Source organism: Melopsittacus undulatus, chromosome 3, assembly GCF_012275295.1.
Source record: "Melopsittacus undulatus isolate bMelUnd1 chromosome 3, bMelUnd1.mat.Z, whole genome shotgun sequence".
In the NCBI taxonomy this organism is placed as follows: domain Eukaryota; kingdom Metazoa; phylum Chordata; class Aves; order Psittaciformes; family Psittaculidae; genus Melopsittacus; species Melopsittacus undulatus.
The window spans coordinates 52,421,520-52,709,877 of NC_047529.1; the positions used below are offsets into that span (position 1 = coordinate 52,421,520).

At 36.9% G+C, this 288,358-nt stretch overlaps 1 protein-coding gene across 6 annotated transcripts; it reads right to left on the bottom strand.

The window, feature by feature from the left end:
• Positions 1-53,630: 53,630 nt before the first annotated feature.
• On the bottom strand, positions 53,631-218,502 carry EPHA7 (EPH receptor A7). 6 transcript variants are annotated; one of them, XM_013127992.3, is made up of 17 exons: positions 218,191-218,287; positions 213,859-213,923; positions 208,840-209,509; positions 162,407-162,562; positions 161,229-161,564; positions 95,402-95,526; positions 91,674-91,842; positions 84,873-84,981; positions 84,143-84,198; positions 80,132-80,257; positions 75,737-75,922; positions 75,115-75,176; positions 73,915-74,124; positions 71,837-71,986; positions 67,586-67,779; positions 66,355-66,510; positions 53,631-53,826 (listed from the first exon to the last, which is right to left on the bottom strand). In XM_013127992.3, the coding sequence occupies exons 1-17, from the start codon at positions 218,285-218,287 to the stop codon at positions 53,631-53,633; spliced, it is 3,063 nt and encodes a 1,020-aa protein (XP_012983446.1). The 6 variants fall into 6 exon arrangements, with proteins under 6 accessions (XP_012983446.1, XP_005144995.1, XP_005144992.1 ...); XM_005144935.3 differs by lacking the exon at positions 53,631-53,826 and adding an exon at positions 63,091-65,199 and having other exon boundaries at positions 218,191-218,502; XM_034060481.1 differs by lacking the exon at positions 53,631-53,826 and adding an exon at positions 63,091-65,199 and having other exon boundaries at positions 80,132-80,245.
• Positions 218,503-288,358: the final 69,856 nt, after the last annotated feature.

The window sequence follows — 288,358 nt, forward strand, 5'->3', positions numbered from 1 at the left end:
GATGGAAAAGGATGCTTGGTTTCTCTGTGATCCCGTGTGTATTTTTAAATTAGGTTGAAGCATTGCCACAAATGGCCTTCTGAAATAGCTAGTTGGTGTTTTTTTATACTCCTTTTATTTGTTGTTGTAGTTGTTGTTTTATTGCATAATAGCTCACAAGCAGGGTAAGCAATTTACTGAATTTATTATCAACACAGAAGAGAGGTTTTTTAACACTAAAATGTTCTCACTAATGAGCTAATTTTTTTTTTTTTTACTTTTGAAGATGGTGGATCTATGCACATGAAAAATGCTACCACATATTAATATTTGAACAACCAAGGCACTAGATACTTATTAAGAACCTATGCTGGGAAATTATGGTACTTTTTACTATTTCACACACATGCGTTTGTTTCTATATACCTTCTTCAATGTATGATCAGATACTTTTTTGTTTTAAGCAGATCTATGGAGGTATTTATTCTTATAAGCAGGTATAGTATACACACATACATAAGTATTCGTACATCTTTACCTATCTGTACTAATACTTGCTTTCATACATGCACAAATCCAAACAAGAAGGAGAGGAACTGAAATCTTCCATCTGGGAAATTTAGAGAATGTATTAATCAATGAGTTGCATTTGTTTCATTGCTGAATTAAAGAAAAATGATCTTTTCAGCGGTTAATATGGAAGTTTTGTTTCTTAAGGAAAACAAGTATCCCATTTACTTCTGAAGCTGAAGGAGCTGACAAGTTATGCTTATTGTTTTAAATAAAAGTTTTTCTGCCTAGAGAGGACAGTAGAATGTACCCATCAGCTTTCATAACACCAATTGCATAACACATTTGTTATTTGAGAATATTTGATACATTATATTAAAACCACAAAGCATCATGTAAAAAAAGAAAAGTATTTTGAAACATAATTATAGCTTTAACCGACTTTTAGAATATTTAAAATGTGAAATCAAAGCTGATGCAGAACACCCACACACATATTTTAATATATATTTTAAGTGTTAAGAGGGGTTTGTGTAGAGCTTTGTTACGTTAGTTTCATACTGATTTATTTATGACGTTCTTGCTCTAGTTTCCTTTCCATCCCTTTATACAGGGGCAAAATCACTTAATAAGTGAAAAATATTTTCATTACAATCTTGTAACATTAACAGGCATTTTATGTGGCTATGTGACTCTCCCACGTAAAGCCGAGAGTCAGATTTTTGTTGCAATAAAAGGGAAATATGAAGGAAGTGAAGGAGGATAGGTCCATAAGGGAATCAATATGGCTATGTCAGGTGAAACACTATGGTATAGAAGCCTGTGTCTGTGTGCCTGGGCAAGGTTAAACAGGAGGAAGGCAAGAGAAGGTCAGGGAGAGTGAAGCTCCCATACCTCTGCCTGCTCAGCCCACTCGCTGCTTGAGGAAATTTACTCCCTCCTTTTCTTTTCCATGCAGGTAACCATCATAAATTAGTTTAGAATCCATCTGCTTAGGGTGATATAAATGCTGAGGCAGATCTTATCATTTTAGTCTCAGAATTAATTCTTATTTGGGTTAAGTTTGAGGAACCCATGAAAGCTACAGAAATCTTACACTATGCCATCAAAAACATCTACCCTTGATGAAAAAAGTTATGTGCAGACATCACCTTGTTTCTTACTGAAAGTGGTTAAGATAAATTACAGAAACAAAAAATGTTAATCAATTCTCTGCTCATGATTACTTTCTCATAGAAGCAATAGATCACAATTGTCTAATCCTGTTTGCATGAGGCATTCAAATTATGTCATGAGATTGAGGCCATAGTGAATACCGAGATTACCATGATATCATTAATAATCATTCACACAGTGGCTGGGAATGACAGGATAGCCAAGAAAAGTAGTAAATAGTATTATTTGTTGGCCTGTAAAGTAATCGGATAACTTCTTAGGGTTTTAAGTAATCCGTTAATGTAAGCTAGTACTTAACAGTTATTTGACTCCATGTAACCATTGCTTAATTTCAGCACAACACTTGAAAGGATGGGGAGTGCTGTGCTGCCTTGGTGCCAAATGTCAGTCATTGTATATTTTAATCAGTACCTGTTACACATTGGCACCAGTCATAATAAACACTTTCAGTCACCTCTCTGCACAGCTGCCTTTTAGAAACCGTAAATCAGAATGCTGTCTTAGCAGAGCCTTTATACAGTCATGTGTCCATTTACACATCTCCACAGATACAGATACAGGTACATGTTTATGTACATGTATTATTGATAACTATATTTCTATACTACAGAGAAATGGAGAAGATACTTGCTATATTAAAGGGAACTTTCAATTTGGGATTGGGCAGAAAGAGTGGGAAAGGGAAAAAAAGTTAAAGTGTACAGTGGAAAGATAAATGTGAAGTGATGAGAATAGGAAAGGATAGAGATGTCACAATAAGTATGATTCACTAGGTTCTCACTAATCCTGAAGCCAAACTTGCACATCACTCAGTCTGCACAACTGAAGGAATCGCCTTATACCAACTGCTTTTACTCAGACCAAGCCTGGTCTAAATCTTAGATTTAGTAAAATATCTGCCCTATGTCCACATTATTGTTCATAAGCAGCATTTTGTTGGGATGCAGCAATGGTTTACTGAAGGCTTTGCTTTTTTTCTTCGAATTTTTTAAGATACTTTACATTCTTTCTTTCAATAGGCTTCGACATGGAGAGCTAGTAGAGAAGGATTATCATAGTTCAACAAAGTGAAAACCTAACCGAGTCATTAATTGACCATTCAGATTTAAATGCCTTCCTCTCATTTGCACCCTTGTTTATACATCTGCTTTAGACCTCACATCTTTCTTTAGTTTGCTTTGTTTGTAAAGCCCCTTAGACTGTAGCTAAGGGTCATGTGAAAATGCACATCAAAATGCAAGTTAAAGTCAAGGCTTTCTATGATATTAGTGGTACATTTTTTTTTCCAGTAAAACTTATTCTTAATGATTGAATGCACACACACACAAAAAAAAAAAGTGCTTGAGATTTTACAACTCTATTAATTTATACAACTTTTTGATTCATACAGTTCTCAATTTCCTATGAATAATATACAGCTTTGAAAAAATGTATGATTAAACACAATATTCATAAGTATCAAAGAAATTATTATTATGATTTTGCAAAATAAAAATGTTCCCTTTCAGTGTAAATTAAGTTCTTGTTAATCAGCTATCATGGCTGTAATGATAAACTGCAGAAGAGTTTTCTCTTTCCATTCCAAATCATCCCTTAACAGCAGCAATAAAAACAAAAAGAAATTATCTATACTGTTAAAGGATCTTACTGGTGGAGCTCTAACATGTTTCTGCAAGGAGCTGACTATATTTAAGTGTCTGACAACAACTTTTGTTTCAAGTTTCAGTTCTCCTGCCTGAATGTGTTAAATCTTACACTCTAAATCTCACTCTGGTCAAATGATATTTTAGATTTCAAAGTGAAAATAAACTTCAGTTCTTTAATGTGACTATGGCTGGATGAATTAACAGATGGTTGAATTTCATGGTCACTATTAACTCCAGTTTTATGAAATATAATAATAATGTACTTATGAGCCATTGGACAAGTACCATTTTAGGGTTAGCACCAAACATCAATGTGAGATGAATGTGTATTTGAACATGCACACAAATGCAGAAATTAGGGTGTATTTCCTCCCAGAAATGCAGTGTGATTTACTTCCTGTAGTAATAAGTGCTACTAGACTAGACTAAAGCCAAAACACAGTACAAGCTACTGGGATGAAAATTAACTCTATCCCAGATGAAACCAGGACACTAGAAGAACCCAATATTGATTTTTTATATTTGCATCTGTACAGGATGCATTTATATCTCTTTTAAAATTTTCTATCTTAACTTCCTCTGTTATTCCTACATCAAAGAGAGAAACGATGGAAATAAGACTGATGCCTGAAAATGTTTTATTCCAGTTGACTCATATTTAGTTTTGTTCATAGACTTTGTGGTGGATAAAAGGCAAGCTGTAAATAAAAGGTTAAAACACACCATACCTTCAAACTTCACTTAGAAAAACTAAACAAACAAAAAACCAGGCATATTCAAGTAACCTTTCAGTCTATTTTAGCGTAAGAACAATTTTCTGAAAACTGGTCATTCATTTTGAAAAACCAAGATGAAAAAGCTGAGAAAAGGGAAAAGCACATCAATAGTATCCATCTTTGGTTACTGCAGCCCCCTCAATATGCACTCTCACTCTGTCCAGACCATCAGGTTGTCTTCAACTCTCCTTGCAATCTTGCCTGAAAGGTCACCATCTTTATGCACTATACACCTCTGGCTGTCTGCTTCCCCCACCTTCCTGTAGCCTCGTTCACAGCCACTGACCACCCGCAGTTCTCTAGAACTCCTCATATATTTTGTGGTACAAGAACCTAGACTGAACAAAAAAATCTTGAATTCAGCCAAAATGAACTTTCCTTAAAGACCAAGGGCAGTTTGGTCACACTGACCTTACACACTTATTATATGTGATTATCTCCCTTCACTTTGAACAGGACAATATTTTGCATAATGTGCCACTCATGCAGATGAGGACAGCCTGGTTTACATCTCCCTAAATTTACTCAGCACTATGGGACAGGGAGCTTTCTCACTTCCTCACTTGTGATCTACAAATGTCAGGCTTATTGTCAACATTGAGGCTATGCTGGAACAGGTTTTATTTGGTCATGAATTATTCCTCATGGGGCAGCTAAGAATGATTCTCCTGCCCTGCATGACCTCCTGTCTTTCTCCTCCTCAGGTGCTGTATCACCCATGTGCAGCTTGCATGTACACACTTGTACACACACCATCTCTCAATCTCTCTCTCTCTCCTCCCTTCTTTCTCTCTCATTCCCCATGTGGACTCCAGAGGTTCCCCAAGCACAGGCTGAAATTCTTCTGTCAGTTTAGCAGTACAATCTAGGTCCATGTAACAGCTATGTGAAAAGGCATCGTCAATGCCCATTCTCTTGTAAGAATTTGGTCCTCAGTATAGGCAGTTTATTTGCGGAGAATTTGTCATATTGCACACAATTTTCAATTACTCCTGCTTTCAGTAGTAAGATAATAGCATATAACATACTGGGGATTTTCAGAGTTCAATATATTACAGACAGGTTCAGATCTGTGGCATGGCAAAAAAGTCTGGAAAATCCATATCTACCCATCTCTCCATCTATCTGCCCATTTATCTATCTAGCTAGCCATCCCCCTCTGCAAGACAAATTTCAGTTTCTAAAGAACAAATGATCAGATATTATAGCTGCGCTTTTGACTTAAAGGGATGGTTTTCACTATTTTTCATTTAATATTTTTTAAGCTGAACTCATTATCTCTTAAATAAATCATAATAGATAAGAAATAAAAAGTCAGGTTTTATTTCATGGACTAATGAATATGATGTGAATGGCAATTAATAAGTTCTTATCAACTAATTATACAGAATTTTCAAATTCCTTATAAAATCCATCAGAATCAGCAGTAGGCAGCTACTTTAACATGAGAAAAATATCCTTTTCCCAGTGAACAATTAATTCTAAAACAAAATGAAAAGTTTGTGAAGTCTGAAACAGCTTATTCATAATGCTTTTTAAAAGTTTAAAAGTCCTTGTCACTTGATAACCTGCAGGGTTTAGATTTTCTGTGTGCTCTTGTGTGTTATTAAGATGCAATCTTGCTGGCATTTACATATTGTTGTTTTTTAATCCTCATATACCTCATCTTCCTAACTGCATGCAAAAAAATAACAAGGAAGTTCTCCATGTCGCAAAGAACATGTGATCTCATTATAAGACGATAGACAACAGATGGATGGAAGAAACAGATGGAAGAAGAATAAGGTAGCAATGAGATGATTATAATCAGCATGATAAGCAGTGGTGCATACCAGCAAACCTGCTGCCTAGCTATTATCTATGTGTGTGAGCATGCATGCAAAATTTACATAAATACCATTTGCATTATGTTAACTAGTTTAGAATGTCCAATATTGTCAGTTTAGGACCACAAGGAACCAACTCAGGCAGTGAGATCTTGATGGCCCTCAGGTAACACTGGGAGAAGTATTAAGAGATGCCTTACTATACTAGTGATGAAAGGGTGGAAACAACTTGCAGTCAGCAACTGGTTTGCTGAACTTTTGCAAAGTGATCATTTCCACATTACTGGGAATTACAAGGCAAGGAAGGGAGTTCAGGTCAGGAAGACTCAATTCTAGATTTTTTCTTTGTTTTCTTTCTAAATAAAAGAAAATGAGTACTAGAGATGGATAAATGTGTCTTGGATGGGAGATATGCTACATAAGGCTGCACAGTCTGAAAGGCTTTATTGTTCAACATCTGAGGCCATTTTGTTCCCTGTTAAAATACAATTTCAAACAGATTATTCTACTCATCACAGCAGAATTATTTTGGAATTGTTTTGGGAAATATTTGATCCATGGTTTGGTTGGTTTGTTTGTTTTTTTAATGTCTTCTAATATTTAATACCTGAGCTTTCACAAATATTCAGATGGAAGATACCAGTAAAAAATATGGTTGTATTTCATGCTCTTGCGGTTGCAAAAGGAGACGTCTAAAAGTGAAAACTTAAATGTAAACTTATATGAAGCAGCTAATTCTGCATATTCATTTGATTTCTGTGTGTTACACAAACAATTGTCAGGAGCAGTGAGCTGCAGCCACCTCTAGCTTCATAACAGCTTTAGTATCACAGGATAGCTGAGCTTCAGGAAATGTTATGAAAATGGCAAAGTTCTGAAAACTGAAGCACATATTTTTGTAATTAATTAAACTTTGAAAGACTGCATCTAAAGCATACTACAGAAATTATTTGCAAAAGATGTCCCATGCTGAAGTAGACTATATTCTTCGCAATGTGCCATTCAAAAAATGACTTGAAGGGTGCTAACTTGTACCTTTTTTTTTAATTCTTATACAAACATTGACAATATGCAACAACGAGGACCTGAAACAGATCTTCTGGTGATGGAAATATTGCATTTGCATTTCCAAGAGGGATGGCAATGAATACAAGGAGGGTTATTTTTAATTTTTCATACAATTCTAATTCTAACTGCTTAAACAAGTATATATTTCTCATGGGTACTTTAGGATTCCGAGTATTAATGTTGTTAAAATTCATTTATTTTCTTATATTAAGCCAGGTTTCTCATAAAAAAAAAAAGCTGCATAGAAGTGTATTTCTAATCCAAATTAAAAGTAAACTTTTACAATTGATTATTATTAATATTCCATAATTAATGTGATTTGTTACTGGCAATATTGTATTTTTTTCCTAAGATTCTTTAGTAAAAAAAAAAAAATTTTTTACAGTGTATTCAATTTTGCCTGTAGATATAGATATAACTGTGATTTTAACAGCCATAACTACAAAGAAATAATTACTTTCAAGCAAATGTATTCTTTAAAGATATGCCACTTTAATAAACTATTCACAGATTAACGTGATGGGGACGTGTTAACACCTACTAAAAACACAAAGGTGTTAAGAAAGCTTTCTGTAAAAAAGAAACCCAAACCCATAGTTGCCTCCTTTACACATGCAAATGAAAGTAACTCAGTCATTCTGTCACCGTTATTTGACTTTAATGAATTAAATAGAAAATTTTACATACCGCAGCCACTGATTTGAAGTAGGGCAAACTGGAAATTGTAAAAGGTGGCCCACACCTGCCTTAACCCTGTGAATGGTTTGACTATGACAGAATTGCATCAAATTGTCTCGAGTCTTTGAAAAGTCCATAGCACTTCTGTAGACATGTAGGTTAATTAAATAGGTTCTTTAATGAAGCTTCCATTTCTTGCCTGATATAGTTGCTGGATTATTACACTTGATGGATTTCAGATCCAGATGTCAGTCATTATTCACATGAAGTGAAAGATCATTAAAAGCATTAAAAGTTAAGAAGACATTAACGTCAAAATTTTGCAATGTTCATGCAATTCCATTAAAATGAAAATTACTTTATTTTTAATTTAGTAGAATCCAAAGTAATAGGCTGTATTAGAAAACAGCAGCTTGTCTTACATTTGAAAAATTAAACCACTTTTACTACTCCATTGAATTGAAATTTTGCTTTCAATTTTTTCAATACTTCTGTCCATTTACAACAGTAAATATTAATATAACTTTTTCAAATGCCTGTTGCACCATAAACTCAGAGAAAATAATCTAAGAACTCATACAAAAAAAAAAAAGAAAAAAAAGAAGGAAGAAAAAGCTAAAAACAGAAAAAGAAAGTAGATAACTGAAAAGCAGTAATGATAAAAAAGATTAAAGAGAAAGGCAGGGACAGAAACATTCCTGATTATTCAATTTTATAGAAATATTGTACAAGAGACTATTGTAGCTTTTTAATTCCAGGGGCTACTAGGGTTTGAATATGCATTGCTGAAACAGATGGTTGCCTTCTCCATAAAGGGGATACAATGCCATAAAGCATTCCAACATTTTCAGATTATGTTGAAGAAAAAAGAGTATTTTTAGTGGAAGCAATATACCTTTCTGCTGTTCAGTGATGGCTTAAGAACTCGTGGGATTTTCACTGTTCTCTACCTATCTAATCCATGCCACCAGATCAAATAAATCCCAAGTCATTCCAGATCAAGAAACTGAAGTGGAAAGGAGCAGTGTCTTTGCTCACAGTATCTCTGTCATATCTCTATAAAAGAAGATCTTAGATTAATTTCCTAGTGCTACTGAGACAGTAGAATCTTGAATGCCCTTTAGTAAGCAACACACAAAATATCTGAAGTTACGCAGTCATAGATCTGTCATAAATTTGCTTGTCACATATTTCTTATGCTAAATTTCATAAAGTAATAAAAATATTATGTTGATTGTTTCCATTATTAGCAAAAGTCTAATATCAGTTGAAATTAATTTAAACTTGATTTTCTGTTTCAAATTTCTTGAAGAATCCTCATCTTTTGCGTACCTGAACAAAGAGAAGATATTAAAAGTTATTAAGACTTCTTTATGTGTTTTTCACAAATAAAAACATTGTAAATATTACTAACATTTTAAGAATTCATTAAGGTTAACCAGCACAAACTAACTCAATTTGAAATATTTGGTAGCTTACAGTTTTGCTGACTAAATTGTTTATATGTCATGTTTCTGACTTTTATATAAATCTGATAAAACCAGATCAGCTAAAAAGTCTATTAGTTACCAACGCTAACACACTGAAAAGAAGTGATACAGGTCAGGGTACCATTGGCCTTCTTGGCTGCCTGCTCACAAGCTGGAATATTTTCAGCCAGCTGCCAATCAGCACCCCGAAGTCCTTTTCCACTGAGCAGCTTTCCAGCCTCTCTTCTCCAAGACTATTGTGTTGCATGGAGTTGTTGTGGCCCAAATGCAGGATGCAGCACTTTGTCTTGTCAAAACTCCTACCACCATACACAGCCCGTTGATCAAGCCTGTGCAGACCCCTCTACAGAACCTTTCTGTTGTTCATCAAATTAACACTCCCAGAGAACTTGGTGTCCTCCACAAATTTACTGAGGTTGCACTCAATCCCTTCATCCAGATCATCAATGAAGATATTAAACAACTCTGGCCCTAACACCAAGCCCTCAGGAGCACCACTACTGACTGGTTGCCAACCAGATGTGATACAGTTTACCACCATTCGTAGGGGTCAGCAATCCAGCCAGGTTCCAGCCCAGGGAAGAATATACCCTTCCAAGCCATGAGAAGAAAATTTGTCCAGGAAAACACTGTGGTAGAAATTGTCAAATGCTTTACCTAATTCTTTTCTCTGTTTATTTTTTAAATATGAGATTATTTTAGTTATTATTCCAGATTAATTTGAAAAATAAGGAAATTCATGGTAGTCCTGTGGAGAAGAACTTGTGGGTGTTAGTCAATGAAAAAATGAACATGAGCCAGCAGTGTGTGCTTGCAGCCCAGAAAGCCAACCGTATCCTGGGCTGCATCAAAAGGAGGGTGACCAGTAGGTCAAAGGAGGTGATCCTGCCCCTCTACTCTGCTCTTGTGAGACCTTACTTGGAGTACTGTGCGCAGTTCTGGTGCCCTCAACATAAAAAGGACATGGAACTGTTAGAACAAGTCCAGAGGAGGCCACGAGGATGATCAGGGCACTGGAGCACCTCCCATATGAAGACAGGCTGAAAAAGTTGGGGCTGTTCAGCCTGGAGAAGAGAAGGCTGCATGGAAACCTCATAGCAGCCTTCCAGTATCTGAAGGGGGCCTATAGGGATGCTGGGGAGGGACTCTTCATTAGGGACTGTAGTGATAAGACAAGGGGTAACGAGTTCAAACTTAAACTGCAGAGGTTTAGACTGGATATAAGGAAGAAATTCTTTACTGTTAGGGTGGTGAGGTACTGGAATGGATTGCCCAGGGAGGTGGTGAATGCTCCATCCCTGGCAGTGTTCAAGACCAGGTTGGATGAAACCTTGCGTGATATGGTTTAGTGTGAGGTGTCCCTGCCCATGGCAGGGGGCTTTGAACTAGATGATCTTAAGGTCCTTTCCAATCCTAACTATTCTATGATTCTATGATTTTATGATTCTATGATTATTCTAAGCAGTAGCATCATATGTTCTCTTTTGTTATTGTCTGACAACAGCAAGTATATGATTGTAATAAAAAATGGAACAGATAAACAGCTAAACTTATCCCATCTGCTGTCAGGTCTAAATACTGACAGGTTAGAAAGATACTTGGTCAGTGCTAAGAGTAATGACATCTAACAGTTAAATGTCTCAAACTCTTAGCACTGAGTTAGGCTCTCAAGATGCTTATGTAGTGTTGCTGAGAACCTAGGAATAAAACATACAGCTGATATATCAAGCAAAGGAATGATTAGGTGAAGCAATAAGGCCACATCTATAATTCTCTCTTTACTGGACTATTCTGTACCTGTAGACTTCTGTAAGACACCCATGGGAAACTGAAAATGCAGATCTCAGTTTAGACACTTAAACCATGCCACTGAACAAAGTTGACAAATACATTTTATGGAAAAATAGTGTGGAAAAAAAAGGAGTGGTTGAGTGATGACTGTTGCCTGATAGGTGAGTATAGAGAAAAACCTACTGTGAGAGCAAGGAGCTGAAATATTACACGCTACTTGGCTGGAGGATGTATGATCAGCTGCGGAAGGATGACTTAGCATATGCTATCTAGATCACCATACCCCATGCACTTTCTGCTAAAGCTCTCCAGAAAAACAAATGGTCAGAGGAGACAATGATGAAACGTAGCTCTGCATTCCCATAATTAATACTTTCACATCAGATATGGGACACCTCTCAGATTTATCAACAATGGTCCTTCACCAAAGAAACCTGAGACTAAAAATAAATGTCCTACCTGCGCATGAATTGTGCTGCAGATATCAAAAAGCAAGGGCATTAATAGAACTGACTGTCCCTACCCATCCCCTCTCAAAGGCTTCCCACACCCTGTGGCACAGAACCTCATTTCAGCCACCCTGGGCCATCAGACCTTCCCCCAGCAATGCTGCAGCAGGACCCATCTCCAGCTCCCCCACAGCCCTGCCCAGCCTGATGATCTGGGCCCATCTTCAAGCCTACATCCCAGCCCAGCCTTGTCCTATGGATGTTCCTGGTGGCCATGGCTGCTCCAGTGCCTCCAGCTGCCTTGCTCCTGTCTGGAGAGGAGGAACAGGTCCTGGCTCGTATTCCCTGGGCAGACCCCAGCCCCTGCAGGGCCTCTACAAGCGGCACATCTGGACTAGGTTACTCTTTAAGTGAAACAGCTGTCAAACACCAACTGGGCTTGGAATGTCTATAAAACTGGATATTGGTAACTATTTTAAATGTCATTTTTGCACTGTTTTGAAGGAGAAAGTTGAGAATTTGTAAATCCATGTGGCAAGAAAGGAACTGACCTATTCCTCTTTCCCAGAGGAGCATGCCAGCTGCTAGACAGGTACACAGAGCTCCTATACTGACATCGGGCTTCATCCTCCTGACTTCTGGTGAATTTGCCTGTGGCTGCTGTGTTTTATACTGCTGGAGTGGATTAGTTCAGGTAGCACAGGGACTGTGTTTGGCACAAGGCTTAAAAGTATGTAGATCTCAGGCAGTTTAAGCAGCTGGTGAACACCTACATGTATCAGATAAGAGGCAAATGCTTCAGGGCCTGATTTGTAGCAGAATCTTAAGTGCCTAAGCAATTTGTGAGACGAAAATGCACTCCCTGAACAGGATAAGTGTTGGTTTTACAGACTAAATCTTGTTTTGGATCCTACCCTCAATTAATATCTTTAAAACACTAAATGGTCTGTATTCAGGATAGCTGTTCTTCAAGAGTCTGACAACTCTAATCCTCATGTCCTGACAAAAATCTCCTAAGAGAAAACTGTCCTCTCCTAGAGAGACATAACTTTAACAGAATTGATCATGTTAATTTTTGTAATTCTTCAAAAGGAGATTACTAGAAAAAATCCCATGGGAAAGAAAACCTTCCCTATTTTAACACAAATATGCATACTGATAATATATTTAATAAATGGGAAGAATATTCCCACGTTGTTTTGGTTTTGAGAAGCACATGGTGAAACAAAGGTAATTTCTAATTTAGTGTACTTACAGAAATTTCTCAGACATTATACAAAATCTGAATAACTGCCTAGGATGCAACAACCCTAATATTTTATATGCACTGAAAAGTGACCTGGACCAAGCATATTTGGTAAATGTATTTGTATATAGGCAAGTGTAAGCATGTAAAAAAACCTCAGTGGATGAGACTTGCAAATTGATGGGGTTTGGATCACAGAGGATGTTGGATAACCATAAAGTTAGTTATTTCAACAACTACTGTATCCTGTGGATGCCTTTGGAAAAGTGACATGCTAGGACCTAGGATCATTTCAGGTTTGAGTAAGAGGACAGGAGTTAATCAAATCCAGGTAACGGGCAAACAGAAGTCTGTCAAACCAGTGATATAAAGCATAGAAATATATAGAGTGGAGTAAAGGAAGGAAATAAACCTCTGACAATGTTATTAATTGGAATATGATCCAAAGTTTTAGGAAGTGAAACTTCAAGCCTTTCAATGCTTGTCTATTGCTATTACCTGTAGAGGCTGGAAAGAACAGTAAAGTACAACATTCATAGCTACTTGCTTAATTTAAAGATGTGGAAATATATCTAAAAAAAAAAGAATTCTCTTTCATGTGCACTTTAGGTAGCTTATAGCTTTGGTAGAGAAGAAAGCTTTTCTTCATGCAATCTTGCCTTATATACAACCCTGCCTTCTCTGTCACCCTGTTTGAGAGAGTCCTATCAACACATAAGTTTTGCTTCTGAACCTCCTAAAATATTCTTCACATTTATTAAAAAAATAAATATAAACAAAACAAAAAATCACCAGCAGCTGAAATTCTTAAACTATGTGCAAAGATTTTTTTAATAGTAATAACCTCATGTGTAAATGCAGACTAGTGTACAAAAGCTCATTAAGAAGCTGAGTGTTAAGATTTGTTATCGACTCTATTTACCCCTGAAGGATAGATGATTCTCCATAGAACACATTGACCCCTTCAAGGCTCCAAAAGCCCATTCAGTGATCTTAAACATGTCTGTTTGGAAGTTCCTTCCCACCAATATAGCTTAGGAGCTGAGGGGGAAAAGGCAAGGCATCTTTGTCTAAGGCTTCGATGCACTTAGACTTACCACAATTATTTTCCTATTTAGTTTGTTCAGTTGTTGGATAGCTCAGTAGGTAAAGCCAAGGATTAAAAAACAAGAAAGAAAATAAGAGGTGGTCTGAGATAGGCTGAGCTGTAGTCTAAACAAAGAGAGAGTGACTGTGCATTATCTTCATTTGAATGGAGATTCCTGCTATAATGCTTTTGGCTCTTAACTGCAAAAAAAAGACTTTACCAATAGCCACCCATTGTCCTGCTTTTGTCAAGACTGAAATAAGAGAAGACGGGCTTTTCAGGTCCAGTCTGTGAGGATGGCAGGGTGGAATGCAGTTGGATTCCAGCTGAGTGTTTGATGTCTTCATTTTTGAGGCCTCTTCTGAAAAAGAGCTGGCAGGAAAGTGTGGCCTTACACAGAAAAAGGGCAAGTCCTGGAGCAAGAGGCTTCCCTAGTAATGAGTAGACATCCAATTCTATTATATTAGCGTGCTTTCATTACCACAGTGGAGCTAATAGAGTTGTGGTGACTTCACACCTGCTGCAGCCTGGAAAAAAAAAAAAAAGAAAAAAAAACAAACAAAACAGTCACCATGATGTCTCCCAGAAGGCTGCTGCTGTCTACAGGCAGGACTGTAAGTGACATATTGCTTTGCGACTGCAGTGAAATGACTAGAATGCTGTAGTGTAACCTTCAACTTCTTGAATATGCTTCTGAAAAATAAGAAAAAGGCAAAAAATTATATATATAATCAAATATTACCATTAGTTTTCCTGATTATCTGTGGAAGCATTAATACTCCATCTGAGAAATTTGAGTGTTAAACTCCTCAAGATGTATATTCAATTCCATACCTGCTTTTATTAATATTAGAAAAAAAACATTACAGACTTGCAGTTCACTATGTTCACTTTTAAATAACAATTTGTTTCTAAAAATGTCAAGATCAATGGAAATGTTTCCAATGGCATAGGAGTGCATTATTGATTTTCTCCAGATTCCACTGGCAAACATGAGCTTGGTTTTCTTAAACAGCAAGATGCCATCTTTTTGACAGATACAGTATCTAGTTATGTCACAGCGTTATGATAAACCTTATAGGGAAGACGCAGCGGGGTCAGAGAGTTTCTGCATTCCTAGCACAGTTTCCATGAAAGGAATGTTTACATGACCTGCAGCACAAAGTTTAAATATATGCAGCAGTTTTGCTGTTAACTCCCTGAACTTGCTTGCTGAGCCGCCTGTGACCAGCACAATTCTACTCCACTTGTTAACAGTGTTAGTGTTAACATTTTCCTGTCTTGTCAGCTGTTTCGGACATCTGCTGTGCTCTATAAAATGTCTGCAAAGGGGTGGTTGGGGGGCTTTTTTTGGTCTGTTTGAGGGCTGAGGAACATAAATATTAGCCTGTGGTTTTGTTTGTATTGGTTGAGGGTAGATGAGGGAAGGAAATCTTGGATATCAAGCCAATGAAAATGAGTAAGATTCCTGCTTGACAAGTGCTGTATTTGCCTTTGTAGCTCCTTTTCAAATCTGTAACATATATGTACACAAAGCACAGGGTACATATGACCTAATGTTTTGTTAACCTGTGATTTTACAGGGCTGATTCAGAACTCATTTTAGTCATACAGGTTTTTCATAATCACAGTTAATATCCTTTGTCTTAGGATTGTTTTATGTATCAGGAGCCTCCTACACACTGGAGAAATTATACTGGCTAAAATGCCTTGAATACTTACCGAGCACTTTATGTTATTTGCAACAAGGCCTAATTAAAGCAAGAAGAGTACATAGGATACTAACCAGTGGCTGTTGAAATTTATGCACAGAACATAGGCAAGACCCAATCATGTTTACTCCTCATGCTACAAAACCTCAGCTGTTTTTCCCTCAATTGTTCTGATAATATTCTATCATATTTTATACCTGTAGCTTTGAAAACTGTTTTCCAGGGGATACGATTGTTCCTAGTCTAGAAATGGCAAAACTGAGGCACAGAGAAAGGTAATTGTTTCTCAGCTCTGAATGGTAGACCTAAGAGAGCAATTCAAAGGTAGTCTGAAGTGTTAGTCACAGTAAGATCAAGTTCATGTTCACTGACTATAAAACTGGTTAAAACATTAGAAGTGACATCAACACAAAGATGAGTGTGGGCTTCAGAACTGCCAATAAATCATGGCTGTAAGCTCACAACTACTGCTGAGGTTAAACCATTAGTGGTGCTTATGCTACCTTGTTTAATGCTAAGTTGATTATGCTTATAACATGCTATTATTGCTTTTGTGACTGATATTCAAATTACTTGGCTCAGAAAATTGCTGCTTCCTTAGGAGCCCTAATTAGATTGCAAGTTTTGAAGGACTTTCTGAACAAAACTCAAAACTCTAGGGAACTGCTCATCACACCCCTAATTTTTTGTCATTGTTCAAAACTTCCAAAAGTTTCTTAAAATAAAGACTGATTAAGATTGCAAATAACAGAGCATACATGAAGATTAAAACATTATGGCCTTGATTTATCAGAATTTTCTCAGTTGAAGCATTTGATCTTGTTTAGAGGCATTTTTCTTCTCTTTTTTTTTAATTTGTTTGCCTGCAGTGGAAATTAAGCATTTTTCATGCATTTCGAAAGACTGATATGATTAGGGTTGTATTCACAGTGTGATGTCTAGTGTCTTGTGTATGCCTATTAAAGAAGGAATACTTTTAAAAAGGTGATATCTGTTTCTTCTTTAAAAAAATTTGGGTTTGAATATGAAATAAATTCTTGCCATGTCTTTTTCCTTTGCATGAACAATTATCTCAAAGAAGAGAGGCTAGGTGGGGTTTATTTCCTCTTTTTGCTTTGGCTGTATTTGAAATGTCTTCAGTAGTTGCAGAGAAACAGAAACTCAGCTATGCAAACACACTGTATTTATCCTTCTCGCCAAACACAAATTTGACTAGGATTGTCTCTTCAGTTAGTGGGAACTTTCTTTATATGCATGTTATTATTTCATCACAGACTTGAGGTCTTCAGCACTTAAAATATATTAAAAAATATGCTTTATGACTCACCTTTTCAAACATGCTGCACTAAGTCATTCAGATCTGAAGTCAAGAAATTAAACATTTGTCCATCTGAATGCAAATTCTGAATTAATATCAAAGTATGCCTTCTTCTCCACAGTAAAAATTGTAAGGTAACCACTCAGTCATACAGTTGAGTTGAGATATTGACAGGATAGGCTGAATGCTCAGCAGTCAGATGTGAGGGAAAAGAGGCAGAGGATAAATCTCAATCTTAACCATGCTACATGAATTAGCTTAGCAACAGAGGGTAGGGACTGGATAATCTTTACGACAAAAATGTCAGAGACAGTCAAAGGAATGCTGCCAATGGACAGCACAGCACAACAGCAGTGACACTGAGACAACTGCTTGGTCAGTTGCTAAAGGTGACTGGAAATCACAATGGGAAAATGAACATTTTTCACAATTACATTTGAAAGAAAAGCATAACTGTTATTCTCGCCCTGCAATATTTCCTGCCATACACCTGTAATGGACCTACCAAATTACCTGAATTCATCCTGTGCTCACTTAGGTTTGCTGTTGTGGTTTAAACCAAGTCCCCCAACTCCCGGAGAGTTAGGAAGGAGAATCCAAGGAATGTAGCCCTCACGGATTGAGATAAGAACGGTTTAATAGCTAAGGCATAACACAATAATAATGATACAGCCAATAACAAGAGAAAACAATACAACACCCCACCAGCCACAGACCCATAACTCACTCCACCCTGCCCGGCCAAGCACCGCGTGCTCCCTCCTCCATTTTTCTCAAGAGCTCTCCCCCTCCAGCTTTCTCTTTCCCAGTATGCATCCTGGGCATCACGTGCTATGGTATGGAATACCTCATTGCCTGGCCTGGGTCAGGTGTCCTGTCTCTCCTTCCTCCCGGACTCCCCTCCTCCACCTGGCTGGAAAAAACCTTGAACAAAAACACCCTCATCATTTAGATTTCTGGTACTTCAGGGGCTGTTAATCCTGGAAACTCAGAGGCAATCTTGGATTTTGCTCTCTCCACTTGTTCAGCATGTCCCACAGGTAGATATGACAGCTGTTTGCATCTGACAGATTAAATCTGGTAACTGGACTTGCTGTGTGTGCACTCAGCCAGTCCTGAACCAGAACCCTGGGGGTGTATAGGAAACAGGTTTACCAAGTGAGTCAAATGGGAGCCTTCCACTAATAGCTACGCTAAGCTTCTCTCAGTTTGAAGTCAGTTATCTGCAAGTCTTATAGCATTTCTTTGACAAGGGAGATATTTTTCCTGTGATGAAACAAGAAACAGAGCTGATGTTTAAAAGAAGAGAGATGCTACACTTTGCCACACTGAAATTATGTGTCTGTTTTATTACAGCAGGCTCATGGCTATAAATTATGTCATTAGTGTCTCACTATAAAAATGTATGTGACTTGTAACAGGATTTGGAAGAGAAGAAAAGGCTATGGAGTTGCTTTTTTGCCTCCATTTAATTAAATGGACTCTGTCATTATAGAGTGTTGAAACAAGACAACAAAGAACTTTTGTTTTTGTCATCTGATAAGATCTGGTGAAGGCTGGTAGAAGTTCAAAATATTTGCCACAGAGGTGCAGGTATCTATCGTAATTGCTGCAACAGCAGGGCTGAGAAGATATTAATAATTTTAAAAATTAGACCTTACTGTTAATTCCCTAAAATTTTCCTTTCAGTCAGTTTCAGCATGTCAGTCAGATTGTTAAAGGAAAATGTTTCCTCTGACCTATAAATATAAAGGACAGTATTTTGGCCTAACACCTTCAGTGATGAAAGCTGTTGGATTATCCACCCTATTCTCATGTTTTATGTACTCTGAATAGCATCTAAAATGTGGCTGCATTGCTTAAATATATGTATTCAACACCAGTCAGAGTTCCCTTTTTTTATCTTTGGCTTCACCTTCCTGAGAAGGAAACTTAACAGGGATAATTTCTTTCTGTGAGTTCTGGTAGCTAATGTTACTCAGAGCAAGCATATCTGAACAATGCAGCTGCAGCAGCCATGTAGCTGTGAGCCTAGTTTACCCCTTAAAGGACTTGCTCTGCCTTCACAAAATCTGAAGGAATTAACTTATGCTTCTAAAGAGATTTTTGGCAACTAATAAGGTGGACTTCTGTGACTCTTTTGATATTTTCCACCTATCCCTTTAGGAATGTTTCTTAGGGGTTCAAGTTTTATGTTGTGAAATGCCTAAACTGGTGAATGGACTATTATTTTGTAGGGTTTCAGTTTTTGTTTATTTCTTCGGTTGATTGTTTTAATAGAAAAAAAGAAAAAAAAAGAAGTAAAAAATGAAGCTTTCTAAAGGTTTATAACTATTGATATCATTAATAAGGCTGATATTAGAAAACTATGTATTCCAATATTCACAACTTTGAAAGGAGGTTAAGAATTGGAGATGAGGTAGATAAATCTATGGAAATTATTTGCAGTCTAGAGAAAAAGTCTTGCAGTGAGAGATGTAAAGGGTCTTATGTGTTGACTTTTATCTTTTTTTGAATGGTTTTTTAACTTACAGATATCATCACAAGTGGAAAACACAGGATACTGAGGATTTTAAAATCTAGTAAAGAAAGCCATAACAAGATTTATGGCTCAAGAAGAAGCCAGAAAAATTCAAATTATGAATAAAGCATTTTCTAAAAACAAGTGGCGGTGATTAATGAATGGAAAAGCCCAGCAGAAAAATTAATTCTCTGTTTCTCAATGTCTTCAAATCAAGAGAGGATGCCTTTTCGGGTAAAGGATGAAATTTAATGTCCTTTAAAAAGTTAGTAAGGTTAGATGCTCCAATGTTCCCTCTGGTCTAATTATAATTAATATTTTATTCTCTTCTATATGTGTTCAAGAAAAAAGAAAAAAGACAAACAAGCCAAAACAAAAATATCAAGATGTGCTTCTAGAAGTTGACAGGGGATTTTTTTTTTATTATTTTATTACAAGCATCTTCTTGATCTAGATTAACATCTTATTTCAGAAAAAAATATGTATATATAATTTATTTCAGTAGATCATAGAATCATAGAATAGTTAGGGTTGGAAAGGACCTTAAGGTCATCTAGTTCCAATCCCCCTGCCATGGGCAGGGACACCTCACACTCAACCATGTCACCCAAGGCTTCATCCAACCTGGTCTTGAACACTGCCAGGGATGAAGCATTCAGCACCTCCCTGGGCAGCACATTCCAGCAACTCACCACCCTAACAGTAAAGAATTTCTTCCTTATATCCAGGCTAAACCTCTGCAGTTTAAGTTTGAACTCGTTACCCCTTGTCCTATCACTACAGTCCCTAATGAAGAGTCCCTCCCCAGCATCCCTATAGGCCCCCTTCGGATACTGGAAGGCTGCTATGAGGTCTCCATGCAGCTTTCTCTTCTCCAGGCTGAACAGCCCCAACTTTCTCAGCCAGTCTTCATATGGGAGGTGCTCCAGTCCCCTGATCATCCTCATGGCCTCCTCTGGACTTGTTCTAACAGTACCATGACCTTTTTATGTTGAGGACACCAGAACTGCACACAATGCTCCAAGTGAGGTCTGACGAGAGCAGAGTAGAGGGGCAGGATCACCTCCTTCGACCTACTGGTCACGCTCCTTTTGATGCAGCCCAGGATACGGTTGGCTTTCTGGGCTGTGAGTGCACACTGCTGGCTCATGTTCATTTTTTCATTGACCAACACCCCCAAGTCCTTCTCCACAGGACTCTCATGAATTTCCTTTTTGCGCAACCTGTAGCTGTGCCTGGGATTGCTCCGGCCCAGGTGTAGGACCTTGCACTTGGCATGGTTAAACTTCATGAGGCTGGCATCAGCCCACCTCACAAGTGTGTCAAGGTCCCTCTGGATGGCATTTCTTCCCTCCAGTGAACCACACAGCTTGGTGTCATCGGCAAACTTACTGAGGGCGCACTCAATCCCACTGTCTGTGTCAGCGACAAAGATGTTAAACAAGACTGGTCTCAACACCGAACCCTGAGGGACATCACTCGCTACTGTTCTCCAGCCAGACATTGAACCGTTGACCACAACTCTGTGTGTAACCATCCAGCCAGTTCTTTATCCACTGAGCGGTTCACCAATGAAATGGATGTCTCTCCAATTTAGAGACAAGGATGTCCCATGGGACAGTGTTGAACGCTTTGCACAAGTCCAGGTAGATGTTGTCAACTGCTCCACCCCTGTCTATCATTTCTGTAGCCCCGTCATAGAAGGCCACCAAATTGGTCAGGCAGGATTTCCCCTTAGTGAAGCCATGCTGGCTGTCACCAAGCACCTTGCTGTTTTTCATGTGCCCTAGCATGCCTTCCAAGAGAATTTGTTCCAAGATGTTGCCAGGCACAGAGGTGAGACTGACTGGTCTGTAATTCCCCGGGTCATCCATTTTCCCCTTCTTGAAAATAGGGGTTATATTTCCCTTTTTCCAGTTGTAGGGAACTTGACCTGACTGCCATGATTTTTCAAATATGATGGTCAGTGGCTTTGCAACTTCATTCGCCAGCTCCTTCAGGACCCATGGTTGTATTTCATCAGGTCCCATGGATGTAGTAGAATAAAACCAAATCCAAACCAAAAACAAATTCAGAAAGTTTGTCCTGAACTTTCAACTCTTCTAAACAACATCTCTTTGCTGACATATAATGTCTTTCCATTTATGATCTACTGATGATTATTGTCTGTAATAATAAAGATAGTTATACTACAAGCAAGTTTGTTCTGGGTTTTTTGGTTTGGTTGGTTTGGGGTTTGGATTTTTTAATTTTTATTTTGTGAAATGCTAGATATTTGCAGTCCTCATTTTTGCATTAATCTTACAGCATAAATGTACATTCAATATCAGACCATAGTTTGAGCTACAGCTGACTTGCTACATCATTAGGTTTGCTAAACCTCCACTGTGTTTGTAAGCATGATCACTTCAAAAAAGACGAAGTCAAAGCATGATGGCTGGAATTTTCTAAAGCACACAATGCATTGCCCTAACTGTGGTTCATTTGAAATCAGTTGATGTGCTATGGATATCACAAGTAATATATTCAGGTTGATGTCAAATACTTTTAATAATCTGAAGCAGTGGACCTTCAGTATCTTTTTTACTGTTTACCTGTATAGTATTAAATGAGAATAGTGTATTAGAGGGAAACCATTACTAACTTTAAAAGAGAACATTTATTGAATTCAAAAGAACTAGAGAATAGTGATATGATTTCAAGCACAAATGTAGACCTCTAATCCCACACTGCTTTTCTGAGACTGAAACTGCTATTATTATGAGCATCAGAACCAGTGTCTTCTTTTTTCTGAGTTTCAAGTGAAGAGAGACTGAGAAGTTAGCACTGCCAATTCCAAAACACCTTACATTTTTCTCTCTATCGTTCTCCTATACAGTCAGCAGTAGAGATAACAACATGGAAGCCTATCACCATGATAAGAAAGCCAATGTTTTTAAAGATATTTGCTAACTGATGATACAAGTAAAGAGATAAATATTGCCCCGTTCCTCTCAATTTTGGATTATAGATAATTCTTATAAAATGCTTACTATCTTGCATAACTCTGTCTTTCACCTGTTTTCTAGGCCAGAGGATTTTTTTCCTGTGCACCTATGTTAAATTTATGATGTCACAGTAAAATTTTTGGAACACAGAATTCAACATTCTTGTTAATTTTAATAAGAAGCAATTACTGACAATGAGTAAAATTGTTCTATGTTCATGAACATGTTTTTTGCTGCTCTAATCTTGCTAATTGAATGTGTGCCTTTTACGTCAGTTCTAGTCCCGAGTCATCCCAATAAAGATTGTGATAGGAAAGCAAGAAACTTAAGAATAAAATGTACACAGAGTCATTATCAACAATAATAAAAATACAAGAAGAATTAAAAATTGAGGTACTTGTATCTATTTTCGAGGTGTAAGTAAGGGTGACATTTTAATGCATTAGAGTTCACATATACAGGTAAAGATGTTCTTATCAGCTGTGGCTTGATAGGGCATAAAGTCATAAAAAGAAATTACTTTGCAGAGAAATAGATAATGTGCAATCTATTTAGGAAGAGCAATCAGTTGGATAAAAGCTTGATAATTGATTATAATCCAGCTAAAACCTAACTTAAGTGTTGTATTTGAAGGGCAAAATTATTCTCCCAAGATATTTCTATGAAATTCTTTTTGGAAGTGTCCAAATCACCTATGAGCCTAAACTTCTTGGTTTATGTTACTGAACAACCTATGTGCCTCTGAAGATATTACCCATCGATATTAAGTATCTGCCTTCCCTGTATTTGTTATGCCTTTCACTTCAGCTTTTCCTTCTTTTATTTGCCCATACTGAGAGCCATGTACTGATTTCTATAAGCATTTTGTTATTGTTAGGGCAAATATAAAAGTGATTTAATAGTACTTGGAAACCAATTTTTATATATGTGGCAGCATAAAAAAAGATATTTTTTCAGAAAACACAACATATTTAAAATAAAATACAAATAATAAGAGTATATAGTAATGAAATGTCTATAGAAAAATATCTGAATTATTATTCTGTGGTCCTCTTTCAATAGCCTCATGGTCAGATTTAGATATTCCAGCCTCTTGTCAGCACTTCAGCTGAACACTTCTGTTGCATCTGCAAACAGCTAGGATGATAATAATTTGCTATATGTCCTGTCAAGAGAAAAAGTGTCAAATGTTTCCCTTCATCTGGGGCAAGGAACACGAGGGAGCTATGTATAATACTTTCTGACAATGATGTTGGGCTAGGATTAATGATAAATGTGCAATGAACAGATTAGTCAAGCATCCATCGGGAATGGGGTAAATATATTTGAAACACAAAGATAGTTTAGGTGACTCCTCAAGGTTCTTTCCAGATCTATCTTCTATTATTCTATGATAACATATAAGTCCTTCGTCTCTTGTTGTTTTAGGCTTTTCTCTAAGGGAGCATCAAGGTGACTTCTCTAAAATTATATTCCACATGATTAATGGTCCTGAAATAGTACTAAGAGGGCTAAAAGTGGAAGTATATGGGCAAAAATTTCAGCTACAAAGTAAGGTGCTTCTGCTCACTTCCCTGGAGCAGCTGAGTATATGGCTACCTTGCTTCAGCTTTCACCTCCAAAATGTAGTGAGCTCATTCCCAATATTTCAAGTGCTAGTGTGGATGAATTCCAGCACTGGAAGCACATTTGAACTGGCAAACAGTAAATGGCTGCCATCAGGCGTAAGCACTTGTTATATCAAAGCTTTGGCACATTATTTATGGAAGACTTGTTCTAATGAAATCCATACACACCTACCAGATGTGCAATCCAGGATTATGCCAGCTGTTTACCAGAACACTTGATGTCCAATAATATAATGAGTATAACATGACATTCGGTTTTAATGCTGCTGAATAAGGAAACTTTGTCTTAATATCTTTGTAGGAAAGGAAAAAGCAATGTTCTCACATATCCTGATTCAAAATGTTAGTGGAATGTAAGCTAGTGTTTACATTCTGCTAACATGGTGCATTCCCTTATGCACGTGTTCTTCTGTGCATATGGCCAACTCCAACTGAATCTGCACCAGGCTGCCTGGTGTTCCTAACAAATAAACTTCACACATATAATCTATGGAACAATAAAACACACACAAAAATGTTATAAAGGAATATGATTAGCTAAGTAATAGTCATCATTATGTGTTTATTTAAAGAACAAGAACAAAAGCACAATTTCTAATCACATTTAATGATTTTGATTCACATTGAGAAGACTTCCCCTTCATCAGAGCTCCCCTTAAATTAGTGGTATCTCTGACAAATTCAAGTTTTACCAAACATACGTGAAGACAGCAGATACTATTCTGCTTTTGTTTTACTTTTTTTTTCCTAACTTAGCTTATGGAAATAGGATTTTCCAAAGAGGCAATACCCTATTAAAAATTATATTTCATCATAGAACATTGCAATATTTTAATATCAATTATCCAAATTCTTGGGCTGGAGCATTAAATTTTCAGGTTCATAACTTGTAATGAATTGGCTTCATGGTCATTGTCTTTACAAATACAATAATTCAGTAATAAGAAGAATTTTTCATTATATTAAGATCTAGTTAAAGTGGGGAAGGCAACAAAGACTTCTTGAAAGTGTTATGCTTTCTGAGATGATAAATACTTGTGATAGCATTTTTGGCTTTATAACTACGTAAACCACTGACATATCAAATTAGGAAGAAATACAATGTGCTGATACCAATCCAAATATAGAGATATGTTAAAACTTCATAACTTCATTTTTTTTCAGAACATTTTGTTTGTATGCCTTTATTTAGATAATTAAAATTACAAACAAGTCACACAAGAACTGCTTTCATAGAGAAAAAGCATGACAAAGCTATTTTATTTTTAATTAGTTATGAGGTGGGCCCCTAAAAATTCCTTCCCCTTCAAACTGCTCATCAAATTAAGAGTTACTAGGTCTTGATCTCAGAAAATAGGGTCAGACGAAACTCTTTTTAGAGTTCAAATATTGCTAAATATGCTAACATTTCTTGCACAGGTCTTTCATTAGAACATATATCATTAATGAAAAAAGAGTAACTGCTGCTGATGTGACTGCATTGAAAATTCTAGTTTGTGACATTCAAACTTGCTATTCCTAGAAGTAAAGCATCACACAATGATGTAAATGCATAGCCATATACTATATGAATACATCTACTGCAGTTGTTCAAAGATAGGGCATAAAGCTAGTTATACAATATTACCTTGTTTATCATTTCTTCTAGAAGTAGTAGTTATACTTGTAATCTATTTTTCAAGTCTCCTTTATTTCCCCTGTGGTCCTGATCAGACACATAGGTTGATATATTGATTATTGATTCAGATTAATTAATTTAGATTAATATTTAATATTGATTCAGATTAATATTTCTAGGTTGCAGTGTCCCATTTTGTAAAAGCATTGTTAGAATTCCAGCATTTCAATGGTGTTTGATAGATGGACAGTACTTGATAATGTGTATCCATGCCTTTTATACTACTTATGATTGTAAATATATATGTAAAAAATGTGAGCGATCTTCCCACAAAAAATATCTTTTATTGTCAAAACAGAATTTCCTCACCCCACTCTGAATGTGCTTTATTCATCTGTCTTTTCCCATTATTTCATTGGCAGCCTGATCCAAAACTTACTGAAGTCAGTAAGGTTTTGAACTGATTCTTAATGTGCCAAGGCCATGAACATATTTAGTTTTTTTTAGACACTCTCATTAGAAAAATAGTGTTGTATAATAAAAGAGACAGAAAAAATACCCAAATAACATTGAAAGTAAATGTAAATCAACTTATCTGAACATATATTTAAATCACACATTATACTTCATTTTGGACCACAACCAACCTAGAACAAGTAGTTACTTCTACCACATATCCACCTGGTTTTCAGTCATGATTAAATAATCATGTATATTCAATTTCTCCAAAACACTTTGAAATATGACATCAATGCTTTTAGGCTTATTGAAGAGTTATGACTTCCATACTTTGTTGGATATAAAGCACAGTGCATTTCCTGAGAAAACATCCAAAAATATGGATGCATATATGACATTAGCAGAATAACATTGGAATTTTACAATAAAAGCATTTTTATTGCTTAGGGTTTGGTTAACATAACTCAAGTTGCGACCCAGGACAATAAATTCTGAATAAAAAAGTTAAACAGGTTGAATAACATCCTGTTGGTAGATTCTGAGAATAGAAACTGAATGAATAAAGATTGGGGGCAGGGAGGGGAGGGGGGTCTGGTTTGCAGCATATTGCCTATTGATATTATTAGTGCACCCATGTAATGTTTGTCTCCATTTATTTCAGCAGGTTGCCTGGAGACAACTTAACCTGTCGTAGAGACCGATATATGATATGTATCCAAACACAAAATCCTCAAGCTCACTTTGAACTCTCCAGGAATACTGGCAGACAGTCCTTACTTGATAATCACACCATATGCAGGTAAAAAGTTGCCAAGAGCAGATTAGAAATATCTCCCAGTCAATTATGTGCTTGCACAGCACTCATTTTTTCAGAAACCAAGGTTTAATAAATTATTTTGCCATTCATCCCCATCATCTTTGCTCATTCTTAACAATGCAAAAGCTATCCCTACCGTAAAACTTCTCTCTTCAGACACATTTCCAAACATGCAATAGAAGCTCATTATTCATTCTTGTTTCATTGGCAAGTACGTCTGCTGACAGCAGCCAGAGAAAACTGGAGCTTCCTGTCCTCATAAACTTTCCATGTGCCTGCTAGTAAGACAGCGTACTCTTCCATTTCTAGATATTTCCAGTCATAGCCAAGAATCTAATACAAAAATAATGAATATAACAACAAAGAGGAGGAAGGCTGTATTTTCTGTGGCCTTAGTTAAAAAGTTGTTCTGTTGTCTTCTTGCAGGGATTACCAAAGGTAATGCAATTTAATAGGCTTGAGAATTTCTTTGCCACTTCACAGTGGAGGCAAAGTTGACTTAATAGGTTAGGTGTATCACTGGGCATTTTAACTAGACACAAAATTGTTATCATCAATATAAAAACCTCTAGCCTTTTGACAGCAAGATATGTAGTGTAGGCATAAATTTAGTGCACTTGAAACCTGAAAAAGGGCTCACAGCTTGATGGCATATATATATGTTTAGTACCAGTGCTTCTAGGAATTTTCAGGAGGACACTGTTTGCATGTGCTTTTATCTAGCTTTTATCTGCTATTTATAATGACTTTATCTTTGTATATAAATGTATGTGTGTGGTATGTGTATAAAGAGGAAGAGAAAAAGAAAGAACATGCTCTAAGATTATACAGCTACAGTGAAGTCTCATAATCTTTTATTAATATCACTTGTGTCTTTTCCAAAAGTAATGGCACACCAGGAAAAAAAAAGAAAAGGGAGAAAAAAACAAAGGAGAAGAGAAAAAAAAAAAAGAGAAGAAAGCAGCAAAGCAGATACATTGTTACAATTTTAGAAAAATGTCGTGGAGCCTCTGTCTGGTGTAAAAATGAACTAATAATTTGATAGAAAGTACACACCTGTTGACATTTAACATTTCTAGGAAAGTATTTACCGTATAGTCATTGTGAAACACAGGCAAAGCCTTAACTTTTTAAGCCATTTGCTCCGTCTTTAGAGTGGATTGCAGCTTACTCTAGGAAAAAAAAATTGTCCAGTCATTTATTTAGATTATATTATGCCTCTTTTATAAGCAACAGTCACATAAATATCATAATTCTACAGTTAAAGTATTGCCAATAAATATGACTTGTGTCACCTCTAACAAAGAAGGTTCATCTCTTTTAGAGAAAGGAATGTACTAAGCCCTCCATGAAGCCACTGTTAAACACAAAAAGCAAAGTAATACTCCTGAAAGTAACCTCCTAAGCATGAGGTTGGATCAGGGCTAAGTTGATGCTATTTCTATAGTTACCAGACACCCATTCACAAATGGGATATGTGTGGTCATTCACAAATTAGGAAGGAAAGAGTTTTACGGATTTGTAAAAGTTTACAAGTTTACAGGTGAAGAGGACTGCAGATTTTTTGCTACAGTCTAACCCAGTACCAGTCTCACCTCTTTTACTAAATGTGCAGCTGATTAGAGAAATATTTAATTGATTTATGAATGGATCGGTAAGGAAGTATTTATTTATGTATTTATTTATTGTTTTAGTTCCTGGCAGATAAAAAACTAAAAAAACAAAAAACAAAAAAACAACAAAACAAGCAGCATGAAAGTGATTCAAAATTAAAATTATTTTTCTTGTGTTGTGTAGTTTAAAGATTAAAAAATAATCTTTTATCATGCAGGTTGACAGACTGCCTGATTCCATCTACCCTGATACTCAGATAGAATTTAAAGCATTTATGTTTAAGGCTGATCCATTCCACCTGAGCCGGTAGCATGAAAATCTGAACAGCTTTGGTTTGGAAGATAAAGTTTGTAAGGCATTTAAGCCTAAGCTCTAACATATGTTTGAAAGTAGCACCTGGTTCCCACCTAAACCCCCTTACGATTCACAGATGGGCCAGGAAGAAACTACTCATTCAGAATTCCCAATATGTAAGATATGATCTTAGCAAGACAATACAGTCAGACAGTCTAAATTTTTAATTAAAAGCTACAGCCAGATGAAGAATCTTACTGCAATTAAATCTGTTAATTCAAATGCTTACCCAAAAGATATGGGCATGGATACTAGAGCTACAGCAATGTGTTAAAATTTAAGTCACTACCACAGTAAAGTGGTCTCCCTAATATTTTCACAGTCATGTTCAGATTTATACCTCTGCAACCATGCCAAAAAAAAAGCTATAGGTCCTTGGTTTTCTCCTCCTGTGGCTGGATTTTAAAAGAATATGACAGCCACTTCTGCATTCTCTGCAGTTCAGGTTTCCTAACATAGGTGTACAGTGGACTCAAGTGAAAGAAAAAATTGCTTTCTAGGTTTTCATTTGGTTTAAGATGTAAAGCTGCTCTGGCACATAAAAACAGAACCTATGCTGGGAATGCAGAGGCACTTGCGGAATGCTCTCTTCAAGCGCTAACTTGTCTATATGCTTTGGCATTATGACAGTCAGGTGTCAGCTGAATGTGGATTTTCAGGATCATTAATTTGGACCTAGACAAACCATTTTCATTTTACAGCTTTTCTCATGTCTTACTTTGTGAAAATGTTTTTTTCAGCTGTAAGGAAAAAAAATACATCTTTCCCTGACATTTATATCATTATTAGGAATGTTAAGTAAAATGAGTCTCTAGTTTGAATTTTAAAGCCTTTCTTTAATTAAACTCATTGATTGTTTTTATTTCAAGTCATATAATGTTTCTATCTTAGATAAATAATATGTTGTCTTATATATTTATTTATTATAGAAGATATTGCTCATCCTCACCAGTTTTGTTATTGAACACTATTATGAAATTAAATTTGACAATAGTTGATTTACTTGAAATTAATAGTCCAGTTTAGTGTTTAATATACTACTGTGCAAATGTCTTTAATGAAAAGTGTTTTCCTTTCTCTAAGAGAAAATTGCATAATCCCAAATCTGCAGTCACAGAAAACTGCAATTCCATTTAATGAACTTAGTTTCAAAGATGAAAAAACAGAGAGATTCCTTTCAACAGATTCTATTCTGAGTTAAAAGGCTTATTCCAATTTAGAAAACATGAGCATTCCTTCAGAAGGAAAGGAAGAGCTCAGAGAAAATGCCTGACATATCACACTATAATGCACCATTGTCTTAATACCATCAAAATAACTAGAAGCCACTTGAGGATTCTCTGCTGAGCTGCAGAGGCCTGTTCACCAATCACTAGACATTCAAATGGAAGAAAAAAAATCCCCTGTAAGACCAGCTAAAAGGCTGTGAATTATTCTTCCTTTCATCTGACAGACTTATCTTGCATATAGAATGCGGAAATGGATCTGAAAAATAACAGCTACACCCTTGCTTTTGAAAGTTACCTATATATTATGTGTGTGTGTGTATACACATCTATATATATTTGGAGCCAGGTATCACACTGGGCTCCCCCTCTACCTGCCTCACCTCAACTACTGAGATTTTAGAACTTCAATAGTCCTATATGCTTTCCTGATGATCTTGTTTGTGTGAATACAAAGGGACAGAGGGGACAAATATCAATGTACCTGAACTGAAAGCACATGAGACCCCTGGGCTGGTACACAGACACAACTCAATCTTTTCTGTCAACCAAGCCAGATGATGTTGAAGCCAATGTTTCAAGCAAATCAGTCAGCAGTCAGTGTATAGGTGCTTGTCTGCAGGTTCCTACTCATGCCTACATCAGCCAACATACCACCATTCTGAGCTTGGCTTTGCTATCTTCTTTACTGCAGGCTGGGGATAAGGAAATTTCTAGATGTACAGCTTCTGCTTTCCAGCCTGGCAGGAGTCAAATGTGGGGAAGTCTATTGGGAAAAGCACCATGGTTTCTTATTTCTCTGTAAGCCATGATACAGCTATGTATTTTGGATCTAATGATAAGAGTGTCAGACATTTGTAAGGATGCCTTCACAGTTTACTTGAAAAGTTATAAACTGCTTGATGCCTGTATATGGACATATACCCTTTTTTCATTATTTGTACCATTGGCCTTAATCCAGTTCCCTGCTGTTAGCTTCCTCTTCCCTTCCTGGCTGTTGGACAGATATTTTCAGATAAAGTCTTCTGATGTTATACTAGCTCTTGCAGTTCATTATAATGTTGAGCTTAGGAATCCCTGACTATAGAAGCAGCTAAAAGTGTGATAAGGACAGAGAATGGGATCAGAAAATGGGAATACTCATTCCCACAATCCTACCTGCTCATTTTGCTGTTATGCAATTGTTTTTTACATGTTTTTTCCAAATAAATCTGTGGTGAACTTTTAATTGAATAATATTCTTAAACCTCTTCAGACATGGAAATAATTATCAGTTCTGAGTTGTTTTTTTTGTTTTTTTTTTTTTTTTAGGAGCAGTGATATTTTTTATTGCAAAGAGAAGAAAAGAATAAACTGAATCAATTACCTTTGCAAACAGATCTCTGATTACAGTTGATGCTCTGGGACTATCACTAGTGTTGAGACCAATAAACAACTTGCAAATACTAAGCCAAGCTCTAATTCTCTAGCTGCAAATTTTAGGTAGAAAAATTGTTTTAATTCTTAATATGCTTTTCTTTCATTTACATGCTTTTGATATTCTTATGAGTGGAAAAATAAAATTGTGCTCCATTTTAGTCTAAATAGGTAATTTTCCTGTATTTTTTCACCCTTCTCTCAGCACTTATTACCTAATTTCATTTTGATTATCTTCTTTCATATTTGAATAAGAGAAGTAAAATAAATTGCAATATTAAGGCTAGTTATCTTATATGATCCTAAAGGAAAAAGCCTTACTTATCACATTTTTTTACCATGCAACCATATGTTTTTTGACAAGAGCTAGCCTTTCTTTTATTTTTTTAATATATTTTTATATTAGCTAGATTTGTACTATGGGGAAAAAGACAAAAAGAGGCACATTAACAACAGTCTTGAAATTTAGATTCTTCAGTTTTTCAATGCCTCCCATGAAATCTAAGTTATTTTTCAGACATGCTGATTTTCCTACTAATGTAAGAATCAGTTTTATATCCTTTGTTGTCTCCTTGTTGGTCTTCACCTTCAAAAAGAGGAATAATAAAATAAAGCATAAAAAATAAATTACTTACAACAACTAGGTGTTGTTTATATTTAGAATAAGAAATACTTTAGTACATGGGTTTTAGAATTTCTAATTATATCTGTACAGAGGTGTCAGAAAGATTAGTTAACTGATACTTGTAAAGCTCAATACAATTGTCGAGTGTTATCTAATTATTCCTAGTCATAGAGACATCAATGAATATGTGGGCTTTAAAAAAATGTGCAATATTTACTCATGAGCCAGCTACCTATTCTGGCAGAGAGACTGGAACATAGACCTAGAGAAGAACGGTTTTCTAGCACATTTTTAATAGACTGGGAAGGACAACATTCCTCAAAAAAGGAATGCAATTGAAGGCATTGTGGTGGAGACAAAGAAGCACAAAGTCATGGAGCTGTTCCTCAGAATAATGACGGACGCTGCCATTGACCCCCTGCTCTGCATTCTTGCTATCATTGGTGGGATGGGCAAATGGGCAAATGTGATAGCCAACTGAAAAGAGACCAGGGCAGTTTCCTGCAAATACCCAGAGCCATTTGAGAAGCTGTATTTTTGCTCCTACCTGGCTTCCATTAACTGCTGCAGGAAAGCACGTTTCACATAAATTCTGTGTTAGATCTCCCAGCACATGCCTCAGTTATAAGAAAAAAATAGTGTACTACATGTCCAACACTTTTGCATGGACTGGCAGATATGACACAAGACATATGGATTATCATCTTCCTGAATGGATGCTAGGTATTCCAGTGTCCTTAAAGTACTTCCAGACACTTGTGTTTTATCAATACCTAGGAATCCAATCCAAGCTTAGCAGAATCATTCAGTTCCACTAAGTGTACTGAAAAGATGTTCAGTGGATGTGATATAATCTTGTGATACAGCAACCTTAAAATAGACACCTAGATTTAGGCATCTTAGTCTCAAACTGAATCCTACCTACAGATTTTCTTCCTTGACTAAATGGTGGTATTGGATATCCAGTACACAGATATAAAGATATAGGTTGTTTGTCTTGTCTTTGTTGGTAAATCATGATAAAAGACTGTTATTTAATAAAGTTCCCCTATGCAGCCTTTTTTCTGCTGGTTTCTGGCAGAGCTGTCCTGCACAGCATTTTCTGTTTAGCTGACCACCTAAGGTTTCTGTGTAATCTCCAAATCTGCTGGGTAATATAGTTCTTGACTGCCCTGTGTGAATCTTTTCTTAGTTGAACACTACCACATTCATGAAGTCAAAGGATCTCACAACGGGTTGCTGGGCACCAGCCATGCTATCTTATCTGCTCAATGTATTTTCCTTTTTTTTGGTTTTTAACTTCTTTGTGGAACATTTTCAGCTGCAGAAACCTTTAGTAACGGTCAAGTTGCTCACAAAGATGCTGTCAGATTATTATAGTATTCTTACAGGGATTTAAAATATTTCCAGAGGTACCGCTTTCCTCTTTTTGTCCACTGTCACTTCGTCAGCTTTTCAGAGCTTTGACTTGCATATCAGGGCTACTTTCAAAGTACCTATATGCTTCTACTACTCAGGCAATATTTTGTAGAAGTCTGGCTTTTAATGATTCTTCTCGAGACACACCGGAGCATGATGGCAATCTTTGGCTAATTATAACACTATATCTAAAACTATTCTGTAGGATGCGACTGCCAGAATAGGTAAGTCCTGTATTACTCACTCATGTGATGCATTATAAAAGACTCTCCTGGCTATCTTCCAACATTTAAAAAAAAGTAATCTGGACATAAAAATTCATAAGCAAAGGAACTACACCAAAAGGTAAATAAGATAAAGTGGATGTGAAATACAAGAGAATGGGGAGTCTGGAGGTCTGACAAAAGTTGAGTATTTAGGAATATGTCTGCATATACCTTTGCACATGATATATGCATATGTCTGCATATATCATACATAATTCCAAGATGCCCATGCTCCTAGTCCAGTATATAAACTTTTCAAAAATAATTTTTAAAAAGTTACATGTGATAGTCAGATATCTCTAAATAAGACCTAAACACTTTTAAATATATCCTAGTCATCCTATTACTCTTTATACAGATATAATTTTTTCTTAACTTTGTTTCTGTGTGCCTATGTAAATAAGAAAAAAATAATCTCATTTATTTTTGAAAACAGATCATAAGTAATAATCTTCTGTGTGCAGTAGAAGAGAGAGAAGATGTGCAGATGAAGAGGAGGAAACTACTGAAACAGATGCAACTAAAGAATAATGTGTAGAGAGCAATGTAGAAATGATGAGAAAATGAAAGAATGGGTAATTATTTTCCCCCTCACCTCTTTTGCTAACTGAAAACAAAAAAACCCAAACAAGCAGCAGAAAAAAAAAAACCCAAACAAGTAAACAAACCCCAAAATAAAACAGCAAACAAACAAGAACCCCAAACATGCTCTAGTTAATTAAGAGAGGGGCACAACATCTTATAACCCAAAAATCCCAAGTTTCAAACCTGCCTTTGAAAATGACTTTGCTGTAGCACTGGGCAATTCATTTTACCTCTCTGATTTTTTCCATATGTAATTTGCAGATAAGTATTAAGTATTTATTTGCCTTGTAAAGGTTGTATGAGGAAAACTATTAAATGTGTTTGCATAGCTTGATGTTGAAAAGTATTTTGATTTTCATGCAAGATTTGTTTATTTTGTCTTGTGTATCTTGAACGTTTTTGCTGTGGTTGGTGCAAACACAGTTGTGGTGTCAGACATACTGATCCAAAACCCTCCCACAGGAACTTTTAAATGAGATTTAAATTAACCAAAGGGGATCAGACCTTGTCATCTGAATATAATAATCTGCGCCTTGTAGAATTATGGAAAAGTAATTAAAAGGCTGAATATAAGGATCCCACATCATGTTTCCCAGTTCATTCTTGCATGTAACATTTCATGCAAATGAGATTATGTTGTTTGACTTAAAAATTATTGGGCCAGATTCTCAGCTGAACTGAAGTCAGTGGAGTGAAGCTGATTTACACAAACTGTGGGTCTGATTCATGAAATTTATTTAACTTATTCAGATGCCCAAAAAAGAAACAGAACTTTCTTCAATGTAATCTTTTTCTTTTTTGCCTTCAAAATAAGATTATAACTCTGGTTCATGGTAGGCAACATTTGACTGATGAGGTCTATGCAAGAGCTCAACGGGCTGAGAGTTTGACTTTAGGCACAACTCTGGGTAAAGAGTGGGCCCACTCCCACCATAGCTGCAGGAGGCATTGGAGTTCACAGGCTCGATTCCTCTACCTAGGCCTCATTTAGAAAATACATTTTTGATGATTCTGGGACTTCTTGAGTATTACACTTAATTCTGATGTATTTGAATTAAGACAACTAGAAAATCTGCCATTCCAGATTAGCCAATGTGTCCGTTCACATGATCACTCTAAAAAATTTTAGCATTTCTTCATTTTATTAATGTGGAGAAAATCTGCTGGGAAGTACTTCTTCTTAGTTTTACCCTAAGACAGGGGATTGCACTGAGCAAGAAAATCATCACATGGGTATGAATCACCGCATGAATCTGTTGGAATAGAGAACAATTGGCATGTATATTTTCATATTTTCAACTGTGGAATTCACACAGCTAAATGAAATGCTTCTGGAATGTATTTGTAAACAAAAACACTTTTCTTATTACCTGTATGTCAAGTAGTATTTTGAATATAATTATAGTAATTGCTATCTCTGCAGTTTCATTCCCCTGAAATATAATCTTTATTCTGCTATAAACAGAACCATGAACAGAACAGATGCAGCACCCACAAAGGATGATTTTTGGACTGTCCGACACAGGAATCCATACGTGCATTTAAGCTCATAGTACATGTTGTGGCCATGTCACACACTCGCTTTGTATGTCCTGGCTGTTGCAAGAAATAAACCTAGATATACAAGGATTTGGTATGTGCTTAGCACATCCTCATGGAGACTGCCAGCCTGATCCATCAGGAAAGTTCCCATGACTGTTCCCGTACTTTGCACATGAGTGGAATTCTCAAATACACCAGGTAGGAACATAAAATATTTCTAACTGGATTTGCTGTGAAACACCAGTTAAGTAACTATGACCTCTCCATGTTTCCAAGGTTAATCCAGAAATAGGAATAACAGTAATAGATTTGCCTCAGTTTTGTGGGGATTTTTTACTGTATTTAAACTGTTACCTTAAAGTTTTTCTGTCCAGAAGAATGTGTTTATGTGCATGCATATGTGTGTGTGAACATGTGCATGCATAAGGCTGGGAAAACAGTGCTGCAGCACACATATTTAGAAATACTTATTAATATGAGACATATTTATTAGCATAGAAATAAATTATTTTTGTGCAATTATAAGAAGTACTTGTTGTTGATACTTTAGCCATATTAGTTAGATCTATGTTATCAAGCTGAATAGATTTGTGCAATGATAATTACACATATAGATTTCTTAAAGGCCTTGTAAAGACTTATCCCTACATGCCCTCATATCCCACCTGCAATGGGGTGAACACTGGGGCTGTTAAGGCATGGATGGATAAGGCCCTTAGTAACATGGTTTAGTGGTAGACTGGGCAGTCCTGATGATCTTTAAGCTCTTTTCCAAGCCAGATGATTCTGTCTGTGAAACCATATGCACTTCTAATGGCATTGTTGTTTTAGACAAAAACAGAAAAAAATGTATTTTGAAGACAGTTCTTTAACTTGTCTTTGAAAATAATTTTACCTACAACTATCACAGCTACAAAAATAGTACATGATTGTATTCATTCCACCTGCTAGAGGTGTCAGATATAAGCTTTACAGATACTTTTTTGCACATCAAGTCAAATTAAAAATTAGAATTTTTTATCTCCTTGACTACTATTTGCATACCTGGCCAGCACTACCATCTGAAAATAAAAACATTCCAAACTTAAATTAAGCAAACAGCAAGCAGCTTACTTTACTGTGGGAGTCTAACTTAAATATCACTTCCCATTGACTCTTGAGTCAGTAGATAAACCAAGCTGAAAATCTTTTTTCCTGGAAATGTGTCATAATGATGCTCAACTGAAACACCTCTGGAAGGTTATATATCACCTACAAGACCTTTTCTTCCTGTATAATGTTTTTTGAGTTTTGTTTTAACTTATCTTCCCAGGAAATCACTGGTATCCACAAGAAAAAAAAAAAACAGTACATTTATTTCTTTATTTATAGTAAAGAAAAATTTTATTCAATACATTGCATTTAACTGAAAAAATTTTAAGAAGTATAAATATGACTGCCATCTCTATTCTTAATTTTGATGTTAAAATATTACCTTTTGGAGAATCATGCAGCTCTTTTGCCTGTATTTCTCTAGAGTACAAAATATTGTATTCTAATAAAAGAAAATTTAGATGGTTGATCCAGCTGTTAAATCATGTCTACAGTGTATCATAAACAGCCAAAAGATATAAAACAAGAATCTAATTGACCAATAGTTGGGTACTGTGTGACATTATGTAGCTGTTTTAGGTGGCTTTGTAACATCTCAGAAATCTATAACTTCATACTTCATGAGTCAGAATCAATAAACCTGCCATTACAGACTCCAAAATCAATCTTGCCTTACATGTTTTCCACCTTCTTTACTTCTTCCTCTTTTCTTTATGCTTCCCAGCAAAACAAAACAAACTGCTGCGAGAATTTATAATCATTTGAGCTAAGTAAAACAGATGAATTAAGAATGTTGATTCTAAGGATAAAATCACTTACCATTCCAGAGCCAGCACCTGCACCCAAGCTGGTATTCCACCTTAGCCATAGTCCCTCATTCCTCTTTCATGTTTTTTTTTTTTTTTGTTACTGTATCTTAACATTATCAGTCTTAGAAGAATTCAAGCAAAATTGAAAAGCCAAGCCCTAATTTATACTATACTATACTATATGTAATTTCTGCAATTCTTCTACTCTTTGTTCAGAGAACACCTTTTAGAATCCTGATCTCTAATATTGTGACTATACATTTGCCAACTTAGTGCAATTTTTACCTCACCAGTTCAGGACTCCAACCTTGTAGGCACTACACTTCATCTACTTACCTCCTTAAGCGTATATCCAGATGTCTTAAAGCCTCTTGTTGTACAAATGTCCTCGCTCTGCCACAAGAATTTCATAAGCTCAGTCATTGAAAAAGCAATATAGGGCACTGTTGTCATTCTAAAACTGTTATTGCAGCAGTTTAATGGTTTAATATCTGTTTGGCCTTGTAGCACATGTTAAATTATTTGAAGCCCTTACCCTTTCAGGAAGAAGGAGTAAGGATATCCTTCAGATATCCCAGAGAGAAAGAAAGTTGATGGGAAGAACATCTTTGGATCTTTGGAAGTCCAAGAAATCACCTCCATATTCTTAAAGTTAATCCTAGCTACCAAGCAATAAGAAAAAATTAAGAAATTAAATATCTGGGTATTAGTAACATTTAAATGACCTAAATGATGGTAAAAACTGTCCCTATGTTCCTTTCATAGGAGATTTTGTTTTTCACTCAGAGGAAAACTAATTATTTTGTTGCTAACAATTTGTCTTGTCATTTAAGTGTCATCTCCAAGGAAGTACACAGACCATATATGAAAACAATTTTAACAGGTTTAAGTATGATAAAAACAAAAATAACCTGTTAGAATATTTCAAAATCTCAAAATCAAATAAGAAATGTGGTATGATCTTTGGTTTATTTATAAAAATATGTCATTTCAGTATTCTTTATGAAGGCAGCTCTGCTATTAAATCTAAGATTTTATCTTGCAAAAAGAGGACACGATAGTCTGCTTTGTACGTCATATAGCTCCTGGCACTAACTGAACCGCAACGATCTGAAGAGTAACCTCTTCTGAGCACAGATTTCCTGTATTTTCCTCATTATTTATTTATATTTCAGAATAGCCCAGACACCACTTAAGATATGGTTTAATAATCCTGGCTCATACTGTCGAGCCATTAGTACTCTTGTAGAGAGCGTTTTTTGGCATTTATTTTGCTGTGTCAACCCACTGGAACACTTAACAAAGCTTGGTAAATGAGAAGCTTGAGAAAAGAAGAGGAGCAGTTAGCAGGTGTCATGCATTTGCAGAGCTGCGCTTGCTACACTGAACATGTACTCTAAGAAAGGTATCAGTTTAAAATGGCAGAGAAGAAAGAAAAGATTATGGCGTATGGCACAATTATATTTCTTGGCAATTTTTCACAGGTTCTGGCATAATTTTTGCCCATTTATAGGAAGGGCAAAACAGTTCCTCCACACAAAATGCCATGTCATCCTTATTTGGCTTCTCTGATCTTTCTAAAAAGTGGATGTGGATTCTATCCAAGATTAATAACTGTGCATCTGTTAGTATAACAGTGAGGCAGATCTGCAATCAATAAACTTACATATGTATTTGAAGAGATAGGTGGCACTGGATGAACTTAATCATGTAATTTCAAAAAAATGGGCCATTCTACAAGTCGTCTGTCTTTTTATTTTGAAGGTATTTGAGCCTGCTATGAAAAATGCTCAAAGCACCACTTCTTCCCTTCCCTTCCCTTCCCTTCCCTTCCCTTCCCTTCCCTTCCCTTCCCTTCCCTTCCCTTCCCTTCCCTTCCCTTCCTTTCCCTATTTTCCTATAGCTGAACAGACAATCAAAAGAAACTTGCAGAATATTGAATGAATTTTTTAAATTATCTTTCGTGTTTGGTAGAAATAATGTCTTAAGAATGGCTCCATCTCTTATAATTTCTTGATTTAAGAAGTCACTTCCCTTCCTCTAATTGTCCACCCATAGTAGTCTGGGGTTGTTACACAGATTTCTTAACGTAAAAACAATATAGATGTTTTTCTGGTGTGTTTTGAGCTTGCTTTATTGTGACAATATCTCAAAGCAAGAGGGAGTATGATTCCAGTCAATTTAAATGAAAGATCTCTGACTAATTGCAGTAGAACATGGAGAAGAACTTCGAGGGCTTCAGATTATAGAACACTTTTAGTAGAGACAATGTTTGTGTTATTTGTAGTTATGTTATCAAATACTGACAATGCAAACACAAAAGATGGCACAGTGTAAAAGTGTACATTTTAGCAAAAATTAATGCAATAATATTACCTTTAAAAACTGTCCAGAAGTTTTTTTTTTTTCTTTTATATTTGATACTATGGTCTCTATGCAGATAAAATTGCCACTAAAGTATACTGCCTGAGAAACAGTTTCAGAAAACTTCACAACCAGCTCGCACCCATGCTACCACTTGATATGAATCTTTCTTGCACAGGAGAGGAAAGCACTGTTCATAAAATAACGTTTTGCCCTAACAGTGTAGGGACAAACTACTTGTCTATATTAGATTAAAAATCAGAGCTCAAAGAGAATGAAAGGTTCTTGTAGATCTAAGTATTTCCCCTTCACACTAAAATACAAACCATCACCAGTTGTTACAAGATTAAAATAACTTTTGATCTTTTTCCACTCTATTAGGAATGTGACAAAAAGCCACTAAAACCACATCACCAACAGCCAAGCAATAGGTATTTTGTTTCTTTCAGAGCACCTAAGGTTTTCTGAAAAGAATTATCATTATCTCACTTTGCACAAAAAGAATTATGCTTCTCAGTCAATGAATGCAAGAAAAACTGCCAAGTATATGAATTCTGATGTTCCTTGTGAGTTCCTTTGGCTCCGGAAATGGACAATTTTAGACCCAAATGAATATGTTATACCACTAACAGTGACTTAGATGCATGTAAGAAACAATAATAATTCAAAGGAGGTGAAGAACAGGTCTAGCTGAGCATTCTGTTATCACTAAATAGTCTTGAGTTAGAGCTATTTTTGGAAGTAGAAAAAAGTAAATCCACTGACATAAGAGCAATAAGAAAAGGGTCAATGAGGTTGCTAAAGCTGAATTATAAGGGAGTTGTTTGGGTTTTCTCCCAGTACTACACAGGGAGGCTTCTCAGTGAGGGCTAATCTTTATCATCTTTTCACAACATGAAGAATCTTTTATTTTTATACCGGCTCAACTGGTATCTTGTACCAAGGTTTGACAAAGTCTTAACTGCTTTCAAGAACAACAAGCATTTGGCCTTCATGCATTGTTTTTTTGACCTTTAGTGGTGGCCTGCCTTTAATATAACCGCAGTTCTTTAGAGCAGTGTATCAGTTTTCTTGTGTTTGGGGGTGAATTTTGATGAAAGCAAAGTTTCATCACTTCTCCCTGAGGATCTGTTTTTTTTTTTTTAAATGTAAGTCATAATGCTTCACATGTTGTCCCTGACAGTAAGTTTTTTAAGCAAAATGTCAAGATTTTCTATATGAAAACAATTTCCCACCTATTGAAATTGCAGTGATGAAGGCATGAAAAATATTTTGCTTGTCACAGAAATCATATAGAGTCATTCTTTTTTTTTTTTTTCCAGTAGTATGTTCGGATTTATAAGCATGTAGCTGCTGCTAACATTCCCTAATCTGCTCAGGAGCTTAAAGGTCAGCATGGGTTTATGTGCTACATGAAGTAGCTGACACCTACCAAGTGTAACTATAGCGACTTATTTTATACATAATACCTACAACCTGTACCCTCCTTCATTTTTTTTTTAGAACAGTATCCTTGCACAACTTTATGAAAAGAGGACCAGTATCTCTTTCTGATTCCCATCTGGGAGGAATTAATATTTTTGTTTTTTTTCCCTTGCATCGTTTTATCAAATGAGTCATTAAAATGGCATGGAAGACCTTTAAGTTAGAAGTGCTCTAAAGATATATTGTTCTGTACAACTGCTTGGGAGATATGAGCTTGACTTCACACCCCAATCTCATATTCCTGCCCATTTAAACGAAAACCCATGAATAGTAACTAGTAATTAATAAACCTCTCCAACTTGTTACCTCCTTCAATCCCCAAGAGAGATACTGCTTCCCGCATCAGCACAACAGAAATTGTAAGAAAATAATACAGTTGGGGATGGTGTTATCTTTTAAGTGGTGCTCCTTAACAGCAAGTTATTGCTTGAAGTCTAAGAAAAACCTCTGACAATAGAATGATTTAATGTGTCCTCTTCCCCCACCTTGTTAGGACTCCTGTTGAGTCTGAAGAGCTATTATATATAGCTTTGTATGTTTTTCACAAAGGAAACAGGTTTTGTGGACCATTTGTAAGAATAAGACACCAAATATTGATCTGCCTATTCTTAAGTTCAGGTATTAGTTATTGGTCCTTAGCATCAATGACTATGCTATTCTGCAACTATACAACTAGATGACTGTGGGAAAAACTCTATTCCAGAATATGAAATAGACCCGGAATAACCCAGACCAAGCACTTTCTGTCAATCTGGAATGGTAAAATTAAACTTTCAAATATGTCACTGCCTGCTCTACTTTTCTGAAGACCACCAAATTAAAAGGAAAGTTTGCATTTGCACTGTTAGCTCACTACCAAATACCTTGTCACGTTGAATGATTGTTCTTTATAAATAGATGTAAGCACATTTGAAGATTGCAACATTATTATTAATTTTTAAAAGAAAAAACACTTTGTTTTAAAATTGTAGATAATGTTCTGTAGATTGGGGTCTATATATAAATATTTATTCATGTGTATACAGATCAGACAATGCTAGTTCATGTTAGCATCAGGCCCATTCTTACTGCAGTGCCTGTCTCTCAACTGAATTTTCATTCTCTGCTGAGTGTTTTGAACCATATACTGCTGGGATTCTATACGTATACAGCAGTGTGCCAACCAATGGATAGTGAATTGAAAATTTTGGAATTTAATAAAAGCATCATGAAATTATAGGAAATATTTCATGAAAAAAGACTTTTTTAAAAAGAACTATACCATAATCACAATATTTTATATTTCTGTGAAAATGGTGATTTGAGTATGAAATACATCATACGGTAACATCTTGAAAATTCTGACTTGAAAAGAGTAGGAGTCGAACAGATAATCCTAAATTTAGGAATAATACTTAGATTTCTGGCAAAAACTGGAGCAAAGAAAAAGTGTACATTTAAGAATACTTATCACTTCTCTCTTATTTTTCATTACAAGGTCTCAAAGTACTTTATAAACATCAATTAAATCACACTTGTCTCCTTATCTACTTCAAATGAATAAACTAAAATTCAGAAAGATTAAAGGGTTTCTCTATAAAAAAAAAAACAGTACATCAGGGGAAGAGCTGAAAATACAATTCAGAAGTCTGCAAAAAAGACCATATTATGCAAAATTTTCATGATGAGCTAAAAGATGTCTTAAATATCAAGGACATAGATAGTTTTTTATAGATTTATATAATTAGATCCAATCTAGTGGGAAAAAAAGACAAAAAATTACTTGTTAGTGGAAACAAAATTTATCTTTATGATGGAGGTATTCAAATCAAATTTGGGACTGTTTTCCACTAATAACATGTGGGTTTGTGTGTGAAAATAGAGTCTAGAAAGTTGTACATCAAAGAACAAGTGTTAATTTATGATTTTATATATTTGTATCTATGTATGAATATACCAATATATTTATATATACATATAGCCAATAAAATTATGTTAATAAAGCTACAAATACAGGAAGATCAATAGGACTGAACATGTTACAAGAAAACAATAATTTTAATGCAAAACTATACAAAATCAAAAAAGAAATTTTAGTCCAGCTATGATTCTGACCATGAACCCAGAGACGGAAACCAGTAAGATGCATTATGTCACCTGAAAACTTATTTCAGTTTTCATCTCTGTGAGCAGTTGCTTTGCAATATCTATGATTTCTTTTTAGAAAGAACGTTAGTTCTGCAAGTGATTGTAAGTTATGGACAAAATTAAAACAATGAGATATATTTAGGACATTTATTGTTGTCAATAATTACCACAGTAAGATCTATTGAAATCTTTGGTGAACTTAAGACTAAGGTTTCAGCATTTCACAAAGATCATGATGTTATTGTTCTTGGAGATTTATTTGGCTATGTTATATCTGGCATTATCACATCAGTGACTAACGACATAACACAGCAGTAACTGCATGATGTTGTCTCTGTTTTCACTGTGAGCTGGGCAAAGATTCTTACTTTATGTGTCTGTAACAATTTGTTCTAGTGGTGGAAAAAATCTACTAAACTTGTCACTGGCAACAACAAAAATATATTCATCAAGAAATATTTCTGTCTTGTTAGTTTTGGCAAGCTATCTGAGAAGTTAGATGTGTAAAGCAAATGTCTCTGATTGTGTGGTCTTATCTCATTGGGGCCTCACAGAGTCAGCTCAGCACCCAAGTGTTGATGGCCTTAACTGCAGATACTGGGTAAGGATTTCAGTGTTATATTCCAATCTCCCTTACACCTTGTCATTTCTATCTTTCACACATTTTGCTTGTTTCATATCTCAGTAAAATTTCAGCTTCCCAGACAACTGCCAGCTGCTGCTGCAATATGGCTGGCACCTTCACCCTGATCTCATCACAGTCAGTGAAAAGTTTCTTACTGATTTCATCAAGATCTGGATCAAGGTTTTTGTGTAGAACAAAGCTCATTCAACACTGCCTTCTGTAATACTCCCAGTAAATTCCTCTACCAGAGTCTTGGTCAGATTGTAAGCTTAAAATAAAATTCCTGCTCTCCAGATCTAAAGAGCCAAACAAAAGCCATTTCTGATCTGCCTGCAAAACTCGTCAAAAGTCAGAAACATTACACAAAGAAGATAGTAAAATGAACAGCTGTGTTGGTTTTTGGGTTTGTTTTTTCTTTGTTCCTGCCTGCAAGTCTCTGTCTATTTAATCAACTACTTATTACTACAAGTTGTTTGATAATATCCAGAGGGAATTGTTGTTGTTTTCAAGGGTCTCAGGTAAGCCTTGTTCTACACAAGGTAGGAAATATATTTATATAAGCATCTATATATAATACTTTTTCTGTGACAGTCCTTCCATTTGCAAAGAACAGGAAAGTAACTTTATAAGAAAGTATTGGGAATTCTTACTTTGAAATTAACTGTTTCTTTCATCCATGTGTGTGGAATTAATCTCGTCTAACCTTCAGCCATGTATGATCTTAGCCACATCACCTGGGTTTCATCTATAGCCATGAGAAAGAAAAGCAACACATCTAATTCTAAAATAAGCAATTCAGGCAAGTGGAATAATTAACACTCTAATGAACCTCGTCTTTCTGCATTAATTATAGTACCTAAATAATTAACTTAGGCTAGACGCATAGATTCTCAGTCCCACTATTAATTTTTTCTTCAGAAGACAAATAAAACCTATTCTGAAGACAAACTTCAATAATTAATGCAGACATTTATGTATATCATTAGAAGTACATAAAACATAAAATATGTAATACATAAACACATACATAGATATGAGAATACATGTAAATGAACATGTATAGAGATTTATAAACATATATACAAATATATTACACACATACCTCCTGTGTCTGTGTATGAGTGATCAGGTTATTTAGATGTGTTTCTAAAGTTAGTCATTCTGTTTCCCTAAATATCAGTAAGTAACCTATTTGCCTCTCCTTGTTACCTCCTAGGTATTAACTGAGAAAATTACACCAATGATTAAGAAAGTAATGTGGTCAATTTGAATATGTTTAAAATCTTAAAAAAATTGCCTTACAAATATCTAATATTCAGTACATTAAAAAAATATTTATTTTTGTAGTGATTTTAATGGATAAAGTAACACTAGATTAATTTTGACAACACCTGTGTTCTTCAACAGCCATAATTATAACCTAAAGTTCACCTTTTCAAGAGAAAACTCTCATGATAGTGGAAGAAACATCTCATTAGTATGATAAGAGAAGGACAGTAAATGCACTGTAAGATAGCAATCATCTTTACTTTCATATTGATTTAATTTTTTTACCAGAGAAAATTATTCCATTCCATTATTCCATGGAATTTATTTTATGCAGTGGTTTTTCATTTTCAGCTGTGGATCTGAGTTAGATTTGAAGCCAACAAACCAAACAATTGCTGTCAAAATTCCCTATAAATGTATTTAAATTCAAAGAGTCTTGCATTGGTTTTCCACTTCTATTTTTTTTTTTTGGATTGCGTTTTTCCTCCAGAAAAATGCTAGCCTTTTACGAGATTGCTATCAATACCAGTAATTGTTAACAATAATATTATTAACACTAATTAGCCAAAATGCTCCTACATCCAGAGAAAAAATAGGCATAGCTAAAAATACAAGCTAGGTGCTTGTTAGGAAACTGATCAAACAAGCTTAATTATGACCCCCAGATAAAGGGAGTGCCATTAAGCCATTAAATTATCACAGATAAGACAGACTCTCAGTCACTGTCTGATGATAAATCACAGCTAACAACAGCAAGGAAATCAGAGCTTGAACTGTTAATCCTTTTGAGGTTTGTGATGAGCACCAGTTCCCCTACTGTTTTGCATCTATTTATATTGCACTCTGAACCCCCAAAAGATGTCTGCTTGTCTGCAGCTCTAGATAATTTATGCCTATTGGTGTGTCACCTCACAGCAGAGGCTGTTATCAGAAAAGAGGAGTTTTAGGAAATCTGATCCCTTGAAATGCTAATCCCCTGGAGATTACTGCACATAAATGAGTTTTCTGATGTGATTTGCTTTTGTTTATTGGTAACAGAGATTAACACTTTACGATTGCCATTTCAGACAGCTGCTTAGTTTGTGAATAAAGTGCTCATTTAATGTGAAGGATTTTCACATTTAAAGCTGTCCTGAGTCTGGCAGTCAAAAGGCAAGACAGTAATTTTTATTTATATGTCATCTTTTAAAAAGATTTGTAAATATTTTTCCTACACGAAAGGCTGATCTTAAATGCCTCATTCCTTAGACCCTAATCCAGAAGAGCACTTACATTTCTGTGTAATTTTAATCATGTGGGTGACCATAATAACTTTGATGGGATTTTCTTGTACTTACATTCTAGGTGTGCTTAAGTGCTTTGCTGGAACAGGCACCAGCAATGAGGTGCTCCCTGTTTTCATCCAATGTGATGGTTACTTTCTATGCTGAAACGGTTACTGATGAGAAAGGATATATGATTAGGAATTTCATTAAAAAGCTTTTTTCCTATCTTAATGCTGTTGAGCTGCTAAGAAATCTTATCTTTTAGCATTTTATGGGGTTATGTGGCTGGTGGTTAAATGTTGTGCTTCTTAGTGCTATGGACTAATTAATAACTACTAAAACCATCAAATTCAAACATGCCTATTAGTGTTGAAGAATGAAAGCTTGAACTGCAGGCACACAATGCTGCTGAAAACAAGTAGACTACACACATATAGTTGCTAAGGGTTTCCAATTTCTTTTTTCGTTGTACTCAGGTTCAATAGTCAGACTGGATGAGAGCACACCAAGTGACATGACTGATTACTAATTAGCCAAGTGTTGTGATGGTGGTGGTTGGTGGCAGCTACTGAGATACAGTACTATGTGTCAGAGAGATAAGGAAAGGCAAGAAATTAAACTGACCTTGAGATTTCATTACATTTAATGTCAGCTAATCGCACCTGATATTTTTAATCCTGGTTACATTCTCCGTACCAAATCCATTTCCAGAGGCAATCATGATAACAAAGAAAAAAAAAAAAGAAAATTTTCAGAAGTTCTACACTGCTTTCTCCCTTGGGAAGATGGGCATATGAGCCTGAATGGAAGGAAGTGGGGAAAATAGTACACTGTTTTTAGGGTGACAGAGTAGAGATTATGTGATTCTGATTTTTTTCTTGTATCACTCGGGGGAATGCAATTAATCAGTGATTCTGTTAATCTTCTCCAAAAGTATGGGGAGGAGGGAATAAAGATGTTCTCAAAATAAAAACAAGAAACGGACACATGATGTTTTCAGAAAGAACATGTTCTGTATATTTTTACAGATTAATTAGGAAATTCTTGACAAATGAGAAATACTTTACAATAAGAAAAGGTAGTAGATCTTAAATTGCTTAAAGAAATTTTTGCTGGTTCTAGATATTGAGGTACAGTTGTAAAAAGTTATTACTGTTCTGGAAATAGTTATTTCAACAGTGGACTACATCAGGGTTTGGAAAATTCTTGTCCACGTTAGTATTAATTATGGTTGACAACACTGCATCTTCTTTTAAGTTTTCCTTAACTGAAATATTTAGTGAAGCATATAACCAACTTCCTGTATTTATTAGGCAACCTGCCTCCAAACTGACCATCTCAATTTGTTTTCCTGGATACTTCAGCTTTGATAAGAATTTCTGTCACGTGGTTAAAAGATCATTTGTAGTATTAAAGTGGAGAGACTTCCCTGGCTACTCATCTACACCAATGCATGTAGCATGAGCAACAAACAAGAGGAGCTGGAAGCCCCTGTGCAGCAGGGTAACTATAACATAGTTGACATCAGGGAAACATGGTGGGATGACTCACAGAACTGGACTGCTGCAATGTATGGCTATAAGCATTTCAGAAGTGATAGGCAAGGAAGGAGAGGTGGTAGGGTATCCTTGTGTGTTAGGGAGTCTGTATTAGACACTGGCATCCACCTCAATACAGTTTCTAATATGTTTATGCATTTATAAGAAAGAGAGCTTAAGTATAAAATAAATCAGGGCCCTAAATGTCAAAGAAAAGTCACTAACTTACAGTGTTCCTTTTGCTTTAAACACTTTTATATATATATATTTATTTCTGCAGTTTCTAATAAACTGAGAATTCCTGTATGTCACAAGATTGGCAATCTACTTAAAAAAAGCTAGATTCCCATAAATGGTTTCAAGTTGTGATCTCAAACTTTTGGAAACCTGAGTGCAAAGTTATATTACAGGAAAAGCTTTGTTTTTACAGAACTAGAGAAGGTGACTTTTTAGTCTTTTATTTTTTTTTTTTTTTAGTCCTTAAAGAATCAGTAATTTGAGACACTGGGCCAATATATAAACTAAGAAAGTAAGAAATTAATTATGAATGTGGGAACTAGCCTATATCAGTATAGATACTTAGCCCTAGATGATAGTGATAAAGATAGCAGTCATTCAGGGGTTTTTCATTTTGAAAATGCTGCATGGCGGTTTGATTCAATAGTTTGTGGAGTCTCTTAGTTTTGGCTTATTAGTTCCCAAAGTTCTACCGATCCACAGAAAGATTTACAGGTTTCTACACTGTAATGGGACAGATGGAAATTCTTAACACTTTCTTCAGGTACTTCACAAATCTCCTTTGGCAGATAGTTCTCTTTTGTCACTGGCCAGACAGGTATAGCTGTAAACTATAGCTTTTGAAAGAATTATAACTACAGAAAAATAAACACAGTACTACATATTCTTGTTTGGGTTTCGTTTTGTTTTGTTCTGTTTGTGGTTTGTTGGTTTTTTTTCTTTATATAGGCAAGTGAAAATGTTTAGAAAAAAATGTTAAATAAATAAAAAAGCTCTTCATTCCTCCTCTCAAATATCCAAGATGCAACTTAGGGCAGTTCCTCAAAGTCCACTCAGTAGTTGCCGAACCCTGAAAGTTCAGCATTTACCAGGATAGAGAGAAAGAGAGGGATTGGCACTTCAGCACTGTAGTCTGATGTTAGAGCTCACTGCAGGGAATAGTGGAATAAACAAGAAAAACAGCTACTGTGGGAGAGATGCTGAAAGTCTCACCTTGCAACCCCTGTAGTCCCATGAATAAGGGAATGTTGAAAAATAAATGGACATCACTACAGCATTCACTTATTTTATTTCTCCCATCTGGCTGTTTCTCCAGTTCACTCAGACTCTTTCTGGTTTGGTGTGCTACAGTTGGTACAGGCTATTGCTAAACAGCCTCTTTCAGTGTAAAGGGATGTGCCTAATATAGGTTTATAGCTTCTGTGAGGAGGCAGGACATCTAACAGGTCACAGGTTATTCCTAAATGCAATTGATGGATCTAGCCCATATGAATTTTTCATTCTGAAGCTTGTATAACCACTCTTTCAGAACCAGTAGGCAATAAGAGAGTCTAAATTCTACTCTTAAAGATTCCTATTAATTAAACATAAATGACAATAGCTTGAAGGAGTCTCATCCCCCCCCTCCTGAAAAATGCAGAAGTGAATTATAGCAATTGGCCAAAAGATTTCTGGACAAAGGCATGAATTAAAACAAAGAATTTAAGCAAAAGTACTTTTATTAGTAGTAAAGGGAAATGTGATATCTAAGAACCGTCAGATGAGAAAGTTTGATACAAAATGATTTTTAAAAGTCAAATCAGAAGCTGCCTGTAAGAAACTAAAAAATGATTTCACAATTTTGAATGCCATTGGCAATAAAATGGTGATGAAATTTGATAAAGCAGAGAGAAATGCACAAGGGGAAAATAAGTCTAATACATACAGAGGCAGGGACTACAATTTAGCTATTGCTTGAGAAGAAAAAAGAATTAATATTAGACTGCTCTCTGAAAATATCAAATCAAACACTCAGTATCAATTAAAATTGTGAAACAAAAATGTTTGGATGATTAAGAAAGAAATTGTAAACAAAATAGAAAACATATATATATCACTGTATAAATACACTGTATCGCTATATCACTGTATAAATACATCATACACTCTTATGTTGAATAATTCATGCAGCCCTGGTCATTCTATTTCAGAAGAAAGAAGGGCAAGACAGAGAGAAAGACATACAGAAGGAGGAAATAAATTCACAGGATCTAGGACAAATTTGGACTATTAAACATAGCTCACACCCTGATAAGGAAATATTTGAACTGTACATATTGGATACAGAGCCCTGAAGATGTCTGGAAGTCAGCAGCTGAAGGTGTTCCTAATCTGTAGGTGACAGCGGGTGCCTTTTAACAACAGGACTGTAACCCCTACCAAGGCAGGACACCTGCCAGGTACAAAGGGCTAAATGGACTTATGATTTGAGTCAGTGCAGCTTTTCTTACTTTATGCACAACCAAGTGCTATCCTGGAAAAGCTAATAGATAATAGGAAAGAATTGGAATGAAAAGTATACACAAGGTTAAAATAAAATAAAATTATAGGCAAAATAACCATGTTGTCCTTTATTCTCAAGATACATTATAATAATCCTTTTTTTGTCTCTCACCCTTTTTCCTTTAACACCTTGAGGCTACTGAGGTAGATGGTATTATATCCCTTCCCAAATCATCCATCCAGTTCAGTGTCTGAACTCACAAGGTAGGTCAAATTGCAGTTTTCAGAGATTATACTACATTTCCCAATTGAAATTATCAATTTTTTTTTTGGTAGCAGAGGGTGGGAAGGTGCCACAGAGTGGACTCCTCTCTCAGGGCCAAAACATTAGTAAACACTCTTCCATATCTGCTGTCATGCCAGAAGCTGGGACAAAATTATGAAAAATCTGAAGCTTGACCAAAATTAACTAGTAGAAATATTAACTAGGTTTTGATACTGCTTTATGCTGGGTCCATTATTGAAAAAAGGATGTATGCAACTGAGCTAATGGGGTTCTTTCAAATATATAAAAATGATATGTGAAAAAGTTTGCAATATCTTTTTCATTTTTTATTTTTTATAATGATATGTGATTGCAAGAATTTAAGCAGGGTAGATCTTGTAAATTGACACCAAGGTTAAATGATTTAATTCCAGCATTATTTCAATAATGGTGTAGAGAAATTACTGAGGTGGGCCTGATTCTTCGAGCACTGCTGAGCATTGTGTTAACTATTCCTGGTGTGTTCTTTAGTAGCTGAAATTTCTGCATTGACAGAATAAGTCATGTAAACCTCATTGCTAAAATGGCACCCTGAAGTGACAAGAGTTTAATCAGCTTAAGCAAAGTTCAAATTGAAGACAATAAAAGAAAAGATGCACTTGGCCATTTTTGCCCTTTGAGTATCCAGGAAGCCACCATTTACTGAAATCTTCAAGCAAATGAAGGGGGACAAACCCAATCAGCTAAGGATTTTTGGTAATGTTTCAGCTATGACACGCGATTGTCGCCTCCTCACTTAGATGAATTATTTTATTTGAATCCTATCCAGAGCCACCAAGATATTCTTAAATGAGGCTGTTATCACAGGGAGACAATACCACTGCTAGAAGAGACTAAAAATGGTCATCCTATTGATAAGATGTTTCAACAGCCAACTTGATATCACTCTGGTGTACATTCAAGATGAATGACTCATACAGAGCTGTGTTACCCTGAAGGAGAAGAAAGATTTATCCAGAGCTGTCCTCTAAAACGTATGAGAAATAATACAATGGGTAAGTACCTATAATACCCTAAACATCAATACTTTGCAGTCAGAAGTACCAAGCAAAAAGTGTCTATAAATGCAAAAGCAATAGAACACTCCATTACCATCAGTAGTCTCTCAACTGTCATACCAGTGCATCTGCCAAGCTGTAACTATGTCTAAAAATAATTTCACTGGAGACAGAAAGATCTGAACCTTTCCAGTGTGCTTTCTGATAAACTTTCCCAGGCAAAATGGAAGAGCTGTGAGGAGGATTTAAATGGAGACAGTCTGCAGCAAAGAAGTGATTTCCTGTAAGCAGATCTACTTAATAATTCTTAAAAGAAGTTGGCAAAGTGCCTTTTCTCACGGAGACACAGAAACTGGTTTTGCTCTTTGCAGCCTAATCTTTAGACATGTCTGGTCACCAAAGCAGAGGAGAAGGAAGTGAGGAAGAGATTCGACTGGCCACTCTGCAGCTTTCTTACTTCTGAGGAATTCTTACCTTGGAAACCAGGGCAGTTTAAAACGTCTGAGAGACTGAAAATGGAAATTTTCAAGTTTTCTTCTAAAAACAACACTAATTTTTTAGAAGAAAAAAGCCAATCCAACGTAATTAAAATAATTCCCATTTTATCAGAAATTTTTGTGAAAAATTATAAGATGAGATTTTTAAATGAGAAAAATCCCCCCGCATTTTTCTGTAATACCAAAATGATTATTTTCAGTTTGAAAATAAAATGCTTAAATATTATTTTTCCCCTGTTTCCATTTCAATGTGAATGTTATAATTTCTGCTTCTTTCTGATAATGGAAGGACATTTTTAAACATCCTCAACTGGCTGGAGTATTGCAATTTTGCTGAGTACTTCCCAGCAAGGCCTATTTGTAAGTAGTGGTAAAGACTCCCATTGATTTGTCTGCATAAGAAAGGCTAACAGGATGCACTCTGCCACTTGCTACAAGCAACAGCATCAGTTGGAGTAAATCTGTATCATCCCAGCTTAAAATTCTTCCCCAGCAGGATCTTTGGAAATGTTTGATTTAGCTGCTTCTCCTTCTCCTTTACTCTTCTACATACATATTTTGTTTATAAGAGGGGAGCTAGAAAGAAGATGGGGAAGCAGGGTTATATTAGTGTGAGGAGCTTCCAGGGCAGGCTTCCAGGGCAGCTTTGCTGGCTCTTCTCTCCCTAGCAGCATCACCACGTCCTGCTTCGCCATCCTCCTGAAATCATCATGCTCTTCAGATGTGGTCTTTCATTCTTGTCATTAGTCATAATCCTCAGTTTGTCAGGTGTGTGTGCTGGCCTCTCCCATACACCTCTGTTTACTCTTCCTCCTGTTGCCAGTTTGTATCTCCCTTCTTCTCCATTCCTTTCCAAGCTTCTTTTCTACATTTCCATTCTCTAATCCCAACTAAAGTCCTTATGCGTTTTAAAAAAATGCCTCATAGCGTTCACTGTGCCTCCAAACCAATCTCATGATCTTATGGTTATAACTCTTGTTTTGCTTCCCCTTTCTGCTTCCTTTGTCTCCTGCCATTATTTCATTTCTATTCAGGCTGTCATCTCTTCTGGAAAGGGATTTTTCTTGTTCTCTGTTTTGCAAAGCACCTGGCATGTTTTTGATTCTGTCAAACAAATAATAACAACAGATATGAAATTGGCAGTGCAGCAGAATCCTGATTATCAGGAATAGAGGCAAATTACACTATCATCATCATGCCATGTATATACCACTGCTTGACAAAAATTCTCATCGACTAGCTAGGTAAACATTAATAAACCCAAAGATTCTCAAGCAAACATCTCTAACATGAAGGAAATGTAGTTGTGTTTCACGTTGGATCTCAATGAGCCACAGGGTTATAACTGACAATTTCGGTACTGGAAATAAAGGAAATAAATGAATGAGGTGCAGTTTTTCAGATGGGTGTTTGGGTATAAAATTAAGGACTGAGAGAAGATGTTGATAACTCTTTAAAACATAAGCAGGAAAAGGATGGAATGGGTGTGTTCAATTTAAACTCTGCTTAATTAAAAAAGCATACACACAGTAGTTAAATTCTAGCATGTATACTAATAAAGTAGACTCTCCTTTAGCCTAACTGATACTACCAGAAGCTCTCTTAGTATCACTAAAAAGTCTTATAAAACATTTTAATTGACTTGTCTTGGTCATTACATGATATTAGGCATCCAAAGACAAAGTTTATATTACTTATGTTGCCAAAGACAGACCCCCAGAGCTTAAAAAATGAAGAAAAAATTGTGCATTTTGTTGTACGTTTAGTGACAGGCTAGCCGTCTGAAATCTCTAGAACAATATAGTTTTAGGACTGATGGATGTAGGCCAGGACTGAATGGACATTATTGTACATATGGTTAGCAATCTCTTAACTAAATTATTTGAAAATTCCTGGGAGAAAAGCAATTTATTACAGACATTGAGACAAGCCAATGTAACAGTAATACTAAAGAAAAATAAATGAGTGAAGAACTGTCCCCCTGCCATACCAACCAATATTCTTACAGTTGATTCCAAAGTAGTATCTGCCATTCCAGCATATGGATTAGAGTATTTAACAGTGTGAATCAAAGGGAAGATACTCATCCAAGAGAAGAACATTATTAATATATTGTAGCATGCCATATATCTCTGTCACTAAACTGGACAAAATGGAAGATGTTTTATGATAAGCTGAGAAGAGGACCTGACAATATTAATAGCCTTAAAATCTGAGGCTTAGTAAACAAAAAGAAAAGCTAGATGAAACAATCTAATGAAGGGACAGAATGACTTTTTCTGTCTCTAGTGTAGTGTCCTAGGGACAAATTTTACATAGAGGCAAGGTATTAACTAAACTAAACCTTGCTTTTATTAGGTTCTTCTGCACCTGTCTTTTGAAACCCTAGTAATGCAAAGAATGTGTGAGAAAAGAATGTAACAAAAAGGAACTCTGAGGAGAAATCCTTTTCAAAAGAAAGAATTCTTTTAACTTTGATAGTTTGTTTTTTTTTAAGTGAAATATGTCTTTGAATTAGTAGAAATGATTGACATGAATTTATCCAAAGCTAAAGGCAAATGGTAGTCACAAATAGCACTTAGATGCACTAGCATTTAAATCTTCAGGTTACATTTGTGTTTGCTCTGTCTCAACTAACATCTTTTGGTCAGCACCAGGACGAAGGTTGCTGGATGATGACATGGTGCACATATACTCTGGACTGTGGCATAGCTTTACTAGGCTGCACCTAGTTCTCTCTGCCAGAGAGTTCACTAGAGCAGAAACCAGGTGCAAACTAACAACTATGAAACATCACCAAATGGAAGATGGGAATGCTGGTGTCACATTTAGCAAATTTATAATTTCTTTGCATCTGTATGACCTAGCTATTATCATAGCTGCCCTGCTATCCAATGTCATTCCAGGCCTGAATTAGATCCTTTGTCTCCCTAGAAAGAGACAGAAAAAAAAACCCAGATAGAAAAAACAGTTTGGAGAAACTGAAAGGCAGTCAAAGACAGTGGATAAATGGACTGATGTTTATCCTTCCTGCTGAAGTAAGGATAGGCTTCAGTTCTTGGTTGGAAGATCTTACAGACTGGTTGAATTTAGTACTCATTTACCTAGTCTCTGATACATGCCAAGGCCATACCTGTAGTCAATAATGGGACAAAATTAGCACACACTCATTACCACCACAATATAACTCCCACAGAAAAAAAACCCAGTGAGACCTAGTTCTCAGATGGTCCTTGGTAAGCCATCATGTATCCTAGCAGTAAATCTGGATGTGTCCCAAGGAAGCTGTTTTCAGAGATTCAGAATCCTAAATCTTTTCTTAAAGTATATGACTAAATACATCATTTCAACAGGAAATGCATGTAAAAGGGGGATCAAAGAGGTCATAAGCATTTTATCTAATAGTTGAACAATGGCAAAATGATATGAGAAACTGTGGTGCACACAGACCACAACATTAGCTCTTCTGGGACATAACAGGCCACTTAAGATCTTCCATGAAAAAACTCCATTTTACTCAGAACAACAGTCTTCTCATTCTGAGAGAAGTGGCATAGATATGAATTTTAGATTAAGAGGGAGCGGATCTCTGGAAGGGAAAGGCGCTTCAGGAGGGGAAGAGATTGTACAGTGCAGGAAGAAATTTCAGAGGTAATTTTGGATTAGTCTTAGCCTAACCAGCCTTCTCCCAGGCAAGCAACTACAGCTCAAAGTGTGTGGCAATATATGAATACCTACAGAGTCTCTCCCTTCCCACACAGAGGCTGAAAGTAACATGTGGGACTTTTTGTAATACCTTCTCACAGCCCAAAGCTGTAGAGCCAGTCTTATGCTTTCTATCCTTTCTCACCCATGAGAGATGTAAAATTTCCATGTGTTCTCAGATGAGAAATAGGCCATTCATCATATCACAAAAAGATAAGGCGAGCCTTCCTGTAAACTGAGGTAATAGGATGCCAGAGAGGTGTTACATTTTCATCAGCTGTGTAGCCTGAACTATGGGTAGCCACAATTCAGCTATCAATAAGCATGAGGGGAGTTGGTCTGTTGGTTTGTTCTGGTGGTTACACTAGACAAGGAGAGAAAGGAACCTTGGTGACAGCTGGATGTCACCACTGTGAGGTATCTCCATAATTTCAGCAAATGGCTTCTACTGATTTACATCATGTTCATCTGCTTACTAATGCTTACTGACCTTAGCAAACAAGGGCTTCCATCACTGAAAGGCCTTAAATACAACAAAACCAGTAGCAACAACACTATAGAACTTGAGGTCTAAACACTGCCAAATGTAGTACATTGCTTTGCAAAAGTATGATGTGATGGCTCAATGACAGATGTACAGCTGCATAACTGTATGCCAAGAGATGTGTTTTCTGTTTCTCTGGTATCTAAAGTGAAGCAGTGTTAGTTTAGACCTGAAAATTTAACATTAAATATCATGCAACTACTTGTAAAAGGATTATGATATACATAATATCTACTCCTCTAGAATTTTAAATTTAAATGACTTGACAGCACTGGATGTTAAAAAAATATTGAGCTTTACACAATCCTATTTCAAAATATAACAAAATATAAGGGTAAAAATGGTATTAGATGCTTTGAAGGCTTACTTTGTGAGGACCTTTTTTTTTTTTTCTTTTCCATAATTATTAAGATACTTTGCTATACTCACAGCAGGTAATATTTCTAGGGAATATCTTCATTCTTTTTCAGCAAATAATTCAGAAGCAGATAACACAGGTATAGCATTCATTTGCATATGACTTTCACTAATCCAGCTGTATTAATTTCATAAAATCAGTAAGGAAGAGGTTTGTAATAGTAAAAAGGAATGAGAAGAGACTTTTCCCAATTCATTACAGGGAGTATAAAATCACAGAGGTAACTCTCTCCTCCCACTGCCCTGAAATAGTCCCCTCACCAGGTGTTTTGATTTCTGCCATTCAGCTCTCTCTTAGATTGTACTTCCTACAGAAATATTTTGTTATTATTTTAAACATACTCAATCAGCTTATATCATTGGTGTTACTGGGCAATTCCCAATAACTTGGCACTCCACCCAAACCAAATTCTTTTCTTCTGTTGTCTGGACACATCTTATTCTTCCGCTGACCCCATATGGAAGCACCAGTGCGGCCAAGAACAGAAGAAAAATGGTGAAGACTTGGTCTAATTCTGTTATAGGATTATTTTTATTTTCATTTGTTTATTCTTGCAAACTCACAGATTTTGCATTTTATGGTCTAGTTTCAGTGACAGTGACAGACAATAACTGCTACCCAGAAAGTTCCATACTTTGATAAGTGTTTAATAGAGTGTGAATAACTGCACACAAAGACTCCCCCTAGACCCACCTTTTTTACTTTCTAAGCAAAATCCCACCCACCACTTAAAACCTGCCATTTCTGAATGGCTTCAGGAGGTATCTGGATGATTTTAGTTAAGTTTATTCCAAGCAAATTGTATTTCTCATGTAATTTACTATGTGCAGCTTCAGTGGGAGAACACATTTAATTTATGACTATGACTGAAAAGAGGGCTAATCTGAGATTCCTGAACCTTCTTGCTCAAGGTGCGCATGCATTCTTGGCATAGGCTGGTTTGTTCCTGAGGAAGTTGAAACATTTTCCAGCAGACATATTGAAAATGAACATGCATCCCTTCAGGAAGCCAGTGGAAACTGGCATAGTAAGACAGATTGAATAATAGTCAAGAAATTGCCTGAGTGATGTTTCTACAGACATGAAATGTGAGCAATCAATGTGGATACATTCTATTATTCTTCAGTCTAGCCTCTTTCAAGCCTCATTTTTATGTACTAGTAAAACTAATGGATTATTTTTCTTCTTAGTGAGATGGCATCTTTGGAGCAGGAAGTTTGTTTCTTAATGTAAAACTTATGGCTTTCTTGGTAATACTGAGGAAATCATCAGAGGATAATTTATGTAGCATTCAATAGACTATACAGACTCTTCAGCAGTCCTGTTTCTGGCTCAGAAGAGGAAGCCTTTAGTTATGAATGTGGGGCTATAATGTCTCCAGTATATAAATGACTTGCAATACTAAGACTCGTGGAAGTCCAATATCAGTAGCACACAGAAGTCTTTGGGCATAGCTATGGCTTAAGCACTGACTGAATTTTTCAGACTTGGCTATATTATGAGTCATCAGATAACCTCTAAGTTGTAGATTTTCATTATTAATATTATTATTAGCAGCACTGTTCTACAATAGGTTATTTGATTCAATTAAGTACTTAAGCCTTGGTCCATGGATTAATATATTTTCTGTTCCCCATTTAGGCTTTCTGGCACTAGGCATTATGTCTTGTTTTCTCCAAAACTCATTTGGCTGGCTATACAAGTTTCACATGGCTGTAACACACCTTTTTCCACATTATATCAAGGCATGAACTATTTTTTTTGACTTGTTGGTCACTCTAACTAGAGATTAATTTCACCCAATTTGTGTAGGATCAGTGCTAAAGTCTGCTATCATCACCCTAGACTTAAACTACTGTAAAACCTTCCAAGAGTAAATAGCATCAGAGTTCATGTTTTATTTTCAGGATTTTAATGCAAAATCCTTCTTTCATGTCTCTTTCAAGTCTGCTTGAATGAGCTGCGTATTGCCAGTTGCTTTACCATCTGTCTCAATTTAGTGTCTTTGACAAATTCCAATCTGTCCTGAGGAAAAATCAGAGTACTGAAACCACTCCACATTAGATTATTAGGTATATTTTATTAACACTGTCTCTTTATCAAAACAAAAAAATCTTTACACTCCTTAACTCTCCTGCCAGCAAAGTCAGCAGAGCCCTACAACTTAGACTCACATATCTGAATGGCTTCACATGTTTCACTTTGCATTCCCTCCCATTTTCTGAATTTTCACCAGGTATGAAAGTGAGGGTCTTCCTCTTTAAATTTTAACCTTTTATAATCTCTCAGGACATTACCTACACAGTCTATACAGCATATAAACTCCACAAGTCCTTTCACATTTAAATTGCCTTATCCACCTGAAAGTGCACTGAGAATTTCACAGTTATGATAGACATGCTGATTTTGTTCCTTAGCCTGTCCCAACAGATTTTACTGTGTTAATTATCCTAACTTTAAAAACTCATAAAACCAAATCCAGAAAGGAAAAACTGCCACAAATGTAGTTTGCATTCTGTCACAAGTCTTTTGTCAGGATACTGCAGATTTTATGCCTATGGTTTAATATCTTATATTTTTCAAATTCCTGTATGGAATATGTTACAAAAGTGGTGAGCCAAGTCATACTTTGGGTTTCACAGGTTATTTGTTGGATTGTTTTCTTCCTTTATTTTTCACATGTGGTTGCCCATCTCCCCCTCCCCAAACTTCTGTATCCCCCTCACCCCATCCCTCCACAATCCTTCTTGCAGGATATTTAATTACAGAACTCCCTATTCTCAAGTAAATAGAGGGCTGCACTATGCAAAAATAAAGATCTCTTGTATTGTAAAGATCTTCTGTAATTGTTGGCTAAGAGTGACAGCCCCTAAGGGAACAGGAGAGAAAATACAGGCTGCTGCCCAGAATTTCTTGTTTTACTAGAAATTAGTTTGAGGCTACGACTTTTGAGTAGCATCCCAGATCTACCATCTATTCATTCCAAGTTAGTGGGGGAAAATATGCCTTTTTATACATATCAGTTAATTAATCAGAAATACAATCGTAACAGGTCCTGACAACGCAGAAACCCTGCTGTGCTGGTTGCTCAGCAAATCATAGCACCAACTGCCTCAATACCCCTGCAGCACCTGCTGCCAGAATTACTGTTAGGCAAGAATTTGTATTGTACTTTTCCTAAACTGGTCTTGTCGTCTTGCCTGGGAATTGTTCTCTTCCACAAACATCCAAAATGCCACTTGTTTAAAATAAAACAAACCAACAAACAAAACCCACCAAAACAAAATGCGTATCACGAGCATATCAGTTTCTAACTGCATGCAAGGAAGTAATTAATTAAGGATGTGTTAGCTCTAACATGTCACATATATATTTTTAAAAGGTGGAATGACCATTTTTGGCCTTCACTCCCCACACACAAGCAGTGGATGGCTTCATGCCATTATTGGGCAACTGAATAATTGCTGAACCACCCTTGTGGCAGGGTGTCTTAGCATCACTTGGTATTATGGCTGTAATAACATGATCATCATCCTCAGCAGTAACCCAAAAGTCACAGAATTTAAATCAATCATTCTCAAAATGACTATATATGAATTATTTAGAAAGTTAAGGACAAATTATTATTATTTTTTTTATTTCAACTACTAACCAATAAATGTAAAAAAATACCAACAACAAAACAAAAATAACCCTTTTTATCCCCCCACATTAAAGCAATAGTTTTTGTAACATTCAAAACAGTGGAAACTATTTACCGCATATTACTATTAGTGAAGAAAAGCATATTTAATTTAAAGTCATGTTTTTCAAACTCCCTTAGTGGATGCCAGATAACTCCAGCTTAAACAAATATAAAACCCCCTCATTTAAAATGGAGAATAATACAGACAGAGCTCAGTTATTGAGATATTAAGGGCAACATTCAATTTGAGATACATTTAAGCATCTGTGCCTCCTGGAGATTTTTACATGACAAGGCTTTAGATAAACATGTTTTTGCAAACAGCAACTATCATATCTGATCACATAACCTCTGTATGAAGCAGTATGTCAGCAAATACTTGATTATTTAAAATATTAAATAATTGTAATTTACTAGGCAGGTCTTCCTCAGAACAATCACAAATTTTTCAAGAATTAATACCCATATACAAAAAGCATTTAGATGATCCGTTACAAATCTCTGAATAATAGTTTAAAAAAAATAAAAAAATTCACCCCTTTCTGTGATAAAGCCCAGTTTAAATACATTCTGGGACATCCTAGTAGTGGAGGAGCTGCCTTTCTACAACACTCAGCTTGCAGGGGAAACTGCAGCTGCCAAGGACATACAGGGTAGGAATCACCTCACCTAACTTTAACTATCTAGACATTAGACGCCTAATTTAAGCTAACCATCTGGGTTCCCTCTACAGGTAATGGAGATAAGCATTCCCAGAGGGGGATTCATCCTGTTTGTCTTAGGCATCGTACTTTTAGATGATTGTAGATGGATAAATTCAAGAAAGATCAGCCTCACTGACAGCCTGATAATCTGCCTTCAGCGATGCATGATTTCCAAATTCAATGAAATTAAGCCAGAACTGAGATAATGTCTTTATTTTGTCATTTAGCCTTTAATTTTCCCTCCGACCCAGATTTTTCTTCAGTTTCTTCCAACTTTTTTCTGCACTTTAATTTTTCTTACACTGGACTATGTTTTTTTTGGAACCAGGGGAACTGCAACCAACATCAATATGTTGCTGCTCTACTAGTTAAAATCCATTTACATGCATGTGCTCTAAACTGAAGTAATGTTCTGAGCAGATAGATACGATAGGAGTATCGACAGCTATTGTGCTTTCTGGGTCTACTCTATACCCTTCAAATGTGTAAAAATCTGTGACAACATTAAGGCAGTCAAGGTATATAGATGAATGACAAAATATATTTACTATTCAAAGAAGTAAAACAACAAACAATAAGGAACTCAAACAACAAAAAATAACGAAGAAATACCATTAGGGTCCTCACTTTCACATGTGTGAGCCCAGGTCACCACATGTGGTTTGAGGCCTCTGTGCTTCAGAATATTGAAAAATTCCTAAAGGTGAAGCCTGGCCTTAACTCTTTTGCATTTAGGGTTTGTGAGTTCTCAGCAATACCAGCATTGCTGCATCGCACCTTTAATCACCAAGCCCTTAAAAACAATAGCCAAGATTTATAAGGAAGAAGGTGTCTGAACTTAGACTCCTAAATTCATAGCTGGGTGCCTAAAGTAGCAGTACAACTGACAAGCACCCTGTGCAGCTGCCCACAGATGCTCACCCCAGTAGTGAGGCACTTAGCATTTGTTATAACACAAAATGGGTGCTTATTATTCAAGAGTGTTCCAACGGCTACTTGAAGTGCCTTGGCTGAATGTTTGTGTGCACTAATTTCCACTACTGGGCATGCAGTCTACTCTGCGTCTTGTTTCTACAGCATTTCTAGAAAAAATTAATTTTAATAGTTAAAAAACCGTCTTGAGCTGCATACAAGAAAATAACTCCATTTCTACTGAATGACAATCTAATATGAAATAAGAATATTCACCTTTTTTTCTTACTCTGCCCAAATCCAGGCAATAAATTAGGCTTCTCAGCATGACTGTAAAGTGCTGTGAATTGTATAAACAATCATATATGGACACTGAAAAATAACCCTTATGCACATTGCATTATAGTTCCAAAAATATATTTACAGTCTATTACAAAGATTACAAATGGAAGTGTCTATGTAACGGGATTATGTTATTTAAAAGCTTTTTACAGATTTTCTTTAACAAAAGCAGGGGGGACAAAAACTTAGTATAATCAAACTGATTTTTCTACAAAACAAATAAATAAAATGACAAATATAACACTGTACAGTGATCTAAAAAGGGGGAGAAAAAAGGAGGGTGAAAATGATGCATTTAAGTTTTTGATAACTATCTTTGGTCCTAAATGTGGGAAAACACATTATGTAGCACTGAATATACATGTTTGTCTGTGATGCTCTGCAAGTAAAATAGAAAAATATAGTGCATTTTCAATGTTTTCAGAGCTCACTACACATAAATATGTGTACAAAACAAGACAGTATAAATAAAATTTACAAGTTTTACAAAGGAACATTTACAGGGTTTTTCTTTCATTTTTATTTTTTTTGTGTGGATGCCCACATTATCAAACAAGACCAATTTATGACTGATCCCTGGGATCTTTCTCTATCAAAATCAATAGAAGCAGCCCAATTCTCTTTGGAAGTACAGCATTTCATTGCTGGGGTAGTTCACAATTTTCAGATTTTTTTTTAAAGCGTTTCTCTCTGATTCATATGTATTCCTGCAATATATGTAGAGACACTGTTCATTATTGCTTATAGTAGTTAAATATTTTAATCAAACAAAATTTATCTATAAATGGTGTAAAGATATTCCACTGAGCAATTACTCTTGCATCTGTGCTCCTGATGAATGACTGACTGTTGTGTCTGTGTGAGCACACACGTGCATAATTGTTCAGAGCAGCAAAAGCTTATGAAAAAAACTGAAAATTTTGAACTGCCCCTTGCCTCATGCTCTACAGTTTTCATATAAAATCTATGTCCTCATTCTGACAGCTGGACTGTATACGGCTTAAACTCATATAAAATATATGCCAGCTATTTCTCTCAGATTTGCTAATGCAGAGTACTGAAAAAAAAAGTGATGTGCTCAGATTAAATGGTTTAGGTAACATCGGAGAACTGCACCTGTGTTCTGAGATACTCCTACAATCACTTGTCCACTCAATGCAGTATCTCAGCAGGTTTACATTTGTAGATCTACATCTTAGAATATATCTCACTTTCACTCTAGTCCATTAAAATCATCTTGCAAACAATTTGCTAAAAGTGCCTAGAACTACTTAGGGGTCATTATTGCTTTTCTTTTTCTTTTTTTTTTCTCTTTTATTTTCTTTTAAAAGATAGTATATGTGTAACCTTAAAAAATTCTTTAAAAAATATCAGAGCTCTTGGCACCTTGCATTTTCCTGACTCCCTGCCAATTAGCTAGCCATGTCAATACGGTGCTGATCTAACAAAAGTAAATGGCACAAAAGGATACCAAAGTTCGGACAGTTATACATTGCTTGGTCATGCTTCTTAAATCTCTAGGAACTCAAATAATCCTTCAGAGGTACCCAGTGTAGTAATGTGTCATAGAATTAGCACTAAAAAGGTCCAAAGATATAAACATCATACTAAAAGAAAGTCTTTATGAAGAATAAACACAAATGATTAAAAAAAGATTCAGAAATCACAGATTTAAGGAAAATATCTTGTTGAATTCAACAATAATATCATGATTTTATCTGACAAATATATTCTTTTTTAAATTTTTATGTACATTTAAAAAGTCTATTAGATAAAAAGGAGGTTAGAGAGCTCAAGGTGTTTGTATGTTTCAGGTAGTACTTTGTTTATTGTCACTGCTGTTTTCCTTGCCACCACTGGTGGATCCTAATTCCCTTTTCATAAATTCTGGTGGCACTTAGGAGTTCAAGTCTGTAGGTGCTTCTTGTAGCTCTTCTATTCACTGCAGGAAGGACCCAGGAAATCAAGTGTCTTCTAGCAGCACTTCATATATACTGAAGGCCAGTGCTGTTCTCTCAGTCTGTCACCTCCCTCATAAGGGAGAAATGTCTATCACACTTGGATGCCAGTGCCGTGTAAATGTAGCATTTGTGCTCTCATAGTCTGAATGCTGCTCATGATTTTCTTTTGATGACCAACCAACGTGATCCCTAAACTCATCACATCCCTGGGAAAGATAAATGCGTACATTGTTAATTTTTCAACTTAGACTGCTATTGTATGGTATTCAACTGTGAGTCAAAGCTACGAAGTGGTCTGTGCTACAGGTTTCTAACATTGAGGCTACACTGGAACCTCAGCTCCGTACTGTGAAGTTCATATAGGCACTGTTCAACTTCTCAGTGAAGAGTGCAATTACATGTCAACTGTCATGTAATTACACTGCATGTATCTCCACATCTAAGAATGAGGCCAGTATGTTTTCACTACGATAATCTTTCATTGTGGCTCTTAGGGACACGCGAAGAAAGAGACACTCCTCTTGTAAAATACTTCAGGTGGCTTTCAGGACAAAGTTATACATAAACACAAGATTTTGGGGATTACATTCTGACTTCTAAAGAGATGCCTAGAGAAACCCTTTGCATATTCACCCATACCCATCATGCAAATGAATGAGCAGCTGTTTCAATTTCACTGCTACCAGTGCTACCTGACCTAGTAGAAGCTTGTGGGCTCTAATGACAGTTCTCCAGCTACAGGCTGAGACCCCTATTAATACCAGGCAGATGAGAGTAGGGTTGCAAACTTGAGATTATTGTTTAGAAACTTGCATAGAAAACCACTGCTCTCTGTAAGAGGAATTATATGTGTTTGGCAACCACCAGGATAAGCATGATGTTTGCAGGGTGCCAAGAAGACCTGTTTAAGATGGCAGTACCAATACAGGCCATGCTTGCCTTCAGAAAATTGTTTTGCTTCTATAGACTTATTGTGATGCAAAGTCATTTCTTGCAGGACACAGACAGCCCCCAGCCAATTAGAAGAAAATTCCACATCTTCCTAGTACAAGCCTGGAAAAAAGTACCAGTTAGGTAGTGGAGGCAAAGTGGTTATTTTCCTATACATACATACTTTGAAATTGGTCACAATCTCCCTCAAATTCTAGGCCCTTGCTGTTATTTCAGTCGCTCTCAAAAGCAGGGAAAAAGGTGATGCCACCACGGGATGCTCTAATATAACATCATCAGCTGTTAAACTTGCTGGCTTACCCTCAAGTACCATGTTTGTACTCAGGGTAAAATTTTGGAGTTGAACATTATGTATTCTTTTACCTAGAAATTCCCTAAATACAAGTTAAACATGCCCAGTACTAACTTACTCAATAGTCATCCTGGCAACTGATTCAAGAGAGTTGTAGCCTGCTGCTGTGAAATTATCCTTATATCTTTCCATCTTAATAGCTTGTAACCATTCGCCTACGGAGCAGAAAGTGGTAAAATCGGGAGTGTTCTGGTCCAGAAGAGGGCTAATTGGTCTACGGAGAAGGAAAAAGGAAAGTAAGTTGTTTCCAAAGAGTGTAAAACATCAGGGAGTATTTAGCAAGGTGAGAGTCAAATAAGTCTGGGGTATTAAAAACGTCAAGAGTAGAAACTAACTGGCCTTTACACACAGTTCAGATTATTCTGTGAGTAGTTCTTGACTACTCTGTAGTTGACAGTATGTACTTCCTAAGCTTATTCATGTAAAAGACGAAAGGTCAGATTAAGCAAAATCAGCCTAACAGATTATTGTCACCAACAGAAAATCAACCTTATTACCTAGCATGACAAAAGCTGCAACTACAGTTGCTGAGTAAAATATCTTAAGCATCTTAGAAAATATAGAAGTAACTATTCTCATTATTCAATTGGATGGGACAAAACAACGACAAGGAAAGAACAGAGACACAAAGTTGCTTAAGGTCACACAAGCATATCAGTCAGTAGAAGAACCGGGAATGGAACACAGGCTAGCTGATTCCCTAGTGCAGTGGTCTAGCTAGCAGATCTAAAGATTACCATGATTAAATAATTCTTGAAATTACTAAGAAGCCATTAAAAACTACACCATGAAATACAATGAGATTTAATCACTGAAGGGAGTAAAAGCCAGAAAATGAAAGGTAAAAATCTAGAGTGTAGCATGTCAAAGTGCATTGACAGAGTATGAGTATTATTAATTACTATTTCTACTGTAGCAGTTCCTAGGGCAAGGGATGCATCACACAAAACTGCAGTAGATGACGACCCTTGCCCTTCAGACTTCACAATTTTAAGAAACAAAGAAAACAAAAACGGCTAGTGGAGAGAGAGTGGAAAGAGTGACGAGCAGGCAGTAGTTTGCTGAGAAATGTGTTAGTTCCATGTTATTTATTTATTTTGCCTATTTTTTAAGAAATTCCTTTTTTTTGTCATGGTAAAAAAAGAAGGGCAAATGAGGGAAGGGAAGAAGAGGGAACAGAAGGAAGAAGGAACTGAGACACACATGGAATAAGTGTGAACTGGAACCAGCAACCAAGAACATTCAGGTGCATTCATCATCATAAGAACACATTCTAGAGCTTTTCTTACCTGCTACAGGTTCCCAGTGGGGTTTTCAAGCTGTTTGGGTTTCTAATCATTTTGTCCAGAATACCAACTATCTGCTCAAACTTCGGCCTTTCACCACGTTCCTTCTGCCAACAATCCAGCATCAGCTGGTGCAGTCCTGCTGGGCAGTCCATGGGTGCTGGCAAACGATAGCCTTCTTCAATTGCTTTTATCACCTAGTAGTCAACATAGTTAATCATTGTTCATCAAGGGATATTTAAAGAATGTATACTGCTACCCAGTTCAAGAAATAAAAGGGGGGAAAAAAACAATAAATTAAAATTTGCTATCATGGTTACAGAAATATGAGTCTGTTGTTTTGACACTAGCCTTCATGTTTTCTAATAATTTCCCTGACTTTGTTTGGGCTTATTAAGCATATTGTTCTATATGTGCAGAACATAGCTATATTACCTAGTCAAGTGAGCAGCAGGGAACAACAATTAAATTCACCTAGGGAGCAACAGATAGATTGATAAATGGAGTTATTTCAGAAAGCATTATTACTTGCCCCAAGGCTTTTATGAAAGAGTGTGTGGCAGAAGCAACTGACTTGTAAATGGATAGGGATCTGTGCACGCACATATAATATACAAAAAGCCTGAAGATATTATAAAAGGATCCAAGAAAAATGTTTATCAGACAGAAATTGTTAGGGGAAAAAAAAAGTTGTATTCTATGTCTAGCCATGTTATATTAATGATAAAGTAGCAGAAACATGCCATGTGAGAGAGGAAGACCTGGCTGAATGGTATTTTAATATATCAGCTAAACAGAAAGTTAGATTTAATAAGAGATGCTGCTAGGTGATGATATCATTGAAGGAGAGCATAAAATGTCTGAACCAAGAATTACACCCACCCATTGACTTCCTTAGCCAAGTCCATTTGGATTTAAACAGAAAATAAAAATGGGTAAAGTAAAATCACAGGAAACTGCTGAAGACCTTGAGGACGGGATACGAAAGCACATCAGGAAGCAAGGCAGGTAATAAAGGCTTGTGAAAAAGGACTAAAACACTGTTCATGGGGGATTTCAAGTATACTGACATTGACTGACATGGCAGTATTAGAATTGCTAAGAAAGAGTTCTTGTTCCTTAAGGGCAGTGCATAGGACTGTATTCTCCCTCAGTTTGTATAGAAAGCAAGGTTAGAAACTGTTCTGGTTGTAGCCCCAGGAAATAGACCTGGTATAATAAATAAAGTTGGTGAGTATCTAGGATTTAGTGAAAATAATACCTTCAGATAGATAGAAAATATTCCACAGGTTGTGTGAGAAGATGCAAAAGCAGTGGACTGCAAGATAACTGCAAAGAATACAAAATTACCTTCGAAAAACCTGGCTGAAACCCATGATTGTATCAAAACCTTTTGCAGAAAAGAAGCTCTTTAAAAAGAGGACGTACAGCCCAGTGGCAGGGCACTTACTGCAGGTTTGTGTCACAAAATGCCTTCTGACCTCAGGGAAACTGCATCATCTCTCTGGGCCTCAGCTTCTATCTGAACATTTAGAATGACAGCACTATCTGACAACTCAAAAATGACTGAAATATATTCAATTCCTGCAGCAATATAGACACCTTAAAGAATGAGTGTGGTGCCCTTTTAGAGACAGTGACATTATCTCTCAGGGTAGGGAGAGAGGATTTCTGCGGAAGAACAGGGAAAATGGAAGAACAGTACTATGCAGGAAAGAGAACATTAAAAGTAAAATGTAAGATACTTTGGAGTGCTATTAAGAGGAAAAAAATAAAAGAACAACTCCTTACAGTAAAGGAATGGAGTAAAAGTGAAAAATAAGCTACAGTGTGTTTAGGACAACTGGTGTATTATGAAAATCAATGCAGAAATTTCTGAACTTCTAAAAGGTAAAAGGTATTAAACCCTTTATGCATACTACATATGATTTACCACAAAAGAAGCAGTTGCATAAGAGGTCAGAAGGCAGAGACCTCCAATGAGGAATGAAAAAATAGGTAACAGCAAGAGCAACACAATCATCAAAATATCTGAGATACTCAGAACTGACAAACCACCTAGTTAAGACTGTATCTAAAAGTATATGGGTTAGTGAAAACATGAACAAAAGGATCATGAGCAGGACTTTTCCATATTCATTATGAGCTGCAGAGAAATCTGAAGAGAGTTAGGAATCAAGAAGGAAATTTTAAAAAGGATTTTGGGATACTGCAGAATCAATTTCTCTGATGTGTGTTCTGAGCAAGAAGGGTGAAACTAAGACACATCAAATAATGAGTTAGCTACAGATGGATAGAATCTCTGGAAATTTCCAAAACCTTACAAAAAAAAGTATTCTAAAATATCAGTAATTAAAGGTTATTAAAAAAAAAGAAAGAAATTATACAAAACTTGGGCATTTCAAAGGGTACAACAAGTGTCTACTCTGCTAAGAAAAGTGGGGTGGTGTTCCAAAAGTCTGTATTCTTTTTCTTTTTTTCTTAATAAGTAAAGCTACATAGAGAAAACAGCTAGAGTTCTTACTAATATTTATAAATTATCATATTATTAATTATATTATTAGATTTATATTATTTACACTTCCCACAATATGTATTTCAGATTCTGCTTTTGCTGCAAGAAGACAAAAAGGGAATACTGGTAAGGGTCAAGTACGCTTTTATAGTCAGGCTATCTGAAGATGTAAAGTAGATTAGAAGAGCATCAGGTCTGTTCACTGTATATACTGGTTGCTGACCAAGAAGTATTAAATACAGGTCACAGGACAACACAATGTTATCACTCTACTTCTGGGTATATAATAATTTTACAAATTAATGATCATAACAATGGTAATAAATCCAGGAATACAGAAAAGAAAAACAAGGTAAGCCTAAGCTCTTGTCCTCTTCTGCAAAACTAATCTGCACTAGGGTAACAGAATGCCAGTGAGCACCAGCCAGACAGTAGCAGTCTAATAGGGGAACTGGGTAAAGTGCAGAGGTCTGAGGGCTCCTGTTACCAGCAAGGATGAAGCTGAGGGGAAGCTACTGCTCAGAGAAGTTTAAGGGACTCTGCGTATCACTTGTGCTCAGCCTGCTGTCGGTCTGTGGGGAGCCTGTAGGATGAGTGTTTCTGTGGTACACCCTAGCTCCAGGCACTGCTAAAAGAAGGACTTTTAAAAAGAGGTCACAACACAAATTTGTATCCTCCTTAATGTAAAACAATGACTTAAATGAAGAGGGGCAGAATTCAGCACCTGACATCTAAAGATCCAGAGTCAGGGAGACATATTTTTTTGGTGATCTGGCCTATGACTTACCTCCACATCCACTTTTAGGCAAAATTATACATTTAAGCTATATAAACTAACTGAATTTATATGCAAAACTACAAGAGACCCAGCTAGCATTTTTTATTCCCATTAAATATTCCCATTGGTAACTGTGAAGAAGAATAAAAAACTAATCATAAGACGATTCTGTATTTTTGAATGATAGATTTATCTATGGGATTGGTAGGATGTGTACATGTTTGGGGAGGACATTCTTGAAGATCACAGTTTACAGGAATATTTAAAATTATTTTACCTAGGTGCTATTGAAGATTAATATGTAAGATTCGAAAAAGAGACAAAACTGCAAGAACTGGTAATTATCTGTTTTATGAAAAAGGTTCTGTCATGTGCTTTCCTTGCAGTTTTCAAAAGAGAAAATACTTTTCAAAATCCAAGAAGAAGCATGAAGATACCAAAATTTCTCCTCTATTTAAAAGTTTTTCCTTACTGTTCCCTGAAAGATAGGTAAAGTTTGCCTTTGAGGCATCTTATATTCCTGTCAGACTTCTTTTATGTTTGAGTCTGGTACAGAAGGAAGGTGTCAAAAGAAATGAAATTCTACTGGGTGTCTAGGGAATGTAAATATTTCTCTTTCTCTGCCCCAAGGACTTGTTTGCCCATATTTTGACAGTCCATGAAATCTTTGACACTGAGACCTGTCAAATATTAACAATTTTGCACTGTGCCAAACTGACTCATCATTTACACTTTTATCTTCTTTTATTTCAACTTTGATGTTGATTTAGAGATACAGGTAAAAAGTGAAAGCTTTGTAACTTCTTCATTATGTTAGAACCCTACACTATTTTGATAAATTTTATTTCTAAACCAACATTTTATGCATATATAGTGAAAAACATATGCATGTGTCTACAATATGTACTTTTTGTTTTTCTAGCCTGTACACATGGTCACAAATAGGCAACATATAACCTACATCTTGATTTGACATGTCCCAATAAGGCCGTTCTCCATAGGACATTACTTCCCACATAACTATTCCATAACTCCACACATCACTTGCTGATGTAAATTTGCGATACTGGATGGCCTCTGGAGCTGTCCATCTCACTGGAATTTTTCCACCCTATTAAAAAAAAAGAAGAAAATAGAAAAGAAGAAAATTTTCATTTTTACAGATCCACAGAATCATAGAATGGTTGGGATATGAAGGCATCTCTGGAGATCATTGAGTCCAACCCTGCTGCTAAAGCAGGTTCACCTGTGGCAGGTTAAAGCAGGTTCACCTACTGCAGGCTGCACAATATCACATCCAGGTGGGTTCTGAATATCTACAGACAAGGAGACTCCATAGCCACTCTGGGCAGCTTTTTCCAGTGCTCTTTCATGCTCAAAATAAGTAAGTTTTTCCTCATATTAAAATTAAACTTCCTGTGTTTTGGCCTGTGCTTCATTGCTCCTCATCCTGTCACTGGGCACCACTGAAAAGAGTCTGGTCCCATCCTCTTGACACCTGCCCTTATGATATTTGTATGCATTCATAAGATTCTGTCTCAGTAATCTCTTTTCCAGGCTAAACAGGCTCAGCACTATCAGTGTTTCCTCCTATGAGAGATACTCCAGTTCCCTAATCACTCTAGTAGCTTTTCACTGCATTGTCTCCAGTAGTTCCCTGTCTTTCTTGAGCTGGGGAGAACAGAACTGGACATAGTACTCCAGACGTGGCCTCACCAGGGCAGAGCAGAAGGAGAGGATAACTTCTCTCACCCTGCTGGCAACATCTTCCTAATGCATCCTAAGATATCACTGGCCTTTTTGGCCACAAGGACACATTGCTGGTTCATAGTTAACATGCTGTCTACCAGAACTGACAGGTCCTTCTCCTCAGAGCTGCTCTGCAGCATCTCAACCCCTAGCCTGTACTGGTGCATGGGGTTATTCCTCCTTAGGTGCAGGACCCTGCACAGGAACTTGTTGTGTGCAAGGTCCTGCACCTAGGACCCTGCTCCTAGGGTCTTATCTTCATTAGGCTCCTCCACAGAATTTCTGTGTCATCTTCCATAGAGTGCATTTGCAATTACTTCCATCAACGTCAAAAACAGCACTTATATACTTGATCATACAGTTGATCATTTGCAGAATTTTCAAAGGAGTCTGAGGAAGTTTAGGCTCTGAAAACACTTGGACCATAGAAAGTTACATACCTGTCTAAACTAAGCTGGATGCATTTTTCTGGAAGTGCTTATCCTTCCAGTGATTTTCAAAGGCTGCTTAGATGTCTGATTTACACTAGTCGTTTAACTCTTGGCTGTCTGAGTTAGGTGAAGGGAATGTTATCCTGTGCATATAAATCCCATTGAGTTGTCGTGTGGCTCCTTTGAAATCTCGGTCTGACATTTTTAAACCAGGATCTCACTTAATGCCAAGCAGCAGGAGTGACAGCCGTGAATGGGGCTGCTTTTTTTTTGTATCCCTGTGCCTGTTGGAGCAGATTCCAGGGGCCCCTCCTTCTCTCAGCATGAGAAAATAGGTACAGCAAGGCCCCACAGGTGGGAAAGTCGAGCTGGCTCAACAAAACAATAAAGAGCATAGTGTGCCCAGTGAATGCTTATTTAAGAAAAGCTTCCCACCCAAAAGCAAAGGAAGATGCAGAATTTGTCATAGTCTAGTCTCAAATTAGTCAACATTTTGGTGAGATAAAATATAACGATAAAAATAGCAATACCCTACACATATTTTAACTTACTCATAATAAATGAGATTATTAAATTTTTCTGGGTAAAACTTCTGTATTTGTTCAAACAGAAAATTATGAAGAAGGGAATAATGAAGATAATGGGCAAAATTTTTAGAATTTTACCAAATACAAATTTATGTTCTTACAAAAATATCAATCCCTAATTAGAGTCAGATTTCTGCAAAGACTCTTTTCCTTTTGACTGATTAACATTTCTAAACCAATTAATATATTTCTCTCGTCTATACTCTCTAGAAGTTATGCTTCTTCTTTATAAACACATCACAAAACTATCAAAACCCATCAATTTCTCTTACGGTAGTAGTGTAGACGGCCTCTGGATCATCTTCTATAACTCTGGAAAGGCCAAAGTCTGACACTTTACAAACAAGGTTGCTGTTGACAAGAATATTGCGTGCTGCGAGATCCCTGTGTACATATCCCATATCGGCCAAATATCTCATTCCAGCAGCAATTCCTCTCAACATTCCCACTAGCTGAATGACTGTAAATTGCCCATCATGTTTCTGGAAGGAAGAAAGGAGCAGTAATTCTTGTTAGTATAGCTGAGAAGAGAAATAAGAATCAGTTTTACAACTTCAGCTTTCTACTTATTTACTGCTTCTGTGGCAATTCATCCTGGGGCAAAGAAACTCACTTCAAACACAAGCTTTATTTTCTTCAGAGACAAAGCAGTACATTCAGTTAAGAAATGTGTGAGTAGTTAATGTACTAGAAGTAACAAAACTTGCTAATCACTATAAATTTCTGGCCAAGTCCTGGCAAGTCTTTTTGAACAGAGATTAACTGATGCTCGGCTTTTTAGTTTGTCTCTATGCTCTTCAACTCTCAGCATAATCATTTGTATCAAGAAAATAAGAACTATCTCCTTTTGGAAACTTAGCTACTGATAATTTTACTCATAGTTTGGAGTTTATCAAACAAATATAAGTTTTCTGTTCTCTACAGAGCATTTATGCATCATCTTGCACTGTCTTGTACACATGGTAAGGAGTTAGAACTAGCCAGTTCAGAACAAACACTCAAAAAAAGTTAATTTTTTTGTGAACTTGCATTTCTTTTCCCTTTTTCTCTTAAACACAACCATAGTTTATTTAAGAATTCTTGTATGATGATTTCCACCATCCTGACACTATAAAATTCTTCCCAAAAGGCAGAACATTGGGCTTCAGGTATCAGTGATTTTAAGTTCAGCTGGTGCAATAATAAAACCACCATGTCTATGCCAAATTAAATCACTTAAATTCCTAGACTGTTCTCATGTGATCCTCTGTTCCTCTCATTTCTGATCTGGTTTTATTGAAATAATGTAGAGAAGTGCTAGTATTTGTAAAGCTCTGTTTCAGCCGAAAACAGTTTTTAATTATATGGATATCATGCATGTATACATATATATATATGCACATATGTAAAACTATTTTAAAAAGTGATTATGTATAACAATATACATATATAGCTCACTTAAAATGCTTCTATGCTTTCATTTTTGTACTCACCCTAAGAAATGCATCTAAGGCCCCATTCTCCATGTATTCTATTACAATCATGACTGGTTTCCCTGCAAGAAAAGAAGACACTTTGTTTGAGAAACTGTAACACAAATGGAGTGCTTTTTTTGATAAAACAGACATTATTCTTTTGAAGAACTGAATCACTGAGACAGCGAGCATTTCTGAGGCCTCTAGCACTGCTACTGAGCTCTAATAAGTTCTTATATGCCTGCATGGAACTTGGTCACGATTCACAAAATTAAACCACAAAAATCAAAATGTCAGTGTGCTCTCCTAACTCCTGTTGTGTGAGCAGGACTCTGGAATAATGACACTTCAGATAATATGAAAGGACATAAGAAATCTTATCTCTCTGCATGGTGTTTGAGGGTAAATGAAACTAGAAAAATATGAGTTCAAAGTACTTCATTTTTTACTCATGTGTGCATCTTAATTTCTTCCTCAGGTTGTAGCATAAAGTAAGTATTGTTTCAGTTAGTTACACATCAGGAGAAAATCCACTAGGAGTGTGCAGCCTGTTTATAATTTGAATTTTTGACAACAAATAAGCTAAAGTAATTTCTGTCATTATGCTGTTATTTATTTGACAGATTGATATGCTGCTTACCTCTGGTAACAACCCCCTCTAAGTGAACAACATTGGGGTGGTCAAACTGGCCCATAATGCTTGCTTCACACAGGAAATCTCTCCTTTGCTTTTCAGTGTAGCCAACTTTCAAAGTTTTTATAGCCACTGCAACATCTCTCTTGCCAGGAAGTTTCATACGCCCACTGCAGACTTCACCAAACTCTCCTAAAATGGATTAGATCAAATCTGAATTACTATAATATCAATATTCTGTTTAGACCTTGAATCAACTAGACACCTAAGTATGTGTTTAAACTTTAAATGTGATGTTCATATTTAAGATGGATTACTTAGGAACAGCAACACAGACACATGCTTTAAATGAATTGTTGACTAAGTACCTTACAGAGTAAACACTTCAGGTTAAACTAATCTAGAGGACTGTTTTTTGAATCTTTTAAATACTTGTTAGTAATTTCTTACCTTTTTTGTTGTTTTTTTTTTCAAAAATAGGAAATAAAGTGGTTTTCATAAGAAAATACTATTACAAAAAAAGTAATATAATTTCTAAATGAAAACGTCATTCTGTTCTACATGGTTTCCTTACTGTCTTTAGGTTTGATTTTTTTTTTTCATTTCAAAATGAAGGTCTTTCAGAGCTGCTTTTAATTTAACATCATTATGGTGTTAAATGAAGCACTACATTATTACCTTCAAGCAGGATAATTTACCTTGCAGATTATGAAATGAAAGGTGTGTCTTGTTACATTAAACAAACATAAGCAAACGCTAAAAGTCTGTAAAAGGTTCTAAACTAACAGACAATTGGAACTTGAAGAATCATATGAAAAAAATGGCCAAACAGCCTGCAAGAATACCAAAAATCGCACCCCTGTAGTCATAATTTGTGAGAGAAGTAAGCAGACAGGAAAGAGAATGAAGCATGTGAAATGTGGACCTGAATGGCAATGCATCTACCGCACTATTATTGAGATTGTGGAAGATTTAAGGATTGTCCCAGCCATGTCGGCAGAGAGAGAAAGAGAGACATCCTCCCCCCCCCCCCCTTATTCTGTATCCAGGAAATAAAACCTCTTAGGACATATAGGAGAAAAGTATAGCAACATATCTTCTACTGAATAAAGTGGAACATCTCTTTAAAAAGACAGATTAATAAAAAAATATTTAATAACCTGGCACTTTGCAAATTCACCTGGAGTATGGGAGATGTAGATCTAAGTCCCTCCTCCAAAGCAAATAAAGCTTTTTAAATTTATCTCCTGCATACCTGTGGAGTGCCTTAACTTTAAGCTATTGAGCATACATAAATATGCCAACAGACCTACATCCAAGACATGTTTTTGGTTAAGTGCTGAAAAAAAATGACTGAATTAGGAAAGACTAACACAGAGAGCTGATTAGAGAATCCCTTTGGGATGTAGACTGAGGCCCTGAGACACCTGGTAGGATCAGGACTTACATGCACATACACCATGGCAAGGGATCTGACTGTCAATAAAGGCATGCTTGGAAATGAGGCTGAATGCTTGAAGAGGTACATGTTGAAGTGTCCTAATGGATGAGTTCTGTGAAATCTTGTTTAGGACACCATCACTGGTTCCAACACTGTTCTCCTGTCACCCTCAACAGCAGAGCTTAGAGAAGTAAAAGAAAGTACTTGGGCCTCAGCTTCTCAGTTGTTCAGCCAGAAGGATATAACTTTGATCAGACCTTACCATTTCCAACTGACTTGTTTGTCTAAATCTCCACTCAGCAAGCAGATGATGGCATACAGAATCAAATTCCTCTTCCTCCTGTTCTATGCTAGCTGAATTCAGGTTAGGCTCCAATCCCACTCCATATACCTCTGTTAACACCATACTGTGTGTGAGCTAATTGGCCAGAGTATAATTGTTCTTGCCTGCACAGGTGAGGCCTTACGCGCAACCATCCTTGGGCACTGGAGCTGTGGTCTGAACATCTGTCACAGCTATGAGGAGCAGGAGGCATAGCTGTTACATACATAAGAACTAGCTTCTCATGCCTTTAGCTTGGTGCCTTAACTTGCCTCCTGCACTTAATTAGCAATATGGATGACTATTAATGAATTCACCATTCACTGTACTCACAGCTCCTTGCCAGAAGAACTTCCTAAAGGATAAAAATTTTCTCTAGCAGTACCTTCCAAAATTGTTTTTGTTCCACAATGAAAAGAAAACGCGAGTATAAGTGTGTATGTATGTGACACTTCAAAGACAGGTAATTAGGATACTTGGCATAGAGAAACCAAGGCTTAACTCCTTTCCAGCTCTCTGTGATCTGATTTTGATTGAATTCCAAAAGCAGATCACTCACAGTTAGGGAAACCAGAAATCTGAATTTGTATGTTATGCATTTCAGGCCAGGATGCTAGCCAATGAACTACTTTTGTTCCTAAGAAAAGAGTATATTCAACTGAAATGATCCTCAAAATGATCCAGAAAATATTACAAGAGTGAGAATACTGCACAGTCACACAGCCACTACCTCTGCATGTCAACAAGGAAGAAGCTGAAACAAAGGACGTGTGGTAGGAACAAGGAGTTAAAATAGTGGACACCATATTCTGTACCTGACAGTTGGCCGCAGCAGGATGGTAATTAAAATATTGGCAAGGAAAGCACATATCCCTCATGCAAATTGAGCATAAGCATACTTGCACCCTGTTTGTCTGAGAGAGACATGGCACTACTCAATAGCTGATGTGACCAGCATTGCTGATGCATACTGAGACTGCTAAGTGGCTTTTCTGGTGCAGTCACTAGCAGAAATTCCATATTCTTCTTTGATGTATGAGTTTCAGATGCTTCTTTGGGTCTAACTTTCTGTTGTTCCTGTTCCATTTCACTCTTGTTTGTTATCCACATCAACAGGTTAAAGCCACAGCTAACCCCCCCCATATTATAACGTTTCACCACAGCACTTCTAATTAACTTTCTTCAGAATGATTATTGACACATTGCATTTTTTGGGTTTTTTTTTGTTTGTTTTCTTTTTGCTATCAGTTATACTCGTTAAAATCAAGAATAAATTCATCTGCAGTCAACAAAATTAACATTCTGGAATTAGTCTGTCATAACAGTGAGAATACATTTTAAACTATACTCTGCAACTGAAGCATTTTCAGCATTTTGCTCAGAAAGAGCTGGCGAAGTCCAGCTGAATATCTTTGTGCTATGAACTGCTGCTATGCAGATAGGTTTTAAACTTAAGTAAAAATATACAGCTCAGTAATTTTTCTATACTAATCCTGAATTTAAAACTTGCATTTTGTGTATTTATCAGAAGAGATACTGCCATTGTAGCATTAAAAATATTACTAGTTAGCAAGGGCTGGATTCTTATGCTCTTACTCATCTGACAGAATAATTTGCTCAGCAGTGTTGTTAATTTCAGCAGTACTACGTGATTAAGACATGATTCAACATGAGTGAGGTTATTTTAAAGAGGCATTGTGAACTCTAAATGTGAAGATTTTTTAAATGTAAACCAGCTTATTTTAGAGATATTTCTTCTCTTTTTAAATAATACCACAATATGTAATTTACAGTGCATGACAATCTACAGGGTGATTTGAAAACTAATCTACTAATACTTTTATGAAACAACAGGAAAGCAAAAGAACATTTCCTCCAGGAATCCAAAGTATGTGATATTTTTCTTACCCACAGAAACTTAATTTCACTACATGGAGTACTGCAATAAAAATGTCACATCTCTTATTAATGCAAACAAATGAAACTGCCTTTTTAGAGCATGAACACCATGGCTTAAGTAGGTGGTAGACAGTTCAAGAGGAGGAAAAGAAATGGAATGCTGGTGCAATTGCAATCAGTCATGAGAAGTTAAACAATAACTTTTTGTATTCATAAAATATCAAAAAGAAAAATGGTAGAACAAAAAACAACCTTAGGGAAGGTTTTGTTATACAGAAACAAGACCTTCCTGGTCTCTATTTAAGATTTTGTGTTACAATCAGTTTTCCTTACTCACATGAACCAAAATTCAGAGGTCAAAAAGTCCTCTTGCAAAAGGAAAGAGAGTAGAAATTGCACTCATGCTAATGCTTTTACTCTGAAAATAAATAGAAGGCAGCAAAACTGCCCACCTCCCTCCAATTAAATTTTTAATAGCAGATACAGAATTAGAAACCCACAAACTTTCAGTGTCAAGCAAGACTCCTAACTTACTTACTTATTTGCTATTTTGTTGTTTCCCCTCCCCCCCATTTGTTTTTACATTTTCAAAGTGAGTGAAGCTTCATTGCTCTTAACCACTCTGGCAAATGCAAAAAGTTCTACAGTTGAGGTATAATTATTTGCCTGTCATTATGATGTATGAGTTTCGATCCCAGCTAAATGGAACAGTTGAATCAGAAAGCCACAGCAGCCTTACCTGCACCAATCACACGCTCAATTTTAATACAAGAGGCATCTAGCTCCTTGGCGAATTGATGGACAGCTCTATTTGGGTCCTCGTAGGTTTCAGGGTCAATGTAGGTTTTGGTGCCTGGAAATTTAACTGTAATGATGTAAGAAAGCATGACTGTGATGAAGCAAAGGCATTTCTTGTGCAGTCAGCCCAGGAATTTCATTATGCAGAGTGCACCTTGGAAGACTGAACCCGTTTCCACACTGCTTGAGCTCAAGACACTCTGAGAAGCAACCTTAGTTTTAGGCATCATTTGCAAGTATGCCAACACAAATACAGCATCCCATCTTTGAAAATTACTAACATTAGCATCTGCATCTCCACCTTGAAGTGAAAGAAGCAATAAATGTTAAATAGTGCTCTAGTGTTCAATGAAATAAAATGCAATGGTTGAATAGGAGTAAAAATAAAGAAGGGGAAGGGATATAAAACCAGCAGAGGAGACAGATAAAACTTTCTTTTCTGTGTAAGGACAGCTTATCCTCTTTTCCCAGCACAAACAGCATTTCTTTATGTTATCTGTTTTCTATCAGGATTTGAAAGGCTTCTCCACCTACTTCAATTTGCAGGCTGTGCTAATAGCCAAGTTAAACTATTCACAGCACTTAGAATTACTATCTTTAGGTATGTTTCCTGCACTCGAATATGAAGATGAGAAACACTTGCAGTTGACTTGTTAAGGCATAGGAAGGGAAAGTGGGCTCTGTGGCACTATTATTCCCTCTCTCAAGCACCTAAGTGAATAAAATGCAGCAACTTGGTTTTCACTCACTCTTTCTCCATTATAGGACTTGGTGCAACTCAGGCAACATAGGGCTCAAGCCAGCACATAGTTTTTCCCTTAGTTTTCTGCTAATTCAGGAAAATTATTTTTTGCTCTTCTGGTGGAGGAAGAAACTTCTGGTGAAAGTAGAGCAGCCCTGGAAATCTATTAACGAAGCAATTTTTATGAAATAAATTCAGCTCACAAGGATTACAGTCTTGAGCTTTAATTAAATCAGTGAATTAATATGAAAATGCAAGGATGGTCCTCTGCTAATTGATGTACAGATATACAAGAATAGGATCAGAAGTCATAATAAATAATTTATGGTTGCTTTGTAATCTTATAATGGAACACAAAATACTTTAGATTTCAAAATATATTAAAAAACAGCTTAGTAATAGTATTACTGACAAAAAAAATCCCAAACTTCATAAGAAAGAAAAAGCTAGAGAAATAGTATGAGTAATCTAATGGATTTACAACCAGAGAAAATATTTCAAATGTTGCTCAGATGTTATCTGCCATATTATGTATTTAAATAGTTCCTCCAATTGCATTGATAATGCTACAAATTTTTAAAATTATAAATATTTTTTAAAACCTGAAAAGACTAGAGAAAATGAGAAGAAAGCAATAGGATAACCTCCTCTAATAGTGTCATCAGGCAGGGAGATGGAGAAGGTGCCATCCTCTTGTGTTTGTGATAAAGGGCCTGGATTGGAGGTAACCTTGTGACTCTCTAGTGGGCCTCTGATGGCTCTTTATTCAAGCTGTCATAAAACATTTTGACAGGCCAAGGCTATCCTGGCATACCAACATGAAATAATGCTGGCCTGGATTTGAAGACATTGTTAGAAGAAAATGGAGGAGGAAACCAAATATAAATCTGAATGGCTTAACTAAACTCCTCCATTGTACTTGTATCTTCAAGTGTAGCCCTTAAGGTCACACAGATTGGAGGGGGACTGAAATAAATATATGATACTCTTTAGAATATATGATATGCTTTAAAACATATGATATGCTTTCAAACTTGTTTTAAAAAAATGGTTACTTTAAAGCTTTTTTGCTAAGTGTTTGCTGTAAGTTATGTTTTTTGAAAATCCAGTCTGGTACCTCAGCACAGAAAAATGTTTGTGATGATTTTATGGAGCAAAAAGACACCAAACTGGTGTTTCACAGCTCTGTGAGCAAGCTGATGACCACAGCACTGGATCTTGTTCTGTACATGCTTAACCAATAAAATTAAAAACTATACCTTCAATTAACAGATGATGAAACACTAGCTTGGCAAAAAGTGACTTATATATGGTGCTATAATTCTAAAAAGACTGTGTATGCTCTTTTGACTGATTTGCTACATAACCAGATTTCTTGAAAGTAAAATGAGGGAAATGAACACTTATAAAGTCTCATCATTTATTAGATCAACTATTAGTCATTAAGTAGCAGCTTTCACATTAATTCACTTAGACTTTCACTGAAACAAAAAATGTCACCAATAATGGAGACAAGAAAAGGAATTATTTAGCTAGTACCTTCCTTTTGCTAATACACTGACATACAAGAATATGTAGTTGATCTCCTTCAAGGACATAAAGGGGGATTTTAAAAGTAAAAGCACTAGCTCTTCTGAAAACGTAAAAAGCTTATAATGCATCTATGAGAGGCAAATTTAAAATCCATCACTCTCAGAATAGTAACATTTAAGTAACATCAGATTTTTGATGAATTCTTTAAAATCAGCTGCACTGCAAGGTGCATGATAAATAATTCTTATCCCATTATTGTTATCCACCTTTCTTGCACAGATTATGAATTGATTGACTAAAGATGCAATGATGTCACTACTCTGTTTAATACTCGCTGCATTTAAATGATTTAGGTAGCAGCACACCCAAACTCAGGGACCATGAACAAATTCCAGCTGACCTCTTTTTTTTTCAGAGCAGAAAGGTAAAACAGAAACTTGATCTGATTTTGAGTGGAGCTTTGGCTAGAACTACTCATTTAAAGAGGTACTCACTGAGAAGATGTTATGAATTTGTGACTAGTAGATACTTCATTCTCCATGTGACATTACATTCTGATAATAGCTCGTTATTTTAATGTGTAAAATAAGACAAACCATTCTGATGGATTTAAGCTACAGCTGCAATTATTGGTAGACAACAAAGGCTACATAGAGCATAGCATGATTATAAATGGCAAATTCTACTGGTATGAGACTTATGGTGGAAGATGAAACCCAAGCATTTTTCTGCTTCAGAACTTATATTCAATTTAATTCTAATATGTGATTTTGCAATTCTGAATGCTCAAAGTAATTCTGTAACTTAGTTTTACTATGCTTCCCATGTTAATGACTGATTCTAAAAGAAATTAAAACACTTTCAATTTCTCATGTGAAAATGATATTAGAACTGAAATGAGAAAGGGCTAAAATATTTTAAAACAATATTTTGATAAAAATGAAATTATTTTTGCATGGGCCTTCCTTTCCCCTTATATTTTCAATTGTCATTACCTGAGAAAGACGTATTTTATTGAACTTTCTCAGGTTCTTACATAAATTTGACAGTAGCTGTGATTTTAACAAGAGAGGCTTTAGGTGCTACTCCTAGCTAGGCAAGTAATTCTAGAATAGAGAACAGTAAAGAAGTACTTTCTTTAGCAAGTAGCTTTTCTTTAGAAAGAAGCCTTTCTTCTCATATTGTGTTTTATTTTTAATGACATTATGTTTTGTAAACACTGCTGCTACAGCATTCACAGTAGCAGAAGACAGGTTTTGAGCAGAACAGCTTCATTGTTAGGGTGATGCAATGACCCAGACTTTCTTAATCTGGAGTTTGCCTGAGGTAAAGATCATATAGTCACTTAGCCAAATGTCTCTCAAACACCACACCTCCGAGGGATCATTAGGACAGCGTGAAACATGCATTGAAAGCAACCAAAAGGAGGCAACAAAAAAGGAGAATGAAAACAGCAGTGTATCACACACGTATAGAATTAAAACCGTCTGTATGAGCAATGTTGACTCTAATCCACATTCTTTTTGTGTAGGTCACATTTGTACAGTGTTTAACCTCCAACTTGCTATTTACACAGCATTTTTGAATTTCTTTGTCATTTATGGAGTGATGTTTCAGTATTGTCTGCACTATTGCAGTTGGGAATTTTTGAAAGGAGGAAAAAAGCAAAACACTTACAATGAAAGTAAAGTTCTTCATCCCCTTCCTGATCAGCTTTGCTATAGCCACAATGCCTGAAAAGAAAGACAAGGGCTTTACTGGTAAATAAAGATTTACTTCCTCGCATCTAAAGTCCTGACAACAACAGTTCTTTAGGCTGGGATTTTCAGGCACTGAGCATCTAACTGCTGTAGGTCCTTTGTAAGTTTCAGCTATAATTCTCTTGACAGCAGAGTTTTAAATAAATCATGAACAGTTACAATCAAAAGGTTTTTGTATCAAATACCAGTTGGGACAGGTCCTAAAGAGAAAATTCTAGTTCTGGTGAAAAGCTTCTATGGATGAAGGAGAAGATTAAAGAACTCGAAAGCAGAATAGTGTTTTACATGAGAGTATTCTTAAACTTACTGCTGTGCCTCTTTTTCTTGAATGCAAAGTCATTTAAAGGCTGATCAGATAAAGTGTCAGACGTCTCCATGTGAGAAAACTGAACAGAAAGAGGGACTTTGAGGAGTACAGGTAAAGAACCTGCTAGGGGATCCTTTTCAGCACATTTACATAGGACAAAAAGAACATCTTGATTTAAGTCTGTCTTGCCAAAGTAAGAGGACAAATTGTATAACTGGAAATGGGATTTAGATTAAAATTGTCCTTACTAAAAATTACTTCCATTTCAGTTTTGCAAAGCACTATCCCAGGTTAGACTACATTTCAAGAGTTTTTGGGTCAGACATGCTTATACCGATACCTTCGTCCTATGATGAATCCAAACACCATGAAGACCAGAATGATAGTTCCTGCCACAGCAACCACAGCTATGATAATAACAGGATTCTGTTCACTGGAAACAGCTGTGGCTACAAATGGAGCACAAAGCAGAGATTAGTTTAAAATTATCCCCTACAAATGAACTACAAAAAATTAAGTCAACCATTATGAATTGCAGACTGTTGCTTTACCTTTACCTGAAACTATTACGTTGGCAGAGTTAGTCAAAAGAAGGGCTTCCATTGAAAATTCATCCAAATGTTGGATGAGTTAATGATTGTCTAGAGGGAATAAGAAGGAGCTATGCCAGAACTGACTTGGCCAAAGTGATACAGTCATTATCAACCACTTCCACTCCCTCCTACTTCTGTGCTGCCTTCTGTTTTGCTTTGATGGTACCTGTCCTGGTTTCAGCAGTAGCAATCATTTTTTCTCCTTCTTGGTAGCTGGTGCAGTGCTGTGTTTTGACTTTTGGGCTGAGAACGGTTGCTGACAGCAAGTATGTTTTGAGTTACTGCTCAAATGTTTGGTTTGCCCAAGGCCTTTTTCTGAGCTCATGCTCTGCCAGGAAGGAGGGAGGCCGGGAGGAAGGAAAGACAGGACACCTGACCCAGGCTAGCCAAAGAGGTATTCCATAACATAGCACGTCATACCCAGGAGGTAACCGGGAGAGACTCGGAAGGGCTGGAACTCTGGGGGGATGGAGGAGGTATCAGTCGATGCTTGGAGTGGCAGGGTGGTGTGAGTTATGGGTCGGTGGCTGGTGAAGTGTTGTATTCTCTTCACTTGTTATTGGCTTTATCATTATTGTTTGTAGTAGTAGTAGCAGTAGTGATTTGTGTTATGACTTAGCTACTAAACTGTGCTTATCTCAATCGGTGGGGGCTACATTCTTTGGATTCTCCTTCCTAACTCTCCGATAGTTGGGGGAGCGAGGAGGGGGAGTGAATGAGCTGTGTGTGGACTTGGTTTAAACCACGACAGTACCCAAGGAAATAGTGTCTTAACTATAAGAAGAATGTTTGAGATGAAACACTATCTGTTATCACTGATATCCTATAGTTAGCATATTTTTATCTCTTACTGCTATCATTGTAAGTTGAAATTATTACTTATCATTTAGCCACAAAAAGGTGCTTGCACATATACAAAGCGGAATTCTTCATGCTTCAGAAAATTTACATGCTAAAATACCCACCCATTATCATTCTTTTTATTCAGATATGCCAATGCTATTAATATATGCAAATGAATGCACGTCACATTAATGCAAACTGAGGATGTAAACAGCCTGAGAAACCTCAAGGTTTGTTAAATACATTGCTTGCCTGACATCTAATGAGGGTGGTCATGTACTCAGTCACATTAAATAAGCACAGCTCTACTGAATACTATGGAGCAACACTGGTTTGTATCAGAGAGGATCTAGGCTGAAAAATTGAGAGTAAAGGAAGAGACATCAGGCAGTGATGATGAGCAAGAGACTGTGAAAGCCTGAGTCATTTGGAAGCAGCAGAGAAATAAAAGAGAGGAAAAAAAAGAAAGGAAACCCAACTGATAGCTGATTAACTGAATTGTAGATGGCATGTTAACAATGATTAACTGCTAGTAGTGGTAACTGAACTGGAATGTCTACATGAAGATTTTATAAATTCCACAGAATCAGGTTCCTGTTGCAGACTTCAGAGTTTCCCATAGAAGCAAAAAAACACAGACTTTTCTTTGCTCTGTCTTGGGAGAAGTGAGCCAACCAACATTATTTATTTTGTTACTGACACTGACCTGTACCAACTGCTTCCCACAGAAAATAGCAAACCATTTCTTATACTACACAGATAAAGAATCATTTGCATTAGGGGGAAGTTCTCTCCTCTTCTTCCCTTCAATTTTATCTCCTAAAGAAACTGTAAGTTTTCTATGTTCTATCCTAATGCAGGAGAAGAAGATCTCATTATTCATATTGGTCTTAAGCTGAAAAGAACAAATGTTTATCTTTATTAACTGTAACTTTCTGAGATATCCAGGTCAGCAGGATGCCATTGCAGGCCTGCATATATCCCACTTGTGGAACTTTGAGGAAATCAGTGATCACTATGTCATGCAAAAGTGTAGGGACACAGGTAATACAACTCAGTTCCTGTAACATCACCAGGCCATCAAAGCAGACAACCCCAAAAAATGCCAAATTTATGTAAAATACAACTTTTCCTAGAGCTGTTCACTTCTTACTATGAGCTTCAGTGCAAGCCTCACTTAGAAGTCCAGAAAATACAGTATCCTGTCACAACAGCCAAGGTGCAAAGATACATCCATCTAACAGAGTCTGAAAAAATACCCAGCCCAGACTGTCACTTAATCTAGCAGCTAAGTTGAGTGCATAGAGGTTGACATATGTGAGTGGGTTGTTCTGCATAACTGCCTCGCAGATTCTGGATACTGGCACATTCAGCAAGCAAGCCAAGGTGGGGATAGAACTAGATGACCTTAAGGTCCTTTCCAACTCTAACTATTCTACGAATCTATGATGTTAATTGGGGTCTGGAAACTGCTGGGGACACTGTACACTGGCCAATTAGTAAGGTAAGATCCAATGTATGATATATTTTTACATTTTTAAAACAAAACAAAACAAAACAAAAGATCTGATTATGGGCATGGTCTGGTATGAATTCAGTGACAGGAGTCTGGCATTTCCCTTGGTTCAGATACCGTGCTGCTTCTCTTTTGTGTGTTATGAACTCAGTCTGTTAGTGTAAGGGTGAAACAGAACCCAGCTTCTGGAATGATCACTTTGGTTTGGCATAAAAAAAAAAGATGCTAGAGTGTTCTTAGAGGAATGATTCTGAATTGCAGATGATCCTTCCAGGGGGTGCATGATATGGTTACCTGTAATTGGTGCTACCACACTGGTGATGACAGGGAACCACCAGCAGGGGGGAAGTCTGCCGTTTCTACTTTTTAAACTGTACTCATAGACTCCAGAGGGTGAGACAGGGACCTGGTATTTGGGCAATTAGACACAGCTAATTTGATATTACGATATCTGAACATCTAAATGTATGAGCATATTCAAATCCAATGCTTAACTGAAAGGCGTTAAAATCACCTTTTAGAAATATATGGTTGTAGGGATGGGGAATGCATATCCAAACACCCTGGAGGATTTAAAAAAGGAGATCAGCTGTAAAAGCTGTGCTGCTCCTCCAGTGACTTCTCATGCAAGCAATATGAAATGTATGAGTTGCAGAAGAGAACTGTTAATGAAGTCCACCGTGGAAGTGTTGACAATAAATTGGGTTAATTTAGGCCAAATATTACTTCCTTATATATTATACTTTATGTCTTCTATAAAAATTCGTAATAGTGTTAATTCTGACATTAGGAATAAATTTTGCTTCTGCATATTACTTCAACCTTGCTTGATTAAAAGTGATTCATGGCAAAAGGAAAAGGCAAATCTTCATGCCAGGTTGTGCTGAGTCTTAGAGCTATAACAAGTGGCAAAATCCCCTTTGATTAAAAAAGCACAGGATTATATTTAGATGCACTGGCTATAAGTCACTTAACATAACTTTTAAATACTTTAGTAAATCAAAAAATAAAATTACCACTTAAGTGACGTTCTGTGCATTTGTATTTTCTTCCTGAGGGACTTTCATCTCTAATATCATCAATGATTTCAAGAAAATACAGTGATTAAAGTACTTTGGGGCAAACACAGCTCAAAGTACTTTAATCACTGTATGCATAATATAAAATAGAAATATCCTTATTTTATAAAGTATTTTTACTTTATAATTCTGATTTTTCAATATAAATAGGTATGCAAAGCCTAACATCTATGATATGTGCAAGTACAAGTATAAACTATGTATATTTTATATGTCAGATAATATAATGGACATTTTGCAGCCCAAAAATCCAACCATTTGCTTGGCCGCATCAAAAGAACACGGCCAACAGGTCGAGGGAGATGACCTCTCCTAACTCTCTACTCTGCTCTTGTGACACCCCACTATTCAGCTATGGGGCCCCCAACACAAGAGGGATGTGGACCTGTTGGAATGAGTCCAGAGGAGAGGCACAAAGATGATCAGAGGGCTGGAGCACCTCTCCTATGAAGATAGGCTGAGAGTTGAGCTTATTCAGCCTGGAGAAGTGAGGGCTCAGCGGAGAACTTAGAGCAGCTTTCCAGTACCTAAAAGGGGCGTACAAGAAAGCTGGAGAGACTTTTTACTAGGGCATATAGGAATAGGATAAAAGGGAATGGTAAATTTAGATTAGACATTAGGAAGAAATTCTTCACTGTGAGAGTGGTAAGGCATTGGAACAAGTTGTCCAGAGAAGCTGTGGATGCCCCATCCCTGGAAGTGTTCAAGGCCAGGCTGGACGGGGCTTTGAGCAACCTGGTCTAGTGTAAAGTGTCTCTGCTCATGGCAGGGGGATTAGAACTAGATTTATCTTTAAAGCAAGTTCCAACCCAAACCATTCTATGATTCTATGACATAGGTCCTTAAATATTTAAAAGTGGCCATGCAGTTTCTATCACAATTTATAAACAGGAGCATAGTACAAAAATCTACTTAATCAACAGCACCAGCCAAAAGATGCCAACCATTTGAAAAGCCAGGAGAAATTCTAGTTGGCAACATGACTAGCTGACTGTGATGGTCACTATATATATTCTTACATAAATACATATATGTGTGTATATATATGTGTATATATATACTCACACTACATATATATATATATTCTTTAAATATGTCAACATATTTAAGAGCTGCAGTCAGAAATCCACTGGAATAATGAAAAGTCAACACCTTTAAATGGCAGCGTAACACTGGTTTACTGCTCACTTGTACAGTACTTTGCTTGAGGTGTATTACCTAAAAATGATCCAGTAAAGGCCTTTCTTTAAAATGTTAATGAAAACACAGGACATTTTACATGGCATGTCAAAACACAAAGCTGGCTTATGAGAAAAATCTGCTGAGCATATCGGCCAAGTGTGTCCCTGGCTTATATGCAGTTTTTCATCACAAGAGTCAGAAAAAGAGTACATTGGCATGGTCAGTGATGCATTTATTCTGGGATTTCCTGATTGTCAATATGTTGAGCAAACTCTAGTCAAGACTGTACTTCTGAAATTGTCTTTGCTAATCTTAGTGGCTACCTGTGTGCTTACATTTAGTATATAAAAAACACCCAGGTAATTAAGGAAACACTAGCGAAACATTTTGGTCTACTAATTTTAAACCACTATGGACAATAAAACAGCTCACAGCAGAAACATATGACAGATTATAATAGACCTTTAATTTGTTTTCCAGAAATCTACTCAAAACAAATTAATTCTGCCTGTACTTCAGGTTCCCATTTTGCAAAATGAGGATTCTGCTACTGACTCTTTCTAAAACAGAACAATACAAATGGAAAGTACGCTATCAGACACAGAGCTAATAATACTAGTAATAACAGTTTATTGCTGCTATTATGATAATTACTATTTCAATTATGTCTATTAGATATGTGGTATTATTCATTATTGATAGTTTTCATATTCTGTGTGCAACCCAGGTGAAATCAAGACCTAGCTACTGTGTTTTAAGAATAATGCTGGCAAATTGTTCAGCATCTGGCTGCACTTAATAAGATGCATTAGAATCACAGAATCATAGAATCAACTAGGTTGGAAAAGACCATTAAGATCACCAAGTCCAACTGTTAGTGCACGTCCACATCATAGATATGCTGCACAGGGTTCAGAGTTGGCATCTTTGTGGACCATGTATTCTCAGCTCCAAACCTGGCTGACACACTGTCAGGCAGTTTAACATGAAGCAAATGGTCCAAACCAGAGTTAACCAAATTTAGGTCTGCAACAGAGCAGTGAAGCTTCCAGGAACACAGGCAATGCCTGTGAATGGCCCATTTGGGTCAGAAAATCCAAAATGTGGAAGACTTTCATCAAGCATACATGCACATATCTACAGTGGTGAGGAAAAAGGGTATTGGTGTGATTTTTTAACAAATAAGGGCACAAAATTGAGTTCAGGATCAAGGATAGAGCAAACTCTCCCAAAATGTTATCCCTCTGCCGAGTTGTCACAGCCAGATTCTCTGTATTGAGAGAGATTGTACTTCAGCTTCATACTTTCCACTGTGAGGGTTTTTGAGAAGTTGTGTTTTCTTTAGACAGCTTACAACATATCACATGAGCCTTAAAGAAACCTAGTATCTTTGAGACCTGTTTCCTTACTAAACAAGTTGAAACTAGCCAATGAAGTCAAAAGACATTAAGGATGGGCATACAGCTTAAACAACACACACACAGACAAAACTACAAAGAATTTTTTCAGGAAACCAAACCAGGTAAAAATGACCTGGAGCAGACTGTGGGCTGAAATACTCTTCCCTCCTCTCTCCAGTTACAGAAGAATCTAGTAGAGTTATTCAGCTCACCACTACACATTTCTCTTGAGGGGTGGAAGAAGTGTGTATTTGAAAGAAAAAAGGTTTTTAATTTGTGTTAAAAGGCCACCAGAATTGAAGAACCGAATACATTACAAATCTCCAGCTATTTACAGGATTGTAATTTGCCTCTGTGTGGTAGAAAATCTAATTGAACTCATCCTTCAAAATACAGTTACAAAAATCCACCTTCATGTAGAACTTCATTCTTTCCAGTTTCAGTAATATTACCTATGGCTCTTTCCATTCTTGCTCTACTTACTACTTCTGCTGAAACTGTTAATTTCATATAAACCTAATTGTTTACCTGTGGCTTCTTCTAGTGTGGCAACATCCAGTCTGGGACTGTAATTTCCATAACCAGCAGCAGTGAAAGCACGAATCTGGAAAACATACACTGTTCCTGGCTTTAGGTTATTAATAGAAGCTGAAGTGGACTTGGTTTTCACTGTTGAATAGGTCCTCTCCCTTTGGTCCTGGAAACAACAGGACAAAAGATTAAATTACATTTACAGGTCAAATTTTGTCATGGTTGCACATCAGCAACTGACAGCCAGCCAGGGTAGTTTATTTCAATTTGTTGAATGCTTTTTTTTCCCCAACATAAAAAGTAAAGCATACCCTGTGGAGTATTACAAAACACTGTCAATGCAATGAGGAGCTCTAAGTATAACATAAAATTCAAATGGGATGCTCATGTTGTTACCCATAAAACATCCAGACATAAAACGATTGCTTCTTTGGCTCTGATAACATTTTGTGAAATTTTGATGAGAAAATAGCTCGACCACAGCTTTCCAATGGGATCTGTGGGGTCTAAAGAGTGCAAGGACAGGGAAATTTGTTCTTTTATAGTCAGAACCCCTTCCCTTGCTATCTTCCAATACCTTTAAAATATACCATACTGCCAGTGTATAACAGCCTGGATTTTGCACTAAATTCTGAAATCCTTAACTCAGTTTTCACTCAGTTTTTTTTTTCCTCTGGATTTTAGTCTTTTCTCAGGTTTTAATGCTATGGCATCCAGAAGAACCTAGGGAAGTAATCTCAGTATGACACCCCCCAAATCTGAAGCTGTAAGAATACAAACCCTATGAGTAATAACTCCCTTTCAGATACTACAAAAGCTGTATCACAGATCATTACGGTATTCAGAAAGCTCTACTTATTCATCACATTTACTGATCCAGATTATCTTTCAGCACAGATATGTGCAGCCCTGTTGATTTTCAGTGGCAGATGCAACCCTGATTTGAAGGGCAGAAGAGATGAATTAACCAACCATCTGAAGGCACCACATGACCAGAGAAGCATGAGCTGTACGAGGCAGTGCTAATGAGATGAATACAGAGGGAAGGAATAAATCTGTAGCTCATTTCAATAGTACTTTGCCAGCTAAAAGTGATGGAGAACCTTCCCCTTTTGCAGTCAGCAGAGCAGCAAAGGCTTTTGCTGAAATACAGGGTTAAACACAACATAAATGATTTCTATTCTGAGATTCAGTAATGGCTTCTCTTGGTTCACACCCTCTCTGTTATTTTAGCAAGCCTACCAACTTGGCTAACCACAATTTTTTGTATCTTCTCCAAGAGGGCTTAAATCATCTGTAAGTGAGGACCATGGCGGTATCTATGTTGGTATGTGAGAAAGAACAGGAATGTTTGAGAGATGAGAAACAAGTGTAAGGAAAGTGTAAACAGTCAGGTTTAGGACTGAAAGCCACAGTGGAATTTCTCAGTTTGCATTTTAATGCATAAATATGGCTTATTTGAATTGCCAAAAGTTTTTATTCAAAATAAATAAGTAACAAAGAAATAAAAATAACATGTGCTAGAAATCTCATAAGACAGGCTTGGGAGATTTCAGACAGTTTGCATTCCAGCCCTAGCCAGAAATGAGAGGTGAAAAAAACACTTATCAGAATATTTCAGAACCACAAAAATGTTTGATTTAATTTCACTCTAAAAGGAGCTGAAAGTTCAGATTTTTTTTTAATTTTATTTTTTTTTAAAATTCATAGAATCATACAATCATAGCATGATTAGGGTTTGAAATGATCTTAAGATTTCCTAGTTCCAAGCCCCCTGCCAGGTCAGGGATGCCTCACACTAGAGCATGTTGCCCAAGATTCTGTCCAATTAATAAAACAAAACTTAAGCTGCCTCTCTCATTCTGAGTAGTAGTTCATGAAGTACTTTTTAAGCTGAACTGCATTATTTTGGAAGGAAGAGAAGTATATGTGTTAAAACTGTCTAACTTGATTAAGTGTATGTAGTCCGGTTTATCTGTGACTGTGCATAGGATGAGCTTCTTATTCTTTTACTAATTTCACTGTACTAAGTATAACACTGGTAAGTTTCTTTCCATTGTAATGTAACTTTAACATCAGTTCTTCCCTTTGCAATTACAGGAAACTAGTAGCAGAATTCTGTTTATTCAAAGTAACAGGTAACGTGATTGTATAGGGAAAATAGTACAAGCCCCATTCAAAAAAGCTATCATCATATGAAACATCTAGTATCTCAATAATTTTTCACTACCTATTTAAACTATTTAAGATATTAGAAACATGTTTGTGTAGTAAAACACCCCCAAACAAACAAAAAACAAGAACAACCCATGTTGCTTGGTTTGTAGTTTGAGTTTTGTTTTGTTTGTTGGTTTTTTTTCCTTTTTGTGCAGAGAACAATTTTACCTTTGACAAATATGTAACTTTATTTTATTTTTTAATGTATGAGCTTTCTTTGTGTGTACACACACACAGATGCTTGAGGAACAAAAACTCTTCTAAAATTAGTACTTTTTTTTTATTAATTGTTTACCTATCTGTACATATCTGGTAAATTTTGTTATAAGTGATTAAAGTGAACAACTTAAACTGGGAGTTAGCATCCACAAATAAACATTTTATTCCCTTCCCAAATCATATAAAGATATTTTGATAAGTATATTTGTACAATTCAGTGCTGAAAATTGGATGTGACAGTTGATATTAGATCCAATCTGGTCTGAATTTACCTAATTCTATGTTACCTAGTAAGCTGACATGCTCTTTTTGATACAGATATACTCTTACCCTCTTTGCAGAAATGAAATGTCTTCAGAAGTGATCACAAAGGAGCTCCTTTGTTTCCTTTGCATTTTAATTTTCTTTTTTCTCTCAGAATGTTTTAGAAAAATTAGGAATACGTTACACACTGTAGGAAATTTACTAGGGAATCTGGAGGAGGCACACTTAGTCTGGGTCCCATGGCAAACATACAGCTGCAGAACCTGCCTTCACTCTGCTTTCATCCAGCTTCAAGTTGTCAGAATTTTTTTTATTCTGGAGTACTTCAAAGTTATCATGAATGAAGCCCTACACACCCTAAAATGAATGGCAAAACTCCGACTGACATCAGTAAGATTGCAATTTCACTCTGCCAGAAACAAAGATCACTTCATCTACTGCTGAAAAGCAGTCCTCAATTCATTATTGTGTTGAGAGAACAAGTGGAAAATAAATTTCACAATGCTGGGACTTTTTAAGAGAACAAATAAGGAATAAGACATATTTATCACCTGAAACTGTAGGAAGTGCTTTGGAAGTTTTCAGACATCAAGTTGAAGCTGCCTAGCTCATAAGGAAATACCAAATGCAGTTAAGAGTTATATTTGACATATCCTCACAAGACTGGAATTACAGTGATAAAGAAGGAAATGAAACTAGCTTTAAACACAATGTAGAAGAGACAGGAAAATTATAAATATCATAGTAAAATATACTAGTCCAACTTCATAGGAAAAAAAAGTGGGAAAAAAGGGCAGATTTCGAAAGGTTATTTAGTTTTTTGGATACCAAAATATAGTATGAGATATATGAAAGTAATTCTAATTGCAGGGACTCATGGCACTATTAAAGATAAGCAAAATCACTATGATTTTAAAGAGACAGAATTGTTGACAGCTAATGGCTTTAACACTACACCACAACACAGCAGCCAACATGAAGCAAACAGCACATGGTTGTATATTACAGATAATCTTAGCACTTACTTTCTCATAATACTTGATTTCATATTCAGTAATGACTCCATTGGGATGTTCTGGTTCCTGCCAGGAAAGCTCCACACTCCTCTGCAGCACTCTCTCTTTCATTACTCCACTAACTTGCGAGGGAGCTGTTTGGACAAGATGTGTCAATAAATAAGAAGCATATTTGTAAGATGCTTAAAATCAAATGTCATTACTGATCCGCCCCATGCTGAGCCACTTTCATTAAGGTAAAAGAAAGCACCTTTTCATAGCTAACAATTCAAAGCTAATGAATATTCAAGCAGGACCCTATTACTGTTCATAAACTTAGAATGGAAATCAAATTAAAGTGCAAATAGCAAAAGTGGCATTGTTCAAGTTAGTGCAAAACTGAGATTGATGGGATAGGAGTAACAATTAAGCAGATTGATTCTGATTAAAATACAAAAGTAGATTTTTAGATTGATGCATAGTAAATTAAGAGTCTAAATATTTATTGCACATGTTTTTGAAATGTACATAAAAAGAAAAATAATATTTTAGAAACAAAATCACATTGTAGGCTGATTTCATATAATTGATTCCAATTCTGCTTAAAAAATTAGCTGTCACACTATCTGATTACAACGTGACTTGGTGGTGAAAACAACTATGTTGAGAAATTAAATCCCCTTTTTCATTACTTCAAACCTTTCCGGGACATTCTCTGTTTAGAGCTGACGTTCCTGTATTTGGTATTGGCATTTTTTTAAAGCGTGAGACTATTCAAGAAGTAGATCTTAGAAAAGAAAGAAGACAGTCTTTCTCCACTTCATTCCACAGACATGCATACATGCACACTTGCATGCATGCACACATACACACACAGTTTCATAATAAGCATCATCCACAAACAAGCACCTTCTGAAATTAAAAAACTCAAAGAAACAACAACAGTATACAAGCATTTTAAAGTCACTGACTCACATTTAAAAATGTTTAAGAGGTAACATAATAAGATGTGAGGTACTGGAAAAGTAATTTGCTTTGTCACCTTATCTCTTCTTGAATAAAAAAATAACGATAAAAAGGCGGAATTTATTCTGATGTGTAGTTCCAAAGGAGACCAAATACTTCTCCTTAAACATACATACTTCCTATATGAATGTAGAACAGAAGTCCCGTAAAACCAAAGTTCTTTGAAAAACAACTATGGCATTGGAACCATGCAGAACTTGATCTTGTTCTCCTTCAGTTAAATTGGAATAATTTCAGGGTGTAACACTGTACACGCACAAGATAAATAATGAGAGGATGTGATCCTCACTTCCCCATCATTAAAATCAAAATGACATTTTCAGTAACATGAATTTGTTCATATTTGGAAAGCAGATTCAGACATTGGAAATGAAATTAAAATTAGGGAAAGTGTTTTTATATATTTTTCAAATAAAGAATCGAGTACTACCCTTGAAGTTCTATACAAGTATATGTTGTATCTAGTACTACACAAGATTCTATATTTGAATGTTTGAACAAAAATTCTGAAAATTTTAAACATTTTGCTAGGTTTAAAATAGAACAACCTTCTATCAGAACTGTATATAAAGCTTTCACTATGTAAAATAGTGTACAGTCTTCAGGTAAAACATGATACTTATCCCATGCAACAAGCAGATCAACTTCACTTCCTCTAATTTAAAGAAGCTAGAAATAAAACATCTAGAATGCGCACTCTTGTAGCATTAAGAATAAAAATATAAAATAAAAATATCTAGCACACAATCAAGATAATAATCCTCTAAAATCCTTGACATTTTATTAACTTATTTAAATTGTGAGATTTCTAAACTTTTTCATTACATATATGTTTATGCAGGTTCTTAAATTAAATATATTTGCACTTCATTAGAGGCTCCAAGAGTTCGTGAAAATTAAGGATTGAAGCATGCATGGTATTTTTTCCTTATGGGCTATTATGTTGCATATAATCAATATAATCAAAGTTGAAGACCCCTTAACATAGTCTGCCTGATAAAATCATAAAACTATATGATGCAAACACCACAGGATGATATGCCATTCCAAAGCCAGGATTGCTTTCTTTTGCTCTGCTTGCATTCTCTTTCTGTAAGCTTAGAGTATTTTTGGTCACTAATTAGTTGAAGATATTCTTTTTCGTAGCTAAGAGTCTGGAATGCACCAAACTAATTTACCTTGTCTAGTTTTCTTTGCTGTGATTAACTAGTTGTCTTCTTTGTCTAAGTGAGTACCACAGCATCCTGGCTGAATTTCGGAAAGTTCATTATGTTTCATGCATAATGCTTTATCTCATCCAGATAAATGTTTTGAAATTGCTAATTTTACAATTCTAGGTGCCAAAAAATTGTTAATGTTCATACTTATTAGGAAACAATTTTATATTCCCTAGGTCACTGGAGTTTGTTCTTGACATTTGCTACCTTTTCTTTTAGCTTATTAAATGCTTTCACTCCATTGGTCATAGCATTCATTTTTTTAAAGCAGTGAAGCAAAATGAACTCTCTTCCTTTAGTATTAACTAATTCTATGTATGTGGGGAAAGAACAGAAATGAGGTTAAAGAGGAACAGAAAAGGGGGAAAATGTTAATCAGAGAAATAAAATATACTATGCTAGTTTCCTACTTAACATCTGTACAAAGTACAACACATTCATCATCACACAACAAATTCCATTCTTAACAAATTCAGAACAAAATCTCAATGATTTATCAAAACAATGCAGTGATTTATGAAAGACAGCATTCAAAACTCTTAAATAAATGCTCTCTTAAATGTATTTCCAAGTCAATTAATATTTTTTTAACTCAAGAATAGTTAGATTTAAAGCTGGTTTTGGCTTTGGGTTTTTCTGGTTGTTTTGGATTCCCCCTCCTCCACAGTAAAACTAAAAACGTGATACTTTTCACTGGGAGAAGAACCACATGAGGAAGAAGAGAAAGTCCAACCTGCAGTCTGTGTATGTTCATAGCTCTGAAGACAATTATGTTTTATTCCCATACCACATGATATTCCCAAAATCCATTAAGTTACCTAAGTTTATTTTGTGTCTCCACGTTTCTTAAAAGGGAATAATCAAATCAATTGAAGCCAGAGTATCTTCTTCTGGCAAGATACACCTTGTTGTTACTGCAAGGAAATCTCTGTAAACTAGAGCAACCACATAAGCCAATCTATGGATGTAAGAGGCTAGACACATATGCTACCTTTATTCTGCCTTTTGGGTTGCATTTCTTGATCTGTGCTTAATGAGTGTACAGGTCAGAAGCATTTTGTTGTTTATTCCAGTTTAATAATTTCCCCTGTATTCTCTCTGTTGCTCTCTTACAGACTGTTTTGCATTCATATTTTATTTGTTCTGTTTTCCTGACATCTCCTTTTAAACATTTAGCCCACTTCTCATTGGCTATCTGTGTTGATTAATTAAGAACCTATTTTTAGTTTTGAAGCAACTGTGCTTGAGCAATCTTGAAAATAAGTTAAAGCATACAATTCTTCCCTAAACACAAGATAAAATATGGTATTAAATCACCAAACGCCCCCAAAACTCTATAAAAACGAATTAAAAATACCTTTTTTGTTCCCCTTGATAGCTGAATCATCATCATAAGCAACTATTTCAGGTACTTTTAATTTTGGTAATCTAGTTCTTGTTACTCCATCTATACCAAAGTTGTTCAGACACTTCTTACAGCATTTCTAGACAACTAAGTACCCAGTCCTGAATGATTAGAGCATGCTTAATTCTTACTGTGACACTTCAGGTTACAAAGAAGCATCACTTCTCATAATGATTATTTCCATAATATATTACACTGGGGAATATGAGCTGTTCAAAACACTATTTGCTATAAACCTTCTTTCTGATATAACTCATCTCATTCTTTTTCTCCTTCCTGCTGACACAACACACACAGCCTCTCTGGGATAACAGGCAGATGTACCTACAAATGCTGCATAAGAAAGTACTTTGAGAATGATAGGCCTTCAGTACACTCATTCACCTTTTTTAAATGCTTCAAATATACCATTCAGCAAAAGGAAAAATTGATTTTCACCAGGTTTCAACATCACAGACACAGAGAAATATAACTCTGCTGGGCTTTACTGATAAAGCCTTCAAGTTATATAGATTTCAAGCTGGTCATCATTTTCAGATCAAGTCATAGGATAAGTTACAACTGAGGTGTCAAAAAGAGTAGGATATTCCTTGGAAATATTCTGTTCCTGAGATAATACTGTGTCTGGTAGATGGACATGTTACACCCATACTGCTAAGCCAAGCTTATGCTATTAATATGTACAAACACTTAGGTATAAAGAACTGTGGTGATTATTTTGGAAGGCATTGTTTTTTGTCCAGTGTCCTCTGAAAATGTTATAATATTGCTCATGCCTTTAATCACTATGCTTAGCTATTTTTTGGTTCTCATGCATAATATTTCCCTTGATCCACAGTGTACTTGCCAAGAGACAAAGTCAGATACAATATTAAATCTTTTGTACTTTGTATCAAAAAAAATCCAAAAGTACAAAATAATAAAATAAAACTATAAAAATTGAAATATAAAAACAAGTGAACTGGACTATCACATATAAGAGGAACTAGGCATAATGTCCCAATTGCTAGCTCAAAATCAGCTGTAACACCTTTTTATTGAAGAAAGATAACTCACAAAAAGAATGATACCTAGCCATTTCTCTAAGATGTCTTAAAATTCTGCATCTTAAATGTATCTTGACTCCATGAGCAGCATCAGTCATGGATAGTTTAAATCTGATACTTAAAAGAAAAAAAGTGTCTCTAGAAGCAACATACCTGGTGTTTAGGAGTTCATGTGTATAAAACAAATTATTAGAAATCCTCAGAAACACGGGTTTCAGTCCTGCAGGGCCGTGTCATGGCCAAAGTTTCATAAATGAGCATGAGTAAATGCTCCCAGTGCAGGACCAAACTATGATAACAAATACTATTAAACCTATACTTGCAACTCTATGATCTGCTATACATACACTAATGAATGAATAGGCTATAAGCCTTCCTTATAGTCTTTTATATATATATATATATATATATATATATATATATATATATATATATATTTTTATCTTAAAAGAGCACTAATGTGCTTAAGTCAATCTGAACTTCATCTTGTACTTGCTGAATTCAACACTCTCACAACATGGGACCCCTACAGCACTGGTTCCCAAAGGACAAAAAGATCTTAGCTGTCGGCCTCTTTCCTTTTCACACTGTGAAGATATGCAGCAATTACTCAGAACCACCAGCTTTTCATACAGCAACAAAGAGATCAATTTTTATACCCCTGTAAAACTGTATCTTAAGTTTTATGTTACATGAAGCATTAATGCTATTTTTCTCCAATGGTGTTCTACAGCAGTCGGGTGTGTTTTGGGTGTTCAGCCTGAAGGGGACATCACTAACAGACACAAACCATGGTAAAACAGGGATACCAGCATCCCAACTGTGAGGATGCTACTATATTATTTCTTTATAAAATGTGTTTGCTGTCTCCTTTCTTGGCAGAAATCTTTAGATAACAGTTGCTTTGACTCGACATCTATTTTAAGTGAGACTGGAATCTGGCATCTTACCAACAACAAATGCAAAATGAACCTATGTATATATACATGGAAATAGTAGCAGAAAAGTATACTGTGGTTAGCTTTTAAATGATTGTTCAGGAGGAGAATACAAAACTCCCTATACTCTATTAATGGTCCTACACCAAGATTACGCAAATGGCACTCTCCTGTACTGGCTTGTGTACTAATTTGCTCCCAAGAGAAAGTGTGTAAATGAAGTCATAACCTGGCCTCCCACCATGATCTGAAGGGAAACATAACAATCAGAACTGCTGAAATTACTAAATAAGGTGGTAGGCAAACAGATTATAAACCTTGAAGAACTGCAGCTAGCGTTGTCAGAGGTCTGGGGTCAGCATGTGGCACCATACTGATTTCTATGCTGGTCTGAAACAGTATGCTGCAGGATACATGCCCTCCCTTGCTTCTAAGGAGCTGTCTGATGTACACAGATGTCACTTGAAAGAAAACTTTGACAAGGGTTTAAAGGTACTGGGCAAATTTTAGAACTTTACTGTGTAGGTATTTCCCTTATTTGTTTATCCTGCTTCCTATAAATATAAAAAGGTTTTGTGTGAAAAAAAAAGTTATATATAAAAATATTCTATCTAGATAAATTATTATATTTATTATTGTATTAAAATTATGAAAAAATGTAGAGCCCCATATATACAAGTGCTACTCAAGACATGATAGAGAACTGCCACAGCTCGTACTTTGAATGCTTGGAGGAAAAATATCTGTATTTCTCTTCATATTTACACTAATATGTACAATGATCTTCATGGTATTTGACATGACACGTTATGCAAAAAGATAACAGCAAACAATATGATAGTTTTTAAACTGAGCGTTATTAAATGTATAGATGGACATTCATCAAATTTTGTTTTTTGTTACAGTGTGTTTCTCTCCCCTCAGTTAAGTCTCCACATGACAAAGCAGCCCATGATAACAGGTTACTGAGTACCACTGTATTATGCCATTAGTACCCATTGCTTTGGATCAATGACAGAAAAATGCCCCACTGTGTTTACAAGATGCAGCATTCAAAAAGAGACCTAAATAAATCAGATATTTTACACTAACAATATCCTACAGAGAAGTCATTTTAACTTACTCTCTGACAGAGTTTACTTTCTGGCTCATAAATATAACAGTGTGCTTACAGTGCTTTGTAAGCCATGAGTAGAGGCACACACAATTCTTTGGGCCACTTGGGGATGTCCTGAGTGCATGTTAATAGGCAATGTAGTCAAGCAATACTTAAGTGCATTACTCAGTTACATTTTTTTGCCATTGGTTTTGTGACTGATAAACTCTCAAATTACTTGCTCACATACAGAGAGTAACAGAAATAGTTAATAAAATCATAAAATGGCTTGGGTGGAAGGGACCTTAAAGATCTTGTTCCAACCCTCCTGCCATGGACAGGTACATCGTCAACTAGACCAGGCTGATCAATCTGGCCTTGAACCCTTTCAGGGATGGGGAAGCCACAACTTCCCTGGGCAACATGCTCCAGTGTCTCACTACCCTCATAGTGAAAAATTTCTTCCTTATGTCTATGTTCATCCTCTTTCAATTTAAAGCCATTACCTCTTGTCTTGTCCCTACATGCCTTTATAAAAGTCCCTGTCCAGATTTCCTGTAGGCTTCCTTTAGGTACTGGAAGCTGCTCTAAGGTTTCCCCAAAGCCTTCTCTTCTCCAGATTGAACAAGCCCAACTCTCTCAGCCTGTTTTCACAGGAGAAGTGCTTCAGCCCCCTGGACTTGCTCAGGCAGATACACATCCTTCTTATGCTGGGGCTCCAGAGCTGGACGCAGTACTCTAGCTGAGGAGTTTCATGCAGAGGAGAGTCACCTCCCTCAACCTGCTGGCTATGCTCCTTTCTGTGAAGCCCAGCATGCTGTCGGCTTTCTGGGCACACATTAACTGGTCATGCTGAACTTCTTGTCAATCAACACCCCCAAGTCCTTCTTCGCAGGGCTGTTTGCAATCCATTCTAAACCCAGATTTTGTATTTGTGCTTGGGATTGCCCTGACTCAGGCGTAGGACCTTGCACTTCACCTTGTTGAACTTCACGAGGTTGGCATTGGCCTACCTCTCAAGTATGTGAATGCCTCTCTGGATGGCATTCCTTCTCTCCAGCATAACAGCCAGACCACAATTTAGTGTTGTGAGAAAACTTGCTGAGGGCGCACTCAATCCCAATCTCCATGTCACTGACGAAGATGTTGAACAGGATCAATCCCAACACTGACCCCTGAGGGACACCACTTGTTACTGGTCTCCAGCTGGTCATTGAGCCATTGACCACAACTCTTTGAGTTGCCATCTAGCCAATTCCTTATCTACTGAGTAGTCCATTTGCCAAATCCATGCCTTTCCAGTTTAGAGACAAGGACACTGTGCAGGACAACTGTTGTGTTTTGCACAAGTCCATGTACATGACATTAGATGACATTAGCCAAATATTTTTGCAAATCAATAAATAAACATAAGTAAAAAAAAAATAGAAAAGCAAGAAATATGTTCTGATCTCCCTAATATTATTAGAAAAGTTCTAAGAAAGCTTATGCTCAAGCAGCATTCTTACCTAATATGTAGTGATGTAATAATTGTCCATATCTTTTATATATCAGACATATTTAAATTAGTTAATGGTTTGATGATTCCTTCATCAAGCTCAAAACTCACCAGCTGGATCAGTTTTATATGCTGACTAGTCTGACAAAATTCTGGGGAGGGAAACCAATTAGAAAGAGAAAAAACCTAGCAGAAAGAAATAAAACAGTTCAGAAATATCAGGGCTGACAGTTTGTCTATCATATTTGTTTGAGTTTTTTTTCTGGTCAGAGTCTACATCTAGACCCATTCTATGAACTCCCCTGTTTCTCCTCCTTGACATTTGGTACAAATATTACTGTCATGTCTGTATCCCATTTCTTCCAAAACTGGCAACTTGGGCATCAATCAGTGCTGAACGGATGCTGAGTTGCATAACAAGTGACAACATTGACTCCCAAGGTATCTACAACTCTTGCTTTGTGAATAAGTTTTGACATGTCAGGCACAAACCTGATTCTTACAAATGTGTTGGAGTAACAAACCAGCCTTACATGTAACAGAGAAGGGCTTTTGTTCTCCTGAAGCATTTGTTTTCCTTTGCTGAAGAAATATTTCTATGTTAATTAGATTTTTCTTTTGTCCTGCCTTCTTTTGTGATTCATCTTTCATAACTCTCTTTTTTTATTTTTTTTTTTAGCAGAAACATCTGCCACCAGCCTTGCAGTAAATCCTTGGCACACAGGTATTATTCCTCATTAAAGAAAACAAAACAACACAAAACTCCCGAAAGATGAGGATACTCTTTTCCCTAGTGGGCTACTCAGACACATTATGTTCTCCTTCTGTTTCCAGTCATCTCTGCTGGCAAGTGTCAATTACAGAGACAGGTTTTAGGGAACAGAAGGATAAAGCACAATTTACAAATACTTTCCTCTGGAAGCAGACAGGTGTAATGACTGAGACTGTTTGCTGTAATTGAATTTCATGCTGTCATCTATTCAGTCACAAATAGATGTTAAAAAAACCCAACAACAAACAACACAACAAAACACACACACACAAAAAACAAAATAACCCCCCCAAAATGCCACAAACAAACAAACCCTCGAAAACACAAAATCATAACACCTTCACATTGCTTCTATATAGCTAATTTTGCCACCCTAGTTTGACTTCACTAAAAGCAAAGATCACCTTTGCTGAAGGGTATGAGGTGATTATAACTGTGGCTTTGGAGGCCCATGGAATAGTACAATTATTAGTGTAGGATGTCCAAGAGACAACTGAATGAATTCCAGCCCCATAACAAAGAGTTTTGTTTCAGACACAGCCAACCAAAATCTGGAAACAAAGTGCCATGCCAAAAAAAAAAAACAAACAAAAATGTTGATCAAATATTAACAGAAAAACATATAAATATTCTATAAAGATGTCAGCACAAAACAATAATTATCACTGTGCCAGAGGTTTGATCACACTGACACTTTCAGAGACATAATTGTTCAGTGGGGACAAAAATATTATTATACTAACATTACTAAAATGTGTACAACCTCTGTTCCAGCCTTCCAAATTCCTGTGAAATGCACTATAATGGCACTACTAATGATGGGCATATTTCTGAAAGCAGCATTTTCTGAAAGCAGGCTGGCATTTGCAGGGAACACAGCAAGAATTCCAGGCAAAAATGGCTTGCTTTTTTTTTTTTTTTTTCATGTTATGAGCCTGTACTTCTCCCAAAGAGCATTAAGCCTCTAGAATTTAAGGAACTAGGTAATTATCTATCAGGGAATCTCTGATGCAGTGATAAATATCAAAACTAACAAGCCTGAAGTTAGTGACTATGTATAAGAGTGAAAGCCATGCCTATGCAAGGAAGGTCACACACAGCAGTCAGCCTATGACTCCCTTGGTCAGGGCATGCAGAAGAAGCGGTTTCACTGACCAGAGTCAGGTCACCACTGTGGAAGACTGCCACTAATGTAAATACAACATTCTAAATTTCTCTTAAGGTATAAAACCACACATACATTCTGACAACTGAGAAAAAAATCCATTTGATACAATGCTGATTGTCCCAAATTAAGTAATTCTGGAAGGATGTACAAGCTGTTAAAAAATACTGTCATGCAAAAGCAGAAAGAAACCCCCTTATCTTAGAGTTAACATATTTTGTAAAGTGAAGCTAGCTGATTGACTTGAATATACAACATAAATTAACACCTGCCTAATAAATAGCAGTAATTACTTCAGAGATAATCCACATATTTACTTCATAATAAAATAAACAAAATTTGTCTGAAAATATCTTCAGTATGTTTTCAGTTTGTTTATATTTGCCTTTTTTTTTTCTTTAACCAATAACATTGAAACTTGTGACAGGAATTTCCAGAACTTATGCAACTTACATGTTAAATTGGCATGATTTTAAAAAAATGTATCCCTAAACAATCCCTATCCTAAACAACTGTTACACAAACTGTAAGCTCTAAACATAATTTCCAAATGACCTTTAATATTCTTGACTTCGATTAAACATTGGTTCCTAAATCCCCTTGCTGCTTAAAATAATCTTTGTTTCTGGGTTTTTTTGTTATTTGAGAACATGCTATGGATCAACACTTCTCCAGCTTCTGCTCACTGGAAAACTGCACAAAGACTTGTCTGATGCAGAAAGTTATTAAACTGGAAAGACATCAATCATTTAATGAAAGAATTTACTACATGATTTTAAAAGCTGTACAGAATCATCACCTTTTTCACAGGCTTTCTGGTGGCTTCACTTCCCTGAATGCTATTAGGCTCTAAGGAAACCCAAGTTCTATATCCAAAGGTCAGCTTCTTGGAGATTTAGATTACAAAAATGTCAACTGCACAAATTCTAAATCCACTTAGTTTTCTGATTAGTTCCACTTTTAGCATACCATTTAGGGCTCAGTACTGTCCTCTCATCAATTATATTTTAGTTTAGCTGCATTGATTTCACTTAAGTTATCCTTGGACACCAATGGAAGTAAGATCAGAATCAGGTGCTAAGGGTAAAGTAATTAAAAATGTAATTACCACAACTGATCATGCAACATAGCTACATCATTAATTGGTTACTTGGGTTTTGGGGGGTATTTTAACAAAAATATTAAAATTTCTTTGCCAGTTTCACAGAGATAGGTTTTTACTTTTCTATTTCAGAAATGGCTCTGGATGGGATCCAGACAATCTAACTTAGGCACCTGGGTGCACCTACCCTTTAGGCAAGTACAGATTTCTTAAATTAAGTGCTTAAATTCCCCCAAGTAGCTTTGCTCTCTGTCAGAGATATAAGTGCATTAGAAAGATCCAGAAAGAGATCTTGCATGTTTAAACTGAGACCCATAAATTTAAAAACATCTTAAGGGCTTTGAAGACTTTCTTCATTAACTACCTAGTGAATTTAGGCACTGATTTGAGGAGAAACAGACGACTTGGTACACCAAATAAATCTGGTGTGTAATACTCACTTTTTAGGTGAGGCAGACTCAATCTTTCTCACACACTACCTAGAATTTCTTCCTATCTCTTATATTTTCCCAGGGAACCAGGAGGTGTATTTCTGCATCCCTAACCCTAAGGTAATTTGAAATCTGCTCTGACTTACCTTTCATGCAAATCTTGTGGGATCCAGCTTACCATGTGCAATAGTGTAAGTCTAATTCTTAATACATTTAGAGGTATTTTCTTGAGCTGCTAGCTAAATACTGCAACTATTTACATAACTCCAACTTCACAAATACAGAGAATAAGTGAAATGCTGAAAATATTCCTAAGTAGAATTGAAGTGTGAACTACCATTTTAATTAAAAAAAAACAACAAAACAAAAACCAAACCATAAAGCAACAAAATCAGAACAAAAGATTCTGGATCCGATTCCCTTTCAGTTTTAAATGGTGTGAATAAACAGTAACAGTGACTGCACTGACTTCTTTCCTCCTGGATGTTGAACTTCAATAAATAACCAGGATGAAGGAGATGATAAGTAACACAACTTCAGTTACTTCATAGTAACAGAAACCACACAACATTTAGTCAGAAAGGTTAAACTTAAAAATAAATAAATAAATTAAAAAAAAAAAAAGAATATACAAGGCTGGTTCTTTTTTATTGCAAAATTATTCAGCATATTGGAAAAACAAGAAAACTTGCAGAAGCAGAATTGAATGCTTTAATATGGTTCTAGTTATCCTAAATGATGAAGTTTAGATCTAATTCTCATTTATCCCACTCATAGTTAAGGTACTGGAGGAGTGCAGGGTCAGTCACTCTTTCAGACTGTATGCAACACATACTGTACTGTTAAATAAAAGTATGGAAAAATATCTACGCATCTCATGAGTCCTTCAAGATTGTAAAAGGATACAGCAAAAGTACAGTAAAACTGGAATGTCACAGGAGAAATTAAACTTTAGTCACAAACATAGCATTATACTGTATTTTTTTTAAATTACCATTTCAATTACTATTTCTCTATGAGAGGCCCCAAATCTACAGTAGAAATTATTGCTACCTACACATATATATAGCACAAAAGCTGTATTCACCACCAGTATCCAAAGACCTAAATTTAGTGATTCCAAGGCATATCACCAGTAGAGCAACTCAAAATACTGAGCACAGTATACAATACGGTTCATATTTAGATTAACCAATCTAAACCACATCATTTAGACCAATAGTGTGTTAAACACCTAAATGTGCAAGGTTGCACAGTATGTAAATAGAAACAAACAGGACTATATCCTATGAATAGCAGTCTACTGCCTTGTTCATTTGAAAAAGCTCCAGTGTAATTATTTATTCTCATGAAGGTATTATAATACACATATTAAGATGAAAAATGAAGGCAGTCAGGTGAAGTTCCCAATGACTGGAAAAAACGGATGTATAAACCTCATTTTGAAAACGGAGAACCCAGGGAACTACAGACCAGTCAGTCTCACCTCTGTGCTTGGCAAAATCTTGGGAGAAGATTGTACTGGAAATCATGCTAAGGCACATGACAAACAACAAGGTGGTTGGCGACAGCCGACATGGCTTCACTAGGGGGAAATCATGCCTAACCAATTTGGTGGCCTTCTATGAAGGGGCTACAGAACTGATGGAAAGGGGCAAAGCAGTTGATGTCATCTATCTGGACTTGTACAAAGTGATCGACCCTGACCTACATGACATGGAGTCATGGAGTCATAGAGTCATAGAATGATTTGGGTTGGAAAGGTCCTTAAGATCATGTAGTTCCAGCCCCCTGCTATGGGAAGGGAGACCCCACACTAAACCATGTCAACCTGGCCTTGAACACTGCCAGGGATGGAGAATTCATCCTTGACTATCGTCCAATCTGATGGATGGACCACTCGGTGAAAAAGAACTGCCTGGATGGCTGCATGAAAAGAGTTGTGGTCAATGGCTCAGTGTCTACCTAGAGACCAGTAACGAGTAGTGTTCCTCAGGGACTGATGTTGGGACCGGTCTTGTTTAACATCTTTGTTGGCGACATGGAGATTGGGATTGAGTGTGCCCTCAGCAAGTTTGCCGATGACAACAAGCTGTGTGGTTCAGTTGATAGGCTGGAGGGAAGGAATGCCATCTAGAGGGACCTTGACACACTTGTGAGGTGGGCTGATGCCAACCTTATGAAGTTTAACCATGCCAAGTGCAAGGTCCTACATCTGGATCAGGGCAATCCCAGGCACAGCTACAGGTTGAACAGAGAAAAAATTCAGAGCAGCCCTGCAGAGAAGGACTTGGGGGTGATGGTCGATGAGAAAATGAACATGAGCCAGCAGTGTGCGCTCACAGCCCAGAAAGCCGACAGTGTGCTGGGCTGCCTCAAAAGGAGTGTGACCAGCAGGTCAAAGGAGGTGATCCTGCTCCTCTACTCTGCTCTCGTGAGACCTCACTTGGAATATTGTGTACAAGTCTGGTGTCCCCAACATAAGAAGGACATGGAGCTCTTGAAGCAAGTCCAGAGGAGGGCCACGAGGATGATCAGGGGACTGGAGCACCTCCTGCATGAAAACAGGCTGATAAAGTTGGGGCTGTTCAGCCTGGAGAAGGCTGCATGGAGACCTCATAGCAGCCTTCCAGTATCTGAAGAGGTCTTACCTGGGTGCTGAGGTGGGACTATTCTCTAATGACTGTAGTGACAGGAAACGGGGTAACAGGTTCAAATTTAAACAGGGGAAGTTTAGATTAGATATAATGAAGAAGTTCTTTACTGTAAGGGTGGTGAGGCACCCAAAGTGCCTGTTTAATGGTGGTGGCTGCCCAAAGAAGTGGCAAATGCTCCATCCCTGGCAGTGCTCAAGGCCAGACTGGACAGAGCCCTGGGCAACGTGGTCTAGTGTGAGGCATTCCTGCCTATGGCAAGGGGGTTGGAAATAGATGATCTTAAGGTCCTTTCCAATCTTAACCATTCTATAAAATTCTATGAACATATGTCAGAATCATGGACATCTATAGCTTACTTAATGAATATGGTCTCAGCACTGCTTACTGTATTAAAAAAAAAAGCTACTAGAATTTCTTATGACAATAAATATACTGAATGTTCATTACGCTCCCTTAAATGTGCATGTAAAACCCCTGCCTTAGAAAATAGCTATGCTAAACTACTTAGAAACTCCTCTAATGATCATTCAATGACAAAAATACTATGTCTACTCATTACCTAGATATAAGTTTCTGTAGCTTTTTACGTGAGCCCACTGAAAAGTGGAATAGTCAAGAGGTTAATTAATAAAAGCTGTACTGCACACATGCTCTGGGATAATAAAAAAGTGGAAAAAAAAATCCCCCTTTGTTCTGATTAGCCAACAGTGGTTGAAGTAGTCATAAAATAAAACTGGGAATGATAAGGGCATGTCTTATTTTAAATTTCTACTTGAAGGGCTTTTCTTTTTTTAACCTGGTAATTTTCTAATCCAAACTAAATTAAAGGTTTATAAAATACGCATATAAAGTCAGATAACATAAAGACTCATGGCACTTTTATAATAACATCTATATCCCACAGGAAACTAATCAGAGCTTCATACCTGTGGTTTATGTGCAGATTAAATAGAATAGATAGCTTCAAAAAGACATGACTGCAAATATTTTGGGAGTGAAGCACCCAACAGGCATATCCTTATTAAAGAGCATTTACTGTATAGTGGCTGCATATATTTCAATGTTTAATGTAGTGTACAATTTATCAATACATTAATTTTTCTTATCTGAATACAAATTTCACACTTTCCCAAGTATGCAATACCTGCCTGGACTGACCCCATCTAATTTTGCACCTGAGTTACTAAAATACAAGTCTAGCCTTCTAAAGTCCTTTCAGTTAATGGAGAAAGAGATCCTAGAGAAAGAGATCATTCAAATCTTATGGAAGGCATGTCTTAAGTGGGCCTTTAAGTCTGATTTTGTTGCACCAGGTGTGCCCTGAGATGGAACCTGCATCACTTGACTGGTAGAACTGTTTTTCCACACTACGTCTTTCATTGGGTTTGGGTAATTTTAGTATTTTATTAAAATTGTTTAGTTTTAAATGGTTAGTCTATTATTTGTTTTTTGTGATAGAATTATAGAGATGCTAATTTCTAGTATTTGTATCAATTACACATAGCTGGGAACTAGTCTCGCTAACTCTTGAGTCTATGCAGTAGATGCCTAATGAAAAACTCTTTCAAGAAGAAATCAATCAAGGAAAGGGGCTGTACCAAAAAGTATCCAGAAAAACATCCTATTTGGTACAGCTCAGGAACCCATCTAGAGAGGCGGGTGTCTTCCCTCTGAGAGACCTTGGACACATCTGTCACTCTTCAAGAGGTAAACAAGGCATTTTAAGGAGTCTGGTTTACTCAGAGCTTAAAAACTGTGTCGATGCATGACACACAGCAAAGTTCGGCAGATGGAGTGTGCCACCTACCCACCTTCCTGCTGCAGTCATTAACTTTTCTCCAAGATCCTTAGAAAACACACTCATCCCCTAGGTACAAACAGGCTTTTGAGTTACTGCAATTAATTTCCACAAGACTGTATTCTCTGAAACACACATAAATGATACATAAATATACATGATAAATTAGGATTGTGACTAATACATGTTTGTGAGCTTCAACATACAAACAGCTAGCCAGCTGACCTACAGCACAACAGCTATGTATGTCTTAAGTGACTAAGCTTGGACTGAAGTAACAGCATCACCCAAAATTGTGCTTAAATCCTACATTTTACTGCACAGACAGTCCTTCCAGATCACACACTCTAGTGTTTAGTGTGTACTTCTCCCTTTTTCAACTCTGTGGTAAGCTGCTGGCAAAAGAATTAAAAAAGAAAAAGGAGATCGCCGATATGGCATTTTAAAATACTTAGAATATATCTTATATGTATTATATTTAATGTATATATTTAATAACCAGCTAGGTCTCAGTCCCCCAGCTCCTTCTGAAAAAAAAAACACAAATTGAGAAAGAAAATCCAAATCTACAGCATTTTTGCAAAGGATGGATTCAATTAGGATGAAATTATCCTATTTGCTCCTGTCCTTTAGTTTTTGTATTAGCCCATAGCTCAGGGAATATGGCACAACAAGGAAAAGAGAAAGGATGTGTTTTATTGCAATCAGTATTTCTTTTTCTGAAAAATCAGGTGCCTGCATCTATCTCATTGACGTTAACACGAAGAAAGCAAAATCTAGCAGAATTCTGGCCCAGCCCTGACTGTATAACAGCAAGTGAAGTGCCACGACTGGTCTTGACTACTGTCTCAGTACCTCCGGAAGGTCAGGAGTGCAAGCAGTTGGCTAGAGTTTAAAGGAAGTTTAACTGTTGGGGAAAAAAAAAAAAAGCCATTTTAATGACTTACCAGAGTCTGGGAGCAGGTTAAGCTGTCTGCATAGATACAAACAATGACAATAAAAATGTTAGACTAAAGGCATTCTTCTTACCTATAGAACATCAATGTTTATCAGAGGAACTTTATCTTGTTCTTAACAAGTTGAATCATGCAAAACCAAGATCAATAAGGGAGGATGTCTTTAAAGCTCTGCCGTTGCATAATGGAAATTACTTTGAAGAGCTGGCTGTGTGTTCATGGGGAGTTAGCAAACTGTCCCTGCAGGCGCTGGTGACATTAGGCAGCTCAAAATACAGTATTTCACTTGAAGCACATCTGACTCATTCTATTGGCATACACATCACATGTTTAGCATTAGCCACTTTTACAACCTGCTTTATAAATATATTTTGCTTCCCTTTCCAACGGCTGTCTTCTTTCTTTTGTTGCAGGTATTTTTGCTTGTTACTTTTGCCTCTGACAGTTTGACAGTTATTACCTTAAGACATTGCAGGTGTTCTTCAGTTCTTTTCAAAGAATAATCTAGGTACCTAAAGCCTTCAGCACATTAACAGGTGACTAATTTTTAATGGTATGCCTAAAAGAATAAAGCTCAAAGGCAGAAAATACAAATAAAAATAAATTAGCTACAGGAGCACTTAAAGGTTTCTTAAAAAAAATCTCAAACAGCGGTATTATTTTTAAGCTGTCTAATCACTGGCACTGTATAACACGGCACTGTAACACTTGGGTTGTAGCAAATGGAACACACTACCCTCTTAATTAGGCTACTAACCAGCAGACTGAAAAGTGGATCAACAATACTACCATTTGCTCCATACAGATTTCCAGATTGTCACCGGCTTTCCAGATAGAGGCAGTTTTGCAGGAATGCTATTTTTGTTTAAACAGCACCCTTTGCCCCAGTTGTTCTGGGACTGAGAGTAAATCTCCCTTCTTTCTTTTGTCTCCACAGCAAACTCTCTTGCCAGGAATCACTTTGGAAGAGAATCATTAGGTAAAAGAAGCAAATTTATGAATTTGGTATTCAGAAATGTTCCCCAGCCTGCACCAACTTTTGCTGGATAGAGCCACAGTCTTTTCTGAATGGAAGTTGAATCTTTCCAGAATAAAGCTGACGAGAGAAGAAAGTTCAGCCTTCCTTCTATATATCCATTATCCTATTTTTTGCCAAGAATGCCTGATGAGATTGACCTGAATTTTCTTCTTAATAGACTTCCTGTCTTCATTCTACCTTCTCTTTTTTTTTCTCTATTAGAAAGTAAAAAGAAAGTATTTCTAGCAGTGACTCAACTAGCATGTATATTAATCTTCATGCATTTAAAGGTACTCAAGGTGTTTGATAAATAAAGTTGTGGAGATTGAATAACAAAATGGTAGAACTTAATGAAACTTATATTTGACAGAATTTGCTATATGAAATGGGAACAAAGATTTTAAGTGTCTCTACTGTAGAAGAAAAAAAAGAGCATGGAAAAGACAAACTTCTTACAAATAGCAAAATAGAGGCATTGTACGGGAGGCTTTACAAGCCACTAGAAAGATAGGTATGAGATGACCCACATACTGTACATATAGTTTAAAGCATTATCAGGAAATTACACTTCTAGGTCACCTCTAATATTACTACAGAAAAACTCTTAACTGCAACTTAACTGACACTTACCTAACTTAAACTTTTACTTATTACAGAAAGTTACCACAGAGGACTTTTCTCTGTGGTGTTTGCCCACGGCAGATGAAGAGGATTAAATGATACATAAGTAAAAGAGGCATGTATTTACTGGTGGTGTTGAGTGGTTTGAGAGAGAAGTATGTTTGAAGACAGATTGTCCAAACTGGTTTCTTTATTCCATCCTATAAAAATCTTTTATCATTTTAATTGCAAGGGATACATTTGCTTTAAAATAATAAATAGGACATGGCACTCTCCACTATTTGTTGCAGTTTTGGAATAATGACCTATAATCTAGGCACAGATAGCATCTATACTACTAGCACGTATCCGTCAAGGGACTGGAAGGTAGGTGGTGTGTACCACTTGAGAGATATTATGTCTTCTAATCACTGGAATCATACAGCCTTGTGTTAAATCACAGAGGAAAGAAGGTAGGCAGGCAGGAAGGAAGGAAAGAAGGAAGAAAGAAAGTAAAGAAGGAAGGAAGAAACAAAAAAAATAAAAAAGAGAGATCTTAATGAATTAATTTCTGTCCTCATTCTTTTTCTTCTTTTCTTTTGTCATAGTATTTAAATGCACGTTTTCTCCTAAATAAAACTTAAATGTATTTTTTTCACTTTTTTAAAAAAAAATCTAAAAAGATTTGTTTTTTTCCAGGGTAATTCATGAGCCAGCAATGTGCCCTTGTGGCCAAGAAGGCAAATGGCATCCTAGGGTGCATTAGAAAGGGTGTGGTTAGTAGGACAAGAGAGGTTCTCCTCCCCCTCTACTCTGCCTTGGTGAGGCTGCATCTGGAATATTGTGTCCAGTTCTGGGCCCCTCAGTTCAAGAAGGACAGGGAATTGCTTGAAAGAGTCCAGCACAGAGCCACAAAGATGATTAAGGGAGTGGAACACCTCCCTTACGAGGAGAGGCTGAGGGAGCTGGGTCTCTTTAGCTTGGAGGAGACTGAGGCGTGACCTCATCAGTGTTTACAAATATGTAAAGGGTGGGTGTCAGGATGATGGAGCTAGGCTTTTTTCAGTGATATCCAGTGGTAGGACGAGGTGCAATGGGTGTAAACTGGAGCATAGGAGGTTCCACGTTAACATCAGGAAGAACTTCTTTACTGTAAGAGTGACAGAGCACTGGAACAGGTTGCCCAGGGGGGTTGTGGAGTCTCCTACGTTGGAGATATTCAAGGCCCACCTGGACAAGTTCCTGTGTGATGTACTCTAGGTTCCCCTGCTCTTGCAGGGGGTTGGACTAGATGATCTTTTGAGGTCCCTTCCAACCCTCGGGATTCTGTGATTCTGTGAAATTGCCAGCCTTAAAAATGGTTTATTTAATTCAGCCTGTAAAGTTATTTCTTAAACACATACTTCTATTTGCTGACTTGGTGTTTCCATCTTTCTTTTTAACTTTCTAAGTTTATTCTACTATTTGCGTTCTTTCTCAGCCCTGAGGTGAACAACAACCTCACCTATGCATGCCAGGATATAACCTTTTAACTCGAACTCTCTGTACAATGAAGGTTTTGCTATAGGTTTTCATTCAGTATGTATCACCTGGCACTTTTTTTGTTCTTTAGTTTATTTCTTTTCTGGCCTGATTCATTAGAACATCAGCTGTGAATAGAAGCTAATACACTTCCTTTGTTTTAACTGCTTACCAGCTAAATAATTCTGCTCACCAGAAGCAATCAATACTACAAATGGCTTGTGCGTTAATGACATAAAAGAAACAAAAAAGTGTTAAACTGATGATCCTATAATTATCACACCTTTATTGAGGCAGTGGCAGCATATTTATAAATGCTGTTGGACTTCTATATTGCCAGGGCATTGATTTTTGCTGATTAATGAATCTTTGTACCACGAGATACTACTCTTTCTTGAGCTAGATACACATCTCTGATTACACAGAGATGTTCTAGGGAAAACACTGTAACTTTTAATTTTAATGTTCCTTTATTTGAGAGAAATAGTGAACTGAATTTGCTGGGATAATTATCATCTTTTAACACACCAAAAATAAGTATCATTAACACACCAAAAATAAATATCACAAAACAAATTAACAAACAAAACCCACCGAAGTGATGCTGATAATTCAGTAAATCCCTGCACTGTTTCCATAACAAAAAAAAAAAAAATTGTAATATGCCCACATGAAAGCAAGCCTGCGTTTTATAGTAACCAGGTGCTACCATAGCAAGCATCAATGTATATTAAATAGGCTCTCATTTAATGATTTGTATTTTCATAGTCATAATTACACTTTAAATATATATTGTTTATTAACATTTCTTAAAATGTTTTGTGAAACATTATGTTTGAAGTTTGTTATTTAAAAAAAATACAGGAAGCAAAAAAATTCAGTACTAAGAGAGATGCAGTCATCTTAGATGTTACAGACCTCCATCTAAAATTAGCTTGAGGAACTGAAATATCTCAAGCATTATTAGCATCTGCACCAGTGTCTGGAAGGTGTCTGGATGCCTCACTCTAAGAACCTTATTGACTCAGGACCAGAAAAACCAAATTCATAATCATCATGTAATTTTAGGTTCAAGACTCCTTAGAGGAAAGATATCTTCTGATGTAACATCTGTGTCTTGCTGTTGGATTTACAAGAATTAAAAAAAAAACCTACAACCCTTTATCATTAGCATACAGACTTCTGGTTAGGTGCTAAACTGTAAAAGATTAATACTAGGCTTAAGCCCTTATCTAGAAAGCATATGTGACTGAACCTACACCTATGTATTATCCCAGATGAGTCCACAAAAGCAGTTTTTTGATCAAAATCTACTGCACAATTCCAGTCTCAGTTGGCCAAGCTTGCCACAAAAGTCAGAAAACTTAGGGGGTGTGAGATAAAACAAAGCAAAACAAAATACTGAACAAAAGCCTAACAAAAAGGTATTTCAGACTGCATTTAACAATATTTAATTTATTTTATATATCCTTTCCCCATTCTTAAATCTGGGAATGGTGATATCCCCTTGTAAAACAAGGTGAGAGGAGAATTCAAGGCATTCAATTCACAGTGCTATTCCTGATAGACTGAGTCTGTTCAAGTGTAAACATCAATCTAGTGATATGTGCTACCAAAATGCAGGAAAACAAGATCGTGAGCTAGCTGCATATCTTTTCCGAACAGTTCTCTCCACCGCATATCTAGGACTGAGACACAGCTCAAGGAGAAAATGCTCCTGCCACGCAAAGGAAGTTGTCTCAGAAATGTCATTCTAACATTTACTGCTTGTATGATTTTAGCTTACACAATGCTGAATATTGAATGCCCGGGGTTTGCCTATTAATTACACCCACTTATTCTTGCTATTTCCTTTTACATAGTAAAATCACCACAAGTTCTGCATTGCAGAGAAAACTTATGTCACGTTTAACAACTACTAGTACTGCCTGTGACAATTATTCTCTAGAGGAAAGGATGAGTGGACAATGAGCATAAGGAGCTGGAGTATCTCAGGAATCAGCAAGTGGGTGGGTGAGATGTCCTGACACTTCTGTATCACAGCTGTGTATGAACTACATTCCCATAGTTACAGTCATTACAACTCTCTCTATTCAGCAAATATGAATCTTGCTCTTCAGGTCCGGCCGCTTGAAAGAAGAGAGTTTCTGAGGCAGAAGAAAAAGTGGCTGTCACCATTTTAATTTTGAAGTAAGAACTTCAGGGATATTTTTTCAGCTTTCTTTTTTTTTTTTTTTTTTTAATAGACCTTTGCTGTGAGGATATGAAGTTTGTTTGGTTTTTAGTTGGCACAAATCAGTAGAGTGCCAGGGAATGCTGTGAGTAATTACTATTTATGTATTATATCTGTAAATTGTTTCTTTTTCTGTACAGTGAAAAAAGCTAAGCTCACTGTTCTAGAACTTCCTTGAATGACTAATTCAGACCAAAATGTAGGTTCACATGTTCTGATGTTACACATAAGATCCTTCTGCCTTCATTAAAATATGAATAAAATTAAAAAATACCCCACCAAACAGTAATATAACATATACCTCAGTACCCCAATGTGTTTTGCACACATCTGTTACATATATACACACTGAAACACAAAGGTATTATCTGAAAAGAAAACTTCACACTAATATAAGTCAAATGATTCATAATACTAAAATAAATCAGCACCACAAAAGATAGTCATATAGCAATTAATATCTATTCTAATATATATTATATTATTGTCTAAATAATATAACTTGGAATATATAATATATATGTAATGAATAATACATCTTTAAAATCTAGGAATTAGTAGCATAGTTACAAATAAATTGACAAAAATTTCTAGCAATCACTTATTTGTTTTATTTACATTTTAATTTATTTGGTTTTAACCCCTTCCAAGAAAAATCCCAAACCAAACCAAAAGCAAGACCATTCATTCCTTTGCAATATATGTGTTTGCAGCAGTTTTCATTATCATGAGAACACTTTTTTCTACCATTTTAATATTAGAACTATTTCTAATATTAGAACTGTTTCTTTAACAAGCCCCGCAATGATAAGAAATGACTAGTATAATGACTTATTTTGCTGGTTTTTACTGTAAGGTTATTAAACTGAAGTCTGGTTAAATGTCTATTTCATCAGTCTTCCAGAGAAGTGATATTTTAACTAATCTAGGTCACAAAAAATGTGCTGGATTAAACCTTTCCAAGTGCCAGAAATTGCACATAACACATACATTTATTCCACCTCAAATAAACCTGCAGATACTCAACTAATGTTTTACTGCTTTTCCTCATCTATGCAATGTTTTCTCTGTCACATCTAGTGGGAAAAAAAGAGAAAAAAGTCTGTGTGACATAGGTTTAAGAAAGAGGACACGGGAAATGTGTGTTGAACCAGAAGATAAAGATTTTCACCTAAAATGGTGGAAAGAAATTTAAAGAATCTGTATTGTTTTCCAGATAGAACCACTGTAAATTGGCATAATAAATGAGCATGCCCTAATTACTCCGGAAGTGTCAGAAATGAGAATCATGAGGCTGTCTTTCAGAGTAAGGACATTTTTCTCCTTCACCATGCATTATGCTGGAGTGAGTGGTAAACAGGACATTAGCATTTCACCTTGTCCTTGGCAAAGCATGCCACTGTTACTAAAAGTAAAAGCTTTTGGGGTTAGAGAACCCATTTTTATATATGTATCTAATGACTAATGCAGTCAGTCTGAAGTCTGATGGGAGCCTTTCAACTTCATTCTAAAAGAAAGAGAAAAAAAATTCAAAAAACCCCCTGATAATGGCAGTCTTTCAGCTAGTTTGGTAGAAAAGTTTTATATGGTCCTGGAGATAAGACATAATTTTAAGTATACTTTCAAAAAATAAGGTGACCGATTCTGTGATTCCATGGATTTAATAAAGCACATTTATAGCAAAAAAATAACAGAATTATATCTACTTTCCCTTGCTTTGTACATCACTCCCTGTCATTCTCTTCCTTTATCAGAAATAGCTGTATGAAACAAGATAGGCTACCTCTATTTCCATCTTGGTTAGCAGGACTCAGTTCTGCAGAAATATCATAAAGTTTATTTGTGACATCATGAATAATGTTCAATGTAACTCATCTTATCATGAGTTTTGGAGTAAAGATTTTTTGAGCAGTAAGCCAGGAAAAGATGGGTCACAAGCAGAAAAAGCATAAAATTATCTAGAAAAATATTAAGATGCCAAAAGGCATAAAGAATCATTTAGAGCTACTTCCAATAAGGGCATGCCTTCCAATACTATGTACCACAAGTATGCTACGAGCACTCGTATTCCATTTCTCTGCATATTTATAATGTACTGGCAGAAATCCCTTTCTTATTCTACCATTAATAATCAATAATGTCAGTGGTATATCTAGGCAGTGATACTACCAGTAGTGCAAAGTAATGGCAATAGAAACGAATAACTATTTTAATTACAGTAATGATTGTTTCCAGTAGTTCCTAAAGTGAGTTTAATATTACACAAACAATATAAAGGGCATGGTAATATGTGTGCAGTATTTAAAATTTTCCATTATCCTCTGTTTGCCAGATTTGAACATGAATCATAGAATCATAGAATAGTTAGGGCTGGAAAGGTCCTTAAGATCATCTAATTCCAACCTCCCTGCCATGGGCAGGGACACCTCACACTAAACCATATCACCCAAGGCTTCCTCCAACCTGGCTTTGAACACTGCCAGGGATGGAGCATTCACAACCTCGCTGGGCAACCCATTCCAGTACCTCACCACCTTAACAGTAAAGAATTTCTTCCTTATATCCAATCTAAACCTCTGCTGTTTAAGTTTCAACCCATTACCCCTTGTCCTATCACTACAGTCCCTAACGAATAGTCCCCCCCAAGCATCCCTGTAGGCCCCCTTCAAATACTGGAAGGCTGTTATGAGATCTCCATGCAGCCTTCTCTTCTCCAGGCTGAACAGCCCCAACTTTCTCAGCCTGTCTTCATATGGGAGGTGCTCCAGTCCCCTGACCGTCCTCGTGGCCCTCCTCTGGACTTGTAACAGTTCCATGTTTGTGAACATCTACATAACCTTCAGTAAGGCAGATCTCCATAAAAGGTGCATGCAAAATGTGTATCATTCAAAGGTTTATGATTACAACAGATCAAAACTAAATCAATAATCATTATTTCTTTGCCAAAATCTCCACTTACTATTCTTGGTTACTTTGCTGCAAATGTAGTTCAAATCAATATGCCTACATAAGTAAGTCATGAAAAAAACATTCCACCCTTTCATTTTTCGTTTAGTACAAAAGATTAATATTTAATTTCAGAAGTCCAGCTTCTTCTTCCACAAACTACTATGCAAAACCCCAGAAATCCCATCAGCATGAAAAATTTTAGGCAAAACTCAAGAGATCGAATGTAAATGCTTAAATAAGTATAAACCTAGTAGACTTTGCTCTTTCTTGGTTCTATCTGTACCATATCTAGGCTAGGATTATCATGAAACTAAACATGTTTAAGGCAGCTTTGGCTTCATAAACCCAGTTTTACTTGCAGATGCTTGGCATTGATCCTGCAGCAACAAGTGATTTAAACTTTTGTCATTTGAGGAGTATATGCATCCATAGTCATACTTAATTGTAAATTAAGTATAGCAATTAAGTAGAGCAAGAAAACCTTTCTTCTTAGTACAGGAAGTACAGAAAAGAAAAAATAAATTACCATAAGTTTTTTAAAAGAAATATTAAAAATAAACACAAATTTTCAATAGCTGGGTCTAGTTATATTTCTCACCAGCAGAGCTCTTGAAAGAAGAAGCATTTTAGAGAAAACAAAAGTCCATCATATGGTACAAGGAAAGACACATAATAATTAACCCTTAACAAGGGAAGCACTGTGTGGTATCGGTTTATGAATTCTCTTCACATTAGCTAGATTTCAAATGCAGACATAGTCTTAAACAAAGAGAAGTCTGGAAATAGCCCAGCAGTTCTCCTAAGGAGCACTGTGGCTCCGACACCTCTCTGTGTGTCAACATCTCCCTCTCTCCTTCCAGGTTTTGAGGCTGGGGTTAAAGATTTGGATATCTGTATCTGCCAAAACTTCTGTGCAAATACTTGTTTTGACTGAATAGCATAAATAGGTGAAAAAAAAGGAGCACAAGGAAGAACGGGAATGTTTAATCAGCCTTTTGAGCATGCAGCAATTCAGGGGTCTGGCTGCCTCTGTTTGTAAACAGAAGGGCAGGAACAAGAGACCCAGATCATGGGCTGGCAAGTGGCCCATGCTCCTACTCTCTGCCTTCTTCTGGTGACACACTTATTGAAGGTATGTGTGCCTTTAGACCAGAATACAGTTGTTTGCATGGGAACACAGAGTGGGTTAAACGACCATTCCTACTTTCTTACTTCAGGATGACATTTAGGGTACAGCACAACACTGTGAAAAAAACAAAACCAAAACACTAAACAAAAAAAACCAAAAAAACCCAAGCAAAACCCCAAAATCACAAAGCCCACCAAAAAAGAAAAAAAAAACAACAGAAAAACAAGTTTTTTTAACAATACAAATGCATTGTAGTGTCCTCACATTACTTAAACACTTCAAATATGATAATTTTTCAAGATTTCTCTAAGCTTCCAACATTACAAACAAGAGAGAAGAAAATCTGTATGTGTCAAGGTATCAAAATTAAAATATCTGCAGTAACATTAAATGTGTAAACTTTATTAAGTTTTGCTAGGCATGTCCAGATTATAAGTGCAAATGAAATGTCATGCTAGTCAACTCTAGCAAACAACTGTACAGTTACTGCTATAAAAAGACACACATAGTTTGTTACTAGTTTTCTGGTGACTACCATCAAGTATATGCTTTCTGGAAAGCACGTTTATGCACTTTGACAGATGGGAAGAAGAATACTTTTTTTATGAGGATGAAAATTCTTTGTATTCATATGAAAATGTTGAAAACCTTTTCACAGATCTTAAATTTCAACATTTTTCCTTATGAAAGTTGAAAAGGATTTTTAGGGGGAAATAGGATCTCATTTCACACAGCATAAAGTGACAGAGTGAGAGAGAAGCTTTCTAAAGGTATTGTTTTAAAACAGAGAAAAGAAAACAGGATTGAACATACAAAGAAAGCTAAAGGGGTGCAAGTATACAATATATTCTTTATCTTCTATGAAATGGAAACTGTTTCAAAGCCTTTGAGGCTTAAACACTAATGAGTGATACGCCATATGATAACTCAAAGCTTCATCTCAGGATCTATCCACACTAAATCTTTGTTGCTCCTGAAAACTGCAAACTATTTCTCAATAGTTCACTGAACTGAACTTACATACTTTCTTCATCTCCTGCTCCAGCAAGTGTAAGACCTTTGATTAAACCCAAAGGAACTTCAAGCACTGCCCTGTTTTTAGAAGGAATCTTTAGAAAGAAAAATAGGACTTCCATTACCTCTTTGGATGAAATCAAACTAATCTACTTTGTTTTGAAGGTGAAAGTGAAAGGGAAAGAGGAAGGGGAAAGTGGCAACAGAAGAGGGGGAAGACAGATTAAAGAAGAGAGAATGGAATGGAATCAGCAAAGCTTGTAGGTGGGAAATGCAGGCCTGCAGATTAATCTAGCCCAATCTGCAATAAATTCAGGATGTGATCTGCTCAGCATCAACAATGAAATCAGTTTGAATGATACTTTATAAATCATTCAGTAATTCTTTAAAACAATGAATATTTGGCAAGATTCTTTCCCTCTCTGCCTCCTGAAAAAGGCTGCGTTTTTAAAATCTCTCATTTCAGAAAATTTTCAATATGTTAAAGTATGAGCTGCTCCAAAAAAGCATCTTTAGCTCTGTATTTCAACGAATTAACTGAGAGTGAATACACAAAGCAACCATCTCTCCCAGGTTAACGTTGGCAAAAAAATAAATGAACAAATAAATAAACTCCAAACCACCCTTTTTTCTTAATAAACCTTTTTACTTTGCTGAAATGCTGATTCTAATACAAACTATCACAGAAATTGTTGAATCAGTGATTTGCTACTTGTGCCTCTAAGAATAAGTGATATTTTATAGCCAAATTCACTCTGATACAACTCTTAATACATGAGAGTCTAAGCTTCTGTGAATCAATTATTTACCTGAAACAAGGCACAAGTCAATATAGTTAAAGACACAAACTCACGACCACAAAAAAAAAAAAAAACCAAAAAAAAACAACCAACCACACAGAAAAAAAAGGAAAAAAACACACCAAAAATCAAAAAAAACCCGAAAACAACAAAACCTGGTCTTAAACCACAGAGGTTTAACCACAGGAGCTGCCTTGGTTTTAATCAAACCTATTTTGATTAGGCCCAGCTGAAGTTGCACTAAGGCAGTTTCTTTTATAATATCTGTAATGGATGTATACAACATGTCATCAGCATAAGTATTAATTGTAAGCACAGATCCATGACATGAAATCTTAGGGGTTAGTACTGTATCTTAAGCATTACTTTGTGATTCCTTGGTTTACATTCCACAAATGTGTGATCGAATTAATTCTCTTCCTTTTCCTTGACTATACAGATTTTTTTGGATGTGGAACTGCATAAAGCACAATACTATAAATATGATTTGAAAATATCTTTTAAGAAAATGTGGAATGTGTTGTCCAAGTTCTCATGACAAAATCCTGGAGGACACGACTGGTGATTTTGAGGGTAATGGCGTTTTTACCAGCTCTAATCAGACCTGCAGAGCTGACCTCTGTGTTACGGTGTGGACAATAGATTTTGGCAGCATGACATTCTCTGTCCCCAGCAAGGTATGAAACAAAATGCTGAGATCATAATAAAGCACTCTGATTATTAGTAATATTTCCAATCTAATTCAATAGTTAAAATATTGTACCCAGTTAGTTTTATTAAATCAACAGTAGAAACTTTTGTAATGTGAAATTTCCCTTCTGCAGTCTTCATTTTACAGGTTTTTATTCTGAGTAAGCTGAAGAAACCAAAAGTAATAACTGACATTCAGACTCAGAAGGGAATAAGTACAGACACAGGAACATTCCTGAAGTAGCAGGCTATAGTTTTATTAATTCAGTATACATGGCATGTAAGAAGACTCTGTCCAGAGATAACCAGGTTACCACCCTTGAGAACTGCTTGACTGAGTTAATTTAAAGATTCAGACCAATCTTTACTTCTCTCATCTTTCTTCTTGAGGGGAATGGAAGATATTCAAGACGGAATTCAACTGTCGAATTCCTTTGTTCTGTGATTCTCACAAGTCTAACTATTAAAATACCAGTTCACCTCTTGCAAGATGAGTCTTCAGTTGTTTGCACACAGTAGACATGAATCACAAACCAAACTAATTAAACACACAGGTCTGGTTATTCACTTCTAATTAACTATTCACATTTTCTCCTCAATGTCTCCAGAATGTTAAGAGGAATGAAATAAAAATTTTCTGAACTTCTCTTGACTCTGACTGTCATTCACTCTTTAGCCTCAGGAAATGGATTGGTCACAGCTGCAACATCCTAGACAAGGTTTCTGCATTACAAGAAACATGAATAGGACAAGGCAGAGCCACAGAGACACTTACAAAGTTCAAATAATTGAATAGAGAAAGTGACACCCATTATCAGCTCTTTGTGGTACTCCATGCAGCGCATAACTCCTTTGCAGCAGAAAGTGCATGTTTCTCATCTTTCTCCACAAACCTATTTTACAAAATAAGACCACTTAGTCTCCATCTCATAGTGCAGGTTCAGATACTATACCAAAACCAAAATTATTAAAAACATTTGCACTATTAGTTCAAAAAGCTGCACATTATGCCAATATTTGAAGAAGCAATCATGCTCTTCCACCCCTTAAATTGCTATATTTGTATAAGGATGGATAGTTGCATATCAGGAAAAAAAATGTCCTTATTATGCCTGGAGCTCTCTGATATTTGAGCATAATGTTCTCAAGATATCATTGGGAATATAGTTATTTCGCTGTGATAACCAATAAAAATTATCTATGGAGTAAATAGACTTTAAATGAAGAAAAGAATTAGAAAGCATTGAAAAAAAAATCTATTAAATATACTACTCTGATGCTGGGAAGAAGGGAAATAAAACCATGGAACATTTAAGATCCTTCTTGTAAGAATTTCAATTTATTTTAGCTTTGTGTTAGAGAAAATAGAATACTTTAAGAGAGGCATTCCTTAAACTTGATTTTTCTGGTATGTCATACCAAATGTAACTTGATTGTGTTATCTGACGCCTAAATTTATTTGGAAGTGACCCTTAAGGCACATGTATTATCTTCCCTCTGGAAAACTATTTCTCCTGGAAAGCTCTGGTTTCCTCTGCCAGCTAAAGACCGCCCATTCTGCTTATTCCCTTCTTTAGTTTCTTGCAAGCTATCTGGTAAAAAGACTTACTTGACACTCATTCCAGGTCTTTGTTTATGTCTCATTATTATTACTAATTTGGTTTTGCCTTTATTTAGCCTTCTCTCAGATTGAGAGATATTCTCTCTGCATTCAAAAACTAAAGAATAAGGGAAGAAAAAATGAGGAAGCTTATGTCATATACTGGTTTTTAATCTCTGGAATGGAAGTTGTCTGCATTTTGAAAGGAGCAGGTATTTTCGCTGGAGAACTTAGACTGAGGAGTAGCTGAGATCATACCTCAGAGCCCTAAAACAGTGGCAACAATTGTACAGCTAGGTAAAATTAACATGGACAGAAGATGACAAGTGCAATTAGGGTTACTTATTGGACAAAGCTCAAGTGCAAGGGTTTAAATAGTGCATTAAAAAAGATTTCTGAATTAAATTTCTTATAGAGGCTAGAACTCATGAGAAGCTAAAATGCTTGCTTTAAAGGTGCTGAACAACAGATACTGTTTCAAAACAGCCAAAAACTGTATTATCTCCTGATTGCTGTTTTTACAAGACTTTAATACACCAGAACTTTGAAATTTCAAAACACTGTCTTTTATTTCTTGAGAAACATTCCCACAGATCAGGAGTTGCTCAAAAAAGAAGCCTCAGAAGCTTCTATTGCAACCAGAGCTAGCATTTTACACTTTTTTTGACTGAAGGCATGAATTTGTCTTTCTTGCTATCATATTCACACAGTCAGACCAATAACATGCTTATCAATCTTGCTTGACACACTTCCTTGATCCTTTCTGTCCTTCCTCTATTGGTAATACATTGCTCAATTTTTGGAATTTCTTGCAGTCTGTAAATAAATCCCATCTGACAAAACATCATGCTTCTATGACTGGAAAGAGATCTTTGGGTCACAAAATTTAATGCTCTGTTAACTACATTGCAGATAACATTATGTGGTCAGGAAATCAAGATGCAAAATATGAGAGGGTTTGCTCCTTTTTTGACTAGAAGATTGCTCTGGAATGAGATGCATGCATTAACTCGCAAGCATTTCCTATCTGCATTTATCTTGCTAAACAAGCTAGACATTTCCATTTCTCCTCACTTAGATGAGGCAAAATGCACATATCTTAAGATCTTTAAAATGTTTAGGGAGGAGTCACTAAACAATCTTTTAGGTAGGAGATAAATTTGAGTGAGAACTGTTGTCTAGGAAGCCTGACACTAAAACTCACGTAGTGAAGAGGTAAGACAGAAATTACAATGGGAAGGGAAGGAAGTGAAGGAAGCAGTATAAACCAAAACCTGAACTCAGTCTCCTTTAAGACACCCAAAACCCCGTGTGTAGTTCAGACATAAGTGTTTTTACAAAGCTGCTTTCTGGACAGCCCTCTGATAGACATAGTTTTGCTGAGGGCAAGTTTAAAGTAATACGTTCCAAGGAAGTGAATGCAGTCTCACTCCTTTCCTTTTCTTACTGCTTTATGTTATCGAGACATAGGCTTTTCCGTTGGTGCGGAGGGGTGGAATACATCCAGGAAAATTGCAATTCCCTTTTCGTGCATAGCACACCAGCTGCAGAGCAGAAGTGGCCAGGATGCTCCTGAAGTCTGTTAAAGCTCTGAAAGTTTCCCTTGGAGAATCTGCCCTATGAGTAGAACATCAGCCAATATCAATGCAGTGACAGAGGGAATAATGCTACTTTGGGCTGTGCATATAACTTTTTCCTCCCTGATCTTGGCTTGATCTTGGCTGCTCTTACCCACTATTTGAAGGATGAAATGGACAGACTATTCAGAACAGATGATAAACAAAAGAACAAAATTAAGATAGGAAAATAGGAATAGAAATGAAAGGATTTTTGCTGAAGAAAAAGTATGGCATTACCAGATGTTTACCCAATATATGAAACATGTATCAGCAGCCAAATTTGCTCCCCATTTCTAACAGTTTATTTTTGTAGTTTAGCCAGTCAATGCTGTAAGAAAAAGTAATACATTATAAATTAGCAACAAAGCTCATACTAAGTAATTCATATGACTCAGTAATTAAGAAACAGAAATCAAAGTTGAGATGTTTGGATTCTTTCCTACACTCTTCCAATGATTTCCTTTCATATCTTCAGTAATGCTTGATATCCCTCCATAAGATATTTCTACTGCAGAGTTTGATAATAATTCTCACCCTTATTTATGATGCACTTGAAGATTAGAAAATAATGAGTATATTGCATTTTCCTAGGGATTTTCCTGTACTTCAGACAAGAATCCGACAAGGCACATCTCTGTAAAAACAATGTAATTATTGCATTAAACAAAAAGGTCATCCACTGACCAACTGTGTCTATTTAATAAGAATATTTCTGCCAAGACAAGACTGTTACTGCTATTTATATTTAGCAACAGTGTGCAAGGTGGTGAGATTATCCTTGCCTCTCTATACCCACCAGCAGTTTTGATTCTCCCAGAGACAACAACTGAAATCCATGAAAAAGACTTGCTTTGTAATACAAGGCATCCTTTTGATTTATTATTATTTAGCTTTAAAAAAAAAACAACCAACAAACACAACCTTATATTAGTTATAGGTCCTACCATGATTAGAAGGGAATAAATACCTAACTCTGAAAGCATGACACTTATTAAATTCATTATATTTTAACAGACTGATTTTCTAATTGCAGCAGCAGTAGATAGGAGCAGCTGGTTCCAGAATCTGCAAATGAATGAATCCATCATGTCATGATTGGTAGGTTGTGAAAAGGTTGTTTAGTATTAAAAATCTTTTTTTATCAAACCAAAACAAAACAAACTATCCTAACCAGGGTGCAGAAGAAGCTTTCTTCAATTTTCTCCCAATTTACCCCAACAACTATTAACTTTTAATTTTGTGTAGATGGATATATTTTACATCACAACTGAGTGTGCTGACATGCTCAACAACAGCAAGAGATACTATGTTTGAAATTCAGTCCAATAAAAAGCACTATAAGAAACATTCATTACTCTAAAGTGAATAAGCAGGACCAGGAATGAAGAACCAAGACAAAGAAACACCAATTTTAAGTATCTTTTAAATTTACTTATTCTTTTTGTACAACAAAACCAAACATAGCCATTTTTTATGTTATTGGTGCCTACTTCTTCTTCACAATTATGTAAAATGAGATAAATGAGGAGTTGCTTTTTTTTTTTTACGTGGCAAACACAGAATGGTGATAAAGAATGAAAAAAACCCCACCCTATAATAAACAAATGAAAGGGTAATATAAAAGATCAGATTTACTAAAACTGTCTATGACTCTGGCTTCCCAAAACACAAGCAAACACACTGCAAACTAGCCACAGGCTTGCTTTTATAAGCAAGTGAAAATGTGAAGGCAGCAGTACACAGTTAACTCTAACCTGTATTTGCCTTTATCTCCTGCATCACTCTCAGATTCTGGTTGCTTTGAAGAAAGCAAAGGATATGGAGACAATAGTGTCTCAAGGTTCAAGCAACAGGAGAAAAACGTGCAATTTCTGTTTTATCGGCAACATTTTCAGATCTACATTAACACTTTTAACTAGCAGACTGGTCTCCTTTACTCACTGACTTTAACTGTTTTTTTTTTTCTCAAGGGATAGCCCATTGTTGTATCATTAATGTCCCCATAGTAATAGTAAGTCAAGTGTATCAGTATCCATTTGTAAAAAGCATTTTCTTCCTCAGAACACATTCATATTAATTTCTTTATGCATTGCTGTATTAAATTTTGATTTTCAGTTCCTAATCATAACAGATTATGTAGGGCTTCTTATTGTTTCTCTGTTTATAACAGCGGAACCTTCCACTGCTCTCATCTGTTTTTCTCACTAGCAGTCCAATATTTCCACCGTTTATAGAACAAAATGAAAATATGACTGCTTTATTAATTCATATAATTGATATAATTTTCACTGTCTCTGTTATCTGCTATTTTGGAATACAATTCTGATCTAGATACCTTACTGAAAAAGTTAAATCCTGCTGTACTGGTGGAATGGTTCAACACAATTAGTAAAGCTCTGAGATAGCATTAGAAAGCTAAAAGGTGAGACAAGAATAAGTTTACTGACTCATATGTCCCCAGAAGAATCTGGACATAGATAGGAGAGAATCTCATTTAAGGAACTAAACCCATGTAAGGGGATCCACATACCTCCACACACTATATTACAGAAATAGTATTTCCATCCTGTGGAATTATCGTTAAGTCAAATATGTGCAACAAACCCATTGCCTTATAAAACACCATGACTGTTTATCTCATAAAGTACTGTTGTTTCACCATCATTAAGCTTGCATAATTATAACTTAATTTTATGGCACTGCCCTGCTATCGGGTGACTGCATGGGAGTGCATGAGTGAATATGTGCTTTCAACATTGATATCACTGTGCTTTAAAAAGGTACATCACCAATTTGAATCTTCGACTAGTTTTTTTTTCAAGTACAGTCTATGATTGAAACTTCTCTAAATGCTGATAGATAATTATTTTATTATGTATCTTTTTCAGCAAGGAAGAAACATGGCAGTTCAATTCTGTCCAAACTCATATTTTTAAGAACCCCAGTTCAGTGAAATGTAGGATTAGGATGCCTTTCTGGCACTTTTTCATGTTTCCCAGGCTGGACTATGGCGGAAATTGGAACAGGCCCCAGGAGATGACAGCTGAGGAGGGCTTTTGGTATTATACCAGACTCCAAGGATGCCCTAAGGTAAGCAAGATAGCTCAGAGTTTGCACAATGCCACATGCTGTTATTTTGTTATTGAGGCACTGTTATATTTCAGTACACTCTGCATTCACAACCCACTGGCAAAAAAGTGACAAGCATCACTGGTCATCTAGTAAAGCAGTTGGTTCCCCTTAGACTGGCATTTATAATGCAGCCGTTTTATATGCCTGAGGAGATACTTTTCTCTGTTACCTGTGCAATAACAAGCAACAGAGTTTGCTTCACAACATCACATGCGAAAAATTAGGCAAAATTTCTTTGCCACCTAGAGCATAGAAATATACACAATAAATCTCTCTTCCTGTATGTTATCTCATCTGTACTGGAATGCCACTGGAACAGATCTCTACCATGCCAGTACTATCAAATGCTGTGTATTTTGGACATGAGAGAAACACAATCCAGTTTTCATCAGAATCCAAGATGCACCTGTGATATTTGGGAAAAAGTTACACAGGAAGAACAATTGTACTGGGAAAAAATAAATACATGGGGAAGAAATAAATAATGAAAGTATTAAACCTTTTAAAAAAATAATTCCAGAAGTACTGTTGAAATCAGGGGTTCAAAGTAATTTCTGATATATACTTATGCAATATTGTTAACTTAGAGTAATATCCCACATTGTTTTAAGACTGCTGAATGGCCTGGTCCACAGAAAGAGGTCCACTTCTGTCCTTTGCTCATACTGAGATTGTGCTAAAGAGCTTTAAGCTGAAATCCCTGTTTGAAATTTAGTTTTCAGTGTCTGAATCTGTCTTCTTCCTTTAGACTCCCTGGCAGAGGGAGTCTTCCCCACTGTTTGTGCAGTGCCTAGCACAATGGGACATCAAGCATCACCATGTACATTAGACACAACTGCAAAATCATTATCGTCTACACATATCTGTTCTGGTTATTTGGTTCCTTGGTATTATTCATGTGCCCTCTCCTCTCAGAAACTTGCAGCTGAACATTCTTATGTGTGAAACAAAAGACAATGTTAGTAAATATGAACTATGGAGATTCTGAAATTTGCCAGAAAGCATACATGATAATTAAACATCACCAGATGCCTGTTATTTGCTAACTAGGCCTTAAACATCAATACATTCTGTATTACGTTCTACATTCCTCAGGCTATTTATTAAAGCATAATAATAGCAAACGCTTACCTATTTTTACAGATTTCTTAATTTTAGTTTTAAATGTTTAACTGCCTCCTAGAATAAAATTATTCTTACAAGGCCAATGTATTAAAAATTAAAGAAAACTTGTTCCTAGGTGGTCTGACGAAGTACCACCTCAACTTCCAGTCATTCCTGCTTTTTAGAATCTTTCAGCCTGACATCAGTTTTGGATGCAGTTAAATGCCAACTATCCCGATAAACATGTACACTACCAGCTGTGGCTCCATCTGCTCAACTAAACATTTTCACACCAAATCTGCTGGGAAAAAAAAAAAATATTGGTTTTGGATTTGGTTTGTAACAACTGAAATATTAAAATCTTAACTCCAGGTGGCCCTTCACTTTTTATTCCTCTGATGAACATATTTAAAAGAAACAAACCCATTTATTTACAGTCTGCCTCAAACCCACAAAAATCTAATGGAAGGGATTTGGTGCAAAAAGAACAGATAAATAAATCAGAAATCCAGGGCTGATAAACCTCTAATACAGCTCTTGCGGAGTCCCTGCAAATGCCTGCATGATTGAGCAATCTAACCCTTGTCTAGCCAGCAGCAGCTATAAATAGCTCCTGGTCCCTCTGCCCCACCCTGGAGGCAGGCAAGGCCTGCAAGTGCTGCAGGTGCTCCTCAGCCTGCTCCCAAAATGCTGCAGTTGCAAACCCAGAGTTACACCTGGTACTTCAATAAATTGGTATGATAGCTGCAGTATTTCAGAGACTTTTATGAAAACAAACAGTGCCTCTGTTTTTTTGAGGAGGGATACCTGTTGGAGCAGTGAAGCCAACATCCTACCAGAATACTGGATGTACTTACTACCAGTCTTCATTGACGACCACGTGTACAGCACACCCTGAAGGGATAACTGTGTACAGGTATCAGACAGAGGTCTAGCTTATTACTACTAATCTCCTCTTTTTGCATTTGGGTATTCAGATATTCCTGAACAAAGAAAAATGGAGTCCTCAAGAAAAGGCAAAACATCATTGTGAACGTGGCTTTTGTTCAAACTGTGAAAATCGTGTTAGAAAGTTCAGCACGGTTATGAAACAGCACAATGAACAGTAACTGCCACTGTGCTAGGGCAGTAACCCTAGTATATCAAGCCTAAACAAGGATCAAGGTTTAAACTGCACTAAGTGATTGGTTTTCACTTTCCACTTCTTGACGGGAACCCGACAGAAGGTGTGGGGCAGCTCCAATCTCAGCACTATGAAAGCCAGAGTGGCTGTTGTGAAATGGAATAGCATAACGGCTGAGCAGGAGGAGAAGTCTAATGCTAGCCACAAGAAGCACAAGTATATTATTCTTGCTATACCTGCTAGGGTGTCAACTGCTCCTTCTGAGAGTCCTTGACTGCACATCAGAGTCCTGAGATAATGTCATACTTTCATGAGCAACTGTTTGAAAATAATGGCTACAACTGTATTTAACTCAGAAGACCAGCCAACTGAGACTAGCATTTATTCTGTAGAGGGTTATCTTCAACACAAAACCAGAACAACTCCCCACCCTAGTTAAGGCTTTTCAACAGTTGCAGTAACATAAGAAGTAAGAAAACAGCAAAATAATGGATGAATAGACCACACTGTGGTTAAAATTCAAAGGCATCCTAGTGGAAACTCAAGAGGGTTGGAAAAAGCATGATGATTCTGTAATATTTGTTAATGAAAGCCAAGAGTAATTTTATTGACATGAATGAAGTAATGCCAAAAATTTAATGCTGAATAGACATCAGACCCTTTTAGCTCCAAAGTACTCCTTGACAGCTGAATACATTTCTGGTATAGAAGGTTAAATTGTATTTTGGATATTATACCTTCTATTCTGTTACATATGTTCCTCATAAAAATGAAAGAAAAAAACTTTGCTCCATCTAATAATTTTTTCTAATTACAAAAATGACACCCAAGAATATGCTTTAAGTAGATGTGTTAAGCAGTTAACAGTTTAGATTCCACATCAGAGATTTCAAAGTCTTTTAATACAGCTTTCTCATTATTTCGTTCTGAGTTTACTCTTACTACCAAAGTCTAGAACATAGGAAACCCATAAAGCTTTTCCAGCTGCTGAAATTAAACAACACAGAGTAAAACAGTCATGAGACAGGCATCCAAATTCTACATAAAAATTTAGGTTTATACATTTTTTCCTTTCTGATTTGCTAAGCTCATCTATCTGCATGAATACAAATGTATCAGTAGAAAAGGAGTTTGGACTAGAAAAAATTGTTGTATTATACTGAATAAATTTATAGCCTAATAGTTCTTACTAATGAACACACTGCAATCTAATACTTTGTGCTGTTGTATCTAACAAATTAATACAATTAAAATGTGAAAAATAAATATCTTTCTTTTCCACAACATTTTTGAATCAAGAAGCATTACAAATAATCTCAGTAATAAACTAAATTCTGAGAGACGCAAGTTCCAGAAATAAGCCAGATATTTTTATGTGCAGAGGCATATGTAAATAACCCACTTTACTAGCTTCTGTATTTTGAAGTTCTCCAAAAGAAGTAATATTAGCATCAGTCGGAGAATAACAAAGGGTAGACCATGTTGTTGTAAACTAAATTATAAAGAACAAAAAAGTATAAAAAAAAGATCAATGTCTAGCATTGTACGCAAATAAATGAGGCTATTGTTCAGCAGCCAGCATCTCTGGCTGTTGGTTAACAGCAAGAAATAATATTTTTTTTTTAAATAATATGTCCTAACACTTGTGTCATTATTTTAGTATTCAGCTTCAGTGTAGCAATTGCAGTTATCTATGCCTGTAATTTACAATAGAACAAGTAGTTTAAGCAGCTTCTTTAGAAGAAAAGCTTATGAACCATATAATCCACCAAATTCTTGTAATAATGATTTCCCATCATCACCTCCCATATGAACATAGGCTGAGAAAGTTGGGGCTGTTCAGCCTGGAGAAGAGAAGGCTGCATGGAGACCTCATAGCAGCCTTCCAGTATCTGAAGGGGGGCTATAAGGATGCTGGTGAGGAACTATTCATTAGGGACTGTAGTGACAGGACAAGGGGTAATGGGTTCAAACTTAAACAGCAGAGGTTTAGATTGCATATAAGGAACAAATTCTTTACTGTTAGGGTGGTGATGCACTGGAATGAGTTGCCCAGGGAACTTGCGAATGCTCCATCCCTGACATTGTTCAAGGCCAGGTTGGACAGAGTCTTGGGTGGCACGGTTTAGTGTGAGGTGTCCCTGCCCATAGCAGGGGGGTAGGAACTAGATGATCTTAAGGTCCTTTCCAACTCTAACTATTCTATGATTCTATGTTCATCTGTTATAAGTTGATATATTTTCACTGCATTCCTTTGAGCTGTACTAGTTTCGAAAGCCAGGGATCTTTACAAACACAAAAGCATATAAACATGTATTTTTCACCCTTTCTCAAGGAGTAGAGGAAAGAGTAACTGAACATGTAAGCTGGAAAGTGTCTTTTTGTTCCACTATGGATGTTTCTGTGTAACTATCAAGATAGAAGCAAGTCCAAGAAATTTGCATCACACAGAGAAATAAGGCAATATTTTGATAGTCATCAGATTCTTTGGGAATTAACTCAGAGACTTTGATGCAAATTGTACTGCTGTATGCCCTCTCCTATAGATAAGACTTATATTTACTGTGAAGAAATCTACTGGAGAACTTCCAACAGTGAAGCTATCAAACACTGGAGCTTGAGATAGCCTTTTAGATATTTGGGCCCAGGCCAGGAAGTCTTTAAGATAAGAGTGGAGACTGAAGTTAAGCCTAATTCTCTGAAAAGCCAATGTAAGGGAGTCTCATGTGCTCATGGTAGTCTGAGTTGCTGTGACATTTTGTATTAGACAACTTTCCATATAGTAAGAACTTTGTGGTCACATATACATACTGCATTGCTGTCATCCAAGGAAGAAGTAGTAAATGCACAAATAACTGTAGCCACTTTAATATGCAGAGGGATGAGGTTGACTCACCCAATGGACTGTTCCATGTACCAGATGTGGCAGTTTTAGTGTCAAAAAAGAGTACAGAAATACTCCCCAACTATAGAATGTACTGATCAAAACAAACGTATAACTTTCACCAGAAGCTGCTAATAGCGGGCCTCAAAACTCACTGACTTGCCATTTTCTTTTTGCTAGTGCCAACTCTTTGTCACTCAGGTTCAGTTTCAACCTATTATCCTTCATTTCATTTGCCAGCTGTATACTGGGCCACATAAAATGAAGCGTGACCAGCAGGTTGAAGGACGTAATTCTGCACCTCTATTCTGTTCTTGTGAGACCTCACTTGGAGTATTGTGTGCCGTTCTGGTGTCCTCAACATAAAAGGGACATGGAACTGTTGGAACAAGTCCAGAGGAGGGCCATGAGGATGATCAGGGGACTGAAACACCTCCCATATGAAGACAGGCTGAGAAAGTTGGGGCTGTTCAACCTGGAAAAGGCTGAGTGGAGACCTCATAGCAGCCTTCCAGCACCTGAAGGGGGCCTACAAGGATGCCTGAGAGGGACTCTTCATCAGGGACTTAAACAGGGGAAGTTGAGGTTACTTACTGTGAAAGTGGTGAGGCACTGGAATGGGTTGCCCAAAGAAGTGGTAAATGCTCCCTCCATCCCAGGTGGTGTTCAAGGCCAGGTTGAACAGAGCCTTGGGAAACATGATCTAGTGTGAGGCATCTCTGGCAATGGCAGGAGGGCTGGAAATAGATGATCTTGAGGTCCTTGCCAACCCTAACTATTCTATGATTCTATGATTCATTTGTGTCGCTTTCTTAAAGTCAGTTGACACTACAGTGAAACTGGAATGGTTATGGGTCTCAAAGTACAAAAGGTATATGATCTACAAAGTATATGATCTATGTATTTCTGAAGCATACCATCTATCTGACCTGTTCACACAGCAGCTAAGTGTAGATGCCAAAAAAAAAAATAACAATAAAACTGATTCTTGAAGGACACCAGAATGAAGAACAGAAAGGTGATCTGCCCTGACTACTTGTTGAATGTGTTTGTCTGGGAAAAATGCCAGCTATTTTAGAGTATTACTTTGGATCCTGCTACCTCTCTCAAGCAAGAAAGTACTATCCCATGATAACTGTGTTAAATGACTCAGATATGTCTAAAGTGATGAAAATAGATGTCTGTACTGTCTCCACAGACAGGAGCAGAATACCTATTACACATGCCACTAAAGCCATTTCATGCCCTGCTTTAAATTCAGATTGTGCTGGATCTAGAATTTTATCTTAATTTAGTTAATGCAGTTGGCCTTTGTCTAGCTTCACTATGAGCCTGCATTAGTTTCACAATTATTCTGTGTTTGTATGTGGGGACAAAGAAAGATGATTACAGCTAGCTGTAGGGTGAAATGTGGAAACTATTATAGAGCACATGGAAATGCTACACAAAGGTTTGCGACAGGAAATTAATAGCTAATCCAACTGAAGCTACAGGGGGAATGACAAGGATATAAGACATAATTATTCAAACTGGAATTTGCTCAGGACACTGAGGTTAACACCTCTCCTCTTGCAAATTGTGCCAAGGCTACAGCTGACAGGACTTCAGGTTTTTTTTATTTTAGTTGAAAAGCAACAAATCCAATTGCAAAATTCTTTTTTTTCCACAAGGGACAATGGGTTCACCCTAATACAGTGAGAAAGAACTGTCTCCTTAATACTTGTTTCAACACCTGGATTCCCACTGCAGGTTATAATTCATTTAAGTAATAATACTGTGTGGTATAACCCTACTCAGTCTGATAGGTGAAGAGAAATAGTTTAAGGAGGTATAGCTACAATGACTATGAGTCAAATATGTGTGTAATTTATCCTTATCAACTAATTAACAAACTACAACACACAGTGAACTAAACACTGGAGAACATATCTTGGAAAGTTTTTAGATTGCTACTTTGTTAAGCAAGACTGGTAAGATGAATGCACTTTATTGAAACCCATATAACTATACACACCTTCACAAATATAAAAAGAATCAATTTTATGATGTTCAAAACTGTACAAAATGTACTCCTTCTGTGGTATTTTGCTTATCTTTCAGGAATGATAGATTTTTTTAAAGGCAAAAGAATGGATTGAAACCACAGAATGTTTTAAAAAGCAGTTCCTTTCAGAGCTCTTCTTTCTTAATAGATTAACTATGATCAGCAATAAAAAATAAATTTTCTTTATTATTAGCTTCAAATAATTATATATAACAAAAAAGATTTACATAATTTCTAACAATGCCCAAATATTTCAGAAGTAGCCTTTACTTTTTAATCCCTTTGGTTTTGTAACACACATCATGATTTTCAGAGATGCTAACTGCCTACACGTTCAGTGGCACTTCAGTTACGCAGCAAATACTCCTGCCCAGGAGTCTGGCAGGTGTCTGCTTTGTTGTGGCCCTGAAGACAGACTAACTCCATACAAGGGGAATTTATGTCCTATCACCACATCTACCTTTCTGAGCCTTTGAAAGGAACAGCTCCCCACAGTTAACACTGCCGAAATTCAGGCCATGGGCATTAGTGAGTGGGCACCCAGCATCAGAAGCATTCAGAGAAGCCACATTTAAAAACCTTGGTCATATTTCTCCATCACCATGCAATTATGCAATTACTTAAAATCTGTAACCTTAAAGACCTTCCTCCAGGGGTTTCATGACGATGAGAAGTTAATGACCCATTGCAAAGTACGTCCTTATAATGGTATTCAAAACTTCATTTTAGCACCTTGATTATGAATGACATGCTTCTTGTCTTACTGCCAGTAAGGTGCTGAGTCACAAGCAGCATAACATATGAAAGCAGAAGATTTAACATCAACAAAGCTAGGATTAACATGATCTTCCAAAGAGTCCCTTAAACTTGGACAACACATAAGACTGTAGCAGAAAAGCCTTCTAGCATCTAGGTTTTGTGCAAGACAAAGTAAAGCAAAATTTGTCTAAAGGGCATCATAAGAACCAGTTAATACTAAGGATCATAAATTTTTCTTCGGAGTTTGAACCATTGATGGCATAGTATAAAAATAAAGATAAAACCTGAAATTAATAAATATTAAAATTAAAATTTAAAATAATAAAAATGCTGTTTTGAAATCATTTAACTGTAATGTCAATGTAAAGCAGTATTTTGGACTACCCATTTTATTACAACATGATTTGTACTCCCATGAATTAAAAAAATCCTGTTTTGATTAAAAAATGATGAAGTCAGAATACAGTCAAATGTATTTTTAGTACCAATGATACAGAATTTACAGATCCTAAAAGGTTAACAAATGCAACATTCACTTAAAAGTAAACAAACTGGGGATAAGTCTTTGCTTGCCTTCTAAGCCTTCTAAATTTACACTATCCAATGAAACAACACTTACTCTATGCTTTATCAGTCTTGACATCAGTATTAAAACAGCTATACAAACTGCCATAATTGTTTATACATCCCTTCCAGCCATTTCAATGTGAACAGTGTCCTCCTTGTTTCTTACCCTACATGCAGCTATTTAATCTTCTCCAGTTCACATTACCAGACTTCTGCAATCTCAACAAAGATTTTTCTTTTCTATGTCCAAACTCTCTTAAGTAATAAAAAATACCACCATCAAATTACATGTGAGATGTTTCTGAGAAACAGGAGAACGTAACAAAATATGAAGTATTTTCCTAATTAAGAAGGTAAGAGTAAAAGGGTACTTTGGGGTCACTGTGTCCAGTCACCTGCCATCTCAGGCAATCACATAATGTCATTCCTCCCAAAAGAATGACCAAGCTCAGTCTTAAAATCAGATTATGTCTCCCACTACTCTCATAAAAAAAGTGAGCTCCAGAAACTCACTGGTCTGATAGTTAGAAAGCTTTTCATTTCCAGCCTAAATATCCCATGTTACAAAATCAACCATTTGTTTTTACATCACTACTAGTCATTCCATTAAGCTTGCATTTCATTCCCGATTTTTTCCCACATTCCCTGCCAGTGTATTTTTGAATACTAGCGAAATCTGCGGCAGTAAGGAGTGGTTCTGCGGTTCTGTTGAATCTCTCTGTGGTTCCTGTTGAATCTCTGCCATGCAAGATGAGAGGAAGCAAAGTAGGTACTACATATAAACATAATTCTGAAGATTAAAAAATCGGATATTCCTAGAGAGATGGAAGAAATACAGTTAAACTCATCAGTTAAAGAAGGGAAATGAACCTGACTCTCCTGTTACACAGTCTCCAGTATCATGCCAGAGCAGCACTTCTGAGCATCTCAGTCCCACATACACTCCAAAATGCCAAATCAAAGGCAGAAGGAAATGAGCTATATTTTCAGATAACCAGGTCCAACAGCTTTTCTTCCAGCATGATTTCCCTGAATCCTTCTCCTGATGCACCTGACTTTCTATAAGCAGAGGGTGAAATTTTATACTGTTGTTGATCCCTCCTAATAGTAGGCTACTGATAAAGTACTCCTGTTCTCCTCTGTGCTCTAAATCACACAATTCCATAACTTCCTTTACATGAGATCTGTGGAACCACAGTTGAGAGTAAAAGGAAACTTCTCTTTGCCTTCCTAACACTGGAGTCTGGATTAAGAATGCGGGACTTAGCATTCAATTCCTTTCAAGTATTTTTTATCGTTTCTTTTCCAACTGTAAAATGGAGCCAATCAGCACTTTCTAAAGTAGAGTTTAACTACCTGTTTCATGTTTCTCCAGGCTTACATATGATTATGGTGTTGAAACAATACAAAGAGGATTATCTTTAATGGAGTCAACATTGTAGTCTTACTAAGGACTAAGTTTTATTTTCCAAATGGCCACTCTTGGACTTTTCAAAAGCAAATGATTTTTTTACACTAAAATATAAATGACTTCACACTTACTAAAAAGAAACCAAATCTAATTATTACAAACTAAGTCTAAATGCATTCATGCCTATTTTTAAAAACTGATCTGCAGTTCATTGTCATTAATCATACAGACACTATGAAGCTTCTGGTTTCAAACTGGTTGTTATTTTTAAGATCAGTTGGAGATAACAAATCAATAACAACAATACAGCACCTAATGCCACAGAAGTGAGGAATGTGCATTCAACTCTTATAGGAGTCTGAGCCTCTTCTGTTTCATTTTTTATTACAGTTAATCTCTGCAGATATTACACTATATTAAATCTGTACCACAGCCATATTTATCTTTTTTTATTTAGCTTTTCAGTTATATGTATGTTCATGAAAAAAAACAAACAAAATCAACCAAACAAACCCACCCCCCCCCCAAAAAAAAACCCCAAAGAAACCCTAACCACTTAATGTGATGAGAGTATATTTCATTCAGTTCACAACCAGTTACAAAAATCTAAATACTTTCACATTTTGTAGTATGAGATCTATCTGGCCATACTTCAAATTATTAAATTAAAAAAATATATATTTTATCCACTGTAACACTTGTAATCACCTTACCTTACTTCTATTTTTTTTTCTCCATATCCCTCCCCAAAAATGGAAATGGATGTAATAATACAATTAGCACTGGTCGCCTAACAGGATCATTTCCTGGAAAGTTAAAATATATTTTTAGAATGGGAATTTCAGGTGTTCCTACTGTGAAATTACATTTGAGACAAATCAGTGCGAAAATCTATAAATCTGAGTAACAGATCTGTGGCCAGACTTTTCCAACACCAGACTGCAGTTCAGTGCAATCTGTGGGCAACAGAAACTATGTGCAGTTTTATGTCCAGATTTTATAGAATACAATAAAACAATTAGTATTCTAATTCAAAATGGATACAAGTTACAAGCAAAAAAAAAAAAAGCAAATGAAACAAACAAATTCCCCAGTGAATTCCATTGGAGAAAAAAAAAATAAAAGGCATAACAAAAGATTCTCTGATATTTCTAATATTTTGCATATGTGCAAATAATAATTACTGATGTCTATGAAGTCATTAATAATATTGTCAAACAAAAAATAGTTTGCAATTGAAGAGATTTAAAAAAAAAATCAAAAAGGATATCACGCACTCACTTCAAGGTTAAAAGAATAATGCAAATTCATATTGGTCCCTGATGATTGAGGTAGGATTAACATATTTTCACCTTCTCTAACGGAACTGCTTTGCTACAAAATACATTGTTCTGCACTGTCATGATGTATGGCTCATATTTAGAAACCTGACAGTTTAGGAGTGCATTATGGCATTCCATTAAACTGAACACATTTTTGTGCTGCACAGGAAAAGATAAAGAGGCCACAATTCCTGTCTTCTTTTAAAAAATAATGGGTTTCTCACTACAGTAGTAAAAAATTTAGAAAATGCAGTGTTTAGTGGATTGGTAAGTTCCATTCTCTGTGTTTCAAAAACCAAGAGGAAGATATCATTATTTCATATAAATCCTATCTGCTTTACAAGAACGTGAACTATATTAATTGACAAAGGTGTCAGCTAAAACCCTCATTTACAACTGCGATAACAGTAATTTTAAAATCCTTTGGAATTTGACCTGTAAGTGGACTGTGATGTTTCAAATTCTGAGTGATACTAATGACTTCAGCAATTTTAAAATGTCAGCAACACTGTTGATGCATTGTTATTTCACAGAATAACACTGTCACTGAGACAAGAAAGAAGGGAGAGAGGAGGGGAAAGAAGAGAGGATTGAGAAGGCTCAGGAAAGAGGACCAGAAAAAAAAAAAACAGTGAAAGTTCAGGTTAGGACATACATGTGCAAGGACTCCTTATTCCTATGGTGACAGGACAGTGCAAAGCTGCCTACAATCCACTGGAATATAAGAGCTTTATTCATTCTTAATACATATTTGCAGTCGTATCATTACAAACCCAGCTATATTATAGATGTTATTAGCCCATTGTCCAAATATGTGAAATTTCCTTCACCTCAGTATAAATCTAGAGGATGCTTTCAAATAGTTTATTAGTTTACTTTTTTCTTCAGTAGTACACAGCACATATTTTACCTTCCCCTCAGTCTCTCACCCAAACTTTTCAAAATCAAGATGAATAAAGAAACAGCATTCTGAAGAACCTTGTGTCTCCCAGTGACACTCATTTAAGATACCTGATCGTGAAGAAAAGCAAAAAGATAATGCTTAACCAAAAAAGAGGAATATACCACTGAGTGGGAGTCCCTTCATAACAGGACCTAAAAAGGTTGCACTCTTGAAGTTTCAGCTGAGCATTTTAGTTACTCTTTCTTGATGGCTGGGTCAACAAAATGTCATGTAGAGCAAGAAGGTGGCAAATCAATCACATCACACTGCAAATGTATGAGATAGGATGGTGGATTTGAGAAACCAGGAAATCAAGGGTTGATGGTTCTGCCTTTGATCACCATCATCAGGAGCTGTGAGAAATTGTCCTCAGCATTTGTACCTAAAGCTTACTCTGTGATTGTCTCCTTATTAATGGTTTGAATTTGCTGACTATAAATGACTTTATTTCAAAGCAAGCTAAAAATAACAAAGCTGGCTCCCAAAGTTTAGTATCCTCTACTGTTCTTTACACCTACTTTTGCGAGATCTTACAAGGCTATCAGGTTTAAAACTGCTTACCCTAGAGCCATTAGAACAGAAGCTAAAAAAACTTATGTCTGAACAACCTCTTGAGCTTTAATGATGTTGTAATGTGGCAGAAAGGTGACACCTAAGTTTTAGAACACTTCCAATATAAAACAAACCTAAGATCTTTCCACACCAAAGATAAAGAGTAATGGTGCTGGTCTCCATAAAATTATTTCTCTCATTTGGAGTAGTGGGGTGAGAAAAAACATGAGCCATGAAAAAGCAATTTAATGTGACCAGTCTTGTTATTTTAGAGTACTGGGTGAACAGCTTATTAGCTGCAACAAGAACCAGATCTTCCCAGGTGCAATTAAGGAATGGAGGAATGGATCAGTGTTACAGTTTAAAAACTGCTGTATTAAAGACCTACTTTTGTCCCATGGGAGACTTACCTAGGACACCGCAGTAAGATTCACAAAAGTTAGGTTGCCAAAAAAACGTCACAATGATCAGTGATTAAAAGCAAAGTTCTAGCAAGAACAAACTATTTCAGAAAGGTCAAAATCTTGGAATTTTTGTTTAATAAGCAAATGTATTATTAAAACATCCTTAAGGGCAAACCCTGCTACCTGCTCACTGTCTGAGATCTTGGAGATTCCTGGTGAGATTTGTTTCTCTTTCATAAGAAACACTTGGCAGTTACCCAGTGCATCCATCAGAGCTGTAGGAGGCCCAAGCTTTCTTAAGTGCACGATATACTGGACTAGTCCTGTTCACAATCTCTCTTGCTTTACAGTTCTTAGGGAAAATATAGAAGGAAAAAAGTCTTTTAAGGGAGATTTACAGGAATTCCAGTCAAGAAGAATTTGGCCATTACTGAACAAGGAAAACCAATAACTTTAGATTAACATGAAAACAAGGGTTTAATTCTATTATCTATTTTAACAAGAAAAAACCCCACAAAAACAACAACATCAGGAAGACAGATAACTTCAACCTATCTGTGTACTTATATAGCCACTAGCAAAATAGTATCTAAACGCCTCACAGTCCCTAATGGATTTTTCTTCACAATGCTCCTTTGATGCAAAGAAGTTCTATTATCCTTAATCTTCTCATGAAGAACAGAGTCATGGGGAGATTAAGTCATTTATCCAAAGTAACATAAAATGCCTATGGGAATGACTATGTAGTTTATCATGGATCCCCAGAGCCCCAGTCCAGTGCCTAAACCAGTAGACCATTCTCTTCTTAACAGACAAGAGCTACTATACAGTACCTTAAATACCCTTTCAAAATGGCTATTTTTTACATTTTCTGCTTTATCACCATTCTAAAGAAAGTTATTAAAGCAAGAGACTTGGAGAAAGCTTAATTAAGCATCCTGTATCTTGTCTCAACATCAGCTGTGAAACCTAGGAACACAAATACTTTACAGACCAAACATTACATTTCTCTCCAAAGTCAGCAGCAGAGCTAAAGCTGAGCAGCTTGGCAGCTGGCAAAGTCCTTCATGCTCTGTAAATGACCATGATTTAATAAAGGTCTTTCTTTACAAATCCCGTTTGGTTTTGGTTAGTGTTTTGGTTTTGGTTTGGGATGCTTTTTTTCAAGGCTTTTTATTTTCCTGTGACTGAAAACAGCTACTATACTAGCAATAAGTAAGTCTGAATAGATGGAAGGAGCCATTTGGTAAGTACCAAAATATATTCTTTCCTGGCAAACTGAACAAAACAGAAGAGATCAGTTCATCATATGGTAAAGCTGCTTAAGAACAAAAGGAAGACTATTCTTTCTATATTCAATGAACGGCTTCTGTTTGAATGTAATCCAATGTGCAGAAGCACCCACGAGACTGGGAGTCTAACACACTGGGTCAGTATCCACCTCAAAATATTAAAATGTAATTTAATTTTAATTAAAATATTATATTTAAAGGAAAACAAAACAAACAAAACCAAAAACCACAACCAAAAAAACAAACAAACTGCTGACATTCTGTCTTTATCCAGAAAATAAGTACAATCCACATCAGCAATGTAAAATTCTCCAGCTACTATCTATGTTCACCTGAAGGGATCATGACCAGGAGTGAAAAGTTTACTAGGTTACAGTGCCTTAATCTTACCTTCTCTTTTGGGGGTCTGCCAAAAGCACTGCTTATGAAAAAGAAAATGAACTGAGATCATAATTTAAATTGCATATAGTTCACAAACAACTTTCATATGGTAACAATTTTTGGTCACTGCTTGGGTTGCCTGAATTTGAATTGGTGACCTAAAGGTGAAAGATTCTGCATACCAGGATCAATCTCCATGCTGTTCATTGCTCCCATTTTCTGAAGTTCAAAGTGGTAAAAGCAAGAGTTACCTGGTTAAACATAGTTGCCTCCACTTTTCATCCAGTTAACTATTTTCGTATTTTTCTCCTTAAAATTATTTTAATCATAAAGCACAATTATGTCAATTTTTTTCTGGGGTACGGAGAACTTCTGATTAAAAAAAATGCATTACCATTAAATAAGAAAATAATCTAGCAGATAATCAAATTTTCTTGTCAAAGAAGTTTTTCAAATAGTAAAGAAAAAACTGTTACAAGTTCAAAATCTACCTGCTCATTTCAAGCTTTTTAGTTAAGAGTATCAAACAGCTGCTTTGACTAACTTAAAAATTATGACAACAAAGAAAATCTTCATACTTTTTGAATTCCTTTAAGAAAGTTTTTTTTTAATCCGACAATTCTGTTCTGTACTCAAAACATGAAACTTAACTAACACATTCTTATCAACTTCAGTGATAAATCAAGTAAATATACTTCCAGCAAATGGGCTTGTAAAAATCCTTAAAGAATCCTTAGCATTATCTGAAGTAAGATGTTCCTCTCAAAACCTTAATAAAATTTACCATGTTAAGATTTTTCTTTGGGGAATGGGAAGGGAATGGAGAGGAAATAGAAAAGAATAAACTTTCAGAGATACAATGAATTTCAAAACACAGTGTGTGAAGTGTAGGCAACTGAATGAAAGATTCTCACTATGCCATTACATGTTTTTTAACCACTGAGACAGCACTTTTGTTCGGCTTTCAAAATAACTTAATTCTTCACTATTTTTAATGAGACAGGCATAAGAAAAAAGAATAACCTTTCTTACAAACTTATTACCATGTTATTTAATCTGCTGGTTTAATAGGATGTTTTTAAATGTCTATCTTTCACCCACAGAACAATGAAACACAAAACTGAATACAACTGTGTATTCCTAATCTGATATTAGAAGGAGGACTTCTAATTTATCCTCTGAATGCACCAGCTCTACAAAGTAACTCTTTGGCATACAGAGCTCATATTGTGAAAACTATACATTATTCAAGCACAAAAAATGATTATTTTCAGTACCTAGTTTCACAACCTGTTAACTATTTCTTCAGAGACCGATTGACATTTATGATCTGTGCTATTTTAATTATTTTTGTATCAGCCACCATTTTCCACCACTGCCCTTTCCTGCTTTACATTGTACAAATCTCAGCTATGTCAAGCAAAGTAAATAGACCACCACATCTTTACAAACACATTAAGAGGGAAAAAAAAAAAAAAGAAGAAAAGAGGGACACAAAATTTGTTTCATGGCCTATTTGGTTTAACAACAGACCCAATGCCCATTCAAGCACATATAATTCAGAAGGCCTGCCTGCCAGCAATAAAGACTGAAATTGGATACTTCGTGAGATTAATTACCTAGATAGGGCATGATAATGCTAGTCAAATGGGAAGGTAATTAAAGTGCACCTTCCATGAAAATTATTCATTGCTGATGGATCAGGTGACAGATAAATCAAAAGGCACTTAAAAAAGCTACAGGTTAACTTGTGGAAGGCCATTCCTCCCTGGAAGTCACAATAACTGCAGCTGCTTGTTCCTATCATAAGACAAAAAGGTAGGAGGGTAATGCAGCCTCCGAGAAAGAGGAACCTGGAGAAAAGTTATCAGCATTGTGCCTGCAGACAAAGGGTCAGCTAGAGTGGAACCAGTCGGCTGGCAGCCTTCGGATTACTAGATCTCTCTGCTTGTATTCCATAAAGGGGTACTGCAACCATAAAAGGCAGCAAGTGATGAATTAATAAGTTGACTAGTCCCCCGGGTGCAATCCTTATAGGCGGAGGACATGCTGCGGTAATCAAACGAGGTTATAAATTGTGTACATCGAATGGCACAAAATGCGTCTCACTTCATCACCGTTAAGTCAAGACTTCCTGAATTTGTCATTAACTCTTTAGCTTCAAAATATTTATTTAAACAGTAAAAGAGAAAGGGCTTACAATAACAAAAGGGCAACTGATACTACCCTGTGGGATATACAGTCTAATGGAGATCATTGACTCTTACTTTCTAGAGCTACAGGGGTCAAACTGCACTTCTTTTACACCAAAGCTCCCCTTGAGATGTACTGATTAAGTTCAAAACATTCAACTAAATGCATTTCTGAACACAGAAAAAGAACCAAAACCAAACACGATCAAGTATTTTTTCACAGCTACCATATGCAAATGCTTAAGTAAGTATTCTCCACTTAAAAAAACTGAACTATTTACATGAGTAAGCATTTCCAAGATCACAGATTTTTACAGAAAATTTCAAAATGACTTTATTTTGAGTGTAACATCTGATTATTAAAATGTATGAAAATTAATAGTTGCATAATTACCACCTTCTCTCCTTTTTTTTTTTTCTTATGTGTGCTAGCACCATTGTGTCACTAAGATAATTCTTTGTTCACTGGAAGTTAAATGGAAAGCAATTTTGTGCCACCCTTTTTGCCTTTAGTAATAGCAAACGGCCATTTTCAAGGGCTTAGATATCTACTAGTGCTAAAGGAAAATTTACCACTGACTTTGAATCAGAGCATAAACAGGTGAGAAGTTGGGTTTTTTTGGTTTTTTGTTTTTTTTTTTTTAATCCTTAACTTAATTTCTTCTTCTAAAAATATACTTAAGGTTTTGCCACATATTTCTGAATGGTTAATATATAACTTCAAATCTTTGTTCCACATCTTTTAAATGTTTTTCCCTTCTTTTAGCTTTATAGTGAGTATAAGAAATGAAAATATGTGAGTACTGAAAAGTGATGAAAATTTCAAAAATCTGAACTACGAACTGAAGCCCTTCCTGTGTGCCCAGTAGAAAACATATCCTTTTTTAAAAACAGAATTTATGACACTGTCCATGACTGTTCCCAGTCCAGGGGAGTATTCTATATTCACAGAAGTTTATATGAACATGTGACAAAGAGTCATAAGTACTAGTTTGCCAACTTCACCTCAGTTTGCAGCTGTGGCATTTCCTCCAGAAAAAGAGTTGTGCTGATTTTGTGTATAATTTTAGCCTACTACCATATTTACAAAGAAGTAAAATTTTATAGATCTAATCTATTAATATAGATCCGTAAACCTAGCCAAGTAAACTGTGGTAGAGTTGAGGATGCAATATGAACACATGATTTCTCACACCATTAATTCATTAGCATGGTTAGTTAGTTGGGCTCAATCTCAACGTGGATATGCTGTTTTTGGAGATCAAGAAGTTTTAACTTTGCAAGCACAAACCCTGACATGCCAGGAACATGCCCCTGATCCTTTTTGTGTAGGCATAACTTTGCTAAACAGAGAACACACACAATCTTCTTCAGAATCCCTATACCTGCCTGCTAGTATCCAAGTGGATTTTGAGCTATTGACTTATATCTATAGATTGCTAAATGGGATGAGACTTGTCTGCTTGAGAAACTGCCCCCATCTTTACCCCTGCTGTAGTCAGCAGAGATGTGAAAAGTAGTTTCCTCTTTGGTATCTAGAAATTACTCTCCAAAGCATCATGAATGTGATAATATTCTGAGAGCCTTAGGTACCTGCTAGGGCAAAGGTTGAGAAATGACTCCCACGAGGATGGTGAAGGAGTTCATTGACTCTATTTATTGTTTATTGAAGATTATCTATTGGTAATTGTTCTGTGCCACTGCATGGCTGAGTTACTGCTTACATGAAAGTATACTACACTGATAAGTGGGCATCACTGCATTACTGTCAGCAAGATAAACTCTAAGGCACCTGCAGCCCTCCTAATGGGGACTGTCAACTAGCATTAAAATAAAAAGAAAGCATAAAATAAGTCTTTTACATTAAAAAAAAATTACATTAAGTTTATTAATAAACTGCAATCAAGTGAAATATCCCTATTTTTAAGACACACCTGTATATGCTCACACTAAGAACCTTAGTTAATTCAGTCAATGAGAAAAGGTTTCAGAGCGTCTTAAGAACACGAATTACTAATGGTACTAGCAAATTCTTTTTTAGGAGTTTTAAAATCCCGAAGACAAATTATTTTTACATTTGCTAGTTTGTTTTGTATTGCCTGGAAAAGAAATAGAAGCATGTAAATACTTAATGTCAACATTGTGGCATAAATTAAGGTTTGCATATGTAGGGTAGGAGGAAGAGGGCATTCATGTCATCAACTTTCGGCAGTTAATTTAGTTGGCTAAATAGGGAAGGTAATCTAAAGCTTCCTCTGTAATTAAGGATGAGCCAGTACACAATTCCTAAATTTGGCTCCTGTTCCAAATCACTCCCTAAAGAAACCTATCAATCTCCACTGACTACAACAATGTAAATATCCACCAAAGACTTAAATGCTAATGTTTAATGCCAACATCAAAGAGCAGAATGTTTAGCTCTAAAATGCTTCATGTGATTAACTCTACACAATATAAAGAGCAATGACACTTTTCCCTCTTCATTACCCGTTAAGCTGCAATACAAAAAATTAGAACTAAGGGTGAAATTTTGATCTCAGCTACACAAGGGAATATTTGGAATAATTCCACAGGAGGTCCACAGAGACAGATCATTAGAGTATTGGCTCTGAAATATTAACATCCAATTTCTCATTTCACAGCCATAATTAGAGGCTCTATGAACTTAAATAGACTCTTCAGCGAAGTAAATGCCATTTCTCCACACAAGCATCAGGGTTTACTAGCTCTGAATCCAGCCTGCTGACTCAGCCACTACTGCCTGAAAGGAGCTTGGATGTTACAGAAAAAAAATGAGCATTCCAAGATGCATTAGGAAAAGGGGTACTCAAAAAAGAGAAATGCTTAGACGACAGACAGAAAAGGTCAAAAGGAGAGATGGTAAATAGATCCATCAGCAGGTATAAGGTGGGAGATACAGAAACTGAAGGGTCTGCTGCTGCAAACACATGTGAGAGGCAACCCACATTCAATGGAAAATTGCATGCAACAAGCTGTTGAAATGCAGGTAAAAGTTTAGGAGTGTCATCCTTAAAAAGAAAACCTAAGAATCACAGTGACAGGGCCTTATCCCTAGCCTAAAGCTCACTTCGGAAGAAGTGAGATCTGGCTTAAAATTTCTGAAAAATACACTAACAAGCTAGAAGAAAGCAAGATTATAAAGAGATTAAGTTACATGTATGCATGCACGTGCATACATGTGTGTTTGCATCTCTACGTCTTTTCCTTTCTCTGTGCTTGTCTAGGGCAGAAACCAGATGAAACATCCCATTCTGCACTTCTAAGATTTCTTTCATTAACATAAAAAAATACCAGCAGTTCTGTGAATAATTTTTCTTAAAGTTTTCAGTGTGTCTGCACATATGAATTCTCTAATATCTGATACATGATTTAGCTCATTCTGTAAGGACAAGTCTTCATTGGCTTGTTGACTTCATGCAGGAGTTTAAGATCTACCTCTCTGTCAAAAATAGCTAAAAGTGGTCAAAAACTGTTGACAAGAGGACATAGGAGCTGAAAGAAAATTGTCCAAAGGGACACACATTAAGGACAGTCACGCAGCCTTGTTTAGATATGCTATGTTTAGAAAAGCTAAAAATAACCTTTCCTTAATTAGTATTTATATTAAAATGTCTGTCATATGAATTATGCTGCTTGCTGTGAAAATTTAAATATACAGATGAAAAAGTAGCAGATTATGGAGTTTAAATTACAGCTGTCATTCAAGCCTGCTTTGTTTTGTGAGTTGTTATCACAAAGTATTTTATGGAAACATAAAATACAGCTTGTTATAAGCTTGAATTTAGGACATTTATATTGGTCCCACAATAAGAAGACTGCATGATTTAACTGACTTAGGCTCGCATGCAGACACCATTATGTAACACTTAGCTCAGACAAATGGCTCTGTTCTTGATCTTCCCTATTCTACTGTAGTTAATGACCAAATATTGTTAAAAATTGGGACACTAATTATCTGATGTCGACATGTTATGGATAATTAAGAATTGCTCACTCTGAAGCCATGCTAATTGTTTTTCACAGGTCTCCTCTCGTCCTTGTGTCCTCAACAAGGCAAGCAGCTACAGGTTTCTACGTACATCTCTGTCACGTACTTTGTCACAGAACATACATCATCCTCTCTGGCTCATCCCCGATTAATTTTGCTAGCTTGCAGCAATTATCTCTCCCTTTGTGACTGACCTCCTGGTAAATGGAGTGCATGATAGTTGGGTGATTTTTTCCTGTGTATTTTACCACTTAATTGATCCTTGCTGGCTGCCCACAATAGAATATATTGCACTTGAGTCATAAAATGGTTGAAATTGAGAAAAAGTGGTAGCCATGTTTTTGCAATTGTAGTTGACAGCTGTAAAAATCAGATCTTGATAATGTTCTCTCATTTACCCTATTACTTGGATCAGTTGGTTAAAGCTGTTAATGATCCTTTTGGATCAATGCCTTTTGCTTGTAGCTATAATTTACTGCATTGGTGGATTAGTACAGATGTTTTCATAGATAGCTCTGCATCATTCCACCAGATTGCTGTCTGCATCAAATTTGCTTCCATTCATCACTAACGAAGCAAAGAAAAAAAATAATCAACATCTTCTATCTTAACGTTAACTATTGAATTCAAGATAACAGTTTTATTGTTGTCGACTTGCAGCCTTCAACCATGGCTTCCTCAGCAAGTTTCCTCTAGAAATAGATCCAATTATATATTTTGACTATAACAGGAAAAGACTACAGAAATGTCAAACTGTACAAAACAATTCATACACTAAAGAGTAGCATGTATAACTGTTCAAACAGGAATATGCCCTGTGGACTCAGGGCTGGTTCTATCACTTGCAAACCAGAAGAAACTACACAGGGCAGCAACCTGGTAGACATGGCAAAAATTATCCAGAATTATTAATTACCCAGACTATTCCAGCACCTGAAAAATCTGCTGCCACCCACGGAGCTATCATAGTAGGTAAGTCAGCAAGAGCTATTTCTGTAAGGGAAGATGTCTCCCCTTTGTATTACCCCAGTAGCATCAGAAAGATCAAACACAGCTCTTCGTAGACCTTTATTGTGCCCTGGCTTTCAAATCCACCTTGACTATCTTCACCCATACCTGCCAGGCTGGCATCAAATGCTTCACTCTATAGAGATGTTACAGTTAAAGAATTTTCTAATTTACTACATAGAACATCAATTAGGATTTCACATTTGGTGGCACTTACATGCTCGCAATAGTGCCTTTCAGTACTGCTGCTTGTTTCTCATTGAAAACACATCTGTGCACTTACAGGGTTTTGTTTGTTAAAATGACAACGGTACTTGAATTTTTCAGAAGGTCTGAAATAAACCATCAAATATTAGAACTTCAAGGACAACAGGTCTAATGTCTTATTTTGCTATAAATATGATCATACTCTGTATTTAGTTCTTTCTAGGAAAAATAACAAAGAAATGAAACTTCTTAATGATAAGTTACACTGTACTGAAGTAAGATCTCAGAACTAATGAGCACAGTAGGTTTTGGCTAGATCAGTTCAAACATTATGTATTATTCTGTCCTACCAATATCAATATTTCATGGTCTTGTTCATTGAAGGAATTCAAATCTGTTTTGTAAACACTGAAAAACAAATCTTCCTTGTGCTTTTATGAGGAGAGTTGTGTGCTGATATTAACTACAAATAAGAAACAAGAAGCTAAACCAAACAAAGGAAAGGTATTGAGAAAATTTATGTCAGAATCAGCACAGGCCTTTCTTTTTGCAAGTTTCCACACTGTATTTCATTTTTAGTCTTAGGTCTCAATTTAGCCATGACAGTGTTTCACTTAAAATGATTTCCTACTGAAATTCTAAAGTTTTCATACAAATATATGTCTACATTTCATAATCATCATCACAACATTCTTTTGATAGGAGAAAGACAGGTGGGAAATATACCAAACAACACTGAGTTGATATACTACTGATGGTGTTCAGCACTTATCTATATCCTGCATTCAGTTACCTTACTACATACTTACATACATACGTACGTGGAGACCTCATAGCAGCCTTTTAGTATCTGAAGTGGGGCTACAGGGATGCTGGGGATGGACTATTCATTAGGGACTGTAGTGATAGGACAAGGAGTAACAAGTTCAGACTTAAACAGGAGAAGTTTAGATTGGATATAAGGAATAAATACTTTACTGTGAGGGTGGTGAGGCACTGGAATGGGTTGCCCAGGGAAGCCGTGAATGCTCCATCCTTGGCAGGCCAGGTTGGACAGAGCCTTGAGTGACATGGTTTAGTGTGAGGTGTCCCTGCCTATGGCAAGGGGGTTGGAACTAGATGATCTTAACATCCTTTCCAACTCTAACTGTTTTATGATTCTATTCTATGATTCCACAGTTCACAGCAGCAAAAGCAATACCTGAAGATACAGCTCTGCTGCAAAAATCAAAGCTTTACAGAATTCTTTCTTTGCACATGAGTTAATTACCTACACTAGACTGTGTACTGTGTATACACACATATTTTCTTTTCAAGGTCAGTATTATTTTTTCATCACTACTTTTAAGACAATTGGTCTAACTCATAATCACATAATGTCTGGCCCATGTTTGTAACATTAGAAAAAGTGTCCCCTAATCCTTTGTGTCACATTATCAAACCAATCTCTCCTGTCTTTTGCTAAATTGTACTTTAGACAACCTATTTTCTTCCTTGAGTACATATTACTTATTGTGTAGCTGGTGAAATTATCCTTTAGTAGCTTACATTTGACCATGGTGACACAAGCTAAAGTGTCAATAGTTCAGTGCATGGGAGAGTTAATAGCCCTGTGGCTGTCATGCTTCTCCTAGCAGGTTGCTATCAAACATTCAACATACATAGAAGCTTAATCTGACCACTTCTAATTCAAAGTTTTGGTTCTGCAAAGCTGAAGCTTTTCTTTGTCTTTGTGTAGCTACACAAGAATGTAGCTTTCCACTGATTTGATTTATAAATATGGTAAAATTCAAATAGTCTCTACTAGTTTCTCAGCAAAAATTGTAACATCTATTTCTAAAAAGCTTTTATGGCAATGCTGGAAAGGCAAGAAGTCTGATACTCATTTGTAAAAAAAATAAATTATTAGTATCTAAAAAAAATCTAATTACATTCAGTCACAAACTGATGTGCAAAAACCTGATACAGACTCAAAACATTATATGAAGTTAGAGTTTCCTTTCAGGATGACAGAGTGCCCATTGCTGTGGTTCCTGTGTGTTCTGATAGAGCATAAGGTTCAAATCCTGCTCCTATTGAAGTCAATGACAAAACTTCCATTGACTTCAGCGGTGCAGGATCAGACCCTGAGCAACACAGCTAACATCTGTTTTCTTGCTTTCTGTCTTATCGTTCAGTGAAAAATATTAGAACAAATTAGAACTAAATATTGGAAAAAATAACTTACTATCAATCGGACAGTGTGTATTCTGTGGTAAGTTCTCATAAAACATATTGCATGTCAATTCAAACTTTTAGATAAAGATATATAATCTGTATATGTATATAAAATATTATCAAAACTGTCAAATACCATATATGCCATTACCATATTATATCCTATATGGATGATTCCTTCTTTGTGAAAATCCTAACAAAAATTTTACATTTAGCAATCTTACAATAATGCCCCAACCTAGCAGTTCTGTATCTCTATAACCTTGTGGATTTCACTACACTAAGTATGACCTGATACAATCAGTGAACGAACAAATTGCTTTCTCTGTCAGTGTTTGCTGTACAGGGACTGGAAGTCTTATTAAGTTTTTTCCATCAGTTTAATTCAGGCACAAATTCAGTTACCGCCTCCTGTCAAAATATCTGTGATATTAGGCCAGAGTAATGTGATTGTAGATCAATAGACAGTCTTAGCTTCACAGAAATAACCCAATCAATCTTTTAAATGTACTGAAAACGCATCTTAAAAACTAGAAGAATAATAACTACCACATGTAATTAATTTCTACTCTAGTTTTACCCTTTTCAGTTGGTGGCCATGGAGTGCAGAAGACTTACAGAACTATGCTGTCTGCCTACTGGTCTAGAAAAAAGTTAAAATCAATTAAAATGTAACTTAAATATTACTAAGAATAAGCACTATTAACTTTCTAGCTCACATTACATGAACTAAGCAAAATGGTAAGCCAAAGTACAATCATAATAACATGTATGTTTCTAAAAATGACAACTTAATGAAAGCAGTTAGGGAATATTACTTTTGAAAAGTGACTTTTTCTTTAAAATAATTTCCCAGCTCAACAGGTGGAACAAATTTGGTAAGAATAAAAGAAAAATGTTATTTTTATAATGGAAATTCTTTTTACATGAAGCACTGTTTTTAAATATATATATATATATATACACAGGTAATGTAGCCATATCAATGTGGGAAAGCTAATCTACAGTTGAAGGCTAGAAGATGAGGTCAAGTCACTAGCAGGAAATATCAAATGAAACTCGAAACTGAAGGAAGTCCATTGAAATGGAAAAGCATAGAAGTAGCATTAAGTTGAACACTGAAACTATTTGTAATAAGCTGTCAGGTATCACCTGAAGTGAACATTGGGTAGAAGGCATAGATCAAGGTAGATTAAAACAAATTGGTGGAAGAATGGGAAGACACCTAAATAGCCTGTGGAAAGAAGTGAAAATAGGACTAGAATGGTGAGGTCGAAGCAACTGGGAAAGCCACAGGCATAAATCTTGATTCCTGCTTCAGCTCGGGGACAGCTCATTGCTGAAGAAAGGGCAGGCTTAAGGGAGACTGACAGGGAACAGGAAACAAATAGATGGTCAATAGTGCAGAAACTATAAAAAAGGAGACTTTAAAAAATTAGTAGAGATAACTGAAAGCTGGGGAAAATGCAAAGAGCAGCAAAGAAGAGAAAAATTATGAGCAGCAACAGTGAAAGGAGAATGTAGACAGGGTAGGGGAGAATGCAAAGTGTTTAGAAAGGCTTCAGAAGTACCTAAGAAAGGCAGAATGCATCACATAGCTTTATGTAAGGGATGGTTTGTTTCCTTTATGTACTCAATCATTTCTTCTTTCCAGTAAATCAACAGTACTGCAGCTATTAACTCATGATTTTACAGCATGTAATGTGTTTTTCTGTTCAAGTTGCTGAGATAATGCAAATTTGGAAAAAATAACAGTTCCTTTTTGCTTTAACTGTGAATTTTAGGATCTGATTTTTGTACGAAAAGGTCTTAAAACTGAACTCTAAGATGTAAAAAAAAAAAAAAAGCAAATCTTGTTACTAAAAGTTTTTTTTCAAGAGTAAGCCTTGATTAAGGAACTGATTTGGGTTTTTTTTAACCACTTCAAGCTGTCAGCATTAAATGCATCTGAAGGAGCCATATGACCTAAAAGTGCTGTGGGAAACCTTTCTCTTACTGTGAAGAAACAACGAGCATTAGCAAGTATTTCCTTCATAAGAACAGAGAATACATTTAGGACCAGAAATTCACATTACATTTTAAATTTTGTTTGTCCCGTTTGGTTACAGCATTAAGACATGATAAGTGTCCCCTTGGATGTGACCTTTTTCTTTACAATGACTATAAAGACAACTTAAACTGGCTCAGGACAGACAGTGCAATTTTCCCAAACTTTGATAAATACTGAAATTCATCCAATTTATACTAAATTCTCTCAAAATCAGGCTAAGCTGAGTGAATATGCCCTTTACCAGTGACCACTCCATTGTCCATTCAGATAAATTCCAGAGGAAAGGATGTAGAAAGGAAGCTTTAAAACAACAGAAGTTTCAACAGAATAACTATGAAACTGTTATTGAAGCACATGTTTTTTTAAAAGTATGAAAGTGCATAAATGCCAAGATCCAACAAATGTTCATTTGCTGTGAAACCCACCCAATTCCATTAGCCTTTGAAGTGTTGCATAGAAAAAATGTAACATTTGAAAGGAATTTGATAGACAAAATAAAACTGGTGCCAGTACCACCGAAAGGTGAGTATCTTATTAGGTAAATTTTATCTTTGGTAAACAACCATTCAATAAGCTTGGAAAGGTAGTGTTTGTCAGCTGTTTGCCAGCTGCAGCTTTTCAGTACATTCACCTATTGTAACTGGGGCTTAGTCACATGTAAATGTGAATTTTACAAGGATGCGGGGGTTCACATAGATCAGCTTACAATACTGGGATGACATCCTGTATTCCTTATATGACACTGGATAGGCAAGATATGAAACAAGATGGTTTATTCCTGGGGGGCTTAGTACACTTAATCTTTTTGAAAAAACAAAACAAAGCAAAACAAAAAGCCTCATGGTTCTTGGCTGCAGCAGACAAATACACCCTATGACAACAGATAGCCTAGTCACAAACTCTTTTTAGCACAAGGTATGAATAGAAATGTGTCATATATATATATATATATATATGAGTGCGTGTAAGCAATGTGAAATGCTACCTACCTACTTGCAGTCATTTTATTGTGTTATTTCCACAAATATAAATAGTTTTTCATGAACCACCTGGTTCTTTCCTGTGACATGTTCTCTTTGTCTCATCAGAAGCTTGTTGTATGTGGGTGAAGAAACACTGAATATATTCTATAACCCCATTCTTTTATCAATCATTTAACGTTATCATTACACAATGATTTGAATTTTGTGAATATAGCCACAAAGGATCAATTCAATTAAACCAAAACTACAAAGGGAAAATCTCAGTGCAAGCCCCTGTGCAACTGGTGAACCCAGTAATTATATATAGCTACCTATTGTGCTAGTATAATAAAATGTGAAGAAGGTTTAGTTAGACACATTTACACTCACAGAAAGCAATATAGGCATAGAAAAAGTCATTTTTGCCAAAAGTACAGAATAGTCACACAGTAACAAATGAGAGCTGCATGAATCCTAGTTTACTTGGCTATAAATAAATCCAACATTTTCTTTCTCTCCATGGTAAAATAAAATAGGAGCACAGAAGCATAACAGTCTCCTTTGAGCAGCCAGTCTCTTTCTGTTCAATTATAGTCATCAATCTGTTCCACCTAAAATATTTTCCTCCTTGAGAAACCAAAGAAATCACTATTAGGATCCAAAACATGCTGTTGCAAAAATAATGTAAGAGAGGTCTTTCCTTTTGGTAAATGCATTATTTCTGAAAGACTGTATTTTCTTTAACATGATTTATATAATTCAGGAAAAAAAAAAGATTACTGCATTTATCTGGCACTTTTTAAGCAGAAAGTCTTGAAGAGTTTGGTAAGGAAAGGCAAGGGTTACCTTCATTTTACAAACAGAGAAAACTGCAACAGAGAGCATAAAGCTTTTTTTTTTTTCTCCCCCAAAATCTGTTTCTTGTGTATATTGCTTTTAGAAGCCTTTAAATTCTGATATTCAGAAGTGCTAAAGAGACAAAGCTTCAGTTGTACAAGTACCATTTCTCTCAGCAGTGATGGTGTTAGATTCTGCAGCAGTGGAAAATGTTTGCCTGTGCACAATCCCATACGAAAATGGAGAGCGGGGAAGGAACATAGTCAAGCCTCCTGCTGCATGCCCTTACAAAACTTATCCAGGAGCATGAAGGTTTTTACCATTGCTTGAAATCTATCTTTAAAGTCTAGATGTTCTCTTTAATATGGTTTCACTAACATCTCTGAGCTTGATGTGAAAGCTATTTCATAAAATCATATAGCTTGTGTTACTTATAACACAGGATAACCACATTGTGTTTTCTGGTCCCCCCAAAAAGTATAAATCTATGACTATGATAACACAACAGAATTAACCATAATGACTTAATTTGGGCGTAATACAACGAACTTTTGGCGAAGGCTTTTTCATCTTCCTGAGTTGAGATACCAGCCACCAAATTGCACTCTCTTCCTTTACTCTGTGTGCCACTGAGCCATCAAAGCACATAAAGTAAAGCCAACGTGATTTAGCTAAATAGGAAAAAGTCCAAATCCTCTTCTTCATGTGGTAGCTCTGTACAGACATCTACAGAGAGCAGAACACTGTCCACCTGTGCACGTTTGAAGAATTATAGAGAATTACTTTAAAGATGAAAAATCAAGGTGCCAAAATAACATGATTTTTGTTGCAAAAATAGTTTCAGGGCAGGTTTTCTGTACTCAGAATCTCATCATAAACTCCAAGATGTGAATGAGCACAGAGATCGATCCTTTCAGTCACAGAGATGGTTCCAAAATAACATAAAATGTGCATCTGGCATCCAGGAAAGCACTATGGGGAAATTAACTATATCACGAATATTCCAGCCTAACTTGAACAACTATATAAACTGCCCTAGTTTTCGGGGGAGACTGGGAAAGTTTTGAGGTAAATTTCTTGTCCTTTTTACTTTTTTTGAAATGACCATCTTTAAAGTGCAGAATAACTACAGTTTTTCCTATTTGCTTATTGCCCCTGTAGGGTGACTTCATCCTCAGTTCAAAGCATTACTGTAGGGGATCATTTCTACTGCACTAAAAAAAAGGAATAGCTTGATCTGTATCACAGTCATTAAAATTCCCTCCAAGACGTAAGCATGAAGTACCCTTTGAAACATTGGTTAGCTGTTCCTACAGCAAGCATCAGTTATTTACTTCATTCTTTTAAGGCATTTCTTTTGAAGACAGATTTTGCAATTAATGCTTGGTTTAAGATCTTTTGTTCAATGTATAGAAGGTTAGTTTTACTATCCTCTCTTAAAGCCCATAGTGCACTAATGCCTGTAATTTTTATCAACAAGCAACCTGTCACTTCAGAAATCTAAATCAGAGAATTTTTTTTTTTTTTTTTTTCACTCAGCATGCAGAGAACTGAAGCCCTTTCTTCCCCTGGGGTGATCTGCTAGTTTGATCTTATTTTCTCTGACATTTCACCTGTCAGATTATGATAAGTAGAAGAAACAAAGAATAATCATCACATTCTCACTGAATCTCATAATCAAATATCTGGAAATATAAGATAAATTAGAAACATTTTCCTGAGGGAAAAGATTAACACTAAAAACACTGTCAGATATCCAAATCATCTTCCAGTGACCTAGCACTCCTATAGAGGTTTAAAAAATTCAGACAGTAAGCCTGCACAGGACTGTCACATCTACTTTTTCATCTTCAAATACTAGGGAACAACCCCAATGATTAGGAAGGAAAAAGACAAAAAAAGAAAAAGAAAAGTTGCAGGGTTAAGATCTACTTAATATTAAAGTCATATGTCTTCTTGAAGTCTTCCACAGATGCTTTCTGAAAGCAATTTTGAGGGCAAGAACAGAACAGGTTATCATGAAATAGTATAAACGCAAATCAACTAGTTGGGAAGGTGAAAAGATTAATGAGGCAGAACCCACCAAACAAGCTCCTGATTTACTGCATCTGTAGTCTGCATGTTCCCAATTTCTCTCAGTCTCACAGAGTTGAGATTCGTAAGTGATGAAAACTTACCTGCTTGACCGGTGGTAATACTGACAGCTGCAAAAAGCCTCTGGGAACGACTCAAGTCAGAAACCCCATTCACAGCTTCAACTTCGAACGTGTAGTTAGCGTGAGCTAGCAGGTCCATTACAGTGACATAGTTATCTACTAATCCAGTTTGCTGGGGCATATATCCAATGTTACTCCCACAGGGAACACATTCACCCTGCTCCCAGCTGCACCTCTTACACAAAATGCGGTAGGTCACATCATTTCTTCCCCCACTGTCAGCAGGGGGACTCCACTCCAAACTCACGGTAGTCTGGTTGATATTGAAAATAAGGTTCTGTGGTGCAGATGGAGGTCCTATGTAACACAAAAAAAAAAGTCCATGGTAATTGCACAGAACCACAGTGGGACATTCTAACTACTGAGGCAGAAAATAGTTGAAGCATTTTTCTTCATATAAACATTTCATTATTTTTAGTAAAAGATTCCTTGAACTCACTTGGTAAGAGCCTTATTTATTTTCCATTAAGGTATCAGAATAACAATTGTCTATATATTTACTGCAACTGGCTTTAGACATTTTTCTTGTGTGCAATTAAAAGGATTGGTTAATATACCTGAAAGATTGCCTTATAGTTTTTCCAAGTATTGTATTTGTTTGTCTCTTCTAAACATACTGTACCAACTGCATCCAGTCCTTTGTTATCAGCTCTGATATTACTTTAAGAAATATTTGGTGTTGCTTTGGATTTAGGAGATTTCCATTATTTGAACCACCAATCTTTGTACGCTAGCCAATTTTCAGTTAGAAGGTTAAGCCAGATCCAGTTACTGTTCAGTCAAATTTCAGATCCATACCAGCTACTTTCCATGCTTTGTGTTGCTCATTTTGGTATTATATCACATAAAGCACATTTTCTACAACAATTTTGCAGCCATTAGAAAACTATGCCTGTATTCTATGTATTATAAGTTACACACTTGCCCAACATGCAATATTTTCCAATGTTATATCAAGCAAACATGAAAATTATATTAATGCTGATTCTATACTGTCAACCCTCTGCCTGTCAATTTCATTTACTGTTGTAAATATACATTTCAAATACAGGAAAAGCCAACCAAAACTACTAGCTACAAGTGGCTGCACCTGGTTGGTTAAGCAATGTCCTTTACTGTTAAATTCATGGCTGACTCACTTGTGCATGCGACATATGGTGGATCAGAAGGTGCTCTATAATAGCTATCTTCACAATCACATCTTGAAGATCCTTCCTTGTCAGAGAAACTGTGAGTTGGGCAGCGGGAGCACTGCAGATCTTGTGAGGAGGATTTGTAGAACCCACGGCCACAAGCTAAGGCAGAACAAAACAAATTAAGGTTTACATTTGCCTGGACTACTATTCCTATCTTCTTTGTCACTGTCACATGAGGCACACATTTCTGTAAACATCTAAACTACACATTCTGATATGCTGGCTCAAGAAATATATTATGCTCGCAATTTCTTTTTCTTCAGTTGATGTTGTTAATGATTTTGTGACATTTTTTATGAATTCAAGCATGTATTACAAATACCTCAGCAGTTGGCAGCACAATACTTTAACACAGAAGGCCACAGAAATATAACAAGCATCTGTTTTTCAGCAAAGAATGGTACGGTAATGGTGTGAAACAGCTGGACGTCTGCAATAGACCTAAACAAGGGGAAAACAGTCTAGAGGAGCTCTGCTCTAAGGCCACTGAAGTGTTTCTGGTATCTGAACTAGCTGATTTGGAATTAATGGAGCAGAAGTTACTCTTCCCTGATCTGAGAAACCCAAAGAAGCTGTAACCCACCAGCCCACAAAGAAGCTGTAACCCATCAGTGAACCCCGATCCCAAGGAAAGCATGAGGCGTGAATACTTGTTGGACAGACAACACTGGTAGGAACAACCAGAAATAGAAGGAGGGCAGACAGCATAAGCTGCACAATTGTTTTTTTCCAGTTTCACAAACAGACAAAACTAGGCTGAAATGGATTTGCTAAAACTTTCAAGGGAAAGTTAAAAGGTAGATAATTGGAAATATGCATGTAAGATAATTTTGTACTTCGGTTTGCTCATTGTGACCCCTTGGAGGTAAAAAATGTGTTGTGTTTCAAAACTGACGTTTAGAAATACTTTTTATAGCTACTGCCACAGTTCCCAAAGCAGAAACACCCACAAAACACACCTATAATGATTCTTACAAGCAGAGAACTGCAGCCTAGACAGCCAGCTTAAGAATGGATAAACTGTGAGACCTGTAGTGGATGAGGAAGAGGGAAGTGGGGATCAGACAATGCTAAAACTGGAAACAGATTAAGACTCCATTTCTGTGCCAAGGTTATGGGCAAACTTACAAATACTGTCAACATGAAAAACAGACCATAAAGGTCCTCCAGAACTTTGTAATAAAGCACAGGCTTTTTCCACCACACTATTTTATTCTTTTTTTCCCAACCCCGACAGACAGTCTAACCTTCTTAAGCCGTCACCTGTATGCAAAGAAAAGGGACAGCATGAGTATTGGGTATCAAAATATTAAAGCTAGTTAAATAGTCATTCTGAATTCAGAAAGAGAGAATTTACTTTGGTTATATTCATATTTGCTTGGATATTTTCTCAGAACTGAAATGCAAAGTATCAAAAGACACTGATATTTGGAACAGTTATTTCAGTTTTCTGGTACTGCAGCGATGGAAAGAGCATTAAAACAATGAGCTTTATCCAAATCTCACTGAAGTCAATGAGATTTTGATTTTAATAGCCTTTGGACTGGGCCCACAGTGTAGCTAGAGTGATATGACTCTTTTTAGTCTGATGAATTTTATGCAACTGAGAGAAAAAAGAATGTGATAATGCTTATGAAAACAGTAGATTAATGTTGATGAATTACATAATGAACAGTGAATCATACCAGTATGAACTGGTCGGGAATTCTGGCCCTAACAAAAAATATGCCTACGGGACAGAAATCACTGTAACAGTTAAGAATTTGTTATGATGAAAAAAAACCACCAGTGGGTAGAAGCTAGATTACCTGGCAGAGGAAATTAGCATGCAAAGCATATATCCTTTGACTTTGAGAAAGGGGTATGAGTCTGCACTAGAAGAAAATATAACCCTGCTTGTAAAACATGCTACAGTTTGATTCTACCCCAGTAGCTGTTATGTATGCTATTTAGAAAAGAAGACAAAAAGAATTTTGAAGAAATACTCTAGATAAACATGACCTGTGAATTCAGTTGTTTCAAATTTAACTCAAAATTATCCTTTTACACCTTCATTCAAGATTGTTTCAGAATTTCCTGCACAAAGAGCACAATAGCTGAACTGATTTGTATGCATGCACCTTAAGAGATATATTTAAACTTCTGTCTTCTCTTTCAGTATTTGTAATTGAGATGCAGCTAAAATTGCCAAAAACTAGTTTCCTGCCTTTCTTAAATAATCACGTTCCTCTCATATCGAGCAAAACACTGGACAAATACACTAGGTCTTCCAGTACGTAGCTTCTGCAAAGCAAAGAGCAACTTAAAAGGCAAAGATCCCTACTGTGTTTCCACTCTGTCCTTCTCAGCAGGGAACATTACATAGCAAAGATACAGAGGGTAAAATAGAGATTTCAGACAGAAATAACAAAATGTAAACAGAAAGCCCCTTTTTCATTTTTTTCTTTTTTTTCTGATGAATTGATCAAGACGTTTACATGCTTAGTCACTTACTACGTAAAGTAAAAGTGCAATTCTTATTAGAGTTCAAAGGATCTGAATGTCTGTGACTAGTTTACATGACTGTAAGTCATTTATGCTCATTCACAGCATACCACAGGCGGCAGGTTCAGGCACTCGTACCATGCTGCCATTCCGTTAGCTTTTTTTCCAACAAGAGGCTCATGATGAGCCAATAAGAGTACTTCACATGATTTTCCAACAAGAGGCTCATTTAGCAACCATCCCTTCAACTTATACACCCCATAAATATATGGTGCAGAATATTCCAGCACCGATTTTTTTAAACAGTATGAAAATCATGCTTTTAAAATGAAATTAAAAAAAAAAATAGAAAGGAGGATATGGAGGGGTACACAGTATAATTACAAGTAGTCATTGAAGAATAGGCAAATAAATTATTTTCCCATTTTTCTTCATAAATTTAAATTTCTCACAAAATTTTGTTTTTTTTTTAGTCTAGCAATTGAATATTTCTATCGCTCAAAACTTGGTGAGCTATGAATCTTTATCTGTTTTTAACATGTTATTATTGTCGTTGTCAAGAAAATTAAAACAGCAAATTCTATCAAGACAGGGTGTTACATAGACCACTTATCAAGGTGCGGTAACTTGCCAGTGAGCTATTACAGATCACAGATGGGAAAACCTGTTCAAAAATACTTTGTTGATTCCTTTCCTTTTTCTCTCCCTTTTGTCTTATCTTGCCAAATTGCCATGGTAAATTTTATGTTGAAGGTAATTTAAATACATTATTTTCTTCATTTCTTTATGTAATATTTTTAAGATCACAGGAACAGGTGGTATAAAATCCCCACTGCACTACCTCCATAAGCAACATTAAAAAATGCTAATTGTAAAAAAAAAAAAAAGTATATAAAAGTACATTAGCTGAACATTACTAGGAGCTTTGTACATGTAAACCTAGAAGTGATAAATGCAGGTACTGTGTTTATAAGATACAAAAGTATCTTATGGCAAAGCCTAAGGCAACTCAAATTGCATTTGATCACATCCATTTTAATATTTCAGCTCATTAGAGTGGGAAAGCACAAATCAGCAGCACTTCTGCCCTATACATGGAGCCTATATTGTAAATCAGGGTACAGAACTCATGCAATGATAGGACATACGCAGGCAGCACTCTTATGTTGTAGCCATAATCATCATTATTGTTGATCTGAGTAAAATGTGAACTCATTTGATCTTGCTCAAGCAAGTTAAGATCCAGGAGCAGTTTTGGTACTGAAGGCCTTCTGGGATACTGAAAAAGATGGGGTGGGGTAGGAAAGACAGCCAGCACAAAATAAATTTGCTTCCATTCAATGTGGTGTGTTATTTACAGCTACTAACTTAATAGAATGGCTTTAGCCCAGATGAAGCTCCCATTTTGTTAGTCTTACACATTACTGACAGCATAAAGATGCAAAGTAACATCTACTAGCCTAACCCAAACCAGTCTTCAAATAATGCAAAAACTAGTTCCTAATTGTTTCTCCATATACAAAATCAACAATAAATATAGAAGAAAGCTATGCTTCATCTAAGGCACAATTCTTCGCTTAATATGCCAGCCTCACAGCCATTAGGGACTGACCATCAATGACCCTCCCAGGGCTATCCCAGCACCTCAGATTTGTTTACTTCTCTGCGATAGCCATAGCTGTTCCTCAGAGCAAATCTTCCCACCTCCTCTGCAAAGCAAAGAGATTTCTCTTGTGGGGAAGCTGGCAGAGTTCCACTGTGAAATACTAAGACAGTGCAAACAGCTCTTGGATGAGAAAACCTCTATGGAGCTGCAGTTTGAAACTGAGCAGGGCATTGTCGCTTTGTATTTAAACTTTATTGCCAGGAAGCCCTAGATAAAGTGGTACACTGTTCTGTCTGTATATGACAGAAGACTCTAATGAAGATGATATTAGCAATCTTTCTTGGCTTCGACTAAGTTGCTTTCGTCTTGCACACCCAATGGAACCGAGCTGTAGAAAGGACAGATCACAACAGTAAGGTCTGGTACATGGCTGAGCAAGTTTGCAAAGTTAGCATGCAGGACTTGCTTAAATACAGGTTTAGCATATGCCACTGCAGTCAATGCAGTCACAAACATCTTGAGTCAATGTGTCGTTTAAGGGCCTTTATAAATACTGTAAATAATGGAATATTTTAAAGCCACAAGTAAATATTTGGGAATTAACACAAATTACTAGAAACTATGATGCCACATCTGTGGCACAGCAAGGCATTATCTGTTGTTACTAGAAATGCTGCCTGTAGCTTATGTAGAAAAATTGCAGCTTCTCTGCTGTGAGCTCATCAGATGCCTTACTGGCCTGGTAGTGATCAAATAATGTATATTTTTCTTTTCATAGTCATAAAAAAAAGAGTTCTATGAACCTCTGGAAGGGGGAATGAAGGCAGATGTAGAGAGCAGCAAACAGCAGTCTGAAGTCCTGCTTGTGGGACAGGAAAAAGGAAAAAAGGGAAGTGTCAAGTACTGTTAATTTTATGTAACCTTTTCAGTGTAAACACTATGAAGATTAATTTTGCTTGTTAGGAGAGCTAGGGAACTTAAATTGGAGGGGTGATGGAAATACGGTGAGGGCTATGAGTGACATGTAACAGGTGATGTATATATAACCAAAGGAGAAAGAGTAAACAGTTTCAGGGCAGTGACACATTAATCAAGAAAATAATTTGCTACTACAATAATACAAACAAATATAAAAAAAAAAAGAAAAAAAAAGCTGTAGAAAGCGCAAGGCTTCCAGGTGGCATATCAGCTTAAGACTTAAAGGGCACTCAATTGTTTCAGCATGTCAGATGCTTGATTGAACATGGCTTTTGTAAGAATTTTTGAGTTTATAAGAAAATAATGAAACATAATGAGTTGCAAAGAGGTGACTGCACTAATTACAGTTTGATCCCATTATAAAAAGTAGACTGGTGTGAGGGAGGAAAACAAAGATGACATACTGTGCTAGCAGAGCAAGGGAGCTTGTCTGTTTCTTCTGGTTTGCTCACAATTCCCTGAGTTTGCCGTCACAATTAAATTTAAGTGGCATAGATACCACTGAAGAAGATGAAACTAGTGTTTAAAAATCAGTAATTTTTCAAAGTTAGCATCAAAGGATGGCAAAGGAGTATTCACATAATTTCAACAACAGCAGTACTACAAACTCAGGGTAGCAGCCTCATCCCACTGAGAACCATGGGAAAATGACTGCTCATATCAGGAAAAGCTCAGATTTTCTGGGTTTTTCCCTCATCTTCACTTGAATAAAATAAATTATATTTTAAAGTGAACCTATATGCTGGGGGGGGGGGGTTGCCTTTTTTTTTTTTTTTTTTACAGGCAGTGGCTACAATTTGGTTTGTATCTCTGTGGACATAAGCCTTCATTCTCATTATTTGTTTTGCATTATGTTAATGAACTTTCTACCTTTCTACCGTCCCCTAGCCTGTGAACATTAAAGACAATTCAGCTAACCAACTTCTCACAGAAATTACGTATACACAAGGAGTTTGTGCAGATGTTTCCTGGATGAAGTTATGCAGCTGCAAAGACTTTATTAATTATAAAACACAAAATGGATTGTTCTGTAATTGAAATTCTCAGGGGCTCTGATACATTTGAAAATTAACATACACATATGTATGGTCAGGACATAGATGGATGTTGTTATTTATTACAGATGGATATTTTAGCTAATGCAGAAAAAAAAACACTGGTTTTTCTCCACTGGAGCTTTCAAATATTTGCTTCATATTAATGTCTATGGTTCCGTACCTCAGGACTGAAAGCACAGCTTGCAGAAACAGTACTCCCACTGCTAGTGTTTCTGACCTCATCTGCGATGGACAGGTCCAGAATCTTTATTTTAATCCTATTGACAGTGCCTCAGTGGGAGTAATTATAACAGTCGGCCACAAATCCAGACCTCCTGTCACTGTTATATTAGGGTTTTTCACAACAAAAATGAGCAGCAGACAAGGAGGATGAAAACAACATGGGGTAGTGATTATAGCAAGATTTGTCAACCCCCTTCTGTATTAACCTGCTACAAACATATGACAATTTGGCATGGGAGACACCAGAAGTACCAAATGTTTAATCACCTGCAGTATCAAAAATAAAATTTCTAAAATCATTTGGGGGCCATTGTTCTCTTACAAGATCCTTGGCTGGTAGATCACATCATGGGCCACAGGCACTTTTTGGCTAATGTATCTGAAAAATTTAGATAAACTGAAAGCAGACCATTAGAAAATAATTCCCAAATGTGGATTTCAATGTGAAATATTAGACATAAGAAATCCAGTAACAAAAGGAGACTTTATAACTCTGATCCCTTTTCCAATAATTTGTGTACGTTCAAGTCATGATTATGTTTGAAACTGTAAATTACTTTTATAGTGAGAGATGGCATCTGCTATGCCTCTTCTGGCACCTAATATATATTATTTTATAAGGAGCTTAGACTGTAGCATTTTATTTGTCTAACTACTATGTAATGATAAATGTCCAGCTGAAAAAAGACGTTTATTTTAGTTTGATCCTTAAACTGCAAGAGCATCTAAAGATTATTCATGTTTCAACCAAGGAATTATGTTGTATGGTTTAGCCAGAGTAAACTCAAGACTCTTAATGGTGCCTCAGCTATAGTGTGAATGACATATCTAAACAGGGCTCTCCCATGGCTGCATACCATCATCCACCAGATGTTTGTTGTTGCCTGTCAGGTATCTCTCAGACCTTCATTTCTCAGGCCTAATATGCCATTGCTGTCCAAAGTCCTGCTAATGTCTTTTGAGAGATGTTCACATACTGCTGTTCACACAAATAGAGATCCAGAAATAGAATGCTTGCTAACTAATAATAACCTACTCCAAGTTTCCCAACAAATGAAGTGAAACTTTCATCTCTCTACAAATCTGCATGAAACAAAAAAACTCCTGAGTATGTCATCATGTGCCCTTTTAACTTATCTATTTGCAAAGATAAATAAGTATAAAGACACTCTGGTGATTTTCTGGCTAATTTATACACAAGGACAAGGTAATCAGGTTGAAGAACATATCCTACAAACCAAAGTATACTTGATGTCACTATGCCATAATAGCAAAATTTCTTTGAATCTAATGGTTCTGAACAAGTACATGAAAGACTAAATTTAAATGGCAATTAAAGAAACTCTAGCATAGTCTGAGCAGAATTAATTAAGTGAAAAGTTGCGCATTGAGGCTGTGACATAATGTTTCTCTACATTTTCAGAGTTGCAAGGACTTGGGCATCTGCCACTCATTAACTTTCTTGGGAATAACAAATACAAAGCCACAATGAAAATTTGGGGGAAATTTACATGTGAGAGATAGGAAGATATAAAAATACAGACAGATGTAACTTATTGATCAGAGTTAAAAAGTGAAAGGTGGGTTAGACAAATTAAAGGTGAAAAATATTCTGGCTTTCCTGTTAATTCTTTTTCACCCCCCTCTTTTTCTACCAGGCCCTTCCCTCAAGATTACAACTGCAAGGTGCTCAAGTAGCTTCTGTGCAGAGTTGAGTGACACATTGACTGATTAGGCAGATTGGGAGCAAATGCTTCACACTTTGCAGGACATGGTATAAATTCATCATAAAAAAAACCTAATCCATGCCTGAAGTTTTGTCAGCAGTAAAAGTTTTATCTGACTTCCTGAAAAGGTTCTCAACCAGTCAGAGTTAATGGAAAAATACACTTAATCTGCTTATGGTTTCTGCATCTTTGGGTTTTGTCTTTTCCCTCTTTTACTGACTTGGTAATGTTTAATTATGGACCTTTTTTTTTATTATTATTACAAAAAAATATCTGTTAAAGATACAGTGATTAAGAATTCAGCAAATCTAAGACCACCAAGTAACTTATGCTATGGAAGCTAGAATGTTCTGAAAGGACAATTATATTATCTAACTGAGCAGTATAACACACCCCTCAGATGCATCATCACACAACAGACATTACTGCAATAAGAAGAAATTAGCTACACAAACTACAGTGTAAGTGGTGCCTTTTTTCTTTTTTTTATGTAGCAGATGTATGAGCAATTAATGCTAAATTTGTCACATTCCTATATTAATGCCTTTTAACATGGTTTTTTAACTTATACATAATTCAACTCTAACAGCCGTAAGAAAAGAAGAAAAATACTGGTGATGAAACTAACAGCAGATTTTTTTTCATGAGCTTTTTCTTCAACGTTTTGGCTTCCCTATATTTGAGGTGCACCTCCAACAATGAAGCACCAAAACATTCCTTATAGTCTACAATGTAGCCAGCTTTCCTTATAAAGTATTACAGCTTAATAAACTGAGCTTACGGAGTTCAATAGGGACTTTAACAGTGGCCATGCTATGACTCAACTCCTCTGATGTAATACAGGTTCCATACAGCCATTACTTTGTCCAGCCTAAATGCTTCTATGATTCTGTGATATTAAATGTAGAAATGTAAAGTGAAGTTTGAAAGTGATGATTACTAGATGGGAACTGTTATTTTTTCCTCTTTTACTGATTTTTTTTAAGCAACTCCACTATTTCAGACTGTTAACCTCATGACTTCATATCAAACAAACAAAGGAAGACCTTCGCACTCTAAAAGCTGCGTCATTACACAGCACCACTGCAACACAACTACAATATGATGACCTTTTACACACAGCAGTGTCTCTTGACATGAGCATCTCTAATGTCTATTAGGCCTCACAAAGGCTGTCATCTCCCTTGCCAAATGAACAGTCTTGCCAGTTTGGCTGTCAAGAGTCCTCACTATTTTTCACCAACCCCACAAAACAGTTTCCAAGTATCCACAAATACCCTCTCACTCCCTGGCTACCCCTATTCTCCCTTGATGAGAGCAACACAGAGAAACTTCCAGGAGAAAAAACATGAACTGGTGAAAGCAAGACTCTTGTTGGTAACAATTGCGGTGGAATTGCTTTTAAATTACCATCAGAGGGACTGTGGAAACATGTTTTGGTCTATCACAGACACATGTCAGCCAGGTCTGCCAGCCAAAGTGATCTACATGTGCAGAAATTAACATTTACAACTTGCCTCTTAACCTTCAGAGCAGTTCCCCAACAGACAAGTCTCATGGCAGTGGGGGACAGATGGCTTACACTGCCCCAGGAAGAGCAGATGCCTGCAGATAGGCACTTCTCAAGATACCTACAAACTGGATCTGTCCCTTTGCAACTATCCAGGAGAGGTCCTGACCCCAGCCATGGGCAAGAATGGGGTGGAACAGTGTTTGCTTTATTAATCAATGCATTAATAAAATGTAGAGTTAGTAAAAATATAATTTGAGTAGCTTCTTGTACTTCTGTGGAGAGAACAGTAGTGGGTGTACTCATGCTGCCTACTTTTACACCATAGACTCCCTCTTTACACAGATGACTCCCTTTTGATGCCCCAAAATCCTGTTCTGATACAAATACAATGGGAGAGTTTCCTTTGAAGGCCTCAAATAATCTAAAAGGCTTTAATGAAATAATTTTTTCCCTTGTGAAATAACAGAGGTCTTTGGGAGGAGTCAGATCATATGATTCAAGGATAAAGCTCTCTGTAAAGGAAGTGGTACGAATAGATCTCTTCTTGAAGCTCTGAGACAATCAACTTGATGTGGATTTTTAACTTAATCTAACTGTAATGGTGCTTAATAATTGGCTGGCAAGAAATAAATCTGGAGGGCTTACTCACAGAATAGAACAGAGGCAGGCATCTCTATGAGCCTTCCAATCAAAATGAAATTAAAATAACTTAATAACACATTTTTGTTTCATTTGGACAATGACCTACCATTATCATTCCAGGCCTCAATTGAGAAGAAAGTTTTCACAGGCTTCTGTAACACATTCCTGAAGGCCATCATTATACAGCAGGCAAATCCATCCAAACAAAAGACCAGCTTCTAAGAACCCACAAGAGAGAAATGACTCTACTTTTGCACAATGGCGCTGCAGAATTTAAAAATAACTTTAGTTTTATATCCTGGTCTCAGATATTCCCACATTTAATGTTAATTGTTCTGCTTAGAAAAATATGCTTATGCCTATCAATACATTGTGGTGCTTTTAGAGAAACTTTAATGAAAAAAAAAAACACAACTGTTCACTACAGTTACATTTGGCTTGGAACAGGAAGAAACAGGAATACTTCTGGAAAGAAAACAAAAAAATATATTCTAAGTTCTTTAAGCAGAGATTCCCTTTCAGATTTATCAAAGCAAATATTTTTATCAGTGCACAGACTGGAAATTTAAATTGTGCAAGTATTTAACCATAATCTTTCAAAATAAAGATTGATTTAACCTCTTTATCTAAAAATCAAAGTGTCACTTCATTAAGAGATGACAAACACAGAACTCTCCTTTAACGGAAAAAAAAATATATATATATATATAAAGGAGAAGCATTACCATAGTAATTCACTGATAACAAACTGAACTGGATAAAACAGAAAGAAACTTCTTCTGGGTTTGCTTCAGTATGTCTGCGGTAAGAAATAACATTGCTAAATCTGACAGATTTATCTGCTACAAATTTTTATGAGAAAACTTCCCAGATTCACACAATGTTTTAATTCCAAGTAGTACAGCATGAGTTGTGATACTGTGAAATGAAGTTGTCTTTACTAATTGCATACTCTGAGCAGAAGTGCATCTTACAGAAGAGAACATATCAAATCTGCCCGGCTGATCCTTATGATTTGGATATGTCACTTTCCACTAAGCACAGAGAAGATAGGGAGGGGCAATAAAGCCGCTCAAAGATAGCAGCCATCCAAAAAGATAAAGAACAGGCTGAGCAAAAGCAGACAACAGATTGCAAAGACAGAACAATCACAGATGGAGGCCAGGTGGGTGGGTCAAACAATTTTTTTACAAAAGGTTTATTTTAATATTTAAACAGAACCCCGTTGTGTAAATGTTCAGCAAAGAGCTGATAAGAAAATGGATTTGTAAGTGCGTTTGAACAAACAACATGTCTTATAGTCAAGAGGGGCTTAGTCATATATAATTAAGGGATAATGTACACGGTTGAAGTGTGTATGATACTGCAAGTGATTAAACGCCACTGCAAAACAAAGGAGCTAGACACCTAAGGAAGCTTTATGGAGCCAGCATGAAGTAATCTTAAAACATGAACTTCCTTTTTGCTAGAGAAGACAAGAGGATATTCATCTAGCCATACAAAAGGGTTTTTTTACTGAAAAATGCTGTGAACTTCCATACTGCTTCTGCCACCTAATCAAGCTCTTTAACTGAGATTATCATACTTTCTGTTTCAGCGTACACTACCTTTAATTCTTTAAAACACCTAAGAGAACAGTCCTGTGCACATACAATACCCAGGTTCACTGGAACTGTGTGCTACCACGGTTCTCCTCAAATTTCTGAAAACTTAGTGGCATTAGTCATCTGAGCAATTACAGTCCTGAGGGCTTGATCTAAACCCACTGAAGTCACAGGTGTCTTGGACAATGGATGACCTGAGTCACACAATAAAGACAACACAAATGAGGAAGATCAAACAAGGAAGCCTAGACCACTGGCTTGTTTCTGGGCATGACCTATGTCACAGGCTTACAAAAGGAAAGAAAGACTAGGGCAGAGGCAGAGGGAACTTGCATCCAACAAGCAGGAACTAGCAAACATGAGCTATCAGTCATCTCCATCTCTTTTCTTAATATCCCGACAGACTTTCATTAATTTATCCGACAATTTTCATAACTATCAAAGTCTATACAAGTGACTATTTACCTGAATGCTAAAGTGTGGTCTATTTCTCATGAGAAAGTATACACAGTACGTGGTTCCACACAATCCCTTACATAGCTGTAGCCTGTACACCAACGCTGAATCCGGGTAATGATGACAGTAATGCCACAGCAGCAGACAACTCTGTGTGTCTTCCAGAAACCCAAGAAGCTGAGTAAATAACATATTCTTAACACCAAAACATTACAAGTGCTATGCGCAGGTGTCATTGACTACATAGCCAGCTCAGGTATGTCACAGCAGAGACCACATGAACGATCTCGATTGCATCTCTTCAGCTGTCAAGTGTATTCCCAAAAATACTGATATTCTAAGGCATTTACAAAACTTCTACAGATTTGGAAACTTAGACTTCCCATCTGTGATGTTATTTACTATCATTTTTTCTTTTTGTGTTGCGGGATTCAACTTTTAAAAACTGAAAGGGAATAGAAAGAATGCTAATATAACATGAATACACTTTAGCACATATATCTGTAGTAATTTCCCAGACATCCCTGCTTACCATGTCTTGGTACATATCTGAGTAATTTTAGAGCACATGAACTGGTTTGCTTTCAGAGGAAAATAACCATAAGATGTGCTCCAAGAGTGAAACGAATGCACTCCAACCACAGCTGGGTCAGACTAGACCTACTGCAAATAAACCCCCCATTTATTTAGTGTGGGCATTAGGTCCTCAGGACTGTTTCATTTTACAGATTCACTCCTACTCCTCATGCTCCTTGTGAGTGACACCATCATGAGGAGAAAAACATTAATTCTTTATTTGGAGAAGCTTTAATTGTTGGCTGTGACTGACAAATCAGTACATAAATTATCTAACAGACTTAGAACTGACTCAGCATCCTAATTGTGAACAATTTGTAACACAAATTACTTTTTCTCTGTGCAAGCAATTCTTCAAGCAGCTCTGTGCAGCTTATTAGAAAGACAAATTTATAGATGTGGGTTCCTTGGTGCTCAAGAAATGGCACGATTCTTTGGAAAAGTGCAAGATACTGAAAAAGAAACACTAAGGGAAGGCAGGTGTTACAGTCACAAGCAAAAAAAAAAAGGGGGGGGGGCAGAAAAAAACCCTGGTTTACAGAAGTGGGGGGGAGGGGGAAGAAAAAGAAAACTTATATAAAGTTCCTTAACAGGCAAGAGGGCCCAGATTGTCCTCGCATAACATGTATGCAAAAGAAATACTGTCCACGTTAGCAAAGTGGCCTCACAGCCCATGGCAAAATTCAGTTTTCTACTTAGCGTAGAATTCTAGGCTTTCAATTAGGCAGCTCTATTTAAAAAAATCATTCATTCTTAAAAGGATGGACTACCAAGAAAGAAATAAAACATATCTCAAGAAGGCATGAAAGTCACACCAGTGGCCCAGGGGACAGCAAATATTGTCACTAATAGAAAGCAGTTCCCAGTATCTCCCCGGCCTCTAATACATTTCAGTCTTCAGTTCTACTACAGTACCCAAAACCATATGAATTCTCTAGCACCACTGTCCTTCCTCCCTGTTCTTGCAATTTTCTGCAGTAAATATTAATGTTTTTTCTGGATGACAAAAATGCAAATATAATTAAAATTTAATTCACATTAATTTTATAAGAAAACCAAAAATGGAAAAAAATCGGAGTGGCTGTGGAGGTCCACTAGGAGTCAAGGAATGGGGCTGAGCCATGGGAAACAAAAAAGGCATGCAGCCCTCACTCAGCCTCAGCTCCTCCCCTTCTCTTCCCAGCTTTTTCTAAGCCAGATGAATTTCTATTACACAACCCAGCTCCTTATCACCAGCAGGCATACTAGTCCAGCAAACCTACTGTTCTCAAATAGGTCTCCTCTGAGACAGTGACAGGAAAGTTACACAAAGAAAAAAGGTTAGCCAACTCTGACAGTGGATTTAAATACAAAGTCAGTTCAGGACCTAGGCATCCTGAGTCTGCCTTGAGGACTTCATCAGGAAAGAAGGGGCTGTTGGGAGGGAAACATCAACACAAAGTGCAGCAATATGATATAGAACAGGAATATTTTTAGAGAAGTCATCGACCAAATTAATCCTTTGATCGCTACCTCCTGGCTGCCAGCACTCCACAGATTAAATGTTCAGGATGTGATTTCTCCCAGAATAACAATACCTAAATTTCAGTTAATATGTTAGTGCTTACATATGTAATAAGTACCTAAATTCTCACTGGAGTCTATGGAGACCCAGGGCTCAGTTCTGAGATGCCTAAACACAACTGCCTAGTCCAGTCTGAAAAAGCCTGACAGGTCCCAAGCTAATGGTCCAAAAAATAGTAGGTCTTCTGTGACTCCTGTACCATGTCTGCCAGCCCACACAGAGTCTTGTATACTATAAACCGCCTCAAACAAGACCAGGCAAACAATGTTTATGAACCCAACCCCAGCCTCTTGTCCCTGTCCATGGCAAGGGGGTTGGAACTAGATGATCTTAAGGTACTTTCCAACCCTAACTATTCTATGACTCTATGAAATGGTCAGTGGTATGGCTCTCCCTGCAACACCTTCAAAATAAATCCTGCTCTCAGTCACTTGTCCTGGCATGCCAACATATGCAGACATAAGAATTATCAGTAATCCTTAAATGGCCTACAACTACATAGCCTCATAAAATATCTCCTGTTTTCATATGCAAGCAGTTTATATAGCATCCTGTGATAGGTAGGTAGTAATGAGAAATGAGAACAGTAGATTATTCACAGTTCTCAGATCTGCCCCTCTCAAGCACCAAATAGATCCATACACACAGTATTGTAGAGCTTTTTATAGCCTGTCACACAATTTCTCAGTGACTGAACTGAAATGAGTAATGTATGCCTACAGGGAATGAGATACTAAGCTGAAGCTGGCATAGCTGAACCTCTGAGTAGAGAACTGGTGTACTGTCACTAGTTAACTGAATTTAAAATAAAATACTGGTGAAGTTGTTTATGATTATGTTATTATGATATTTATGTGGAAGATGATGAAAATTAATTGTATATCAATGCAAAAGTAAGCTACCAATTTACTGCATTACAGTAGCATTATAAGTAGAGCACAAAATCAAAGAACCTTAACTCTACACAAAAAATGTGAGCATGTCTGCGTTTGTGAGCATGTGTGTATACATGTCCATGCTTCAAGAGCATTCATATTTCATTGATACAATCCACTCTACTAGCCTATTATGTGTTCAGAAATGAATGGTTGGAGTAGCAAGTAGTTTACATGAAGCCAAGAACAAGTAAACATTCTCAGTTATTAGTGACTGCGGAAAGCTGAGTTATTGAAGACTCTATCAAGTACACATTGGCTCTTAAAGAAGAAAAAAAACCCAAAAACCTCTATTTGTCTTTCCATGTGCATTTTTCTTCAAACTTCAGAACAAACTAACATATGACATCACGGAAATAGCAGATGCAAAAGCCATATATTTGGCATTTTGCCACTACATGCGTGAAGCTACAAGAAGAATTATGAACACTTCTAGGAATCCCTAATTAAAATTCTACTTCCCACACTACAAAGGGTGCCAATCCCTTTGCCTGGCCACTAATTCTCGTGTCGAATTAATGAGGTACTTTTGTGCATTTTTGTGCCCTTTTAGTTTCCTTGTCCTATAAGGCCCTAAGAGGTCAAAATTCTATTTTGCATTTAACCTGTGGCTTTTAAGGTATTTCATAATCACTTATAACTTTGCCAAAATAAAATAGAATGCTGTTCAGAGAAAGGAATTCTAAGATGCAAAAGGAACACGAAACTCACTGGAATCTTCTTCAAATGCAAGGAAAGGTTTTGACTGTGTACCCACCCATTTGACCATCAGTGTAACACAGGGTGACTTTACTGTGTGTATTCACAAGAATGAGCCCAAATGTATATCTTGGAGGTGGGTGCCAGGAGAATGGTGCCAGACTCTTTTCAGTGGTGCCCAGGGACAGGAAGAGGAGCAATGGCCATAACCTAAAACACAAGAAGTTTCACCTCAACATGAGGAACAACTTCTTTATGTTGAGGGTGGCAGAGCAGATGAACAGGCTTCCCAGGGAGGTTGTGGACTCTCCCTCTCTGGAAACATACAAAACCTGCCTGGAGTCATTTCTGCGTAACTTGCTCTAAATGGCCCTGGCTTGGCAGCTGGGTTGAACTAGAGGGTCCCAAAGGTCCCTTCCAACCCTACCAATTCTGTGTATCATCATTGCAGGCATGTTTGCAATCAGTAAGGTTCCCAAAAAGTACCTCTGGATGGACTTAAACGGATATACCCTCCCATCTGTCCTCTGCACTCATGCTTTTCCAGTAGTACCAGAGCCTTTAAACAGCCTGTACTTAGTGCCAGCTTTTCACTCATCCTCCTTCAGTCCTGAACATAGCATGTATTGTGGATTAGCAATAAAAAAACCTGTTTCATCAAAATCTGAAAATGGGAGCTAGTGGGAAAAGAAATGGAATTTAATGTGAAAGTAGGTAATGCTAGAGTTGCTGTACTGATTGCCTTTTTTTTTTTTTTTAACTGAATTCACTTACAGCTTGTTTTTTATTTGCAGTGAACCTGTTATAAAATTTTCTGTCAGCCATAGCTGGCTTGCAGAATTAAAGGCTACTGCTGTACAATTTACTAATACAGATTCCTGACCTTTTCCATGATGATGTTTCTACAACATCCTTTGGCAGCAAAGCCCACAGTCTAATCGATTGTACAGTAATTGTCCTAAAACTTAATCTAAATTGCTCCTGACATTGCTTAAGCACATAGCAATTGTATTTATGTGCACTGGCATGTAAAAATAAAACACTCCTTTTCTTGTAACACTTTGTAACGGGTTGGCAAACTTAAAAGATTCTACATAAAATGAAGGAGTTCATGTGTTCTGCCCTGCTTAAAAAAAAATAAAAATAAAAAACACAAAAAAAAAGGAAAAAAAGAGTGAAGATTACAGAAGAATGCCAAGTCATGCTGGCAGATGAGTAGCTCCCACCAATATAAAAAAGTGAGGCACCTCTTTCAGATGAGAAAATAGGAAGAGAAAAAGAGAACAAGGGACAAAGGAAAACCTCAAACAGACTCAGAATACAAGACAATTAGGTAGGTTTATGCAGTTTTACTAGTAAATCAAAGCCAGTAACACAAAACTTGAGGAAGGGATTGACATTTGGTATTATCTCAGTCTATATTGCTCAGCTGAAGATTTGACACGTATATAGTCCATTTACATGCAGCTCTTTGCATATGCAGCAAAATTTATGTCGCCTGCTCAAATTTTATACCAGTTCTGTTAAGCTTAGAAGATTGATTGCACTGCTGTTCTCACAAAGGTCAAACAGGTGATGCAAATTGCTGCTTCTTTTCATTCCTAAATTTCTGGAGAGTTTCCTTAATTCTGTATGGTATGGGCTTACTTTATTAAGGCCGCAGCTATGCTTAAACACTTCAGTAGGATGGCAAAGGCAATTTTTCTTCATGAAAGAAAAATGCAGTGTTTGGCAACCCAAACATCTGCATTATCTCCTTAATTTTCTCCTTGCATCAGAGTCAGATTAAAACTGCAGTTATTTTCTTTATTTTCTGTTTCTTTAAAAAAAAAATTATCTTTTCAATGAACTTGGGTACGTTTTCCATTGAAGTACCTGTTCCCTGAAATAAAATCACCACAGTAACTCATTGTTACCCTTTCTAGCTACTTATTTTTGTATCAAAGAATCTCTATGCTGTTTTTCCAGGTTTTTCAGCATCTTACTGCCTCATCTTCATCAGTCTGAATTTCTGGCACTAAGTACACTGAACTTGTCTGCCAATTTCAAATGACTATTCCCTCAGCAGGGAACACAACATACTTTTTCACTGAATCTGTCTTCATAAATCCTTATTCTGAAGCGACTGAGTTGACAATAATGTATGTACAATGTCCTTATGTCACATCATGAAAAGTGTGTAAAAAAGAGAAGTTTAGCCTTTCTTTTCATACATTGTTCCAGCTGGTTGCTTATGTTTACATATGAGCAAAACCAAAAGGCTGGCTTTTCTTCAAAATTAATTTATTCAAATGTCTATAAGCTTACTGTCTATTTTTATGTCCTTCGCTTTGCAACGACAGCTATCAAGCTACAAAAAGACTTTGCAGGAAGAGCTGTAGAAAGGTGGATACCCTATTCAGTTTCAACTTTCGTTAGTCATAATGAGGTATGGTACAGCCTGCAAATTTAGTTTTTACACCCTCTGTTCTGTTCTAAGCAGAGGTATACAGTAGAAGTGGATCAAATTCACACCTAATCTTATTTCATGTTCAGATTTCACTCTACTGCTCTGTTCACTACAACAGGTATTTGGCCAGTTTTGCAGGCTAAGCAGTTTTCATAGAATAAAGATATTTACAATTGCTCACTAACAAGGGTACTAAGCTGAAATTTGTATTTGGAATCTATTCTCCACTGTAGTCCTTAACAGTTTAGTGACAATAGCCAACTGACTTAATTTCTCTTGTTTTTTGTATCCTCTCTGGTTAAATAATGAACAACAGGAGCAAAGGAGGCTAAATTCACATTAAATGTACATACAGTAGCCTCTCACCATCACCTGATCCCTCTTCTTGAGTCTGTTTGAAACATGCAGGCATTAATACACTACAGAGCAGTAACAGCCTTCAGTAAAATCTGGGTACTTTCAGAATAATTTAAACTGCTCAAAGGAAAACATCACTAGGATAGTGAATAATCTGTAATAACTGATAGAATTAAATAGAAAAACTGACTCTCTTTCCCTACACCTCCACCAAAATAAGTATGAAATGATAAAAGTGGAAGAGAGTCTTGCTGTCAGGATATACCTACTAGACAAGCACACAGAAGATAAATGCTTTATTCCTGCATCTTTTTTCTTGTGGATTTCAGGAGGAGGTTGTTGATGTAAGAGGTTAGATAGACAAGGGGCTTTTATTGATTTTGTTTGCTATACTTGCTCTTGCTACTTATTAAGGGCTGTGAAATACCCACAGTTAAGACCATCCAAAAGCACGTGATGGCAAGAGGGATCTATAGGATCAGGTTGTAAAAGGCTGCCTCATGTTCAACTGTGAGTCTTTTTTCAATTAAAGTAAGACTCACTGAAACTTTCCTTTAAGAATTGCAATGGTGTCAACAACAGCAGCAGTAGAGACAGTAGCTTTCCAAGCATCCATGGTGTCAGTGCCAAGGCCATCAGCATAAACAGATTGTGCTAGAGACAGTTGTCTCATATGAATCAGTGAGACCCAGCCAATTCTCTCTATTCTGCACTGATGAAAAGGATTTTCCTTGAACTGAAGGATAAATGCTGTAAGTTCCTTCTATGTACAAAAAGCCCCTGTCTGTTTTATGACTTACTTTCCCTGAATTTCTCCTTATAAATGCACACTCCAATCAAATAAATATTCCCTGAGTATTCTCAGGAAATACATTCTCAGATTCATGCATTCTGTCTGTCCAGACACACAGGGAGAAAAAAAAACCCAAACAAATACATTTTAAAAATCAACCTATGATGACTAAATATTGTGGAATATGGTGTGAATTCTGAGGTGGGTGCCCCCCCTCTTCATCTTCCACTTTCTAATTTACAGAGTCTGCAGTAGTTAGAGTCACAATGTCAACCAAAGTCAGAAGAAATAGAATTCTAGAAAGCATTACAACCATCATTAGCACTCTCTATCCCAACTACTTACCAGATGCATATAAATCTTGATGCCTTTGTGACTCACTGATGAAATTAAATGAGAGCAAACAGAGCAAATGCATGTCTACTGCTTTTATCTGTAACCTAGTCAGACAGTCATCAATATATTTGAGCTACAGCAATATATTCTGTAATATTTCAGGACATTGTTATAATTTTATTAAGCAAAATATCTTCAATATTTACTTCTTATATGCCTCCATAGTTTCCTAACAGGTAACACCTCTCTGGCACTGACTGGACAATCCAGCATTTCATACAATAGTCTCACATGCTCCTCTTTCTAAAAAAAAAAATATATATAGATATAATTTCTTTTCAAATATACATTAAATTTATGCCTAACTGTGCAAGGAGAACTAAAATCAGTATGCACAAAGGCAAGGAAGCAAAGCAGTTAAAGTCAGTTGGAATGTCAAAGCATGTGCTATCCCTATTCATAACTGCATGTACTGCAAAAGCACAGAAGCTGTACATTCACACCAAATCAATCCTCCATTTACTCTCAGACATTTTAATCTGTTTCCTTAAAAGGACAGGTGCTGATAAAGATTTGAAACAGAGACTGAATTAACAAAATGACAGGAAAAAAGAATCCCTGCTGCTACAAAACAGCACTCTTGCCGGGACTGCATTTCTTGAATGTTCTCCTTTAAGGAAAGGATTGTGTAATTTTTTATATTTAGCCAGAGAAGGTGACAGACTGAAATCAGAGTTACTAAAACTAAGACAGGCACTGTGAAATCTAAGGAAGTACAGAACTGAGCACTTAAAAAGAGGAAAGGGGTTAAAACTTTTTTTCATCTTTAGAAAATCAGTACATTATTCCAGCTGAGCTAACATGCTCAACTGTACTGCAGGATTACAAGGGAGCTGAAGACAAAGGTTTCATTCACAACTCTACCCTTTTACAAGAGATAACCTTCTGCACAGATGTAAAGTCAAGTCACGTCTGATTAAGTTCACTTCTCCTGTGACAGTGGACAACAGTTTTATAATCAAAATAGAAGGAGAAACCTTGATGCTGTAACTGTCAGTGTTCTGCACATTGTTCAGATGAAAATTTAGTAAAGTGGTACATGTACATACAATTATGCTAAAAATAATGAAGAAATTTATAACCTTCATTTTCACCACGACCTAAGGAAAATAAAAACTTTTCAATAGCAAGTTGTGAAATACCTTTAACTATCACTGATTTTGCACCATTTCTTTTTCTTTTATTACAAGACATGTTTAAAATTAATAAAATAAATTTTATCTACACTGCTTAGAAATGCACCTCTTGATGTCTGTCTCAGCCATTATGATTCTGCTTTGTGACATCACAATTAGCTGTCATGGAAATGAATATGATATAGACAGAATACTTCAGCTCACCTCCCAGTCCAATTAAACTAAGATTTATGTCATTCACTTAATCAAGGCCCAAATTTCACCTTTTAACTTCCACCAATGAAACTCCAAATAAATTCAGCAGGAGGTTTGGCATTTGTTTTCATGGAAACATGGATGAACCTATCTCATAAAATAAGCTTGGTGGCAGAAAAACATGCATACACTGGAATATTTTTTAGAAAGTGATGATTTCTACACAAAGCTTATGATTTTTAGGAACTTATTAGTTGTCCCAGTGGCTAAATTAAAAGGGGCAAATTACAAATAGGCATAAAATTATTTTGTTTATTCCTCAATTTTGTTTTTTTCTGAATTTCTAGCAATGTGTTGTGAGATTTTATAACAACTCTGTGCTTACTAAGGCAGCAAGGGGTATGAGACTTTTGATCATACTAGAGGGTTGTCTTTTACTAACTACATTACTTCATTTTGTAAGTTTGCCAAATTATGTTTAATAATTATTTTAAATTGAAAATGATAACGTGAAACTACTTCATCCACATGATACACTAATTAGCACCTACTTCAGAATTGTAGCAAGGGGGAGGGAAGTAAGACACTGTAAATATTTTTGATCTGTTTCTGGACTGATATGTTAATATTGCTCATTTATCACAGAAAAGTAGCATGTGTGCTGACCTAGCACTGCAACTTTTCGTAAATGCACAACAGCCAGCTACTAATGGCTTTGAATGCTATTAGTGCATTGTGGTGAGAATAAATGTATCAATGAGTTTTTAATGACTTTAAATGGGATGCCTCTGAGCAGCAGCAAGGCACAAACATAATGCACTGTGTTTTATTAATAAAAGAACAGCCATTTTTTCGTCCATCAAGATGATCCCCTTCAGGCCTGAAGAGCACCATAGGTGATAGCTTTGTGACAAAAATAGAAAGACATTCTCTTAGTCCTAAAATAATACTCCCTAGAAGGTATTACTTTATTCCTCCAGAGGAAGCAGATTACTTTGGACACTCACACAGCCCCAAATAAACAGTCCACATCTGAAAAACATATCTCAACAAAAAACTTTAAACTCCCTGCCTAATGAACTGTGGCTATACAGAAAGGTTAACAACAGGAGGTCTATATCTACCGATTTGCAGTGGAGACTTTAAAATATGACCATTTCCATTTTCCTTTTTTGATTATCCCTTATCACATATTATCTTCTTTTAATATCCTTAACCACACAGAATTTGTCAAACATCAGAAGTGTTTGACAGCTTACCCTTTGTTGAGGTTTAAACCCAGTCAGCCACAAATCATGCAGTCGCTCTCTCACCCCCCCTCTTTTCTTCCCCCCCGCTCCTGGAGGGATGGGAAGGAGAATCAAAAGAATGTAACTCCCATGGGTTGAGATAAGAACAGCCCAGTAACTAAGGTATAACACAAACCATTACTGCTGCCACCAATAATAATAATGGTAAGGAAAATAACAACAGAAGATAATACAACCGCTCACCACCTGCTGACCAATAGCTCACTCCCCCACCCCCTCTGACCAAGCACCAACCAATATCGAGTCCAATCCCCAGAGCACTTGCCCTGCCAGGTAACTCTCAGTTACATCCTGGGCATGACGTGCTGTGGTATGGAATGCCTCTTTGGTCAGTTTGGGTCAGGTGTCCTGTCTCTGCTTCCTCCCAGCCTCCCCTCCTCCCTGGCAGGGCATGAGGCTCAGAAAGTCGTTGGTCAGTCTAAACATTTAAGCAGTAACTAAAAACATCGGTGTTATCAGTGCTGTTCCCGGGCTGAAAAGTCAAGAACACAGCACTGCACCAGCTACCAAGAAGAGCAAAAAAAAGAAATACTGCTACTGCTGAACCCAGGACACCCTTTAAAAAGTTCAGGAAAAGAAAACTGAAATATATTTCTGCAGGAGCTGATACTGTACAGCAGTAAGTAGGCATAAAACTCATGATAACACTACAAGAGCTGGCAAGAGGCACTTCATATGATGAGGCAAATACAGACTTATTTCATTGTCCAGCACAAATTCACTGAATTTCTGAACTTTGTTTTTAGCACAGCATTAAAAGTTACCTTCTCTATTTCTCCCCAGTGGTACAAAGAAACTCGGTCAGTGTTTGTGTATCACCAGGATGGCGTATTTTAGTAACTACAGCAGAGCAGGAGCTGATCATTCCAGGAATGTTAGATGTCATAACATAAACAAGCAGCAGCAGCAAGGCTGTAAATTCTAGGGCTGTATACAGAGAGCACCATGCATTACTTAATTGGAAGTAAAAAATTACATGCAAAGTAGAAACTGCAGTGGAATACAGTTCTGAAATAATGAGACTGGTATTGCATATCCAACAATGTATTCCCATTTAGCAGTCAGTGGTAAAGAGACCAGACATTGCAACTCATAACTAAACATCTGATTTGCAAGTTGAAGATCACTGCAGTCTTAGCATGCAGTTGTTCCTGATTAAATCTATGCAAACAGAGTAAGACTTGTTGCTGTTTAGTTTGAATCAGTTTTAAACCTAGATTCCCCCGACATGCCTCTTCTCCACCAATTCCTTTTTTACCCTCCAGTCTTCACGATGAAGGAACAGGTGTGCCCTGACTAGAAACTTTCTGCTGCTGAAGTGTAGAAGGATATTTCCTTGCTCTTAACCTAAATTTTGCCCATAGGGAGACTCCAGTTACACAGACATTGGAATGCAAGTCCTGTGCTCCCTGATGTGCTGCATGCAAGGAGCTGTGAAAAAGCCAAACCTCATGCGCTCAACATCCTCTGCAATCTGTCCACTGAGAATGTTTTACACACACATGCTGTAGCAAAATTTCACCCAAAAGGGCCTCTACAATCATATGAGAGAGAGACAACCATCCGTACTTATAGCCTGCTTGGTGAATTCTGCAACAAATATACTTAGTTTGCAAGAAAAAGGATGGTTTTGCTATTCATGAGGCACACAAAAATCAGTCTTAAGGACTTTCAAAGCACCAAGTGGCTTCTCTCCTCCCCATTCTTCATCAGTGATAGCAGTGTTTCCACAACTTAAATTATGTCCTCCATTACACCTATGCAAAAAATACACTTTCTCCCACACTTTGAGACACTTTGCCTATTACAGTTTTATACAGGTGAAAGCTACTTAATCCCTTTAGTTTTAAATTAAATTACTTAATCCTTAAATCATTAAGATTATGCTATCACAAGTTCCTAAGCGGTCCTGCCACAGGTAAGATGAACTAGGATCCTTGGCTTACTCTTTCAAGATACATTGATTCATCAGAACAAAAAGCATGTTTAAAAAAAAAAAAAAAAGGCAAAAGAATCCCCAAACTGATCTGACCAAATACAAAAAAAGGAACTTCGCAGTTGTTTTACCTGTGGGTTTTGATGTGGGCTTCAGAATCAAAGTATGCTTGAGCACACAAAGTTGCCAACTCCTTTTTTTGTTTTTGTTTGGGTGGGAGGAGGGAGTTGGGCTGTTTTTGTTTTAATCCTTAAGTAATTGATAACCTGGTTTAAATTCCAGTTCTAAGAATCCCGGTTTTGTTATTAATGTTTTTTCTAAATGACCATCTAAACTCTAGCTTGAGGAAAAAAAATGTCTTCTAGTCCCTGCAGTTGTGGAAAGTAGTTTGAAAAGATTACTCAACTACATTTCTGTGACTGAACAGATGCATACACAGAGAATAAAGAAAAATGATGTTTTCAGACATTCCTGATTTTGTGGGAACCCAATTAATTTCAGCTACATGAGCTAAGCAAGACCATCTAAAGGTTAAGAGGATAAAAACAAAAAAAAAGACACCACAAACCAGTATATTATCAGATTGAGAACCCTTCTCCTTCTACTGAACTCATCTTTTAATTTCCAGTTTTGCTGACACTTAGGGATGGTGTAAAGAGAAAAGAGAAATTCTGACTTGCTTAATGAGAAGCACAGAGCTCAATCGCCTCAGGTGCAGATCATACATTTAAATTGTATCTTTTTCTTTTTTCTCCCTGAAGTGATATTACACAGTTCCTGTCTCTTGCTGTGTGGGTAAAACACAGTGAAGCCTTTTATAAGGGTAGTACAAAAAAATCTAACTTTTGTCACACCCTGTGCCATTCAAGGAGAAACAGCAGCAGCCCGCAGCATGGAAGAGGAAGAACGCACCTTATTCTCCTTCACTAAGTAAGAACATGGCTGCACTTACAAATGAGCCCTTCTTTTGTTGTTATTTCTAAAAGGTATTTCCAAAACATTTACCATTGATATTTACTTTGTTAAAATGTTATTTTGTGGGGGGGTAAGCCCTTTGAAAACTGTTATGCAAAAAAAAAACCCAACAAAACAGGAGCAGGAAGTGGAATTGAGTCTTATGCAAGACAATCTCCCAGTCATTTCAAGGAGACAAGGTCAGGGCTCACCTTTATTCCCATGTATTTGTATTATTGACTTTATGAAACAAAGACAAATCCCTAAGTAAAGAACTCACTGTGCAAACCAAGGATGCCTGCACGATCCTATGTCATTAGCAATGGCAGCTCTCCACATGGCAGCCATGCACCACACACTGCATAAGACACTGGCTATTTGCACAGTATACAGATACCACTTCGCTGTGGTATGCAAACCATTAAATGATATGCTTACCACAGTGATGAAATAGCTTGCTTTACACTTGTATTCACCTGTTGACACATCCACTGCCTGGCACTCTGGAGTACAGGGTAGAGGCTGAGAAACATCTCCATCCTCAAGCTCAGCCCCTGCCTAAAATTATGCCCTCTGATTGCATGTCCTCACCTGTCCACAGTCCCTCCTCAGCAACATACCCTCCCCTTCTCACTCCTTGACAATACATCCCAAGCTTCAATTTTTTCTCAATTCAGTTTTAATTATATTACTGACTTTCATAAAATAAAATTAAAAAAGGCCAAATGAAAAGCCTTATTAGTATACAACAGAATAAACAGAATTGAGATTTTTTTTTCCCCCATATGGTAAGCTTTGTTGTAAAATGGTGTATTTCATTACTGGTAGGTTACTACAGCATTTCTGATCTGTCCAACAAAATGGTACATGGTTTAACTGTTCTCATTGAGGTACTCTTTATTAGTCACATAACCCATTTTTCTACTGATTAGGGAAGATGACTCAGTACTGAATATTCTGTTTCCTTACATAATTGATTTTTTGTGCCTTTTTTTTGAGTATTATCTTCTCCAACAGTTTTGCTGGCTAGTCTTTATTAGTACAAATCATCTGCAGATGTGCTAGAGATTTCACACTACAGCTTCAAAGACCTTTTCTAGAAACTCTGGAGAACAAAGCAATTTTTCATACGTAATTCCATTCTTCTCTTCCCCAGTGATGTAACTGTCAAAGAAAATCACAGCTATGCTGACAATGCAATACAGAATGAACTCTGATCCATACAGACTATTTCTGCAGAGGCCCAGAGTCCAGAGGTGAAAATTATCTATTATTCTAAGCAACAGAACTGGCTGATGAGATTAATCAGGAGCAAAAATCAACCTAGCTCCAAGCAAGAACATCAGATTTACAGTCCCTGCCAGGTTTCCTCCATGCGAGAGGCCAGACACAGCAACTATGTCAACAGCAAGTCACCTGCTGGTACTGCCAGGCTTATTCCTGCCTTCAGACAGCAAGAGAGGCTTCACTAGCCACCTCCCCACACCGCACAGCTCACAGCTAGCTGTATCATTACTCCCCAAATAAATCTTCTCCTGACATTTAGCCCAAAGCATCCTTTGTTTTATTCTATTTTGCTTAAAGAAAAAAACAAAACAAAACAACCCAACAAAGCAAAACCAAAGGGGAGGAAAAAAAAAAACCAAATGCAACAACAAAAACAATAACCCACAAACAAACAGGAAAGTACATTAAATCAAACACTTTCAATTTACATTACTTTTGGATCACTTCCTCAGTGGCCTGCCCATGGAAATCTAGCATTTTGCAAACTTTCAACTAAAACAAGAACAATATTCAATACTGACAGGATGAAATAATTCAATCTGCCCATGGCTTAATTCACAAAGGCAAATTTCTCTTTCACAGTCTCGTCCCAGAAATGAGAAATAAACTGCACTTCAGTATCCATTTCTGCTGGAAGAGAGGGCAGAACTGGGTCAGTTCAGAGGGGGGCTCTTTTGGCATTCTATACTTTTCAAAGGATAAAGCCTGACAAAGAGACAGACTATCAAAACTAAGCCAGAAATGAATCGATTTACAGCAGTGTAGTAAAATCAAAATGTGACTCTATCTGGTTATTACTCAATATAACTTACAGAAGAAATGGGCCTTTGTAAAGCCTTAAACAAATTAATTTGCTTGCTTAGCAGACTTAGGGCTTGTTAAAGGCCCACTAAGGTGCCTCATTGCTTTCAATGCTCTCTGGCTCATTGCTCTTTCCACACTGTTCAGTAGCTGGCTGTAATTCTATATTTCAAAAATTTTCTTCTAACTTCCAGCAATTTCAGAATGATTGTAGAATGGACTGAACACAGGACTGGGGAGGTGGAGAGAAGCTTAGTTAATCTATCTGGAAAAATTAGTCCTATAAGATACAACATTAAAATCAGTCCAAACTAAAAATAGCCTTTTAATCATCTGAACTAGATAACTGAGCCGTCATATCTCACAACCAGCACACAAATAACCAGAAACTAACAAAATACAGAGCTGTACTTCAAAGAGAATCAATCACCAATTTCTTATTTTTCTACAAACCTAGTAATTTTTCCCTTTTTAGACCTTATTTTTTTTTTAATCCCATCTGATGGGAGTTGGTATTGAGCAAAGGGATACAGAGAAATCTCTAGCTCATCAGTTGTTAAGTAAATCTGTTACTGCAGGAAATATGTTCACATCTTTAACAGGTACAAACAAACAAAACTGATGGGAAGGACACAATCAGTAAAAGTTTCCAAAAAACCTAGGACTGTTTATCTTAAAATTGTATCTGAGTGATTTCAATTAGATGCAGATTTGTTCTGGTATTTATCATCTTTGCCAGCTTGTCATATAATTTGCCTCTCAAGCAACCCCGGTGATCAGTTTTCTCAGTTTAACCATTAACTCATTCTTTGACCAAAAAATCAAGAAAAAAGAAAAATCTGTGGCACTTGGGAGTTTTTCTCAAAAGGACAGGTATGGATTGCAGCCATAGGTTGCTAACTATACTACAATCATCATTCTAATGTATTTTAAAAAACAATAATAAGGCATAATGGAGTTTTCTAGTGTTCTGTTACCTCCTGCTGTGGGCTGTACACAAAGGAGAAAAACGTGCAAAGTTCATTGCTAGATACAGCTGAAAACTTTTATTAATAATGACTACTCATCCTGCATCTGTACTTTATTACCATAAACTATTACGCTCCTCCCTCATCAGGTATGCACACATGAGCCAGAATTGCAGATAATTTACAAGGAAAAGAAACCACAACAAAACCAAACCAAACTACTTTACACCTCCCATGCGTGGTGCATGCTCACATGCTTCCTCGAATCAGAACCACAGGCTGCTGAGAAGAACCACTGTGCCTTAAAAAGAGCCGTGCTGTGCCACCTGAGTTACAACAGATGTTTGACGCTGCCTTTTACACAAGAGGACTGCAGATGCATTCCTTTAGTAAAGGTCTGTGGAAGGTTTGGGGGTTTCATCTGGATGAAATGCACTGTACAAATATACAGGTATCATCAGTATGCTTCTGTCTTAGATAAACTTCTGGCAAAGTGGAACCTCTGAAAACTGTTTAACTTTCTGTAATTAAGACAATATTAGAATAAACATGTTTCACTATGACAAAAAATTACTGGAGACAAAGACCTTAAATATTTCCTGTAACAGGCCTTCTACAGAATATCCATGAAAGCAGTATTTTTTTTATTTCTGTGATATATTTCCTTTCATGAAGATATGTTGCAAAATAAACACTATTCTTCATTGTGTTCTAAAAATGTCTGCTTTGAACTATTTAGACTATTTTAATTACTCACTGTTTTATCAGCATATTTAAAATTTTCCCACTGACCCATATATTTCTTATCTAAGTCAACCAAGCTACTTCTCCCAGATCATTCAGTGCAGGTTAGCCAGGCTTTGTGAGCAGTGCATAATGATATGCAAATGAAAACCATAACTATGTCAATTTAAGGTCAAAAAGGCCTATTTGTGGTTATTATGGAAATCAGTTTAAATGCGAGGTGGCTAAACAATGCATCTTTGCCTACTGGCTCAGCAAAAAAACACAAACAACCTGCCAACATCTGCTTTTTGAAGTGTCAGATAACATTATTTCCAGGATGACATCAAGGGCCTTCATTGGCTATGCATAAGGTCAGTGAATATTAACTTCATTTACACTTGGCTGAGAATTGGCTGGTGCCAACAATAGAGGCTTAGATCCTCTGCTGAGCAGGGTTAAAAACTGACAGAAAGCTGCCATTGAGGAAGATGGATGATGGTACTAGCTGACCCTATTCCTCCCCAAGTGTCACAGCTTTGGCCTCTTTTCTATCTCTGCAACAAAAGACCCTCTCTGAGCTTCCCAGTGGCCTTCAGCTTTATTGGTGCTAACAGGCCCAGACATTTTCATCGATTGGATTCTCTACCTCTTAAACACAAGATCTTGCCCTCCCTGGCTAGCCAAACCTTGGCACAGATGTCTTTTTTTGTAATTGCTTCTCTGCTCTCTGTTGGGAAGGATGCAATCGGACAGGCGAACATCATGTCAACACAGAAAATGCTTCACCATTTATCTCAGTTTCCCAATGGTATTTTAAGGAAAGTGATACGCTGTTTGCTGGGGGTTGGGGGGGATTAACTCTTCAATGGCTCCAAGTGTCTATAAATTCAGAAAAAGAAGATGCTGTAACATTGCTGCAATAAAATTTTTGCGCATTTGTCCTGCATAAGGTTTACAAATTACGAATTTGCTTTTCCAAACAAACTACTTTAAATACACACCTCTGAATGCACAGAAATTAGTTTAGTGCTATTACTGTGTATGTTTCTATGTCAGATCCTCAAAGGGCTTTTCAGTCAAGTTCAAAGTAGATATTTTATAAATAATAAGGTTTGAAAAGTTAATGAAGTAAACATCTGTAGTATTTTCAGTCTGAGGCCATAAACTTCATAAAAACCCCACAAATACATTACGAGCTTAAATGGATCATAACATACCTATTATATGGAATGAAAACAATCAGACATCTTTCAAAATCTGAATGACAGAATGACTGGAAGAATAATAAAAAGGAAACATAACAGAGCCATATAGAATGCTTTGGGCTTGAGGAAAATCAAAACTGATGTATTGTGGGATTTTTGTTTTGTTTTGTTTTTTTTAAACATCTGCTACTGGACATTGCTGGCAAAAGAGTAATGGATTTGACAAACTACTTGTTTAGACCAATAGAGCAACTCCTGTCTTTTTGTATACACCATAGAAACACACAGCCTCCTATCATAATTTATATATTTTCCTAGATTCTGGGCTGCACTGCTTATGTTCTGTGCCAAACTGATTGTGCAAAGCCATCCTTATAACGGTGTTACAGCTAGCCAGAGGCCTGGTCTCCCACTAAGGTGCGACCAACAGCGATTTTAACAACTCTTGCTTTGCCTAACATAGGTTTATAGCCAGAAGCGAAGGAGCACAGATTAAACACCCCTATTAAAACCTACAGCCCAACTTATCTAGAAGGGAATGGCACAGCTCTTAGAACTAAGTATGATCTACAGACCATGCATATAAAAAGTAACGGGGGGAAAAAAAAGGGGGGGGGGGAAATGGGGGGAAGGGACATGTCGTGGTTTAAATCAAGTCCACACAGCTTGTTCACTCCCCCCCCCTCGCTCCCCCAACTATCGGAGAGTTAGGAAGGAGAATCCAAAGAATGTAGCCCCCACCGATTGAGATAAGCACAGTTTAGTAGCTAAGGCATAACACAAATCACTACTGCTACTACTACTACAAACAATAATGATAAAGCCAATAACAAGTGAAGAGAATACAACACCTCACCAGCCACCGACCCATAACTCACACCACCCTGCCCGACCGAGCACCAACCGATACCTCCTCCATCCCCCCAGAGCTCCAGCCCTTCCGCATTTCTCCCGGTTACCTCCTGGGTATGACGTGCTATGGTATGGAATACCTCTTTGGCTAGCCTGGGTCAGGTGTCCTGTCTCTCCTTCCTCCCGGCTTCCCCTCCTCCCTGGCAGAGCATGAGCTCAGAAAAGGCCTTGGACAAACCAAACACCCGAGCAGTAACTCAAAGCATACTTGCTATCGGCAACCTTTCCCAGCCCGAAAGTCAAAACACAGCACTGCACCAGCTACAAGAAGGAGAAAAATGACTGCTACTGCTCAAACCAGGACAGGACACCAAGACATTTTTTTTTATATAGAGCTATGCATTTTGTGGTAAATATTATGGAGTAACTCTCAAGCGCAGGGGAAGGAAAAACAAAAACAATAAAGAAAAAACTCTTAGAACCCAACCTGGCAGTACAGTCTATAAAGGTGAACGGAACTGTCAGCCACCAAAACTACCTTTTTGCATGACATAATGTGACAGGATGGATCAAATTATTTCAGTTTTCCAATAATGGTTGTAGTTATAATTGAGGGAAGGAGTTGGAGGATCATCAAGTAAAAAGGCAAATATGTTCTGCTGGTGGAGATAGAAAAATGGCACCATTTTCAAGCTAGCCGCAATCAAAAAGGAAGTGTACCATAGTCATAACAGAAGAAAACACAGTCATAATTCAGCCATCAAATGAAAAGATTTGCTATGAAAAAAATGTGTGAAAGTAGCTGAACTGATTTTTGGAAATACAGCAATGTATGTATTTCTTAGAATGAGATGTTTATTGCATACAGCCAACCGCAATATAAAATAATACAATTGTGTGATTCTTATACCAAGATTCATGATGACTTTTTTCTTTTTTTAACACAACTGATAGGAAATTTTGCCACAGAAATGAGGAAAACACACATATTTCGTATTTGTAGTAACTCCTATTAAACTGCTTTTAGCAAGGACAGCAGGACTGAGCCCCTGCTCTTTGTGCTAATAACAGATGGTTATAATATGGGGCCAATTCCTGTTTTTCTTACTCTCACAAGCAGACCCAAGGGACTACAATTTCTATTTTTTTTTATTTTTTTTTTTTATGAATAAAGCAAGCAAGATTTTACCCAAGGGAAAATAAGCAGTTTTGCAACAAGAACATTTGTGCTCCCCTTTTCTACTGAGTAAAAGTAAGGTGCTCTGACTCTTTGGTGTACCCTGCCAGCTCCAAAGAAAGCATTAAGGAATCCCAGATGCAGGTACTTGAAAGAAACAGATAGAAAAAGAACTGGCACAATAGCATGAAACAATGACAGCTGTCAACAGATTTCCCCAATATGTTTCAGAAATCACTATCAGGAATGGGGATTAGCACGGCATCCCCAGCAGCACGCTACTTCCATCTGGACTGGGTAGAACTATAGAGTCTCACGAAGCATACAGCTATGAAGATTTTTAAGAAGACAGGACAGATCCGTTTTCTAACCTACAGAGACATGTAATATACAGGAGTTTTTCCCCAATGGAAGATTTACAGGAAAAGGGCTCCAGTCAGAAGATATTCTCCTTTTCCATCAGTTAAGGTCCTACACTTGTGTGAGGGCAATCCCAAGCACAGCTACAGGTTGGGCAGAGAAGAGATTCAGAGCACGCCTCAGCGGAGCACTTGGGGGTGCTGGTCAATGAGAAAATGAACATGAGCCAGCAGTGTGCACTCACAGCCCAGAAAGCCAACCGTATTCTGGGCTCCTTCAAGAGAAGCATGATCAGCAGGTCAAAGGAGGTGATCTTGCCCCTTGCTCTCATGAGACCTCACTTGGAGTATTGTGTGCAGTTCTGGTGTCCCCAGCATAAAAAAGTCATGGAGCCACTGGAGCAAATTCAGAGGAGGGCCACAAGAATGATCAGGGGACTGGAGCACCTGCTGTACAAAGACAGGAAATTGAAGCTATTCAGCCTGGAAAAGAGAAGGCTGTGTGGAGACCTCATAGCAGCCTTCCAGTATCTGAAGGGGGGATACAAAAGTGCCAGAGGGACTCTTCATTAGGGACTGTAGTGAAAGGACAAGGGCTAATGGGTTTAAACTTAAACAGGGGAAGTTTGCATTAGATATAAGGAAGAAGCTCTTTACTGTAAGGGTGATGAGGTGCTTGAATGGGTTGCCCAAAGAAGTGGTAAATGCCCCATCCCTGACAATGTTTGAGGCCAGGTTGGAGAGAGCCTTGGGTGGCATGGTTTAGTGTAAAGTGTTCCTGCCTGTGGCAGGGGGGTTGGAACTAGATAATCTTAAGGTCCTTTCTAACCCTAACCATTCTATGATTCTAATCAACAGCTCTCCATCTCTTTCAGTTAACAAATCCTAGTCAACCATTATGTATTTGTAAACATATTCTGAAAATTAAAATTAAAAAAAACCATAAGAAATAAGTACCTGTGAAGCAAGTGCTTATCATATGCTGAAGATGACCAGGCTGTTCACCTTTACAGGATATCGTATCTCTTTATACAGGCTACACTGTCCATAAACCACCATACTATGTTACTTTAGCTACTACTGCCACTGCTGTATGACCAAATGCCTACCTCAAGAAGCAGGAGTTCCCACAGGACATAGGCTACTGAACCTAGGGCAAGTGTAATTTGTGTGTCACACTCAACGTGCTTGCTATATCCTCCTTTAAAAGGAGGTGTGAGAGTGCCACAAAATTGGGCTTTCATTTTACTGAGTATAAATATGCCATTGACTGAGAGAGATGGAAACAACTGGTTATGACCAGAGATACTTAAAAATCACTGCTGAAGAGGTTGTAGATTTGCAAGATTTAAAAGACTCTTTCATCTCTGCATTTCAATGCAATATACATCATGTTTGGGGATTTTCTTATACCTAAAGAAGAAATTCCATTATTATATATCCATTAGGTAAGAATATATAGCACTTTAAAAAGCAACATCAAAAATATTGTTTCAAACTGACTGTTTAAGCACCTCACGCCACTCACAGCTAGACATAGAGTAATGAAATGTTACTCATATTTACCAGACAAAACTAAACTTTTCTTAACCGACCATTATGGTGTGAGAAAGCTAAAGATGTAACTTACAAATCAAGTGAATCTAGGATACCTGCCTCTAGGAAGAAGGATAGCCCAAGCAAAAGATTTTTTTGTGTACAAGAAGCTCAGCTCTAATGTTTTTATGTGTTCAGACAACCTGAGCAGCCTGTTTGTACATAGTCCCAGAACACATCCATCAATTCAGCATTCTTCCAAGCTGCACTTGGACTGGCAACTGACAGTCAGTTATCTCCTAAATGATAATTAATAATGAATACCCTTGTCACTTCTTAAATACACAAGATGTCACTAAATGGTAGAATTTTAAAAATGGGGTTTGTTCTGTGAGAACAGGGATTGTATTTTTATTTAGCCCTTGTATTAAGGAGAGAAATAAAAATCCTTATTTAAAGACTGCACGTAATTTGTACTACCAGCATGTGCTTTATCTTAAAAAAACACTCTACTTTTGACATGCAATTTTGATTTGTATGCTCCTGGATACATGATTTTATAATGGTAATACACAGTACAGTGACTGTGTAGCTCTACGTATGACAGAAAATCTTTAAGATAACAGATCAAAAGTAGTCATGTAATTGTCTCCTCCTCTGTTGTACTCACACAGGAAAAAGTGTGATTTAAGAAGAAAAAGTGTGATTTTTTTACTAGCATTGTTGTAATTCCACTGGTAAGACTTCTTTAATCATAGGCCAAATAGAGACCTCTTTCAACTGACGAACTAAAGCAGACAGACAAGCATACACATTGTAAAGCCAAACAATTGCTCCTTTTAATCAGAAAACTAAGCGATACACAACTAATGATAAGTGAAAGTGAACAGAAGAGAGAGTCACAGATCACAGACTTAATATTCTATTCCATCTGCACTGGGGGACAAGATTTTCAACCCTGCTCATGATTTTAAGCACATGATACTTCCACACTTCCCAGCAGCAGGCTGCAGATTAAATCTGTCTGAGACTTCCATAGGTGAGATAATTAGGTGACAATATGTAGCCCTGGGATTTGCTTACAGTTATAACAATGTGCATTTAAGTATTATCCGGGAGAACTTCATCCGTACTTTTTTTTAGTTAGCAACAATAAAACTGCCTACATTTTCAGAGTTGTCTATTTGTCTGTATAAACATATGTTAATTTTTACTGAAGATCTATTGGTATGGGATAAAACTTTTCAACAAGCTGGATAAAAACAAAAATAGAGTTACCTAATTTATTACTGTGCAATCAGTCAAGAAAAAACACTAACATTTTGAAACATGAGAAATCAAACATCCAAGATCAGTGTTTGATTTCAGCTAAGAGGCTGTATAATGGACCTGAACCAATAGAACAAAGTTGAGTAAGATCATCTTCTCTTCAGTAGGATTCCTGTCACATCTGAAAAGTATCTCTCCCTATTTGAAAAGTATCTATCTCTCTACGAGGCAATTAAAAGAAATACCAAAGATTATCTTAAAATACTGAATAAGAAAACAATTAAAAAAACACAAACAAACCTTTTTTTTAAAAAAAAAACCCAAAACTGCATGGTCTAAGAAACAAGAAAAAAGATCAATACTTTCCCATTTGTTTTGGCATACGGACACATCACCATTATAAACAAATGAAAAATCAGTAGAATATTTTCTCCAGTTCTATCATTCACTTCAAAAATTTATACATGTATGTATATTGTGCAAATAAATTGATCAGATAAAAATGTTAAAATTTTGAAAAATGAGAGCTCAAAAATACAAGATAAAATTTTCATATATTTATGTTGTTTATAGTAAATATATTATGTGTATATATACACTACTTATATAAGTATATACTGTGTATATATATGTATATAATATATAAAGTATATACTATGCATATTTATGTATATTTTCATTTATATATATATTTATACCTATACATAAAAGAAAGCTCAGAACCCAAGAGACTGGAAGCTATCACTCCCTATGAATGGTTCTAAAGGCTAGACTGTGAAGAGCAAATTTCATCAGGGGCTAATAAAACCTTTTAACAGTGACTGCATGTTGGTTAATAGGCATTCCCTATTTGAAGCAAGAGATCCAAGTTCAAATTCTCCTCAGCAAGAAAAATAATTGACCTAAGTCTGGAAAACTTGAGTTGAATGAGATCATGTAAACATGATCAGTGATCACAGCCACATGTTGCCCACTCAGACCTTATTCCACAGACAGATTTCTGAACATGTAATTTGTTCCAGCATCGACAGAGCTGAGCTGTTTGGCACAGAAGCTACCAAACTTTTAGGCATACAATACACTTTACTTATAAAATCTCAATTGCCCACATTCTTCAAGCATTTTCATGGTAGCTAAGTAAAGGCTCCAAGATTCTAAATTAGAGCTTTAATGAGATTCTCAACGCCATGTCACTCTGTGGACACAAATGGATTGGATTCAAACAGGCACCACACAGACATTCATGAAATTTATCTTTTGTTCTCAAAAATCTACCCATACAATAGTTTAGTGGAAGAAAAAGACAGTACTTTCAGGAACTTCAAAGAATAGTGTTTACTACTCACAAATGAAGACTAGCTAGTAAGCTAAGAAACTGAGGGGTTGGAGGCCACAGGCAGTACTAAGTTTTCAGTTGAAGTGGATCGGGTCATTAATTCAAGCTCCAGACAACTCCTAAGTTTTCCCTTGATGGTTCTTCAGAAGTGGATGGAGAACTCTGACATCCCACCCCTCCCCTACACAGAGGGTTAGACATCTACAGAGAAATATGCACTTGCACACTATATCACAAGGCCTGAAGAAAAGCATGTATATGATCATTCAAGAAAGATAAGCTCTATCAAGCATCAGGGGACACTTTCAATTTAGTCACACTATGAGAACATACCCAATAAGGTGAAGGGAACATACAGCAGGTCATAGGCAGTAAGGGGGCTACGTAAGACCCCCAGATTAGTCACCTGCCAGATGATCTCTAAGTATCAGTTTCAAAGGCCACTCTAGTTCAATCCACTGTGTTCAATCTACTGGAAAAACAAACATTTATCTAGGATGGGTGAGTTCACATTCACTAAACGTAAGGAAAGAACAATAACAAGTTATAGCCACTAATTATGCTAGAGATTATACATCTGATGTATGACCAGTGGAATTTGATTCCTGTTTGTATTTATTTTCTGTACACATTTATACTACCATAGTGCCTATGATTCAGAAAAACACATGTCATCAAACAGGTACTTAAATATGTTTCATCAACATCAAGTTTCAGACATGCTTACAGTGACTTAAAACTTTAGCACTTTCCTCAGTAGGAAAATACTAACACATGATGTTAACTCTCAGAGTTAACAGGATTCTTGCCATTAAGTTCTAGGGACGATGCCTCAGCCCATAGTCCTACAGACAGTTTTCTGCATTCAGCATTATTTCCTTAAAATAGTCAAAACTTGTTACCTGAAAAGTAGGAGCCCCAGTTTTACACTTTCTACAGCATATTTATTTATGGCAATACACAACATCAGAAATATTTCTCTTAAAAATCAGTAGCCAACCAGGAAGCCAGGCCTCTAGACTTGCATAAGCTTCCCAAAATTGAACCTGTAACTTATTTCACAATTACAGCAAAAATAATTGTTGAATTTATATATATTAAATACATTGCAAAATAATAACAGTAATTATATTTCTTAATCATGTACTTTGTTTTCATCGATCAATCACAAACATTTGAGGACTGTCAGGTGTCAGAAAATACTAATAATTACAGTTAATTAGACTTTTATTAGAAAATGCTTGACATTATTATTGCAGGAGAGCCATGTCTTGTCAAGAGTCACATGGAACTAATCCAAATCATAAAAATTAAAAAGTTACAATTATCAATTTACCTTGGGTAAAACCCCCTGATGTTTCTACATATGTGAGCAACTCTATCCTCCTTAGGATAGACAGTGGGGCCACCAAGATAAATACAGCTGTATAGCTATGTACACTGACAGGATGAGGACTTAGAAGTATAGCAATTGAACCCAATTCTTATTTCACACAAGCTTTAAAACTGTTTGCTCTTGCAACTCTAAATCATATTTATACATTAGCTTAATACTAACCAAAATTCCCTAAAATGCATATACCTTCTAAAAGATCATTTTTTTCCTAAAAGATAAATCCCTTCTTAATGAAAAAATACAGAAGTAACAAAAAAAGCATTAAATACTGAACAATCATTCTCCAGTATGTTTGCATACTGTGTTTATGAGGGAGATTTGATGAAGTCATTAACAGGAGGTACACAACAACATGCTTTCACCAGAGACACTAGACATACTGCTGATACATCTGAGAACAAGAAATGAGGTAGGAGATTCCCACAGAAAATAAAGTTTCTGCTGTTAAGTAGGATAGTATCTACTTTCACATATAACATACATTTTTTATTTGCATTAAGGACAAGCTAACTCACTGACAGATACAGGCAATGGAAAGATCAGGAAGTGCTCAGGGATAAAAGCTTCTGTAACAAGAAGACTGTTCATAAAAATGTCTTAAATATATTTGCTATTATTGTTTTCTCAACAATGTAAGGTGATTACATAAATCATGTAAAGAAAAATTACTTTTTATGAAATGAAAGATCTCTAATGCTAAATTAAACAGTAAACCTGCCCTTTGTTTTGTTTCTTCTCTGCTTGATGTTACAACATTCTGTGAAGGCTTACAGTAAAAAAAAATCCACATATTTTTCCTGTCATGTGAACTGTGTTTGGCTTTTAATAAGCTTCCTGAACATATTTTTCTAATTCTCTTAAGGAAATCCCTTACAAATTGTTTCATTCTTAACCTGGTTCCAGCCTTAAGTATTTATTAACAAAGTACTATTTATTGTGGGGGGAAAGCAGACATGAAACCAACACAACCATGACATAAACAAGGTATATGCATTGAGCACACTTTGAAAGATCCATTTTGTATTTGCAGGTATTAACTTGAAAATGTTTTACTTCTTTTCAATTTAAAGTGCTAATCCACAGGCTGTGTACAGCTTACTGTTTTTAATAACTAAATTAGCATTGAAGACAGAGCTTGCACTGTACAGGGAAAACACTGAGATTTAGTGATGAGAAGTCAAGAAGTAGCAATTAATTTCTACACTGTAGTTCAAGTGGTAATAAGCAGGATACTAACTGAAAATCCACATAAAGAGAAAACTATCTCCACAGTTTCCCAAGAAAAAAACAAGTTATCTTCAAAGATCTAATACGGTTTAATATACATGACATGCTGGGGTGGCTGGGGATCAAATATTTTCATGATAACAGAGAAAGCTTGGGATGCAGCAAAATTCAAAAGCCATAAACAGATACATAAAATAGATTAGCCAAACACTTATTAACATGTTCTTCTCTTTTCTGCAATCAGCTCTTCCCTTAAATGATCTCTATTTCCAGTATCTCTATAGGCTAGTGACTCTCCTTTTCTCAGCTCCTGGAACCTTGTTTTGTAGCTGGAGTGTTGTGGGTTTTTTTTGTTTTCTTAAAAAAAATGAAAGTAATATATAATGGAGTGCACATACACTTGAGATTCCCCTAACAAGGATTACATGTGTCACTTCTCCCATTGCAATCAAAACCAAAAGAATATTTAAATTTATTTTTAGTAGCTTGATTTTCAGAGGTTAACAGAAGCCTCAGACAAAAATAAACCAACCAAACAAAAAAACCCACTGCAAAACAAAAATCTTCATCTAAGATGATCTTTTATACTTAGAAAATTGTAACAAAGTTATTACATGCCCATTGCACCTTTCACAGATTTCTGGGCAGAAGTTTCTTTAGAAGCAAGATGTATGGTTTTGGGCAACAGATATGGCACAATGAGATTCCATTTCTAAATAGCAACTAAAGCTTCATTTAGAACAAACAGAAGATAGACTTTATGACTAAGGAGTTAGCAGCCCAGCTGTTGAGCAACCATAGCTAATTCAGCAGTGGCATCCCAAACCCGTAAAAAGACAGCTTTAGTGCTTCCTCTGTAACTAAAGGAGAAATTACTAAGATTCTGTTAGATGTCATTGCTGGCTTTGTTTTGATTTCAAAATCTGTGCACAGCAGTGAATCTGACAAAACACAAACAAACAAACAAACGAAAAAAAAACCCACAACAAATTTAGTTTAAGAAATTGATATTCAAAATGCAAAAATAAAATTAATTCCTGGAGACAACAGAATCTCTGAGGGTGAACAGAAAGGTGCAGAAGGTTGGGGGGGGGGGGTGAAAAAGCAAGGCTACGGAAGGGAAAGAGATGTATATTCAACTACGTTATCCAACAGTTTCACTTCTAGGACCAGGCTCCAGACTGCCCACCTGCCTGTACTGTTTCACTCCTTTCAGCTCTTCTGAAGCAAAATAACAGTTCATTGGAAACTAAATCTGTCAGAAGGTCTGCAGATTAATTTTAGGGTTCACTCTGATAACATTATAGGTGACAACTAGCTGGTTTCAACTGCCTCTACGACTTGATCACTTTAGCTTATCACCTTACTTCTCAGAGATCTTCATGTCACACTTGAGAGAGGATGCTGTATCACCAAAACTATGACAGCCTATAATCAAACTAATCAATCTAATTCAGATACTTCAGGCAAAGGAACACTACCAAAAAAAAAGAAAAACAATGTATCTTAGGGCCAAAAGGCAAGACAAAGGAGACCTGAAAAAAAATGCTATGAAGCATTAAGACACCAGTTTCTGCAAGTGATGGCTAGCCCTGCCACTAAGAACACAAACCATTTTGTATAATGTAATTTGGAAACCACTTTTCAAAGAGGACGAGTTTAACATCTCAATTGTCTATGTAGCTCCTCTCTCCTTCTCATCTCTGTGTTGATGCATCCAAAAAGCTGAAAGCCATGAACAAATTAGGTCAAAGAAACTCAAATGACTTAGGGACTCTGATAAATTCATAAAAACCATTCTATGAACACTAGACTGTTCCGAAAGAAAGAGAGAGCAAGAAAATACTTCTTTCTACCACATCTCTCTTACAATAGCTATCAGAAGACCCCAGGGTGAATGAAGGCCAAAGCGTTCAACCTTCCAGAAACCACAAAGGGGTCTGGAAGCAGAAATCATAGCTCTGTATTTCTTAGTAGGAACTTCAGTATTCTTGACCATCTAGATAGAAGGTCTTACTTTGACCTTTAAAGTATCTGATACATTTTTCTGAATCCTGCAAGGATCCTTTGGAAATATATTTACATTATTTTCTTTTTTATTGTTTTAAAATCCAATTGTTCCTAGGCAGCTGCATCTGAGACATGATACCAGATCACAATGACCTTTCTTTAAAAAGGGAAAGAAAATTTAATATGTTAGGGGATAAAAAGGGAAAGAGGTAGACACACTCCTTTGAACTTCTGCTGGCTTCAGAGAAAATGACAAGACTCAGAGATATCCTCATTTTCTGCTTTGGTTCAATTTGCTGAGAATAATTACATTCTCTTCCCTAGAGTAATTTTGGAGGCAAATGGAAGAAAGGTAACTCTTCTTCAAAAAAAGGAAGCATTTAGAGTCTTGATTATGTAAATGCCATTGAAGCAGTTTTCTAACATTCTTCCCTTTCTCTACAAAGTAAAACATTTTCAAGTTAAAAGTGAAGGAACATCAACATAAGTTACTCAAGCTACAGGTCACCTAAAGCTTCTGGGACACACTACCTGTGCTAAACTCTAGACCCATTTCACAATATGTGCAACTTGAGCTTTCTATAGGCATGGTAACATTTTTTTAATGACAACGCATTCACATTTCTCCCTTAATTCATTGCCCTCTAATAATAAACTTGTGGCACAGCAGCTCTTAAGTGGAGTAATATATTAAAACAAACAAACCAAAACAAACCTCACCAAACAAAAATAAATAAATAAAAAACCCAAATAAACAAAAAAAAAACCCAACAAACCCACAACCACACATAATTTATGACAAATGTAATATTTCACAAAGTCAAGAGGTAAAAGTTTGAAAACAGAAGGAACAGATACAACTTGTAGTCAGGCACAATAAGCAGCACACAACAAAGTTTGGAAAGAAAAGCCTATACCTCACTTTGTACCTCACCAAAACAAAATGCACAAACAGCTATAATTCCCTCCCCTTCTGGGGGCAAATAAAGCAACTGTTGATGCACACAGTATTAGAAAATATTTAACAGTAAAATGCACCCATTTGGCTTTCCCTAGAAACCTCAAATTTCAGGTTTGGTGCCCAATCATCTATGTAATTTTTCAGTCTAGTCGTACGAAGAGATGCTTCCTACCTTCTGAAATATCACTCTATTGCTCAGGCTGAATAAATTTAATTCTCTCCTTCCCCACCCCCAGCTAGCACAAAACAGATGAAAAATACATTACACTGGAAGTTCTCAAAGAATTATTTTCCAGTTCAAATACCAATCACTGATCTCAGAGTGCTTCTCAGATACACAACATATCAACTAAACTCCACTGTCAGAAAAAGAATCAAAGTTACATATACTGGGAGTTCACTATGGTTGCTGAAAACTCTGTTGGGGTTTTGTGGTTGGTTTGGGTTTGTTGAAGTCTTTGGGGGCTTTTATTTTTTTTTTTTTTTTTGGTTGGAACTGGTGCAACACACTCCTCTTGGAAGAATTTACTATTTCTAAGTACCTTTGCTAGGCACCTTCCAGGACAATCCTTTAAAACGTAGAACTTCCATACCTAAGCCTAGTGTTACATATCAGCAGACATAAGATCAGCACTGAGGAGGTAGTGTCTCTGCACATAAGCAAAAGAACCTGCAATTCAAAGTGCAGAGGCTCATCTAGTTTTCTCATGTTTCTTTCGCCCAGCTTTCAGATTTTGCTTTAAATGACAATTACAAGTTCTCTGTAATTTGGCTCTTATAGACATGTGTTATCATGATAAATAATTGAGATGGAAAAGACTCCTTGGCATATCTATATTGAGAAGTAATCAGTGTGCTTCGGGGAAAAAAAAAATAAAACTAATGCAGTTTGAAAGCTTGAGCACTAAAGAGACATGCAGGAGCTCATTTTCCAGGTTATATGTTTCACCGCTCATGACTGTTTTCCTCCTTATCCTTCCCTAGCATTACAAGTTATTTACTATGGTCATGCAACAACAACAAAAAAATCTGGCAGCACATCCAGTGCAGAGTTGCGTATAAATCAAAATTCAATTGTTTTAGTATCTGAACTCAATAAATTTCACACACAGGAGAGAAGCTGTATGCAAAAGGAACACATTCTTCAATCACAGCCAGCCAATCAAGCCAGCATATCACAAATGAAAATCCCCACTGAGTTACAGGCTGAAGAGCTATTTGGAACTACAATGTGGCCACCTACTCCTACCTTTGCTACAATGCAGCCAGATAAGGTATTATTCTTTATCTTTAAAAGACCTTCCTATTGTGTTAATTCAGCTGAGCTTTAGCAAGTGTGAGAGACGAATCACAGACTTATGCCTGTCCTGACTGAGCACAATGACTTCTGCCATGAGTAGTCCCAAAGAAGTCACGCAGCATGCCAGGTACAAAGTATTTGCAGAAGTGAGTCCTCAGACAGAGCTGTAAAAGCTCTGGGTTAAGGAAGCAAACGCCAGCTTGCTTCTGCTTGATCTGTTACACAGCTTGACAGTAACAGATAGCCAGCTGCATTAGTGTCAATGTTCAGATAAGTTTCTCTCAATATCTGTCACAAAAAACAGACACGGTATCAGTGTGCCAGCTGTATTATTGGTCACTACATAGTTGATCATAGTTAATAACATCCTCAAGCACAGACATGGCTAAGAAGTATCACAGACAGCAATTACTATTGTGCACCACAGTCACCCAGATCGTTCTGACTCTGAGCTGCCGATGGCACGCATTCAGCAAGTGCCTGCCTCCCACCTTTTCCCTCTCAAATACATTAACTTGCCTCAATATGGAGCCAGAGTTTGTTTTGAAACTCTTAATAGGATCACTGAAAGAAAAGAGGAAAAATACCATAAATGATCTTCTGGACTGTTTCCAGAGTAGCGTATTCTCTTAGTGATTGCTTTGGATGCAAGCCAAAAGCAAGAAGTGTTCTTGCAAATGAGCTCCCTACTATACTCAAGTACAAGTTATCATTTAATTCTTTTGTCAACATTGGCATGGTTAGAAATTAAGAAGCCTGTTTAATAAACAGGTTACTTACATTTCAGTTACCAAACGCCGATTTCTTCTCTATCCATCCCCCCCAGGCTCACTCAGCTCCTGTTCCCCCACCCACTTCCCAACATACTTTCCTAATTTTTAGAAACTTCTTCTCCTTTACTGAAAGTCAAATGAAATTAGTATATTAATTACATCAACAATGACTAGGTCTGTAACCAAGAGCAAGTTAACTAAGGAAAAAAGTCACTCAAAAAAAACCAAAAAACAACAAAAAAAAATTTGAAAGCAACACAGTGCTTAATATTTTTAACAGAGCTTTAATACAGTCTACTGAATAGTTTTGTAAGGGCAGTTTTTCACATTACAATCACTCCTAATGAGATCACCTTCCGCAGTGTATAAGCCCTCATCCCTTCCCAACAGAACAATGAAAGATTTGTGCAAGGCTAGAAAGGCCTCAGATCAATTCCACTCAACTTCACCTTGTACCAAATTTCCTCATAAAAACTCATCAAGAACACAATCGTGTTTTTATTTCCTGAGGACAAGTTATTAATAAGAAGACTCATTTATTTCACTTTAGGGCATCCCTAACCCTCTACAGATTTTGAAGTCTTCACACAGACACTTCAGACCCAGTGACTGCTGCCAGATTTATTTCTGGATTTTGTAGGTTTCTCTTCACAATCTTCTAGATTTTTTTCGTTTTTGATTTAAAACATTTCTTACCAACAAATGTCTGCATATCTTACAATAAAAATATGATTATATATAACTCCTTGTATTATCTTGCGATAAAAATTATAGACCTGTATCAAATGTACATGAAAATACCTGCCTTCAAACAAACTGCCTATTGTCATGATTTTACTGTAAGCAAAGACAAAGAAATCTCCTTTCTTTCACACACATAAATGCCTTATGCATGTAGCCCCAGAGACAGCAATGCTAAAGGTAAATATAATTCTAAGAATATGGATAACTGAATCAGTCTGAATTAGAAAGTAGAACTCAGTAGTCTCAGATGTGCTAGTATTTTAAACTAATCATCATGATCGCATAGCAACCCAAAGGTTTAGGTTAGTTTTATGCAAAAAGATATTATAGTAAGGAAAACATACTACATTCTCAAATGTTGATATTCTGTCTGAAAGTTTGATCTTGTGTTTTGATTTTTTTGTGTGTATTCTTCCCCTAACTAACCACACCTTGTTCTAAATTTACTACCTCAATTTTAGTTTCATTGCAATTCTGCCACAGATCATGTGAAAGAACGAGTGTTTTAACTACTCATATCTAAGATTGTTGATACAGTGTACTGTAATAGGTATGACTTGCTCAGCATTACCAAGAGGTATAGGAAAATCACCTTAACTACTTTAAAATATTAGTTCTGGATCTATATTTATACTTCATACAACTTTAACTCTTCTTGTTTAAATTTAAGTGTAGTATGTACCCACTGATGTCTATATCCAGAAGGGTTGCTTTAGATTAGCCAGTGTGAAGTTTACAGATTGAGGATCTTTAAAAGCAGACTGATGACATATTTCTCTTGAAAAAAAATATAATAAAAATAAGCTGGCAGAACATGACCTATAATGTACATATTACAGCAAGTTGTATGTTTACTTACGTTCACATGTGTCTCCTTTTTGCTGGTATCCTGCTTTGCAAATACATTTTCCAATAGGCACTAACCATTCTCCCTCTGCACTACAGTGCATCTTCGGCGAATTCTCCGCCTCCTCTTCTGCACTGCTGACGCAAGTTCCTCGTACTTCAACTAAAGAGGAAAACTCTGAGCCAGTCACTGTGTCGGGAAAAATAGCTAAGTTCTCAATGATGGACCAGCACTTCTTGTAGTAGACTTTGACAGAGACCAAAGCAATGCAGGCCCCTACATCCTGAAATGCAAGATAGAATCCTTTTTTGGACAAAGGTCCAATTTCTCTCACCTCTGTGTTAAGTTTCATTTTTCTCTCCCCAAGATCACCCTGGGTAAAACTTTCATCTGCTGCAATAGTGTCTATTTTTACATATTGGCTTTCTCGGATATTCCTGCCAGTGTCGTAGTCTGTTTCATAATAATACAAGTTAAAAGTTTCTTTACAAGTCCCCAGAACTCCAGGAAGACTGTTACAATCCCTCAGAGTGAATTTCAGTTCTACAAAAATCCTTTGTGCATTGCTTTTTGCAATCCAGTTAGTCCGAAGCCAGTTGTTTTGGTTTGATTCCATCACCTGGCATACCTGGTATGTTCGTATAGGAGTGTAGTTTTCATCCAGTCCACTAATTTCTTCCCACTAAAACAGTAACAAACAGTTAGTAATACAAAACAAGCACGCTATCAGATGTAACTACCATGTATTTTAAAAGTCTTCACATAACTCAAGTCTCCCTCTTTCCTAACAGTATATATATATATATATATATATATTTCCTAACAGTATATATATATAACATATAAAAGGTAAGTTAAAATACTCCTAAGCATAAAAATCTGTGTTAACATACCTGCCCGCTCTTCTCTCCCTCCGTGTCATTCCCACATATAAATAAATTCTAAAAATCATTGTCATATCAGGAGCACAGTTGCAAAAGAAACAGAAAGCCTCAGAAGTTTGTTAAGCATACCAAGTTCTGATTACACATGGGGCTCTCCCACATTTCTTTAAGGTCATGAAAAAAACCTAAAATCAGTGAAGTCTTAGACACTGAAATTGTTTAGCGTTACAGCACATAAAACTTGTGTACATAAAACTTTCACTGGAACTTTCAGTTGTACAGAAAGCATGGGACCAGGTCCTGAAACTTGCGAGTCAGACAACTTTCACTCCTATATGATGAAAGTGAGAGAGAAAAGGCAAGAGAAAACAGACAGAATTAAAAGTCTGAAAACAAGAAAACATTTTGGTTGTCCTCTTTTTATTCAGTCCACCTTCTGCCCTACTTGCAAACCAAAGAAGGTAAGCAGGAGCTCTTTGCCTCACATTTTGTTCAGTGGCTGCATCCAAGTTAAAAGGAGCAAACTTCATTTAGCTGGGAGTTCAAATGAACCATGAGATTACAGGCATAATTAAGAACAATCCACACAACTGAAAGTTCACTAGTTCAAAGCCTGATTTTTGCAGTTGTTCCCCTCTTTAGGGCACCAACTATGTAACAAACCGGTAAGCCTGTAACGGCCCCGTAGTTTTTAACAGCCTTTGAGAACGTGGGAATTTGCAATGTCAAATCTTCCCTGGAATCAACCAGGCAGATCTGCCTAGGTGTAACCAAAACAGTCATCTGTCACCTTTTTTTCACATTTCTTGTATCATTTAGTTTACTGCTGAAACCACAGCTGCAATAAATTAGGGGAGGCAGTTGAGCTATCCTTACCCTATGATAGAGACAACCATGACCATGACTTCTCTGTATGCACTTAGCCCTTTGGCCCTGTGTCAATAATGCACTTAAGCTCATGCTTAAGATCAATGACAGTACTTATAAGCTTAATAATAAGCATGTGCTTAAGTGCTCTGTGGGACTAGCATACTCAGCACCTCTTCAGGATGGAGCACCCACTGACATTCCTTACACCAGTAACCAAGCCTGGAAGACATTGGTTTGGCAGACTAGGAGCCCTACAGTATACGGTACTTTGCAAGCCTATTTGACAGCAAATGAGATCATTTTACTGTTGGTGTACTACTCCAAGAAAAAGCAGATGTGGCTGAATTGATACTGGAAGTTATCACCACAAAATATATCACAGCTGCAGATGCTGAAATGCACAGAAGTTGTAAATATCAAAGTGCATTTCAAAGACATAGTTAATAGAGATGTGGTATGTATGGTATTACAGATGCATATGGTATTAAATGATTGAAATATATTAAATGGTCATGGAGTTAACTGGAATGATTGCTATATGGAACTGTATTAATCTCAAAACAGAAAGTCTATCTTCATAATAGATTTATTAGAGCTGAATAAGATTTGTTTTCTCCCTTTATATAAGTAGTACAAATAAGGAAATTAAAAAGGGCCCTGGACTGAGTCTTTTGGCTCTGCCATGTTGAAAAATAAAATAAATCAAACCAACCAACAAACAAACAAAACAAAAAAATATGGCAAAAAAAAGGCATGAAGACTAAATTTTTATTGTTTTTTACATTCTCCATTTCACATCAGGTAGCACTGAGGTTGGTTTGTTGGTTTTTTTAATTGCTTTGGGAGGTTGGTTGGTTTGTTATCTTGTGTAAGTAGTCCTCCCTCTAAACACCAAGCCAGATTCTGCAATGATATATTCCAGTTAGACAATGTATCATACCTTTGAATTGAAAGTAACTCTAACACAGCACAAAAGAGAATCTGACTCCTCAGGTTTTTATGTGGACTGTTCCATTAAGACAAACCAACAAGCCTCCAAAAAAGAAACAGAAAGCAAAACAAAGAAAACAACAACAAACAGGATATATTTTTACAAAAAACAAGCCATTTTTCATAATACAACACAAATAAGCCTTCTTGGGGTCAAAAGCCACTCATGGTCACTACATGAGGCTAGCCAGTATCAGAGATATTCTTATGCTAGAATAAATATAAAACTCTAAATTCAGATGAAATTCAGTCCTACTTTATGTTATCCCCAGCACTAAACACTGAAGTCTATTTCTCCATATTTTCCTAGAACCATGGAGTAGGATTTTCCTAAAAAAAATAATCCAACTTATGATTCAACTATGTAGTCACCAAGATATTATTTCTAATCCATTGGAGGTGTACCTTCTTCTCTGTGAGAGGAAAAAAATAACAAAACATCAATATTGCAGGATATGTTTTCACCTATGCCATCTATGGTCACATTTCATTGAAACTTTATTTAAAATTATCAGTTCCACTATAGCTTTTACAGGAAGAATATTTAACTTTTCTTTGTCTTCCTGCAAGGGATAGCAATATACGTGCAATTCCATTTGAACAAATCCTATTCTGTTGGTTTCAATATATGCTATTTTAACTTCTTAGTTATCTTAACAACGTTTGAGATCGTTGTTCAATGTAACATTTACAGCTGAATGGGGCATTTAACAAGTGTCTGGCTGATACATTCTGTGATGATGCAGTACTTTCTCTCAAGAAGATTTTATTCCAATTAAGTCTTTGCTGCATAGTAAAAATTTCGGTAATTAAAACTACAGGAAAAAATATTTTCAAAATTACATTATTAAAATGATACTTTAATGTTGATACACAGACAAGTATTTGTGAGCATCTTCACACATACAAATCCAGCCATTAGTTTTGATTCGCTTTTAATTCCTGCTGGAAATTCACTTCTAACTCTGAAAGTCACCTATTACTATTTGTTGAATTTGATTCTACTTTAATCTTTCAGTATGCTGACATGTGTAACATGTGTTGACATGTCTTTCATTATCCACAGGTTAGCCTAATACAGTTGCCACCAAGCTAATCTTTCAAACACTTCTGGTAAAGGCTTCAATCAGTGCAAAATGCTAATGCCGAGGTTATTAACCCTCATACCTATTGAGCTTACATTATATTCTTTCTGAAGTCTTTAGATTTGTTTCCATTTATGCTTGTATTGATTTTATGATCTTGCTTTTAAAGAAAGACACTTTCAGATTTTCATTCTTCTTATTTAAAGGATTTGTTACACTTTTATATCCCTGCTCACACTTCACACTCTCCTGGTTCCAGATTTCTTAATGCGCTGAAGATTAAGGGCCTGATCACTCAAGACCTTGTTCATGCAAGGAGTCACAATGGACTCAGCAAGACTGCTTCCATGAGTAAGAACTGTCCATATAATTTAGGATTTGTCAGAGGGAGCTAAGGTTGGACTGAGCTAAGGTAGGACAATATACCCATTATATCTTTCTGAAAGTGTTTTTTCTCCAGGCTTGAAGGGGTTTTATAGAATTTTTAATTCAGCCTGAAAGCAGCATTTCTCAACTTTATGTATATAATAAATAAGACTATACACTGATGCTTCTAAACTTGTCATTTTTTATAATGATGTCATTTTCAATGATACATTTTATGCAGTACCATGAGATTAATTCGTAAGCAAGCTAGCCTTAACCGCATAACTTGTGCTTAGTTCAAGATACCAAGCTCCGCAAAACTTGTGGATGTTTCAAGTGCTGAATGTCATTTCAAACACATCCACAGTATAAATGCTTTTATTTTAGAGAACTTCAGTCTTTGCTATTCAATTACGAAGAAAACATCATAAACAAATTTATGATCACCCATTATACAGAAAATGAAAAACATATTTTTAGAAAGTTTCCATGCTTAAGTCAATCTGCTGTTTCTATAGGAAGAAGGAAAAAGTGATTTAAAACGTGCTACATATACAGCTTTTCAGTAGAGCATAAAGGATTACACTACATAACATAAAGCCACAAAGAACATTTAAGTGAGTTCCTAAAGAGACGACTCCTTTTAATTAGCTTGTACATTTGAACACTGGAACCTGAGGTATGCTTCTTTCCATTCTAAAAATGAAAAGCCGTAAATACACATTATGATTACTGAGATAAATATGAGGGGGAGCTAGTTTAAACCATGTCATTCAATTGCATTGGTGAAATAACTACTCATCTTCAGACACTTTATTTTTGCCTGCAGTACTTACCCCATTAGGAGGGGAGGAAATCCATTCCAATTCTGTCTGTTGTGCTTTAGAGTCCAGCAGTATTACTAAAAAAGGAAAAAAAAAAAAAGGCATTTCCACTGATTGTTAAGTATAAGTGGAAAAATACAAAACCAAAGAACAAAGTCTGAATTTTAAAGGTTTTATATTAATACAACTTTTGTACAAAATATTTTTCTTTATATTATACAAAAATCTGAAACCACAATGAATTTACTTGTAAGTAGATGATTAAATTATTATGTACCATTTATATGTAAGCAGATATGCATTAATCTTAACAATTTCATTGCTCAAAGTGTATTGTATCTCACACTGCTCTAAAGTATTACTATAATCAGTCATTAAGATGCATGCCCCTTCATCTTCTTTGTCATAAGGACATTTCCCATATGTTGGTTATTACAATGAGTTTAAATCACGCAAACACACGCCAACATTTTAGTATTTTTCTAAACTGATTCAGAAAGGGCTAGTCTATACCTACCCGGAGCCACACCACAAAAGCAACAGCCGTTTTGATTTTAAAAGAAAAAAAAATATATGTGTCCCTTAGGTGATAAAGTAGTAATTCTATAAGCAAATGACAACAAGGAATACAGAAAATAAGAGACTCTGCGATTACCTTACACTTTGCATATACAAAATACTACAAACAAACCCAAACTAATTTACTTAATGGTAATGGCTTACTGAAATCTTCATGTCATTACACCCCAGTGACACTTCTATACAAAAAGACATCAGTTCTGGTATTCTTGGCAATTATTTTCAGCTAAATGGAACTCCATCTTCAAAAGCGGTTAATCACAGCCTAATAAACCAACTTTTACCTATTTTACACTACATAATTGAAGGTTATATTATTGTTGCTCTATTACATCCAAATACATATTTCTATATATCTTATATTTGAGTTGTAGCTATAATCTTCTTTCACAGCATATTGTTATAAGTTTCTGTAAGAATTTCAAATGGTACATATAATAACCTATGATGTCCGAAAAAAAAGTGAAATAATTTGTTGTAGTATTTTCAAAATAGCCAAAACCATAGAGTGATCAACCACAGGCTTGGTACACTTTGCAAATTCCTTCTCCAAAGCTACACATCTAACTGTGCCTTTATTTATTTGATTAAACAAAAAGAAGCATTTCTAATTTAGATCTATTCAGTGCATTTTTAGCTATAAAACCAATTATAAGTTTTTATACAGCATTTGAGTACTGATATTTCAGCCTGATTTAAGGATGTAACTTGAATCAACTTTTGTCAGGTCTTTTGAAACGGTTGTAATTCTGGCTTCGGCCCTTTCTCCTAGCAGAATTTAACACAAAATTTCAGTGAATTACTAGAAAGATGATATGACTATAAGAGTTATTTAAAGGCTCATATAGGACTATCTTGAATGTTACCTGAACACAAAACAGGAGCTCGCAGGTCGGTATTTCAATAATAAAGTGAACCTAGTCATTAAGGAAGTTTGATAGTCTCTCTCTAGAAAGATTATCTGCTTATTTCATTAAACTGGGATTCAAGAGGCTTTACTTTGTAACACTTTCTATAGAAAAGCAGGTGGTGTGTGCGGTGGTTTGTTAAACAAAAACATTTATAATGGTCCTGAAAAAAAGAGGTACCACGAAAATTTTAACCATTTCAGCACCAGCACAATGTCTCATGGCTGCAACTCGTTATTACACTTTGTATTTGGCAGCGATTCCACATCACGTAGCAACGGGTAGGCACATCTCAGAAAGAAAACACAACAAGCAAACAAACAACTATAAAAATTGCTCTGCAAAACGAACCGTACCGTTTCCGTGTGGTACCCAAAGTTACCACCGGAGAAGAGCTTCACAGGCCACGGATCCCCGGAGCCCCCAGGGCTAGTTGCGCCCCACTGGGAAGCGATAACGCCTTGCTCCGCTCGCCCCGCCCGCAGCCGCGCACAGTTAAGCAGCCCCCCGAGAGGTCACTCCGCGGGGCTGCAGCGGGACAAAGACAAAAAGGAGGCGTAAAACCGGAGAGGGAAGGGCGGGGGCGCGGCTGCTGGTAAGGGGCTCCGCGGGGCTCCACGCAAACGGGGAGCAGCAGACTCTCGCCTCCGCGGGGAGACACAGCAGCGCAGCCACTCCGGGCACTGCGCGCAGGCGTCCGCGCCTCCGAGCGGAAGAGCGGGACTTGGTGGCCGAGCAGAAGCGGAACGCTACAACCGCGGTCCCCCCAGCCGCACCACCGCCCCCAGGTCCGGAAGCGAGCGTCAGGGACGGCAGCCCCGGACGGAGACCCGAGGTCTCTTAGCCGCGGGGCGAAGGGACCAGACACCTTCCGCCTCATACACACTCTCGCCCCGGAGGGAGCGACTCCAGCGGCCCCCCGTCTGCGCTCGCCCCGAGGGTCCCATCCGTGGTGCTGGCAGCGGGTTCCGCCGGTAACGCGGTCACCCCCTCGCCCCCCTCGCTTGGAGAGCCAGGCAGACCCTGCCCCTCTCCCCTCAAGCATCCCACTCTGCCTTCTCCTCATCCACGAAAGGGAACTAGGAAAACTTTCCAGACCCACCCAGCCACCCCTCTCCCGTACCCAGCGGGGACCGGTGGGAAACCACGCGAGGCTGAAGCCACCACTGACCCCCCGGTGAGACTGGGGGTGAACCTGCAAAGTTACTACTACTTTCTTGTTGTTGTTGTTTTAACTCGTTTTTTCGTCCTCGGGAGTTTTCTGTACTTGAAGCAGGTAACCGCGATCAATCCCTGTCTGCCGCTCGCCACCTCCTGACCCTCTTTTGCCAAGGCTGGTTTTGCCCAAGCCCAAACACATACACGTATTATGCACGCACAGTGATATGTATAGATACATAGATACACGTATTAACCACACGCATACGAGGCACGCTGCCGCCGGGAGGCACCGGCGCCAGCACCAATCTCGACGCAATCTGTCGGGCAGAGCGGGGCAGGCAGCCTGCACCCTCCCCGCTCGCCTCCCTTGGCCCTTCTCTCCCCACTCCACGGCCAAGCGTTATTACTCCCCATGTGTGGGTCTCTGTGTTTTATAGCTCCTCCAAATAAACTTTCGAAATGCTGCAAGGGAAAGGCTCTCCCTTCCCTTTCTAACCTCGCCATTGCCGCCTTCTCATGAGGGCAGAGGACATTTTAATCGAGGGGGTCTTTTTTAAGCTCCAGTTACAAGCTAAAAATGACATTATACTGCATGCCAAAGGTTTGATAAAAAATATTGACGTATACTGCAGAGTGGGAGAACCCCCAAAAGCATACATATGCAAAGACACCAAAAAAGCCCCGACTTCCCCTTCCCTGTCGTCGTCTTACACACACACCCCTGAAGATGGAGACGGACCTTCGCCTTTGGCTGTCAAACGCGAGCAGGGCGCTCCTTTAAATAATTTCGGATTTTCTCACGGTGAAAAAAAAAGATCCCCAGATGGACTTTGTGAATTGATTTTATACACCTCCATCAGTCTCTGATAGAAAGATGCCCGATTTATCTCTGTACGCGGAGGAAACAAATGTCCGGGGTTCGCCTTAACACAGATACCAATGTTGAATTGATGGGAATCGGGAAGGAAAGCCCCGTTGTGATACGCAGATGGTGTAAAACATCCAATGCCTAAACCTCTCCAGCGATGTCAGGAGAGCACACACGTTGCAGGCACAGGACGCCAGAGTGTACGTACGCTCTTTAAACATATGTCCAGCCTGCATGGCTGGGAGGTTCAAATCTGCACCCCCTTACTCCTTCCTACGGCGTGTGCACAGCCCCGCGGGGCCAGAGGGCTGCCAGGCCCCCGGTGGGCAGTGGCGAGGAGCTGCCCCGCAGCCTCAGCCCCGCGCCGTGCCGTGCCCACGGAATGTCCCGAGCCTTAAAACTCGGCCCTCAGCCCCTGCAGCCCCCAGCCAGATAACAGCGAGGTAACCCGCCTTTCCTACACTTCATCGGGAAGATTACAGCTGCCACATGAAAGTGGGGCTGCCCTGAATGGATCCCAAGGCCGGGGGTTCTCCCCTAGCCCAAGCCTTTTCATCATGTGCAAATGCCTCAGAGCTCATTCCTGAGAGCGAAGGCAGTTGTCCCGATCTCTCCCACACACACCTCACATCCCCAGTGGATGCCTTGTTCTTTCCTCCCTCCTTCCTCAAACAAACAAACAAAAAAAGCCTTTTTTCCCCTTTTTTTGTAAAGGGGGGCTGACAAGCAGCTGGCAGTGGCAGGCAGATCCTCCGCTAAGCCATCACACAGACTTCGTGCGCAAAAGCAATAAATAAGCCCAAACTTTTGTTTCCCGCATCACCTTACCTTCTTTTGCAGCCTGTGCCTCCCCCGTGTGTGCAAAGCGGAACAGCCAGACGGAGCACAAAATAATCCAAGAAGGGACTCTACTTTGGAAAACCATGGTGCAGGAGCGGGGTGATATTTCTAGCTATGTATTTCTAGACACTGCCACTGCCGCCGCTTGCTGGGTGCTAGAGGACGGCGGAGAAATTGTTGTGCTAGTCTCTGGCTCGGCGCTCCCTCCCTCCCGGCTGCCTTTCTCTTTCTCCTCCTCTTTCCTTCGCCACCGCCTCCTTTTCCTCCTCCTCCGCGCCGCTGCTCCTCTCCCGCACCGGGCCGGCCGCCCGCCAGCCTCGACTGCAGCCGAGCCGCCCGCGCCGCGCTCCGATAATATCAATTAGGGCGAGGGGGCGGGACCGCAGCGCGGGGCGGCCCGTCCCTCAAGCTGACTGACAGCCACCGACGGCCAAACAGCAGCGATCTTCCGAGCCCGGCAGGCAGAACTGGTGTCTGAGTCGCTGCGGCCGGGGGGGGCGGGATCGGCGGTGCTACCCAATGAGCTCTCGGCGGTGTCGGGTTGCCGCTGAAGCCGGAGAACCGCGGGTTGTGCGCGGTGTATCGGCTGCGGGACGGAGGGGCTGAGCGGGGTGCACGGTCCGGACTGCTCTCAGTGCTCCGTTGTACGCCTGGAGCCGGTCTCCTGCCCGCCCGCTCTTTCGCTTGTCTTCCGAGTGAGTGAGGCAGCCAGCCCCAGGGCTCTGTGTGTTCTCTCTGTGCCACAGCTGCCGGGGTGAGGAGTGGGAAAAGGACCCGGCTCCAATCCGGACCGCTGTCGGCGGGGGGTCCTGGCGCTGCCCCCGGCGCGGTGTCTGCCCTTAGCAGGGTCGAGAGCGCACTTGGGCTGCTACGGCCGAAAGGGAAACTTCGGCAGGAGCTGTGGGATGGTGCCCCGAGATAGTGCTCTGCCAAAAGTCAAGTTCCTCAGGCCTGACATCACCCGGGCTCCCTCCCTCCCCTTTGTTTTATTCGGGTTTTCCGTCCCACGCCTCCGGTTTTCCCCAGATAAGAAGAACAGGTTAATGACAATATAAATCTTTCTTACTTGGGGGCGGATGGGAGGGAGAGGAGGTTGCTATCCACACCCTCCTCGCCGGGTGTAACCTGAAGCGAGGGCAATCCGCTCACAGGCAATTTCAGTAAGTAGAAAGCGGAAAAAAAAAGCAAAAAGGAAAACACGAGGGAGAGAACTTGCCAAGTCTCTTTTGCCAGCCCTCACCCTGTGGGCCGGGAGCACTTCTCCCATGGATCCATGAAACCTCTCTGCTTACCTTTCCCCAAGCCCATCCTTGCTACGAATGGACTAACAGGGCGAAGCTACACCAAAACTCACCCTTCCCTGGCCGAGGCTGCAGGGCGGAGGGCGGTGTGACCAGCGAGGTATCTCCGTCGGCCTCCATGGGAGCGCTTCTCGCTCCGGCCGCGGCGGGACTGGGGCAGGGGCCGGTCATTGTAATCCCCGAGACGGGAGGCATCGGTCCCTGCCCCGGCTGCTCTCCCCACTCCGCACCTTTTCCGAAGCCCTTGTCCCTGCCTCGAGCTCTGGCCCGCTCACATTTCTCGGGCTGATGCTGTGGAGAGCGGATTTTGTACAGCTCCGTAAAAAGTGCATCGCCGTCCCCTTTCGGAGGATGGAAAGGAGATGTAAACGGTATAAGTGATCATTGTCTGGGAAGCAGGCGAAGCCAGCGAAGTGAAGGGGGTGTAATTGCAATTCGGTGGCAAGATTATGGGAGAATCTGAAACAACCCTTGTGCAAATGGGGACCCTGGAACAGAAAATGTGGAAATTAAAATTGAGGGTTGTTTGTTTATGGGACCTTCAGGTAGATAAAATTAGAATTATTATTATTAATAGTAATAGTAGTAATAATAACCTCAACATTGTCAAATAGACAGCTACTCAGAGCTTCGAACACTTTCCTTGTGGTTTCCCTGTTACTTCTAAGGATGGTGTGGAGGTATCCTCAAAAATGCACTGTATCCCTTCCACTTGCTGAATAATTAATACTCAGGGCTTAGAATATTACAGGTTTTGCATTTCATTCAGAATGCTCTTTTGATACTCTGGATACCATGATGAATGTAAGCAAAAGTATGCGCTCTTGATTCTCTTGTCCTGTGTCATCTGTCCTTCCCATCTTCATTCATACATACTCAAAAAAAAAAAAAGGAGCTGTTCAGAGCACTGAGTTTGCTTATCTTCTTTTAAAAAGACAATTTTATTTTAAATATTTACATGCAGGTATTTGGTAACTTCCTTACAAATTTTCATAGGTACAGCTAGTTTTCATGTGACATGTGTTGTAACAGTGATTAAAGCAGATGCTGGAAGTCCTTAACCTTGTTAGTCCTCAACAATCTTGTAGCACAAAGTGCAGGCATTTCACTACAACATCATTAACCTCAAAAGGCAAATTTTAACCTACAGAATCTATTAAAAATATTACTTGCACTGAGACTTTGAATGACTAGGTTCAGAAAAATGCAGGAACTTAGTAAATGAACAAATTGATAGGAGAAAGGCTCAAGTGGTAATGAGATATATCCATGTCTTGCATACGGTAGTAGGCCAGACACTTTTCTTCATCAACACCTGCATTTATGCAAGCTATATTGTACTTCATTGTACAATCTAATATTGTATGTGTATATGTGTATAGTGTCCATACACATGTAAGGATACTTAAAGGTATGCAAATATATTAACCACATGAAGAACATATGCACATGAGTCATTGTATAAAGAAATTAAATAAGAGATTAAAAAAGAAATCTTCCCAACAAACTCATTTTAAATGCTTTGTCTTCCTGATAATTGTAAATTGAGTTGAAGTCGACATATGTATTGTTGCTTTAGAAGTCATGGATGTGTTCACAGTTACACCAAAAAGAAACCATATACATGGAGAGGGTATATTATGGTATGATTTTTTTAGATTATGCTTCTTACAGAGGAGACTTTAGTGAAATCAATTCAGAATTTTAAAACAATTTTAGCTAATTTTATTTTTTCTCCTTTTTCTCTGCTTCTTTGTCATATTTTTCTAATAATTCATTGGATTCTGTAGAATGCATTGCTTGTATTGCATCTCATCCAGCTGAGAGCTGGATCTTCTATGAACAAAAACAGAAAAGAGAAATATTACAACTGAACCAAAATACTCAAGCTAAATGGACTACAACCCTCAGATTTGGTACCAAAATCTATGACAGAAGAAAAGAAGAAGAAGAAAGGGAAAAAAAAGAGAGATAAAAGCAACTGGGAGCTTTATTCAGCACCATGTGTTACAATTCAGACAGCATCAAAGTAAATGGTTGTAAAAAGTACATTGTTCTGTTCCAATTAAAGACACTAATGTTGTTTCTTTATTCTGTTGTATCCTGGTTTCCTTATTTAAAATCTGTAGGCCAGATTCTGCCTTTTATTTAAACTTTTGTGTTTGTTAGAATTGCTTTCTTGGTATTACCTAGCTTCCCTACTAAATTAGGCTTTAGTAATAGAAAAAGATTATTTAAAAATGCTGAATTTAGTCATTTGTGGTCATAATTGAAGCAATACCTAAGCAATTCTTTACCTCTACACAAGATTTTCTATTAAATATGTAACACACATTTTTGTACATTTTAAAATGATTTTTTTTAAATATAGAAATAAGTGGCTTCATGACATCTGACTGTTATATGTGTATAATAAATCACTTGCATTTAGTCTTCCAGATGAAGATGGCACTTGAATTCCAAATCTGGATCAGAGACGAATTTTCCATATGGTGTCAATTTTAGATCTTCAGGTGGGTTTATAAATCAGACGAGCTCTATTATAGTAAAGAAGGCAATGCATTAAGTAAATATTACTGGTTCATACAGAAATTGTACAGAATTGGAACTGTCTTGTTTGAAAAACATGTTCATGTAAGAAGTCCTTTCTATAGTGGAAATTTCTGTTTGTTTGCTTGTTGGTTTTTAAACTATTCTAGTTAACACAAATCAAAAATAGTGCTATAAAGCTTCACACGTTAAAGTCTTCACATACACTAGAATGGTAATAATTCACTGTCAAATTTTCTCTTGGGGGATTTAAAATTGTACACTGTGCTAAATAGATACTTTGATTCAGTTTTCTGAATCTATGAATTTTCAATATACTTGGAAAACACTGTTCAAAAATAGGGATAAGATGGTGTGTTAGCTTGCCATTTAATGGAAATAAAATGCATTCTATAGAACAGTACAAATTAAATTCAGGTTAAATATATATGTGAACATGAAATGCTTCTGCTTTTCCCAAGAAACAGTAGCAGACTTGTACAGGGTCCAAAACTATACTGATTCTGGGTCCTGTAAGACTTGTTCCTCTGATAAATACGAGTTTGAAAGCTGTTTTACTGAGGAACAAGAGCCTTCAGCCGTCTCTGTGTTGATCACTCTTTGTAGCCTGTTACTATATCTCATTGTGCTGTAGACCTTCCCCTGGGAGGTCAGAGTCAGGCAAGCCAGTGCCATCGTCCTGCAATAGCACCTGGGGATACTCTGAAAGGAGATAATTTCCATTGCTCACCTATGAATTAAAGGAATGCCTTTGTGCACAGATGTAACAAGAAGTAACTGCACACATTGTGTGCTTCAAAAAGCACATCATTGACTTCAATAATCTATAAGTTTCAAAGTTTCAATTTTACTAGGATGCTTGTTGTACTAAAAATTGCACACACAGCCCGATCATAAGGGTAGCTAATTCTTATTTTAGTTAATTAATTGTAAGCAGTGGATAAACTCTAATATGCTCAAGTGAGGTTAGTATCTTCCTGTTCTTACCCAGTACAAGTGACAGCTGATCACTTCCATCTGTGACAGTCCTAGACTCTTCTTTCAGCCTAGCTGAGGCGAAAAATCAGAGCCAGTAAATTTCCTGTTTCCATATATTACTTCCTCTTATAGTTACTCTCAATCTCTCACTTTCCATGGTTCTGTGCATGAGCATGGAAGCACCTTTCCTCTCAATCTCCCTCCTGTGTTAGGAGGTAGGAGGAGTAAGGATAAAAGAACAGATGCAATAATCCTTATTTAGTTCTGAAAGATAAACTACAGATTGCAATGGCAGAATTTCCAGTGCTTTCACCTCTAGATCCAGGAAGTATAGTGATGTGGAGCATCACTACTGACAGGAAAGCTGCCAAAGCGTATGGGAGAAGGTGTTCCTTGAAGTAAAATAATTTAAGAATTGCATCCCTTAGGAGCAGAACCCTCTGCAGATTTTCCTTTTTGCCATCTTTCACATACTCTCATGCTCTGTCAAGTTTCTGTGCACATATATTGCCACTTCTGTCCTTGTCTGTAGGTTTACACCCCTCCACCCCCAAATTTATCTCTCATATCCACTGCAAGTAAACTAGATTTTTGACAAGTAATATGCATACTAATTTGTAGAAGTTTGTTTTATCCTAAAGCAGTTGGTGCTTAACGAGAGATGCTGAATCACAAAACCTTACACAATTTATCTCCTTCAAATGTGAAAGTTCACATGACAGTGAGGTTCATGGGTTAAGTAATGCTTTATTCAGAAGGCTTTTACTTTTGGCTTGAATTTGCTGACTGTAGTTTCAGGATGTGATTTTTAGTACTTACTGTAGTGTGACAAAGGTTAATAAAAGTACCTAACCAACTGTTTTTATATAGTCAACTCTGGTTTATCTAAAATAATAAACTTGTAATACAAATGCAGGGGTGATGCAAATCCTCTGTAAAATTAAGCTACATGACTGTATAATGAAGAAAAAGGGTTTGTGATATTCTGCCATAAGGGCAAGCTAACACCTATCTGCAGGCTGAGAAATAAACCACATATTGCAACACTGCCTCTAGACCCCTTCTGTATTGGATGCAACCAGATTAGCTCTCTCTGTCCCCATGATAATATGCGCCACAAAATGGATAATTTCATCCCAGTCACCACTGAGTAGGTTCTTTTCTTTTAATTGTTATTTTTTACATACATTTACTAAGTATTTTCTCAGTTGTCTCCTGTCTAAAGCCTCTGCTCAGACATTTTCCTTTTGTAAGCGGTTCCATTGATCTAGATGAGAGTTAGGTGCTACTCAAGCTGAACGAGAGTGACACTCTTAGGTAAACACTAAGTATCTTTAAAGCTCCTTCAGATGGAAAGCACTTCATTTCAAGAAATCCTTTATTTGTCCTTTCATACATGTTTTTCTTGAGGAGGTGATTTGCACTGTAAGCAGCAAGCAAAGTTAACTGGTGCAGTGGGGGGAGTGCTTTTTTGTAGATTTTTTTTCAAGACCATAACTTTGACATTTTAATTTTTTTTTTGTGGTGGTGACGCAGGTTTTAGTTGGTTGTTTTGTTTGGGTTTTTTTTGTTTATTTGGTTGATTTTTTGTTTGTTTGGGTTGGGTTTTTACCCCAGTGATGGCACAATAAGCAGCTGTCACTGAGCTGTAGTGTTGTCAGTGATGTCTAGATGTCTAGGTCTTTTTCTTAAGTGGTTGCAATAAATTTAAAGCCCATCAATGTGACTGAATAGTTCTTTTTTTTTTCTTCCTCTTTTTTTCTAGTGAAGAACTAGAAAAACATCTCTCTACAGTAATTCATGTGTCTTTGCATTGACCAGCTGCTTAGAGGTAGGGTTTCTAATCCACTGCATAACCTTTCTTAACCCTGGTTAACCTTAATAATCTTTTGCCACATCACTATCTGCAACTTCTACAATAGGTGATAAATATATTAAAACTGTACTACTCATAGTACATCTCTTGATTTATCCTACAATTTGTTTGTTTTTATGATGGAAACAACTATTTCTTTGTTAATGCACTTTGTTTTTCATACCATAGCAGGACTGTAATTCTTGACAGATGTCTACCTCACACTCTGTAATTATTTAGATCTAAACAGTCATCTTTGGGGAGTCTCAACAGACCATTTTGTATAATTTTATTTGAAATTTTATTTTTTCCCTTTTTAATAGTGTGATCCAAAATATTAAAATAAAAGGCAGCTGCAATACATATATTAACATATTCTATTTCCCTTTGCTTTTTAATTTTGTTCTTTATCCTGTTTTCAGCTATAACCAAATATTCAAATAACATTACATGAAAGGAAATGAATTAGTATAGCTGGCAGACTGGACCTTAAAAACAAAGAATTCAGATTTATGGTATGAGGTAATATGATTTTGTATTTTTTTTACATATTTCATTAGCACACAAACTACCAGGCGAATTTCTGCAAACACTGTACTACACTAGTAATACACACAGTAAGAAATCAACTTACCTAACTGAACTTTCAGTGTTAAGGAAAAAAAAAAGAAAAAGAAAAGAAAATATAGTCATACAGTCTTCCAGATCAAAGCATCTGCCAAGGATATTTCATCAGAAATCAGCTTCCTGAGTTCTAGGAGAAAAAAATCTATGCTACTTTTTCCTTCTTGAGTGTTAACATGTATCTTCCTAATCATCCCATAATCCCATATGGGTAGTGGGAGTTAAGTTTTTCCCCAGAATGGGCACGGAATTTTCAATGAATGTTGCTACACACACACACAAACACACACACAAAGAAAAAAAAAAACAAACCCAAACAAACAAAAAAAAACCCCACCAAGAAACACCACAAAAACCCGGATACACACCAATAACCAAAAAACCACAACAAATCCATAGCTTGCTGCTTACAGTTTACAGTTAAGGGCATGGCAGACTGAGAGAGCATTAAGTCACCTTTGTGTCTTTCTGATTTGGTAAGCTGAAAATGTCCTTAGTGTATCCAAAAATGCTCTGGGGGCCTGCAAAATTTCAGCACACTCCTAAGGCTGCCTGTTGTACTGCAGGATCAGTTTGTGTCTGCCTTCTGCAGCCCCGTGCTTCCTTCTCTCAGCTTGCCTCTAGCTTTGCCCCTTGCTATGATTTGCAAGATAGTGCTTTGAAGGCTGACTTCTAGCATGCCTATGCAAAGGCTTTCCTCTCTCAGACAGAAACAGTGATTGTGGAGCTTTAATACTATTCCAGATTCTTTGTCCTACATATAATGTGCCTTGCATACAACAAGCTGTAGCATAATTAAGCTAAATTTTACATGCTTTATCAGGCTCAGCAAAATAACATAGTTTGTCACATTCCTTCCAGCTGAAATCAGTACATAGTTTTAAGTCTGCACTGCCCCTACTGTACCTGTGAGTAACTGCTGTCAGCTGGCAAGGACTTCATCTGAATTTGGATTCACTAGGAGATTAATTTAAGGTAGTTCTTTTTCAGAACAAGTACTGTACTGTATCTGTTCAGACCAAGACTTCTCAGTACTTATTTGTCAAATATGAATATGTATGTGTCTACATACATAATTTCCTCATAAATTCAATAGTTGTAGATAAATGGAATGTAGAGATAATACAGTTTCATGCGTGCAATACTGTGTACAGAGGGCCAGTCCCTTATCTCCTGTGTATTGACATAATTGCAACAACATTATGCTAGCTGGGGCTTTTTGGCAAGAATTCATGCCAGTTATATAATTCATTACAGCATATTCTTACCTACTGAAAAATATGCATATTTTTGGCATGGCTTGTACAGTCCCAGTAATTTCTGCTTGCAAATTCCCTTTAGACATGCCCTCAGGTTCCCCCTGGGTATGTTTCTGTCCCTGTGTCACTTTGAGAGTCACTACTGCAATTCTTCCATCTATTCAGTTCTCATAGAAGTCAGTACAGTATTTAAATGCACATAAGTAATAGGACTGGATGTTGGTCAAAGCACGGTAGGTTCTAAGCTCTTCTAATAGTCCTTTGCACATGCTTCCCATTACTAAGAACTGTGAGCCTGAGGCTTACCTAATGTGAGACCCTGGAGTCAGTGTCCTTCTGCGACTGCTTTCTACCTGATGATGAGCTATGTAACTTAAATCTTACAACTGTGTTTATATAGATATATATCAAAAAAACAAACATACAAAATCCAAACCACACAGGACAAGCAAATAAAACAAAACAACCACAGAGAAATCCAAACCACCCATTACAATGTTAACATTAGAGTTTGGGGGAAAACAAAAATTCTGCAGATTTTTGTGAGAATGGAGAGCTCTCCCTCCACCTCTTCTCCCATTAGCTTCCCACCAGTCTCATTTTACTAGGATGCTGTGATTTGTTCCCTGGGAAAAATTGCCCTGCAGTTAAGATGGTAACCTACAGTGGGACTGGACTGCCTTCTTCTGCACATCCTCAGTAAAATATACTACTGCCTGTCCCCAGGAAATGCTCTCTCTCGCCTAAGGGCACAGCAGATCTACATGACTCTTCTTGCCCATTGTTCTGGCTCTGTTTCAAGATTGTGCTGAAGAAACCAGAGCAGTGAGTGAAGAGTATAACTTGCCTCCACTGCCTCCCTGCTGAACTGAGGAGAGGAATAGCTCAAGGAAGAGGAATGGTAGGAGTAAAGCCACAAAAAGGGTAAACTGCTGTGCTGAGTGATGTACTGGGTTATTACTGTGGACACTGTGATAGTCACTTAAAGAGTTTTGTTACTGTTTGATGTAATTTTTGATGATGCTATCAGGTATGGTGTATTGTCTATGCCTTGCCTTCTTTTCTCACCTTCATTTTTGCTATTCATGGGGAATTTGTCCAATTCTCAGAAAGGTGTAACTTGAATTTAAAAAAGTGTCTGTCTGTATCCAAATGATGGAAAGCCAAGGGAGTTCATAAGGAGGCTAAAATAACAAGATTATTTTAAAATTACATTTGCTTATGGTTTTGACTATTCTGTCTCTCTAGCATGCAGATATGTGTGATAACCCCACTTAACTGACAGTAAGGTCACATTAATCAGGCCACTTCTATAACTGCTTCTTTCTACCTGCAACTGCATATTGTTCTCCAAAAGAGTTCCACACAGTTATGCCCAGTATAGGGACAAGGCTAATTCACAGAACCATAGAATCATAGAATCATAGAATAGTAATTCAGAAGTACTACACTAGTGCTTAGCTGCACTAAGTTGTTTTGCTATATGGAAAGAATTTAATTAATTCACATCAAAGTTATGCTACCTTCAGTGACAGGTAAAATTGGTGTGTAGCTGACTCAACATGAACTGATATAAAACTCTGGAAACCTAGCTTTCAATGTACTGCTTAACGCAGCTCAGAAAAGCAAATCCCAGCGCAGTATAGCATGCAAAGTGAAATAAATGAATGAAAACTGTGTGATTAAATGTTTTCATCTGGAAATTTTGTTGCAATATTCAGAAACTCTACAGACTCTTCTAATTCATCATACTCTTTGTTTATTACTAATAAATTAATGTGCTGATGGAAGGAATTCATTACCCTTTCTACACACTTCAGTAGTTGCAGGTCATTTATTAATCTGTGTTATCTGGTAAGACTAAAACCAGCTGTAATTATATTGTTAAACATTGATTAATAAGCAGCCCACAACACTAATATACTCAAGAAGCAAGATAAAAAAATCTTTTTAAAGACTTAGAGTAAAATTTTAGCATTCCTTTGGGAATAAGGAAATCTGGATCTTCATCAATATTCATTTTTGTAAGATTTCATTTGCTTGTACAGCTGTACTTCTAAACACCTTTTGGAAACAGATTAACAAGCAAATTCAATTACACTAGAGTAAATGAACTGCATTCACAAAGTGGTATTAATGTACTAAGTGAAACATTGAGAATGAAACATTTTTTAAAATAGTCTTCAGCTAACCATTCTTTTTTGCTTTGTATCCTTAGTTCAATCATGTAATTAGGCACACATCTATTTTAAATCCATTTGTATTTCACAGATTTAAAAACAATATAGCAATTTGAAATACATTATTAAAAACACTGCCGATTCCAGGGCCCTGCTGTTGTACGTTTTCAGTAAAATCAGTTTGATTGAAGTGACACACAGGAAATTATTACATGTCAGAAGCTTGGATTATCATTAAGAGTAAATAAGCAGAATGTCTCTGGCACTTGACAAAATTGAGGAACTTATTTTTATGATACAGCTTTATGGGAAATAAAGCAGATAGAAAGGAGATGCTTTTAGAAAAGATGTTTTAAGACTGTCCTCAATTAATCATAAATGACAAATCTTATTATAGCAGCACTATTGCTAAGAGTCTGTCAGTATTTCCATTACAAACCTATATTTCAAAGATTCATAAATGGGCTGTAAAAATTAAGTCTGGGATGAAATTTGGTGTTCATAGTATTTACTATGGGATCATATTTTCCTCTCAAAACTTTAAGAAAATCCAGTCTACCTTTTTAAGTTGAATGGCTGCAAAGGGACCAGAAATGAGAAACCTGTGATGACTTGTTTTTTTGTTTCTTGTTTGTTTATATAACTTATTTAAAAGCACACAATTTAATAGATCAAGGGAAATATGATCCAATGGCATAAACAGTCTAACTTGACTTTTTTCACTTCCTTTGTCCCTGAAAAGATCATCCATTTTAGTGCAAGTTTAGCTTGTAATAAGGCTGCTGAAAATCTCTACCCAGCCTTCTAACTCCCTTGGGTTATTTCTTCCAATTTTGTTACTAATCAGGGATTTGACACCTATTTTCCAGCTCACCCAAATTTATGCTAGCCCAGAACATGTTCTGTTACCGGGATCAAATAAGGCTTTGAAGCAGACTCCACTGTTTCTGCAGAACTGATGAGCTGAACTAAGATTTGCGGTTCTGATGGTTTGGTTGAATTAATTTTTTTCATCTATGTTGCCTTTGAAAATTGAAGCTATTCTGTATAGTACAAAAGAAGTATTGCCATAAAGTTCAGAAGTGCTATGGTTCTTCAGCATTATGGCTAAGGAAGGTAAGAGTCCTGTTAGACTTTTATAGTCTCTGACAGAGATCATGAAAATTCCTTAAGGGAATTTTGAGGAGGATCAGAAACATATTTTAAGACCTATGACTCACTACTCAAGGATGTTAGATATGATATATATATGATATATAATCCTGTCCATTATATTAGAAAAATCATGTCAGTCAGGTGAAGTTCCCGATGACTGGAAAAAGGGAAATATAACCCCCATTTTCAAGAAGGAGAAAAAGAACGATCCAGGGAATTACAGACCAGTCAGTTTCACCTCTGTGCCTGGCAAAATCTTGGAGTAGATTCCCATGGAAGGCATGCTAAGGCACATGAAAAACAGCAAGGTGCTTGGTGACAGCCAGCATGGCTTCACTAAGGGGAAATCCTGCCTGACCAATTTGGTGGCCTTCCATGATGGGGCTACAGAACTGATGGACAAGCGCAGAGCAGTTGATGTCATCTACCTGGACTTGTGCAAAGCATTTGACACTGTCCCACATGACAACCTTGTCTCTAAATTGGAGACACATCAATTTGATCGGTGGATAAAGAACTGGCTGGATGGCTGCATGCAGAGAGTTGTGGTCAATGGTTCAAAGTCCAGCTGGAGACCAGTAACGAGTGGTGTCCCTCAGGGATTGATGTTGGGACCGGTCTTGTTCAACACCTTTGTCGGTGACATGGACAGTGGGATTGAGTGTGCCCTCAGCAAGTTTGCTGATGACACCAAGCTGTATGGTTTGGTTGATATGCTGGAGGGAAGGAATGCCATCCAGAGGGACCTTGACACGCTTGTGAGGTGGACTGATGCCAACCTCATGAAGTTTAACCATGACAAGTGCAAGGTCTTACACCTGAGTCGGAGCAATCCCAGGCACAGCTACAGGTTGGGCAAAATGGAAATTCATGGTAGTCCTGCGGAGAAAGAATTGGGCGTGTTAGTCAATGAAGAATGAACATGAGCTGGCTTCAGTGTGCGCTCATAGCCCAGAAAGCCAACTGTATCCTGGGCTGCATCAAAAGGAGCATGACCAGCAGGTCAAAGGAGGTGATCCTGCCCCTCTACTCTGCTCTCGTGAGACCTCACTTGGAGTATTGTGTGCAGTTCTGGTGCCCTCAATATAAATAGGACATGGAACTGTTGAAACAAATCCAGAGGAGGGCCACGAGGATGATCAGGGGACTGGAGCACCTCCCATATGAAGATAGGCTGAGAAACTTGGGGCTGTTCAGCCTGGAGAAGAGAAGGCTGCATGGAGACCTCATAGCAGCCTTCCAGTATCTGAAGGGGGCCTACAGGGATGCTGGGAAGGGACTATTCATTAGGGACTGTAGTGATAGGACAAGGGGTAACAAACAGGTTGAAACTTAAACAGCAGAGGTTTAGATTGGATCTAAGGAAGAAATTCTTTACTGTTAGGGTGGTGAGGTACTGGAATGGGTTGTCCAGGAAGGCTGTGAATGCTCCATCCCTGACAGTGTTCAAGGCCAGATTGCACTGAAATGGGTTGCCCAGGGAGGTTGTGAATGCTCCATCCCAGGTAGGCCAGGTTGGACAGAACCTTGGGTGACATGGTTTAATGTGAAGTGTCCCTGCCCGTGGCAAGCGAGTTGGAACTAGATGATCTTAAGGTCCTTTCCAACCCTAACTATTCTATGATTCCATTCTATGATGCAGTAGCTCTTTGTTATTTTTTTCCAGCCAGTGAAATAGGACTACCCACAACATATGTCCTTTGACAACACATGTCTCTAACATGCAGATATGTGTGATAACCCCACTTAACTGACAGCTAGGTCACATTAATTAGGCTACTTCTATAACTGCTTCTTTCTACCTGCAACTGCATATTGTTCCCCAAAGGAATTCCACACAGTTATGCCCAGCGTAGAGACAAGGCCTTGTCCTTGACAGGGCAAAGACTAATGGTTTTAATCTAAGAGAGGGTAGCTTCAGATTAGATATAAGGAAGAATTCTTTTATGATGAGGGTGGTGAAACACTGGAACAGGTTGTCCTGTTGGTATATTTCTCATCCCTGGAAACATTCAAGATCAGTTAAATGGGGCTCCAGTCAACCTGATCTAGTTGAATGTCCTTGCTTGTTGCAGTGGGGCTGGACTAGATGGCTTCTGAAGGCCCCTTCCAACCCAAGCTATTCTATGATTCTATGATATGAAGAACACAATACATAGGTCACAGTTTTCTGGGGTCTGGCAGTGGGTTTTTTTAGCCATTTTGGCCAAATCTGCAAGCCGTGTCTATGACTGTTGTCTGACACTGGTTGTCTGGTAGAAGAGTTTCTGCATCCCATTCCTCAGCTGGCTGATCCACTGAATCAGGCAGCCACAACTAGGCTGCCTGTGGGAAATTGCACCTGTCCATGATCAGGAGTGATTTAGGAAAGTGCTAGTTGGTCTGCCCATATTCTCCTCTAACAGCATAAATAATCAGTGTTTGCCAGCATTCCACAAAGCTGTTTTATTTACTAATACAGAAATAGACTTTGAGGCCATTCAAACTGACAAGACTGCTAGAGGTTAATTTGGGTGGAACTGAATCTGCAATCAAGGTAAATCTTGCCAGTACCAAATGTTGGAACCCCACTTCAGAAGACCAGACTTTAAAGTTGACAAAGGTCATGTTATCTCTAGAGCTTGTATCATTGAATGACCACTACATAGACATACACTGATAGCTGCATATAATTTAACTAACAAATTCCTGGTATATTAGCAGGAAAAGACAGTGTTTCAGGAGAGAGACAATATCTGTCTGGCTGCCCTGGGTGTGCTTTCATAAGAGAAGGATAAGGACTTCTCCTTCCAAAAGAGAAGGACTCTTTCATGTACCACTGCTGGAAATTAGTGGGTATTTTCACAGTAGTAGCTTTGGAATAGGCACATGCTAAAGATCACTGACTGCTACCTAGCAAATCAACTTGCAAATGAACCTACCAACTACCACAAGTGAACCTCACATTCCTTTCAGTGACTGCATAAGAGGCTGGCCAGTGTGATTTATGTGTGCAACAGTATGGCACGTGCTTCCACTAAACACACCCCTCACTTCCTCTTGTATAGCAAGCTTGTCTGGCTGATGAGAAATAGAAAAGTAAGTGTCAAAATTCAAGTTGAATTGCCAAGAAACTAGATTTGAATAGATAGCAAGGAAGAATGCTCACAGAAGGAAGACAGAAAAAATACAATGTCATTATTATTGATGGCATTATTACTGTTGTGCTCAAAATTACAAACCTGTTGTTTTTGTAGAAGACAGAAGATGTAAAGAATAAAATGTGTTATCTTGTGTTTTACTTGATTAAGGAAATAGCATTTGTACAAGTTAAGGTCTAGGCTGATAGCTTTAATTGTTTGGACAGCTAATGCTTAAGATATTGTAGAGAAACAATAAAAAAACGTTTTGAGTAAGTTACATAATATTTCAGTTCCTCTACAGGTAGAGAGTAATTACGTTGTGTTGTTTTTTTTCTCATTTGCTGTTTGTCTTTATAGAACATTGGCCATGCAGAGGACAGTAGAAACTATCTAAAATATGATGTTATCATCAGAGAATATAAAAACAAAATCAGAAAGGGGTCAAAGCAAATAAAATGATAACAAGGGGAAGTGGGTCACATAAACAGACCAATAAATATTTAGTAGAATTTACTAAGAAATAAACTTACTGAGCATCTTTAAAAGTTAAAATCAAGTATGTCTGTAGTGGGTCTCTTCTATGTTTTGGGGGGTAACCAGAAGTAGAGTGGTCAAACAGTACATTTCACATGGGATTACTGATGATTTCTGAAACTGGAAGACGTGAAAAATGTTAAAGGTTATTTTAACATGTCCTCATTAATTTCAAAAGTTAGGTATATGTTAACACATATAAGTATTCCTAAAAAGAGCACTATTTCCTTTCATTCTGTTATTTCAATTGTGTCTGTCATGGACTAGAATCAATACTGCGATACTTAGGTGACCTGCCACTTATTGCCAATATTGACTAGTAGGAGCAACTTCATAACATGGGTGACATTCACACACATCTCTTCTGGCCTGAAAATTATTGATTCATCCAAGCTGCAACAAAAGCAGCCAGTGATTCATTAGTCAAAACATACCTAAATGTTTGTGGTCTATTGTTAACCAATAATCAGCAGAAATGAAGAGAAATTACTAAGCAATGTCCCCCTAAGCGCTGTGCAGCTGCTTAATGACTCCCACACAAATGTTATCAAAAAGGTCATTCAGCTCATTCCTTCACTGCAGAGTTTGCTTCAATATTCTGCATTTGAATTACTCTTTTTTGATTAGCGTAGCTTGACTGAAAATGTGTATTACATAGTAGTAGTATGTGAATTGTCAAGGTTGGCCCAGTACTTGATCTCAGTGATAGTAAGTCTTTGGAGATGGAAATATAACAGCACCCAAAATATTGATGGAGAAATTGCTTCTTTCTTGTAGACATACAGAGAAAACTACAAGACCCTTGACATTCAGCTGATACATTCAACAGTGTTGTTCCCAGCCAGTTGTGTGAGTAGGTGCTGAGTTGTGTTTCTATGAATCTTTAGCTGTATTATTTCTAAGGCTCACTGCCTCAAACTGAAAGCATCAATGAATATGGCATGAAAGATTTCTTGCTTATAAGTAGGACTAAAGTTAGGAGCAGAACTGGAAAAAAACCCATCCCTACAGCATAGCTTGGGATACTAGGAAAGTGTGATAGCAGCTTGTAAGATGTCTGGTTTCATCTGATTTTGATGCATAACTAGCAGGCTGTGCTTGATTTGCTATGCTTCCCCCATATGCCTACTTGTGCATATCTGTGGATACAGTGCTGTACAGTGCAGGCTGAAGGCAGTTTATAGAAGAGAGAAGCTCTGATGTGCCTTTGAAGATAATAAAGAAGATTCTCTGATTGTGCCTTCTGTTGCACATTTTGAACAACAAAAAGTGTTTAAATCACCACAGCTTTTACATGAGTCTCACCAGCCATGAGATGTAACTGAAAATGTTGTGGTATAAACTGTGCTGGTTTGATTACCTCACATCTGATTTTGTGCTGTCCTCTGTAACAGACCATAAGCACAAACATAGCTTTTATGTCTTATGATGGTATATTTGTAGGGAACCTGGTACTCTGCAGGACTTTCTGTCTCCTAAGGCACCTGGCTGATGGCTGTGCAAAAAAAAAAGAAACTTTAGTTTGTGCTGAAAATTCAACATTTTTGTTTTATTCCTATTTTTTGTAGGAAAACTCAGGAGCAAAAATTAAAATATTTTTATATTTAAAGTGTTTTAATGGAAATAGGACCTTTATTATTTCTATGAGAAATTAGAAAAATAAAATCAGATTTTTTCCCCCAGAGAAATACTTGAGGTAGAAACTGTTTATCTGCTTATTATTAATTTCAGTAAAGAACATTTGTTTCAACCCCCCCCCCCCCAAATACCCCGGAACAACATTATGCATTGAGTACTATTAGGGGGAAAATACTGCAAAAAGAATGACTCAATAACTAAAAAGGTGATTTTACAAATCAGGTAACATCATCAAATATATACATAGCTTTTAGGTATGTCAGAAAACAGATAAAAACTACATCCACACTATTAAATAAAATGTGCTATGGCCTATACTTTAATCCCAAAATCAAGTGACATGACATGATTTGCATCTCCTGCATCCTAAAAAAGGGTGGATTTACTGACTCCCATAGGCAGTGCTGGTTGCCTTGTTACCCACCCAAGCTAGTCCCCTGGGCAGCCCCATCTCTGAGCCCTGTTGGCAACTGCCAGTGTGGATGGGACATAGTGTAGATGACCACAGCTCCCTGCTTGAAAACAAGTCCTAGCCCCACATAGTTTCTTAGTAAAGATGTAGCAAAGAAACCAGTTTTTTTGCTGAAATTTTGGTAGGAGCTGAATTTACCTGCTGGTCTTGATCCTCAGTGTAGAGAGCTTTGCTCATATTGGGGAGCCTCACTGCTTATGAGCAGAGCACAGGAAAGAGCTTTTGGCCTGAACCAGGAGTGGTCTGGTTTGCATGATCATTTTTAATAGAGTGTGAATCACCACCACATCTTCAAGAATACAGAAAAAATGCATGAGAAAATTCTGTCAACAGAATGCTATTTCCATGGACTGTTTTGTATCACTACACATTGCATTTGCTGTAATAAGTTACTTATCACATTTTAACATCAGGACTAAGTAATTATAAATGTATAATACACACAGTTTTGTTCCCCCTGATAAATGTAAAGTTTGTTAGGCTCAACTCCCCTCATTAGTATGTGACAGTGCCAGGAGACAATTTGATCCAAAATGTTGGGTATACATGCTATATGGCATAAATGCATTTTAGTTTTAATAACAATCCAAGAGGGTCAGCATATTGCTTAACAAAAGATCAATGCAGTAATATGATTAACCACCATGTGTTGCTTTCTTTCCATTTGTGAGAAAAGATAGTTCAGGAGCTGCACAGCAGTGAATAGCAAAATGACTAATTGACAGGCAAAATGAAGGTTTCCCTAAGGGTTTTTTCCCCACTCCCCGCCCTCAGGGCTTGCTTTGTTGGTAGAATGCTGTTAACTCTTTTGTTTAAGGTCTCTTACCTTTAAGCAAGCTTGTGGAAAAGCTTTTCATATTTTTTAGCAGTAGATTTACTTGCTGAGTAAATATAGCTGATGAAAGAAAAGCTGGTGATCCATAAAAGACCAGGCTGCAGGGATCCTCATTAATCTTCCAGTAGTTTTTGCTGTCATTCCTCTTTAAAGTTCCTTGCCTTGTAAAGTGTTTGTGGAAAAAGTAGGAACACTTTTGCCTTCCACTCAGCAAGGATTTCCAGCCACATCCCAACAAAAGCTCACCCTCCCTTTCAACTAGTTTTAACTTCAGCCATGTCATTGGGCAGGGTTCTCAACTATGAAGAGGAAAATTCTGTTTAAATGAGTTTTACAAAAGGAGGACAAAGAAAAAGACAGAACAAAATAGTTTTCTTGTTATTTGCTGATGGTAATGTGACTATATCATTAAATGGATAAGCTAAGAGGGATACAATAATAAACCAGAATAAAATAATATAATATAAATAAAATAAAATAAAAATAAAATAATAAAATAAAAATTAAAGAGAGAGTTCATTAAACCTTAAATAAGAGACTATCATTTGGCAATCTTGACTTCTCTTACAAAAATAGTAAAGTATATGGCATGAAATTGAGAAAGTTGATATAATTAACTGTGATGTATTATGGCTGGATCATGAGAGCATTAAGACAGAGGCATGCAGTTTAGAAGGTATTCCAAATTTGAGATGACTAAGCAAGGCTTAAAGCATGGTCTGCTTCTCCTGAGAATTACTAAACTGTCTTGTGTTCAGATTGCGCTTTCTGTTAGTACTGTCCAGCATTTTAATCTATCAGATGTGACACTAGTATGTCTTGACACAAAGAATCATAAAACCATAGAATGGTTAGGGTTGGCAAAGACTTTAAAGGTCATCTAGTTCCAACCCCCCTGCCATGGGCAGGGACACCTTCTGCTAGACCTGGTTGCTCAAAGCCCCATCCAGCCTGGCCTTCAACACTTTCAGGGATGGAGCATCCATAACTTCTCTGGGCAACCTGTTCCAGTGTCTTACCACCCTCATAGTGAAAAATATCTTCCTTATATTTAGTCTAAATCTACTCTCTTCCACTTTAAAGCCATTGCCCCTTACCCTATTGCTACCTGATTTGTAAGATGTCTCTCTTCAGCTTTCTTGTAGGCCCCTTTTAGATACTGGGAGGCTGCTCCAATGTCTCCCAAGAACCTTCTCTTCTCCAGACTGAACAAGCCCAACTCACTCAGTCTGTCTTCATAGCAGGGATGCTCCAGCCCTCTGATCACCTTTGTGGCCTACCTCTGGACTTGTTGTAAAAGGTCCATCTTGTGTTGGGGCACCCAGAGCTGAATGCAGTACTCCATCTGGGGTCTCACATTAACAGAGTAGAAGGAGAGAATCACCTCCTTCAACCTGCTGGCCACACTTGATACAGCCCATGACATGGTTGGCTTTCTGGGCTGCGAGTGCACGGTGCCAGGTCATGTTGAGCTTCTCATGAACAAAGACCCCCAAGCCCTTCTCAGGGCTGCTCTCAGAAGTCATGGGGAATAATTCAAGGTCTTTTGTGGACAAGAGGCAACAGAATCAAATGGGTTTTAAAGCCCCTAAGGTCCAAAATGTAAGAAAGAATACAAGCCACCAGTTTGCATCAGACTAAGGGGAAAGAATGTTTTCTAAGGGGAAGGAAAGAGAGATACAAACTTAGATATTATCTTCAAATTTTCACTTGGATTGTGGAATGTGTCCAAGACAGAAACATGTTTTGTCCTCTTTCAGCTATATTTGGCTCATTTATTTCCAGAGCTAGGTGAAAGCATTTTAGTGTATTGTTTTTTTCTAACTAAAAATAAAACCTTAGGGTTTTAGGGCATTGGAAAATATTTGATCTTGGCTTAAGTTTAACAAATAGTTTAAGTTTTTCCTGAAGAAAAAAAAAAAGAAAGAAAAAAAGAAGAAGAAAAAGAAAAAGTGAAATGCTGCATTTCAACAATTTTCAACAATTTTCTACAATTTTTGTTTGGTTTGAGCACCATTCAGAAAATCAAGAATGTCTCCTTATGGCAAAAGTAGTGATACTTGCTTTTGTTAACCCTACTGCTGATGTCCTCGCTGGGACCTTTGAGGTGGAGATTTTAGTGCATTATCTCTTTGAATTGAAGCAGAAACACAAATTCTGGCAATCCAGTCTCCCACATTACAGCTTTTCTGTTTTGTGTATAGTACTGGAATTATCATCAAGGTATGAACTAAAACTTAACAGCAAGTTTTAGACAGCTAAATAGTAGTCAGTTTCTTTAAACCATCTCCTAGGATCCTTGTGTACTCAGTGTCAGGTCAGAAAAGCAGTCTTAAGACCTAATCTAAAGGTTAGTTTGAACTGTAAATTTTTCTCTGCTGATGGTAAAGGAAGTTTAGATTATTACCTAATGGAAGTAGGCCAAGGTTGAGTGATACGAATCCCTTCTGGATGTCTCTTTCTCTAGTAGGTCCTAGACTTACTTTCATTTATTTATTTTATTTGTGAATCAGTAATTAGCAAATAGCTAATTATTTAAACAGTGAGAGGCAATTAAAGAAAGACCACAGAAAAGCACAGGTCAAAGTGACTGGGGAAATTACATTCTTCTAGGACAAACTAAGTGTTAATTTGTCACTGAAATTTGATTGTAATATAACTGAATTAACTATACAACCTATCTAACATTATTGTCAATGCTATAAGACTATACAACAAAATCAACAATGTAATCATGTGGTCAAAAGCTGCTTAATAGAGCTATCTAATTTTGACAAATGATTATGGCCTTTTCTATTATTTGGCCTCAAAGTGATATAGCAACTAAAATTTCACTTTTTCTATGGAAAAGTAATCAGATGGATCAGATGCAGCAATATATTTTGGGTTGTACAAGCAAGCCCTCAAGAGCTACAGGCATGGCTCTGTGGCAGGCTGACTTACTTGGTGTATAGGTCAACGTTAGATGGTTAGTCCCTGAAAAAGTCTTCAACAGTGAATTAAAGGACTGCCTAGGGCAATCTCTTTTCATGAAAATGACCTCACCTCTTCCTCCATTCTCAAATTCCTAATTCTTAGAAACACCTGTTCTTAACGTGGGGCTGCTTAGTTTAAGAGTTATTTTACCTCATCCCTTTGTAGCCTTGGCTTTGTAAATATGTCTCTGCCTGCTGGGAAGAGCTGGAGGGACCTTTCCTTCAGGGAAGAAGGCTTTGGATCTCTGTGGTGAGGCTTGGGGCTGTTTGGAAAGAACTAAACACACAGACTCTGATTGTAATTGAAAGTTGTTCCCATAATGCCAATAACATTAATCCTATAGCAGAATAAACAAGCCCAGATACTAGCATTAACTGCTATTTGTAACAACTACTATTACTGTAGAGCAGGACCTCCATGGTAAGGCACTGCATGATCATAAGTGAAATTCTGTGCCTTAGAGACCTACTGTATATGTAATCTGGAACCAAGGCAGAGCAAATCATACACACTGGTTTAATTTTAAATAAATTAATGGGCTCAGAAAATTGGCTATGTTAACATAATCCCATCACTAAAAAGCAGTTAATGTTTAGGACAAGTGTAGCACATTCTTGATTTGTATGATAAAAATCACCAGTGCAATAAGGCCTTTGTATTATTCAAAGCTCTTTGAGCCAGAAAAAAAACACAAACAAAATCAAAACCTCCAAACAACAGAAAATAACCCAACCCCGCACCAAAAAATAAAGAAGGAAATAATGTCCTTTTTCACTGCTCATTCAGGGGTATATCAAACAGTACCTACAGGAAAGTCAGGCTAAGTATTGTATTGTGTGAACAAGACTAGTCCACACTATCAGAAGCTAGCTTTGAGCTCTGTGGATATGAGACACTGCACCACTTGGCTTGCAGATCACAAATTGCTCTCTGGGGTGAATACCTCCAGCAAGTTAGATGTAGCTTCATTTTCCCACTGTAGAAAATGTACTGCATCTGCTGGTGAATTTTGAATTGATCACTGTGACAATTTGTATTTTCCTGTTTTAAAAAGACAGCAATGAAAATAAAGATGGAAATAAAGGTGGGTGTGATAGAACTTTTCGAGATCTGTCTTCACAACATGTTTTCAAGAGGATAAGTCAGTTCTAATATCACAGTTTCTTCTCCAGACTCTTACTAGCTACTCTGGGTTGTTGCGTGACTTATCTGGCTGGGTTCATCTCGTATGTTGCTCTCACTGATGCTATGCTGAAATATCTGAGCCATTCCAATTCCGCTGCCCTTGGGATTGCTCTCTGTATTAAAAAGCAGAAAGAAAGAGAGCGAGAAAAGGAAGAACAGCAATACTTTAGAAGGATCTAAGGAAAATATAGAAATATGCTGAAGGAGTGAAAGAAGATAAGTGTCTTTTTTTCTGTGCTTGTAACTGTGTGGCCTTCTGGTCAGCTGCCTTTAGTGTGGACGTCCTGCTGATCGTGAGTGTTTAATAGAAGAATCTTGATGACAAAAATAATAACAATAACAACAAAAGCAGTAGTATCTTCTTTTTCTTTTTTCCCCCCGACTCACTAATGAATCCTTGACAAGAAAATTTTTTCTTTCTAAAGCTTTGAGAAGTGAGGTTGTGGATGGAACACACTATGCCAGACTAATTTAATATTTAGAGCCTTTGTTTGTAATACTAATTTTGGGTTATTGATTTTTCAGCTTTAAAATTTTTTATATTTAATAAGCTTAATCTTCGCATAGGTGTTGAGCTTTATTACAATTCCTTGTAATTTGAATAATATTTTTTTCCCACTTTGGTAACTTTAATTTACTTCCTTTAAACAGTGAGTACATTATTTTATGAATTTTTGACCACTTTGAACAAATGAACTCACCACGTTCAGGCTCAGATTTTACAATAGGAGAATAGGGAACCAATAAGGCACATAGGTCAGCATTTGAGGCAGTTGGCTCAGCATTAGCTGCTGGACAGTTGGGAAGTGTTCTGAAGGCATCAAGAAAAAGGAAAGTTTTAAGATTTAGCGAATTAGAATTGCAGATGTTCACACAGATACCTTTCCAAATGCAAGTAAAAAAAAAAAATGAAGGAGAAAAACTATAAAGGACCTGGCAGAAAAATTAAACAACTGCATTTAACAGAATGAAAATGGCTAAGTAAAACCATGAAAGGCCCTTCCTAGAATGTGAAAACAGCCAGAGCTGAGTGCAAGAAAGAAGTGAAAGCCAAGGGAAAGACACAAAGGGATAGGCTGAGTTGGTCAAAGTGCCAAGCTATCAAAAAGATCTTTACAGTACCATTTTGAATGTATTGAAAGAGAAAGATCACCTGTCTTAGGTCCTGGGAGAAGGATGTTATGCTAACTGAAATGCCAGATGACAGGAACCAGTGGAAATAGATAAAAAGGATAGAAAAAGCTTCAAACAAGAGACGTTTCAAAAGAGTTAGGCACAGTCTGGAAACAAAGATCTAGAGAGAAGTCTGAATTGGCCTAGAAGTGTCTACTAATCTTCATTAATTATTAAGCAAGTCTAAATGACTGCTCAGCTTTAATTGTTCATAATGGTGCCTGTGACAGTTAAGTGAATGATTTGATTGACAAATAGGTCTTTGGTTGCTTTTTTCAACAGAAAAAAAAATGCAGGAAGTTTTTAAGAGAAAGAAGAAGGTCTGAATTTTGAACTGATGTTTAGATACCTTCAAGAACTTAGGAGAGGTGAAACAGTATTTTGATTTGTACAGGAGAAGACAGGTTTGGTCAAAGTAGAAATGTGGTTTGTCACAGCAGAGAAAGATTAAAATCAGTTTGCGTCTGAAGATAAAATTACCTGTAAAGAGAAAATGAAAGAGAAAAAGAAGATAATCTAGAACACAGTGTGTAGATCCAGCACATTGAATTTCTCCTTTGACGAATGTGCTGAAAGGACATTTAGAAGCAGAAGAGGATCCAGGCAAGCATCACAGAAGCTAGGTGAGACAGGATTTAAGGAAAGGTCAGTAATATCAAACACTGCTGACAGATTGAGATAGAAAAGGGTCTAGCAAAAAGAGGAATTACAAACTGTACTAAGATTTTTTTTCACATGAGAGGAAAAGCTGGAAAACAGTTAGGTTAGACAAAAAAAAAAAAGATTTTATAAAACAGTGATGAATTAACTCAAAAGCAGAAGAAAGTGAGATTGATCTTTTTTTTTTTTAGTGGGAAGATTAATGTTTCTGTCATTAGGAGAAAAGTAAAATGAAATTGAGAGCTTTTGGATAACAGGAAGGAGTAAGAATGAACAGTAGGCCTAAGGGATTGGAGGGTACCTATGATTCAAAAGGTGAACAGAAGAAGGGCTCCTCCTAAGAGAGGATAGTGGAGAATGGTACGTAGGAAATCACGCTGCATTTTATCAGATGATATTCTGTATGGGTGCTGGTTCAAAATTTATGTGTATATGTTTATTTTTTCTTCAAACACAGATTACCTTAAAATATTCTCTTGTGTTGTAACAATTTTCTTGTATGGTACCATGAAGTATTTTAGATAAATTCTACAAAACAGATTAAAAAAAATTACTAACTTTTACTTCCCACTTATTTATATATAACATATATATAAATTCCAGCCAATTCTTAGATAAAAGATTTATTTATAACAAAGTGCTAAAACATATCTTGGAGTGCTGTGGCTGTCTGAAAATGTACGCTACTGACATGGAAGTAGCTAGAAATATTACAGTACATAACATTTCTTGGAATATTCTCTTTAATTGTTGTTCATAACTTTATTGAGCTTAGATTTAGACATTAGAAAGCAGTGAACACAGCAATAGTTAAAGGGATTCTGCACAAACCAGGCTTTCCCCATGAGAAGCAATCTGCACACCTATGTTTCTGAGCTGCATTCTCAATCATTTTTGGAGCAAAGAAAGTACAGTAAAGTGCTCCTCAGAACTGGGAATGAATCCCACCTCACCATCTGTTATTAATTTTGGAGATGAAGACCCCATGCATGATTGAATGATAAATGAAAAAGTTGTTCTAAACTGGTGTTAACCCACTAGTGTAAGGAATGTTAAAGTTCAAAGTAGATTTGGGACAGAGTGTCAGTGGTGAATAGATTCTTAACTTTATATGTAACCTGACATATTTCTTTGGGACAGAGGATGCTATATTTTATAGAGAATTGTCTCACACTCTTGTGACTGAGTACTGAAGTGGTCTTGAACAGTAATATATCGTATTCAGTCTTCGCTGTAACACCCTAGTACAGTGAAGCAGCTAAACAGTGAATTACCCATTAAGGGTTTGCTCTCAGCTGTGTTTGATACATGGTGCTATCTGAGCGTCATGAGCTATCTGTGTCCTCATGACGTGATGGCTTTAAAAGGTCATCCATTGCTTTACACAGGCCAACTTTTTTGGCCCTGCACTACACTCTACATCTTTGTGTAAGCATCTGAGCAGGGCTGTAGAGACAACACTGCAGAAGATGATAATTTCAATTTATTTGGTGAAGAGCTCCATGATATGGCAATAGTCTGAGTCCCAGAGCATTACCTGGGACTCAGTCTTTCATTCTGTAGTTCTCTAACTTAGTATAAATGGAGGTATGCTTTCAGCCTGAGCAATTTATGCATTTACCTTCTTTTTTTCTGCAGGGTTTTCCAGAAGAAATGCATCCAAAGCACTGTACTTGCTTCACCTGAGCCGTACAGATGGCCTGCATGTGCACATAAAATTAGATGTATTGACCTGCCCATATTTAGCCGATATGTCTGTGCTGCTCTTCCAAGTGAGCTTCTAGGCATCTGGAATTCTCAAAAAAATGTTAAAAATACTTGAGTTCCACCTAGACACCATTTCTGGGAGGAAAAAGAGGTCATGTCAGGAAAAAAAAATAGATGTATGGCAGCATCCATACAATCAGAATAGTTAACTGTGAAAACAGCCCATTAAGATCAATTGTTTATTTTGTATTCTTCGTTTTGTGCTGGAAGTGTAACATACTTACAATGTGATTTTACAGTAGTTTTTTGTTACTTATTTTATCTTCTTTATCATGGAAATAAAAAAAAGACATAGGGATGTTCTCTTACAGTGCATCGGGTTTGCAGACTTCCTCAGTGTTTATATTTTCTATAACATTGAGTTATATTTTTCATACTCTTCCCAAGGGTCATTATCACATGTAGTATGAACGTGTATGCACAATAATTTAAAACAGCTTTAGGGGATCTGCAGCTTCTACTGCAGTTACAAAGCAAGCTCACTGAGCACTCTTCCAACATTTTTAATGTTTTATGTATACAAAAAAGCAGCTACTACTTTTGTTGCTTTGGAACATTAAAGTAATGGCACCTTTCAACATGGACACACTGTTGCAGTAATAGTACAGATTGCATATTATGAACCTGCAGTACTAAATGCAAAATATATATCCCAATGGCAGGAAGCTTCTGAAAATGTGCACTAGTTGCTTTAAAACCACACCATCTTGCCCAATTTAAATTACTTAAACTAATTATACTACATTCCAGGCTAATTGCCTGCAAAATTTCATTATAAAAATCACAGCTGTTTTCTCGTGCATGTGTGCATGGGATTTTATTTGTTTGGTTGTTTTTTGTTTGAGAAAAAAAAATATGTGTCTGAAACTTTTGTTTTCCCAGTTTTCAGGGACACATTTATTATAAAATGTTTAACAGAGAATCAGTTTGAGCCTATTTAGCCTTACTGACTAACCTTCCATCCACACCACCTCTCTGGATAGACCTTTACCAACATATTGCTATGGAATATGTGCTTGTATATCAATGCCTGAAGATGCATATGGTTCAAAGCATACTGACTCAATCTGGGCGTAATTTATATAAAAAATGGACAATGCCTATTTTTATTTGCATATAAAGAACCACAGACATGTTTAGATATGAATTAGAAAATGCATGTGATATCAGTGGAAGTACATGTACTAAAACTAGCATACAGTCCAGTTTGTGGAAAACAAGTGCTCTGCCCACAGTTTTCTTAAAAGACATACACACAAAGCCTATGCTTTGTACACCACCTACAAAATGTAATAAATTTAATTAGTGAACACCTTTTTAATATTTTTTATTTTGATCTTCACCTCTACCCAAATAGGTTTAGTTGTGTTTTAACTGAACATTCAGAGAGACTAATAATATTTTGCACAGAATAAACTGCTGACAAAGAACTAAATTTGCCAGAGCAAAATATGACTGATGTCTTAAAAGTCCAGCTCTGTTTCCTGTATAGATAAGGGTAACAGCTGCTGCTTACATGAATGCCATTAGCCGCAATAGCAATAATGGTGATCATGGTATGTGAGCAAGAGAAGTCTGGGAGTTGTGCCTTATATAGTAATTGCATCCAATCAATGAATCGCTTACTTCTGTGCCATCTCTTCAACTACAGGCAGTGTCAGCTCCCTCCATGAAGGGCTAAGAGTATTCACACTGTAACTGTGGTTACCGCTCACTCAGTCACTAGAGAGGGTTTTCTGGTAGACACTATTTAGTGACTTTTCAAAAACACCTGCGTGACTCAGAAGTTCGAAAGTGGCTTAGACACTTAGGAAAGTCAATAGAAATTATGCACCTCAGGGCCAGATTTTTAAAGGCTACCATCTTCCATTGATTACAGGAATTAGGAACCTAAATACCTTTACAAATCTGGCACAAGAGGCTAAATCACATTTGAAAGTCAATAGGAATTAGACTCCTAAGTGGCTAAACCAAATGAAAAAAAGACGTGTTTTAAGAGTGAGAATCTTTATAATTGTATTCCCACTAGTGTAACTGCAAATTATGGGTTCAATTATTCCACTTAGGTACAGCTCAGAGGAAGAAAGTGGTATGAAGTTGCAATGCCCCAGAGGAAAGCAACTGTTCCTAAACTGTTTCAGGAGATGCAGCATACTGCTTCATGAATTTTAGGCTTGTGAGAGAAAGAAATCATGGGTTTGCTTTAAGCTGTTTTCTTTAGCCCATCAGGATAAAGACTAATGATTCTATTGGTCTTTATTTCTACTTATAAAATGATTAAATCTTTAGAAAATATACTGTTTATTACTTCTTACAGTTCTGAAAATTGATACAATATTTGACAAATGTAGAGCAAGATACTTTCTTTGAGTCCAAGAACTTACAATGTAGGGACCAAATCATACAATTATTTGAATACTCATGTGCGTGTTACAATGAGATAAATTGGTAGGACTAAGAAGTAACATGTAAACCACATGTATATATCACATGTATATACATGTATAAATACATGTAACATGTAGATCACTATGAACATATGCTACAAAATATGTCTGTAAGTAAATAAATAAGGTAATATATTAAATAAGAACATAAAGAAGTGAACAGAAGAAGAGAAAATACCAACAAGAAGGTAAAAAAGGTTTTTGGTAATGCCTTGAAAGGCAAATAACTGTACATTGCTGGCACAGAACAATTTTGTTTATGATTTTACCATAATTACATAAGAGTTATCCTACCTCTACCAATAGGACAGCAATTATATGCAAAGGTCGTCTCTCTTCACATTAATCAAGGAGTTAACAGTGATTGAGATGATTCAGTAAGATCCTAGAATGAGGAGGGTGTAATTATTCAGAGATGGGAAGAAAATAAATAGGAAACCTCATGTATTGCAAAAATGAATAATGATACTCCAAAATGAATACCACATTAATTTCTAGTACTAACCCACATGGAAAAAGAAATAAAGAAATGTTCCATCTGAGCTATCAGTACCACATGCAATAAACTAAATACTTTAAACTCCTCATTTGGAAGGCAAATTATGGCAACTGAGGATGACATATAAAGAAAGATATGTAAAAGAGATGTATAAAAGCATACACTGCATTGCAAAAGTAAATCAGGAACTATTATTCATCAAGTCTCACGATGTAGCATTTATGGACAATTCAATGAAATTATCAAATAGCAAGTATAAAGCAAAGAAAAGGAAGACTGGTTTTCCACATAAAATATTGTTACATCACATTACTTTTTGCTATGTGCAGTGGTAGAGCTGAAGTGTAGGGTTGGTCGAAAGGAAGAAGAGGTCAATTGACACTTTTAATCATGTTAACATAAAATTAAATCTGAAAGTCTCCAACTTTGATGACTTCCAAAAATCCAAGTAGTAGGTAGAGGAGGCAACTTATGGAGAAAAGAGGAAAATAAGAGCACTGGAAGAAAGATTATGTGTATCTTGATCTTAAGTTCTTTCCTGAACTTAAACTAAGCTGGCGAACCTTTTAGCTCTTTTTCTTATAGACAGATTCATTCTCAGCCAAAAGGTCTTCCTCTGAAACGCACATCCTGTTCCCAAAGGGGAGACAGATGGAGGGAAAAAATCCCCTCCCGGGAGAGCAAAATGAACAGGGCGGAAATAATAAATAGAAAAGGGAAGGGGGTAACAATTAAAAAGTCACAAACATAAGGGCAAGGAAATAGCAGGAGATACCAAGCAGAGTCCCCCAAAAGCATTCATCATTCCTTGAAAGTATTATCCAAGGACAGGTGAACAATGCCTGCCAATGTGATGCATGGAGATGTGACAGGACAAGGCAACAGAAGTAGTCTGAAGTTGTTCTTTTTCCCCACAGCTTAATTTTCCTGGTGCCAAGGCCAACAGAAAGGTGTCGAGGAGATGCCAGGGCACTGAGGGGCCTCAAGATTCACAGCTGTAAAGAAAAGGAGAAAAAGATATCAACAAGTTTTTTTTGAGGAGTGGAAAGAAGACTGTACCTGGTGTATATGGTGCACATTTGCAGAAGGTCTCAGTGCAGGAAACAAGGGGAACACCAAGAACTTCTTCATGTCCATGAACATATCCATGTGTGGACAATTTTCTATTCATTCACTGTGAAATGTGGAGCATGCTGCCCCACAGGCATATTTTACCAACTTGATAGTCAAAAGGCCTATGAATTGGTTGCTAGATGGGGCATAGCAGTGGGGAAACAGTGAAAGAATTATGTGTATAAGGAAGTGTTTTCATAGTGCAGTTTGGAGACTGAGGTGCTACATCTCGTAAGGCCTGTTCATATGGGGTTTTGGTGTGCTCATGCTGTTTGGATCAGTGTATAACGGCAGAAACTTGATAAGGAGACCTGTGCAGCCAAGAATCACATGTGCCTGCAGGCCACCCTCCTATAAATCTTGCCAAGGGAGAAGGGAAGCAAGGGATTCAAAGTGGCCTTCATTTTCTGTAGCAGAGGATGGGAAATGCAGTGTGTCAGACATCCAGCCCATGCATACCCACTGTCTAGGTCCAATCTTGCTGGCAACATTCTTTGATATGCCAAGAGTATCCCCACAACCTACACATGTAGGTAAGGGTAGTGAAGCAGAAACTTAACAAAACTCCAATTTGTGGTAGCAATAAGGAGCATAGTTACTCCAAAGAGCTTACAGGACCTATGGCATTTGCTGTTGGAACAGAGATGTCAGTTGGACAATGTTTCAGTCTAAGTAATATTTTTGCTTGAAGTTCTCTCACTGTATTTTACCCTTTTTGTAAAAAAAGTCCAGAATCCCTTTATAGCAGGTATAGGGGAAAGTATGTTTAAAAAGTGTTTGATTTAATTCTGGAAATGACTGCTTTCTCTCTGATGCTAAGGCGGATGAACCTAGGCCCCTGTAAAAAGACTGTATAGGAGATAACAGCTCCTGGCATATTGGACACTGACTGAAAAAAAGTTCTTATTGCCTGACTTGGTGCTGATGTGCTATAAGGGTAGCTTTCATAATGCTGTATCTAGCTGTCAGACTGTAGTCATAAAAATAAGCTTTCTTCTGCATTTGATATAAAGGAACATCTAGTACCCATTCAGTCTCCTCTTTTGCAGGTTATTTAACAATAGACAATTTAAACTCTATTTGGGTTACTCTATTAATGCAATAAAACTATCCTCTGAGAATTTCCAGGATTTCAATACTTCCGCAGTGAGTACTATGTTTCCCATACAATATAAATCAGAAGTCATGTAATGCTGCATCAGAGTCCTGTCAATACCAGTTAAGAATACAAGGGGATTTACGAGCTCCCAGACTTCTGATGCCACAGCACAATGTAATTCAAAATACCCTGAGGTTTGCTTTAAAAGCAGTGACCTTTGAAGTTTGCTGCTTAAATATTATAAAAACTTGCTGCTAATTATCAGGGCCATTACTGTCAACAAATCATGGCTTAGAAAACTGAACCTGAGACTGTCTACTATTCTATTCATATATAGAAGATTTATAGTTGGAATTCACATCCTGGCAAATCTTTTCATCCTTAAAATGACAGGTGCGATTCAACAATGTCACTTATCAATTAAGCTCAATGAAATTCCTGGCTGAATTCCTTCATATTTCTTTTAGCATCAGAAAGACATTTCAGATATATTTCTTTTTTTCTTTCATTATTTTTTCAGTGTAATGATCCATCCACATTAATTGCGAAAATATTGCTTGTGGATTCCATAGTTGTAAATGGAAAAGTAATTAGTGCTTGAAAATCATATGGCTTCAGTCCTTGTAGTTTTAAATACTTAATTGAGTGTTGATCTTGCAAACAGTTGTGTATGTGAGCACTATGATTAAAGTTAACAATGCATCTACAGCTTGGTAGATTGGATTTTTTTGTGATATATCCAAGCATTTCCTTTTGTAAATTATAGGATTAAAAAAGAAAGATTTTTTTCTAAAATCAATTGTTTTCAGTTACTGCTCATTAAGAGATCTCATGGGATAATCAGTCATGAAAGGACTTATTTTCTTTCAGAAACTTGTAAGAGGAGATTTGTAAGTTTTATTTCTAATTCATATAAGTATTTTCCACTATTCAGATTGCTCATGAAAGTTCTGTTAAACTTCTGAATTTACCAGTTTAATAATTTATGTATGTGATTAATATTCAATTTCTAACTTAAAAAAACCCAAATAAACTAACCATAAAAGATATGAGACTTCTTTTTCCTTTGAGAATTTTAACGTTTCCTTCCAGATGAGTGATCACCTACCACTGAAGAACTAAATTGCTCCCTATCATTCATCACATATGTTGTTTTCAATTATATTTTTCTTTCTATTATTATTTCGCTTTTCTATGTAGAGCAAACAAGATTTATAATGGTATGGTATAACTAATCAGTCCTTTCTGTTAGTCCATTACACACAGGACGGACATTGTATTTGGAATATGTTGATGCTTCTGTCAGGTTGCTTTTCTCTCCTTCTCCTATATCATGACCTCTAAATACTAAAAGCAATAAATTGCAATTCTGATTGCAATAAATGAGAATCATAAAAATCTAAGGGAATTCAAGGATTTTTCAAGTGTTTATTCACTTAGTAAGTCAGGCTTTTCCAGGTTGTTGGTTTTTTTAGTGGCTGTAATGAAATAATTCATTTGATAAGAAATGTAGAAATATAACTTGTACTTGAGAGAAGCTGAGTCCATTTCTTTCTCACAGAATCACTACTTTAGTACAGATTATTGGATTAGGGACTGTAACCAAGAGTCAAGAATTGTTAATATTAAAGGAAAACATATCTTCTTTTTATTTTTTAAATTGTCCATTTGTTTTCGTAGAGGAGATGTTCAATAACCTTCCAACTTTGCATTAAATGGAGTTCCGAGAGTATGTGGTATTTATACATTTAATTCCCTTTAGTACTAATTAAAACGTATAATTATGCGTGCAAGACTTTCCAATGTGCCACCTAGAGAACTGCCTATGATAGCAAGTTTCCAGTCTAGGGAAAATGTTGTATGCAGAGGACAGCATAGGAAAAAAAACCCCAAACAACCAAAAAACAACTAAAAAACAAAAAACTCCAGAACACAATGAGAGAGCATGGTGGGGTACATTGGGTTCTTTCACGAAATATTCAGCAAGTATTTAAATAAATTAATTAAAAAAAAAAACCAAACAAAAACCCAGTGGCTTTTACTTAGTAGTGTCATTAGTTTCTGTTGGGTAGCTATCTGCCCTCTTGACAGCTCCACACTACTGACAGGTACATATCTACTTATCTTCACTTCCTACTCAGCAACTTCACCCAGCTATGATGTTCAGCAGACACCTCTGGAGCTAGTTCAATACATAAAAGTTTGCAGAAAACTATCCCAAATAAGAAAGACAGAAAGGTAGAAAGGAAGATAGAAAAGAAAGAGGAAAAAGCTGTAAAGAAGGGAGGAGTAAAAGAGAGAAAGTTAAAAAGAGAATAAGAAAGGGAAGGACCTCTGAGAATATATTTTCCTTTGCTGACTAGAGCGAGATCCAAACAAGTGACTAACAACTGACAACTAATTGGTAGACAGCTAAAAAAAGGAGAGATAAATTTCACTCTTAGCAGAATAGCATTCAAAACAGATGCAAGATAAAAGAAGTGAGCTTATACCCATTATTTTTCATTGAAGTAGACCTCATGATAATTTTTTTCTGGAGCGCCTTGCTTTGTATAGCAAGGTAAAAAGATTTGTAATTGCTGTGGGCCACATAGCCCTGCAGAAAAATGATTCACAGGGACACGATATGAAACCTGACTCAAAGTATCTTTATCATACAAAACATTACACTCAGCTTCCTTATGTAAATATCTCTTTTTCCTGCAGTAGGGATCGCCTCCACTCCCACACTGCTACACTGTCTCTTCCATTACCCATAGTTCTCTCTCCTGAAACTCACCTCTGTGGGACTACTCATAAGACTAGGTGTACACAGCAATCTTTCAAACAGTCTCTTCTCTGCTTATCATCTATCCTTTCTTCTGATCCTGTATGAAGCATTAATGTGCTTCTATACTGTGGATTAAATTTCCTGAAACTGTTCTTTTAGTTTTAATTTTCAGTTGTCTGAATTGGTCTGCCTCTGTTACACCTTCTTCACTGGTGATGTAAAGCTTTCCTCTATGTATTTTGCCTGGAAATCTTTTTCACTATACCAGTTAACGCCCTTCCTCCAGGGACACTTCCAGTAGCAGTGAGCTTCGTGGGTAATACTTTTCTAGCTCTTCTGCCAGGAACGGCTGTGGCTTCTTCACAAAATCTGTCTTATGGTCCCAGGATTCCCAAACTCTGTTGCAAAGAAATGATTTTCCCGTTAACCCTACATAATGTGACTATTTTCTCACACTGATTAGTGTTTTCATTGACTCATCTGGCAGTTTTCATTGCCAGCTTGAAGACAAAGCTTTAAAAAATATTTATTCTCAGATTTCTATCTTAATCCTTAAATTTAATCCTGTGACATTATGCTTAGTTCTGTTAATATGTAAAGAGAGTTGAGCCATGTAGCATTTTACAGAATCAATTTAACTTAACATTTATGAAATCTGCATATTTTATTGTTTTTCAAACTCTTCCACTTGAGATTTTCTTCCAAATTTTATTAAATTGTTGCTTTGGAAAACTGCTCCAATTTTTCTTTCTCTCCCCCCCTCCCCCCCCCCCCCCCCGCACTCTTTTAAAGAGTAACTGGATCTTAAAATAGTATTCTAAAGTGCACTGATGTACTGCTAAGCAATGCAGCATAATTGCCTAGCTTGTTTAACACGACACTCCTAATAATACAACCCAGATAGCATTTACTGTATTTGAAATATGTCATGTTGTTGACTCATTTAATTCATCATCTTCTAAAGTACCTAGATCGTTCTTTCTAACTGCAAAGTTACTGATTGTCATATTTTATATGTGTGCAACTGGTTGTTCTTCTTACCAGAAATACTCCATATAATCTCATTGGATTCTGTATCCTTTCCTAGAAATAATATCCTATTCATTATCATTATAATTATTTTTTGTTATTGGTAGGACATTCATATCCAGAATCCCTGGTCATGGTTATCACTCTTTCCCCATACTTTACACAGATGAGGTAGACACAGGCTCTGCCATTTACATGTGCTGTACTACCACAGTATTTTGATTACTTTTAGCACTGTATTTATCTACAAATGCAATTAATATATTCCAAACCTCAGCCTCCAAGTCATTAATGAAAATATTGAATTATATTGAAGCCAGAATAGATCCCTGAGAGACCCAGCTTAATATCTTTTGCCAAGCTGATGTTGAGTCATTAATACTAGAGTGGAAGAATAATTTGTACTGACTAATTTACTGGATGAGCCTTATTTTTTCATGTTTACTGATTGCTAGTGAGAAGATCATTTTTAAATGAGTATTCCAGTTTTCATTAGAAAGCTACTGTAGAAATTCTTGATTACCACTTTTCTCTTGAAATATGAGAAATGACATGACAATGTATGCTTTAAATCATGCACACTGACGTCACTATTTAAAACCTGTATATACAAAAGAGTCACAGAGCAAGAATTAAGCATGAAAATAATATCTGCTCGTCATTCATTCCTACTATGGTTGTACACAATGATTTCTCTGTCTGGGACAAACTATTCACTATTCAAGACAGCGTTAGCTACATTCTTTGTAGTTCTCACTAACGCTGTGTCTGTACTAGTGAATTATATATACATGAGAACGTTTTTCGGGTTCTGAGGTCAACTGGCATGATGCTGACAAATCTCTGGTAGCAAATTGTTTTAGCTCCAGACCAGGGTTTTGTATGTAAACTGTTTATTGGAAATGAGCTAGCCTGTACAAGCTATTTCTGGGTATAGCCTAGGCTGTGCTAGTTGGCACGAGCCAAATTAGTGCCAAGGAACATTTAAGCATTTACTCATTAGATAATTGTGTTCCAACATCTGTCATATAGATAGCTGTGTTCCAGCATCTGGAAATGCTCCCAAGCACGACTGAATTTAATATGATAGATATAGTTTAAAGGTCCACAGTGAACGTTTGTGTGGCATGCTGATGCATTTTAAACTCACACCCTAATCTGCTGAAAATTACTTCTCTTAAGTTCCCTGTCTACGTGTAGGTTTACGTAGTACCTATTTGGTTCTGCTCTCCAGCTTAGCTTCCAGCATTAGTTTTACCTTGGAGCATAGTCCTTGAGGAAAATGAGATTGTTTGGTGAAAGAAGTTTTGATGGAAAAAATTATTCAACAGGTAGTGGAAGTAGCAAAGTTTTCTTTCCTTTGAATTTTGTCCTGTGAATTTTACCCTTTCTTCTTGCCATAGACAGTATTTGCCTCCTCCTCAACATCATTTAGGTGTTTTCTTAATACTTGCTCTAGGTGATTTGATGTTATGTTTGTGATGATTGCTTGCCAATGTACAATTGCTGAATAGCCGGATGTCTGACTCCTCTCAAAGAAGGTAAAGGGATAAGCTGTATTTGTTTTTGCCTCAGGGAGAAAACAATTTGTGTCTCTTTCCTCTATCCAGATTCCAATTATCATATGAACTTTGAAAAGTTAAATTCTTTATTAAATTGGTTGAAATTCACGAGTGACTTCAGAAGTTATTTGTAGGACAGAAGGCATGGTAGTATGAGCCTTACTGCACTGAGAAACCAGACACATCTGGAATAAATATCTGAAATTCTGCTTATATATTCATGCTGTATTTTTTATAGATTTCAGCAACATTCAGTTCATACAGTACAATAATTTCCAGCTAATCAACCTTAAATTTCTCAGTTTTATGTGATCTGACATACAAATCTTGTTATATGTTTCTCTTAATGTTTTTCAGGATGTTTTACTTTATTAGATCTTGACCAAGAAATATTTATGTGAAATGGCTCAAAGCCAGTAATATGTCTTTTGTTTAATAAAAATGCACTGTGAACAATTTAAGAGGTGTCTGTGTTTAATGGTGAATTAACGACTGATTGTTTCTTTCTACAGCCAACTTGCTGTCTAGCTTGAGGTGCTAAATAACAGAGAATAAATTTTGTAGTCCCTGCTAAGCTTGAAAGTAGAAACACCAGAGAAATTGCATGCGCAAGGGGTTTCAGAGCAGGACATAGAAAATGCTTTAGTGTGTAAATGAAGTAAAAGCAACAAATCCAAAGGATATTCAGGGGGATCAAAGGTGTTGACTCACAGGACAATTTAACTCAGGTAGCTGAAGTGTATAGAAGCCCTCTGCCTTTTCCCTGTGGCTTCTGTCCCCACAGCTGGCTCCATGTGAGGCTGCTCCTGAATGGCATTGTTTTTCAGCTGTCCTTTTGCTTTACTATTCCAGGAGTAAGCTGTTCAAGAAATAGCATTAGAGCTGGACCAGCCTTCCCAGCTTTGAGTGTCCACTTCCGCAAGAGGCAGGAAATAGCAGCATCAGCCCAGCAAGTTTAATCTACTTGTGCTCATATGTTAACCCCAAGATGGAATGAGGTGAGATTCAAGGTAAAATTTAAGGTAAGATGTTGAGCAGCCTTCACTCTAGCTTTTTACTTTTCTTGAATTTTGGAAATGCAAAGCACATATCAGTCACAGAAGAATAATTTTTTGAATCTTCCTAGATCACATTTTCTAGTTCAAACTCAGCAAATCTTGCTAGTCTTCAGGAGTAGCCCTTTCACATGTTAAGGCTCCACTACCACAGAAGTAATATTTTATGCAGCAGGACTTTTACAGCAAGTAATGAATATTCATTTGCACAATTATTTCCATTAGAATTAGATTAAATGTTTATTGATTAGAAGCTATATATACATTTATATATATAAACCATAAAAATTATGATAGAAATAATGATACTAGATATTTATATATCTATATCTATATCTATATATATATAATTTGTCCAGCAGTATTAATGTATTGGGTTTGTGTGGCAAGGTTTTGCTAGTGGAGGGGCTACAGGGGTTCTCAACTGTCAAACTCATTTTTATGTTGGATGTTTTCACAATAGCATCCAAACCTCCTTGGAGTTTCGTTTTCTGACTAGATTTCTCTGTAACTAATTGTAACTAAGGTGTCCTGACAAAAGCCTGTTGTTTCTGCAGGCCTTGTGGCTTGGCCAACTGTTCCCTATTTCATGCCAGCAGAGAACGGATCTCTTCAAATCCTTGCAGACCTCATTTCCAAAGCTGTAGTTGCAGTGTCTGAAGGGGAACCTATGCCTCTGGATATCTTTTTAGATGGCATGTAAACCCGAAAAACCATTTTCTATTAAAAACTGAGATAAAGCAGATCCCATGATCTGTATGCCTACTAAAACCTCCAGTGTTATCTTTCTGAACACTTATTTATCTCAGGAACAGTAGGGAGCTCTAGTTTCATTCAAGATTTTATTGCACTTGAAAGGACACTTAATCAGTGACTCATTTGTAATTTAATTTTTTTATACTTAAAGATACTATAAATACAAATTTAAGGACTGAGGCTGCAAGTCTTTATTCATGCAAATAGCCTCATTGCACTCAAAAAAGACTATTTCTGTGACTACAGAATGAACTCTTTGATTATTAAGAATCTACACAGTTGTTAATCGGACAGTATAATTTTCATAATAGTTATTAAGAAAAGAGATCTATAGATGTGTTAAGAGGAAAAAAAGACTCAAACAGCAGGTATGTATATGAAAAAATACAATCATATGATAAAAGCATTTCATTTATTAAAATATATAAATCATCTTTGGTATATCTCAATTGCTCATCACATGCAAATGTACCTTACAACTTATTTTTATTTTTCAAGTAAGAATCCCTAAGCAGATTCAAACAGTCGACTTCTGTTTAATCATCTATTAAAGGAACTTTCTTAATTTTGCCTGGGATTTAGAAATTTATTTTTAGTGTTTGCCTGTCTGTAAACCAGATCTACATTAAAGAGTTAGTGTAGCACCAGTTCCAGTCTGGGTATCTGGCAGCCATGGTAATTACAGCAGCAGGTGTGGTAACTGGCATGATTAAAATGGCAGAGGCTCTTCTGATGTAGACAGTACCCAGATATGTAGCTTTTGGCTAAATGCTCAGTAAGTGATGCCTTCGCACAGTGGTTAGCGATGTTTCATTAATTATTCTTCTTTACCATAATTTACTCTTTTAATATAAAATACATTCAAACACCAAATGTATATTAATTTGATTCAAGTTTAGATGTGTTGAAGTTAGATACTTACATGTACTTATGTTACACCCATATTGGTAAACCATAGAAGATCAGGATGTGGGCCTTACCAGTGGCATGCAATCATCCGCAGTGTCCAGCTGTAAGTACAGATCCTTTTACACTTTTTTCTCATGCCAACTGTCTCTTTCTCAGACAATATCCAGGAGCTGCACTGGGGGACAGCCTAGGCCAAGTACCATCCCAGTAGCAGTTTGAGTGCAGCCCCCCCCATTTTGGCAGGCAAAAGGTTTTGTGTAATTGAATGGAGGGCTCAAAACTGTGCCATACTGGTTTGGCTCAGGCCACAAATCAGTCCTTGTCCTTTGTTTTTTTAATGATATACATGTAAGTCTTAGCCTCCTCATTCAGTCTCTCCCATCTCAGCAGAGAGACAGGCATTGCCTGTAGGTGGTTCAAGCTGACTTCATATCACTGTCTTAATTAGAAAGATTACATAACCCATTGACTTTAGAAGGATCCTTATTGATTAAGTTAGTGTAGATGTTACTTTAGTCAAAGTTCAGTGAACTAAATCTTAGGCTGAGTCCCCGGTGGAGGCAGACCATGAAGGAAGAATATTTTCTAGCTGAAATCCCAGTAGCAGCAGGCTAGGAGCTGCAGAATAAAGATGAAGAAAGTGCCAAAGGAGGCATTCACGCTGCAATGTGTTATAGAGAGACTGCAAGGTTTTGTGGGAAGCTGTGAGGCATTTGAAATCTGAAAGGTAATTTATAGGCTTAGAGAAAATCAAAATAAGGAACTATATATGTCTAGATAATTGTATATTATTAGGGTTCCCATTTATAGAGTAAGTGGGCATATTTAAAATACTATTTGGACATATTTTCATGAGGCTTTAACTGCAACTCACTTGCACTGTCCTTAGACATAAATAAGTTTTTTTTGGTAAGTGAGGTATGGCTTTTGAAGAAGTGAAATATAAATTGTTATTTCAGTCTATGTCATTTTATGGTGTCAGAAGTGGATTGTTGTACCATTATGAAAGGTGGAAATGTCCATTTTTCCAATGGAATATTGAACTTGCTTCTTACTTTTAAAAGCCAAAAATATCAGACTACTGTGTCATTGAATCCAATACATCACATTTCAACTACGCTATATTATCTCTAACATAAACGTGAATGGATCCATGCTTGTGCAGAGAAATCACAGCATGTGCCATTCATGTTGGCTATACACTTTTTTTAGGGCTATTCTGTTCTATATTCATATTTCGCATGTCAGACTTAAAGGACAGACTTCTCACATCACCTGACAACAGTGAATGACTGGTAAGTAGGCATATAGCTTGTAATTCATGCAAAAGTGTTTTTGTGGTGACAGCAAATCTGTACGTGTCCTTTCTGAATGAGTGTTGTTGACATGGAACCATCAAGATTTGTGGATAACTCTGTGTGCAGTGATTGACAAAGTGGTTGTGCTGCTATTAGTAAACGTAGCTCCTCAATGGCTCCACAGGTATGATCAGGAATATATTAATACTATGACATACTGGTGTCCACTCCTATGACGTGCCTGGCAGTTGCAAGATAGCAACTGAGTTGTTACTTCCCTAAATAATATGTCTAAGAATTATTTCTCGTAGTTGCCACTCAATGTCAGACTAGTGGTGGTAACAGGATATCTTGTACAATGCAGAAAGTGATCATAATGGCTTCAATGAACCTTAACACTAGCACACATTGGATAAGAGGGCAAAGATATGCAATACTTGCTATGCATGTATTTAACTGAGTGATGGAGCCTCCAACCTGCTGTGAAGGCTGTGAGCCTACAGTGTGCACTATTAATCCATATGGCAGCTTCTTCTGTAATATGCTTTTCTGAAGAAGTTTGTAGCAGTCATAATTCTGTATCTTCATGGTAGCTGGAAAGAATCTGGAGTCTCTTAAAAATGTTTTATAGTACGAAAAATTAATGAGATAAATGTAAGAGTTCTACACAAATTACCCATGTACTCAGCAAAAACAGAGATGGCACATACTCAGAACACCTGAATTAACTCCCTTGAGATATAGGAACTTGTTCATAGCTGATTGCTACATTTAGCATAATTAAAAATCACCACTGCGTTTTGCCTATGGTTGGAAATTTAAACTACATGCATTTACACTAGAAAAAAAGACAGTTTTTCAACAATGACGGTGGCAGAATAATCAATGGAGTAACTGGTTAGTGCACTAACTTTCTGAGTTTTATGGTAGATGCTGCATGACTGAATTTTCAAAGCAAGCCTTATTTTTTTAAACTGTGGTTCAGAAGTTACTGAGCTTTTATAACCAAGTAACAGGTTTCTTGTCTATTGCAGTATGTTACTATATATAAATTCATTTTTCTGCAAATGTTACATATGGTCTGAGAATCATCTTCAAATGGCCTGATTTAGCCTTCTTGACTGTTAACACTTTTCAGACTACAGTTGCGTAATTTGTGGAAGTTATATACTTAATACATAATTAATGTATAATTAATACAGTTAATTAATTTGTGGAAGATTCCTACCTTAATGCCATGGGTAATCTCAATGTTTTTTTATGATATCTTAATCTGTGTATATCAGTGTTGAGGACAGAAAGGCTAGGATAAAGTTCAATAGCATAATTAGGGGGCAGTTGTCAAGTAGCCTTCTTTCCAAGAAAACTCTGCCCCTACTAAAGCTCTCTTTGTGTAAATGTTAACAAAATTTCCTACCCCTGAGCTAATGGATTCAATCCACTTGAAAGATAGATGAACAGCTATGAAAAAGATGTATGAGCATACAGAATATGAAAACTTCTCTAGAGACTTGGAAAATGGATCCATTGGAAAACAAATTAATTTGGACAAGAGAACATGGTAGTTACCATGTACTAAAAAGTAGATGGACACTTTTTAGTGTGAGGCAGCTACTTGCATTCTTGAAGAGTACCCATGCAGAATCAGTACAAAGTAGGAACCACATTATAGACAGGAATAAAAATTATTTGCTTTCTTTCACTCTGCAACTGAAAAGGAAGTTTACTCAGTTTAAAGAATATTTTAAATATAACTACTTTTTCCTTTTCTCAGAAATCTTAGTTTTCTTAAGAATACTGTTATAAGAATAATTTCACATAAACATTCTTGGAAAAATACAGAGGCAAATAAATCCTAAGGAGAAATAATGAAATATAAAAATGTTGTTGTTTTCACATTATTCTTGGCTTTACATCAGGGCTATAAGAGAAGGTGTGAATTACATCGTTGACAGGTGAGAACCTAAAAGACAAATGTGGGTGGTTAAAAGACCAAGCTCATGATAGTAAAAATAGTTTCATGACTAGTATCTTCAGTGCCTGTACAATAGTGGGTGGACAGACACATACCACTTCAGATCCACCATTGCATCATGTGGATCAGTTAACTGTTTTTTGTTTGTTTGGGTTTGATAACTAAGCATTTATTTCTGAAATATGAAGCCTCTTTCTAAAAATCTCTACATATGTTTGTCAGCTTCAAGCTGAAGAGTCTAATTTCTGCCATCCTTTGATGTTCTGAACACCCACTATAGATTATATTTTAAAATGTTTATTATATTTGATCTGGGTTTTTCTATATATTTTGTGCCAGGACTATAAGAAAATATTTCATACATAAAACTCAAGAAAATTCACTGAGATAATAACATGTAGTGAAATGCATATGAATTTTTATTTAAATCATAGTATCTCAAAGCACTTTGAAAACACCAATTGAGCCTTGTAGAACATATCAGAAACATCAAAGTTTTATAATCTCATTTTACAGAGGTGGAAATTGAAAGTTTTTACTCATGAGATCTAGTGTATTTAGCTGAACCAGTTCAGGATATTCACCAATGATTTGAGCTGATACACAAGTGAATATACACAGTGAATGGCATTAGCCACTGTATCTGTCTTTTTGCTGCCTGGTGCCTGGGTGAAATGGCAGCAGGAGAAACCATGGTACATGGACAAGGTGTGGGAGAAACTAAAGTTCCAATAGCTTCCCTTGAATGGATAATTGAAAGGCTATGACTGATGTGTACACCATGGAAGAGAGTCAACCACTAAATTGTGCCTCAGGCTAACAATATGGAGAATTCTATCCCTTTCTCCTAACTGAGGATGGAGTCCCAGGAGACCATTTTCCTCTTCCTTAATCTCACTATCTTCCTGAAGGCAATAAAAATTTCAGTGGATTTGGACTGAGCTGAGTTATCCACAATGAGCTGTTATTCACAATGCCTCAAGCTTCTATTTTTTCAAGATACCCACAGCCTGGGTTGTACTCTCAACAATATCAGATACTTAGCCTACCTTGCTATCAGCTTTCCTTGGACTCAGGAAGCTGGAGGAGAAGGGATTAGAACATGTATTGAGTACATAGCTAGAGGCCTCTTCTGTGAAATATTTTAATTAGGTTGCAGAATTTTGCATAGGTTATAGAATATACATATATACATGTTGATCATGTCCTGAACCCAGGACAATGTCTTTCTGTTGTAAATAGCCATTTCCTAATCCTGAGCCCTTCAAAAGAGTTATTAAATAGCAGAACAGAGAACATAGAAAAGTAGCATATCTTAATAAAATGTCTTTGCTTAGATAGGACAGCTATGTCTACAACAACTGAGTCCTCATATCAGGAGTTTCATCATAACACTTAGCAGCAAATACATTGTCCTACACTTGGGAACCACTGATTTTGTACTCTGAGACACTTTGTTTAGGGAATATTGTGTCATGTTTCCTTATTTAGTGAGCATCCAGAAATGGTGGAAATAGACATGTAATCTTTTGGTATTCTGTTTTTTTTTGTTTGTTTGTTTGTTTTTTATGAAAAACAAAATGTAATGACTGAAGCATGAAAGTTCTGTAAAGATCATGCAGGCATGACAAAAATTTATACTGGTGGTACAGCATGCACATCTTCTCATATCTGCATGAAGGGGGGCTTACCAAAGTGCTACTTTTATTAGTAATATGGAGTAACAATGAAAATACAATCATTAAAGCAGAAGTGCTTGTACAGTGCTAGAACTGCCTGTCTGAAGAAGCAGGAGAAAAAAATAAAGTCCCAGAGGTAGTTTTTTGCATTAGAAATCACATTCTTTGGAACAAAGTAGTTAAGGTTTAAATCATGTCTTATTTTTCACCTTTTTCATTTTATTTCAGGTCATCTTCTGACCATCTCTCTTAATTCTGTATCCTGTTTACGTATTGAGTTAGATGTAAAATATTTCTTGTTCCAAGTGCTAAAATAGCATTGTTTTATGAGAGAGAACAGATGGGTTCTTCAGTCTTTATCCATCTTTCACATGGATATTGAGATCTAAGTTAACTAATATTTGTGAGGCAGTTTAATATAATTTCATAAGAGTTACACAGCTAGCACAGAAATAAAACATTGGACTCACATTTGCTGAAGTTCAAAACTATGTCGTGGGTGTGATGAGCACAGTTTGTGACTAGCAAGAGCGATGAACATTTCCAAATGACAATTTATCCTCCCTATCTCAGAGACCAAATTTAGGACAGGATGTGTCATAAGATTATCTCCTCATCTCAATCTACTTCTCATCATTTACTGTAGGAAGAACATATGTGACTATCCTAGAGTAGCCTGTCTTTCTCAGTAGCTAATGTTAGGTGACACAAATGCAATGTTATTGATTAAATATGCATCTTTTTGCTTACTTTAATGGAGAAACACATAGCTGTGGAATCAAATTTTTTATCCAGGAGAAAAAAAAAAAAGAAAATAGAAATGCACTTGGAAACTGCAAGTTACAGCTTATGAGGATTCTAAAGGAAGACAAAAAGTCTTTGAGTCAGTACATTAGCAGCAAGAGGAATTTTTCAGCATATTGGAAAGCTGCTATGAAAGAACACTGAGAACACCAGAAACGCTATTGTCTTTTGTACTTTTTTCTCTCTTATAAAATTTACTTGTGGCATATGACTAATAATTGACCTCAATCATATAAGGGTGAAAATTCAAGTTATAATTTTTATGTTAAAGTCTTAGAATCATAGAATTACAGAATGGTTTGTGTTGGAAGAGACCTTAAAGATCATCTATTTTGAAAACCACTGCCATGGCAGGGATGCCTTCCACTAAGGCAGGTTTCAAAGCCCCATCCGACCTACACCTGAGCACTCTGGGATGGGGCACCCATGATTTACCAGGGAACTTGTTCCTGTGCCTTACCACCCTCATAGTGAAAAATCTAGCCTAAATCTACTCTCTTCCACTTTAAAGCCATTATGACTTACCCTGTCACTACATTTTCATGTAAAAAGTCCCTCTCCAGTTTTCTTGTAGGTCCTCTTTAAACACTGGAAGACTGCTGCAGTGTATCCCTGGAGCCTTCTCTTCTCCAAGCTGAACAAGCCCAACTCTCTCAGCTTGTCTTCATAGAAGAGGTGCTCCAACCTCTCATTATCTTTGTGGCCCTCCTCTGGACTTGCTCAAGCAGGTTCTCATCCATCTTGTGTTGGGGCACCCAGAGCTGGTTGCAGTACTCCACCTGGTGCCTCACAAGAGCAGAGTAGAGAGACAGGATCACCTTGCTCGACCAGCTGGCCTCTTGGTGCAGCCGAGGACACCGTTGGTTTTCTGGGCTGCAATCACACACTATCTCCTCATGTTGAGCTTCTCATGCATCAACACTCCCAAATCCTTGGGCTGCTCCCAATCCATTCTATGCCCAGCTTTGGGATTGCCTCAACCCAGTTGCAGAAGCTTGCTCTTGGCCTTGTTGAACTGCATGAAGCCCACCTCTCAAGCTAGTCAAGATCCCTCTGGATGGCATCCCTTCCCTCCAGCATGTCAACCACATCACACAGCTTGGTGTTGCTGGAAAACTGGCTGAGGGCTCACTCATTCCCACTGCCCATGTCGTCAACAAAGATGTTGAACAGCACTGGCCCCAGTACTGACCCCTGAAGAACACCACTCATTACTGGTCTTGACATGGACATTGAGCTGTTGACCAGAACCTTATGAGTGCGACCATCCAATCAGTTCCTTACCCACCAAGTAGTCCATCTGCCAATTCCATGCCTTTAGAGACAAGTTTAGATACAAGGATGTTGTGTAGGACAGCGTCAGATGTCTTGTACAAGTCCAGGGAGATGATACCAGTCACTCTTACCCTATCCATCAATGCTGTAGCCCTGTCACAGAAAGCCACCAAATCTGTCAGGCATTATTTTCTCTTAGTGAAGTCATGTTGGTTGCTACCAATTGCCCTGTTATTGCCCATGTGCCTTAGCATAGTTTCCAGGATGAACTGCTCCATGACCTTGCCAGGCACTGAGGTGAGACTTACTGGACTGTAGTTCTCCAGGTATTCCTGGTTTTCCCTTTTTAAAAATGAGGTTATATTTTCCCTTTTCAAGTCAGCAGGATCTTCACCAGGCTACAACAACTTTTCAAATATGATAGATATTGGTCTGGCAACTACATCCACCTTCAGGCTCTTTAGATGAGCTTGAACCTGATCTTTTCCTATTGCAGGATGTCCTTCATTATTTCAGTACTTGCCTGCTTTTGCCTTCTGTGACTTTGGCAGTGTGGATGGAGCTCTTGGAAATGAAGACCAAGGCAAAGCCATTGAGTATCTTGGCCTTCTCCATGTGCAAAGTGACCATATCTCCCATTTCCTTTTGGAGGCGGCCCAGTTAAGCTAGAATTTAAAACAACTTTGGCTTTAGGGAATTGGCTGAAATAATTCCAGACAAGTCATCTTTGGGAAATTCAGAAGGACAACTGAAAGATCAGAGAACTGGAAAAAGATGTGGTTCCTAACCTCAGGTGGTAAGATTAAATGTGTACACTGAATTTCAAACTCTGGACCAGCAACAATCTATTTGTAAGCATTTAGAAAATAATAAGGCAGCAAGAAACAGACAACATAGACTTGTTAAGAACAATCATGTTAAATCAATACAACTTCCATTTTTTTCTTGTGGAGAGATAAAAGTGAAATATATTGTTTTTCTTGGGGTTTTTTTTCTTATTTTTTTTTTCTTGGCATTTTAATCATAGTAGGTTAAATACAGTATAGATGAATCTATTGCAAAGTGGATGAAGAGAGCACCAAAATGGAAAGTAGCTGTTTGCTACTGTCCTGGTTTTGGCTGGGATAGTTAATTTTTAGTTAGGTTCTTAAACAACTTTAAACTATGACAGCTATCAAAGACTTTATGAAACTAGATTGTGCAGATGTTTTTTTATAGTACTTTGTCTTACTTGGGTGCATACCTATGTACTTTAAATTATGATGTTTGAGGTGTGAGTCATAGATTCACTCATATATTTGAAGTATGGAGTTGTTAGACTATGAACTTCTCAAAAGGAGAAAAAGAATAAAATTTAAATAACACTTGTACCTGAAATTAGATCTGTTAATCTAATGCATCCTTGAATAATTTATTTTGCAAAAAATAGTGGAATTCATCTGATTATCTGCCCTGCAATTAATACCTTAATTACCTTGATGTGACATAGTATTACATGTAGTTCCTATAGTTGTTATTGTAGGGCTACAGAGAAAAAAACATACGTAACTACCTACCTTCCAGGTCTGCAGTAAAGGAATGAATTTTGAAGTTTGTCTTAAGGAAAGGTGGTTATGTGTCTGGAACAATTGCTATGTGCATCAGAGTAAAAAAGTTTTCAGATGATTTCATCCCATTTGATTTCTCCATACAACTGCAGTAGGGACAACTTCTCTGATGAGAAATCTGACACCTCTTATCACTAGTGGGTGTCTAACTCAGCAGCTGAAACAGATGGAGTCAGGGAAATCACAGCATCTGTCACATAGATAGCTATGAAATGCATAAACATTTTCTTGTGAAGGTGGAAGCTGACAGATTAGTCTTCTGGTTGTAGTACAAAACCATGAGGTCTGGGCTACAAAACTAGCTCCTTGATGAATCATTCTCACAGGTAAAAGTCACCAGTTTCCTCACCTACACATACATTCATCCTGTTCTAGACTGGAGCTAAGTACAAGTACAATTAGCTGTAGCTAGAGTAGGTAGCTGCTGGGAAGGTGGGTGGATAATTCTGATAAGTCTAGAGAACAGCAGAGTGAGTTCTGGTGTGCTGGAAGATGGATGCGGTCAAGAAGGTGTTTTTTTTTTTTTGATATTACCAACATTGACAGCTTCTGATTGTGTTACAATTAGTTTAATTTCAAGGTTTTTCCAGACGCAAAATTTGTGTGGTGAACAGAGACTGTAGACTTCCTATCACAGTGGACTACATTTCTGGGAAAAATTATGCCTACATCTGACTCAAAGTGCATAAATATTCCACCAAAATCTGTGAATGTCAAATAAGATATGTGAGTGTGTAAAATTCTTCTCCTGATATCCACTGTTGTGAGAGCTGACTTATGATTATCAGTCCTTTGATATACTGGGATACAATGATTTCTAATGGACATGGACAGGTAACAGTGGAAAAAAGTGATTTAAAGAGGATTGAGTCAATCTAACTGCCCAAATTAGATAAATTCTGAGATGGGAAAGAAAAAAGAAAACCCAACCAAGGCAAAAAAGAAATATATTTGAAGCATTTTTGAAATCAGAACCACCTGGGGGCCTTGTCTGCAAATAAGCCAAGCAATGTGGGAAAAAGTTCCTTAATTTGGCTGAGTGAATTAACTGCCAGGAGTCCACATGAGTAAGTCACATATAAAAATTGCAGCATGACTATGGATTCAGCTGAGAAATCATTTTACTTAGGTACTGGGCAACCTATTTGCTTTAGAAGTACAAAAAAAAAAAAAAAGAGAACTTGATGATTAAAAAAATGTTAATTGTCAAATGCCCTATGTAATTGAAAATGTAAAACGTGCTTTATAATTTTAGACATTTTCCCATCATTCACTGTCACTGAAAAATACTGTCCTTCTCACAGATGCTAGTGCACTGACATCAATATGTTTTTTGTCATGACAGAGCACACAATATCCGTTTCTACAGCCAACTGTCATGTCGTGAGGTGATCAACATGGTATCATAAAACCCATAATTATCTAATGGTCCTTCATCACTCCATCTCACAATTCAAAAATGGCTTTTAGCTGTGTGTACAGCAGCATAAGCCTGGGGTTCAGTCAGTGTTCTAGGTATTTGATACACGGCAAAAATTAGATGCTTCAAAAGGAAAAATTATGAGGAGCTTGGTGAGTTTTCTGTTTTTTCCTTGAAACTTTTGGAACAATTGGAACTGTAACGTTTAACGAAAATTCAGGGTAATAAAGTAAGGAAATCAGATGTCTGTCAGTCACTGCCAAACACTGCAGTTATTCATGATTATGAATTATCTGCAACATTAGCTCCATGTAAAACAGGAAATTTGAAGTACTGGGCTTCTCCTAAGATTTATGTAATGTCAAATCTGTGGAATAATTGGGATTACAGTTTACAGTTTATTGGCATCCAGTCTTACATTCTATAAACTGCTATTGACTCTCTTACTTGAAGTAGCGTTTCTTATGTTGTTATTTCTGTAGATTGAGACTAAAAGTAGGAATACACCAGTGAAATAATCCAAAATAGGGAATCTCAAGACAAAAAGACTGGATGTAGATGACTCAGGGCAAGACTTTGCAAATGAAGGACTATTCTGGGAAGAGTTTACCTTGCCTGAGGATTGGAAATGAAGTAAAGTTTCTCTGTTTAAAGAAGATTTACCTCAGCTCAGTAGTCTTTATTATGTAGCTGGAACTGTTTCTTTAAATAGCAAATAGCTGGGATTTCTCCCTACTATCTTATTTATATGCTTATGCCTTTACTTTGCAAATTATATCTCTCACTTTCCAAATATATCCTGTTATTTAATTAGTAATTTTCTAGCCACTTCAAAAAGGTCAGTCTGAAGTTACATAAAATTCTTTGTACTTAGTATTTAACTGTTTCTTACATAAAATGTGTTACCAATATTACTTGCAAATGTTATTTCTACATTTATGACAGTGTGAATATTGTGTTTTTGTTTTTAGAAATTAGCTCCATATTCAAAATGCATAATCTCTGGTCCTTCATTCTCAAATTTCAAACATAATGGGACACAAAGATAAAGTCTATGTTATATGAAATCAGGATTATGTTTTGTTTAGATGACCTCTCTAAAATGAAAAATCTTTTAATTTAATTAGTGCTTGTTGTCATTTACTGTATCTTGATAGTTAACAGTTGACTCAGTTGACTGAAAAATCATGTGAAACATGAACCCTCTAAAAATATTGACTCCTAAACAAAGTGTTTCAGTTTTCTTGCAACAGGCATCCTTTGCTTGTAAGTCTGCCAGAAACTGAAAATGATAAAGTAGAAATGTAGTGAATTCACTAAAACATGAACTATAATTGAATAGAAAACAGTTAGTAGATGCTGAAAATACTGATATAGCTTTACATTTAAGCTTGACAATTCTTTTACTGCTATCTGAAATCTATGAAACCTGTGGAGGACTGCTAAGAGCACTTGCTACATTTAAGAACAGTTTCTGAGCATTGTGGTGGTCCTTCAAGTAACCCTCACCCAAAAGAGTCTGCTTTTTACTAGTGAGAATCAGTGTATCTTGCAAGACATAAGGCAGGTTAAATCCAGCAGAAGGGTAATTAAGCATGGGCTTTTTCTGTTACTGAACTGCACCTTTTTTTTTCTGATCCAGTGTGCCTTTTCTTAGCCTCTGGTTTGACACTTTAGTGCTGGAATTTACTTAGAGCACTGTCACTATCTAAAGATATTATTCTAATATTAAACCATTATGTTTGGTGCTTTCCCATTAATCTTTAGAATTTATGTGTTGGTTGTTAGGTCTATTTCTCTTTTTGTAACATCACAGCATATTCAAGAATATATGGCATAACATGGATAAGATCTCCAAACTAGGACAGCAAAGGATATATAGTTAAATGTCTGAAACAGAATACAAATAGTATATCTCAAATATATATCTGAAATACAGTGTCTGAAACAGAATTTGACTCTAGAAGCTATTTGACACACTGAAAACAACTTAAACATCTAAAAATCTTAGAGTCCATAACTGTTACCCACAGTCCTCAGAATCACAGAATAGTTGAGGTTGGAAGAGAGATCTAGAGGTTCCCATGGGTCATCTCATTTCCTGGGCCAAGGAATAATTTTCTAACCCATTAAATTATCTGCCTGAACTCATGGTGACTCCCCATTTGTTCTGAAATTTTCATGACATCTGGGTTCTTTTTAAACAGACTGGATGCTTCATTCCTGTAGACGTGTACTTATCATTGCCTCTGCCTCACTGGGACCAGAGGCTAAAAAGAGTGGTGAAGATGTCCTATCAGAACATACTGGACAGACCAGGCCCCCTGGGACAATATTTGTTTCTTAGGGAAATGATTGGCATCTTTTGAATAATATGCTGGAAAATGAGTCTGAACAGCTAAGATACATGCTCTTTTTTTTTTTCTCCCACTGCCAAATTTACAGTATTTAAAATATTAGTACAAACAAAATAAAAATTATTGGCAATCTTCTTATGTTTTCATCTGCTTGGTAAGACTTCATATTTATTTTAGAAATATCATTTCTCCCTATTTCCCCGCTCTATCTCAGTTTGAGATTTTCTACAAGTTGCAGATCCTAGCTGGGCGGCATATATTTTCCCAGTTGAATGACAGGAAGTGGTACACAGCAAATAACACTCTTCCATTTCATTGTCAATATGTCATTTGTGTCAGAATGACTTGAAAATTAAATAATTTCAAAACATGAATATTTCTACCTTTATTAGGGGAGACTAAATGTAAAACTTCTCTAATTAATTAATTCTATGTTCTAAAAAATAATTCCGTTAAAAAAAAATAAATCAAACCAAAACCAAAACAAAAGAAGGGAAAACTTTTATTCTTATTGCTTTTAATTAAGACTTCTAGTTTGGTAATTGAACAAACAAAAGACACTATAATTGTGCCTAGATGGAAGCTAAATGGCTATACCAGGAAATGGCCATTCTCAGAATGGCTAATTCTCATGCTCTTTCCCAGAACAGTGATTAGTGGGCATTACTTGAGACAGCTTTTAAGTTATATATCCTTTTCATCTGAGCAGCTTAACACTTGTTCCTATTTATTTTCTTCTAAGAATATGACATTTTGCACATACCTAGAATGTAATACAGCCTTTAGACTGCCTGTTGAAGGAAATTATACTTATTGCAAATGTATTTAAGCTGATGATAAAAGTATTTTAAGCTGGTGATACTTTGCACATCTATCTCTTGGTAATAGATCAGAAATTAAAGGAGAAAATAATCTGGTTTGCAAACCCCACCCTCATGCAAGTGAACCATTACTCATATGAATGATCACTAAGTTTTCACTGCATCAGAGAATTGCTTGTGAAAACTCATTAATTTGTAATAGAAGACAGAGACACAGGGTAAACTTATGCTATAAACATACCCTCAATGTGAGATTTGTCATATGCCAATATACGGAAATACTCTACTCATACAGTGTGGCATTTAGCCACAATGAACACTGGGGTTTTTTACATACTTGAGGTATTAAGGATCACATTCTAATTCCAGCTGAGTATATATGTGAATCTCTAAACATATGGCTTTGTGGTTGTGTTGGAAATTTTCAAGAAATGTGGAGGTGTGTGTTTGAAGTTGGAAGCTGACCCATAACACTGTGTAGTACAGTAAAAGGGTTCTATTTTTTTTTAATGATGCATACAGATAAACAGTTTTATCTTTTTGCATTGGTTAACTGATTTGAAAATGTGTTTCAGAATTATGATCTCAGCCAGATATCTGTTAACCCCTTTTTCCTTTAGGTATTCTCTTGATGACATTCACAAGTATATTTCTGAGTAGAAACACAGTCTATTTCAACAAATGCATTTTTTTCTCTTCTAACTACTCCTCAGGCAGTGCTATCTTACATGGCTCTGAAAGAGACATCTTGCGATGGAGTGAAGGTCAAGAGAAGAATGCAAGTGAGCAGGGAAAAATGAAGAGAGAGAGGTTATTTATGGATAAGCCAAGGGAGCAGAGCCTGCTAAGCATAAAAGATGTATGGGAAATCAAATTCTGATTGTGGGATATCTGTGCAAGTATTAGTTCCCATCCTTCCTTTACTCCTGGCAGCAAAAACTCAAGAGCTTTGCTGCTAATGGCTTCTACGACATTTAACTTAAGTGACTGTCCCTAGGCTCGCTCTTTCTTCAAGCTGACAGCCTCTCAACCTGCTTAATACCAGCCATGCTGCATTCATAAGGAGGCACTCCTGGGGACTTGTAACCTGCTATGTAAGCTCTGTTCCTATTCCTGCTCTTCTCAGGGCTTCAGTGCTTCCCTCTGTATTCCTATACTTCCCTCCAAGCAATGCAGCAAAAAGAGCTTTTGACTAATTCCATTAAAGCTATTGAAATAACATATAGAAATGCAAATAAATCACAGTAAAAGTAATACTCTTCCCTTAAAGAGAGTATGCTCTTTTTATTAGTAGACTTATCATATCTCTTCTTGAAAAAAATATGATATTCAATTAGAAAAAAGAATAGGTTTACATAGATGCACAGAAAAGAATGTACATTTTGTCTTAAGCGTGTCAGGTGCTTAAAATTTGCAGTTGGTCTAGTCTCAGAGAAGCTCATCTTGCAGTCATGACAGCTACGTTAGTGTCTGCTTTGTCCTGAAAACACCTTAGTCTCTCTCATGTTGCTTCATTATTCCAGCTCTTCTTTTCTCCCTGTATGCTAAAAAAGGACTTTTTTACTTAATGAATTATTCACATTACAGAGCAATAATTCATGTAAGTCAGTTCATAATCTTCTGTGCTTACACTAATTCAGAAAGGTATATTTAATTTTTCCAGAGACCTCTTCAGTTCTGCTCTTGCAGTGTTCAGTCTTACAGCACTACTTGCTCATTTGGAACTTCTTGCTGTTTCTTGGTCTTTAGCATTCAAACTGTTTTCCCCAGAGCTTTTTCCTTTTAAGTTTATCCCTGCACCTTAGGAATGCCCTGCCTTTTAGTTCTAAGATCACTTAACAGGCTGACTGTAGCTGTTGTCTCAAAATTCTTTTTGCCAAGTTGATCTGGACTGTTTCCAAACCAGTTCCTGTCATTTTCATGCATTGAAGCTGCTGTCTGAAATGCCTCTAACAGCATCTTTCAAACCATATGCCATTCTTTTTGTCCTCCCTGCTGGTTTTCCAAATTCTTTCTCAATCTTTCCTTAAACTGGATGTCCTTTTCATATTTCTAACTCATTTGTCTTTTGGCTGACTGTTTCTAAGCATTTCTTTATTACTTGTTTCTGTGGACTACTTTATTCATCATGTATTACATTCTTCAAACGTCCCAAATGTTGCCAGCTTGTTTCCTTATGTACTTTCGGGCTGCAGGCAGGGTGGTATCAGGTAATGATAATGTTAAGAAAAGAGCTCAAATTTTCATCCCGAAGATCTGCAGTTCATATTTCAGCTTTCTTGTGTCTTACCCACTGTTCAAGATTGCATGGATTTAGTAGTATGGATTTAATTTCTGCATCTAAGTTCTTCTGCTCTAGAAGTTTTCTGTGCTTATTGACATCGTTCTGTAGCTGGTATCTACAATAGAAGACTCTTCGGTCTCCTGTCTCTCTCTAAACCATGATCCATGCTCACAAGTTTTTCCAAGTTCTTCAAGCTGAACTATTTTAGTTAAAAAATGTGGAAAAATTTGCACAACACACACTAAACTGTACAATTCAACTAACAGTAAATTTAAATACATATCAAGTTTGATAGTAGCTGTTGTGCACCAGATTTACTACGTGTTCAAAACAAAAGTTGTCATAAAGCTGCACTGTGTTGTGTTTTAATTGTTGGTTGGTTTCTTTTACCAGGAGTAACAAAACTCATTCTCTCTACCATGTAAAAAATAAACAACCAAAACCCAAAACCAAACAAAGAAACCAAAACTAAACCCTTGTTAATTCTTTTGATTTGCAATAAAAGAAGACATATGTCACATAACAAACTTCCAATAAAAAGCTTCCACTGAAAATGTAATTTTCAGCTATTACATTATGTCCAGCATAAAAGCCAGGTTCAGAGAAACTTTTTTGAGCTGGGGAAGCATCTAAATTCAGGTGCATGAAAATTCTATTTACAGACCAGAACTCTGATCTATGGACTAGGATTATTTTATGGGATTACCTCTGAGGTAAGGCAACCTGATACTTAATGTTTTGCACTGGGAAGGAAGGTGTATGACTATACTGATAAATTTACAGTCCTACGCACTCCAGCACTATCCTGTGACAATCAGTTCTGCTTAAAGCACGCCATGCTTCTCAGCTCAGTTTCTGCTACAAAACACTGGTAATGCTTGAGCACTGTTCAGGAAATAGCATAGCCCATGGATCTTTCCCAAGAGGTCATACAGACAGGATGATAAAACAGCATAGGTGTGAAGATGTGTTCTGTTCCATGCTGCTCATACTTAGTGGCAGGTAATGGAGATGGGCATTTTGTTAATTAATATAGTTGCAACTAAATTTCTGGCTTTGATACCCTAGTTTGACCTCTTAGGTGACTTTACACAGAACAGTTCACTTGTTTAACCCTCTTTTTAGTTCCCCAAGACTTGTGAGTAATACTTATACATTGAGATCTCCTGATTTTAATCACAGGGAAAATAAAGAAAGGGTGGATTCATTTTAACTCTTAACTTACAAGACTTTTTTACTTCATAGCACCAAAAGAAAATTTGTCATCTCTACTTACTTTCACCTGAAAATTGTATTTCAAAATTATATTTTAAATTGTATGCCGCTAAAGACTATTTTGTTTATTTTAATGGGTGAGAGATGACATCAGTGGGTTTTGCTTTGAAATGGGGAAGAGGAGTATTTGACAAATATCAGTGAAGGTAGGAGATGAGCTTCTGGTTTCCATTTTTTGTATTTTTGAATATTTTGTTGTCAATATTACCATGACTAAAGAAAAGCATTTCATAGTAGTAAAAAATCTGTGAAAGAGCTTCCACTGTGATTTAGGTGGTAAAAGTTTTACAGCTTCATCTACTGCTGGCATTTGTGAGGAGAACCTTTCTCCCAGATAAATGGCAAAACGCTAGGGTGAGATCATCTCCTTAAGATCTACAGCCACTGGAAATTCAAAGGAGTTGCAGATGTAGCATTTAAGTAATGCAAAAGTTCCCTAATTAGAGAAACAAAACTTACATGCACACACCCAACAGTTTTCCCTTTGCTGTCTTCTGGAGAAGACATATAAAAGAAAACAGCTAATCTCTACTAACTCATGTGAATTTGTCCATGGAGAAAATGCAAACCCATGTTAAGCCTCATTGGATGGCTGATACACCAGGCTACAGAGGGAAGAATAATATCTTGTTAATCAGTGCAAAGAATTGCATGAAAAACAATGTGGTATGTACAATTATCCTTTGCTGAAAAGGTTCGTTAAACTTGATATACGTAAAAGCCAATGTATTCTAAGCTCATCCTTTAAATAAACATAAGTAATTGCAATCTAATTTTCTGACTGTCTGAATTTCATGCTATTAGCTATGTATGTCACAAGAATATGAAGGTGGGATGGAAGAATTTCTTAAACTGAAAACTTGGGAGCCCAGTTATGTTTTTAACTGGCTTTTCCAATGGAAGGACATTTGAGGAACATTTCGTGTTGTGCATACATTTGTGTCTTTTTCCAGCAAGTTTTTACTGAAAAGTCTAGCTGTCAGTTGGCTATTGTAATACCAATTGCAATGTCAAATGAATTTGACAGAAGACTAGAGATCTCAGAAGCACAAAGTTTAGAGACAAAAGTAAGAAGCAGAAACTAGAAAAAAAAATGTTTGGCATGGAGTAAAAGGGGGAAAATCCAGTTTTTAAGAAAAAAGAAAGAAATGTTGCTTAATATTTTTGGCCCTTCTGCAGTAGCAGATCACAACCATAATTCCACACCTTTCGGAATCTGAGTTTTAAACCTACATAATTGTACTTACAGAAAGGTAACATCCTTGTACCTTGTTTTCACTCCCCTTCTATAATGCATATAGTCTATTAATAAATTTTTAACCTGCTTTATAATTTGTATTGAGACATGTTTTAAGGGTCATACGTTATCTTTGGATTTGATAAATCTACTTCTATTTTTTTACAAAAATATTTTATTTCTGCAGTTTATTGATTTTTCTATGCCAAGTAATTTCATTAATATTTTTAATGGAAAGACATACAGGACACTCTAACAATATGCATTTTGTTGGTTTGGTTTTGTTAATTCTCAGAAAACAGTAAACCATTTCTCATACCTGAAAATATTTAATCCTAACAAGTGATTAATATTGCTACAGACTAAAGTTCCCTAGGAACAACCATACATCTGGTAGCAATAGAAAAATGCAACTATGCACATCTAATTCCAGTTATAAGAGGATTTTTGTACTCAGCAGAGTGGGGACCTCAAGAAACTCTATTCTATTTCCTCCCCAAGACTTAAATGATTAAGTCTATGTCCATTCTTGCATACATTTGGCAAACATTTTTTTAAAGATGGCCAGTAGTGAGAACTTAATAATGCCACCAGATAGTCTAGTTTGTTATTAATTACATGATCACTAATGTATCACTTGATTCTTTTTTCCTGCTGCATGACTTTTGGTCCTTTTGTCTGTGGAGGCAGAAAACTCATTTTTCCTTTCTCTTTGAAGTGGCCTCCACAAACATGCACAAATATGCTCATACATAAATATATGCAACTGTATATTAAATATATATATAAAGCACATATATACTTCCCTCCTCCCTTCTTCCTTTACTTCCTAAGCCATACTCTTGGCTTCAGGTAAGCCAGGTCATTCAATATTTCCTTTCAAATTAGTCATGATTTTTAGATTTATGATTGCTTTTGTTTGTCTCCTCTGGCCAACATTTTGCTTGGAATGAACACCCAGTACTCTGCCCAGTATTCCAGCTGGAGTCTTGCCAGCTCTGAACAGGACTGTTTTGTACTTTTACTTGCTTGTCATATTTATATACGACATCTGCATTTTTTTTCCAACAGACTGACACTCTTGGCCCATGTTCAGGCTAAGATCCACTAGTCTTTTTATTTTTTGTTGTTTTTTTGTGATTAACTGTTATCTAATGTTATCTCAAGTGTATTTTATTCTGTATTTGTGCAGCTGATTACTACTGCTTTATTTGCTGTCTATTACATTTCTCCATACAGTTCCTCACTAATTGCTCCTTGTTTTTCCCTCTATTCATTGGAACATTCTGAATTCTAGTGTTGTCTTCCAAAGCACTCTTATGTTTGTTTCGCCTGAAAATACATTCAAATAATAAGGAAACCATTGATCAGCATTAGGCTGAGGACAAAACCGGCACAACTTCACTCAATAAATTTTTCTGTTTCAAAGTGAATTGATAGCTGCTTTTTGAGCAGGGTAACCCAGAAATTTTGGTATAAAATTTTAATTTAGTTCCATACAGTGCATGGACCCCTAGTTTACTCAGGAGTCTAGAATATGGAAAGCATAAAGTCAGAATGACCAATGGTTATCTCTTGTTATGGAGGAAGTCTTGTTAGCTCTTCAATTTCTTCCAGTGACCTGTACCAGTGGACTCACACACTTGCAGATGTCTCACCTGTCTCTAAAGTCTCTAACCTCCTCTTCTTGTATCTTAGGAAATTCTGTATCTATTTCCCAGCTACTTAAATTAACTGTCTGAGCTGCCAGGTCATTGTTGATCTTTTTTCATTAAGCACTTCAGCCTACTGAGATTCATGTCTCAACCACTTCCAGGATGGGTAGGGAGGGGAGCACCGCTGGGGGCACGAGTCCCCCAGTCTTGTGACAATTTTAGGAAAAGACTGAGAGACCCTAAAAATGCATGTTGCATGAACTTGATAATATATTCATGTGACCTGAATAGCACAAATTCTCAAGAAGATGAGAATCCATTTACAAAACATTTTAAAATGGTGGTAGGTGCAGTAATATTGAGTGTGCACACATCCCAAAACAATTTATCAGAGATGTGAATTCCCTTGTTTCTATTTAGCTCATTGAAACATCAACCTTGAAGCCCAGTGGTGGCATATCATTGTTGACATTTACTATTTAGTCACTGTCCATGGAATGAGGGCAAAAAATGAGCTTTAAACCACCTTGTCTTTGAATCTATGGATGCAAAATGTGAAAAATGCAGAGGAAATTATAAGAGAGTAAAGAACAAAGAAGCAAAGAATAAAACCAGCAGTGGACAGAGAGAAACAAATGTGACAAGGAAGTATTTGGTCAATTAAATAAAAGCCTGTCTGGGATTTGTATAGCAACTTTCTACTGACATTGGTGGGTGCTGTGGTCCCTGCGCTGCAGACTATATGTAGTCCTGAATTTATACTTCCTGCTACAGGTAATCATATTTTGTTGTTGCCAAAGCCAATAAGCATATCAAACTTGTGAGCCAGTTAGGTAACAAAACAAGTGAAGCCGATTTTAAAGCTAAGGTGCTTAAAACCAAATGGCCATTCTCCTTACTTGCTGCTTTTATAGTCTGTGGGGTCACCTGGGTTGTGTTCTCCAACTGCTCTCTGCGTGGTTTTTTGGCTTTAGCTTAAATTCCAGCATGGACACTTGACTCCAGAAGGGGGAGCTTCAGCAGGCACAATTACAGTAAAGTCAATTTACAACGAAATATTTAAATAGTTCCTCTCTTACAAATAGATTTGATACTTTAGGTCAAAGTGGAGGCAGAATTTTATCTGATCAGAAAATAAGTAACGCTCTGACTCTTTCCTGTCACCGAGCAGTATCACTGATAATAGCAATTATTTTAAACTAAAAAAAAATTACAAGTAAGTGTAATCTTAAATCTTCTTGAAAACAAATGTGTTTAAACTTTGGCACATGTTTAAGTAACTTAGATCTGAAACTGTAACATCCTGTATTGTTCTAATAGCTTACAGTGTGAATTTCTGAGAATAAAGAACAGTCTGCGTTCCATTCAGGCTAGGTAAAGAAAAAATACATGTCTTTTTGTTTATCGACAGCTTAAATAATGAATAGCAACTACAAGCTTAGGTAGCTGCTAGGGCATTTTATTAATTGGAGTTTGTGGAGAGGCCAGCATAAATACATAGTTACTAGGAACAAACTAACCTGCAGGCATATTCATGTGTTTTTATGTGCACAAGTGTGTTAAATCTGAAAGAAAACAGAAAAGAGCTTGAAGACAGAAGGTGGCAAAGATGATATAATTAAACCCTTGGTGAAATCCAGCAATAGGTTTTGGGGGGCAAAGTGCTGATTAAGAATACAGGAGCCAAGAAAATGAATGGTGAATCACATGTGTCAAGACCAAAACATTTTGAGTTCCTACATCTCCACCTTAGGGTAGAGATTGTCCTATAGTTTTCAGAGTAACAAGACAACTGAAGTGTACAAAGCTCTGTTCTCAGATGCTTTGCACAAATCATCTAACTTCTTTGGAGAGCTTGAAAACCTGGCAATCAACTGCAGAACTATCTCACTCTCAAGCAATGACAGCAATACAGCATGTTCTCAATATGTCCCTCTCAGTTTGGATGCTGGAATCATTTGAATATTTACTACCTAAGTCAAGAGAATTTTGAAAACTATGTCTTAGAGATATTTAGAAGACAAAAAGTCCAGACATTGATTATCCGAAATTTTATCTTTCCTGGCTACCAGTTCATTACAATTTAGCAGCTAGTATTTTAGTTATCAGATACAGTTGGGCATTTTCAAGGGTTCAGCAGCAAGGCTTCCAGCTCCTTTTTTAACATTGCTAAACAGAAGCAAAAGGATAAAAAATTGTTTATACAGTACATTTAGAAGTAGATCATAATATCGGACACATTGTGTCCGGGTTCAGGGATTTCAGTCTTTTCAAATTTTGATGGATTATAATACCCAGAAAGTATTCACTTACAAACTTGAGCACTCATACAATTTATGTTATATGCAATCATTGAATTTGCTACTCTTTCAAGCAGAAGTTACTGGCTGGGCTTAAACCATGACATCCATTTTTATAGGTATTGAAAATTGGCAACATGTAGCATTTTCCAAGATATTACTTCAAATCACATCAGACCCATTTTGGATCTATTATAAAAAAACATAAAATTTATAACTAAGTAAAGTAGAATAAAAAAAAATTATGGCTAAAGTGACTGGAAAAGTTTTTTCTAAACTACATAGGGTATAGTCACTTCCTCTGGAAAATATGATTCTAGTCAAAGGCAAACAAAAATTGTTTTGCTTTTAGATGTCTTTCTATCCTTGTTGTACTTACTATTTATCCAATGTAAAGCCCATTAAAGTAGGCATTATTCTTTCTGTTGGTTTGACTGCAATTATAAGGTGGGCTGTGTCAGAAAGAGTGTGCCCAGCAGGCTGAGGGAGGTGATACTCCCCCTCTGCTCTGCTCTCATGAGACCCCACCTGAAGTACTGTGTTCAGCTCTGGGGACCCCAACAAAAGGAAGACATGGAGCTGTTGGAACAAGTCCAAAGGAGGGCCACAGAAATGTTCAGAGGGGTGAAGCACCTCTCCTATAAAGACAGGCTGAGAAAGCTGAGCTTGTTCATCCTGGAGAAGGCTCTGGGGAAACATTACAGCAGCCTTCCAGTATCAAAATGGGGCCTCCAAGAAAGCTGAAGAGGAACTTTTTACAAGGGTATATAATGATAGAACAAATGGAAATGGCTTTCAGCTGACAGAGGAGAGATTTATATTCAACATTAGGAAAAAAATCTTCACTATGAGGGTGATGAGACACTGGGACAGGCTGCCCAGAGAAGTTGTGTCTGCCACATTGCTGAAAGTGTTCAAGGCCAGATGGGATGAGGCTTTGAGCAACCTGGTCTAGTGGGAGGTGCTCCTGCCCATGGCAGGGAGGTTAGAACTGGATGATCTTTAGGGTGCTTTCCAATCCAAACCATTCTATGTTTCTATGAGTGGACTTTAGAACAGAGTTGTCCTTCTCCTTCTAATGTATAATTTCACCTCTATTTTATTTGCTGTTATGATGCAAAATATATCCAGATTTTTGATACTTTTTGCATAATAAATTTAAGATTCTGGGAAATACTTTTTTTTTTTTGTAGATTGCTTAGATATATTCATTGTCCCCTAGGGTTCACAGTTTGCACATTTTATATTCACCTGCATATTAAATGGCTATTAATATTATTTATTTACTCCAAGTGAAAGCAGTAGCTTATATCTGGCTTTCAGAAAGGTACCTGTCCTGGGTTTAGCAGTAGCAGTCATTTTTTCTCCTTCTTAGTAGCTGGTACAGTGCTGTGTTTTTGACTCTCAGTCTGGGAACAGCTCTGATATCACCGATGTTTTTAGTTGTTGCTCAGTAATGTTTACTCTGACCAAGGACTTTCTGAGTCTCATCTCTGCCAGGGAGGAGGGGAGGCCAGGAGGAAGCAGGAACAGGACACCTGACCCAAACTAGCCAAAGAGGTATTCCATACCACAGCACATCATGCCCAGGATGTAGAACTGGAAGGGCTGGTTCACTGCTGGGGTCGGGCTGGGTATTATCAGTCGGTGGGTGGTATTGTATTCTCTTCCCTTGTTATTTCCCTTATCATTATTATTATTGGTGGTAGCAGTAGTGATTTGTGTTATACCTTAGTTACTGGACTGTTCTTATCTCAACCCATAGGAGTTACATTCTTTCAATTCTCCTTCCCACCCCTCCGGGATCAGGGGGAAGAAAAGGTAGGGGGGAGTAGACTGCATGGTTCTGATTTATGGCCTAGGCTTACACCATGACACACCCTTTCAAAGACATCAGATGATGCAGAAGCTCTGACTTCTACTGCTAGTTTTTTCTCTTAGTGCAACATAGGCACTGTTATATCCTGCCTACCTTCTGTGCCTCTTACTATAAGTGCAAAAAAGATAGAGGAGCTGGAGTTGAATGAGTGATCCAAAAATCAACCTAAAGAGCATGGTTTAGGTGTGTGTCACAGTTTCAGAGTTCCTTAGATTCAGGTATATCCCCAGGTCTTTCGCAGTGCTGATCTATAATAGTAGTCATGTACCATGAATATTTAGACAAGGAGTCTATAAAAATCCTCAAAATTTTTGCTTAATGCGTGCACAGCAACTCAAATTGCTGATGAGTAGCTGAGCAGCTCCCAGTATTTCATATGTAGTCTTTTGTATCAAGTCTAATCAAGATAATCTGGGTAATTCTCTTTCAAAGCTTGTTGTACGACTTGTTTTACAGAAAATATTTTGAAATAAAAACAACATAAAAAATTCAAAATATGACATAATTTTCACTTCCACCATAACCTGTATCTCAAAATCTTGCATCAATTGCCTTACATTGAAAAAAATAAAAAAAATATCTCTGCTGACTGAAAAGTGCTCATAAAGTCTTCAAAATAGAAATTATGTTTTCTGAAAGGACAGTTTAGGTTAAAAAGCACAAAACTGGGCAATAAATAACAGCAGAAAACTGGAACACTGAGGTTCTTAGATATATGCGAAGACAGTGGAAAGTGGACATAAAGCCTATCACATGAAAATGTCAACATTTTACAGCCACTTTACATTTTCTCTGCACTGCTACGAATACAGGACAACAGAGAGTTGAACCTATGTTATATGACCATCTGGAACATAGCCCTGAAAATTGGTTGGACTTACTTCACCATCCCTAATTCTAACTTTTTTCATATTTGCCTAAACAGTTAGAAGTCTTTTAGAGAATGACTTCACTTTCAGTAATTTAGACAATTTCAGTACAGACAATATACACTTTAGTAATTCTGGAGCTAAACATTTTTTTATCTTTGTTTTGAGAAAACTTTTTTGTATGGTGTAAAATAAAACCTACACTGCAACTAAATGCTGTTGGACGATGATGAGTACCCATCTTCTTGCTTTCCTATCTGTCTATCAACTGTAAGTGCCTCTGATTGATTGATCATTACTAACCTCTTTTAGACTTCTCTTTCTCACAAACACATAAACACAGTCACACACACGAAAGGTAATTTCCTGTTTGGAAGCCTTGCTAAGCTTTTCTTTTGGTTTTTGTTTTTGTTTTGTTTGTTTTTTCTTTCATCTGAAACCTTCCAAATTTGATCAGCAGTGAGGGTGAAGGAAAATACTTAGGTAGAAGTACTGTGCTTTAAATAGACATTAATGAATAATGGAACAAGGAATTGATATACATTCTTAACTATTCTGTCTGACTGAGGAACTGATGAAGGGTTATGCTGAGTTTTAGGTATATTTTTCCATTATTATAAACTGTTAGAGGACCAAACCCCATTCTTTCAGTTATTAAAAACAATTCAGGTTATTCATTTTATAGCTAATTACTCTGCAAGTCAGGAAGTCCTATCCATTCTGAGTAGTTCAGTGTGAAAATCTGACAAGGAATGTAGACAAAAGTTGAGATAGTAATCATCCACTGATGTTCCAGGCTTCATAATATCATGTGAAAATACCTATAGCATGAGGATCAGGGCTGAATATCCCCAGCTTGCTTGCTTTCTGTGTTCTTGAATATATTGATAGCAGAGCATACAGTCAGTTGTATGCAGCTTACCAATTCCCGTAATATTTCCCTTAAAGAATTTCTGGAAGACAGCATGAAGACACTGGGACACTTTCATGTCTTGCTGCTAGTGTGCCACTAGATTCGTGGAACTACAGAGCAAATTGCTCATATTGAAATTGTTACACAAATCTTAGCTGGATCATAATTTAATTTTATGTTTAAAAACTTGAGACTAGTCAGACCACATTTGTTTTCCACTTGATTTTATATTTTGTTATCCACAATGTATTTTAATCTGTAACAATAAAAAGCCAAACTTTAGAACAGAAACAGAGCAGTAGTTACCTACAAAGGGAACTCCCATGACTCCTTTTATTTAAGTGTTCACATTCATGTTTTATGATCTTCACAGAAGATATTTGTCTAAATGAAGAAATATGTTCTAGTATGGGAAAGGAATCAAAATGAGAGACATCTGTATTTGCCAGTTTGGGGAACCTACATAAAGTTTGTAAGTCCTTGGGGGAGTATTCATATCACAAAATCATCAGTGCATGTAGAAACTGCTGTAACTGTCAGTATTGTGGCATCTGTATCACAGATAAAGGATGATAAGGAACAGTTAATCATAGCCATCATCTGACAGCATGACCAATATTTGCACTAGGAAGGATGACCATTTTGAACAAATTTATTGGCATAAAGGAAATTTTCTTGGCAAAGGATGAGCATAGGAGAATGTAGCTAAGAGAAATTATAGACAGTTTTTGTCAGAAGTGAAGATGATAGGGCTATACTATGTTATCACAAGGACAGTCTAACTGCAAGATAAGCCAAGATAAAACACATCTGTCCTGCAAGGCTGCATAACAGCTTTAATGACACATAATGTGGTGAAGCAGACTCAACATATAGATAAGTAGCAGCCCAGAACTTTGAGGAAAGAGTCAGGAAAATTTATGCAGAAACTACTATTTTACCTGTGCATTATTTTTTGTTTTAGGTAAAATACATTGGGTTAGACTCTTGTGTTACGTGTGTGCATGAAAAATCTCGGCTGTTGTATGCCCTTGGGTATTCAGATGGAGTACTCACAAAGATTCATTTCTAGAAAAGTTTTGTTTAGCATGTTTGGAGGTCTGGGGAAAGAAAAATACACTATGCTAAGCAGTGGTGTCTTGGATAGTAAGATCCCAGCTCCATTTCTACACAAGCTGTTCACAGAATGAATATTGTAGGGAACAGGAGAACTTGTACAGACCAAGGGAAATACAGGATCATCTGAGACGCAGTAAAGGGGAAGTCATACATACAATCTTGATGAATGACAGATTTTGTCCTGGCTGTGCATGGAAGGGTGTATCTCACTAGGAGTTCTCAATTACAAAAATAAATAAAAATTTTAAAAAAGGCAGAGAAATTGGATTTCAGTGTACTGAAATATCTGTGTCTCACTCCATATCATTCCATATTCAGTATATGGAAACTTTAGAAAAACTGCCTTTTTATTGCACAGAATGCTTACTGGTGGCTTTCTGGGAGTGCTTCCTCTGGATCTCTGGATACTGTATAAAAGATGCAGTGTACTGGTGTCTTACATAACAAATTTTATGTTCCAGTATTCACAGCTTTGTCAGCCAGGACTTCATAAATTTGTTGACAAGTTGGAACAACCATGTTTTCCTCAGGCATTAAGAAATAATGCCTCATAGTACCCTTTGAATAACTGGAAATTATGTCCTCCATTCTTCAGTGAGAAAGATCTCATGGGGAAACCTTTGCAGCTTTGTAGAGGTGTCTATTAAGTGGGTTGAAATCAGTTGGCTGTAGGAGAGAATTTCCACTCATTCAAAATGCATTGCAGGGCCAGGGTCAATTCTAAACAGTGATGGTCCAGGTCTCCCTAGGAAAAAATGGGAAGGAAAGAACACTTGAATCAATGGCTACTTCTACATGTTTGCTAATGGAACAGCTGTTTATTACTTAGTACCAAGAAACCATCCTTGCCACTTAATCTTGATTTCTTACAGAGCTGGATTACCCAGAGTTTTGTCCAGCAGCCGTTTGGCCCATGTCAGGTATCACTCTTCCAGGCGATGCTTGAACACAGTATGGGACTTAAGACAACCCACTAACTACTCCCACTAGGGAGATTGGAAGCAGCTACAGTAGAATGCAGAAGAATTTAACAGTATGGACACAGAACATTTCATGTTAGTTAGCATCAATTTTAAAGAATGTTCCTGGGCATGTCTAACCTTTTACTCTGTTACAAACTCCCTCATAATTAACTTCTTTTTTCTTTTTCTCTTCTTTTTCTTTCTCTCTTTTTCTTTTTTTTTCTTCTTACTTTTATTTTTCTTTCTATTTTTCTTTATATGTTCCTTTTCTTTTTCTTTTTTCTTTTACTTTCTCTTTTTGTTTTTCTTTTCGTTTTCTTTTTCTCTTTTTCTTTTTTTTTCTTTTTTCTTTTTCTTTTCCTTCTATTTCTATTTTTTATTTAATAATACCCTCCAATGAAAAAGCACCATCAACCAGTGAAACAAAACCTGATTGCCTGTTGTGGGATTTTTCAAATTAGCATCATCTAGTGACTTTTGCTTCAGCTGTCTTTTCACAGCTCTCCCAAGAGGCAAAGAAAATAAGACAGGACTTTGTGACACTCATAAAATTGTTATTCTGTAGGGAGAGATAATCAAAACAGAGCTGAGCAAAGCAGCCCTTTTGGTTCCCTTCAGAATGTAACTGCAGTGATGCTCCTTTTAAAAATGGGCTCTTCATCCATTCCCTCTTACAAAATTTAAAGTATTTGAGCCCTGTAATGAAATGCATTTTACATCAGATACACCATCTAAACAATTCCTGAAGCAGAGAGAGATCTCAGCACTTCCAGTCCTAATTAACCTGTGGGTTTCCTCTTGTGGTGTGACTCCATCCTATTAAATCTTGCTGCAAAGTGGCACAGGTTCAATAGGGGACATGGAAAGTGTCTATTTATTCCAGAAAATTGTATCCCAGCAGCTAGGGAAAGCTTCTGGGAGGTTGATGCAGTAGATTTGAATTCCATCCAGCTGAAGCAAGAACCAAATCCAGTTCCTTAAAGGAAAAGGTTTTGTAGCACAACCAGCTCCTCTGGTGATCTTATAGAAAAATGTAAATTTTTAGAAGTGTTTATGTAGCTTATGTCCCCAAAGATGACTTTCACAGAGAAAAACTTAATTTCTGGATTCCAGTGGGATGGAAGCAGAAAAGGTGGGCAGTGTTTTACGTTCCTACAGTATGGAGTTTCAGGGATTTAACAACTTCAGTGTCAAACATGGACACATGACAAACTTGATGCCATCATTTACAGGGATGTTTAGGAAGAGGAGGATGGAGGAATAGGAAAACATTTGTGAAATGAGCTTGATGTTACTAAAATCCTCCTGTGCCCAGTTATTTAATACCTGTGAGCCTTTTATTTATACTAGTAGGTTCATGTTAGAGCACTGGCACAGGCACTGAAAAAATGATCATTGATATTGTTAAAATGCTAGTACACTCTCTGGCACAGTATAACTCTGTTCCAACTAGTCTATTCAGAAATCATTCTCAGGCATACATTGGAAATTAGCACAGAGTGGGAATCATTCCCAGTAGGCACTTTGAATGTTGCTGACTTGTTTTTCATGGCAAGGGAGTTTGATAGTAAGGATATGCCAGTTGGCTTCAGTGTCAAGGAAAGCCCTAGGCTCTGTTCAGTTTGCTAGTGTAGGAATAACCCTATTGGTTCTAACATCTAAATCTGACCTAAATCTTACTGTATTTTGCAGAGAAGGTGGAAGCTGTTTGGGGATGCTGCCCCTTGTGACTTGGAATTGATCTTGTAAACACCTATCCAGATAAATAATTGAAACTCAAACAGTTCCACTGATATTAACAAGCTGCTTATCAAGTCAGGACAAACATTTGTGAGTGAGGTTTTGCAGAATCAGCACATGGTGGGACAGGTGCAAAACTGAAACTTAGAATCCTAAACAACAAAGCAATCTGTCTCCTTTGGGTTGTTCATCCATGCATCAACTGATTCCATGGCCTTTCTCCACATAGTAGTTATATGGACTTCCCTTTATTTGTATTCCCTTATATAGGCAAATGGTGAAAAACTGGTCCCCTAAAAATTCTGTCTTTGTAGAGAATAAACACATTATTTCCCACTGTGCAGTAGTTATCTGATCATTACTATTTCTTTTCTTTCATCCTCAACAATTTTCTCACATTGCTGTCTATTTTTGTTTCAAGAAGTTTCTTCCTTGAAGAAAAGGGAACATTATGTGCTCTCTGTACTAGTCTGAAATATTAAAAGCTAAGAAACAAGGTGTTATTAATTATTTAGAAAAGGAAATTACTGGCTACCATTATTATACTAAATGCCAGTTATGGTTATTACATTAACGTCAAGAAGCCCCAGTGAGGAAATGGAAGATCAAGTTCCCCATGTAGTTTGAGCTGCACATATATGAAGAAAAAAGATAGACTTTAAACCTCATTTTGAAAAGAAACAAGCAATAATGGCCAAGTTTAAGAATCAAAGGGCCAAGAAATGGAAGCAATCTCACAGTTCCCTCATTTCTGCCACTGATACTCAGTGACATCTACCACAAGTCTTCATGCATCTCATGCTTTCCACACACTCCACCATCTCTAGCCCTTAAACAACAGTATGACCTGGTTTACACCTCTCTTCATCTTCTTTTGTTATTTCTGAAACAATCCTAAGAGAGACTGCAGCTGTCTTCACACTTAATTTTCTACAGCTAGCTCTCACAGAATTCTGATGATGCCTCTGCCATCCACCTCTTCTTGCATTTTCTTCTCAGCAGACTAGAGTACACGTGACTTAATTTCTTTCTTTTGTGGAAATACTGAATCACTGAAATTTTGTCTGGAATGTTGTCCAGCCCAGACTACCCACCTGAAGCAGGACTACACCTACACCACCACTGGCTGAAGTGGCTTTTTTTTTTTTTTAAACCCAAATCTTGGAAAAATCCAAGGACAGAAA

What these genes read in the sequence shown, in the direction of transcription:
- EPHA7 (XM_013127992.3), bottom strand. Translation starts at nt 218,287, where the DNA reads ATGGTTTTCCAAAGTAGAGTCCCTTCTTGGATTATTTTGTGCTCCGTC. An exon ending in TTTCCTCCCCTCCTAATGGG is followed by an intron (nt 209,510 to 213,858) that starts GTAAGTACTGCA and finishes TTACTGTTTTAG; the next exon opens with TGGGAAGAAATTAGTGGACT. An exon ending in GGATTCATCATAGGACGAAG is followed by an intron (nt 84,199 to 84,872) that starts GTATCGGTATAA and finishes CTTTCTTTTCAG; the next exon opens with GCATTGTGGCTATAGCAAAG.